The sequence below is a fragment of the Scardinius erythrophthalmus genome, assembly GCF_964197995.2.
Source record: "Scardinius erythrophthalmus genome assembly, chromosome: 5".
NCBI classification, from domain to species: domain Eukaryota; kingdom Metazoa; phylum Chordata; class Actinopteri; order Cypriniformes; family Leuciscidae; genus Scardinius; species Scardinius erythrophthalmus.
In genome coordinates, this window is record NC_138225.1 from 25626981 (window position 1) to 25832537 (window position 205557).

Here is a 205557-nt window from a genome sequence, read left to right on the forward strand (position 1 = left end):
TTGACGCACCAATCAGAGCGTCGCGTTGAGCTGTTGAGCAGTCTATCGCGTGCTGTGCGCGTGGAGGATGCGCGCATGTTTGGGATGCTGGCACACTTCAGGACAGAAACAGATACACCACGAAAACTAATGGCGCGATTCTCCTGAGCTCTCGAAAAGCATCCTCTACTGCCTCCGGTCATGTCCGTCCCAACCATTCCAGGTCTGCCATAGATATTAAGGTAAGTTCTGTTGAATAACTTTAATAAATCACACTCACTTGGGCTTCAAATTAGTCTACTTTATTACTAGTGTTCATGCATGTACATTGGTTTACTAATTGCCACCACTACATCTGTCAGTACCGAATACGCTCTTGATAGCTTCTTTGCGTTTGGCATCATAAACCGAGGAATGAAATGAACTCTTTATATGTTTGCTAGTGTTTAGCTGTCTTTTAAACTGTTACCTCACAGAGTCGCATCTGATAGCAGTCGCATGTGCCTCAGTCTGTGGCTGTTTTACACAAGTTATTAATGAGCCGCTCAACCTTGTGTCTGCTAGGTTTCTTTTGTATTATTTAAGAGTCGATGAAAGCTAAAAAACGAGAGTCGTTTTCACCCTACACAGGAAAAAGAGCAAAAGGGCAGTTGTTACCTTGAAAGAGTTATTTCTTTTGGCACTGACTCTTAAAATTACTATTGTTGGTGTAAAAGAATGTAGTTTGATTCATTCGTGTTAAATCATAATAAATCCAGTTTATTTAGATGTTACCATATAGGTTACGTGACAACCTGCTGTGGGTATACATGCAGCCCCCCTATTGGTACCTCAAACCCAGAGATGGCCTGAGATACCCCCAGTCGGCTCACTGCTTGCCTTTTAATCAATTAAAAATTCACAGATAGAAAACAGAGATAGATTGAAGTATCTTTTTCAATCCATTCACTTGGCAGTATATTTAAAGAAAGCTATATGTGATCTAACAGTGAACTTAATGTAACTGAAAATGCAATGTAAAATAAGCAGTTGTTCACTTGAAGTTCTTGAATTGATCTTACTTTTAAAGATAACTTTCTTTGCCTTAACTTAATGTATTCAGGTTGATTCAGTCTTTTTTGATTCACAGTATTTTACTGTGAATCATTTAATTTACCTTTTGAAACACATTTTTGCTGTGTTAATTAAACAATTTTTTTGATGATGCGAGTTTGAGTAGTGTGAATTTGTTTTTTTTTTGTTTTTTTTTAGGATATTTTGCAGACCAACCCCCTCAATCCCCTTGAATAGCTCAATAGTTTTTTTTTTTTTTTTTTTTTTTTTTTCCTCAGTTAGAGGATCTTGTGTCTCACTGATAAAGTGGTCTGTTAAAAATTCCTACAGCAGAGTAATACTTAAAGTCTTGGATTACATGAAAAGTCACGTTTGTCTGGTGGAAGTCTGTGCGCGGTCAAAGTGGAACTGATTAAACGGTAACCCGTCTAGCTCAGAAAAGGTGTTGTCTTTCGAAATGGAAAAAAGAAACAGAATATTTAGTTACAATGTGCGGTCAGTCAGTAACTTGGATAAACGTGACTGCAAGTAGACCGGACACATGAATGAGTTGTGGTGAGGATGATGATGATGAAGGTTGAGTAGAAGTGATTCTGCCCTAAAGACTCTCTTTACAGAGAAAGTGTGGGTTCAGGTCAATTCAAGAGTTCAGTTATCTTAATCACTTATACTTTCACTTACTTACTCTAGTTAATTTTAACAGTCCCAGAATCTGCAGTCCCAAATGTCTTCCATTTTCTTGTTTTGTTTCTGAGAAAATCCTTCAGAGGACTCACATGGAAATACAAGCAAAGCAGACACTATTCAATAGCAGCATATCTCACATGGTCACACATGTACACACACACATGTACACACACACACACACACACACACACACACACACACACACACACACACACACACACACACACACACACACACACACACACACACACACACACACACACACACACACACACAAAAACAGGTTAAACTCCCTGGGATGGAGGGGCAATTCTAAACAGTAAAGTATCCATGAAGTTGTGTAAGAGACAGAAACATGAGACTCGGCATGTGTCCAGTATGACTGACCATCTTTTCAGCAGCACATTCATACTGTAGACATATACCATAAACAAACTGAGCCAAAGATGTGCATTGATATATCTTAAGCAGCAAATCAGATGATATCTGAAGGATCATGTGACACTGAATGAGGACTGGAGTAATGATGCTGAAAATTCAGCTTTGACATATCACATGAATAAACTACATTTTGAAATATTTTACAATAGAAAAAAAGTTATTTTAAATTGTAATAATATTTTTCAATATTAGTGTATTTACTGCATTTTTTATCAAATACATGTATGTGTGGTGTGCATAAGAGACTTTCAAAAATGTACTATCAACCCCAAACTCTTGAACGGTAGTGTGTATGTGAGAATGGTGATGAAAACTTAATATCTCCATCCATTCTTTCCTTCCAAAAAAGTAAACCAACAACACTTTATTAATATTTATTTATAAACACTTTAATTTAAACTAACGCATTTTGGTGCACAGACCTTCAGCAGAGTTAGAAGAAATAAAGAAATCCTTTAAATTCAATTTAAAGCAACTTTAACTTAACTTTAATAAACCTTTAATAAACAGAAAAAACCTAAAGTCCTCCTTCCTCTTCCCGATATTGTCAGTTTTCTTTTCTAGCAGATATTTTACCTCCTTGGTCAATGGAAAGGATTTATTTTCACCCACTGTTAAGTTTTCTGATGAAAACGTGTGTGCCAAAACACCCCAGTTTTGAGATAAATAAATACATTTACAGAAAGTGTTGCTGGTTTACCCTCTCTACATGTGTTTTGCTACTTCCATGCACCTTGTTTGGTAGTGAAGTTGCACAGTTTTCACAAAACCATTCTTTCTCTTTCTCTCTCTTTCCCTGTTTTACCCATCACAACTAAGTGACACACACACACACACACACACACACACACACACACACACACACACCCTATTTCTCTCTGTTCAGGGCTGTAAAGTAGGATTTGGAGCACACAGTAAAGTAGCACAGCCAGCCAGGTGTTTTTTCTGCTCTTTGGACAGGTAATGCATTGCCTGCAGAATGTGATACTAGGAGTGAGGTAAGACTGAAATGGTGCTCTGGAGAGTTCATCTGCACTGGAGGAATATGGACAGAAGGGATGAGTGAAGGGTTATGAATAAATAAGTACTTAGATGGTGGTTCGGTTTGCATAAAACACTCAAATACATAATAAATATACATGAAAAATATGATGTTCTGTGATAGAATGTGTATTTGCACTGTGATTCACTATGTTTGATATTGTGGAAGAAGTGTGTTTGTGAGAGTAAGTGATTTATGCTTTTCTCTTTACTGTAGATTTGTGCTCCTCCTGCCAGAATGTCAGCACCCTTACTATTAATAAAACCAACAAAAATTCACTTGCTAAAGCACTTGCAAATAATTATGCTACTCATGGTTTAATAAAGTTCTTAGATATAGATTTTTAAGTCTCTTATGCTTAACAAGGCTGCATTTATATTGTGAAATATTATTACAATTTCAAATAACTTCTGTTTTAATATACTATTTTAATAAACCATTTATTCAGTGTCATATGATCCTTCAGAAATCATTCTAATATGAAAATTTATGCCGATTTGGTGTTCAAGAAGCATTTTTATGGAAGTAAAATAATGCCAAATGTTTTTGAAACAAAAAAGCCTTTTGAATTGCACTACTTGAAAAAAATATGCATTGCATTTAGAAAAAATAATTTCTTTAAAAGAAAATATCTCCCATTGCTTTGAACTTTGAACATTGTAACTTTGCTTGTTGTAATGTTGTTTATGCTCAAACAGCAACATTACACACTAACTAAAGTTAGAAAAGTGAAATCATAATCAACCACCCCTTTAACATAAATTTTTTTTTGCTGTAAATGAGTTTTTACGAATGAATGGCTTGCTCTAACTGTTGCTTGGTCTTCGTCAACAACACACGCTTTTGCACCACCTGCTGGAGAGGTCGACTATCAGCAGATGGAGAGTATGCTCGGTAATCTACTGCTTTTCCTCGTTGTCAACGTTGGACTTACTGTCGAATTTGAACCATTGAATTTGTGGAAGCGAATTTGCAAAGCGAAAAATAAAATGGACTGAAAATTGCTTGTTGAATATTATAGGTTGTATTTTTAAACAGTTTTAATATTTTCTGAAGTGAAATATGAAAGGTTGAAAGAATATGGATTATTGAATTTTTAATAATGAGAATGTGTTTGAAATGTTTTGAATTGAAATATTCACAGCTAAAATATTCAACCATGTTGAACTTCAGCCCATAAAAATGCAATCCCTAAAAATACAATGCATTCAAATGCAAACATGTTTAATGCAATGCATTTTTTTTCAAGTAGTGCAGTTCAAAAGGCTTTTTTTGCTTCAAAAACATTTGGCATTATTTTACTTCCACACATTTTCTAAAAATATTTTTATCGATGTCGAAAATAGTTGTGCTGCTTAATTATTTTTTTTTTTTGTAAAACCAAAAAACTGTCACTTTTTTAATGCATACTTGTTGAATGAAAGTATTAATTTTCATACTTCAAACATTTGAACAGTATTGTGTCTGTACTCTACATGTCATCATTCTGTATTTCTGATGTATGTGACATGCAGGTTGTTGTTTACTAAATTACATTTTTTGATGTGCTTCTACCACAGCTTCTTACACAGACTCACTCTTGACTTCCAGTTGCTCTGTTTCAGTGTGGGATGATAATGAAACTGCAGGTTCTGAGCTGAAGCTCTGCAGCTGCTGCTGCTGAAGTCTTGCCATTGCTTTGGCTCTCACACAGAGCTCTACCTGAATCTACCTCCCGAGGTTACCTGAGTCGACCCACCTCAAAATACTACCCCATGAGGCACTAGTAAGTTATTTGAGATTGTTTTGACTTGAGCTGCCTCAACTGCATTTACATATTCTGTATTTCTGTGAAGAATTTGGGAGGAAATCAAAGGCGTCGGTCATCTAAGTAAACTCAACAACATACCTGTACTGGTGCACATGAATCTCAGCCTAAAACCGTCCGCAACATTCACTAAAAAGTGTCATCCCACCACAAATATTTAGTAACCCAGACTCGTAGAAGTTTATGTTCATGTGTGTCAGACAGACAAAATGTGATTTAGACAGCATTTGTCTGAGAATGAACGTGTACCTGGTGTGTGTGCTGTGCTAAATATTGCATAACGGCAGTGTCGCGATGAGTGGCGGGTGAAGTTGAGACTGCGGATCCTTCTAGAGTAACGCTGGCCAGGATGAGGGGCCACCGTAACACACACCACAAGACCTGAGCTCTCAGCCTTCCTGCTGCAGTCTGATGAGTGTGTATGTATGTGTGTACACATGCAGTCTGGTTTATTTGTCTCTCTGTGCATGTGTGAGCACGTATGCCTCTCTCACATGCACATTTCTGTCGATCTGCTTCACTTTTGTCTTATTTTGGGTCTGTGAGGTGATCTGTTTGTCTCTGTATTGTACATTCCACTTATAGGGGAGCATGTAATATGTAACATGTAAAACTGTAACAGGTTAATCATGTGATTCCAGGTCAAATGATCACACAAGTCTCCGTTCCGAACACTTGATCTAAACCTGTCATTAGTTAACCACCTGATCTTAGATCGATCTGCAATAGGTTAATTATTTAATGCATGGATGGAGACCATGAAAGCAAGAGTAGAGTTTCTCAATCCAAACGCCCATGTTAGTGTGTCAGTCACTTACACCGTCTTTGTGCATGTGTCCTGGTGAGTGTGTACTCGTGACTGTGTCTGCTTGTGTTTGAAATACCAGGACAGACCCAAGAGCAGCCATTTTTTATAAAATAGTGTTGTTAAAAAATCTTTGTTATTTTAATATCAAGAAAATTAACTTAATCTCCATGTAACAAGCTGATGTCATATTTAACATACATTAGATATAACATACATACTTAAAAAAAAAATCTTCATATAAAAAAACGGTAGTGTCTTTACTATATACTAACATTTAAATAAACCATTTGATACAATGCATTTATTAAATACATACATGGTTTTGCATTTTACTTGTATTTAAAAACTGTGCATGTAATTACAGCTGTAATTAATTTCTATAATTACTTACATCTATAATAGGCTTTATGCCGAACGTCACATGAACAAACAGGAAAACTGGTCTCATTGCATCTGTTTGTCCAAGAAAGTGTTAACAACAGTGAGTAAAACGGCTCTATATTTAAGAAAGCACATACAAAAGACCTGAACCGGAAGCGATGCGACCTGTTTTACAGAATATGGAAGTTTGTTGTGCATACACTGTTGACCCTTCTATTAACCCACCCTTAAACCTAACCATACCACAAACCTGTCCCTGACCTTACCCGAATCCCAACTCATTAGTTTCAAAAGTGTTCTGCAATACAACATGAACATAATAAGTACATTGTACCAAGCAATATTTTTTATGTAAAAATTATGTAATTAATATAAAGCGTGACCATGTTGGTTGTAGAGTGTTTAATAACAGTTACAGATGACCGTAATATGCTGATAATTAGGTGTGTGTGTTTGTTCTGGTGAGTAGAGAGAGAGCAGAAGAGAGAGAGGGGGAAAGTACTGAGATTATTGTGTATACTGAAAGGAGATCTGTCTGTGTGTGTGTGTGTGTGTGTGTGTGTGTGTGTGTGTGTGTGTGTGTGTGTGTGTGTGTGTGTGTGTGTGTGTGTGTGTGTGTGTGTGTGTGTGTGTGTGTGTGTGTGTGTGTGTGTGTGTGTGTGTGTGTGTGTGTGTATGTGTGTGTCACATTGGCAAGTGCTCCTTGAAGACAGCTGGAACACTGTGTGCTAGGACTAACTTTTACAAGGCTGACTTAAATGGTGTTTTGTTTGTGGGTCACACATGGACAGCTTCAAGTGAAGTTTATTGGCTATGGTTAATTGTCATTGTGAGTAATTGTTGAGAATTTTATGACCGAATAAAGGTTCAGTAATAACTATAACATTAGATATAATTAGAATAGTGACCGACTTCTAAAATACCTTTGAATAATACCTAAGAAAATCTCAGATATAACAGAAATAAAAAGTATCATTGCATAAAATTACTTTTCATTTTTATTAGTTGTGTGTTTGGATTTGTTTTGTTTGTGTAAGTGTTCATAAATGAGAGCATTGCTGTTATTTTACTATACTAGATACTATGGCGAGCTATATTGTGCATTCTGTGAGTGTTTGTGTATGTGACAACTCCAGGTCAATTGTTCCACGTTGTCCATCCACTATTATGTAGTCAAGTCTGTGTGTGTGAGTGTGTGTAATCAGTATTGGATGGCAAATACTGAGAGAGAGAGAGAGAGAGAGAGAGAGAGAGAAGGTGTTAAAGCACACTCATGAGAGAGAGAGAGAGAGAGAGAGAGAGAGAGAGAGAGAGAGAGAAGGTGTTAAAGCACACTCGCTCTCATAAACGCCTCTCATTCCACAGGGCAACAGCTTAGTAGTTGTCAGTGTGCTGGAACAAACATTGTGGCTGAGAATTTAAAATGAATTCATGGAATTTATATTAAAAATCAGATGGATGCTGTAAAGTACCTTCAAGTTTTGGGTCAAATAAGAGTAGTGTTAACGTCACAATATATATTTTTTTAATTATCAGTTTTAATTAGTTAATAAAATAAATGTGTATTTTGGCAAATCAGCTGAAAATGAGGCATTTCCTAAATATTTTGATGTTTTTCTTCTTTCTCTTTTTACCTAACCATCCTCTACATTTTTCTTTGTCACTCTCACGTTTCCAAGAACGGATCCTCTGCCTTTCTCCCTCTATCTCCCTCTGTCACTTTCTTTCTCTGGTGGTGGTAATCTTAACCACTAAGAGGTGCTAACTCCTATTAAGCTGTCAGAGCTCGGTGTGTAAGCCAATCCGGCCAATCACTTATCAGCGGCACTGACAGACTGAAACAGTGTCATCGTGGTAATCGGAGACATTTCAGTTTCAGGCACACGCACACACCTGCACAGAAACACACACACACACACACACATAACTGTATGAGAGTAACACATACTCACTTATTCAAATACACACAAACAAACACACACTGTTACCCAACATCTACAATAACATACAAGACACTTTCATACACATGTACATATGAGTAGTTGTAGGGCCATGTGTGATGGGCAGGTTATTTTTGGACAGTGGTGTAGAGTAACACAGCAAAGCTGATGTCCAGGTAACCATAGCGCAGATTAGAAAGTGAAATATGAACACACGGTTCAATCCAGCACGTCACTCTCAATCTCTACCACACAGGTGACGGTCAGAGAAACAATCAGAGGAAAATAAGAAGGAGAAGGAGAGAAATTAAGATTACAAATCTATAAATGGATGTGTTATGTCAGAGCTTTTGGTGCATGGCAGCACTCTATTGAAATTTGTTGTAGGCCTATTCTATCTTAAAATTAAAGTAAAATCTCTTGCACTAAAATATAACCAACAATGATGATGCTGTTGGAATATTTGCATACTAAATAGTAATTGGTCTCATCTTTTTACATCTTTTGAACAACTGCTTTTCAAAATTGTGGGGGTCTGTAAAATGTTTTAAAAATGTGAAAGAAGTCTCTTATGCTCACCAAGGCTCCATTTATTTAAATTCACATTCAATTAAATTCACATTTATTTGTATAGCGCTTTTCATAATACATATGTTTCTACATTACAGTTTAGAGTAATCTGTTATCAGAGGTGACTGTCTCAAAGTATTGCGCATATGTCAAAAATGTACAGTTCTTAGCTAATATCATGTATTTATTTAGGCAGAAACAATTACAGTATCTTATTAAAGCAATTATTACAAGTTGGGATTTCTAAATGAAATGCTGCAGGACCAAAAACATGAAGGAGCTGTTACAATGAGTAAGAACCTCAGTATCAATCATATTGGGTAACCATATACACCATCGATAGTTCAATGTTCTGTAAAATGCTGATCAATTTCTTCTCTTTTTCTGTATTTGTCAATTCCCTCCAGGAAGGGAGCTTAATAGTTCTCTAAATTGGAATTGTCTTACTTCCATAAAGCAGGGCTGATAAATAAAAGAAAGAAAATTATCCTCTTCTTTATGATTTGTTGTCCTCTTTTCTCTGTGCCAGTGTAGAATTTGGGTGGCTCGCCATCAAATGTGAAGTTTCAGATCACAGGAGTAACACAATCCATAGAACCAAAAAATAGATAAACACAAAGAAGAAAAATTGGCCTGATCGCAGACCAGGCATTCATTTTGTGGATCCTAAAATAATTTCACATCAAAGATCAAAATTACCAAATTAAACCAATTACACATACAAATACCATTTTACAAAAAATTATATATTATAGTAGTCATTTACCTCTATATTAATAGTTAATTTCTTACACAGGCACAATGGCGTCGGTGAACTGCAATGAAAAAGGAATAACCCCTCGGTTCTTTATGACCACATGTATAACCCTCTTTTAAATTATCCGAAATACAACATGAAAAAGGGAATAAACACTGTTTACTGCAACTAAATAACCATTATTGACGCTGCCGCAGACTTTTACTATGCAGTTTTATAAACAAAATTTTTACCATTGATTATATAACGCTGAGAAAATGTGACTCAACAATAGTCAATTGGCTTTTTCAGATCCTGGAAGGTACAAAATAAATGAACTTGAACACGTTTAACTACTATTTCTGTACACTTTTCAGAGAATTTCCTCTTTCCTCCGTCATGCTCGGCTCTCTCTCCAGTTGTTATACATGCACGCCGACACTCGCAGGATGATGAAGAGCTCTCGTTGGTCAAATCAATATTCAATAATAACTGAAATCAACTTCTTTCTATTTGAATATTTTTTAATAACTTTTACAATGTTATTTAATAACTTTAGCATTTCTTTTCACCTTTTGGTTACATTAAAGGGGGGGTGAAATGCTCATTTTCACTCAATCTCCTGTTAATCTTGAGTACCTATAGAGTAGTATTGCATCCTTCATATCTCCAAAAAGTCTTTAGTTTTATTATATTTATAAAAGAAAGATAGGCTGTACCGAGTCTTTCCGGAAAAAAAATGAGCGGTCGCTATTCCGGGAGAAGTGCCCTTAGGACCCATATAAGGAAATTCCGCCCCAACTGACGTCACACAGACCCATACTCGAAAAAAACTTTCCGAAACTTGTGACAAACCGGAAGGACAATTTTTGGCACAGAAATACTCCTTCAAACGTACAATTTAATTTTTGAAACTTTGTCCATGTTTAGCATGGGAATCCAACTCTTTAACAGTGTAAAAAACTCAGTATGCATGAAATAGCATTTCACCCCCCCCCCCCTTTAACTTGGATAATCTCCTTTTTAAATAAACAAAATGGTTACGGTACGATGTCATTTTGTAATCGAATTCTAAAGTGATCTATAGTGTCGAGTGCACCACTAAGATCAAGCAAAACTAGTATTGAGATACAGCCTTGGTCAGAAGTTAGAAGCAAGTTTCTGTGCTATCACGGGGCCTACATTTTTCATAGATATCTTTTTCTTTCTTTTTTCTTTTCTTTTCCTTTTTGCAGGAAGGAGCACAATTGAGCGGACACAACTTTTTTCTAGTATTTTAGACATAATTGGAAGATTTGAAATGGGTCTGTAATTTGCCAATTCATTTGGATCTAGTTGTTGTTTCTTAATAAGAGGATTAGTAGTTGCCAGCTTGAACGGTCTTGGGAGAGATAAAGACGAGTGAATATTGAGAAGAGGTAACAATTCTTCTGCCACAGGTAACAATCTTTCAGTAATTTAGTGGTGTATTGGATCTAATAAACATGTTGTTGGTTTAGATGCAGTGATAAGTTTATTTAGCTCTTCCTGTCCTATAGTTGTAAAGCACTGCAATTGTTCTTGAGGGACGATAATTGAGGCTAAATCATAAAATGCTGTCAAAGGTTGTACATTTACTATTGCATTTCTGATGGTTTCTCAGTGAAGAAATTCATAAAGTCCTTACTACTGAACTTTGAATTTTCAGTTCAGGTGACGCATATTTATTTGTTAAACTAGCTACTGTACTAAATAAAAACCTTGTTTTGGTTATTTTGTGGAGATGCTGCTCGGCCCTGGCAGCTTTTAGAGCCTTTTTATAGCGGGACACGCTGTCTTTCCATGCGATTCTAAAGACCTCTAAATGAGTTTGTTTCCATTTGTGCTCTAGGTTACGAGTTTCTCTCGAAAGCACGAGTACTGTTGTACCATGGTGTAGTACTTTAAGTGTATTTTTATTATTACATATATTATATTATTACAGTTTATATATTTATCTGTATTATAAACCGTTCAAAAATGTAGGGTTGGTAAGATTTTTTAAAGAATTTTCTGCTCCCCAAGGCTGCATGTATTTGACATTTAAAAATGTCCTTTATTTCTGTGATGGCAGTATATTCAGCATCATTACTCCAGTCCTCAGTGTCATCTCAGTCTGATATGCTGATTTGATGCTCAAGAAACATTTCTTATTAATAATGTTAAAAACAGTTGTGCTGCTTCATATTTTTATGGATTTTTTAGGACACTTTCATAAATAGTAAGTTAAAAATGCTTACAGCAGTGATGGCCGATGTCATGTAATGGCTTAATAATTCCTGTCTTCATTTAAATATAAAGAAAACCACTTGTATGTTTTTTATGAAGAGATCAACAGATAATTCCACACCCAATATTTATATTGCAGGGGAACAGCTGTCAACGGTATCTGATTTTAAATATCTAGGTATAATAATTGGTTCCATTCTAACATTTAAAAAAACAAATTAAAAAAGTTCTAAATATAAAAACTCTTAAACCTGTGCAGCTACTTTACCATCAAGCTTCTAAGTTGCTTGATAGGAAACCAAATACCTATCACCACTGTTACTGCTTAAAAAACATAATTTAATGACCTGGGACAATCTTATCAAATTTACAGTTGTTTGTCTTGTTTATAAAATTTTACATGGCTTAGCTCCCCACTTACTGCTTTTATAAAGCAGAAAACAACTGCTGTTAGACACACCAGGTCTGTGTCAAGAGGTGATTGTGTAATACAAATGAGGAGAACTGCCTTTGGACATGCTTTTTCTGTGAGAGCAGCTCGCACATGGAACAGTTTGCCTATGTCTTTAAGAGACTGTGATTTAAAATGAACTTAAAATCATGGTTAAAAGACAATCAAGTGTGTGCCCATAGTTACTTTTCTTAGTAGTAACTCTTTACCTTACACACTTTTCATTTGCTACTTCACAACCATTGGTATTTTCTTTAGAAAGTGTAAATAGTTTATAAATCATATACTTATTCAAACTGAAAGCATGCTGTTTTCATGACTTTCTTTCATTTTTTATGGTTCCACTGCTGCCAATCCACTTGTAGTATTAAGGTCCTTGCATACTGAGTCCGAAAATTTTGCATGTTAAAAAATAAATACGACCTCACTTGTGTCAATCACGTTTACTGCCTGCGAAACTTTCATTTTCCTTTTGAGAGGTATTTTGACAATTCAGAGCCACCGAATGACGAATATGAAAAAACGCATACGAAAATTTCGGACTCAGTGTGCAAGGACCTTAAGTCTCATGGATCCCTTAGGTTGGACTGCCTGTGTCCAGTGTGGGCCAGGCATGATTAATGAACCGTTGATAAGTCCCGTGGTTTAGATTAGGACTGAAATGGCCTCACACACATTTACTGTTCTTCACAAGGATGTACTGCATCCACATATAGAGATTGGGCCTCATTCATAAAACACAAGCAGAATTTCTGTGTAAATCATTTGTAAAAAAAAAACATTCTTATTTAAATTGTTGCATTATATAATAAAATGTATCATGATTGATTGATCATGCTTTGTATGAATAATCCCCACTCTCTTTTTCTCTCCCTTTCAATCTCCCAACCTCAAGAAAACCTTTCTGTTCGCCATATGTGGTCATGGCTCCTCCTCTACTCCTCCATCTTCTCCTCCTTCTCCTCCTCTCTCCACAGGTGTGTTTGGGTGGCAGTGCTCTTGGGAACAGCAACAGTAGTGCAGATGGCCCCAAAGGATCCTGTTCTGATAAAGTCAAATGTCATCCAGGGATTCTACTCCCTGTGTGGCTGCCACAAAACCCTTCACTGGCAATGCAGTCAATGAGAGCAGTGATCTACTTTTCATGTCTTCTCTACATGTTCCTGGGTGTGTCTATCATTGCTGATCGTTTCATGTCTGCCATCGAGACCATCACTTCACAGGTGTGAAAAAAAAAAAAAGTATTTTATATATATATAACGAGAGAGAAAGATAAGAATATATATAGATATAAGATCTAAGATCTATATCTATTTTTGTATGTTTTTAAAATAAGTCTCTTATGCTGGCCAGTATGACAATATGATGGTACGGTATGACGGTGTGTGTCCACACAAATCCAGCAGAGAATTTGATATTCTTTTATTCCACGGTAGATATATTGGCAAAGACATTAGTGAGCAGAACTGCTTTCAAGAAGAGGAAAAACTAGGTGATTTAATACATGGTTGAAGTCCTTACTGTTGTAGTTTGTGTCAGTCTACTTCAAAACAGAAAGAAAAAATAGTCAAATGAGATGAAGTGCCTTTATTTATAAAGTAAACTCAATTGACTGTCCAAAAATAGGCAATACTACATGGTTATTAAAATATAAACTATTTACTACATTGTGATATACTTTTATTGTTTTAAAAATGACTAGCGTGAAATAAGATTTTGGTCGTTCAGCCCACCCATATGATGTTGTTTCTATGAACTCAATGCGTCTCTTCTCCCTAGGTGAAGGAGGTGACTGTGACAGGTGCTAATGGAGAGAAAACAGTAATGACAGTAAGAATCTGGAATGAAACTGTCTCCAACCTCACACTCATGGCTTTGGGTTCATCAGCCCCTGAGATCCTGCTGTCTGTAATAGAGGTACGCACAACTTCAAAACAAACCAGCAACTCGCATTGCTCAGTGGTTTGTCACAAGAAAAGTGAAGGCCTAGGTTTTTTTTTTTTTCAGGTTAATTATTAAACGACTGACACACACACCTCATCAGTTTAGAGTGATGACTTCAGCCGCTATTCATCCATGTAAAGACATATCATTTAACTCAGTGTGGTTTAACACAGTGACGGTCAGTTAAATATTTCAATTGTCAGACCTGGCTCATTTTTACTTCTCTAGAAATTGTTCTGGAAAATTAAGAAATCATTCTCCAGAAATGACTAATTTGTACGAGAATTCCGTCTCTCCTAAAACCTGAAGAAATGAAGCAACCTGTGGGGTAGTAGAAATCATACTAACCTACTTCGGCCAGTGACGTTCAACTGTCACTGATAGAAAAAAATATAGTCTTGAAAAAACCCTAAATTGTGCATTACTAATTGCTTTGGAAAGTAAAGTATTAGTATTGGTAGTATTGTTCTCTGCTTTGTATGTGTGTAACAGGTGTGTGGACATGGTTTTGAGTCAGGAGAACTGGGTCCTGGCACTATAGTGGGCAGTGCCGCATTTAACATGTTCGTGATAATCGGAGTGTGTGTGTGGGTTATACCTGATGGAGAGGTGAGGAAGATTAAACACCTCAGAGTCTTCTTCATTACTGCAAGCTGGAGCATCTTTGCCTACATCTGGCTCTACCTCATCCTGGCAGTCATAAGCCCTGGCGTTGTACAGGTGTGTGTGTTCATAAGCAGAACATGTTTGCATAATGTGGATGTTAATATTTATATGTGGATGTCAATTTTGTGGCTAATTTTTTCAACTTTATTTGTGTGTGTGTGTGTGTGTGTGTGTGTGTGTGTGTGTGTGTGTGTGTGTGTGTGTGTGTGTGTGGTGTGTGTGTGTGTGTGTGTGTGTGTGTGTGTGTGTGTGTGTGTGTGTGTGTGTGTGTGTGTGTGTGTGTGTGTGTGTGAGAGAGGTCTGGGAGGCTCTGGTCACTCTGTTCTTCTTCCCTGTGTGTGTCTTAATGGCATGGATCGCTGACCGGCGCCTGCTCTTTTACAAGTATTTGCACAAACGATACCGTGCTGATAAACGTCATGGGATCATTGTGGAGATGGAGGGTGAGCTAGCACCCAGAGGCATTGATGCCATCATGGCAGACAAATATCAAAACAGCACCACCAGCATCAATATGGAGAAAACCAAAGAACCCGAACAGGAGAGAGAGGAGGTGAGACAAAACAAAACAGATTCTATGGTCAAATATCTTTGTATATTGATTGCAAATGTGTATATTTGACCATTCTCTCCTGCAACCAATCTCCTACATTTTGACAATTTTATATTTCTCATAGAACTTTGCAGTTTCCTCTTCCTCACATATACTTTTGTTCAAAACGTTGGCCTGTAAGATTATTTTTTTCCGAAAGAAAGAAATACTGTCAGCAAGGACACATTAAATTGAACTCACTAAATTGGCAAATAAAAAAAATATACATAATAGTTAAAACATTTATAATGCTACAAAATATTTCCATTTCAAATAAAATATTTTATTTTATTTTTAAATATTAGCTTTTTTTCAAATATTTGCCTCTTTTTTAACTTTCTATGTATCAATGAATCCTGAAAAACAGTTTCCACAAAAATATTGAACAAGAACAACATTGAAATGCTTATTGAGCAGCAAATCAGCATATTAAAATGATTTCTGAAGGATCGTGTGACACTGAAGACTAGTAATGATGCTGAAAATTCAGCTTTGCCATCACAGAAATAAATATAGTCAATTAGAAAACAGTTCTTTTAAAATGAAATAATATTTCACAATATTGCTGTTTTTCTGTATTTTTGTATTTAAAAACATGCAGCCTCGGTGAGCATAAGAGAATCATAAAAATAATTCTCACTGATCTCAAATTTTTTAACAATAATAAAATATGTGATTATCACACATATTTTAAACTCGAATGAATATTTCATGTCCATTTATTTACTAATTTGCTAAGTAGCCATATAGTGGGATAATGCACAGTCATTCGGTCATTATCTCAAAATAAACAGGGTGATACAAGACCTGGGGCCAGTTGCATAAAAATAGCCACTGACGGTCTTAAAAACTAATTTGACCAACTAGCAGTTAACTAAAGGGTAAACAGTCTTACTTTTACAAGTCAAATTATACCAGTATACCTTTTTAGGTAACTGACTTTAAAAAGGTATGAAATTAGATGACTAACTTTTGAGACTAGTCTAAGCAGTTTATGCAACTGGCCACTGATTGCCCTACCAGAGCTTTTTACGATTTTGATCGACTAAATATCATCCATTACATATAAAGATGTTGATCATTGAAGTGAAAGATTATTGGATGTAATTGAGACTGTCTGTGGTTGTAGGTGATCCGTATGCTGAAGGAACTGAGAGAGAAGCATCCGGACAAAGACCTGGATCAGCTGATTGAGATGGCCAACTATGCCACCATGCAGAAACAGCATAAGAGCCGGGCCTTTTACCGCGTACAGGCAACACGCATGATGATTGGTGCTGGGAACGTACTGAAGAAACATGCCGCAGCCGAACAGGCAAAGAGAGTCACTGGAGATTCATCTGAGAGTGACCTGGCCACCTGTTCTCAGATAGCTTTTGAGCAGGCACAGTATCATTGCAGTGAGAACTGTGGGAACGTGAGTCTATGGGTCTGTTTACAGGGGGGAACTGGCACCAGAACCTTCCACGTCGATTACAGGACAGAGAATGGGTCAGCCAGTTCTGGGGCAGATTATGAGTATTGTGAGGGAACGATCGTATTTCAGCCCGGAGAGACACGCAAGGAAATAAAGGTGAGAAAGTGGTGGTGTCTGATCCATGAACAAAAAAAGAATAATTGATTTGTAAGTGATTCAATAAAAAAAATCAGTTGAATGATGTGAATGATTAAAATAGCAAGTGAAAACACAAAAGATTTTTTTTCATCTGTAATTTTGTGTGTCTTTGTTAAATAAAAGTAATGACATGTATAATTGTCAAATATTTTCAAATAAATGCTGTTCTTTTGAACTTTCTATTCAGAAAAGAATCCTGAAACAAATATATCACATTTTCCACAAAAATATTAAGCAGAACAACTGTTTTTTTAATAATGATAATAATAGGAAATGTTTGCTCAGCAGCATATTGTCAAATCAGAATGATTCCTGAAGGATCATGAGACACTGAAGACTGGAATATATTACTATTTTAAAATATGTTTTTACAGTATTTATTTTTTTCAAAAACATTTAAAAATTCGTACTGACCCAAAACTATTGAACAGTAGTGTATGTATTCCAGTTGAATATGAGAGTTGTTTTAAGATGCATGTGTGCTTTTTATAGGTGGGCATTATTGATGATGATGTGTTTGAAGAAGACGAACACTTCTTTGTGCGTCTCTCAAACCTGCGAGAGGGAGAGGGTGGGACCAACACCGACAGTGCCCGACTGGTTGAACCCCCCGTAACCACAGTAACCATTCTGGATGATGACCATGCGGGAGTCTTCGCCTTTGGTCAGCAGGAGCTCTGCGTGGGTGAATGTTCAGGTGTGGTGGAGGTGCCTGTGAACCGGACATCAGGTATGCGTGGGACCGTAACAATTCCGTATCACACAGAGGACGGTTCTGCTCGACAGGGTGTTGACTATGAGCACACACAAGGAGAGCTGGAGTTTGCCAATGAGCAGACTAGGTAAATGTCCACACTAAGGTTTTAAATTCAAATACCTTGTTATTTTAACTTTACCTACACCATTGAGTATTTACTTCTCACATGCACACAAAACCCTGACACATTCACACAAAGTTTGAAAGTTTGAAATTAGGTAATTGCAGTGTGGTTTAATGCATGTGTTATATTGATGGTCAGGGCCGGATCTACTATACGGGCAATCTGGGCACGTGCCCAGGGGCCCTTGCGCAGAGAGGGGCCCTCCGTGATCAGAGTTTTTTTTGTGTGCTACATAAAAACACTTGGCTTGGCCTCGATCTTGATAATTATCCAATCAGAATAAAAAAAGTGTATATTACATTATATAATCCCACTCTTATTCATGCAAATGCTTTTAAACAATTCATGTGTGACAAGACAAAAGTGTGACTGTGACACACACACACACACACACAGAGAAAGACGCGCCAGTATTGTGTGCACAGACAGCACGCCAGAATACAGTTCTCTTTCGTGCTTGAACTTACAATAACACACACAATTATGCCAAAATGTAAGTTTTTTGTCGAGTATCTTCATAACATAAGAGCAGTCTTATGATGAACGTGAAGAGTTGTGAGAGAACGAGTCGCGTGTGAGATCAGCGTCTCTGTCAGCAGCGGCTGGTCTTAAAGAGACAGCAGCCAATAAAGCTTTCTGTCATTAAAGTTAATCAAAGAACAAAAAGAACAGAGAAAATTACTCACTGCTCTTGACTAAAGAACGTTTTTTAACTTTAATAAGGATCCATCCATCCATCCATCTTCTACCGCTTATCCGGGGCCGGGTCGCGGGGGCAGCAGTCTAAGCAGGGATGCCCAGACTTCCCTCTCCCTCGACACTTCCTCCAGCTCTTCTGGGGGGACACCGAGGCGTTCCCAGGCCAGCCGGGAGACATAGTCTCTCCAGCGTGTCCTAGGTCTTCCCCGGGGTCTCCTCCCGGTGGGACATGCCCGGAACGCCTTCCCAGGAAGGCGTCCAGGAGGCATCCGGAAAAGATGCCCGAGCCACCTCAACTGACCCCTCTCGATGTGGAGGAGCAGCGGCTCTACTCTGAGCTCCTCCCGAGTGACCGAGCTTCTCACCCTATCTCTAAGGGAGCGCCCAGCCACCCTGCGGAGAAAGCTCATTTCGGCCGCTTGTATCCGGGATCTTGTCCTTTCGGTCACGACCCAAAGCTCATGACCATAGGTGAGAGTAGGAACGTAGATTGACCGGTAAATCGAGAGCTTCGCCTTGCGGCTCAGCTCCTTCTTCACCACGACAGACCGGTACAGCGACCGCATTACTGCAGAAGCTGCACCGATCCGTCTGTCAATCTCGAGTTCCATCCTTCCCTCACTCGTGAACAAGACCCCAAGATACTTGAACTCCTCCACTTGAGGCAGGAACTCTCCACCAACCTGAAGCGGGCAAGCCACCCTTTTCTGACTGAGGACCATGGCCTCGGATTTGGAGGTGCTGATTCTCATCCCGGCCGCTTCACACTCGGCTGCAAACCGTCCCAGTGCATGCTGGAGGTCCTGGTTTGATGAGGCCAACACGACCACATCATCCGCAAAGAGCAGAGATGAAATCGTGTGGTCCCCAAACCCGACTCCCTCCGGCCCCTGGCTGCGCCTAGAAATTCTGTCCATAAAAATTATGAACAGAACCGGTGACAAAGGGCAGCCCTGCCGGAGTCCAACACGCACCGTGAACAAGTCTGACTTACTGCTGGCAATACGAACCAAGCTCCTGCTCCGGTCGTACAGGGACCGGATAGCCGTTAACAAAGGGCCCCGGACCCCATACTCCCGGAGCACCCTCCACAGGCCGCCGCGAGGGACACAGTCGAATGCCTTCTCCAAATCCACAAAGCACATGTGGATTGGTTGGGCAAACTCCCATGAACCCTCCAGCACCCTGTAGAGCAGGGGTTCCCAAACTTTTTAGCCCGCGACCCCCATGATAAATGCGCTGCTGCCCCGCGACCCGTGAAGACGTTCTGCACGGCTTAGATGGGTGCGCAGCCTTTGCTCTCCAACTGCCAGCAGGACACAAATGGTCGGCGACCACCTCTTCCAGTGGCGGGAGCTTTTTCCTCAGCGCTGTCAACAGATAGAGCGTTAACTGTACGCACACACCGCCGCCGACTTGAGCTGCAAAGAAGTTCTGGCTGTCCTGTCAAGGACGCTTGTCAAAAAGTACGGGGAAGCTTGAGCCGCTCTGAATAGTGAGTGCGCGCGTGCGGCCGGGGCTCTCTCGCTCTCTCTCTCGCGCGCGCTCTCTCTCTGCTCGTCAGAGGCAGAAGAGCGCGTGCGCGCTGAAAATTTCATATTTTGGTATGAACATTCACCCGGCACCGCCAGTGTGGCGGATAGCCTTTTGAGATTTACTCGCCAAACATAAAATCTACCCGGTGTGATCGTACGTGCGAAAGGGTTAAATTAATTGCAACAAAAATATATGGGGCCTATATATTTTTTCCACTTTTTTTTTTTATAGAAATCATCTCGCGACCCCCCGGGGGGTCGCAACCCCCACTTTGGGAACCACTGCTGTAGAGGGTATAGAGCTGATCCAGTGTTCCACGACCGGGACGAAAACCACACTGTTCCTCCTGAATCCGAGGTTCTACTATCGGCCGGATTCTCCTCTCCAGTACACTGGCGTAGACTTTCCCAGGGAGGCTGAGAAGTGTGATCCCCCTATAGTTGGAGCACACCCTCCAATCCCCCTTCTTGAAAAGAAGGACCACCACCCCGGTCTGCCAGTCCAAAGGTACTGTCCCCGACCGCCACGCGATGTTGCAGAGGCGTGTCAGCCAAGACAGCCCCACAACATCCAGAGACTTGCGGTACTCAGGGCGGATCTCATCCACCCCCGGTGCCTTGCCACCGAGGAGTTTCTTGACTACCTCGGTGACTTCAGCTTGGGTGATGGACGAGTCCGCCTCCGAGCCCTCAGCCTCTGCTTCCTCAATGGAAGACGTGACGGCGGGATTGAGGAGATCCTCGAAGTATTCCTTCCACCGTCCGGTGATATCCCCAGTCGAGGTCAACAGCCGTCGGTACCCATCAGCTGCCTCAGGAGTCCCACAAGCCAGCCAGGCCCGATAGGACTCCTTCTTCAGCTTGACGGCATCCCTTACTTCCGGTGTCCACCACCAGGTTCGGGGATTGCCGCCTCGACAGGCACCGGAGACCTTACCTATCCCCGACCCGAAGGCGCAGGGAAGCGACCCTCTCGTTCACCGGGGTAAACTCCAACACATGGCGGCTGAGCTGGGGGGCTATAAGCAAACCCACACCAGCCCGCCGCCTCTCACCATGGGCAACTCCAGAGTGGTGAAGAGTCCATCCTCTCTCGAGGAGTGTGGTTCCAGAGCCCAAGCCGTGCGTAGAGGTGATCCCAACTATCTCTAGTCGGAATCTCTGAACCTCACGCACAACCTCAGGCTCCTTCCCTGCCAGAGAGGTGACATTCCATGTCCCTAGAGCTAGATTCCGCATCCAGGGATCGGGTTGTCTAGGCCCCCGCCTTCGACTGCCGCCCGATCCACTTAGCACCGGCCCCTTGCGGTCCCTCCTGCAGGTGGTGGGTCCACGGGAGGGTGGCCCCACGTCGCTCCTTCGGGCTGAGCCCGGCCGGACCCCATGGGGGGAGGCCCGACCACCAGGCGCTCGCATACGAGCCCCAACCCCGGGCCTGGCTCCAGGGTGGGGCCCCGGCTGCGCCATACCGGGCGACGTCACGGTCCTCTTTTTCTTTGGCATCATAAGGGGTTTTGAACCGCTCTTAGTCTGACCCGTCGCCTAGGACCTGTTTGCCTTGGGAGACCCTACCAGGGGCATATAGCCCCAGACAACATAGCTCCTTGGGTCATTCGGGTACTCAAACCCCTCCACCACGGTAAGGTGGCAGTTCAAGGAGGGTTTTTTTAATAAGGATATATAGTCTATATTTAATTTATTAGTTTATTATTATTATTTATTTAATTTACTGTTTGATAACTTTATTCAATATCGGTATATGTCCTAGGCCTACCTGTTAGACAGTAAGGGCACTGGTAATTATGACATTTATTTTTTACTATTGTATTTTTGAGACAAAGTTTGCAAAGATGTCAATATTTAATTTTGTAAAAAATATTATTTTAATTTGAAAACACAGTGCATTTAGTTGTTGTTGCTAGTTTGAGTCAGGAAATACACATTTCAGCATTATCACTAATCTGTGTGTGCATTTTACTTGGGAACCAAGCAAGTTGACTCATGAAACCATTTGTTTATTATATCGCAATTGCAATATTGACCTCAATAATTGCAATATGACATTTTCCCCAAATCGTGCAGCCCTACTTTTCAGAAAAAAAAATTGTATCATTGTCTTGTGAACTTGTCATTCAGCTTTTGACCAACAGTGGTGGCATGTCAAATCCCACACCTGGTGGGCCTTAGTATTTGTGTGTGTGTGTGTGTGTGTGTGTGTGTGTGTGTGTGTGTGTGTGTGTGTGTGTGTGTGTGTGTGTGTGTGTGTGTTCCTTTGGAGAGTGTGGTTGTCAGGTAGGGTAGGGGGGCCCATGAGCTTCAGTGCCCAGGGGCCCCTGGGGGTACTAATCCGGCTCTGTTGATGGTAAAGTATTTTGGTAAGTATCTCAATAAGCAGTCTGGCAGTAGCACTTAAAAATCTCTATTTATGAGCAATTGTGGACCATAACAGCCCATTAATATACTTTACTAATATATGCTATGCAGTTATAATGCATTATAAAGGTATAATAAATTAACATACACTACCGTTCAAAAGTTTAAGGTTTGTAAGATTTTTTAAATTGTTTTTTAAAAGAAGTTTCTTATGCTTACCAAGACTGCATTTATTTTGATCAAAAATTCAGTTAAACAGTAATATTGTGAAATGACAGTTTTCTATTTTACTATATTTAAGCTCATTTTTCAGCAGCTATTTCTACATTACTGATTTGGTGTGCAAGAAACATTTCTTATTGTTATTATCATCGATGTTGAAAATAGTTGTGCTTAATTTTGTGGAAACTGTGAAATGTGTTTTTCAGGATTCTTTGATGAAGTTCAAAAGAACAGCATTTGTTTGAAATAGATTTTTTTTTTTTACAATGTAAAAGTATTTACTGTCACTTTTTGATCAATTTAATGTATCTTTGCTGAATACAAATATTTAATTTATTTTAAAAATCATACTTTTGAACAGTAGTGTATGTCAATTTATTTATCATATCCATTTACTATCTATGATTTAATTACCATTTTTCAAAATGCACAATAAGCATTATTAAAGACTTAAGTTGAAATTCTGAAACACTAGTTTAGCTGTAGTTTTGTAGCTAATGCACTGGTATTAAACCTCGTATTACATCGCCATCGGCATACAAACAACCTCTATTATTTGTCACTATGCCCTCACTTCTCATTTGAGACACTAGAGGTCTCTTTCTCCCCAGTACTAACATGTATGCTGTTTAGTCTATAATGCCTGAAAGAATGTGTTCACTTCTGAGATGTTCTCTAGTGTCCTGTGTGGGCTTCCAGACTGAATCTGTTATGCTAATACTGGATTCTGAGCAGCAAATGTCTTTTTTTTTTGTAAAAAATTATTTTTAACCAACTTATCCTGGGCTAGAAGGTTTAAGGTTGACACAAGGATTCCATACAGCATATCCATTGATCTCCATATCTAGATCTCATATAGATCTTCAGTACATCTAGCGATAGTATCATTAAATATTCTTTTTATAACATTATAATATAAATAATTATATTATAAATATTATATTATAACATTATATTATGTTATATGCTTAAAGTAGAGCATTTATGATTTTTTGATGAACAATGTGGTTCAAATTCACATTCACATTTTTTTCTGGCGGTTAGAATCCACTTTTGACAGGATTTTATTACTTCATACATGTGTATGTGAAATCTGATGAGGTTGAAATCTCTGCTGTCTGTAAAGTGAAGCTTCAGCGAGTACATGGCAAAGACCAAAATCATACCGCATACACACACTGAATGAATGTACCTTTTATTGTTAAAACAAATTAGATAAATCTTAAACTCTCAATAAAGCAGTGGTTTGTGGAGAGGAGAGCATGTACACAACCGAAAGCTAGTCTCAGTTCATCTGTGTGTGGGTTAATTATTTATGCACTGTGTGTTAAAGTATTCATGTAGGCCCAACTCTGATGTGATTTAAATGCTGAGGTCTCCTTTAATATTTCAGAGGTAAAACCGAGAGGAAATGATTATTTGACCTTTGCTCTTTGTGTGCGTGTATCCACAGTAAGACACTACAGGTGCGCATCATTAACATGCAGGAATATGAGAAGCGAGAAAATTTCTACATTGTACTTGAAGAACCTAATTGGCTCAAGAGAGGCATCTCAGGTCTGTGTGTGTACCTATTCTTGTTAATCATCACATATGTTATAGTATTTTCATATTTTCTCATTGATTTCTATGAATGCTTGCTAATAGCCTCAATAGCCTCTTACTCGCCTCTCAGACACACACATTTCTATGACCAGTGTCCAGTTTCAGATCAATAACAACAGCACTACAGGGGGACAAACTAGATATGCGTCACTCATAGTAACTAGATCCAACTCACCTACGCACACACTTCAGCCTCACGCTTGTGTGTGTGTGTACGTAATATGAGCCGATGTGTGCAAATAAAAATGTTTTTACTGTATTTTTAATCAATAAATGCAGCCTTAGTGAGGATAAGAGACTACTTTGAAAAACATAAAAAAACTAGTGTAGAACGGTAGTGTAGATTGATTGATTTATTGATTGATTCAAACAATGAATCAATCAATCAATAATTTAAATGATCAATCACTCAGTCAATGATTCATTCATTCATTCTCTACTCGCATGCTGCAAGTAGATTTGCTGTTGAATCAGGGTAAGATGATTTTTTTTAAACTCTTTCTACATATATTATGCAGTGTATATGCAATTTTGTATGTCTACACATAAAGAATTGTTACACCTCACATCTTAGCATTTATCCTTTGCTCTCCTGCTCATTTTCCCCAGCCACTCCTGGTCCAGAAGTGGAGGATGCCAGGCGTATAGCAGAGAAGGGGAAGCCCATTCTGGGAAAACACAGCAGGCTAGAGGTCATTATAGAGGAGAGCATGACTTTCAAGGTATACATCATATGCATGCATGCATTAACAAACACATGAAACTCAGTGCCCAATTTAGTCTGTCACATGCAGGAAGAAACTGTATAAGCTGTGATTCCTTCCCTCTCATATAGGTCCGACAGGGAATGGCCCCTAATGGAGTTTTAGATGCGGTAGTAGACCACTTGCCTCAGTGTGAAGTGTGTGTTGGGATTGCCCTTAACTTCAACCTTTAAACACTCTCTGATTGAATTAATCCTACCTAAATGCATGAAGATTGTGATCTCATCTCAACTCTTTCTGTTTTAATCTGTATGTTTGCTAATTGAAAGCTTTAAAACTAAATCTTTATACACAACCTATATGATTTTTCAATGAAACAAAATGTTCATTTGGCTGAGCAAGTGTAAAGGAGGCCAGCTATTAAAAGCTGTGCTGGTAAACTTCACTTCGCTGGCCTGAAGAGGGATGCACTAACAAGGGCGCTGAAGACCACAGCCTCTGGCATCAGTTGCTGGCCTCCGTTACACAAGAACAGTCCTTTTGTGCAAATGAATCAGGAATACAGTCAATATTACAAACAGGAATAAAAAAAAAAAAGTGTAATGGCTTATACAGAGCAACTGATGAAGTCTGATTGATTGCTGTTTAACGGATATATTTCTCAATCACTAAGCTCTACTATGGTGTGCATATGTGTCTAGAATACAGTAGACCGCCTTTTGAAGGATACCAATCTTGCCGAAGTAATTGGCACACACTCCTGGAGGGAACAGTTCATTGAGGCTGTAACAGTCAGTGCAGGTAAAATCAAATCATTTGTGTGTTTGTATATAAATGAAATGAATTATGCTGTGTCTGTGTGCACAAAAACTCACGAGAGATTCTTTCAGGTGATGATTAAACATTTTTATTCCTACCTTTTTTCTTTTTCTCAGGAGAAGGTGATGAGGAAGGAGGGGAGCCTCAGCAGCCTTCGCGCTGTGATTATTTCATGCACGCGGTTACAGTGTTCTGGAAGATTCTGTTTGCGTTTGTTCCACCCACAGAGTACGGGAACGGATGGACCTGCTTCATTGTGTGCATTCTGGTCATTGGGATGCTAACTGCTGTCATCGGAGATTTGGCATCTCATTTCGGATGCACAGTGGGCCTCCGTGACACTGTCACTGCTGTAGTGTTCGTCGCCTTAGGAACCTCCATACCAGGTAAATATGTATGTTAGACTGTGTGAAACAAAGGCTACGTTCACACTGCCAGTTTTTGGGATTGACAACCGCTTTTACTTACAGGTTTGAGTCTCGAAATGTCCCGTTCACACAGCAACTTTCAGTAGCGTCTCAAATACTGTCTGTATGAACGTGCAACGGGAGTCAAGCCTGTATTCTCTTACCATTAACCATAGTGACACTGACATTATGGCAACTTCCATTAAACTGAAAAGTTTTATCACTTTTGAGACGACAAGTCCAATCGAGCCACAAGGTTATCCGTCAAATCTTCATCAACTGACTGCAGCTTTTATATCTGGGTGGAGAGTCACTCATAGAATACAAAACTGAGCCTTCAGATTACACACAGCTCATATCTCCGTCGCTGCAAGATACTGAAAGTAAAACCACACACCAAAACCCGCAACACACGGTAGACAAGCATTTGTGCAGTGCAGAGCGGCTCTCTCACACAGTATGACATGACGGACAACTAGTTGTCCAATCCAGTTCCGTTCATACAGCATAAGTTTTCTTAGAAGTTGTCAGTCCCGTAAATAACGAAACTGTGTGTGAACGTATCCATATTAAAGGACTCCAATACGGATGAAAATTAGCCATTGGCTAAATCCGGTACAATGCATGAAATGGAAACATTTATGTTAAAAATTGTACATGGTCCCTTTATAAAGAAAGAAGAAAAAAAAGGGACTGACAACTGTCTTTTGTTGCAAAATCATTTTACCAACCAGGTATTTCTCACTTCCCTTCTTTCCTTTTTTAGATACATTTGCAAGCAAGGTCGCTGCTCAACAGGATCAGTACGCAGATGCTTCAGTTGGAAATGTAACCGGTAGCAACGCAGTTAATGTTTTTCTTGGGATTGGCGTGGCTTGGTCCATTTCAGCCATTTACTGGGAGGTCAAAGGTCAGGTGTTTTATGTAGACCCTGGCTCGCTTGCGTTCTCTGTTACACTCTTCACCATCTTCGCCTTCATTAACATTGGTGTGCTGATGTTACGGCGACGGAAATCGGTGGGCGGAGAGCTAGGTGGGCCCAAAACGCTAAAGGTTCTGACTTCAGCGTTGTTCATCGGTTTGTGGCTTCTCTACATCACATTCTCCAGCCTAGAGGCCTACTGTCACATCACCGGCTTCTGAGGACAGAGAAGACATACAGACTCAATAAACACACATACACACTAACACTAATGGCATTCAGATTAAATGAGTTTTGTGAAAATTGTGAGAGAAATGTACGAAGTACTGTCTATTCCATGGTAATATGTACATGAAGTAGGTATAGGTTTGCACTTTCTGTATAAACACACATACCTAAAATAAGAGAGTGAGTGAGAGAGAGCAATATATGACTGCACAGCTATCAGGGGCATCTCTAACTGTTGTTCGGCTTTGGCTCCAAAGCACATTAGAGGTATTATGAACTTTTGACACCACCAGACCCTCGAAGACATGGAGGAGTTTAACACTGCAAGATGTAGCACTTTTATGTGATTTATATGCTGACTCATTACAGTAATTGATGCACCTGTGAAGAGATGCTAGGCCTCTCTCTGAGAGAGAAGCCACATATGACTCTCCATAGAAATGATCACACACACACACACACACACACACACAAAAAAAAACCCTTTAACAAGTGAAACTGAACAACTTTTGCTAGTTTCACATTAGGATGTTATACATTATGGGAGGTACCTTGCAAAGTTGGTCAAGGAAATAATGTATGTGACAATAATCAGAATTCACATTCATATATTTACAATCTCTTACGAGTCTATGTCATATGTCTCTTCATGAATTCACTCAAATGTATATTTTCAGTATTTAAATTTAAGTAAAATCCTTAATAAATTGAAACGGTTGTTTTATTGTGTTCTGTATTCTAACTGGAATATGCTGCTTTCAGAAATGAAAAGTGGAATTACTGTTATTTTTATTCATTAAACATAAACAGATTACACTAGGCCTAATTAATAATAATTTATTCCTTTGCCGAATCTTGCTTTGGTTGCTTATATAATCCATACAGACAGAGAGGCGATATATCACAACAATGAGACAAATGACATGTTAGAATTATGAATGTTAATTTAAGGCAAGACACGGCAGGCAAAAACATCGTTTTTTTTTTACTGGTCAATTATGAGATTTTTGGATATTTGTCTTCAATAACATGTCTTCTTTCAGACTTGTGTTGAAAAAAAGTCCGAAATACACATTTAGGTCTTTATTTTATTACACTTTGTCTGTTTGCGTCTGTAGATTTCTCATAAATTCAACAAAAGTTCGCGTTCTAAATCAACATGCTTCTCCGCGATCTTTGCCGTCAGCCTGTCATCAGAAGCACCGTTAGGAAGCTCTCTCTCTTGTGTAATCCTGTCAGATCCAAATATGGTCATTTCCTTTTTATCAGCAACCAATCGTGAAAGTAAAAAGGCTGAATGCGAAATCTCATTGGCTGATGAAAAATCTTTAAAGCCCGTTTTCTCAAAATGACTTTTCTCTCGTACTCCAAGTCCGAAATCTCCACTTCAGTAGCACCAATATACACCAAACTTTCCAGACTTGTACCTAGTTATATTATGAAGACATTTACAGAGGGATTTGTAAATATATTATTCCTAGCCTGATTTATATAACATTTTATTCCAAAAAACATGGCGAAAATAATTTTTTTAAGGCTATTGACAGTATTCTGATTTACAGGATAACAAAAGTAGATATCCATAAATCCCTTTGTAATTTTTTCCCCATCTAATATGTTAACACAATGAAAAAATATTTTTAACCTGGCTTTATCCAATAGAGAGCCTAAGTCCCGCCCCTCCGCTTCCGGCTCATGGGACCTTATTTCGGAAAAAATATGTATGGAAGTCAATGGCGAGAGATAACTTATCTTTTTATTCCGTCTGAACTGTGCCCTGAACTACACATATGATGTTTGTCAATTTAAAAGGTAATTATGAAAGTCAAGAAAGTCGCAGTTTGTCATAAAACAGAAGAGTAACGTTTAGTTTTATGTGAAAATCGCTCAATGAACTACATCTCTCGTCTCGCACTATGTACGTCACAAGATCCGTTGCTCGTATGTGTGTATTCTGGCTCAAAACACTCAGGCATGACGGCGTAACGTTACGATTATAATGTAAGACTATAGAAAAAATGTCAGACGTTAGCTTCAGTAAAGTTAGCTTCATTCATTGAGAGAAAAGGTATGACGTCGCATGTGCGCCTTCTGGGTTTGTAGTCTTTGTAATTACGTATTTTCACAGTCTTATACCTCAGCAGTTTTACATCAAGCTGCGACTTTCTTGACTTTAAAATGTATCTTTTAAATTGACAAACATCATATGTGTAAATCAGGGCACAATTCAAACGAGATCAAAATATTTGTTGTCCCTCGCCATTGACTACCATACAATATTTTTCCGAAATAAGGTCCCATGGTGGTCGACCGGAAGGGGTGGGACTTAGGCTCTCTATACTCAGATATCGTTTTTTAAAATATATGCAAATTAGTGCATATTTGATTAGATATTGCCTGATTTGCATCTTTAAACATTAAATTACAGAAAACTTGTAATACATTTTGTTCTCATCTTAATGTAGGTAATCAACTGGGAAAGTTTAATGGTGATATCTGCTAGTTAAAAATTTTACCCTATTCACCTGTAGTGTCTCGCCTTAAAAACCATGTCCATTTTACTGAAAACATCTTGTGGTACTGTATGCAAATGAACTATAAACTATTTTGATTGTCCCTTACACTGTTGGCCTATTAAAAACAAACATTGAGTTAGCCTATATTTTGCTTTGCTGAATTTGGCAACCCTAACGATCTAGGCAGATTTGATTATAAATAATTTATTAGTTACATCAACTATTCTGTGTTCTTAACGAATCGGTTGAGTGTAAGATTCAACGACTTATGATACAACTGAAGCAGAAATGATCGCTTGAATTAATGAATGAATCGTTTTAGTGAACATATTCAAAAGATTCAAACTACTGGAATGAATGAAAATCCCCGCCAGTAAAAACCAGTAGGAAACGCGCCTTTAGTTTGAGTTACATCAGTGAGAGCCAATCATGTTTAAGCATTAAAGACACCGCCCCTTCTTGGAAGTAAGAGAAGTCGTCAAGGCCCGAGGCCGTGCTCTCAGCCGGTGACGGGTGACGCTTCCGGGCCAAGAGCGCGAGTCAGGAGCATGAGATAAGAGAATTGGTGAGGACTCTGTTTTGAGTTACATTCTCACGTTGTTTATTGGGTTAGATGAATTCGATTTGTATCGAATTTGTACTTGTAGTCATTAGCTGTTTTCCCCTGTCGGCCAAGGTTTGGTTGAGCGCCTTTAATCAACCGGAAGAAGAAGCGTCCACGCGCCCTCACACGACGGAACCGAGGACGTCGAGTCACACAGTAAGTCCTCGTGCTGCATATGGTGTTGTTTATTTGGTATTATTTCAAAGGCCTTTCTTTTCACATGCGATTTTATATGTTGTACGAGAGATCGTGGTTTAAATGTTGCTGCCAGCTGGTGGATCTTTGTATTTCGGTAGGTGTATCGTTTAATTCAAAAATGTGCCAAACAAAGAGCGGCCTGCGTTTCTGGCGCACTTATTATTGCCGTTAATCTTGCTAATTGGCTAACAATCAAACCAGTTGCTACATTCTCAAATTTATCATGCTTGTAAGTTCTTATCCTATTGTCTGTTTTAGTTTTGGCTGTTTGAGTCTTGCTAATTCCAATATCATGTTGATAAACATGATTGAGCGGTCTCTCATGGCCGTAGTTCGTTACGTGACTGGTGTTACAGACCGATGAAAACGAAACCAAAACATAATCCTTGAGAAATTTATACGTTTACATTGTGTAGTAACAAAGCTCTAACAGCAGCACTCTCATCTTTAGCTTTAACGAATTTAGATGCATGCACGTGATACGGGAACAGCTGACCGCGAGTTGCTATGTTTTTAACAAGTGCAGGGCTGTGCTACATTCTAGACCAACGCACTTGCATGCGCCCTGGTTGATCAATGTACACTAGACACTGTAGTTTATATTAGAAGAAAGCTAGAGGTTTTAAACCTTTACAGAACTAGAGACTTGTGAGGTTTTTTTTTTTTTTTTTTTTATAATTTACAACAATCCTGGGCTGCTACTTTACCACATTATATAATGAATAATGAAAACATTCACCAAAAACTGAAAATTGTCATTTACTCATGTCATTCCAAACTTAAATGACTTTCTGTTTCTGTGACATTGACCTTCGTTGTATTTGGAGAGAGAAAAAAACATTATACATTGGTTGTGCCCTGCAGAAGAAAGTCATACAGATTTGGAACTGTACGAAAGCGATTAAATGTATTATTATTATGGGTGTTCTGTCCCTTTAACAGAATGAGTTCGATATTTGATAGTTATAAATGTGGTGTTCTATGATTTATATAGTCTCCACAGACTTTGCGTACCATCAGAGACACCCAGTGGTCTATGAACCCCTGGTTGAAAACGTTCATTTGAGTGTCAGTGAATTTGGGGAATCAATTACTTGTATTTTGCTTCAAACATTAACCAGTTTAAATTAAGTTCCTACATTTTTTTACACTCAAATACGCATCAATTAATTTCTTTACTTTGTCAATACTACAGGTGCAAGATGTCTTACTCATCCCGAAGTTCCTCTCGTGCCACCGACTGTAAGGTCTATGTAGGTGACCTTGGCAATGGTGCAGCCAAAGGTGAGCTGGAACGGGCCTTCAGTTACTACGGACCATTGCGGAGTGTATGGGTCGCCCGGAACCCTCCAGGTTTCGCCTTCGTAGAGTATGAGGATGCCAGAGATGCAGAGGATGCCGTGAAGGGGATGGATGGAAAGTGAGTCAACTTGAGTTCTACCTGCCTACATTTGCCATGATGCTACTGCAGCACATTTAACCCCCTGACCTCTTCAGGGAGCTCAGACCCGCAGGGGTGAGTGTCGGCGGTTTCACTGTTCTCTTTCCGCTCACAAAGGCCCCAACTTTTGTGGCATTTTCCTAGATGCAGATTAATTGTACCCTGTTTTTGAGTTCAGTTGTTTTTCATTGGCCTGGACTTTATCTGCATCTAGGTGAAATGTATGGCTCAGAAATAAAAAGGCTAACGGGGGGAGTCTGGGATGTCCAAACAGCTGGATCACATATGTACACAGCTTTGTTTGACATAGGGAACAAATAACCTTCTGATCTATAATATCCCAGGGTGCTTTGTGGAGCCCGTGTCAGAGTTGAGCTGTCTACTGGTATGTCAAGAAAGTCCCGTTATGGCCGTCCCAGCCGCAGGCAATTTGACCCCAACGACCGCTGTTACCAGTGTGGGGAGAGTGGTCATTATGCCTATGACTGTTATCGTTTCAGCAAGAGGCGAAGCCGACGCAGCAGGTACATAAATAAACGTGTTTTTTTTTATTGCCTTTCTACTTGAGCCTGTTGTTCATAAACTTTCATATTGTTGTTGTTGCTTTTAGATCAACATCTCGCTCTCGGTCCAGATCTCGAGGCCGCCGCTACCGCTCTCGGAGCCGTAGTAATGAAAGGTAAGACCACGCACTGTTCAAGTTGTGTTTGAATTTAATTTTCTTGTCAATATGTATCAGTCTGATTTCATGCCCTCGTTTTTTCAGAAAGTACCGTTCACCTTCATACTCAAAACGCAGAAGCAGGTGAGCTTTGGTATCTTTTCACAGTCCTGTTTCTAACAACTCTTAATTGCAATAAGTCTACTTAACACATTGATTTGCCTCAGCACTGTTGAAGAAGCAATCTTTCTATGGGACATTTTGATTTTCTGAAAGTCCCCCTGTTTATGTTATCCTTTAAAGTCCAACTGAAATCAAAATTGATCCTATTTACTTTGTTAGCGCATATTACTAGTCTTGTGGTGAAAAATTAATCCGTGCAAGTTAATACACAGAAAAAAAATGGTTTGCCGTCGTAATCTTTAATCAAAGTCTGAAAAGTTACTTCGGTCTGGAATGGCTGATGACGTAGGTTTGACGGCTTTGGGTTGGGAAGCGCTTAACCACTCCCCTCAAACCGTTAGTCTGCTATGAGCAAAAGATGGTGAGGAGGAGCGCTAGAGGAAAACCCTGCCCTCTGTTCAATATTCCTTTTCACTGGGAAATGCGTCACAACACTGGAGAAAAGTCGTTTGCAACTTCCGGTTCACGCGGACTTTAAAACACCAAAATGACATTTAAACTTTTTTTTTTCCTTGAAGAAATATTCATCATGCCTTAAAATAGCTTGAATGTAACTCTACACCCTTGCTTCATTTAGTATATGTGGTTCTATGAATATGCAAATCAGCCCCGACCCCACTCACACACACCAGCTCAGAGATCCACTCTTGACGATCACACGTTGTCTTGATTGGTTACAAGGTAGTTTGTGATGCCAGAAACACCAGCTATTGCGTTTTTGAAACTCTTTATTTCACTGCTTTTAAGGAGAAAATACTCAGCAATGGTGTTGACTTATGCTTTAAGACAAACCATGTGCAAATTCATATTAAAAACACCACACAGTCATATAAACATTAAACGCCTGATTTCTACCACAGGGGGACTTAAATTTTGTCATTGATCTCTGGGCTTTTGATTTTTCTTAAACTTCACCTCTGTTTTAGGTCAGGCTCCCCGGCCCGCTCCAGATCCAGAACCCCTGTGCGGCGCTCGCGTTCACCTGTACGCAGGTCAAAAAGCCCTGTCCGGAGGTCCAGATCCAGAACGCCTGTCCGTAGAGACAGGTACTGCATTCACAATTTACATATGCTAATTTGTTTATTCAGTTTCACGATATACGTGTTGTACATGCATCTCAGTGTAAATCTTATTTGTTTCTTTTAAAGTCGCTCCCGTTCACGATCTGGTTCCAGACAGAGGGAACGTAGTGTATCCAGATCTCGGTCTCGTTCGATCAGTCACAAGAAAGACGGGTAAATGCAGATTTACACATTACCACATTTCAGTTGTCATTCAAGGTCGAAAATCTGTAGATGCTGACTGTTTCGGTCTGGGTCTGTGTTCTTAGTCATTCCAGGTCTGCCAGCCCAAGGAGAAGTCCAACACCGGGTGCTGACTGATCTGAATACTGATGCTTCACCCCTATTCCCCACCTATGCCTCAGGGCTAAAATACATTTTATCTTCCCCATGATTTCAATTCTGGTTCTACTGTAGCTACAAAGCTTTTATTTTTTTCCTCCCCACAGTTCAGTGACAAAGCTCCTCCACCTTGTAAAAACATCACTATCATCTCAAGCAGCTCATGAATCTTTTTTTTCCCTTCCCTTTTTCAAAATCCCCTTTACTTCTAAACATTTTTTAAGAGCTCCATTGTTTTAATTTCAGTGTTGAGCCAGTGTCCTGTGATTTGTGGGTAAGGTGGTGAATGAGCTATGTTGTGATTTAGTCAGTGTATTATATGAATGGAAAAGTACGCTGTGATTTGTTTGTTGTAGAAGGGTTTTTTTTTTTTTCACAGAAAATGGCAACAATCTTTTTAATAAAGTAAAGCTTTACAAACCTAACGGTTTCAGTGCATTTTTTTTGCTGACCTGAGTTTTCTTTATTCATCTTTTATTGCTTATTAGATTACATAACGAAGACATGTTATAACATAAACACTCTCATATTCACATATGGATAATCAACAAAAGGAAAAATATACAGTACTGTGTAAAAGTTAGGCATGTTAATATCTCCACCCCCCCCCTCCTCCCAAAAAATGGTTTTAAGCCAGTTATTTATATCTTTTGTTGTAGTGTGTCAGTAGGAAATATCAGTTTACATTTCCATTAATTTCCATTAGTTTCCTTTTTGCCATTAATTGTAATAATCCAGTGCGATTACTGTATGCACAAGGAATCTGACGACTGCCAGGATGATCTGATCTCACCATCATCGAGTCCGTCTGTGATTACATGAAAAAAACTGAAAAAACTGTGAAAAGTACTGGCACTTGTGTTAAAATGCTGTAAAGTGAGAATGCTTTGAAAAATAAAATCACAAATTGAATTTATGATTTAATTTCATTAACTAATTCAAATCAATATATGGTGTAACGACCCTTTGCGTTTAAAACGGCTTTTGTCCAGGTACACTTGCGCATAGTTTTTCAGGCAGCTTTGCAGGAAGGTTTCTTCAAGTATCTTGGAGACGTTCCCGCAGTTCTTCTGGATTCAGTCTGTCTCAGTTTTTTCTGTTTTATTAACATGCCTAAGACTTTTGCACAGTACTGTATATACACCCACAAAAACTAAAATTAGGTCTCCTAGTACAAGATGCATCCAACAATACTTATTTTCTTGCATATCTTATAAAATCCCATAAAATATATCCCCATTGTTTTCTTTTTCTAAGAAAATCATAAAGGGTTTCCAAGCATCTTCAAAAGCCTTATACCTGCCTTTAATAATATACGTTATTTTCATACATTCAATGTCATCTCCCTATAATTGGTGCCTCCAACTTTTTCCAAAGTGCTATAAGCTTGTAGAATACACATTTACAAAAAAAAAAAATGTCGGTTTCACATACAAGGCTTAAAATGCCTGTTTGAGCTGTTTTCATTAAAAGCAACTGCAACTTGCACTGTTATCTTAAAATATGTAAGTGTCATTGTTCCAACTCTAGATTTACACCAGTAATGTGTTTTTTTGTTTTTTTTTCTAGCGCATGTCTATAAAAGCTACTTAAATGCTCTGATTGAACTAAGGCTTAATCTAAACCCTGTCTGTGAAACCAGGCCATATTAGTTTTTGCTGCTCTGTCAAAATTGTTTGAGAATTTTGAAATTGCTGCTGGTATTTAAAATTGTATTGTGATGACCTCATTTACAGCACAAATAATTAATAATATTATTACTGCAAAATACAATTAGAATGGACTGTTTTTTTTGTTTTGTTTTTTAATTGGGCCTTTAGTTGCTTTTGTGTACAGCTTTTAGTCATGTCCTGAATGAAATGCATCTCTCCTGGAGGTCTGATTTTGTTTTGTGTGTGTGTTTGCAGTGCTCAAACATAAAGCTGTTTAGTCGTGTTTCGGATTCACTCCATTCTTGAGTCAAAGCAGTTTATTATATCAAATTGTTAAACCATTTTACGTAGAATTGTAGTACACTCATTACTGTTATAGGGAAAAAATACAAAGATCGAAATTCTAGGCAAACTGAAACGGCTGCAACAAAACATTTAAAAGTGGACAGAAACATGGCAAATTCGCACAGACCAAATATTTTTGTAGTTAAAGTTAAATGTCCTTTAGTATGAAGCATTGGCTGCCTCGAAACCATGGGTTTTTTAATAACTACACAAATGTGTGCAGTGTGTCTGTATGAATCATATATAATCCTTCTTTTTTTTTTTTACTACAATATTTCACTCTCCAAATGCTTTTTTTTTTTTTTTTTTACTACAATATTTTAACAGCAGTATTGCTGCCAGTCTTGAGTCTGCACACAAAAGAGACGTTGAGCAGCTGACTATCTGGTGTAGTCACAACAACCTGGAGCTGAACACACTCCAAACTGTGGAGATCATAATGGACTTCAGGAGGAACACCCCAGCACTCCCCTCCCTTACTATCATAAACAGCACTGTGGCATTCAGGTTCCTGGGCACCACCATCTCTCTGGACCTGAAGTGGGACACTTTAACTCTATTGTGAAAAAAGGCCCAGCAGAGGTTGTCCTTCCTTCGCCAGCTGAAGAAGTTCAATCTGCCACAGTTCTACTCAGCTGTAATTGAGTCTGTTCTATGCACTTTTAGAACTGTCTGGTTTGGTTAAGCTAAATCAGACATTAGAAGACTACAACAGACAGCCCGGACTGCTGAAAGGATTGTTGGTTCTGCCCACCCTCAAGGACCTGTACTCTTCCAGAGTGAGGAAGAGGGGAGGTAAAAATCATCACAGACTCCACTCACCCTGGCCACAACCTATTTTAACTGTTGCCTTCCTGCTGGCGATTCAGAGCGCTGAGCATTAGAACATCTAGGCACAGAGATAGCTTCTTCCCACAGGCCATCTCCCTACTGAACAGTTAAATTCCTTCCGAGGTCAGTTTTAGTGCAATACCCCCACTGTATAGTGCAATTTCTTGTTAATTCACTTTTATTTATTATCCATAATACTGTTAACTGTAAATATGTTCATATCTGTAAATATTCCTATTTACTTTTCTTTATTCTTTAATATATTTATTCTTTAATTTTGTTATTATGTGTCTTGTTGTATTTATGTGTTCACTGGAAATTAAGCTTCATTTAGCCTACAGAGAAAAATTATTTGTGTGAGCAAGCACACTTGGCAATAAAGCTCTTTCTGACTGATTCTAATTTAGATAAACGTAATTTTGGTGCTCCAGACGCATTCGAACGCGACTACGCAGCCTTAAAAATGTTGTCTAGGTAGGCAGCTTAATAAGTGTTGAAGCGCAGCCATTCCCAAAATTCCTTTTCCTCGCGCGTTTCCCCCTCCTCCTGCGAGTTGCCGTAGCTCCGGCAGTGTGTTCCATTTTATAACATTTCATTTGTGACAACATGGCTGCTGCGGCTGGCCATTATTACGGTGACGGAGGCAGAGCAACAAAAAGACAGAAAACAGACGGCGACGGAATGGCCACGGTACTTTCATTCAATTCATGTTATTGCATTTTTTTTAAGTTTGTGGTGCTAGATATTCTTTTTTTCTTGAAACGATTTTTTCTCCATTCAATACGTGATGCTAATAAGGCTAGCTTGTAGCTAACACCAATTTGTTAGGCTGTTTAGTTATGAGAAATAATTATGCGATTGTGGAGGATATAAGCATTACATATAAGGTGAGATATAATATACATCATCTAATACAACTAATTGGTCCCTGTGGTTCGGCTAGGATTGCTTTCCTCAATGCGCATTCATTGTTCTGCTCAGTCGGATCAGCCTCTGCCATTCACACTGCTTGTTAACAGACCTCTTTTCATTGATTTAGCCGAATGGAAAATGTCGGAAAGTGCACGAGAAAATTCAAAAGCAGTAGAATTTCAGTTTTTGCGCGAAACACCAACGCTGGCTAGATCATGGTATCTGAACTCTGAATGTGATGCTGGTAATTGGATCAATTTCACTAGTTTGAATCTTTATTTACTACAGTCTTACAGCACTGATGTTTACCGAGAGGCTAACGTAGGGAAGCAAATGAATGAATATTTTATATATTTGCTTTAAGCATTCACAAGGATTCTAGTTTTCTACTATTGTTTAATTTAACCATTTGTTCTTTCCTTTGTATGTGCAGGAGGGTTACAGTGACCCGCACAAGACCTTGCCCTCGCTTGTGGTGCATATAAGGGGGCTTATTGACGGCATTGCCGAGTCTGACCTGGTGGAGGCGCTACAGGAATTTGGCACTATAAGGTAATGTTCATGGTGGATAAGAATTGTCCCTGTCCCAAATGCTATCCTCAGCCCTTGTGGTTCTCATTCTAGTCCTTACTTTGTTGACAGAGATATTACTTTACAAAAGGGTTTATTTGAGATTAATTTAGAACACCTATAACAAAAATTCCTTAAAACCAGTGGTTCTCAGTCTTTTTGACTCAAAGGCCCTCCATTGTCCAACACAATATTCAAAGGCCCCTGATATCGGAGAGCTCTTTCCTCTGGTGTAATTATGAAAGCGCTGCTTTATTCCACTAGGAAGTGTTGATATTAATACAAGATTATGATTCTGTGTGTTTTTTATTAAAAATAATTAGGGCTGTTTTCGACTAAGGATTTTCATAGTCGAATCTGATTCGTTAGATTTTGCCGTAGTCGACTGATAGTCGAACCTTTTTTTTTTTTTTTTTAGATAGCAGCTAGATTTTTTCCATTTCAAACAAAAGAGCTAAAAAAACTAAAAGAAAAACATGGTGTGTAACAAATACCTTTTATTCATTTAAAGCCAGATGAACAAAACATATCACACATATATCATAACATTTCATAAACATGAGGAGCAATATGAGAGAGAAATTTGGTGATCGTTGTTTAGGTACATTAAACCACGTAAAGCTTTTTCACGCCCATGAGAACCGTGTGGAGTCAACTCACAGCCGCTCTGGAAGCAGAACCGCTTAATATCAGATAACGTCCATAATAATTGGACTCTGGGTTCGATTTTTTTTTTGACCATTTTAAGTGGTTATGAGGAGCAATATGAGAGGGAAATTTGATGATCGTTGTTTAGGTACATTAAACCACGTAAAGCTTTTTCACGCCCATGAGAACCGTGTGGAGTCAACTCACAGCCACTCCGCTGCCCTGCTGAAAATGTGAAGCAGAAACGCTTAATATCAGATAACGTCCATAATAATTGGACTCTGGGTTCGATTTTTTGACCATGTTCAGTGGTTATGAGGAGCAATATGAGAGGGAAATTTGGTAATCATTGTTTAGGTACATCAAACCACGTAAAGCTTTTTTCACGTTAGGACTTATAAAGCCCATGAGAACCGTGTGGAGTCAACCCACAGCCGGAGCCCTGCTGAAAATGTGAAGCAGATTTTTGAATACATTTTTATTTATTTACATTAGTAAGCTACAGGACATCGTCTTTCAAAACATGACCTGCGCGAAAGCGAAAAAAAAAAAAAATTTTACCCAGCCCTTCTGAAAATGCGATGAATGCGTCTCTGTCCCCAGCACATCTCAAACCAAACTGACGCCCATGTATTCGACTATGAGTTTCATAGTCGAATCAGACCTCTCCGAATCGAATCGTCGAATCCTCGACTATTAGAAGTCAGCCCTAAAAATAATACTTATTGAGGATTTCATTTTTTTTTCTTTTTTTGCATTTCAATTTATTAAAAAATATATAATTAAATAATTCTAGAAAGTTTAAGGCCTCTCGGCTGAGAACAGCTGCTTTAAATTCAACAAATTTTAATATCTGACTAAATAAAAAAGAAACAGTACTAATGTCTTCATTGATATTAAGAGGAAACTTCTTTAACCAATAATAGTACACCAAAGAGTGTTTCTAATCCCATGATGATAGTCCATTATTCGAGATGGGGATGGGAGGTTTTTTTCTTCTATTAATTGATTTGCATTTTGCACCATTTCAGCAAAATTGTTTGAGGAATTCAAAGTCATTATTGTGTGTGCATGTGTTTGTCTTTCAGTTATGTTGTGTTGATGCCAAAGAAGCGTCAGGCACTGGTGGAGTTTGAGGATATGGGCGGCTCCTCTAACGCAGTGACATATGCTAACAATAATCAAATCTACATTGCTGGCCGGCCATCTTACATCAATTACTCTACCAGTCAAAAAATCTCTCGGCCCAGCGACTCTGATGATACAAGGAGCGTCAACAATGTACTACTCCTCACAATCATGAACCCCATCTACCCCATTACCACGGTAAGTTGTTTAGATATTGATCATCATGGTCATATATTATGATGGTGTAGCTGAGTAGACTCTACTGTCTAGCTGTCTACTACTGCATCTGAGCTTGTCTTCATTCTTTGTGCCTCTGTTTATTGTCATTTCTTGTCCATAGGACGTTCTGTACACCATCTGCAATAACTGTGGACCTGTGCAAAGGATTGTGATCTTCAGGAAAAATGGAGTTCAAGCCATGATCGAATATCCTTGAACAAAATTACTTCAACCTTCACTAATGTGTTTTAAGATTAGAGTATGGGGCTTTTCACTAGAACAAAGATCAAACCCTGTACAAGTGTAGTTTAGGCTGCATGCTCTTATTTACATTAGAAATATTGTTCTCCTTGACTCTTGGTCACATTTGACTCAGTCCAGAGTGCACAAAGAGCTAAAGCCTCTCTCAACGGAGCTGACATCTACTCGGGCTGCTGCACCCTTAAAATTGAGTATGCCAAGGTTAGTACCCCATAAAATTACATCAAACTGTTTGTGCTGTACAGTGCCTTCTACAGGCCTGGAGTCAATATGGCAAATTAAGTCATTCTGTAATGGATGCATTTATTATTATTTTTCTTCATTAAAAGGTATAGGCTAGTGACTAAGCTAGTAACTAAATCTTACACATAGTCAAAGGTAAGTTGAAAAGTCATGACTCTTTTGGACTGTTCACATTTTAATAAAGACATGGAACACTCATTTCACGGTAAAATGAGTGCCAATCATTTAAAGTTAGTTACTGTACTAAAAAATCTATATTATCTAACACATAACAATTACATAAATATAAATAACTAAGCTACAATTTGTATTAAGTTGTATGCATATATCTTATAATCGCATATCTGAATTCAGATTTCAGAATGAGTGCTTTGACATTTGCAGAAGGCTTATATGTAGCACACTCACACTTTTAATGAGCAGGGACAATTCAAATGATTGTGACTAATTACCCCTGTAAAAACTTACTCCTAATGAAATATCACTTTTTATTGTACAGCCAACCCGTCTCAACGTCTTCAAAAACGATCAGGATACATGGGATTACACCAACCCCAATCTCAGTGGCCAAGGTACTGTACAGCCGTTGCACTCTTGTCTGTGCTGCTCCTTATGTTTTTTGGGGATGGGTGTGTGGACAGGCCTCCTCAAGTGACGCCCTTGGGAAGTTTGAAGTAACTTTAATAGTGGATCTTTTCCCAACTACGTCACTTCAGTGATGCTGCTTCATTCTTGTGTTCCTTCTCTTTAGATTATAATACAAAATATTTACATGGTTGTAGTAGTAAATAGACATTCTTACATGGAAACGCATTCTTGCACATACGCAAAAAGAACATCCGCCTTTAAAAAAACGCACATTCGTTTATTTAATGGAAAGACATGCACTTGAGAGGGCATGATTGTCATACTGACTGCAGAAGCGCACATTCTTAGCTCATACTGACGTACACTGGTCTGTTGCGCATGCCACCTGTTAAAGCACAAGTGTTTCTCATATAGCAATTCCTTAGAAGCAGGCACTCCTTTCACCTGAAGTCACTGAGCATGACACTGCATCAAGCAAATATTACATGATGGAGATTTGTTTTTTGCTTTGCAATAGAAATGGGGTGTCCAGTCCTGCTCCTGGAGGGCCACTCTCCTGAAGAGTTTAGCGCCAACCCCAAATTAAACACTCCTGAACCAGCTAATCAAGGTCTTCAGGATCACTAAAAATTTCCTGGCAGGTGTGTTGGGGCAAGTTGAAGCTGAACTTTGCAGGACGTTGTCCCTCCAGGAGCAGAATTTCACTGAACGGGGCTGTAGAGCCAGGCTGTATATTATCAGGTTGATTCGTGAACGTAAAGATTCACAATGGTCCAGGCAATATTTAATGGATCATTCAGGAACCAACTTTACCCAGATTAAGTTGTTTTATAGTAAATTTTGGCATTCAGAATATTATTATTTTTTTTTATTTTTATTTTTTATTTTTTGAAGACTAAAGCTTGTTTGTCTTTGGCCAGAGTTTATGTATTTGCTCTTATGCAAAATATCTATGTATCAGGTCTCAAAGGGTAAAATTGCTGAGCATTTTTACTCCTGAGATGTGATGCGTTAAGCTCCTGTGCTTGAACTAGCTGCTGAACACATTTTACATCCAACAAAACATTTCCATGTACTTAAGTTTCTCTGCAAGGCACACTCGCAGCACTTCAGCAGGCCACATGGAACAGCCAAACGGAACTCATGGCAACTTTAAACACTTCAAAGTCTGCAGTTTCACTCGTATCGAAGTCGCACGGATACAAAACACTCAAGATATCCTTCCATTCTCTACAAAGGTGGCGGACATCTCTGAATTAACGACACATTTTAGGGACATGAGTCTAATCTCTTTGGATAACACATTACAGACTATCACCGAAGACTTTCACATATCAACACCGACCAAGCGACTGATCAAGCTGCAAACACATGAAGGGAAGTGGTACAGATACACAGAATGACAGAAGAATAGATATTTTCTTCTCGTTCCCTGCCTAATGCAGTCATGTTTCTTGGGTGTTTGGGCTACTTTTGCTCTCGCTTCTCTCCTCTTTCCTGAGAACATCATGCGAACATGCCGCACTGACATAAGTGACAACACCAGATCAGGATTGCTACAACACAAGTGCCATGGTCAGAGATTTGGGTTGGTCAGAGATCGCCATGACATCATGCCAAGCTGACATTGTCATGACAACATACTATCAGACAAATCGTTTGAGATTTATGCAGAGATCATCATGACAACACGGCAAGTTGACATTACCAGCATGACACAAGTCAACAGTGCTTCAACACAGCGGCGGTGGTCTCGTTGCGCACAGCACGACAAGTTGAGATCGTCACTACTCACCCGGCCAAGAACAGACATTTGTCTATACATAACGAACAGATGACATCGACTTTACACCGTGACACATCCAAAACCGCATGATCACAGGCCACATGCTCTGACATCAACGTGAGATTGTTGCAAACACATCCTTTCGCCATCTTGCTAACAGTAGTGAAATGCACCAGACAAGACACTATGGGTGACAATAGCGACAAAACACCGCTGTAACACACGGGAAAGGACCACAGCTGCCCACCGATCACACAGACAGATCCTCAGCTCTCCCTCCCCAAGCCCTGTCTCTTTGTGGACTGAAGTGCTTTCTCTCTCTCATTTCTTCATCCCTCTTCCTCTTCCTCTCTATGTTAAATCTGTTTTATTCATTGGGCACGGCTGACCGTGTTCTGATCCCTGTGTTACGCCCCCTGTGTGACGCAGGTGTGGATAAGTCTGATTGCTGATGTGGCGTCTCTTCTAAACTCAACACCGTCTGCTGTCTGCTATCCACCTTTGCTACTACGGTAAGCACCTATGTGCCTGGAATGCACCAAAAGCACATGCAGTGGACTGGGAGGAATATCCTAAAGAACTGAATGAAAACGAAATCATCAGGAAAAGAGCGACTGGTAAAGAATATCACACTTCCACCATGGTGCCTGCTGCATTTATTTATGTATTTATTTATTTAAATGGGCATATAGCACATTGCTCATTTAAACTATTCGTCCTAGCTGGATCAGCTAGAACTTTGTTTGTAAGATATTTTACGCCATTTCTGGCATGGAAGGGAAGACCTTGAATAACACTTTCCTGTGGCCTTTTAAGCCTAAATAAAGAATACTTTCACCCATCCTCACCCCCTGGTGGTGGATGCATGTAGCTCTAATTTATTATTATTATTTTGGGACCATTTGAGTAAGGTTGTTTTCCCACAAGTGACTGATATTTATTGTGTTGTCTTTAGAAGGTAACATTTCCTGTGGGAGTGAATGTTCCTTATAGTCCTGAAGCGTTTTTAAGTCCGAAAATATTCAATTAAAATGTTACATTTTGTAAATGCATGTTATGGATCTTGAGAACTGTGTGTGGTGACCGTGATTTCACCAAGTACAACATGAAGTTGATCCAGGAACAACATTCCAGTCAACCAATCAGATTTGAGGGACAAGTTTACAGTGTGTCAAGTTTAGGTTTACAACCAGGCTTAGGTGCTTCTACATCAGTGTTTACCTATTATTTCCCTCTGATTTTAGGGATAAATTATGGGTAGGGATAGGGTTAGGACAACATTTTCGGACAGGAATGTTCCAGGATCAACAAAATATGTTGATACAGAAACGTGTCTTGGCAAAAACACGGTGACCACTTGTTTTTGACCTTGTATGATTGAATCAATATTATTATTCAAACTTCTGGTGATGTATGCTAGACTCTCCAAGCATTTAGTCTGCTTAGGCCCCGTCCCGTAATTACAGTCGATTGAAAACTCGCATTCAGATCTGCCTCCGACCTTTCAACAACCAATGGATGAAAGACCCTGGCCTGTCCTACTTTTTTTTTTTTCTCTCTCTCTCTCTCTCTCTCGATTGTTTCATTTAGGTGTCACAATACAGAAGAAAAGATCATTTAATTTAAGCACGACATAACATAACTCTAAAAAGACCTACCACCTTATCATTTGGCAGCCATGTTCATTTGTCTAGTCAACTTGAAATCAAAATTGACTCCCATTTACTTTAATGCATTTTTTCTTAGCTTATTGTCCATGATTTATTTGTGCGCATTATTACAACTGTTCCAAATACACATTTATTTTCACATGAAATATGATTTTCAATGAGAACATTGGGATAGGTCAGATTAAAGAAAGTAAAACTGGTTGCAAACAGTGTTTAATGTTCACTTCAACTCAACTCCACCCTTTTGGAAAAGCCTTAAACCCCTTCCTAAAGTTTTTGGTATTTTATCAATTTAAGTGAAACATTAATTCATTCTGTTTATTGAAATCCCTGTCTAGGTAAATAAACATCACTGTATTGTTTTAGTAGTCTCTGCTCTCCTTTTCTGTGAAATCTTGTGTTATGACTTTGATGTAATTTGAGTGTATTTTAATTGGAGAAGACCATTTATTTTGGTCTCACAGGCACAGATAAAACGTATCTAGAACCAGGCTACTTATGTGCTTATTTTTCATTCAATTAATCAATACATATTGTTCTTTTGAGCCCCTCTTGGAACCTGTGGTTTTACATTCTGACCCAAGTGAAATTAATAAATGCATATTTGGTTTTCGAAGTATGATTCTTTAATCATGTTCATGTTGTATTTTTATTACTTATTTTAATCTGATTTGTGTGTATACCTGTCTGTGCAGATACCGATGCAGATGGCAATTGGAACAATACACAAGGTGTGTGTTTGGTTGTGTATGAAAGATTTTCTTGGATCATCTAAATAGTTGAATTTCTCTTTGAATAACCTGACGTCATTCAAAATCTCCATTATGGCTTCCTTTAGTATTGCAGTAATCGGGATTTTGTAGTTTTAACACCCTATTCTCACTGCATGTCACTCACTGAACTGCACAGCCCTTCCTTTTCTTTTGTTTGTGATCACAGCAGTTGTAATGCTGTATTGTTGTTTTGTCTCTTTCAGACCCCAACGCTAACACAAACAAGCGGCAGAGGCAGCCAGCACTGCTGGGGGATCATCCACCTGAATATGGTCAGTTTGTTACACACATTAACAAATGGCCCAAATAGAGGCACGGAATCAGTCCCTCTTGCTTTTATAGGTCCTTATTGTGTATATTTTATTCTCAGTCCCCTCTCTCTCTCTAATTTTTTTTTTTTTTTTTTTATAGCTGGTCCTCAGGGTGGCTATGGTCACTATGATGACACTTATGGACCACCTCCTCCACCCACTCACTACGAGGGTAGGCGCATGGGGCCCCCAATAGGGCGTGGCCGTGGCGGACCCCGGTATGGTGGGGCACAGTACGGACATGGACCTCCTCCACCAGACTACAATGCTCATGCTGACTCTCCTGTGGTCATGGTGTACGGTCTTGAGCCCAACAAGATCAATGCAGACAGATTGTTTAACATATTCTGTCTCTACGGTAATGTGGAAAGGGTGAGTGGGTGATTCTTTACGTAAGTGGCGTTGTGGAGCTTATGATCCTCAAATGAAGAACTTGGAGGTTCAACTGCGCCTTAGAATTATAACCAAGTAATGGCTGAAAGCATTTGTCAAGCAGACCTTAAGTTAAGAGTCTCTTAATCTCACCAAGGCTGCAGTTATTGCAAGAACTGCATTTGTTTGAAATAGCAAAGACATTTAGGCCCAATCCCAATTCTATTTTATACCCCTTCGCCTACCCCTTACCCTTGCCCCTTGAAACAGAATGGCAAGGCGTAGGGGTGAAAATATTCCACCAAGAAATGGGACACCACTACTACGTCATTATACGTCGTTGCTAGCGCCTACATCAAGTCTATAGTGAGTTACAGCTATTTTTTTGCATTTTTCTTCTGATGTTCGCAGAAATCAACAGAGATGACGATATCTTCGACGCCTAATGCTGCGTTCAGACCAAACGCGAATAGAGCGTCTGGCGCGAGGGATTTCAATGTTAAGACGCGTTTACCCGCGTCTGGAGGTCTTGCGGCGCGAATGAGGCGTTTAGTGTGGCGCGGTGGACGCGAATTCACCTCATTCGCGTCCACTTCGCTTCAAACTTTTGCTTTTTACACGCGTCATATTGTTAACGAACTTTAGCTTTTTTTTTTTTTTTTGCAACCGTTTCTTTGAAGAACATGACCGTAAATATGAACACAATATTGAATGTGACAAAGAAAATGATTATTGGCAGTCATGTTGCCTCTGTAGCCGGTGTATGCAGGTACATTTCTCATACCCCTTCGTTTGAAGTGTGGTCCCGAAAAATCTTCGTTTCAAGGGCCCCTACCCCTCCAACCAAATGAGAATTGAGACAACCCTACCCCTTCACGGGAAGGCGCAAAACGGAGGGGTTGGGGCAAGGGGTGAATTGGGATTGAGCCTTAATGGTACAAAAAAAAAACTATCATTTTTGATCAATTTAACGTGTCCTTGCTGAGTAAGATATTAATTTCTTAAATCTTGCTGATTCCAAACTTTTAAATGATAGTCTCCTCATGTGTTGAATATTTGTGTGTGTTTGTGCTCAGATAAAGTTTATGAAGAGTAAACCAGGTGCTGCGATGGTGGAGATGGGAGACTGCTATGCCGTGGATAGAGCCATTTCTCACCTTAACAACAACATGCTGTTTGGACAAAAACTCAATGTCTGGTGTGTACAGTAGAATGTCTTTTAGAGCATGCATATCCATTATACATCTATTTTATTATACATTACTTTTGTTTCTTAATTTTATTTTATTTTAAAATGAGTCCATTTACTAATTATTTAATGTAAAATGATTTGACCATAAAGTTAGCTTTTCCATTCAAAACAAGTAAAACTAAATCTGCATGATTTCTGTCTGTGTGCACTACCATTTAGTTTTTTTGTCTATTGGTCTGCAGTGTATCCAAACAGCAGGCCATAATGCCGGGTCAGTCATACCAGCTGGAAGATGGCAGTTGTAGTTTTAAGGATTTTCATGGCAACAGAAACAACCGTTTCACCACTGCTGAGCAGGCAGCCAAGAACCGCATCCAGCAGCCCAGCAACGTACTGCACTTTTTCAACAGTCAACCAGACAGTACTGTTGAAGTTTTCAGTCAGGTCAGAAATCGTATGTCATTTTAAGGTTGCAGTGTTTATTCTGAGTGATATCTGTGCATGTTTTTTTTTACGTTGCACTTTTAACAAAAACATTAACTCACTACAACTTCTGACTCTCTCGGTTGTTTTCCATTTTACTCAAATATACACCAGAGTCATTGGGACAAAGATGTTTTGTGCTTTAAAGATCCGGGGGTGTGTGGGCTCAGTTTAACAGTCTTTTCTGTATCTTCATCTACAGATTTGTGATGAGTTGGGAATAAAGAGCCCAACCAGCGTCAAACTGTTCACTGGCAAGAGTGAGTTACTAATTGGTTTAATATGTTTGTAAATCGTCAATTTATTGTGTGAATTATGTTAAGTGTATATAGGTGGTGTATGTTTGGTTCTATGTAAATACACTTGTGTTGTGTGTGCTCTTGTGTTGGTGGAACTGCAGGTGAGAGAAGTTCATCTGGTCTGTTGGAGTGGGAGTCAGTAAACGATGCTATGGAGGCTCTTGCGCTGATAAACCACTTCCAGATGAAGAACCCTAGTAAGTACTCAGCTTACATCCAGCCAGCACACTTTAACGCTACTGCAATGTGACTACTATAGTTATGGCAGCTACACGTTTTTGTACTGGTGTGAGTTATTTCGGAGCTGTTTTGCTCCAAGGCGTGCAACACAGCATTCTTCATCGCATCATAATCTAAACTCTGTTCAAGAGTCAACGCGGCACAAACTTCTTGAGCTTTCCCAACCACTTTACACTGCAACAGCAGCGGCCATTGAAGCGTGGCGGCGATGCGTTTAACACAGTGAAGTATGTATCCACTTCACTTTCATGGAAGAACGGGACTAACGTGATTTGTTTACTAATATCAAAACTTGGACTTACTTGCAAAACTTGCGTCGAGAGACAAATTCGGAACCAGGAGTGGAAGTGCTGCTTGGAGAAGACACAGGTGTACTTGTGCCGGGTGGACAAGTAGTTGGAGACCTGTTGGGAACCGTAGTTTTAAGTTCGAGCTCCAGCTCTTTCAGTTGGATTGTGCGCTGAATTTCCAGATTGACTGTTTTAAATAAATGTGCGCTCACTCAAAAAGATAATGTTCAAACAAATATAAATTTATTAACAAAAATATAGTGAAAACCAGAAACAAAGGGGATAAATTCAGGAGTGGACAAGGACAATAAACAAAATAACTAGTTTAATACCCTCTAAAGAAATCAAAAGAAAAATGCAACGCAACTTCCCTAACTCCTTAACCCAAAACATAAAATAAACATATGCAAAAGAAATGGTGTCACACTCCCTACTTCCCCTAAATTGAGCATTTACAAATAATATTTACACAATATATCTGAAGGCCAAAATAATTCAAAACAACCTAAGAGTTATAAATCGAATGAACAAAAGCAAGTTTCACACAATCACAGAGGAATTCAAGACAGAGCAAAACAAATGGCATGCATTCGGCCTACATAGTGTTTGGGGTGTTCCTTTTCAGTGGAACCAAAATTAGACCATTCTGGATCAGACCAATCAGGATCTCTGCTGGCTTGAGTGCAGGCCACACCCTCTCCTGTAACAGAAACACTCAGAAACACATACTTCTAAAAGACATAAGCTGTAACACAGTAAATCATAATGTTCCTTAAATTTTCTTTCTTTCTTTTCTCCTCAGGTGGGCCTTACCCATACACTCTTAAACTGTGTTTTTCAACCGCACAGCACGCCAACTGAAACCTATAACACCCACTAACCTTCCCGGTGATCCCAGCACCATAGCATGTCTTAATTCTTGACCTGGAGGGAAAGAAATGGGACTGTTATTTCCACAATAAGACTGGACTCAATGTTTTGTATCATTGTTCATTTTAAAGAATTTTTTTTAATTGATATTAATATACTTTTTTTTTTTTTTTGGACCGGTCTTGTATAACAGTAAATTTGTGTGAAAATGTATTAAATTAGTAAAGACATCATTGTGAACCAGTTTGTGTCTTGTGTATGTGGTTTGGCTCAAAACACTGGGATTGCTGGTGTGCTATGGAAACAGCCAGCAACTAACCTTAACACAAAATGAATACCAACTTTACTTAATCAAACAGAATGGAGATCAATACTCATTTGTGGTAAATGGTTTCATATGTCAATGAAGACTGGAGTAATTATGCTGAAAATTCAGCTTTGCCATCACAGGAATAAATTACTTTTTAAAATGTATTAAATAGAAAAGTTATTTTAAGTTGTAATATTTCACAATATTACTGTTTTATTACGTTTTTGATCAATTAAATGCAGTGTGAACAAAACTTATTACCAACCCCAGACTTTGAACAGTAACTTAGTTGTCTTAATTGCAGATTAAGTTTGCTCATTGTTAACAGTCCTTTACAGAATGCATAATGTGCTATTGTTTTTAGTATCTTTGTAGGATATGGTCAATACTGGCCAGACTTGCGGCCTCTGTATATGACAATATATTCACAGTTATTGTAAAAGTAATTAATATAGTATTAATATTAAGAAAGATTATAGCCTCGTTAATGATGGGTTTTGGCTTTCCTGCAGTTGTAGTGAAGAGACTGCTGTCTTATGTTGTGCTGCGAGTCTGCAGCTGAACGTTTCTCGCCCCATGGGACTCGTTTATTAAACGTGTGTAACGTTACCCTAAAATCCACACCAACGGTGTTTGACGTGGGAAGGTGCTTCGCGCCACTTGAGATTCTAAACAGACTAGTTTGACAGTTGGAGTCTGCAGGTCAGGCCCGGCTGTAGAATGAAATGACTGAGGGGGCATGTGAAATTGTTAAGGGGGCTTAACTTTATACCATCAATGAACAATACACACTGATAACTTGCTTAGTAAAAAAAGATAAGCCAGCGTCATTTATTATGCATATATTAACCCTTTCACGCTTAATTTTAATATTCTAACTGACTCTGAGTTTTTTCAAGGCGACTGTTATTTTAGAATTTAGAACGTTCCCCCTAAATGTTTCCATGGCAACGCGTCATATTTGTCACGTGACACACCGCGGATATATCGCTTTTATTTCCTTTTCCCTTTTTTATTCAAAATACTCACAAACTTGCTTACCATGTCATCAACTATCCGATATTCCGATTCTCAAAAATGTGTATGTGAGTGTGTTTGGTCATTTAAAAACCTCTATAAATAATCTTGATCTTGATCTATAACGTGAGATGGCTGTTTCTTTGCGCCGCAGTTCTGAGAACCCTGTGAGTCATCAATTTCTCCCGAAATACATGCAAGAAAGTGGAATAGAAGAATAGAGTAAACTACTTTATAGTTACTTCCACTGTGTTTGTCTGATATGATATGAATAACACACGTCGGAAAATTATATTTGAATAGATTGTTATTACTGCTTCCACAGACATCAGTGTGTATTTTACAAACTCCAAATGTATTGTTTTACTAATGCTTAATGTGTATTTAAATGTCTGAAACCTAAAATAAACATTGTGATTGTGAGGTTGAAAACACTGCATAGTTGTGATATTATGACAGCGCTGAGCGCGTCCGACTCTGGCTCAGCGCCAACCAACGCGCGAAAGCACAGTTTGAATCTGGCAGTTATGTCACGTAACCGCACATTCTAAATCCCATATGTGGGACCGTACTCTCAGGGGCACTGAAATAAAAAAAAAAATCCCATATATGGAACTGTACCGCTCAAAAGGTTAAACATTTCATTTGTAACCATAAATACAAAAATGAAACTGAGGGGGCAATGCCCCCTTTTGCCCCCTCGTGGCGCCGGGCCTGCTTGCAGGTATTTAGAAATCTAATCAATTCTTGTCGCTTGCCATTCTCAAGGAAAGGATTTGGACGTTGACTGTTGCCCTTATGTTAATATGACATTAATTAGGCGGCGTTTGCAAGGCGGAGATCTGAACCATTAGCTGCGTACAATTTCAAGAACATTTGTGATTTATAGATTTCGCATCTGTAAGAGAGGCGTACGCTCGTCCTTTGAATCACAAGTACGCTCAAGAAATGACCATATTATCAAATGTAGGACGGCTTCTAAGCAACATTTAATAAATGAGACCACGTCAAAGACCTCAGGATTTCTGAATGCACTGATGCAGTGTTAACTGACTGACTGAGGGCGTCCTCTACTGGGGATATGGCAAAATACACGTCTTGCCTGAAGAACTTTGAAATCTCATGAAACCAAAGCCTGGGTTTAGAAATTCTCTAAGCAGATTAAAAATGGACCAAAAATATTGACGACTTTTCAAAGATTTGTATACCCCTGTAACTAAGACAGATAAAATGTGAATGTCCCCTGATTCTAATACAACCTGCTACTGACACGCAACAGCAATGTATGAAATCATGGTTTTGCCAGGTTATGATGAAAAAAAAAAAAAAGACACCCCATGTCCCATCCGAAATTCATCAACAACTACTGACCACTAGGAAGTAAAATTGAAAAAATCTGGCTACAAAACATGGTACCAGCAGCAAGAAGTAATTTTCATTTCAGTGTTAAAGAACTGCCTGCTAGATGGCTTGGATTCATACACAAACAGAATGAAATATTTAGCTCTTCCTTAACCACTTGAAATACAAATAAATATCTTCCACATAAAAGTCAGTGTTGAGCGGCTGCAGCTCTCTGTTCATTGCTGATTGAAATGAACTGCTCTTCAGCATCTTGGTTTTTGATCGGCTGTTCTTTTGAAGAAACAGGCAGTCTTGATACTAAAGTGGACAATCGGTGAAGAACAAGATCTGCTGTTGTTTTCAGACTGTGCTGTTTGGGAGGAGAACAGGAAAAAACACAGAAGCTTAATTAACTAAAAACATCAGTAATCAATAATAATAATAAAACAGCTCAGTGACAGTCACCTGAAGTATATGCAGGCCTTTTAAGGTAAGAACTGCTAACTCTCTTAGTCCGTCTCCTGCCAGGTCAAGATAAATCAGTGACAGAAGGGGACTTTTAAAACTCCGTCTCCACAGCAGCTGTAACTTATCCTCAAAAGCTCCTGTTGTTTGGGGAAATTTGTAGCAGAGCAGGTCCTATAGATAACAAATCAAATACATCATTGTGCATACTGGTTAGCTGCTTATATTTCAAGATTTCAAATTACCACCAGTGTTATGAACTCTTTCATTGTGGCATGCATTTGTTCTCTATTATGCGTATGTATTTTGAATCCAGCACTCTACCTGTCCATACGTTCCTATAAGCAACTCGTGTTGTCCGTCAAAGTCCAGATCAACAACGAGAGCACAGAGAACCGCATCACACTGGTCGCTTTCTGCCAAACACAGCTGTCTGCTCAGTCCATACTGCTCTACATCCCTGAACACACACACACAATTATTTTACACCCAACCAGACACATGGTGCACAACAAGCAACATACTAAATAGGCTCTAACCTGTAAACAACAGCCATCTCTATCGCACTGGTTACCAACAGATTAAATGTTTCCCTTTGACTACCTGTGGGGGGAAAAGACAGATAGAGAGAGATTAATAACAATAGTCTCAAGAAGAGTGGTTCACAAACTTTTTAGCCCCCACAACCCACATTAATAGGGCTCAAGTACCCCTTCATCAACACTAAACTAAAGAATCAATGTTGTGAGTAAATAAAGACTGGACACATTTTAAATTTTAATATTTTAAATCCAACATTTGATGGATAACCAGTAGATGGTGGTAGAGGAGCACTTATTGGCTCATATTAGCCATTTTCACTCCCTAAATTAGTTTTTTCACACATTCTGCTTTTTAATTTATATTAAGACATTATAAAACCAGAAGGTTAACATAAAAGTCTAGCACTTAAAAAAAGTTGAAAAGTCACAAAGACTCATGAAAAAGAATAACTTTTCTTCAAATTGCGAATGAATTACACAGAAAGTGAGCAAGGAGCGCTCCCTTTATAAGCGGTCAGTCAAGCTCACTGATTTGGGGACACTTGTGAAAACTCTATTTTAATAATTTAATCTTACTACAGTGCACAATAAATCTCTAATTTACAATGATATGCTTTGTTTGTGACAATGGCTTAGGTTTAGGTTTGTGAGCATGTAGAACATAGACTTGCACTAAACACCTCTAATTGGCCATTACTTTCAAAAGACATGCCTGTGATTGGCTACAATACTCAACGCTGCAAAATCAAGTTGTAATTGGACACATTTGCAGTGACTAATGCGTCAGGCTGATGCTGGGGCGATTGACGTTATTCCTGGCATGCTTATTCCGCCTAGATCCATAGATGCGGAACAAACCAAGCAAAATCGAAATATTTTCACGCACCCCTTGGAACCTGCTCACATACCTCCGGTTGGGGATCACTGGTCTACTCTAGAGAACTCATCAGGCATTAATAACCTTGCATAAAGAGTAATAATTAATCAAGTCGTTCAAAATCTATTTAAAATAAATGCTTTTTTCTATTCATCCAAGAATCCTGAAAAAAATGCATCACAGTTTCCAGAGAAATATTAAGCAGCACAACTGTTTACAACATTGATAATAATAAGAAATGTTTCTTTAGCAGCAAATCAGCATATTAGAGTGATTTCTGAAGGATAATTTGACACTGAAGCTTTGCCATGACAGGAATAAAATGCATTTTTAAATATATTCAAACAGAAAACAGTTATTTTATGCATCAACTGGTGATCATATGAGCTGTATCACTCACTGTTCGCCTCTGTGTTCTGGTGCTGCTCTTTCAAAGGGAACAGCAACACAGTGGAGATGGGACTGTCATGCTGAACACGCCAGTTCTGGAGAATCTCTAATAAGGCAAATGTGCATAGAAAGCCAGAGCTTTTATTAGACTATATTACATTCTAAGAAGAGAAGAGAAGAGAAAAAACGTGCAAGTGTGTTTCTCACCGGGTCCCTTTTGGTTGACAAGAGAAAGTCCCACAGAACCATTCTGACATCCAAATGCAGTGAGACGCCGGTTTTGATCAATACTTAAGACATCTAACCATAATACACTGCAATGCACACAAAGTACATATTAATAATTACCATCAAACATCTCACATAACGGCACGTCTCATCATCCAAACCTGAACTGCAGAAAAGTAAACCACTCACTTGCTTGGCAGCTCCTGCAGTTCAGGAAAGAGTCTTTCCACTGGCTGTTCCTCAAACTGGTGCAAAGAGGCATTCTACCAATCAGACATAGAGTATGAACTTCAAATCTTTAGTATGAGAGTATGAGAGAGAGACAAAGCAAAACCTTATTCTAACTACATTTATCAGCTGGGCTGACCTCTTTGTAAAGATGTATGCGCTGATCATGCCCACTGAGGAGAAAGACAGTCTCGCTGGATCCATCTACACAATGCACCCTGGAAAACAAACATGTACTTCTGAACCCTTAAATCTCTGTTAGATTTCAAATACCACAACACACTGCGTTTCATCTATTTAAATACAAAAACCTTACTGGCTCCTTTCATTGTAACATAAACGAACAACACAATGACACTCACTCAGTATGATAGAGCTGGAAGGGAGTGAACTGGAGCTCCAGGTTCAGACAGCTTTCTGTCAATCAGATGAAACCGTCAGATTAAAATATGTAGCATATAGTATAGTTTAAGCCATATGATTGATATATATATATATATATATATATATATATATATATATATATATATAGATCTTTTTTTCTCCAAATGACAAACTCACGTGCAATAGACTCCAGGTTAAACTCTGACCCTGGTTCATAATCACAGTAAATATTAAGGAAAGGGGTCGCTTTATCTCCTGAGTCCTGAGAGTAAAGAGATCAAAATAAATGCATGAAGCAGAAAATGCAGCAAAAATGTCAGCCCTCATGGATGGAGAAAGTGAGTGAGCGGGGAAAATTTTCCATCTAGTTTGAAACTAGTTACTTGTACCAGTTAATGATGAAGCACACCTTAATGAAGGTTATTCCTACGACCAGTCCTCTTTTAGGGGCAGATTTGTTGAAGGCGTCAATGGAGACGATTTCTGCATCAACTTTATTAACAAAACAAGAAATAGTTTTGCATTAGACTGACAGCAAGCTAAAACAAAAGACTCTAAAGCAAACGAACAGGTTGTGACCTGGTATATATGTGAACTGAATCTCTCTGGCCACAGGTCTGATCTTCTTCTGCAGGTCCTGGTATCTGAAGCACACTACTTTCCCCTTCAGAGTCGCTGCCAGTAACTCCTGCTCGCCTGCCTGGCACAGTCCGTATATGTTACTCTGCGAGGGAAAACGACTAAAACTGTCTTCCACAAATGGACACAGGCCTTTTACATCCGGCAACATCTTACAGATGATCACAAAAGAAATAAAACAATTCCTCTGGATCTTACTGGACTGCCACACTAGTGACAAAAAAACATCAACATCCGGATATGGGCGGGTTGTGAGTAGATTTAGCCAATCATCTGTGTTTTTCGAACCGCTTGACAAATCACAGATTTCCAAATGAGGCTGTCGTCATCGGCTGTCGTCGACAGTGATACGCGACGAATAAAATAGAGTATTGAATAGTACAAACATATAATAGTATAAGTCGTATAGTAATATCATATATAATAATATAATAGGCAGAAGAGGAGTAGAGCAGTATCCTGGAAATGCAGAGAACAGTCCCCTGACAGGCTTTCTTCAGCCTTCCTTCCGGTTTGTGTTGTCTTGGTTCCACTGGCTAAAATGTGGAAAAAATATAAATGAGCCACGATTAGATTGACGAGCAATCAAAACACCTCTTCTTTGAAGAGATGAGTCGGTTTAGCTCTACGTCTGTCTGTGCATTTTACATATCTATGGTAAGCCACAGACCCTCTCATCTTCCAATAATAAGATAATTTAATCTCTGCCAATACACTCAATTTTATTAAGCGTAAATATTACATACCAGTTTGTTTATTGATCATGTCTTAACTTATTCTTTGTGGTTAAGATGCATTAAACTGAATCCAGTGGGAGGCTATTGCTATTATTCGATTAGTTAAATTCCCGATGAGGAAGAACTGGGGCCTCCAGCAGGGGGCGAAATTACATGCATTAATTCGTTTACTTTATTTACAATCTTTATTTAAGGCAGCCATCACAATGAATTATGCAATGGAATTAAATACTATGGCTAACAATTTTGTAAAAAAAAAAAAAAAAAAAGATAAGTAAATAAACCAACCAACAAACAAAAACAAATAAAATGAGCAGAATATGATCACAAAAGCCATCTAAATGTAAAAATCGGCAGATTTTGTAGAACTAAATACCCAGTAGGCCTATTGTTCAATTAGTACCAATTAGACCTTACTATTATTAGATCTTATATTGTTTTGTTACGCAAATGAATGAAAAGCATATATTATGATGCATTCATACACCTATCTGATAGCCTACAAGTAAACTGCAAAAGTAAAAAGCTCAAAAAATCAATTTCATTACATTTTGCACATTTAGATACAATGCTTAAACACATTCATACTTTTGTCTGTTATCAGTAAAACTTATTTGACCTGAACTGAATTGATTTGAAATAAATGGACGGAATCTCCACTAGAGGGTCAGACAAGCTGTCAATTGGTTATTGGGGCCCTTTTCAGCATACAGCCCCACTGACATTAAAACCCTTTTAATCTGACTGTGACCCAAAGTCTGTCCACATGGGACATATTGTGCTTATCAGCAAATAACTGCCTCATCACAACATCTTCCCATATAAACACATCTACACTCATTACACTCAATACACTGCATTATAAATTGCCACCAGTTGTTTTAAATACCTGTTTATGAAGTGATTACAATCACTGGTTTGTGAGGGATTATAGTCAGAAGAAGAGCCCCATGTTTTGTACATGTATTTAGCACATATTCAAAGTTTCTAATGAATCTGTTATCTGATTGTGCAGAATATTTTATATGCATGCTTAACTCACTGTTTAGAGACCGTGAGTGGATGTGTGTGTGTGTGTGTGTGTCCAGGGTGTGTGTTTCTTAGGGGATTAGAATTGTGTGAGTGATTGGTGCTGACAGCGGTCTGTGTATTACTGGCTGGCCTGCAGATTAAGCCGCTCCTTTTTAGACTGCCTAATCTGGATTAACTGATGCAGTGTGCCTGCAATGATGCGGCCCACTACCTCTCTCTCTCTCTCTCTCTCTCTCTCTCTCTCTCTCTCTCTCTCTCTCTCTCTCTCTCTCGCTCCCTCCCTCCCTCCTTCCCTCTCTCTCTTTCTTTCTTTTTAACTATCTGTCACCCCACTCGACCTTCTCCACCCCAATCTATCTTCACATTTTTCTTTCCTTTACCTCTATTTGCGTAGGAACATTTTGTTTATTTCATCTATTTTACTCTCCACTCAGATTAAATGTTTGTTGCAATGTTAATGTGTTGGCTGTGTATTTCTATGCTAATGTGTTCTGTAGTGTGTGTGTGTGTGTGTGTGTGTGTGTGTGTGTGTGTGTGTGTGTGTGTGTGTGTGTGTGTGTGTGTGTGTGTGTGTGTGTGTGTGTGTGTGTGTGTGTGTGTGTGCGCCTGCGGATTAGAGTTTAGTCCACTTCCATAATTGCTCTTGTGCCTGCATAGCTGGTTGTTGCCAGATGGACGGACTGGTCCCCCCACCCCCCTCCACAAAACTTTGCCTTCTGCAAGCGCACAAGCACAGATCCTGAACACATAAACATACAAACATCATATACTGACACAGAACAACAACAAATCATCTCTTTATAATTTTACTGGTTTTACACAAAAAACAACAACCACTGAAAAACTGCCATGTTGTATGATGTGGTAATCTGAGCAAAGTATAAAAAAAAATGTAATAAATAAAAAGTAGCCTGATTATTAGTTTGTTGCATAAACAGACAAACAAGTAAATAATCATTTATTGTTATGTAATTAGGTTAGGTAATGGTATTGTGTTTAATTCTTCATGTCAGTTCTTTACTTGCATATTTAATTCGTATTGTACATCAATATATATATTATATTATATATACAAATATACACACAATTTGATACTTGGGGGGGGGGGGTGGATGAGGTGGAATATTTTCTGTATGTGTATAGCTAAATAATCTTGATTCTAAACTAGAAATATATTTGAATTTATTTCTAAGATTTGAAGAACCACTTTCCATCTCATTTTTCTTTTTCAAATTACTTAAAAAAAATTTTTTTAGTAAAGCAAGCTGATTGGATTCAAAGTAAGTATGTTTTATCCATATATCTAAAATCTGTCATTTCCATCATTTAGAGAAAAGCTTGACATAATAATTTAGGGAATCTGAAGACTTTTTTTGCCCTTTGTCCCTTGACTGTGGAGTTTGTACTGTACTTAAAAGGGATGACGTCTAGTCACAGCCAAATAACCCTGTCTGCTCTCTCTGTTTAAAGCCAACCTATCACATTCAGTTCATCTTGAGAGCCGACTGATGCCTTTCTCTTACCTCTCTCCCTCTCACTAACATATTTACACTCAAACAAACAATCCTTTCAAATAAAACATACATGTTCTTTATATAGAAAACATTCTATTTCAAATTTCAAACAGCTCAATACAGCAAACTATAGTCAACATCCTTCCAAATGGACGTTCTCCTTTCTTCTTTTATCAGGCCCTCCATCACTGGTCAAGATAACACTTGTCCTTCATCTTGTTTTAATTCATAATTTATCCATACATTCATTTGCTCTTTTTCTTTTCACCTTTTTGGGTCCTGTGATTTTTGAAGATTTTAATCAGTTAATTGCAATCAATAAACAGATATGCAACTAAATTCTTATACAAATAATATTATGCAAGTTGCTATGCAAAACTGTTAACACAGGACTGAACAAGAAAATATCCACAGCAAACATTTAACCTATAGCTCATATACGGGGAAAAAAAAAATCGATTAACGAATGAAATTTCAGTGTATAGTCGTCTTATTTATGAGATTCAAATTACAGTTGCGTCTAAAAGCCTGTCCGAAGTTTGAGCCATTCGTTTCTATAAAGATGGCAAAAATATAATGCCAATAAACGAAAAACAAAGCATTCAGATCATTCAAATAATGGTTTACAGCTTGTACACAATTTATAAGATAGAAATAAAATAAAATAGAAATAAAAACATGCACAAGCATTCAATAGCCTAAGAATTTTATTTATTTTCAATGCTTGTGGGCAGTGTCAGAATTTTTTTCGTCATATATTATAAAGAAACGAGTTCTGCCTTCTGAATTTGTTTTTTAGGGACATTTTTACATTTGTGAAGGCGCATTTTTCGAACTTGTAGCCTGCAATGCTTGCACTGAATCAATTAATGGTTGATACGGTTCCTAAAATCGATAACTAGCCTATATCTAGAGAATATGCCTATTTTAAAAAAAAATATGTTATATAGATTTGAAAAAATGCGGCATTTTGAGGCATTTCTCGTGGCATTTTAGCTCCGATCCCTGGTCATTTTCTGTCCATGCTATATGAACCAGTAGCCTAGATGCGCGACATTTCAATAACCTGTATCTTCAGAGTTTTTATTTTTTTAATCGTTGATTACAATTTTTTAAATCTATCTCTTTACTGTCATATGCACGTGTTAAGATAGGCTAGCATACACGTCAAAGTTGGAGAGAGAGAGAGAGAGAGAGAGAGAGAGAGAGAGAGAGAGAGAGAGAGAGAGAGAGAGAGAGAGAGGGATGGCCCTTGATTAGCTTCTCGGTCTCTTATTTCTCATAGTGTCCCGCTCCTGTCCGGTCTTGCCCAGGGGACACGCGCCTTAACCAACGTCAAAACTTTTGTTGAGCTATAGCCTAATTGTAAACTTACCTTTTACTATTTCCTCACATTTAGCTACGCTCATCTTTGATATTCAGGACGATATTAATGACAAGAGTTGTGAGAGTATAAGCTTGTTCAAGGCACTGAGGACCGGGAAAACATCTAGCCTACAGGTGTTTGGAGCCGCGTGACTGAAGGAGCACCGCACGCGTCAGGCGCGAGCACAGACACGCGGCCGTCAGGGGCAGAGCGCGACCCCCGACCCGTAAAAAAAAGCGTCACAGAAGAAAAAAGAGAGTGAGAGAGAGGGGTGAGAGAGGGAGGGAGAGAGAGAGAGCAATAGAGAGTGTGTGCGAGAGACGCGGCCGTCCCAAGAATGATGTCCTACATAAAGCAGCCCCATTATGCTGTGAACGGGTTAACACTGTCCGCCTCAGGAATGGACCTGCTCCACACCGCCGTCGGCTACCCAGGTCAGTTCTTTCTCATTAATTATTTACAATATGTTTGTTTCAGACATTTTATTAATTTTGTTGGTCGTTGAAGTCAAAAGAAACGGGACAAACAAAACTAAAAGGTAGCCTCATCTTTCCTGTTTCATTTGACATGATTGTACCCCTTTCCCCCAACAATTTAGTCAGAGCGAACATCATTTCACCAGTTGATAGCCATATTAACTGAACTTGCTCACGTAGTAGGCTAACAAACGCAGTGCCCACGTTCTAACAAAAACTAACATAAAAATATGTCAGATAGCCTATATATTTAAATTTCGCCTTTACTATTTTTTTCGTTGTCAAATTATTATTGTATGTGATGGTATGTCTGTTTGTTTGCTTGTTTATTAAAAGTTTATTTTAGCCCATTATGAAAAGCTGAATTTTTTTAATGTTAATATTTCGTCTGTTGTACAAATAAAAATAATGATCATAATAGTAGCCTAGGCTACGGAGTGAAGAATACAAATAAAGGCTAAATGGGTTAGATAGCCTAATATCAATATGTAATCGCCCTAAATCACTAATTAAAAAAAATATATACTGACGTAACGATGTTTTTATGCGCGGCCTTAGTGACGGACCTCAGTCACTCACTGACTGGACTTAAAGAAATATTCTAAAATACAACCATCTATCTATCTATCTATCTATGTTGACAATGGATAGTCCAAATATTTTCTCTCACCAACATCAACCATATTAATTACTGTTACAAGCTCACATAAAACGATTAACATTGATGATGCTACCATGTAAAAATCAAACCGGTTTCTCTAGGCCTATGCTACATGTATTGGTGAACATAAAGTTGTTTCTTACTGTATGATGTTGATGTTTTTATAAATAGCCACTCCTAGGAAGCAGCGTCGGGAGCGCACTACCTTCACACGCACCCAACTGGACATTCTGGAAGCCCTGTTCACCAAAACACGCTACCCAGACATATTTATGAGAGAAGAGGTGGCTCTGAAAATCAACCTTCCCGAGTCCCGAGTTCAGGTGAGTCTTCCTCAAACCGAGACAAACATCTTTCTGACGCCTCTCCGACTGCATAACATCTTTCTAAGCACACCTGGCTCAATGTCGGATGTAGCAGAAACAGACGATGCTCTTCAAATAAAATAAAATACATTTATCCCAGCATCTAACGCTCACTTGCAACTAAATATGTACAGTGCTGTGTTTAAAGTTGAAAGTTTAAAGTCACAAGCATTGAAAGTGACCACAACTCTGACAGTGAAAGTCAGTGTGTGTGTGATGCCCATTATTAATGCACATCACATCACATCCATCACAAACACATTCTTTTTGATCTATTGAGAAATGAGCCAAACATGTATTTCATCTTCAACCCCGCTCTTATGTCTCTCAGGTGTGGTTTAAGAACCGCCGTGCTAAATGCCGCCAACAGCAACAGCAGACCAGCGGTCAGCCCAAGCCCCGTCCCCCCAAAAAGAAGTCCTCCCCACCTTCTGAGCTGACCTCTGACCCTGGCGCCAGCTCCTCGGTGGCGGCTGCCCCCGCCCAGGCGGTGCCCCCTATTGCCAGCGCCGGCACAGCACCCGTTTCTGTGTGGAGTCCCACCTCTCTATCCCCCCTTCCCGATCCACTGTGTGGCTCCGGCACGCCCTGCGTGCAGCGCCCCGCTCCCTATCCCATGAGCTACGGTCAGCCCTCGACCTATAGCCAGGGCTACAGCTCCTCTCCTTACTTCAGTGGATTGGATTGCAGCCCGTACCTCTCTCCCATGACCACTCAGCTGTCTGCGAGTGGGGGCGCCCTCTCTCCCCTCACCGTGCCCTCCATGGGCGGCTCGCTCAGCCAGTCACCCTCCCTCTCCTCCCAAGGATACAGCACCTCCTCACTGGGTTTCAGTTCCGTAGATTGCCTGGATTACAAGGACCAGCAGGCCTGGAAGCTCAACTTCAGCACCATGGACTGCCTCGACCATAAATTCCAGGTGCTGTAAAAGAGAAAGTGAGCAAGTGAAGAGGGAAGGAGAATTAGGAGACGATGCATGAAGAATAAATGAAACAGAACTATTGTGCCGGAGACATTTTGATGATGAAACAGGTCTGATTTAGCAGGATTCATGTGAGCTCAGAGGTGAAAAAGGGGGCCCATTTTGGAACAGGTGAAGACTCTGTAGTCCAGATCTGCTCTGTGATTGGCTGAGAGTGAAGGGACTCCTCAAGTCTACTGATCAGTCATCATTATTAACCATTTACCTCACACATACACACACACACACACACACATACAATCAAATAGCTTTCTCAACACATTGGGGATATTTAGCTATTCACTAATACACACACACACACACACACACACACACACCACACAAAGACATGCACATAATTGGAGGGGAACCTCTCGGTTTCTCTGCAGGTACAAGCTTCTTGTTGGACAAAGTTCTTTCTACTTTTTTCATAAGTTTGGTTGGTTTGTCTGTACTGGGAAGCATTAGGAATTCTTGTGTTGTGCATTTAGCTTGATGTTATTTATGTATTTTTAAATGATGTTAACTTATAACAAATAATGTTGTTTTCTGTTAGTTTGAGTTAATCGTTACTTGCTTTATTAAACTTCATTTAATGGCAGTATAGTCATGCTGTTGATATATATATTTTCTATTTGGGTGACCTTGTGTTGAAAAATGTTGGTGTTTACAATTGTTGTTATATTGCTTTGACCGAATACATTCAGAAGGGAACTAAAGTTTTTAAATTTTACATTTAGTTTAACTACACAATTAAATGTGTCTTTGTTAACAAGAATTGTCAAACAAGAGTTGTCTAACTTTGTTTCTTGTTGATTATGCAAGATGAAGTACTACTGTCAATTAATAAAAACATGGCTGGAAACTTAGTTAGCGCACAGCATAAATGATTTACGCGAGAGAGAAAAAAAAGGGGGGGGGGTGTCTCTTAAAAATTGGTCTGAACAGCACAGAACTTAAATAAATTGGGCTACAACTGTCCCTCATGCAGAACAAATAAAAATAAATGTATGGACTAACATTTATGGATATAAAATACAAAACAAAGTACTGAAAAATTAAAACAAATGCATTCATGCCTCTAATAAGGGATTTTCTGGTATCAGCGAGAACTATGAACTTCAGATTTATTTCTTCTGCTGAACACAAAAGAAGATACTCTTCCATACTCTGGAAGTCAATGGGGTCCATCAACTGTTTGGTTACCCGTATTCCTCAAAATATCTTCTTTTGTGTTCAGCAGAAGAAAGAAATTCATACATGTTTGGAACAACTTGAGGGTGAGTAAATGATGGTAGAAGTTTCTTTTTTTTTGTGAACTATCCCTTTAACCATGCAACTAAACTGAAAGAAGATGAATTTCCCTTGAAAGGTTCGGTGCTTTGGGTTTAAAAACACATACTTCCACCATCTTTTCCATGATTTACTGTGACACCCTGGGGTTGGATACACAGGTGGCCCACATGGAGGAGGCATCTGGGGTCCACAAGGTTGTAGCGATGCGATGGTGTTGTCTGGTAATCGTGTTGCTGTGATGGTGTGGTGTGGTGAGGGTGGCCCCGCCCATGAAGCCGGGTGTGTGGGGTTATTTTAGCCAATGACCCAGAGAGCACCTCAATCTCCTTACTGTCGACAGAACACTACCCTAAAGCAATTAAACAGGATTACTGAACCTCCCTCTCTCTCTCTCTTTCCTTCCTCCACACCTCTCCTCCTCCTGTTGATTCCAGTTCCAGCTCTCTCTGCTATGACTCCTCCGCTATGATTATTCCATCATTCTTTATCTCAGTTAGATTCAAAATGAAGAGTTACAGCGGTCTGCCTATATGTATTAATGTCTTTGCATTAGGTTTATTAAAAGAAATTAACTGGAATTTAAAAGAAATTGTACAAACATACACTCTTAAAAATAAAGGGTTCTTTGTTGGCATTGATGGTTCCATTAAGAATCTTTAAAATCCATGGAACCTTTGTACAAAAGCTTCTTTAGATTATCAGAATGTGACAAAAAAAAAAAAAAAAGGTACTTTTTAAAGAAGTGCTCACTGAAAGGTTCAGTGATTTTGGAAACCAAAAATGGTTATTCTGTGCTGGATTTGGAACACCGTTGTGGAATTTTTTACTTTTCAAGATTTTTTTTTTTTTTTTTACAAAGTTTAGGTAAGTTTCATGAAAAGGTGAAATGTTTCCCAATAGATGACAAAATTAAATAAATATGGTGACCGGGAGGGGACATGTCCCCTTCCAGTCACCGTAATTTAAAAAAAGTATGTGGACAATTTCTGGTTGTCATAATTTAGCCCAACATACCCAAATTTAATGTAATGAACTACAGCGTGAACTTCATACATACACAAAAAAGACAACCTGTTGCTTAAAAGTAAAACTGGCTATAGTAAAAGTGAAAAATAAAAAAGTGAGAAAAGGTTTAGAATCATTTATTTGTAATTAGCACTTGGTTTGGTATCAGATAGGTAGATCAAATCAATTGAATGCAACCACTTACGATAAAAAAATTGATTAATTCCAACGAATAATTTTTTTCATTGTGTGATGGTTGTTCTTGAGTCCCTTGTTTTTCCTGAGCAGTTAAACTGCCCAATGTTCTTCAGAAAAATCCTCCAGGTCCTGAAAATTCTTCAGTTTTCCAACATCTTTTGCATATTTGACCCCTTTCCAGCAGTGACTGAATGATTTTGAGATCAATCTTTTCACACTGAGAACTATTAAAAAAAGGAAGGTTCAAACATTCATTGATGCTCCAGAAGGAAATATGATGCATTAAGAGCTGGGGGTGAAAACTTTTGAACAGGAAGAAGATGTCCAAATTTTCTTATTTTGTTTAAATATGCTTATATATATATATATATATATATATATATATATATATATATATATATATATATATACAAATTATAATATATATATATATATATATATATATATATATAATTATTATTATTATTATTATTTTTTTTTTTTATTTTTTTTTTATTTAGTACTGCCCTTCTGAAGCAACAGAAGATACTTACATGTTTCCCGGAAGACAAATTAAGTACAATTTACCTTGATCTTCAAATTCAAAAAGTTTTCACCGCCCCTTCCCTTAATGCATTGTGTTTCCTTCTGACGCATCAGTGAATGTGTAAACTTTTTTTAATAGTTGTGCTTGAGTCACTCAACTATCCTCAGTTTGAAATGATGGATGCATACAACAATAGCACACAAACATTCAGTGTTCACGGCACTTTCACTTGGTAACAGGGTCAATTTAAACTTAATGTTTGAAATATTTTCTGATTATCCCATATGGTTCTTTCTATGGGGACTTACTAAGTGTGATCTGTTTAACCGGACTTCTCCTCTCCATCTGTACTCTCATTATTTCTTACACCATTTTTTCCCAGTCTGCTTTATTCCTATTTGTCTCTCATAGTATCCCTGTATGAAGTATAAGGAAAAAGATGTGGAGTTCTGTCACACTAAACATACTCACAGGCATCTTTCTCTCCTCTGTGCCATCTTTCATGCCCTCTCTCACTTGTTCCCTCTCCACCCCCCCACCCCCCCACCCCCCCACCCCGCACACACCCCCACAACCCCTCCTGAGTGCTTCATAATCCCACTCTGACCTGAATAAAACCACATGCACTGTTACCAGGATGAAGGGTGTGTGTGTGTGTGTGTGTGTGTGTGTGTGTGTGTGTGTGTGTGTGTTTGCAATTTTTTATGTATACGTCACAGTGAACATAATTTCTTCATATAAACATTTGTGTGTTTAACTTCTCTTCAAAATTAATGAATAAGTAAAAAATTGCACAAGTTCAGTTTCTTTCCCTCACCCGCTCTTTCTCTCTATAACTTTCTATCTATCTATCTATCTATCTATCTATCTATCTATCTATCTATCTATCTATCTATCTATCTATCTATCTATCTATCTATCTATCTATCTATCTATCTATCTATCTATCTATCTATCTATCTGTCTATCTGTCTATCTATCTATCTATCTATCTATCTATCTATCTATCTATCTATCTATCTATCTATCTATCTATCTGTTATCTTTCTCTGTCAGCTCTCATTTCCTCTAACCCTCCCCCTGTTTCTCCAGATATTAATCTCTCTCTCTGTGACAGATTGTCTGTAGTTCATACAAGAAGACAAAAGGAGAAGCTGCTGAGCCTTCAGTTCCAAAAAATCACACACAACACATACAAACACACTTACTCAGAACCCACAAACCAGCAATGTAGAAGACACATATGATACTTAACCAGACAAATACATAATGTATAAATACATTACGAAAAAATGTCCCCACAAGGAAAGGATTTCGGATATTGGCATCTTTGTGGGGACGTTTACCAGGACACACACACACACACACACACACACACACGCACGCACGCACGCACGCACACACACACACACACACACACACACGTTGTGTTTTCATGTTTTATGGGGACTTTCCATAGACACAATGATTTTTATTCTGTACTCTGTATATTCTTTCACCTAACCACTAACCACCACAGAAAACTTTCTGCATTTTTTTGGTAGGCTACATTTTTTTCTTAGAATAATTTATAAGCTGTTCCTCATAGGGGCCAAAAGTGTCCCAAGGACAAAGATTTCGGATATTGCCATCTTTTTGATGTACATTTTGTCCCCATAATGTACAAGGACACACACACAGGCACACACTTGCATCTCTGTAACTGTGAATACTTTAAACAATGCTAAAAGTGAAACCCCTTTAAGGGGAAACATGATAGGAATGTGTTTATGTAATTACTGGTGAAGTTAACTAAGTGCTCCAGTATAAAAACACCTGGTGAGTGAAGTGACCAGACAGAAAGAAAGACATATCAAAGTCAGTAATTTTTTTGTTCGTTTAAAGTAGACCATATATAGCTATGCTCACTTTAAATATGCTGTTGCAGCTCAGCTCATTTATATCGGTAAACAAAATGTGTACAGTAAACTAATTGAAGTTCGTTATAACCTCACTAGTGTATCATGGGAGTAGAAACACAAAAGTTCAGATGACGAATAGAAAACTGGGTGTTGGATGGAAAATAAGTTTGATTGTCTTTTCGAAAGCGTGTCCTCCTACCCTAAGAAAGAGCGCCCTCTGCTTTGACAAAATCATAGAGGAGACGTCAATACAGTTGGTCACTTCCCAGAAGCTTTGACTTCTCTGAAGATTATGAACACTGTGATGCTTTGCTCTACCAAGAGGAATTCACAATCAAGATTCACTTCCTCGTTCATCAGTAATTCATTTACAATTCCAGCTTGTTAAAGAAACAGTTGTTGATGAGGGATTGTCCTAAATATTTTTGTTTGCTGCCACCGCAGTATAACCATAGGAGCAGGAAAACAAATTGGGTGTCTCTATAAGTTTAGTATGTTTTTTTTTTAAGTAGGCTAATTATTACTTCTAAATGCTGGAATTTGTTTCTTAAAAAACGTTCGATATTTTTCAATCAGTTTTGACGTTTAAGCAACATTTAATAGTTACCATAAACATTAGCATAGGACTAGGCCAGGTTTGGGTGTGTTTATAAACGACACTGAAGAGCCCATTTGTGTGACATCTATTTATTACCACCAGAATATGAGAAATTTGGAAAATACAAAGATCAGCTTATTTAAATTTCTGAATAAGAAAAATAAAAGAAGCACAAACATGAGGTTACATTGTGTTTCACGAAGAGAAGGAAGGAGCAAAGTTCTACCCAAACAAAGTGAAAGACTCAGTACTAGAGTACTAAACGTAAAGAATATTTTTGCTACACTCTTTGACTCTAATGCCGATCTTTAATTTGACAAAACTGGAATTGAAAGAGTGAAAAACGATCAAAAAAGAGGACGAAAGACAAATAGAAGGAAGATCAGGATGTTAGTTGAACAGTGAGGTTGAATGAGAGGCTGGTTTAGAGCGCCCTCCTGTGGCTGCCTGAAGTTATAACAGGAGGAGCAGGATCGGCTTTCACTACAATATGAAAAAGGAAACTTAATTCAAACTGATTCTTGGCGGATTAATCCTTTTTTTCTAAAGAACAATTCATGTATACATTGTAAAAAAAAAAAAAAAAAAGACACCATATCAACAATAATAGTAATCATCAATATTACAAGTAACATCTTTTCAACCAATAGATGCTGGTTTGCAGTTGAATACGATTCTGCTTTGCTGATCACATGACCCACAGACACTAACAGATAGATGAAGTCTGACTCCACTATGAAAGGGCAAGTGAGGATTCAAAAAGGACATGTAAGGACTGGATGGATCAGGAAGGGGCGGGGCAAACAGGGGTGGGAATTAAAACATAGTTGGGGTTCTGAAGGAGATTGGTCAGGACAGGTTTCAGTAAGGTGGACTGAGGCAGTTTTAGTAGCACCCTGCTGTGGGAGTTTCCGCTCCCCTTAAGCAGACTGACCCCAGACACCACCCTGTTTTTCTCTCTGGACAGTGTGAGACGACTTCTTGCACGTATGTTGAATGTGTAGCCCTAAACCGGGCATAGGTGGACCTCGTTTACACTCCAAATGTGAATGTGTGAGAGTATGTGTGTGTGTGTATGTGTTTATGCACGTGCATATGCGTGTGTGTGTGTGTGTGTGTGATCAGCAGCACCTGTTACATGCACATATAGGTACCCTACGCGTAATTTAGACAGCACTAGCAGACTGAGACAAAGTTACTCCCCATCACTGATACTCTAAACTCTACCAAGAAAAGCAGGAGGAGAACAAGTGGAGAGACAGAAAGAAATAAAGAGGGCGATACAAAGAAGAGGAGAGTTTAAGCGCGCTCTCCGCGGATGCGGCGTGCCAGCTGGATGTCTTTGGGCATGATGGTGACACGCTTGGCATGGATGGCACACAGGTTAGTGTCTTCAAACAGACCGACCAGGTATGCCTCGCTGGCCTCCTGCAAGGATGCACACAAAATCAGAATGTTAATTAGGCATAAACAAATAATAATAATCTTCAAATGGGAATGTGTGCAAAAAGGTTTAACATATAATGAATAAATGACACAAAGAAAAAGCAAGACCAGATAACAGGCTATGCGCACCTGCAGTGCACCAATGGCGGCGCTCTGGAAACGCAGGTCAGTTTTGAAGTCCTGGGCAATTTCTCGAACCAGACGCTGGAACGGCAGCTTACGGATCAGCAGCTCAGTGGACTTCTGGTACCGACGGATCTCACGCAAAGCCACAGTACCGGGTCTGCAGACAGTAAAGGTGTTTAATGTAGGGTTTATTACTGTAAAACCTTTTTTTTTTTGCTGGAATATCACCTGTAGCGATGAGGTTTCTTGACTCCTCCAGTTGAGGGAGCGCTCTTGCGGGCAGCTTTGGTGGCCAGCTGCTTACGGGGAGCTTTTCCTCCGGTGGACTTACGAGCAGTTTGCTTAGTACGGGCCATTGCTAGTCAATATCACCTGAGAAAAAGGAAAATAACTACTGTTTTAGAGTACAGTTAAGTCAGTAAATCATGGGCAGATTTATGACATACAAGCCGGGAATGTAAAAAAGTTTACTTACAATAACTTAGCAGTGCTTTCTCTTAGCTGTTTAATAATAAGTATTCATTCTCATGCACAGACTAAGCTATAAAAATGAGTAAATCTCTACTAAAAATAGGTCTCTAGTTTTACACTTGTTTTGGTATTTGACTCCCTGTCTCATATGCTATTTCAGGCCACTTCCTCCAGTAGGTCACATTAAACCCAATAAATAAAAGCAACCACTCAACGTGGACTGATATAACCTTTCAACCAATCAGAGACGACCGTAGAACAACAGTAAAGCAGAAACCAGTAGCATTTGAGGAGCCCAAAAAACTAACCAATCACAGGCCGTTCTGCCAGTTGTGGGGGCAAAACAGTCAGTCTAAGCCCCGCCTTAAACCGCAAGATTATGGCTGCAATGAACGGCAACTGGAGAGAGTCCGTGCTTTGAGGCACAGGGGAGGACGTGAACTTTGAAATAAAATTCAAAATCCAATGCATGCACCGCAAAACCAACAACACAGTACGGTAGCAGGCATCCTTGGGCAACTAAATAGTCGCTTAGAAGTAATATCTGCCGCGAATTTACGCCGTTTAACCGAAGTAAACAGAGACATACGAAAGTGGGACGGATTTCAGTGTGTCCTCCGACACGAAAAGGAGAGCCTGTTTTCTCTCGCGTCTCGCCATCGGCTTTCTCGGTTTCAGACGATGCGATTTTAACGTTTTAACGCTCAAAATAAACATTATTCTACATGAAAGTTTAACAAAGCTGTTGAAAAGTATATCAGAGAGAAGACAGTGATGAATTGGGGCACTTACCTCAGGTGAACGTGTTTTAATTCGCGCAGTGAAATATGTGCTCGGCTTGTCTGGCAGTGTCAGTATTTACTATCTCACACACAATGGGAGGGGGTTGGCCAGAGCCAAAATGGCCGCGATGTCAATCATTCTCTCCCAGAATGCACCTCAATAAAACTGTAAACACAAAATTATCCATTTTTACTGTACAATTTCAATTACGATTTTTAGCTTTATTTAGCATGTAATTAGAGGGATTAATATTAAGTATTTGAAGTACTGTGTTTCAGATGAAGTTTGACTGCAATCCCTTTGTTTTTCTGCTTTTTTTTGTTTCCATGGAGGTCATCGGGTTTCGAGGACAGGCTGATGGGTTCATCCACTGCTGGTTATATAATAATAATAATAACAACAACGTTTTATATTACTATTACAAATCTTAAACATTTTCCATGACCCCTTTGATTTAAGGTATTTCAGCCAATATACTATTTTTTTTATGGATACAGAATTGTTTTGGGCCCCTAATATATGGGTCAGACATCACTTGTTGGCCAGATGATCCCAGATCAGTCATGCAATGTTTTACTTATTTCAGGCTGACATTCAAAACCACCCATCAGCCATGTAGAAACTCTATCTTAACCAAAGGCTTCATTCCTTTCTCTGACGCTCACTATCTTTAAGGCTTCAGTGACATTTCAGAAAGGATGTGCCATTTTCTATGTACCAAAAAAAACAAACACTTGTAATAGTTGCATATGCAGAAAAACACTCAGTATTCTGCTACTAAATGTAGTTTTGCATTTAGGCTATAAAGTCTGACTGGACTGTAATATAATGTGGCGTGTTGAGTAATTGTCTCAAAGGTCCTGAAAGCTTTTAGTTAAGGATCAGTGAGTCTCAGAGGCTAAAAGTGCTTTGAAGTCTTTAATGTGACACACTCTCTAATTCATGTATAAAGTGGGTAATGCATCAGAAACATAAGATTAGCAATGGCAGCTAGGTAGAAGCGAGGTGTATTTATTTATTTACTTATTTACGTACTGACTGACTTATACCCATAAGTGGTGGGTGTAGCAGCTTTCACAGCCATAATATTATATTCCTATATTCCCCAAAACCTAGTTTAGATCATAGAATTACACCTAAACATAAATAATTACATAACCTATAATCTTTATTTTATTTTTTGAAATACACAAAGAATTGCAACTATATGGTGAATCTGTTACTGTTACTATGAGTGCAGATGTCCACCATCTTATTATTGTGAGATTAATTACAGACAACATAGAATGGAAATACAGATGGTATGGTAATACTGCAAATTCAGCAATTTTATTGCAGTATTTTTCATTCCACTTCCTTGTTCCTCTAATGGCAATATACGGCTCATGCAGTGCTTTTTCCTGGAACCAACTGCAGTTCCTCCTAAAAACAACAGAGAGCACTGTCCTCCTGATAAAATCAAACAGACATTCTGATTTGGTAAGGATGGGGAAATAGTGAAGAAACTTTGATGGACCCATTCACAAACTGCAATGCTGTTGAAGAGCCAGATATCACTGTTTCATTTATAAAAATGTATCTCAACAAGCAGCCTTCTCTGTGGCAGACAAATATATTTTTCATATCAGTATCTATTGTAGCTATTTTTCCTCATTGCCTAAACATATGCTCTATAAGAATATTAGCACACATCTTGCTTGAAATATCTTTTATATGAAACCTTAAAGTAGTGACAAAGTGTAATTTTAATGAATTAAAACATAACCTATCATTGTCAGAAAAAGCTGTCACTGGAGCGGTACCCTTTCAGAAGGTTCACCTTGGTACTTTATTTAGCTCTAATAGGTGCATATTTAACGGTCCTAAAGTGTACATATTAGTACCTTTTGACAGGGTACCGCTCAAGTGACAGATATTACCTTGACATTACTGTAAAAAAGGTTTCTTATTTTGAATGTGATGTTTAGAGTTTCTGCCCAACATTTCTCATACATCATAAGAATGATATAGTATATTATATTCACAGATTTAGTTCACAAATAAGGCAAACAACAATCCAGCCTATCCCCCACCCACACTCATCGCCTGTGTGCTCTGAAAGGTCAGCCAGGTATCACAGCAAGGTGAGACTCAGTGTGAAAACAGTTACAGCCCATATGTCCTCATCTTCACACAGAACACCTTTTCCATCCCCCCAGTTCTGGATCAGGCTTATTCCAAAACCTTCAATGTGCAGTGTGCCATTTAAGAGCATTTACTTACTATTTACTATATGCTTTTGACTGAGGCGTATCACAAAACAGCTGTATTCACACAGTCACCTTCTAAACTGACAGTGTTGTTGGGCAGCATGATACTGCTGAGTAGCAAGAACACTGGAGTGCTGAAAAGGTTTAACAATGACCAGATTTATGAGCGTGATCAGAAGCTATAGCAGTGTGTATGGCAGCTGCTCTATCAGTGCTTGCAGAGCACTGTGGTAAAAAGTTGAACAACCATCCCTGCTACAGCCCATCCATTTTCACAATCCCAGCAGCTTTAACTAGATCATAGTTAATAGTTTAATAGTTAAAACTAGTTATAACTTCCATTCAAGACAAAAATTTAATTGCATTTAAAACCGGGATTTGCTCTAAATTACATTATCTCGATTAACGGCAATACAGAAACAGAATGACATGATTGCTGAGCTGCCAGTCTGTTGTGTATTTAAGCACGGGTTTAAATCCTTTCCCCTTGAAAGTATGACACAATTAGACTGTATTTGGGGAGGTGGTATGGGAAAACGAAATGGAAGACTACTAAGACGGAAGCTGGAGATTTGAAGGCAAAAGATGGGATCTGGCTCCTTGTACCCTTGAGCCAAACACTTTGTTATTCCAGGGAGGGGACTGCGCCTGCAATTAGTGAACTGTAAGTAGTTTTGGATTAAAAGCATCTGCTAAATGGCAAAGATAAGTAAGAAAAACCCCAGCAGCATTCATGTTGGTTTCTACCGTGCAAACACTCATATTTTAAAAACACAAAGCTTTGTTCTTAGTCTCAGAGCTAAACCCGTTGTGGATTATGTCCTTAGTTTGCAGAGTCTGGTATTCTCAAATTACTATACGGTATACATTTAACAATTTTTGGGTAAATTATTCGTTTTTTTCAATGATGGCTAAGCTAAGCATTTAGTGCCTTATGGTACATCATCACATACATGCACACGCATTAAATAAGAAAGATGAATGCAAATGTGCAGGTAAGAGACCTGTATGTTCAAAATGTCTGAACGATGTGTACAAAGCTGCTGACCTTTGTGTGTGTTCAAATGTCCATGTTGGTAAGGAGTTCTAAACTAACACCTTGTATTGGATTAATCATGAGGCTTTCTATGAAACTATGTGTGTACAACAGGGTTATTAGTTATTTAAAACTAAAACCATATAAAATCATTTTTGTAACTTGAAATAAATGAAATAAATGAATAAATAATTATTAATTAAAATACTTTTATGCTGCCAAAGGCAACATTTTTATTTAGTTTAACTTGATGTACAAAAATAAATAAAACTGAAATGAAAAGTTAATAAAACTATGTAGACATTTTTTTAAATGGCGGGGGGGGGGGGGTGGGAGGTGGGACTAAAAACAAATTTCAAACAAATATGAAAAAAAAAACCTTAAAGAGTATCTCAATGATTCTAAATTGTACACTATAGTGTATAGCAATTAGTCATTGTCATGTCTCTTTTCAAAGTGAAACTGACGGGATGCAATAAATATCAATTCAATTTCAATAATGCTAATATTATGGTTATACACGCATGCAACAGAAACAATTAAAGTCATTACATTTCTAGAATTTTATTAATAGAATTAATTAATAGAATTTAGCAATACCCTGATAGAATACCTATAATCCTCATAAATGATTCAGGACATATACATGATATTCTTGCTATAATGTAATCAAATCCTAAAAATCTTATCCACATGATGTTAGTTTTCCCCTTTTAGTCTTGTGCACATGTGTCCACTTCCTTCCAACCCCATTTCTAGTGACCTGATTTGGTACCCCAGCAGAGTAAACCAGCTCTATATTTAACTTCACATAACCTCTGTAGCAGGCTATAGGTGAATCTCATTTGCAGTTACCACTAAAGTAAATGTATAGATTAGCACATGCTAACTCAGCATAAGACCCAACTGATCCTCCCTTTAGATTGTGTTTCTGTGACCCTAAAATCCCTATATGTCATTTGATTAGTACAATGGCTATAGGAGAACAACTGCAGTCTGAACATGTGCCTGTCAATCTCAGTGCCTTGAGAAATGCCTGTGTTGTAACATTTGCTCCTGGGGAAAAATAAACCCTCTTATTCCATTTCCAAGAATGTCTTACAGAAATATGATTTATATTTCAAATACATGACCTTATTAACCAGCATGCTAATATTTGTTTTGTCGAACGGTGGTCTTCATTATTCTTCATGTGATCCAAATATTGAAAGAGAAAATAATTGGCCTATTTAATCATTTTAAATAAGTGTTTAACTATATATTGGTTTGGCTCAACATTTGGAACATTCCCAGCATTTAGAGCATCCCTGAAAATTCCCAGCAAATACCACTGGAGGATGGTGAACCCAACAGTAAGACACACTCAGAAGAAATTGAGATGCAGAATTTGGTTTTAATACAAGTACAAGCAACAAAAATCCACAGCTGGAGCAAAAATCAGCAAAAAGTAATCCTCAAAAAACAAAACCAGTCCAACAGGGCTTTCCACAAAAATATCCAAAAAGATTCCAAAGCTCTTAAGAAAAAAACTCCAGAGGAGAAAGTCCACAAAAATAAAACAGAGAAGGACATAAAATGTCTCAGAGTTAGAGAACACTTACTCAGAAAACTGGCTTTAGAACAACTAAACACCAAGCGAAGAAGCTATGAGACAGAGTGACTTAAATACACACATCTGAATGAGACACATGTGAACCTAATAACACTAATTACCAATTGAGTAAACAGGGCATGAGAGCACTATGAGGCCAAAACATGACAGAACAAGTAAAACACTGAGCAACCCCTGAGGTAACCGATGAGAGACCTTCCCCTGACTGCATGTGGGACAGGCACTTACAAAGGTCTTTATATCCTCTTTGATGGTCGCCACCAAAACCGTCTCTGGAGAAATTCAAGGGTGCGAGTAGTGCCTGGATGGCAGGTCAGACGAGAGATGTGACCCCACTGGAGAACCTGGGAGCGAACAGCTTTAGGGACAAACAAGCGGTTGGCTGGCCCACCTCATGGGTCTGGTTCCCGGGCCTGGGCTTGTCTTACTGTATTTTCAAGTTCCCATCTTAAGAGGTGCACTAGCTCGGGATAATGGGTGTGACAGGATCTATCTATCTATCTATCTATCTATCTATCTATCTATCTATCTATCTATCTATCTATCTATCAATCTATCTATCTATCTATCTATCTATCTATCTATCTATCTATCTATCTATCTATCTATCTATCTATCTATCTATCTATCTATCTATCTATCTATCTATCTATCTATCTATCTATCTATCTATCTATCTATCTGTCTATCTGTCTATCTGTCTGTCTGTTTTACTAATCTAAAACTTTCCAATTGAAAACCTTCAAACATCAAGCTTTTAAAACAACTTCAAACTTTCTGGTTAGGCTTTTTCAAGAGAACTTAAAGTTTGTCATCATGTACACGTTACAACGCTGCCTGATTCAAGCAGGCTGTTAATGCATGAAAATACAAATTCAGCATTAACAATCACCATGTTTATTCTAATTTGAAGGGCTTTGATAACATCTGTCAAAATAAAAGACATCACGAATAAAAAAAGATTGAAAATAAGTGCACGTTTGTGCGGGTAGTAAATTTTTTTTCAATTTACAACAAAACTTGTTAATTATTCAACAAGAGAAATAGGCAGAGTTATTCATCATTGTGCAACACAATTCGGATACCACATGACAACTTACTTACAGTGCTTGACTTTTTCGTGAAAAAGGAGTGAAGAGTTTTTTGCCGTTTTGAACTCATTGCGACCTCTATGAAAAAAATTGGGATTGGGCGCGGGTGCGAGCATGGGTGTGTCGTGATGCACGAGTGACTGATTACCATGGAAACGTGAAAGTCACGTATGTAGATAGACTATTCTTGACTCTTTGGATTTTAAATCTCGATGTAGGCTATACACACCCGCGAAAACCTCAGCTTGTCGTGGACACACTTGCCCTATGAAAAAGCCAATGCCTCCACTCTTCGAGCGCCAGCTTAACAGCCAGTAACTCACGGTCTCCCACATGGTAATTCCTTTCTGTTGGTGTAAGATGAATGGTGTGAAAGGAATGCACATGGACGAAGCCTGTTATCCTCCCCCCTCTGGTCCAACACCCACATCCGAAGCGTCCACCTCCACAACGAAGAGTTTGTCTGGGTCTGAGAGAGTGAGAATGAGAGCTGAAGTAAAGCAGAGTTTGAGTTCATTAAAAGCCAACTCTGCTTCAGGAATCCAGCATGGGTGACGGTTCCGGATAGTGATTTTGCTGAGGCCTCAATAATCGATGCAGGGTCGAAGGCCTCCATCCTTTTTACCCACAAAGAAAAAACCAGCACCCGTGGGGGAAGTGGACCGACAAATGATCCCTGCTGTGAGGGCCTCCTCAGTGTAATTGTCCATAGCTGCACGTTTGGGAGAAGACAAGGATAAGATGCGGCCTCTGGGGGGACAGGTACCTGGGAGCAGCTCAATGGCACAGTCATAAGGGCGGTGTGGTGGTAAAGATGGCTTTCCTTTTACTGAAAACTACCTTGAGGTGGTGGTACTGAGTAGGGATTTGAGACAGGTCTAGGGCAGGGGTGCCCAATCCTGCTCCTGCCGATCGACTGTCCTGCACAGTTCATCTCCAACCCTAATCAAACACACCTGACTTTAATTTTCAAGTGATCCTGAAGACATTAATTGGTTGCTTCAGGTATGTTTGATTAGGGTTGGAGATGAACTGTGCAGTACAGTCGATCGGCAGGAGCAGGATTGGGCACCCCTGGTCTAGGGTTTCTTGAAATTCGAGAATGGGGTCAGGGGAACTCGGGATCAAACAGGTGACAGGGCAAGTGGGACCCCAACTGAGGATAGCGCTAGTGGACCAGTCAAGATGGGGTTTATGGTGAAGAAGCCAGGGGTGGCCGAGGATTACAGGGAACTCTAGAGATTGTATCAGATGGAATGACAATTCCTAAACCTAACCCTTGACAAATAGAGAGGTGAAGGGGAACGGTAAGAAGGGTTACCTTCCCGGGGACCAGAGGTCTTCCATCCAGTGCAGTAACTGTCAGAGGGGTATCGAGTGAGTCAGAGGGGATCTGCAGACTCCTAGCAAGAGATAAGTCTATAAAGTTCCTGGCTGCACCTGAATCCAACAAGGCTTTAAGTTGATGCTTATGATTTCCCCAAACAAGTGTGATGGGGAGAATCAATCCTGAATTGGAAGGTGGGGCAATGTGAGTAATTCCCATTACAGTCCTTCCTTGCCTGTACGGGACCAAGCATTTCCCTAGAGCTCTGGGTAGGAAGAACGGAAATGTCCAGGCAGTCCACAGTATAGGCAACACCGCTCCCTCATGCGTCGGTCACGTTCTGATGGGAGATCCGAGTACCACCCAGTTGCATCGTTTCAGGAAATTTTTGGGACGAGGTGTAAAAACAAACGTGCAACTCAGATTCCTCTCCCTCAGACGATTATACAGCCGGACCGCCAGGTCAATGAGGGTCTCAAGATCATGGGTAGACTCTCGTGTTGCAAGGTCATCTTTGAGTTCCTCAGAAAGACCGTTCTGGAAGCACACCATGAGAGATTCATCGTTACAACCACTCCCGGCTGAAATAGTGAGAAAATGGATGGCATATTCTGCAGCACTGCGACTACCTTGCTGGAGGGACAGCAGTCATTTAGACGCCTCTCAGCTGCTGATTGGATGATCAAAGACCCACTTGAATTCCTCTTCAAATGCAGACTTCCAAACAGCTGTTGCCCAGGAGAGGGCCTTACCAGAAAGAAGAGTGATGACATATGCAATCTTGGCCCTGCTGAAGGGAAGGACGATGGCTGTAGCTCAAATGTGAGGGAACACTGATTGAGGAATCCACAACGAGTACTGGGGTCTCCCGAGAATCGTTGTGGTGGAGGTAGGCGAGTTTCTGCATGGGGAACTGAAATTTGAGGACCCGGAAGTGGTACAGAAGTGGCAGTCGAAGCAGTAGCTTGGTAGAAGGCAGCCGTTCAAAGATCTGATGGACAGAGGTCATGACATCAGACAGTAACTGGGAATGCTTAACCATCAAGGCTTCCTGTTGGACTAGCACTGCTTCATGACGTTGGACTGAGGACTCATGCTGAGCCACGGTGAAGAGATCTTGCCTGCTGTGCGTCTCTGGGTTCATGATGGCTTGGTGTTTCTGTCAGAGCCGGGACTAGAACTCGGGTCTCTGATGTCCTACACCCTGAGAAGAGGGATAAAGCAGTGGATGTGGACAGTGTGTGTGTGTGTGTGAGACTGAGAGATGCGGTATGGTTGAAGTCTCTGTGTCTCAGCATCATCAGATTTTCTGCTGCAGATGCTACACTAGCTCATCTCCGCACTAGAGCGCTACCCTGACACACACACACACACACACACACACACACACACACACACACACACACACACACACACACACACACACACACAGACACACACAGACACACACAGACATGTCGCATGGACATCATTGCAGAATAAAAATATTAATTCCTTTAAAAAAAACTTACTGACCCTTAAGACAGGCAGACAGACAGATAGATAGACAGATAGACAAATAGATAGATAGATAGATAGATAGATAGATAGATAGATAGATAGATAGATAGATAGATAGATAGATAGATAGATAGATAGATAGATAGATAGATAGATAGATTATAATTCAATTGAACTCATGTTTGTTTGAGCAGGCATGAGTGTGAGCAGGCGTGAGTGTGAGCAGGCGTGAGTGTGAGCAGGCGTGAGTCCAGATTGAATACCCTCATGTTCACTCATGTTTATGTAATTTAATTGTATGTGTGTCTGAAAGAGAGCAAAAGAGAAATAGCTTTTCTAGGTCACAAATGACACACCTGTGCCTCTTGCCTTCAAGCCAACACATCTACAGAAACCTGACAAAACCACAATTTCCAAAAGTGTGCATTCCCTCAAACAGCAGTCCAGACAGTTTAACCATGAAGCAAAAACCATCCCTCCTCCACCTCCACAGTTAACATCTTGAGTGTTCATGTGCGCGCTTGCATTATGAGAGTATAAACAGCTGACATAGCCAAAGTCAGTGTGTCCTTACCCATAATGCCCCCTGATAATGACATCGCTGTTCTGTGATTAACTATTTCATTTAGGAGTTACTCAGGCAGTGAGTGTGCGGGAAAGGTTAATGGCTGCTTGCTTATGTGGATAGCCAACTCCTCTCCTCTCTCTGTGCAGTACAAGACTAATGTAATTATACACAATGTTACCATGACACTGACACACACATGCCTACACACAGTATAACTGCATCAGTAATCATCACACAGTAGGTAAGAGCCGTACAAAAACACAATAATTTAAATTACAGTTTAAGTAGGTGCTCTATCAAAATTGATTGGACACCAAGCCTTTAAATGTTGGTTGTAAATCGTTTCCTTTCCCTTTTTCCGTTTTCACACCCCTAGTCTCTGAGTCACATGGCGGAGGTGAAATGATGGAATGTGCAGGAGGAGGGGAGGGGGGAGGGAATCAACCCGAAATATTAATCAAATAAATGCAGCACTCAGAGTCATGTGGCCGCACTGATGGACAGTGCAAGGAATGAGGAAAGAGATGGGAGACATAAGAAAATGAACTGAATGAAATATAAGTGCATGACAGGTTGTGATGGAGCCAATCTTTTAAATATGTGGGTGCACGCTCCAGAGATTGGATAATACCTTTATTTAGAACATGCCGTTTTCCCCCTAAATAGTATAAAATAAAAAAGCTATCACTTTACATTGTAAAAAGTGATGGCCTGCAATGTTTAACTTAAACCTTCATTTACTCACCCTCATGTCGTTCCAAACCTGCATGTCTTTCTGTCTTCAGTGGAACATAAAAGAATATATTTTGAGAAATGTCTCAGCATATTTTGTTCATTAAATGGAAGTCATCAAAACTGTTTAGTTACCAACATTCTTCAAAATGAAGAGAGAAAGTCATGAGGGTGAGTAAATAATGACATAATTTTCATTTTTGGTTGAACTGTCCCTAAGGAGCTATTTTTTATGTGTTGATTCAGTGATGTCAAATAATATTGTATAATATACTATATGATGTTAAAATAATGTTAATTGAAATGCTGCATTCTGACCAGTCAATCCCAGCATTCAGCGGTCAGATGTTTCCAAATATTCTGCTTTGTCCATGGCAATGGTGTATATACAAACCGTTCTTCCGGATACCTGAAAAAGGCACTACATTCTTGTTTTTTTTCGTATCACACAGTGCTCTGTTCTGTTTCACACAAACACAACTGTTGTCATCTTGCGTCTCAGTTATTGATTGTAGTGAAAATTCCCTCAAAGGACTACTACTGTAATGTTGTCGTAGTGCTCATCTAATTGTTTTGTATATTTTTTTGTAGCTGAACCTTTAACATAACATACAGCTTTGCAACTCAAATACATTTTGCAATACATTTTCCCTTACTTTAATTACATGTTGTTGGTTAATCTAAAATGTGCTTCAAAATATTTTTTTCAGCCAACATTCTAAAGCCTGATACCCGTTCGGGCTTGGATAGATGACGGTAAGAAAAAGGATGAAGAACTGAAGAGCTGACCAAAATAATAGAATGCGAGAGATGGGGTTAGGCACCGCAGAATCACAATTCCCCATTAATAGTCTGACACTACAGTAAATACAAGCCAAAATAATCAAAAGGGTTCAGAAAGTGCAGAAGTGTCGTTATTATTAATGTGTACATGCTGTGGGACAGAATAAGAGAAGGTTAAAACCTGTTTGCCTCCTGCAGCACAGATAACCTGAACAGCAGCACAAGTGAAACAGTCAGCAGAGCAGAGGAGAACAAGAGAAAGAAGAGGGGAGGAGGGGAGAGGAGAGCAGGTCCGGGATGGAGGGAGGGTGGGTGGCATGCTTATGGCATGTGACAGAGGGAAAGAGAGAGAGAGGAGGAGGAGGAGCAGAGGGAAAGGTATCATCAGCAGCAACAGCAGTGCAGCACAAAGACGAAAGGAACGGGGAAGGTGTGGAGAGAGAGAGAGAGAGAGAGAGAGAGAGAGAGAGAGAGAGAGAGAGAGAGAGAGAGAGAGAGAGAGAGAGAGAAAGAGAGAGAGAGAGAAGAGAGGCTGAGGTTTGAGGAAGATTGAGCCGCAGACATGACCACGAGCTCATCACTCAACCGGACATAACCTTGACGATCCTCGTCTGCTGCTGCTGCTGCCGCCGCCACACACTGGAGCACAGGCGATAGTGTGTGTGTGTGTGTGTGTGTGTGAAGGTGCGCTCAGGCGTTGCTATGAGATTCAGAGAGCTGCATCTTCATCCGTGTGCTCCTGCATGTGTGTTCCTTTAGCGTTCAGCTCAACGAATGGGAAAAGAGAGTCTGCAGTGACCGTCAAGTGAGTGAGTGTGTGTGAGTGTGCATGTGGAGGAAAGGGTAGAAAAGGTCAGACAGGTGTAGAGAGTGTGTATTTGTAGCACAGGGTGAGATGCAAGAGCAGGTAGGGGGTCCTACGCCCTGAGAAGAGAGAAAAAGCAGTGAATGTGGACAGTGTGTGTGTGTGCGACTGAGAGATGCAGTATGGTTGAAGTCTCTGTGTCTCAGCATCATCAGATTTTCTGCTGCAGATGCTACACTAGCTCATCTCCGCACTAGAGCGCTACCCTGACACACACACACACACACACGGACGGTCGCACGGACGGACGCACACAGCTGCGGCTTTCAAGAGGAGCCCGAGATATCCGTTCAAAGGTCAACAGGGGGACACTGGAAGAGTTGCCGAGGGCAGAGGTCGTGACAATACCTGAAGGTCAGAGGTGGAGTGAGAGCAAAAAGCACGGCATCATGGGCGAGTGGACTATACTGGAGAGATTGCTGGAGGCTGCGGTACAGCAGCACTCTACTATGATCGGCAGGTAAGAGCTGTAGTGCAGCACACACACACACCTCACAGAAGGACTGTGTGCATGTGTGGCGGCTCGGGAGTGAGCAATTCAAATATGCTGATAACACTTTATATATTAAGGTTCAAATAGTTTAGATTAGTAAATGCATTAGGTCAACCTAGGTGAATGGTAATTTGTACAAACACATTTTGTAAACATTTTAACAAGATGTATAAATTAACATAGGTAATCTATCTATCTATCAAAATTCTTTCAATCAGCAAAGATGCATTAAATTGATCAAATCAAAAGTGACAGTAAAGACTTTTACATTGTTACAAAAAAATCTATTTCAAATAATTGCTGTTCTTTTGGACTTTATATTCATCATAGAATCCTAAAAATACAGCTTTGCATCACAAAGCAAAAATCACATTTTAAAATACATTACCATATAAAACAGTTATTATAAATTGTAACAATATTTTACAATATTATTGTTTTACTGTATGTTTGATCGCATAAATGCATCATTGGTGAGCATCATAGACTTAAATACAAAAAAAAAATGATTGGTAATTTTAGAGTGTAGCCTATGCATTCCTCTCCGTCTCTCTCTCTTTGATGCAAAGTAAATGGTCAGTAATCAATAAGCTGCATTATGGGCCTTAAAGACTCAGACCAAGAGATTTGCTATTAATTGAAATTACAGTTATGGCTCCTGAAAATGAATGGTTGATATTAAGCATATTAAAAAGGTTTAGGAAGAATATTACACTCCCATTAACACAAACATGCACCCACCTACACTAACCGTGTGTCATGAAGGCATGTTGAGATTGGTAGCCTAAAGTGTGTGCACCTTTGTGTGTGTGTGTGTGTGTGTGTGTGTGTGTGTGTGTGTGTGTGTGTCATAATTGAGTAAGCACTACTCTCTGCTGTGCTCATTAACCTTAACTGCAGGTAGCCCCACATCAAGGGCACGTCCTTCTCCCGTCTGAGAGAGGATGTGTGTGTGGGTTGTGGCACAGAGGGCATGTTAGTGGGCAGCACACACTCAAGCTTATATATTTCATTTCTACGCAGACATACTGAAAATAACATTCTGCGGTTTTGAGAAGAACGTTCATATAATCTAGTCAATTACAACACAAGGATATATAAACAGACACTTTACTTTTAGTTTTTAATTAAATAAGTATTTTAATAAGTAAAGTATTTTTCAATCTTGTGCTTTTTTAGTCAGTATTGTTTTTTTTTTTAAATGTGTTAGCGTCTCGAGAGATGACTTTAGGTGTTTTTCATTTAATGAAACTTCAGCCTGTAAAAGAACACTGATTTCACCTCAGGTGATGTAATAAACTTCCATCAGTCCAGCACTGCTTTAACCAGCAGTCAATCACTTCACATCAATCGATCACAAAACCTCTGACACAAACTGGGACGCAGACTTGCCTTCATTTAATGAATCCTTAATGTGGGGTTGTCTTGAGGTTAGCTAACTGTTTAATATATTATGTAACGCTTTATGTGAGGGAAATGCAAACACTCACACACAGACATATAGCCATTTGTTATTCTCATCATCATGATGGGAACTTTCTATTGATTTTTTTTTTTTTTTTATGTTTTCTATCCTTTAACCTTACACCTAACTCACCTTTCCGGATGGTTTAATTTTCATCACAACATTATAGAGTGGGTTTATTAAGCCATTTTTGGCACTCTAGGGTTTTTGACTAAATTTTAAAGAACCTTTATTACAAAAAGGCTCTACCTAGGGAGAAATGTCTAAAATGATTGCATAATACTTTCATGTTTAACCAGGTATTTCATTTTTTTCTAGTGATACAGTATGTCTACAAGCTGATTAGTTCATAAAATATAGTTAAAATTAAAAATGAATTATAACCACATTTATAAAATAATCTCATAATGGGAACCTCTAAAAGGTTCAATGAATCGCCTGACAGAACCCTTTAAGGTTCTATACAGAACCTTTTCATCTAAGAGTGCTCTCAAAATGAAGAGGATTTCTGTTCTTACTGTTTACATGTGGGGAACATTTGATCTACACAATGTAGGCAAAACTTGACCCACTTACACACAAATAGATTGAGGCAAATGCACACAAAATCACTTATTTTTCACATACTGGAGCTGTTTTGGAATCTGCATGGCAGTGTTGTGTTGTTGAAAACACGTGCTGCTGATGTATGTGTCTCTCAGTGTGAGGTAATCTGCGTATTCTTCTCTCTGTTCCTTTGAGGTCTGATCAAGCTCTTGAGGCCGGAATCATAGCGACAGAATGAATAAATGAATGAACAGATGAATAAATCCTCTACTATCATTCATCAGCTGCTGCAATCCCTCCCTCCCTCAGAACACACATAAAGACAAACACACCGCAGCTCAGCCAAGTTCAGTCCCAGGCTTTATGATTACACACAGACACACACACACACACACACACACTATTCTCTTTCTTGCAGGGAGAGAGTCTAAATGGAACTGATCTGATCCTAGCAAAAACACTTGTATGTGCGGTTGTATGTCTGTGCTTGTAATTGATAGATGATCTGTTGTAGTTTCAACCAGTCAATATTTTCGAATGGTCACAACAACACTGTAATCTACACCGTTCTCCATTTACTGTTTGGTCAGGACAACATTTGGGTCAGCACACACACACATACGCACACACACACACGTTGTTTTTTCATGCTTTATGGGGAAATTACACAGACATGATTGTACAAACAATCACAACGTAGTCGTAGAGAGTACCTGAACCATACCATAACAACATCCCTGTATTCTATAGTCAGCGGCTATATCTGTGCTGAAATCTACTATATTCTTTCACAGATTAAATATAGAATCATCAATCTCTCAGTCTTTCATAATCTCTTGCCACACACACACACACACACACACATGCACACGCACACACCTCCTGTGCTAATACAGATGATTAAGTGGCACCTGTGAGATGGAAGTAGAGAGAGTAGCGTGCTCATATCACTCAATCTTTATTGCAGTGCTAGAGAGAAAGGGAAATAAACAAGCCCCATATCTCCAACATTAACATTAGCTCATAAATTAATTACTTAGCAATATCATTAGTCCCATTCCTAAATTAAAAAAATTAGTATTTGTACAATTTAAAAGCTTGGGGTCTATAAGTAAAAAAAAACCACACACACACACACACACACACACACAAAAAAAAAACGTTTATTCTGCAAAGACACGTTAAATAAAAAGTGACGGTAAAGAAAACAAAGTAAACAAAAAATCTATTTCATATACATGCTGTTCTTTTAAAGTTTTACAGCAAAATTGATAATTATTATGTCAATGTGATGTTTCTTGAGCACCAAATCAGCATATTAGAATGATTTCTCTGATTTCTGAAGGATCACGTGACACTGAATACTGGAGTAATGCTGCTGAAAATTCAGCTTTGCATCACAGGAATAAATTGCATTTTACAGTAGGCTATATTAAAATGTAAAGCAGTTGATACACGGTAACACTAGGATTTTCCGTCATTAATGAATAACTAACAAATGACAAACACAATATTAAAATTCTAGTAACTATTCACTATAGCTAATTAGTAAGTACTATTTTTAACCTTTATATTATAATTAAGCATACATCATTTTTATTATCATTTATATGAACCTGTAAATTGTAGTTCAACCGAGTGCTATTACTTACTAATTCGTTATTTAGAATTTCTTGTTATTATAGAATGTCAACATTGTGTTGATCATTTGTCCCTGTGTAGTTATACATTAATGACAGAACAGTGTGCTAAAGTGTTACCCAAAAATTCATACATTCCCTGGAAATTTAATGGCGTTGCAGTTTCTAGCAGCACACTCTAACTCTTTATAGTGAAAACTATCACTGCGCAGCCCTTCTTTCTCTCTTATGGTACCACACACACTGTGAGTGTGTAGATCAGAATGCTTTGATTAAGTCTGTGAACAAATTGTTTTTCTGAAGTCATAGTCCACACGTACAGCTAACATTACCCTACATTTTCTCATCCTTTCATCTATTTAGCTGGTTTTGTCTCTCGGGAATTTATGATTTTGCGTTCTTCATTCCTTGTCTTCTTTAATTTTTTCACTCAGGATGTAGGGCATCACTAGTCATGTCTGAGGTAGAAAGTCTTTATTGACACAGAGGAGGAGAAAGTGAGAGAGTTAGTGGAAGAGATAGAGAGCATGAGGTAAATCTCTAGAGTAGTCATTTGCAAACACATATCTGTCCTGGTGTCCTCGTTTTCTATGCTTGAATAAGTGTGTGTGTGTGTGTTTTGTGGTTTATTTAGCTATCCTTTGGAGACACGTGTGTTTACATGAGGTATGTAAATATGATAAAACCTCTCTTTGAGGACATTTGAGGACACCATGATTTGGAAAATCAATTCATAAGGTTTTTTTTTTATCCCAAAATTTAAAAAAATAAAATAAAATAAAATAAAAAATAATTCAATTAATTCAATTAAAAGAGTAGGGCTAGGGTTACAGTAACAGGTAGCTTTTATATAAAAACGAAAGAATGATGCCCTCATTTTGATCATTTTAAATGCACAGCCATATGTGTTTGTCTCTATATGTGTGTGATTAATTGAAAATCCTAAACGTTTCACACCCATATTCGGCACATCAGAGCTCTATCTGTGGAGAGGCAGGGGGACTGGGACGCATGACACAGGCCCAGCTGTATACATGGCTGTTATAAATGCTTTCTTACCAGGGACAATGTTTATTTGAAGAGCGAAATGTGTGTTTTGATTTGTGGGGAAAGAGAGAAGATGCAAGATGGACAGAGAATGTGAGCTGAAAATCACTGAGTTCATGAATAATTGATAACCTGTGAGATACTGTTAGTTTTAGTACATTTTCCTTGTTCTTCCGATACATAAAAATAAATACAAAACATTTGGAGTGTTATTTCACTCAAATAAAACTCTGTTTTGTGTGTGTCTAGGCTTATTTGGGAAAGAGAATGCTTATTCTTATTATATCTGCAGGTGTGTCCTCTTGTGTGTTTGCATAAATGCACTGCAAAAAGTGATTTTCCTATTCTGTATTTTTCACCGTTCTAAATCCGATCCGGATGTAGTCTTTGACAAAAACGTGATTTTCTAATTTTTTTACCCACATTAAAGTGTTGATAAAAAAATAATGCATTAAGCTAGAATAAAACTTTTTTTTCTGTTCTTTCTTATGATATATTGCATATTGAGATATTCATACAACAAAATATTCTGGGGACTATGAAACTTTCATGAAAATGGTCAAAAATGCTGGCGGTGGCTGGCAACTTTTTTCAAAAACTGGTGGGGAAAGAGTTAATATTTCATGTTGCATCTCAAGTAAATGCTAAGAATGTTTAGATTGTAGCCTACTGGGAAACAAGACCAAAAAAAAAAAAACGTTTTGTAATTATAATGAGAAACGCACATATATGGCTTAAAAAATAATGTGTTTAAAGGTTTGTGTGACTTCAGAAACAACAAAAGAAAGAAAGAAAGCTTGACAGTTTTATGTCTGAACGTACTGTACACACACACACACACACACACGCTCCATTCACTGTAAATTACTCTTCTGCAAACTGACACGCTACACACAATACACACACACACACACACACCAGGTGCTGTAAATGAATCCTTCATGTTTTATTTCATAAATATGCTGTGTTTCTCGGTGCATGCTCTCAGTCGCCTCTCTCCATCTGTCTCTCCGTATCTGTCTATTTGTCTAGTTGCTCCTCAAGTCTGCCTCAGCCCATCTGTCTGTGTCCTCTTCCCTCCTTCCTTTTCTCATCCTATATCCAAGCTCTTTCTTTCTCTCTCTTTAGTTCACCTTGAGATGTCTCACTTTCTCAGTCCCTATGTGTTTTTCATCATCCTCTAATTCCACACTCATTTTTCCTCTCTTTCTTGGTATGCATGTTTGTGCCTGCCCTGTGCCCTTGGTATGCCTACTTGCTCTCTTTCCCAATATTCCATCAATCATTCCTCCCTCCCTCCTTACCGGTCTCTCTCTCTTACAGTGCAGAGTGCTGAGTGGTTCACTATGTGGTTGCTATAGTAACGGCAGCAGGGAGTGGGGGATGTGCTGCTAATTTAAAGACCCACCACGGCTGTTAGCCATTGATACATTTACGTTAGATTTTTTTGTATTATACTCTAATTATTATAAGTGTTATATAAAGGTAACACCATCTGCCGTTTGAACCGGGGAAAAAATGTCTTGCTGTTATACTACAGAAAATTGTCATTGAGTTTGATCAAGAGTCATAACTGTCCTACTTACCGCAGCGCAAATGTTCACCATATGTCCATTAAAACCACTGCTAACTTCACAGCACTGAGCTAACATTAGCCTTTCTGATTTAGAGCACAAATGATTTCTCATTATTCTTTTCGCATTCATTTTCTCTACAAAAAAATTCAGAAGAAGAATTCTAAGACCACCTCCAGGACCAATCACAACATTATTTGAAGAAAAGAAAAAGTATATGGCATTAAATTACTTACTTTTCATCAAATTATATCAAATATCAAATCCGGTCAATTGTGCTCTATATATTAACATTTAGCGTTGAGCCATCACAATGCTAATAATGTATAAATAGCATGCTAAAGTAACACTGAAAATTTATCAGGAAATCCTTCACCCCTCCAACTCCACATTATAATTAACTAAGTCCAGGAGGGGGAACCTGCGCTTGAGGCTAGAAAGCAAAACCTGTTTGCCTTAATCACTCTCTTTCTTGAGTGTGCCATGGAAGTCTTGTAAAATACAGTAGCCTACCATTCAAGAGTTTGGGTTCACGGGGAGTTAGTATTTTTTTTTTCAGCAGGGATGCATTGAGTTGATCAAAAAATGACAGCAAAAACAGTTATAATGTCACAAAAATTTGATTTCAAATAAATGCTGTTCTTTTGAACTTTCTAGAATCACGAAAAAACTCTATTGCATTTACACAAAAATATTAAGCTGAACAACTGTTTTTTTTTGTTTTTTTTTAAATTGATGATAACAAGAAATCTTTCTTGAGCACCACATCAACATATCAGAATGATTTCTGAAGGATCATGTGACACTCAAGACTGGAGTAATGATGCTGAAAATTCAGCTTTGACATCACATTTAAAATATCACAATTGAAAACAGTCATTTTTAGACTTCTTTCAAAAACATTAGAAAATCTTACCGACCCCAAACTTTTAAACATTAGTGTTGTATGTATATCTTGTACATCTTAATATGCCAACTGAATCACAACAATGTAAATATTCATACTTATTTATTTATCTCCACAAAAACAAGGCTAGTCCACATCGTTTCTACAAATTTACTGTAGAATGGCACAATTTTAAGTTACAAGGACAGTCTGAAAGAGTTCTACTCTGCTAGAGTTCTTACTAGATCAAGAAAATATGATCATATAACACCAATTTGATCATCACTGCATTGGTTACCTATAAAGTTCCGTATTAATTACAAGGTATTGCTACTGACTTTTTAAGATCACTAAATTCGAGGCTTTTGGTCATACATAGGATATCCAGATCCACCAAAGGAGGGAGAGCATTTTCACATTTAGCTCCAAAACTCTGGAATAGTCTTCCTGATACTGTTCGTTGCTCAGACTCGCTCTCCCAGTTTAAAACTAGATTAAAGACGCATCTCTTCAGCCAGGCATTCATATAATACTTTCAATCTTACAGTTAAATCCGACCTTATAAACGCCAGAGGAGAACTGGCCCCCGAATGAGCCTGGGTTCTCCCAAGTTTTTTTTTTTCTCCATTAGGTCACCTGACGGGGTTTTTCGGTTCCTTACCACTGTTGCCTTTGGCTTGCTCAGTTGGGGATATTTGGGGATATTTAATTTAATTAATCAATCAACAATACTATTGATCAGCATTACCAAACGTGGACGTTTTCCACTAGAAACAAACATTGATGTATTATTTTAATTTAATACTGTGAAGCTGCTTTGATACAATCTGTATTTTGAAAAGCGCTATATAAATAAACTTGACTTGACTTGAAACCTGCTCAAGGACACATACTGGTTATAATTCAAGTATCGCCCCATGCAACCTTTTTCTTACTAGCCCAGATCTTCAACCACTAAACTACACCATCCAATATGCTAAAAATAAGCTGAGGGACTTGGACTGAGGGCTATATGAGAGCCATTGCTGCAGGGTAATAGCTTAACACAGTCGATCGGGCCTCAAAGAAGTACATCATGATTATAAGTCTTATAAAATACTGAATGCAAAATACTAGTTCTCACGATGTATGTGTGTGTGTGTAAGAAAATGTATGTCCTCATGAATTGAGACCAGCCTGCAATGGAATAACGTCATGGCTGGTTCTAGAGCAAGGTTATTGTGAGTGAAGGATGGTCTCAAGTGTGTGTGTGTGTGTGTGTGTGTGTGTGTGTGTGTGTGTGTATAGGTGTGTGCAAGGATGAGAGCTAGACAGACTGAGGAACATTTGTGTGCTCAAGCTGCATCTGTTGAGAGAGTGAGAGAGAGAGCGAGAGAGAGTGTGCGTAAGACAGAAGGATGGAGATGTTTCGCTCTAAATGGCACACTGACAGGAGACCCGGCTATGCGTAAAGCTTCAAGGTGTTTCTCATCAGGACACTCACACTGTGTGTTACAGTATATGTCACATTCCTGCATGTGTGATTGTAGGACTGGTGTCTGAACTTTGATCAAGCACATTGATCACTATGATCAAATGAGTCTGTGCTTTTGTCTAGATTTGTGTGTGTGTGTTTGTATGAATCTCCATTTATTTTTCCACTGAGTACAGATTTAAACTTGCAAAAATCTGATAAGAGAGCAGAGGTGGGGATATAAATGCAAACATGCACAGTCGTCCCAACACAAACTCTGCTGGCCTTGATGCAGTATGCCCCAGTTATCATCATCATCAGGGAACATATGCCTGCACACACACCCACACGTGAATGAATGTTGAAACATGAAAGGTGTTCATGAATGGCCAACACAGATATTTTCAATATTCCAGTACATTCTTAAAGATGAAATTTCTGTGACACTAGCATTTAGCACCAAAAATATTAGGTGTGTTCTACTTCGACTGCAGCCGTCAATATGGACACTTTTTTGCTTCCTGTAGCGACGCTCGCATGTGTTTGCTTGCTTTATTGCAGACGAAGTGGATAAAATGTAGTATTTGTCAAATAACAGACATTAACAAGTTTCAAAAGAAACAGCCAATAGGCTACTATCTAAATATAGATTAAGTAGGGTTTATCTTATTATTTTGACATTCCCTACAAAATATAACATTAAAATCACATGAAAAGATCATACAAGAGTTTTTATACCATTTACCGGTGAGTCCAACATTGGCATCGGACAAAATTTCAAATCGACATGCACTGCTTGAATTCAAACACACTGCATGAATTTCACACCTAATGACTTTTTTTTCAGACAGGTTACTCATCCTCAATTGGTTGTACAAACAGATAGTCCCGCCCCCAATCTCACGCCACTGGTTAAACTAGTGTAACAATGTCGGGCTGGTATTTTTTGTGTAAACGTGTTTACGTAAAAAGGTTTTTTTTAGGGAATATAGGAATGGTTTAAAGTTTTTGTTTCATATTAAGCTGAAATAGACAAATGTTTTTTTAACTTAAAAAAAATTAAACATTTCAGCTTTAAATCAGTATATCAGGTCATTTAGAAAGGCGGCTAAATGCCTGTTTACCTCTGCTTCTTACAGCAATTACTCACTATTTTGTCATTTTGTGCACATGTGTCTGCATTTGTGAAATAGAGGGGAAAAAGCAATTTAACAATGTGTTGTTTGTCAGTCCTCCTCAAAATGAAATAAACTCTAATCCTTTTTTCTTCTCGCTTTTTCTTCCTTCCTCTCTTCAATCCTGTCTCTATCACTGCCTTCCTCTTCCTTGCCTCTTTGTGTCTCTTCCTTTCTCTCCCCCAAAGGATCCTGCTGACAGTAGTGGTGATATTCCGGATCCTGATCGTGGGTATAGTGGGAGAGAAGGTGTATGAGGACGAACAGATTATGTTTATTTGTAACACGCTGCAGCCAGGTTGCAACCAGGCCTGCTACGATAAAGCCTTCCCCATCTCCCATATCCGTTACTGGGTTTTCCAGATCATCTTGGTGTGCACGCCCAGCCTCTGTTTCATCACTTACTCAGTGCACCAGTCTGCCAAGCACAAAGATCGCAGTTACACCCTCCTGCACGGCCCTTACATCGACCACGGACATGGACACAACCGCAAGCTCCGCAACATCAACGGTATCCTGGTGCACCCGGAAAGTAAAGACGACCGTGACTGTCTGGATTTGAAAGACATCCCCAACATTCCGCAGGGGGTCACGTACTCCAAAAGTGCCAAGATGCGTCAACAGGAGGGCATCTCCCGTTTCTACGTCATACAGGTGGTGTTCCGGAACGTTCTGGAAATTGGCTTTCTTGCCGGCCAGTACTTCCTGTACGGATTCAATGTTCCCGCCATGTTTGAGTGCGATCGCTACCCCTGCGTGAAGGAGGTCGAATGCTACGTGTCACGTCCCACGGAGAAGACAGTTTTCCTGGTGTTTATGTTCGCTGTTAGCGGGATCTGCGTGGTCCTAAACTTGGCCGAGCTCAACCATCTGGGCTGGCGGAAGATTAAGGCGGCGATCCGTGGCGTCCAGGCTCGCAGAAAGTCCATTTGTGAGATCCGGAAAAAGGATGTGTCCCACCTCTCATCTGTGCCCAACCTGGGCCGCACCCAGTCTAGCGAATCAGCCTATGTCTGACAGCGAATAGGGGAGGGGCTTAGACGAGGTTGGGTGTGGCTGATGAGGCGACGGCCACGCCCTGTGCTGCATACTTGACACTGCTAATTTTATGCATAGATCGGACAGGGTGAGCGAGGGGTAGGGTGAAAATAAAAAAGCAAATGAACCAGTGAGGACTGTAGAAAATCAGATTTAGGATTCTAAACTTTATGGAGAATACTGCTTTTTCAGACTTTAATGATGAATGCTGGGGAACAGAACAAGGGCTCATACTTGGTACACAAACACATTTACACCGCAAACACACACACACACACACACATACTGATATCCCTGAGCCCCGCTGAACAACAAAAGTCTTCCAACAGAAAAAGAGAAATTTAAGAAACAAAATTTAATTGCTTGCTGTCAAAAGAGGTGGAGGGATAAAGCAAGAGGACTGCTCAGCATGTGACTCAGAAGCATTGTAAAATATGAACAGTTTTCTCCAGGGTCAACGCTGAGACATCCCTCATGTTTTGAACAGCCAGAAAGAGAAAAAAGGAGGACAAACAAAAGAGTATAAAAATTTACCTCAGCACAGACTCCTCTATGCCTCTCCCCCACTTGCTTTCTTTCATTTCTTTCTTTCTGCATAGTTTTATAGATATAGCTATTAAGTATACAAGGCAAGAAGAGAAAACGAACATTCATCTTCTGATAAGTCACCCCCACGTTTGCTGGGAGCTAAAAGAGATGCAAAAATCAACATTGACACACCACAGTCCCCAGTCCAAATTCCTTTGTTTCACCAACCCCCGAATCATTACTGTACATATCTTAGAATACTGATATCGCAACATCCATGTATTTAACACACTGAAGTGTAGCTTTTGCCATTATTTAAAAGGAATTGATTGCCAAAAAGAAAAAAGAAGAAAAAGAAAAAAAAAACAGAAAGAAAGAAAAAACAATAATTGTGTTATTTATCTGCATTTGTTCTGCAATGGACAGGAAAAATTGTGATTTTATACTATGGGCATTTCCAGACAAAGGCATGTTACGATGCATCATTAGAATGGCTAGATAGTGTTACGAGCTGTGTATAGAAACAGACTGTTTCTTTTTTGCACCCAGTATTTTTGAGGTGTATTCTGAAGCATGCGGGAGGAGATCTATAGCTCTATGGGAATGACAGAGAGAGTCTATACTGAGTACGGCTCCAGTGCAGCAATAATATATAGATATATATATAAATTATAAATAAATATATGTCATAAAAATAAATGAATAAACTATTCAAAAAAATCAATGAAATATAGTAGCATAAAGAGTTCTTCTTTACTTGTTTGTGTGCTGATATACATGAATTTCCATCCAAGTAAGCATGTTGTTGGAGGGGTTTTATCCAGACTGCAATCACTGCAGGGATGAAGGCAGTGAAAGCATAAATCACAGACTCTCTCAAACCAATACACAGCACTGCTCACCTGCATAGCCTAGATGTTCTCTTAACCACAGAGAGGAAGTGTGTGTGTGTGTGTGTGTGTGTGTGTGTGTGTGTGTGTGTGTGTGTGTGTGTGTGTGTGTGTGTGTGTGTGTGTGTGTGTGTGTGTGTGTGTGTGTTTTTTACCTTGACCCAGTTGGAAAATCATCACACACTAAATAGGCTGAGTTGAGTTTCCATCCAAATGTTTCACAGTTGTAACAGAATTTCTGAAATGTGCAACATTACATGTTTTTATCAACTACACACAATACTTGAAGGACCCTCTTCTGTCACCCATCTTTGTTGTAAGAAAGAGCAGAAACACATGGCCAAACAGTCAAAAACACATTTTTCCATCAGCTCAATGTGCATTTTGACATGAGAAAACCCACCTCAGAGTTTATGTACATATCTAGCTTTTTCATTTAGGATTTCTTAATTTTGATTGTTGGATAGAAACCTAGTGAGTGTTAGCCACGAATAGCCAAACATGATCTTGAATCATTAGCTGTAAAGAGAGTAGCTGCTAAATTAAGACATTCGAAATGAAATGAAAATGAGTGTAGGTAAGACAGTGTAATGGTTGCTAACTAATGTGGAATGAGTCAGAGCTGTTAAACAAGCTAAGTATAGCTCCTATTGTATGTGCTGCTGGCATCTCTATTCATACATGGAATACAAATGATCCTGCACTCCAACTGTGCTTTATTCAGTGCTGTCCTCAAAGTTATTTAAATCATTAATAGTGTTAAATTAATGTTTGGAAATGGGTATTCTATCATATTTATAGTTTTTCCTTTTAGGTGATCGTAGCCATTCTCAGAATTCTAATGAAATGAAATTAAAATCTGAAGGCTAATATACATAGATAATAGATATATAAATATAGATAAGTACCTATATTCCTTTCTTTTCTATCTTTTCTCATATCATTTGATCATTATTGAAGTCCACAAAAAGTTAAGGCTTTGGTCATATTATGCATTATGCACGCACGCACACACGCACACACACACATCCTCATTAGCTGCTTTATATGACCCTCAATAGACACATTTTTATACTGTACAAACTGTATTTTCTATCCTCTACACTAACCCTACCCATCACAGAAAACGTTCTGCTTTTATATTTTCAAATAAGCATATGTTTATTAATCCATTTCCCTCGTGGGGACCGCTGACTCCCCACAATGTAGGTGATCTCAGGTTTGACTATCTTTGTGGGGACATTTGGTCCTCACAACCAGGGCCGGCCCGAGGCATAAGCGAACTAAGCGGCTGCTTGGGGCCCCCTCGCCACCAGGGGGCCCCCAAGCGAGTTTTTTTTTTTTTTTTTTTTTTTTTTTTTTTTTTTACATATTAATTAAATTAAACAAGTGACATAAATTAATGAATGGATTAATAATTCAAGACAAGAATATTCTGATTTCATGATCAATATACCTGCCTACAACTGCTGCTGTGTCTGCCAGTGTTTGAGTCATATGCGCATAACCTCGCGTGCATAGAAAATTCGTGCGCAAAGTCACGGTAATGTTAAGCCATTTCACACAAATTTGATTTGATCAATGATTTATCCTTTAAATTTAATGATATTCAGAACAGAACAAGAATAAAAAAATAACTATAAACAAGCCAAAACGAAATAATTTAAAGCGAAAGTGAAAGCGGATCTCTCTCATTAGAATCAAAATGTTTCAACATTCGCGATGGATTTGGATGGTAAACTATGCTCTATTATAGGCTTCTTTGTACTTCACCCACGTTCCAATATCGAGGGAAAAAAATCATCCTAGTCTTCACAAGCGCAAAAATGTGCTTGAAATCCAATATCGAGGGAAAAAATCATTCTCTTCACATGCGCAAAAATGTGCTTGGAAACATCACAGTGGAGCGGTGCTTAGGCTACGCAGCGCTGAATGGTACGAATTGTAGGCTACTACTGACTATTTAAAAAGAGCAGTGTAATTTTTATATGTTAGGTTGACTATTTTATTATTATATTTTATTACGGCTATAACGAACAGGCTGCGATGTCAAGATTGCAGTGCTGGAATATGTTGTGTGTGTGAGTGTGTGTGTGTGTGTGTGTGTGTGTGTGTGTGTGTGAGGCGCAGGCGCGATCGAACAGTGGAAACATAAACACATACTCCGTCATGTTCATATAAGACATCATTCAAACTGCAAAGGGTTGCAAAACGTTGGAGGATATTTTGCAAATAATTTTTTTTTTAATATGTTTTTTGACAGTTTGTTTTCAGAAGTTTGAAAGAGTTAGTAAAAGAGTAAAGAAAAAGTTAAAACATTTTTATTTAAGTATCTATTTTTTATTAAGTAGGCTATTTATTTTGTATTAATACATAACCTCATTGTATTAATTTATAATGTAACATTATAGAGTGACATTGTGTCAATAATCGTCAAGCACAGGTGACTCCGCGTGGTGGGAGGGGGCCCCCAAATCAAATTCTGCTTAGGGCCCCCAAAAGGCTCGGGCCGGCACTGCTCACAACGAAGGTTAAAGAAGTACACGGGGTAAACAGCGTCTGTCCACTTTCGACCAATTCCATAAGGTAGGCCCAGTCGAAAACGCATTCGACCGGATTGCCATAGGCTACGTTCAGACTATCAGTCCAAATCACAAGAAATACAATTTTTTTTTTATCTGTTTCGAGCCATATTCATATGTGGTTTGAAATTCTATTCAAATCTCATTGAACGGATTTCGCGTGGTTTAAGTGACTTTCTCACGCCACGTAAAACGTTGCTATAGAAAAACATGCTAAAAGTCGCTGCAGAAACAAGGTTATGTTTTTGCAAAGTGCTGGACGAGCAGAAAACTACAATACAGCCTAATGGAGACATGATTCGAATCCGACAGAGACAACAGTACGGAATAAAGCTGCTCATACCAACCATAGCTTACGGTTCTGCCGCGTCCAGCACGGCGGCTACACATTGTCATGTTGTAAATAAGACAACATCTGTATTGCAAACCCCTCCATGTTGAGGTTGTTGTTGTAGTTATTTTTGCCTTATGCCTACCAACAACGTCATTGCCATAGAAACCATTGCAGATATTTGGAAAACGAAAAAGCTGTATGGACACACAAAACGGATCTGGATAATTGCGAAACACAATGTGGACGTCAATAATTTTAGATCAGATGCCAATCGGATACACAAATAATCGGATTTGGACTGACAGTGTGAACAGCCACAAAAGACTGCCTGCTTTCCGTCTACTGACCTAACGTGTTAATTATTATGGGAAGCATGCTAGACAGACGGGATTTAAACTAAGACCCAAGTTTGGTTTGAAGATGAAAAACATACCAAGCACAATGTTCTCTCACCATTCCTGTTTTCTAACATGCACTCAAAGCAGTTGACGTGGTCTTGCAGCTTTCAGAGCAGAAACAAATGTTTCCGTATGTTTTTCCTGCGACTACGGCGCATTCATATGTAAATAGCTCAAGATTATTTTTGTCCATTACATCAAAAGATCTGAAAAAAAAACACCAACATTAATTTACCCGCCCATAGCCCCTCCCCTTGAAGAAGAAAACAGGACAGAAGTGACACTTCTAAAGTCGTGATTACGAGCTCGTTGCATCCAAATTTTGACTTGAGAGGGCGTCAATGTCCAATTTTTTAACTAGGAAACTAGTATTTACGGTAGCGTCCATATGTGACGAGTTGGGAGTGAGAACGTGTAAAACGTGCGAGAACAAGGTGTAAACGGGTATGTGTCTCCCTCGTCTACTTGTGATCCGATCGACCAAAACGCATCTTAATACCAGGTGTAAACGGAGCCTTTGTTACTTTCATTTCGGCATTATTTATTGTGTTTATTAAGCTGTCTTCCTCCTTTGGTCCCCACATCCTGAATCAAACACACATTCTAACAGAACTCTTCTTTAAATCTGGTTTGTAACTGTAAAACAAATCCAGATCCCAAAAAATAAACTCTGCAATGTGTAGTCAGTGAAATCCTTTTATAGAAATAGTTGTTAAATTCATTTCAAGCTGTGTTTTCTTAGTATAAAATCTACTTTGCATCAACACTGACGACATCAGGTTAGTTTTTGGTGACTAACACCCTTACCAACACATGCATGCTGCTGTGAGCACCAAGTTGTGCTGAGTAACACTTAGAGTTTCAATAATACCAGAAACATCTATTATTTACACTACAACAGTGATACTGCAATCACATCCTCCAGTACACGCCAAATGACTCAGCATTAAAAATGAACTCCTACTGAGAGAGTGAAAGAGTAAGGCGTGTGCTGCTGTAAATGAAATGGAGCGAGTGGTATGTGCATTTGCCTGCTAAACAAGTGAGAATAAAAAATGCACAGCAAAACATGAACCTATCTGACCATTGATCCTGCTGACCTTTGACAGTAAAGCAAAATCTATTTTGGTCTTTAACTGAAAAGCAGTAAAGCAACAGTAAGCAGAAGGAGCAATGGAGACTTGAGCATCAATGTCATTTTGCTTTGGGATTTCCCGATGCTCTCTGACAAAAACTTATACACCCACTTATATATTAAAACTTATAATATACAATATATTATGAACCAGTGCAAAACACACGCGGTGATAAGTGGCAATTAATTTTAATAATAATATAGTTATGAGAGAGAGAGTTGAGTATTTAACAAATATTAATTGTTAACAACAACAACAACAACAATAATAATAATAATAATAATAATAATATAACATTGTCCATTAATGATATACAAATAACTAAACATTGTTAAACCTGGGGAAGAGGTTCACTCATGTCAATAATGTTCGGCTTTAACCGTAATGAAATTAATCTAAAAAAAATCCATTAATGAAAACATCAATGCACTGAGAACCACAGTAAAATGAGAAATCAATATTGAAATCGATAAGTATATTTATACTCATACATAAGAGTACAAACACATACACATACAATGCAGTCTTTTCCACATTTAGATGCAAAATATTAAAAAGAATTTCTCTCTAAGTGATCTGAGAAGAGAAGATTCGCCAGAGACAGAGAGAGAGAGAGAGAGAGAGAGAGAGAGAGAGAGAGAGAGAGAGAGAGAGAGAGAGAGAGAGAGAGAGAGAGAGAGAGAGATGAAGGAAGAAAGAAAAAGAAAGGGAATCAGAAAGAATCACATCAGAGGAAGAAAGCAGACCTAAGTGCTCACAGCTAATCTGCTGCGCTTCAACTCCCAGACAAAACCGCACAGTCATGCATACACACACACGAGCGCTTAACACACTGTCACTTCAGCTTCACAGGTACAGTGCTTTAAGTAATCTAGACTTCTCATGATTTCCCCTCTGACTGCCAGTGTCCTCTTGAGATGGTTTCCTGAATCTCAGTCTGAAGTATAAGCACAATCCCTTTCTACCACACATATTAGAACCTTCAGAATGCCAACACCAGAAATATTTATTCTCTGGTAAAAGAACAACAGAGTGATGAAAGTGTGTTCAGGCTGCTGTATAATAGCAAACAGCATAAAATATTTACCAAGAATGGCAGAGTCTCAGCCCAGCTGTACTTGAGCAGCAGAACCAGACGTTGCGCTCCTTACATGACTCATGTGAATGATAAAGAGAGAGCTGGAGAGAGATTGACTTAGAGAGAGATGATAGATAGAGACAGTAAAGATGCCTGACATTAAGAAAGGGATCTTGAGGCGAAGACTACCATATACATCCATCAACAACACACACATGCGCAAACACCACATATATATTCATTTCAAAACCCCATTAAATCAAAATGAAAGTCTTTATCATCTAGAAGTTATAGTATGCAATGAAAGCCTAATTTGGGATTAAATAAGTGATGAGGCCCATCGAGACTGATTCATTAGCCACTATGTAAATAACTACAAAGTGCAGTGAGTGGTAAAACTATTTGTGCTACATACCAGTGTGTTTATGATTATGATAATAAATCAAAATAATACCAGTTTGTACCATCAAGCAGCATAACATACCATATTTGTAGGGCTAAAATAACTGGAGCCTTGGACATTCAAGCCTAAAATGTGGCCCCTGCTCTTATGGGAAAATAAGGTGACTAGAGTGGCTTAGCTGTTCAGTGCTAGATTGATTTATCAATGGTGCCGAATAACCTGCACATGGACAGGCCATCAAGATGCCCTATTGGCAGGTGCAACTGCAAACAAACATAAACCGAGCAAGGTCACTGCAAGGTAACACGAGGAGTGTTTCTAACACGAGATTTGTGAGCAGTGATGTGATTGGTACGTTTTTGAAGAGTGGACTAATCATGTCCAGTGGATACTAGTCATGTTTAGCTCATTATCAGTCTTAATTAGGTCACTTCTAATCTCAGGGGACCTTAGTTATAATCACCCTGTCAGAAAGAGAGTAATGTGTTTATTTTTTATCATTTAGCTTCTATTGAGGACTAAAGGGTCCATAAAGGTTAGCATAAAATTACTGCAGTTGGTTAGTGGAGAAGATATATAGTACACTGCATATATACGTTTCATGATATTTCTAATGATTTAAATCAACTATTTGGTTAAACTTTATTTTGATATAGTCACTTTAGACATTCTAGTATCAACTTTGCGCAATTACATGTCAACTAACTCTCATTCATTTACAACTTTGTCAACTACTACTCTCATTAGAGCTTTAGTAGACTCTTCTGTTAGGGTTAGTAGAATAAGTTGAGCTGTAGTTGCTAAGTAGATATTAGGCAGACAGTCTACTAATACTCCAATTGACATGTAGTTGCTTTTTGTCAGTAGAATGTCTACAGTGGACTATAGAAATAAAGTGATACCAACTGTTTTAATGAACATTAAGATAAATTAAAGTCTCATTAAAGGGATATTCCACTTTAAAATGAAAATTCTGTCATCATATACTCACCCTCATGTTGTTTCAATCCTTTATGAATTTCTTTCTTCTGCTGAACAGAAAGGAAGATATTTAGAAGAATGTCAGTAACCAGACAGTTTCTGGTCTCATTGCCTTCCATAGTATATAATTTTTCCTACTATGGAAGTCAATGAGACCAGAAACTGTCTGGTTACTGACATTCTTCTAAATATCTTCCTTTCTGTTCAGCAGAAGAAAGAAATTCATACAGGTTTGAAATAACATGAGGGTGAGTATATGATGACAGAATTTTCATTTTAAAGTGGAGTATCCCTTTAAGGTTCCAGGGGTAGAAAATAAAAGAGGAGCCAAAATTTAACAAATGCAAATGCTGGGTATGGAATAGATCAAATTAATACATTTTACAAAGATTTGTGTGAGCTTATGTGGTTCACAAGTAGGGAATAGGGGTGTGTGTTATGTACTATGTTGTGTTATGTGTTATGTTATGTTGTGAGTTACAATTACAATTACAAACACGAGTTAACGTATTTAATAAGGTTAGAAAGAAAAGCACATATAAAAGGTAAAAATGGCCCTGAAAATCAATTTAAGGCAGTAAATATCGGTCCATAATGGAAAAGTTATTTTCTGTCACTGCTGTGAACTGACCACAGCGCAGAAAATGAAGAATATGAAAAGTTTCAGTCTTTGCTGTCCACGACCAGTCAAAATCATCCAAGGTACCAGCACAAAAACACACTAAGCAAAATATCATAATCATTATCAACAAAGAAAATGTCAAGATCTAAATCTTTGTCAATATCGCACACCCCTAGTATGGAGCAAATATCACTGGCTCAGTATCAAAACAACTGAAGTCAATAGAACATCCCCACTAACAAATAGTGTGTATACTTAAGAAAGCAAACCAAGGAAGAAACAGAGAGAGCTCAAGATGGCGACGTCTTTGTGAATAAGAGAATGGGAGCAGTCAGGTATAACAGCAGCTGGAATAGAGTTACATAATGCAGATACAGCTCACCTTATCTCATACGGATTATTATGAGCTTTGCACGTTCACTAAACATTAACCATATAAAGCAGCTAATGCAGCTTTTGTACAAAATAATATTCGACTGGAAAGCAACATACGTGATGAGTATTTGATCGTACACACACCTGGATGATAAAACAACGATTGCTGTTTTCCTGAATAGAGGGTGTTTATCAAAATGAACTTGTCGGGTCTCCTCTGCAGTGTTGTGATGGACTCTGTGGGCTGAGCTCTACATATCTTTTCTCTACTCAACATTCACAAGCTAGCACATCGTTCCAAGTCCAGAGGCTTTTTATAGTGTTAACAAACCAAGCTGTTTAAAATATTCTTTTTAAATACCATAAAACTTCACTCCAGGCAAGGGGTCCTTTAGTGCAGTCTAGATATAATTCCCTTTAGTTACAGGGCTGGGATGTTTATTTTTTATTTTATTTTTTTACAAGTTGTTCTTACACGTATGTGGGAATGTTGATGTAGCGCAGTGCAGCACTCTGCAGTGCTGGTTCAGAGTTAATACATTACTGAGCGTTTTACTGAGATTAGGAGCCTCTTATAGTCTGGGTGTAAAGCAGTGGGTGGGTGTGTGTGTGTGTGTGTGTGAGTGAGTGTGTGTCTTGAGGAATGACCAGAGAAAAGTGCAGTGGCAGCAGATCTGGTCTGCAGCTCAGCATTCACCATCAGCCCCCCATCAAAGCTCAACCCCACCCATGAGGGATTCTCCTTCAGAGCCTCGCTTCCATTTTAATAATCGGCATGGTCATCCTGAGCAAATTTGAACAGCACAGGATAATACCTGAACTGTCCCATCTCTCTCTCTACTTAACTCATCTCTCACTCACACACAAATCAGACATTCACAATCAATGAGTTCTGCATCCTGGTTTTACACAGTTTTTTTTTCCATCTACACAAACACACATTTTTGAATGGCCAGAACAGGCAGGCTAAGAATGAAAGATGTGTGAGATAAACTTTAAAACGCTTAATACTGAGCAACACCCATTCAATATACATATACACAGAGATAATATGTAGATTTTCTTTCATTGTAAGGGCTGTTGATCGAAAAAAAGCATGAATTAATTTAACTGTTTTCTGTAATTAATTGCAATTAATTGCACTTAACATTACAATTTGTAATCATAAATATATTTCCACACTGAATATCCAAATTAATGTGGAAACAAAACAGTATTTTAAATATTTGTTTTAATTGAAAATTAGTTTTTTTTTTACAATGTATGAAGGCCTGTACTAATACTGATGCATATATATATATATATATATATATATATAATTTATCTAGGGATAAAATATATTATTGCAAGTATATTACAGTATTTGAAAGCCAGGCCTATATTTTGTTTATCAGATGTTTTTATTTATAATTTATTAACTACTTTTAATATAAGTGAACAATCTGAACTTAAACCCTTTATAATATATAATCATAATATATATATATATATATATATATATATACACACACGTAACACATGAAAGATTAAAATGTATAAGTATAATATAATTTATATATTCTGTAAATAATTATCTTGTATTATAATATAATTTTATATTATATCAGTTACACTTCTCTCAGGACACAGAGATCAATATGTGCTCTCTGTAAGGCCACATAAATTAATTGCAGGGCTAATCTTATTTCCTAATTGCTCTTGACAGAGACTGCAAACATCCATCACAGTACAGACCACAGCACAAAGGACGTCACAGTAAACAGAGCAAAGCACAGCTTACGGTGCGGTATAGGAGACCACAGGCAATGAGCGATTGACAGAGCAGTAGAGCACAGCGAGGTGCAGGGGGAACAAGTTATAATAAGTCAAAGCAAAAACATGCCTATCATGCCTCTCCGTCTCTACTTTTTATCATATACTCTCTCTCGTCTTGAAGGAGATTAATGGGTATGGGAGTGGGTTTCTTATCAGAAGCATATAGAGTCTGTCCTGCTGAAAAAACTGCAATGCAGATACACAGAGCCAGAGAGAGAGAGAGAGAGAGAGAGAGAGAGAGAGAGAGAGAGAGAGAGAGAGAGAGAGAGAGAGAGAGAGAGAGAGAGAGATGGGGGCTTAAACTCTGTCAGCAATCCCTTCAAATTCCATCAAAATCCCATTCAGCCCAGCACTTTTAGGATTCTTGCATGCCCATGCACACGCCTGTTTTTCTTTCATGGGAGTTTCTACTGACTTCTATTGCTTTTATACTGAGCTAATGATATTTTATATTCCCTAATCCTGCCCTTAAACCTCACAGAAACCTTCTGCATTTTTTTTTATTAATCACTATTTACTGTGTTTATTAAGCCATTTGCATAGTGGAGACCATTGTCTATACTCTCAATGCAAGTGATTTTAGGTTTTACTATTTTTGCGGGGACATTTATCCCTCACAATGTACACAGAACCTACACACACACACACACACAGAGAGAGAGAGAGAGAGAGAGAGAGAGAGAGAGAGAGAGAGAGAGAGAGAGAGAGAGAGAGAGAGAGAGAGAGAGAGAGAGAGAGACCTTCAAAACACCTTTTATTATATCCAATGACTCTTTCTTTCATCACTCTCTCCATTTAGCTTCATAGTCACTCTGAATCATCCTTCCCTCAATCTACAGTGGCACTTATGATTAAGACATGTTAACATGGGCAAAAAAAAAGTGTCCTTGCCTTGAACCATATTACTATTTTATTTTGCAGTTTCTGGTGTGGAACCTGCACACTTTCAAACAGTCACACTGTTACACATTAAACATTATCTGCTTCTTAAAAAAAAAAAAAAAAAAATATATATATATATATATATATATATATATATATATATATATATATATATATATATATATATATATATATATATATATATATATATATATGTTTCAAAGTGATCAAGTATATATATATATATATATATAGGCTATATTTTTAAGAAGCAGATAATGTTTAAACATTAAATCAAAACATAAAATAAAACATATAAAAACATAAAATAGTACTGTGATTTAGATATTTTATTGTAGATTTTTCCTTAATAAATACAAAATAGAGCATAAAAAAACGTGAACAATGACATCATCCTGACATTGGTGAGGATTAATTCTTTTGTTTACCAGAGAGAGCGGCACAAATATGAAATTAACAGATACACTGCCACCTGGTGTCTGATATGTTTAAAATACCACTCCCTGCCCTGTGAGTTTTTTATTGCTTTCAAGTAAAAGACAAGTAGAGGAAATTGAAAAAGGTAAATCTTGATAGTGGAGGCAGTGTTGTAGTTGGTGTTGGAGTTGTAACACCATCAGTTTAACTAATTAGAAGTTAGCTACAGTGATGAAATCACGATATGACCACCATTCTTCTAAGATGACAGCAGAGGTTTTAAGACCCTGTGTAAAATATAAATATAATATAAATATAAATGATTTACAACATAAAAAGCTTATCTTATCTAAACATGTCTGAATAGACCATGAAAATTGTTAATATATAAACAAATAAATAAATAGGCCTATTAATATAAATATAAAAATATTAATATAAAATAGATATTAAAGTCATGAACAATGTGTTTAAACAAGTTTCAGTTGTTGAATAACATTTCAAAGTGTTTAAATTATTTTTTTTACTGTTTTTAAGCTATACAATAGATGTACTGTAGTTGTACCACCTGACATGGAAAGTGTACCAACTTTAACCATTCTTGAAATTAGCAGTGTTTGAGAGATATCTACAAACCTTTTCACTCTGCCACAAGGATCAGTTTAGGTCCTCTGGATGATGCATCCACCTATCCGTCATTAGCCTATCAATTCATAGTAAACAAAGGCATGTTTGCAGTTGTGCCACACTGACATTTGAGAATATATATACAAAGGTTTTTTAAGTAGCCTATCTCAACATCTTTAAAACTATAATTTGTTTATATGAAAGTTTTCAACCCTAAAATGATGCCATAGTCATTTATAGAATTATATATAGAATTTATCAAAGTATTTTAAAAGGAAATAATGCACTTGGACACAAAAATATGCACGTAATGTCACTGACCCATATATTAGGCCATATTCCCATTTTTTTTTTTAATTATAGTGCTACATATAGGCTGTTTACAATTTTTATTTAAGTGCTTAAAATGTGGGGTGGTGATATGATTTCAATAACCTTTATGTCCGTGTTACAACTCACCATGGTAGTGCAGTGGTTTGTAACAACTAACACTCTTTATACTTGGCACTACTTAACACAGTTTACTACTGTAAACTACTGTAATTTTGTAGCAGACGAAAATGGGAAGATACATGTTTGAGACAAATAGCGTATCTAATTTCCTGCTCTTCCTATTGTAGTCTGTGTAGGCCTAGGCTATGTAGTATGTTATAGGATATTATTAATCTAACACACCCAAGCCGCATATTAAATTGCAAAACAAAACAAACAATTAAAAGACGGATCAAATGGCCACGCCGTTTCTTTGCTTTGGTTTATTTACAGTTCAAGTTAATAACCACTTGAAATTCCCCCAACAAACACAACGCGGTGACACTCCCAAAGAAACTAATGTAACTGACAGCTAATTTGGTGTGCTACGCATGCGCGCCTTGAGCCCTACGCATGCGCACTTCCCCACGGTGTCTGATTACGAGAGAGGCTTTGGGAATTCCCCAGGAAAACACCTACGCAGACACACGGCCTTTTCTGGACAAATTGGGCAACAGTAAGCCGCTCACAAGGTGAGCAATCTATAGTTTTATAATGCTCCGGACATGGAGGGAATCTGAGGCTCGTGCGACAGCGCTTGCCGCTGTTGTTTGGGAATTTGTCCAGAAAGAGCTCATCTTGTTCCCCTAAAAACAATCCATCTGGATAGAAGCGAAAACGGCGCAAGCAGATACGTTAGCTGTTGGTCAAGAAAAGCAGTTTCTCTTATTACCGCTGACATCATTTAAACGGATGATTGATATTTAAATGGAGGGGACGCAAGATATTCACGGTGAATCCCGAAGACAGAATGCACGGCCTGGACAGAGCTACACTATGGAGAAACGGGGAGCCGTGGACGCTGTCCCGGATGACTGGTGTGACAGCGGGTTAGACTCCTTAAGCGGGGTCGGACTCGGTTTTGAGGGTCCCTACGGCACTTACACAGAGGCCGAGCAGATTTGGGCACCTGATCGATCTATGTCTGACATACCTGACATCCCACCTTCGGACGAGTCCGACAACAGGGGCACCATGGACTGCGTGTCGATTGGTGGCGGAGAGAGGCTCGATTCTGCCATCGGGGACTCGATTAATGAGGATGCGGTGGTGGGGTGTCTCTCCGACGGGATCGGCACCATGATCCTAAGCGAGCCCGCAGGTACAGACAGACTGGCGGTCTCGGACACTGAGGAGGGTCGGCAGCGGAGAGAAGAACTCTTCAACACGCTCAACTTTCTGTCAGAGGACGGTGACACGTAAGTCTTTGTTGTTTTCCGGTGCCTGTACATTTGTCTGTTTGGAAGGCCATTGGATTTAGACTGTATATTATCTTTTTTTGTCTCTCAGGGTACTTCATTTGGCGCTGATTCATGAGCAGTGGGGTGTTGTTCAGTGCCTGCTTGAAGAAATTGTGGTGGACAAGACCTGGACTCCTTACCTAAACATCCAAAATGACCTGGGCCAGGTAAACGCACAACGGTGTTGCCAGATCTAAAGAAACAAGTAACTTGATCTGACAGGGCAGCACCTATGGATCAAGAAGAATTGCTTTACTTCCAATGATCTGATTTATTGTTTCATAAAATATTACATATTAAATTAGGATAAATTGCATTTTGCTGTCAAAGTCACCATTAAATCATACTTAACCATTCTTATTTTTTATGGAATATAAATTATTTGTCCATACACCGTTTTTTTTTTAATCTTAGTCATTTTTTAATAGAAAACATTAACTTCCTCGCCTCGTCACAATCATTTTTGCTGTGATGCTATGAGGGCAGGACAATAATCCCTTCCTTTCAGCAACCTGGCACTCACGTCACCAGATCGCAGCAATTAGCAAATGACAACGATCCAATCAATTCTCGATGGACAAAATAAAGTTCCGCCCTACATTTTTTCCCATTTTCGTGAAGCCTCAGATATGTGTCACAATAAGAAAAGAAAATTCTCTCACATACAACTACATTTTTCTCATCCATATGCACCTATTGGAAAACCAAGCACTAGCAAGCCAAACAACATGATTGTTCTCTGGAAATAATGCAAACCACAACTGAACTTTTTTTTTTTTTTTTTAAAAGGTCCTATAGTCTCGCATAGCCAGACCTTCATCTGGACTCCATCGCTGCTTTCATTGCCCATGGGGACGTCTGACTGACATGTAAAACAACTAATCTGTTAGTTTTGCTCAGCGTTCTGTTTAGAGAAGTGAAAATATAACATTGATGTCCCTACAATAACAGACCGGCGTGTAAAACTCTTGGACATATTTGACATACTTCAATACTTTTGAAAATCCAGCGTTTAGTTGATCCTGATAAGCGTTGATTGTCACAGTTGTAAAAATGACAACTTTCTTCTTCTATGAAGGGGTTTGGTGTCAACGGCTTTGTTTCCTGACGGATCGATAAAGAACGCAACACACACTTCTCCCGGAACTCAACCAATCAGATGACGACTTTGAAACTCCTTAAGTGTTTCCAATTTTGTGTGCTTTATGCATCAGATGTTCGGCAAATGGTCCCTGGGCGTGACGTCTGAGGCTGAGACTATTTATAGCAAAGACTTTATATATAGAATGACAACGCGCAATTTGGCGGAATAAGTCCCGCTTTCTAAATAAAAGAGCTAGGCTAATCTCTGATTGGTAAAGTCAGCGTGTCACTGCAGCTGCCGTTAGAAGCTCCGATTGCTATAGAAACACTCAGTGTTCTGAAACGTAAACCCGTTGCAAATATGGTTGCTGAGTGAACAGACATTCCTTGAAAGAGACTTTGCTTATTGTGAAGCAGAAAGTACACTTCGTTTTCTTACACAAAAGCGGTACTCCTTTCGCTTCCAATCCTTTACCTATCCAAAGTGCTTTCGCTTACAAAAGTGGTACTCTTTTGTCACGCGCACTGTACGCTGACCCTTGCGCACATGTAAAAAGTGAAGTATACATTGGCCTTAAGTGTACATTATAACACTGATGTGCAACCAATGTAATTTTTCCACCCTCTTCGCTCAGACCGCTCTACATTTAGCAGTCATAGTGGACCGGAGCGAGTGTGTTCGGGCACTGTTGTGGAGTGGAGCCAGTGCGGAGATCCAAGAGAGGGGCGGCAACACACCTTTACACTTGGCTGTCCGAGAGCTTCGCACAGAGTGTGTGAGAGAGCTCACCAGCTGCCCACGTACCCCACCAGAGCACCTCAGCATCACCAATTATTCAGGTACACTACAAACTCAAGCAAACACATTTTCACTCTGATTTAATATTTAATTATTTAATTTATTTTATCAGTATACATCTCTGTCTTTTCCATCCATACTATACCTTTCTCTGTCCATCTGTCTCTTTAAGGTGTGAGTGCACTGCACCTGGCTGTACATAGGGGCAATTGTGACATCATCAAAATGCTGCTGGAGGCAGGAGCAGATGCCAATCAACGAGTAAGAAATTATAAATAAAAAAATATATTTAATAAAAGATCATATTAATGTTCTTTTCGAGTATATTTTGGTGTTCAATCATTAACTCTGGCTTTGTAGGATTTGGGGTCAGGTCGGTCTCCATTGCACTGGGCAGTGGAAGGTCAAAGGTCAGCGGTAGTGGATTTGCTATTGAGCGCCGGCGCATCGGTGAATCAGCGCTCGTATGCAGGCCACACCCCGTACTACTGTGCCCTTTACAGACCCAACAAAGAAGTGCAGGCCCTACTTAGTGCCCATGGGGCCACATACATACAGGGCGATGAGGAAGAGGAGGAGTACAGAGAGAGTGAAGAGGTTAGAGCCAAATCCACACACATTTACTAACAGAATGCTTAAAAGTATGTTTCTGTACTTACCATTTCTCTATCTGTCACAGGAGGAGTTTGATGATGTCATCATTAATGGACAGCGAGTGCTGTAGCTGTAAAAAAACATGGACACTACTCTGCCATTAGACCCTTTGAAATCCAGCTGAACAATTGTGGCATCTGAGTGTATTTGGTGGAGGCTATTATGTGTGTCTGTGTGTATATTTTGTTTTAAGGTACAGTATGATGTCAGTATGCTGCTTCTGGTTCAATGGAATACATAGCTAGATTATGTATGTTAGTCATGGAGGACCTTAGTTATTTAAGCCTGACATCACGCAAAGCCTTTTCAAAGCTATAACAATGGAGGCAGCTTTTTATTTAGTAAAACCTCTCACTGGCTCATCTTGTGTGTGGCCTAAAATGGTATTTTACCTAAAGATGAATATTCTGTTATCATTTACTCATCCTCATGATGTTTCATTCAAACCTGTATGAGTTTATCTCTTCTGGGGAAGATAGTTTGACAAATGTGGGTTTTTGTGCACACAGAAAATGACAATGGAGCCCAATGTTGTTTGGACAACATATCTATCAAATCTTTAGGTAAAATATCTTCTTTTGTGTTCCACAGAAGAAATAAAGTCATACAGGTTTGGAACGACATGAGGATGAGTAAATGGTGTAATTTTAGGGTGAACTATCGCTTTAAGAACCAAATTCCCTGGATGATATCAGACACCTTAGGTTGCGTGCCACGCAAGCAGCATGGCTGTGAGACTGCCACTAGTGGGTAGATTCATTATGTCCACAACATGACAATAGTGGCTTGCTTTCTTTATTTTTAAAACTAAATTATTAGCCATATTTAGCTGCGAAGATCTTGAAGAGAAAATGAATGGGTTTTAATAAACTGGTTTACTTACTATTACTGTTAAACCAACTATTGGCTGTGTTTTTTTGAGTGGAATGTCACTGCCCCAATTGTTTTGTGTGCTTAGAGTGGATGTTTGTTTTCTTCTTTCTTCACATATAATGGGTGTTAGGGTTGAAATAGGAGACAAGAGGTGGATATCTGAATTCAGAGATGGATAGTAGGTCAGATAAAGAGGATAAACTAAATGGATACAAATGACAGACGTTACAGAATTCTACAATACAAATGGCAACAAATTCAAAACTTTGGATTGAATGCACAGAAATAGAATTAGAGCTAAATTCTTGATCTAAGGATGTTCATACTCAAGTAAACGCTTACAGTTACACTATCATATTATTTGAATTGTGAAGCATCAACAAACATTCCAAATTATATTAAACGCATGACAGCACAATTACTTTTTTGTCTTATTAAAGCATCTTAAAATATATTTTAAATATAATATAAATACAGTATAATATAAAAAATATATGTCTGACAGACTGTTTTGTTTTCAATTGTTACAAAAGTGGAGAATGATCTATTCACTCACACGTGCTATTGGGGCATTATGGTTGTGGACATTTACAGTCACCTGTTTGTAGGCCTATCTCAGATTTTCTGTTTGTTAGGGTTAGCCTGAAAAATTTCTCAATGATTGGTGCCCTCTGTTGGTAATACAGACACTCCTTTGGAAATCAGGGCTCCTGGTCAACTGGTACTTGTCCTCTGTGAGTTGACTGTATAATGTTGAGCTGTTTTAAATTACAAGGTTAATGATTATTCATTCATTGAGAATATGCCATTCTAGATGTAAAAATAGAGAGGAGGGGGTAACATTTAGGGATTAATTAAACAAGTGTACTAGCCATGTCTTAAAAATTGAGAGGTACGGTTGATTTTAAGGGAATCTGGATTTGCATTTGAATGTTTCTAATCCATGTATAAACAAACATACTGCAGAGGGATGGATTTGTCCTCTCATCTGTACATATTTCTGTTTACTTGGTGATGGGTGAAATGACTGAAAAGCTCTTAGAAACCATTCAAATGGACAATAAACAATAATGATAATAAGACTTGTTTTATTTGTCTCGTTCACATAATCACTTAAATACACACTTTTCTCTTGATGTAGCCGCATCTGAATCCAAAGATTGCAGAATGCATATTATGTGTGAATGGCTGCAGGTTTTGAAATGACACTTCATTCAAAAGAAATCATCCTGACTGGATTAGCCGGCTTTGTTATTTTTAAACATGTCCGCTCTCATTTTTTATACACACTTGCCCTTTTTGAGAAGTAACTTAGAATTTTATTTTTTTATTAAAATGTTTTGGTAATATTTACTGCCACTCAACCAAAAACCAAAGGAAAAAACAAAAAACACATTTTACCCCCTCATATCTGTTAATGTTTAAAAAATAAATAAAAGTATGATTCTCATTACTGTAATAGACCTTTAGTCAAGGCAGTGCCATATTTTTTACAGAAATGAAAACGAGGCTGTGAGGAACAGAAGTGTTCATTATTAACTTGAAGTTAAAAGTAAAGTTTTAGAATCGCATTAAAAAAAATCATCCTTTTTTTAAAATATAAGAATTATTATTTGCCATTAGAGTAATAAGAATTGGAGGATACAATTCTCCTGAAAATAATGTCACAATGTATAGGATCCTAATAGTAGACTTTTACATTATGCAAAACAATAATCCTTTTTTCTTAAAATGTAAAATGTGAACAGAAAACATCTTCAAGAGATTCACAGTTTAACATTTTTTAAATGAGCCTTTTATTGAATTTCAATGTTCACCTTTTCAAGATTCTGTTTGATAAATCAATTAAGAGCTCAGGGTCAAAGTTAAGCTCAGAACCCTAGTGGTATGTTCGGCAGTTCTTCTCCAGCATGCACAGAGTTACAGATGATCCAACACCAAACCCAGCATACAGCGGTTCAGAGAACTTGGCCTGAAATCTGTGGATGAGCTCCACTGTCTCAGACACAGTGTAAAAGGATACAGATCCTCCAGCGTAATCCAGGTACACACCGATCCGCGTGGCACGAGCTGCTCCCGGCAGATCTTTATCCATCTTATTGTGCCAGGCGGAGTATCCAGAGTCTGAGCACAGGAGACTCCAGGATTTATCATTGTATCCCAAAAGGCTGTTCGAGTTCTTACCTTTACGGCTGATGCTCTTAAAGGCAACTCCAATGGAAAATTCACCGTTCCACTCTGCCTCCCAGTAATGCCGTAATCCACTGAGCGGCTCCTTGCACAGGATCTGGCAAAACCCATCGAACCGATCCGGGTGATCTGGGTAGAACTGGGTTGTTCGCTTACGGATCACCCGACGATTCCCGTCTGAAAGGACTAGTTCTTTATAGGCGGTGTTGAGATCAAATGTAAGTTTACAAGAATCTGTGAAATAATATTGTAGAAAAAATAGACTCCTTCAGCATTTAGAAGAAAGAAGAACATTTAGAAAATGTTATCATCTGTATAGTGACGAGATTAATTCATGTTAATTGTCTATACACTCACATCTGAGGAAATCCAGTCTTGATTTAGGCTCTGGGAAGTCAGTTCTTATCGGAGCTGAAAATATAGTATAAAGCTAAGCTGAGGCACATAAATGAGCAGAGTTGTGCTGTAACATACTTCATTCTAAATAAACAGAAATGTAGAACCTCTTACCATTCAAACGTCCTCCAGACCTCGGAATAAGGATATAGACTGAAGTGTCACTCACTGAAAAATGTATCATGCAAAAATTAATAGTAGATAAAATATAGCATTTTGTACACTACGATCAAAAGTAGAGTCGATTCTTTTTTAAATCATATTTTATTAATATTGTATATTTTATAAGGATGCATTAAATTGATCAAAAGTGAGAGTAAAGACATTTATAATGTTACAAAAGATTTATATTTCAAATAAATGCTGTTCTTTTAGACTTTCTATTCATCAAACAAATTTACAACTGTTTCTTGAGCACCAAATCAGCACATTAGAATGATTTCTGAAGGAGAATGAATTCAATTTCACACTGCACCGACAGACGCCGACCAAAGGCAACAGATACGTTTGTGGGGTTTTGTCGGATTAGTATGTTACTCCGTTTTGTGTCTGTCAGCACTAGTTTTCGCCGATTGAAATAGAAAACAGTTATTTGAAATGTTATAATATAACAATATTACTGTTTTTACAGTATTTTTTATTTTAAAAAATGCAGGCTTTGCGAGCATAGGAATTTAAAAATGATCTTACCAACCCCAAAAATTTGAACAATAGTGTGTATACTGGCTGTGTCATTGTTTGCATTTAAATCAATAATTTATTCTGGCACTACAGGGATACAGAGCTGATTATATTTTGTTTGCTTTCCATTTCTGAAGCAGAGCAATGCTTTCCATCTCTACTTAATAGTTACTATTATTTTGTGCCTTTTAAATGTACATATTACATAAATCAAAATAGATCCCATGTCTTTTCCTTAGCCTCTCAGTGGTTAAATGTTATAGTCTTCATTGTAACCTCGTTTGGAGATGTTTCCCAGCTCTTTTTTGCAGATGTCGTCCAGGTGTTCTTTCATGTCAGAGACGGTCTTGGTGATCTCACCGAAGGAAAACTCTTGGTTTATCAGCACTTTGGGCACCATGGGCTCCGGTGCAACTGATAGTGTAGGAAAATTCTGCACAAATAATGAAGACACTTAACAAAACCAGTGCTGCTAAGTAGCTTCCCTGAATGTCCATATTAAATTTCCAGTCAGGCTAGTCCACAGATTTCAACCTTCTCAATGACAGAAATCCAGAATGATAAAAAGAAAACTAGTGAAATGTGAGAGGCTGTTCTATACCTGTAGGAAGTGAATGTTGTCCTCTGTGTTAAGTATTTGACGTAGTTCTGCATCTCTCTTCTGAAGCTCCATGATCTCTTGTTCAAGTCTCTCTATGTAACCCTGAGCCTGTCAGAACATTAAAGCTATCACAGTCTGAGAGCGGGGAACAGCAAGTGTAGCAGCTCTATAAGCATTGTGTGTGAAACATATCAGTTACAGTCATGGTCAGAATTATTGGCACCCTTGGTAAATATGATCAAAGAAGGCTGTGAAAATAAATCTGCATTGTTTATCCTTTTAATCTATCATTCAGATAGATCTATCAACCTTTCGCTGAAGTAAAACAAGTGAAAGTTTCACATTATGAAATAAATGTTTTTCTCCAAATGTTTTGGCCAGAATTATTGGCACCCCTTGAAATTCTTATGAGTAAAATATCTCTGAAGTATATTCCCATTCTTATTTATAGATTTTAGCACACCATGGTGACTAGGAACATGAAATTGTCAAGCCATGACTTCTTGTTTCACATGAGTATGACTACAAAAATTCCCGTAATCATCCATCACAATTAGTAAAACCAAAATATGTAGTTCTGATGTGCAGCAAAAGATTGTTGAGCTTCACAAAATAGAAAGTGGCTGTTAGAAATAGCTAAAGCATTTCCACCATCAGGGCAATAATTAAGAAGTTCCAATCAACTAAAGACGTTATAAATCTTCCTAGAAGAAGACTGTCTATATTGTCTTAATTCACGGCGAGGAGGATAGTTCGAGTGGCCAAAGACTCTCCAAGGATCACAGCTGGAGAACTGCAGAAATTAGTCATGGAGTCAGAAAACCTCACAGAAACAATAAAATAAAATACCAAACAGCGCCTTCATCACCACATGTCCTTTAAAAATGGTTTCAAGAAAAATTCTCTGCTCTCATCCAAAAACAAACTCCAGCATATTCAGTCGTCAGACACGACTTGAACTTCAAAAGAGACTGGATTCTATGGTCAGATGAAACTAAAAATTAGCTTTTTGGCTGCAAAAAAGGTATAAAAATTACCCCATGTCCACGATTAAATATCTTTGAAATTCTGGTCCTATTTTTTGCTGGAGGTCCTGGACATTTTGTTCAGATAGATGGCATCATAGTTTCTATCAAATACCAACAGATAAACAATCAAAACCTGACCGCCTCTGCCAGAAATCTTATAATGGGCGTTGTTCAGATCTCACATCAGGACAATGATCCAAAACAAACATCAAAATCAAAACAAAAATGGGTCACTAAGCTCAAAATGAAGCTTCTGCTATGGCCATCCCAGTCCCCTGACCTGAACCCTATAGAAAATGAGTGGGGTGAACTGAAGAGAAGCACCAACATGGATCTGGGAATCTAAAGAATCTGGAGAGATTCTGTATGACGGAAAGACCTCTTGTCAGGTGTTCTCCAAACTCATCAGACATTAAGAAGGCTCAGAGATGTTATCTTGGCTAAAGGAGGTTGCAAAAAGTATTGAATAAAAGGGTGCCATATTTATTTCATTAAGACATTTTCCCCCCATTATCAAAAAGGTTCTGTTTTGTGAATTCTTTGATTAACAATGCAGATTTATTTTCACAGCCTTCTTTGTTCATATTTACCAAGGGTGGCAATAATTCTGACCATGACTGTATGTCTGACCATGACTGTATGTCCCCCCCCCCCCCCTCCAAAAATCTATGGTGAGATTTTTTTCTCACCATAGTTCCCCAATAAGCAGCTGGGGTTTAAATGGATAAAATGAATGCATCACTGATTTTAATTCATTCACATCTGAATGTAATGTGTATGCACCTGAGCCATGGAGGCCTGTAGGTTGGCCTGTATGAGTTGGCTTATCTCAGCATGCCACCGATCTACCGCCTGTAACATCTCGCTGAAGATTTTATCACTGTCAGTCTGTGCCCGCTGTGCATTTCCCTGCAGAAAAAGAGCAAAAAATGACATTAATCCACACAGCCATTTTATACACTTTTTTTAAGTGAAAAAAAAAGAAAGAATGCGTTTCACGTACAACAATGTAACTTGCTCATTAACAACTATAGTATGATGCATCGTTGGAAATACTAACCATCTAGTCACGACTGATTACCGAAACTGCAGTAACATGGTTGCACCTCTGTCGTTTGAGCCACTGGTTCAACAATAAAGTGGTGCAGGTTGGAGGTCAGAACCCGGAAGCCTAATTCGCCGCTGCTTCTTCGAGGTTTTCCTATGGGGTTTTATAATGTTTTTTTTTTCTTTCAATTTATGACTAAAATAAAGCCTGTGGTAAACATAACTTGACGATAATTTGACATTTGTTCTACAACGTACACTGCACACACTCATTCACACCCCAAGCTGTCTTATCACATTAAGACTGATAAGACTTTTTACGGCCCCAAAAGGAATTTGCAGAGAATTGTGCAAATTCTCTCACTTAATTCTGCTGAAAAAAACAACAAAAAACTTTTAATCCTATATATTCAATATATAACCACTTGAGAAATGTATCTAATTTTCCCCATCTCATGATTTTCCTTTTATGTGGTTTGGCCTATGTATTCATTCTCTCTTTTAAACTCTTTTGGATTAATGTTTCAGACTTGCATACTATGGTTTACCAAAATCATATGTGTAGCATGTTTAGTCACTATAAACTCCAATCTTTGTCCTCCATTTGTTAATTTACATTTCATTTTGTGACTGTACTAACTTTGTGATGCATTAGTATTATAAAAATCTTGTATTATAAAGATTATTTTGTTAAACACCCAATCAAATTATATGTTCAAAGGTCTGCTTGAACAAAAAAACCCTCCAGAGGATGTGACATCTTCACGCTTTAAAAATCACTGATCACAAGATCACGCCTCTTAGTCTCTTAGTCCCTTTCTAAAATCCTGATGTGAGGATGATGCTGAACTAGAAGTTTTCTAAGGACCCTCAAGCTTGTGCCAGGCTGCGGCCTTGTCTTTCCGTTCACCAAAGATCCTCTGACTCACACTGGTTCTCTCTCATCAAGACAACATCAGCAAAGAACAACTGGAGCCTCAACAAATTGCATCAGGAAAGTTTAATTCAAATGGGAGAGACATGCGAGACAAGTATCAAACTTAGTCTCATTATTTGAAACATTAAGTATCCTTACCCTTTTTAAAGAAGGGCGTGTTAGAACTGAACCGATGGTTTGCTCAAGGCTGTTGATCTGCTGAATTTCAAACAGTGCTATAACTTCTTGCTTTCCTGTATTCTGCTTCAGCTTCAGCTCTCTTTCCCTTGGTAAACTGTATGCATGTATGTATGTGTATGTTAGAGAGTAGTTTAAGTGTTTAGTCTAGTTAATAAAGTCTTGTTCATATCACACAAAAAGTTGTCCGTGTCTCAAGCTCATACTGGAGTCCCTAATCATGTAGATTTTGACTACAGGCTCTGAATATACTGTACAGTAAGAAAGACATTTCCCATACCCCGGAAATGTAAATTTCTTAGAATTAATAAACAATTAACACTGTTCACAGCACAAACAGGTTAATTGATTGTAATATTAATTTTACTACATTAAGTTAATTCTATTAACTGATCCAAATATTCATAATCAATTCTAACAAGTTATGATTAATTATTCATATTTCTTTAGAGCTAATTTGCTACATATGGTTCTGGGCAAGAACTCACTGTGCATCCATGCAGCCTAGCATGGATAAGGAGATAGGTCTGACTGCAGAACCGCAGAACCATACGTCATGGCAGTGTGAGGACGACAGCGCCAGCCTAACAGTCTGATGCCGGAACCGCATACTAAACATATCCACCTTACATATACCATACCTAAACCTACCTATCTCCACCCCCTGACCCCTAAACCCACCCCTAAACCTACCCATCTCCACCCCTTAGATGCTTTTACCCCGCCCACTTCCGGCATCAGACTGTTAGGCTGGCGCTGTCATCCTCACACTGCTATGACGTATGGTTCTGCGGTTCTGCAGTTGGTTAATATTGGGGATAAGAGCAGGGAGAGCAGCAACAACCACCCTTAGGGTAAACAGAACAGAACCAATATGAATGTATTAAGTATTGCAGATATCATTAATTCAAGATTTTAATGTACAACATAATTCGAGAATTTAGTCTGATTCAAAGGGGAATCAGAATACCAAATCCTGACTGGACGAGAGGAGGAGCTGGGGATGGAGGAGGGTAAAAAGCTGCTGAAAATACTGAAGAAGCTTATATGTGTATGTATACAGTGATAGGAATCATATTCCTATAGGTAGATGTGGATCAGCTGAGAGTCAGCTGATGCAAGCTTAAATAACGTGACCTGACAGAACAGATGCTACGCTTGATTGTAGAACAAAATGTCGAGGTAGGCTATAGTCAAGTTATATTTACCACAGGCTTCATTTTACACGTAACTAATAATAATAAAAAAAACATTATAAAACCCCATAGGAAAATCTCGAAGGAACCAGCGGCGAATTAGTCTTCTGGGTTTTGATGTCATACCTGTCACATGTCTGTCCTGTCTTGTGCTGCACATGGGTGTTTGTTGTTTTGTGCCATGTGCTCTCCTGTCTATTGTCTAGCCCCTCCCATCTTGTTATCTAATTATTGGTTAATTTGTCCCACCTGTCTTTCTCGTTTCCCTCCTTTGTTTGTTCCTCTATTTAGTCTCCTTGTGTTTGTAGTCTTGTGCTGGTTCGTTGTCCTTGTTGCGTTTCCTGGAGCTTTGTGTTTTTTTGAGTTTGTTACCCTGTCTGCATGTCATCAATAAATTCCTCTGCATTTGAATCCTCGTCTCATATTCATCCGTTACGTGACAGAACGAACCAGCCAAATATGTGGAATCAGCGGAGTGAAATTTTTTCTGGTGAGGATAAGGGATCTTCAGTTTCCTTGTTTGAATATTTCGCCAGATGCGCTCAAAGGACTATGGAGGAGGAGAGGACCATGGCAGATGATGGTCATCAGAAAGGCAAGCCTTCACCGCTGGTCCCGAAACGGAGGAGAGGAAGGAAGAACTCCTCCGTGACTGTTCCGGTGATCCCGAGTCCGGTGGTCCCAGTTCCGGTGGTCCCGAGTCCGGTGGTCCCGAGTCCGGTGGTCCCAGTTCCGGTGGTCCCGAAACGGAGGAGGAGAAGGAAGACTTCCTCCATGCCAGTTCCGGTGGTCCCAGTTCCGGTGGTCCCAGTTCCGGTGATCCCAGTTCCAGTGGTCCCAGTCTCGGAGGTCCCTGTGCAGTCTGAGATAGACAGAGCAGCTGAGACTCTGTTGGATTACTTCGAAAAACTATACAGGATCCTAGAGTTTCCCAGAACTGTCCACGTCACATCTGCCGATCCAGAGACTGTCCACGTCATGTCTGCCCAGCCAGAGCCTGTTCAGGTCACGTCTGCCCAGCCAGAGACTGTTCACGTCACGTCTGCCCAGCCAGAGACTGTTCACGTCATGCCTGCCGAGCCTGTGTCTTCAGACAAGATGGCCGCCGCCGAGCCTGTTCACGTCACGCCTGCCGAGCCTGGGTCTTCGGACAAGATGGCCGCCGCCGAGAGTGTACACGTCACATTCGCCGAGCCTGTGTCCCCTGACAAGATGGCCGCCGCCGAGCCTGTTCACCTCACGCCTGCCGAGCCTGGGTCTTCGGACAAGATGGCCGCCGCCGAGAGTGTACACGTCACGTTTGCCGAGCCTTTGTCCCCTGACAAGATGGCCGCAGTTGAGCCTGGGTCTGTTCCTGAGCCTGAGCCGGTGGTGTCTGTTCCTGGGCTGGTGGTATCTGTTCCTGAACCAGTGGTGTCTGTTCCTGAGCCTGAGGTGTCTGTTCCAGTGCCTGAGCCGGTGGTGCCAGTTCCAGTGCCCGAACCGGTGGTGCCAGTTCCTGAGCCCGAGCCGGTGGTGCCAGTTCCTGTTCCTGAGCCGGTGGTGTCTGTTCCTGGGCCGGTGGTATCTGTTCCTGAACCAGTGGTGTCTGTTCCTGAGCCTGAACCGGTGGTGTCTGTTCCTGAGGTGTCTGTTCCAGTGCCTGAGCCGGTGGTTCCAGTTCCGGTGGTGCCAGTTCCAGTGCCTGAGCCGGTGGTGCCAGTTCCAGTGCCAGTTCCGGTGATGCCAGTTCCAGTACCTGAGCCGGTGGTGCCAGTTCCAGTGCCTGAGCCGGTGGTGCCAGTTCTGGTGGTGCCAGTTCCAGTGCCAGTTCCGGTGGTGTCTGTTCCAGTTCCTGAGTCGGTGGTGTCTGTTCCAGTTCCTGAGTCGGTGGTGTCTGTTCCAGTTCCTGAGTCGGTGGTGTCTGTTCCAGTTCCTGAGTCGGTGGTGTCTGTTCCAGTTCCTGAGTCGGTGGTGTCTGTTCCAGTGCCTGAGTCGGTGGTGTCTGTTCCAGTGCCTGAGTCGGTGGTGTCTGTTCCAGTGCCTGAGTCGGTGGTGTCTGTTCCAGTGCCTGAGTCGGTGGTGTCTGTTCCAGTGCCTGAGTCGGTGGTGTCTGTTCCAGTGCCTGAGTCGGTGGTGTCTGTTCCAGTGCCTGAGTCGGTGGTGTCTGTTCCAGTGCCTGAGTCGGTGGTGTCTGTTCCAGTGCCTGAGCCGGTGGTGTCTGTTCCAGTGCCTGAGCCGGTGGTGTCTGTTCCAGTGCCTGAGTCGGTGGTGTCTGTTCCAGTGCCTGAGCCGGTGGTGTTTGTTCCGGTGGTGCCAGTTCCAGTGCCTGAGTCGGTGGTGCCAGTTCCAGTGCCTGAGTCGGTGGTGCCAGTTCCAGTGCCTGAGTCGGTGGTGCCAGTTCCAGTGCCTGAGTCGGTGGTGCCAGTTCCAGTGCCTGAGTCGGTGGTGCCAGTTCCAGTGCCTGAGTCGGTGGTGCCAGTTCCAGTGCCTGAGTCGGTGGTGCCAGTTCCAGTGCCTGAGCCGTTGGTGCCAGTTCCAGTGCCTGAGCCGTTGGTGCCAGTTCCAGTGCCTGAGCCGTTGGTGCCAGTTCCAGTGCCTGAGCCGGTGGTGTCTGTTCCAGTTCCTGAGCCGGTGGTGTCTGTTCCAGTTCCTGAGCCGGTGGTGTCTGTTCCAGTTCCTGAGCCGGTGGTGTCTGTTCCAGTTCCTGAGCCGGTGGTGTCTGTTCCAGTTCCTGAGCCGGTGGTGTCTGTTCCAGTTCCTGAGCCGGTGGTGTCTGTTCCTGTTCCTGAGCCGGTGGTGTTTGTTCCTGTTCCTGAGCCGTTGGTGTCTGTTCCTGAGCCGGTGGTGTCTGTTCCGCCCGAGGGGTCGTCTCCGCCGTGGCCACCCGAAAGGTCGTCTCCGCCGTGGCCGCCTGAGGGGTCGTCTCCGCCGTGGCCGCCTGAGGGGTCGTCTCCGCCGTGGCCGCCTGAGGGGTCGTCTCCGCCGTGGCCGCCTGAGGGGTCGTCTCCGCCGTGGCCGCCTGAGGGGTCGTCTCCGCCATGGCCGCCCGACGGGTCGTCTCAGCCCTGGCTGCCTGCACGATCTACTCCGCCCTGGCCACCCGAGGGAGAGTCTCCGCCGTGGCCGCTTGAAGGGTCGTCTCCGCCCTGGCCGCCCGAGGGAAAGTCTCCGCCCTGGCCGCCAGATGGACTGATATTTCCGCCCTGGCCTCCCGAACTGTCCATTTCCCCAGCCCCACCCTGGTCTGTCCTTCCTGTTCCACCCTGGTCTGTCCGTCCCTCCCATCCCTCCCTGGTCTGTCCATCCCGTCCCTAGTGGAGCGTCTGGTAGCCGCTCCTTAAGGAGGGGGTAATGTCACATGTCTGTCCTGTCTTGTGCTGCACATGGGTGTTTGTTGTTTTGTGCCATGTGCTCTCCTGTCTATTGTCTAGCCCCTCCCATCTTGTTATCTAATTATTGGTTAATTTGTCCCACCTGTCTTTCTCGTTTCCCTCCTTTGTTTGTCCCTCTATTTAGTCTCCTTGTGTTTGTAGTCTTGTGCTGGTTCGTTGTCCTTGTTGCGTTTCCTGGAGCTTTGTGTTTTTTTGAGTTTGTTACCCTGTCTGCATGTCATCAATAAATTCCTCTGCATTTGAATCCTCGTCTCATATTCATCCGTTACGTGACAATACCTGCACCACTAAATATGACTTTTGTTAATGACGTCACCAGAGGTGGAAAAGTAATAACTTCTGCTAATTATTTCGACATCTCCGAGATGCTGCTGTAACGAACATGGCACCTTATTTACAGTTTTTTTGTTCCATGTCATTTTTCGTTATTTGATGTTTGATTCATGGCGGGTTCCTCAATCATACGTCATAAATACCCTGGAGTTCCTTTGCGCATTTTATGCATGCGTACTCAATTAGAATGAAATATATAGAATGTAGGCTACTGAATGTTAGTTTGCTTATTGTGCCCAAGAGCACGTCGGTTTCCACATTTTAACAAGAAACTATGCTATTCTAATCACAACTCGAGAGCTGTAGTTCTAACTCAACCACGCAAGTCTGTGACGCTGTTTGCATATGTTTGTTGAAACGCCAAATCGTTGAACTTTGTTTGTAACGACGGAACTTGTCTAATGCTTTCGTATTTCACCCAGAAGCTTCTTTAGGACTCTCCGGATTGGACTAACCTTAAGAACATCCACGTTGTGTCTGAGTTCTTGAAGTTCTTTCATTCGATCCTGGATAATGTGCTGAACCTCTGTCTGAGTCACAACCAAGACTTTCTATAATCACACACAAAAAATGTATGCAGAAAATAGAGATCTGAGATTACAGTCTTCAATACAGCAGATGTTTGCTAGACAAAATATTTAACCAGGAAGATAAATAATACAATAGTGTTATAACATTACAATAGTCCTAACAATTAGCTACTTTAGGTCTACATAAAAAAAAAAAAAAAAAAAAAATCATTGAGGATGCATTAAATTGATCAAAAGTGACTTTTACATTGTTCAAGTCACATACCCAAATATTCTTACAATACACAATTTTGATGAGAGCATCATAACCTGTGAAAGTCCACAGAGAATGAGGCATAGAGTAAGGCTAGTTGTCAGTTGACTTTTTAACTTTAGAAAATTTCTCTGGATAGGTTAATTTTTCAAAGTCAAGGCAGATACCTTAAAGATTTATGAAATCTTCAAAAAGCTATTTTACATTTCCACTGTTATTGCCGGGAAACAATTCATTACATTAATTATGAAACACAAAAATACCAAACCACCGTTTTGAATATGAATTATTTTAAAAAATATATGAATGTATAAACGGGTTAAAACCAGCTGTGACAACTTTCCCAGACTTTTATGAAAAAGGACTTTGACTATTATGAAAAATATCCTTATCCTGAGATCATAGTTCAACCTTTCAGTTAAAATCTTTCTTCAATGTAAAGTTGACTAAATTATGATCCTGAAATTCACAAAATCACAAAGATTATTTAATTTAATAAAATACTTTGTTAACTATGTTTGAAACCAACTATATAACTACTGATAGAGAAAATAGGCTACATATTTGTGTAATTTGACTTTTTAAAAAGCCGCCTTTCCACTGCACGCGATTTACATAAGATTGTCGCATTTCGCCCCCTAGTGTCATTCGTACGAAACTTTCATTACGATCGTACACGGCATAGTTGAATGAATGAATGAATGAAAAATTACCACCTATAATTTTGGAGGAAAAAATTAATACAACATTAAAAACAATAATATATATATATTAATTCATCGTTTTTTAATTATTTATGAATAACCATGCATTTTTTAAAAGTATTAAGTGTTTCGGATCAAGTTTTTTTATTAAATCAAGTATTAAATTTTATCAAGTATTAAAAATTCTCAACTTGCACACACTGATTTGATTTCATGTAAGCTATGTAGAATACATATTGGAATACATCACATCTAGTCGGCCGGTCGCATACGGTCTATTCGCAGAAGTTCAGATCCAAAACTCAAATCGGATCCGAATTTTCCGCATACGCATATGATCGGATCTCCCTGCAGCTCCCGTACGACTCTCCATTGGAAATGAATGACTTCCGGTCCGACGGCTGTCGTTTGTCGTGTGCAGTGGAAAGGTGGCTTCAGATATGGCCTCTGTGACAACTTATCCTGGTTTACTCTCAACAATTATAATCTCCTCATGATGTCTCACCTGTTTCTCTGTGCGTTCATCATCTGCACTGACTATGTTGTGGCTGCGATGTTCTCTTACTGTACACAGCACACAGATGCACATCTGGTCTGAGCGGCAGAAAAGTTCTAAGCCTTTTTCATGCTGCGGGCAGATCTTCCGATCTAGGTGTCCTGTCTCGTCCACCAGTTTATGTCGTTTAAACGTGGCTGATTCATAGTGAGGCTTGATGTGCGTCTCGCAGTAATAGGCCAGACACATCAGACACGACTTCACCGCTTTGCTCCGCCGACCGGTACAGAAATCACACAGCGCGTCACGCTTGAAGTACGGAAACGGGGTTAGCTCACGTGGGGGCGGCCTAGGCTCCGGGTTGCCTACGTGGGGTACGTTACGTCTGAGTATGGGCCGAGGAGTGAAGGTCGCCTGGCACTGCGGACAACTATACACGCCGAGGTGGTCAGAATGGTCCCAGTAGATCTTAATGCACTCCAAGCAGAAGGTGTCTCCACACGGGATGGTGACGGGGTCTCGCTGGGTGTCTGTGCAGAGTGGACAGGTGTAGTCCAGGTAGTCAGATTCTGCCATTTTCTAAAGGGAAGACGTGAGAAAGACAGGTGAATTGAAAGAGCAACTGAAGCAGGAACACACCTGTATTTATAGATTAGCACCAAGGGTGGAGATGCTGAACTACAAACACAGTATGAGCTTAGAGATGAGGGTTTATGAGGCACATGTACAGGTATCCTGTTTCAGGAAGTCACTTAAAACACAATTAGAGCAAATGTTAAAGAAAGAATTAAACTGATAGCTCACCCAGAAATTAATACTGTTACCATTTACTCTCACTCATGTTGTTCCAAACCTGTACGATTTTGTTTCTTCTGCGGCATATCAAAGAAAATATTTTAAAGAAATGTTTTTGTTCAAACAATGAAAGTCAAGAGGGTCCAAAACAACACAGGATCCTATTAACTTTCATTATATGGGGAAGGAAAAAATGAATATTTGCCCGAAATACCTTCTTTTATGTTCCACAGAAGAAAGAACAAGTCAAACAAAATTGGAACGACATGAGAACAGAAGTTTCATTTTTCAGCGAACTGTCACTTTAAGTTTCTAATAGTGCAAATTCTAACAAATAAAACTCAAAACCAGCAAATGTTCTCTCTCTCTGTACATGCACTGCAGCGAAATGTGAAACTGTTTTGTCTGTCAATATGGAAAGTGGTTAGAATAAATTTGTCTAGTCAGTGCTTGTATTCTGTGAGTAAACTATGTGACATGGCAGCACAGTGTGTACTGTACACACTCAGCCTAGTGTCATGCAGGTAGAGCACAAACACACAAACATGCTGGATCTGATAGAGGAAGAATTTCAAGGTCAAACTGTCTGGTGTCATGAAGGGAAATTCAGTATAGGGTTAGATGGGTGTACATATTTCTCTGCTCTTAACCAGAAGTGGCCTTTCAGGGATTAAAGTTCTCCGTCGCTACGACGGATTTCCGTTAATTGCAGCGAGTCTATGACGGATTTCCGTCAATTGCAGGGTTCCAGTCTGTCCTTAAAGTCTTAAATTCACTTTTCATAATTTTAAGGCCGTAAATAGGCTTTCATTTCTCAAATAGTGTAATAAATATCTTAATTTTAGTTTGAATAGGTCTTAAATTAAGGAAAGACGAGGTGTATTCACCCTGCTGAGGGGGATGTGATCAAAGCCTGGAGTGGAGCAAAAGCACGTTCCTCTCTCCACTCTAAGCATTCTGTAATCACTTCGCTCATGATCCACTCCGGGTTTTCAATTACCGCTCACGGAAAGTGCATGTCAGGCTACAGCTGAGCGCTGAGGTAGAACGTACTTGGTTACTTACGTAACCTCGGTTCCCTTAGAGATAAGGGAACGAGTACTGCGTTGCAAACGCTGTGGGAAAACTCCTTTTCTCGAGAATATTGAAGCCTTTATTTTAAAACGCATTGCTGCAGCACATGCGAGAGCTAGAAGCTCGCGTAAGCGTGCTGATTGGCTTGTGCAAAGCAACTGCACGAACCAATGGCGGATCAGCAGAGGAGCGCGAACCAATCAGGGCGCTTGGCACTCTGCCTGAGTCAAGCGCGCGAAACTGCACGTGACAGGAGAGTATAAATATACAGAGAGTCCGCCATTTGACAGGTTTAAATCGACTGAAGCGAAAAGACACCTGCCATAAGAGACAATAGCACGGCAAGGCAACGCAGTACTCGTTCCCTTATCTCTAAGGGAACCGAGGTTACGTAAGTAACCAAGTACGTTCCCTTACGAGAACGTTCTCTCGTACTGCGTTGCAAACGCTGTGGGAACACTATTTAAAACGCCGTGCTTGTCAATCTTTGGCCAATCTGACTCACCGGGAGCTCCAGGAAGTACAGAATAGCCTAGGATAAAGAGACCGAATCTTCGGGCCCTTAGATATCCAAACAGATAAGAGCTGGGCCAAGGCCAGTCTTAAGAGTCCCACAACTCAGAATGACAACCAGTGTCTGAGTCAAAAACTAGTCTGGGTCCACAGAGCCAGCGTTAGATAGAGATAACTCATGCCTGCAAGGCAGGTACTTTAAGTTATAAAGTTTTACAGATGCGGACGGAACGGACCAGCCGGCTGCCGCATAAATATCCTGTATAGGAACTTCAATAACTAGTCTGGGTCCATAGAGCCAGGGCCTAGATAGAGAGGATTCGTACCTGCGGAGCAGGGACTTCTGGGTTGTAATGTCTCACAAATGTGGACGAAACGGACTAGCTGGTCATCGCACAAATGTGCCAGAAGGAACGTCAAAACTAGCCTGGGTCCGCAGAGCCAGAGCTTAGATAGAGAGAACTCGTGCCTGCAGAGCAGGAACCTCTAGGTTGTAAAATCTCACAAATGTGGACGGAACTGACCATCCGGCCGCCGCACAAATGTCCTCGATAGGAACACCACTCGACCAGGCCCACGAGGAGGCGACGCCTCTCGTGGAGTGAGCTCTAACACCTATGGGACATGTAAGGCCCAGTGAGGTGTAAGCCAGAGCAATGGCATCCACTATCCATCTAGACAGCGTGAGCTTCGTGACGGGAAGACCTTTGGTTCGGCCCCCGAAACAAACAAAAAGCTGTTCAGACTGTCTGAAAGAGGCTGAACGCTCCAAATAAATTCTCAAAGCTCTGACGGGGCAGAGTGTGAGAGCATCACTGAACTCTTCTGAAGCGGGAAGAGCTGACAGAGAAATAACCTGGGCTCTGAACGGAGTTGAGAGCACCTTAGGAATATATCCATGTCTTGGCCTAAGGATGACCTTAGAGTCATTGGGGCCGAACTCCAGACAGGAAGCGCTAGTAGAGAGCGCCTGTAAGTCACCTACTCTCTTGACTGACGCCAGTGCCAAAAGCAGGGCGGTTTTCAGGGAGAGAGGTTTTAGGTCGGCTGACTGAAGTGGTTCAAAGGGAGGTCCCTTAAGAGCCCGTAGAACCAGAGAAAGGTCCCAGGCTGGGACAGATGGTGGCCGAGGTGGGTTAAGCCTTCTGGCGCCCTTAAGGAAGCGAACTATAAGGTCGCATTTTCCTAAGGAGGCTCCGGCTTCCAATATGTGATGTGCAGCAATGGCTGCTACATACACCTTGAGAGTGGAGGGGGAACGACCCGCATCCAACATCTCTTGGAGAAAAGATAGCAGTCTTGGTATTTCACAAGTGTGTGGGTCGAGGTTTCGAGCTAAACACCAGCTGGAAAACACTGACCATTTATGGTGGTAGAGGCGTCTGGTAGACGGAGCTCTAGCCTCCTTGATAGTATTCAGGACGCCCTCTGGGAGGTCCTGGGGTACCCGTTGAGTGGCCAAACGTGTAGGGCCCACAAATCGGGACGGGGATGCCAGATGGTCCTGTTGGCCTGAGCCAGGAGGTCGCGCCTCAATGGGATTGGCCAAGGGTCTGTCACAGACAGCTGTATCAACTCCGGGAACCAAGATTGGGTTCGCCAGAGGGGAGCTATCAGGAGAACTGCGCATTTCGTGTCCCTGATCCGTTCGATGACCTGAGGGAGCATCGAGACCGGAGGAAACGCATAGAGGGGGTGGTTGGGCCAGTCGTGGGCCAACGCATCCCTGCTCTTTGAAAAGAAGATTGGGCAGTGACAATTGTCTTCTGAGGCAAAGAGATCTACTTCTGCCTTCCCGAAGACCTCCCAAAGCAGGAGAACCGTCTGAGGGTGGAGAGACCATTCCTCTGGGGGAACCCTGCCCCGAGAGAGCATGTCTGCTCCCCTGTTCAACATGCCCGGCAAGTGAGCTGCCCTGAGCGAGCGCAGATTGGTGTGAGCCCATAACAGTAGCCGGGTGGCTATGGCAAGCAGGTTGCGGGACCTGAGGCCGCCCTGGCGATTTATGTAAGATATTGGCGTTCTTCCAAGGGGCCAGGGCTTGAACACAGCGCTGATCCACCTTGATAATCAATCGGCCTGAGTGCCAGGCGTGGGGTGGCACCTGAGGTGCTAGCCATAGCTGAAGAGGACGCATGCGCAGTAGGCCTAGTTGGAGTACTGATGATGCTGAGGCCATCAGGCCAAGGATCCTCTGAAACGTTCTGAGGGGTGCATGAGAGCCCTCTGTGAACGATGCGGCGAGCCGCTGAATCGATAGAGCACGGGCCGGGGCGGGCCATGCTCTCATAAGAACGGAGTCGAATACTGTTCCCAGGAACGTGATACGTTGGCTGGGTAACAGAATACTCTTGGAAAAATTCACCCTGAGCCCCAGGCATTCCAGATGGCTGAGGAGCCAGGCTTTGTGAGTATGTGACTCCGCCTCTGACTGAGTCAGGATGAGCCAGTCGTCGAGGTAGTTTAGAATGCGCATTCCCTGCTGTCTCAGGGGGGAGAGAGCTGCATCCATGCACTTCGTGAATGTACGAGGTGCCAGTGCCAGTCCAAACGGTAGAACCGTGTACTGGTATGTCTGCCCCTCGAAGGTGAATCTCAAGAATGGCCTGTGGTGGGGTTTCACTTGAATGTGAAAGTAAGCGTCTTTCAGATCTACTGAGAAGAACCAGTCGCCTGGGCGAATTTGCGCCAGTATATGTCTGGTCGTGAGCATTCTGAACGGCCGTGACATGAGAGCCTTGTTCAGATGTCTGAGATCTAAAATGGGCCTCAGGCCGCCGTCTTTCTTCGGAACGAGAAAGTAACGGCTGTAAAAGCCTGACTCGCTTAGAGAAGGAGGGACCCTCTCGATAGCCCCTTTTGCTAGCAGACTTAACACTTCGGTGCGGAGGACATGACATAGTGTGCTCTTGACCGAGGTTTGAACCACAGCGCGAAAGCGCGGGGGTCTGCGTGCAAACTGCAGCGAGTAGCCGTGCTTTATGATGTTTATCACCCATTCTGAAACTCCTGGGATAGCCTGCCAGGCTAGAGCCCGAAGAGCCAGAGGCCTCATCATATCTGGAACGCCCAGAGACGGGGGCTCGGACTGATATGAGGTCAGGGGAGAAATTTTGCTCGTTTTGTGCTCTGTGTGGGTCGCTGTTAAAACAGCGTTTGGGTGCAGGGGTGCGTAACATGTGACGGGCCCATTTTCTGCATACACAACTGCTCCAGCCGCCTGAACTGAAGAGGGAGCTGTGAGTAGCACTCGAGCGATCTTCGGGGCTGGTCCGGCCGCGGCGGGACATAGACCCCTTTTCCTGCCGGTTAGGACGGCTTCTTGGGCTCATGATCGAGCGTGAGCTTCGGTCGAGGGCCCTGGCGCTTGGGAAACGGGAACCGTTTTGCAGGCTTCAGGCGTCGGGTGGTTTCAGCCGCTGGGAGGGGCTGGGGAACCTGGGACGCGGGCTTTTCTGGTCGCGGCGTGCTCTTGGGGTGCCGTTGGACCGAGCTAGAGCGCTTGGGCAGGAAGTGCCTCATAGCACTTGAAGCTTTTTGAGCCTCCGTGAAGCGATCAGCGAAGCCGTTAACAGATGGGCCGAAGGGGTTTTCCCCGCCTTCGAGGAAGGCGGTTTTGTCAGCGTCCCTGATCTCCGTTAAGTTGAGCCATAGATGGCGCTCTAAGACAACCAGGCTAGCCATGTTGCGGCCCAGTGCTTGAGCAGTGGTCTTAGTGGCCCGCAGCGCCAAATCTGTAGCACTCCTGAGGTCTTTGAAAGTGTCTGGGTCCGGGCCTGACTCGTCCATAGTGCGGAGGAGCTTAGCTTGAAACACCTGCAGGGTCGCCATAGCGTGGAGTGCAGAGGAGGCTTGACCGGCGGCAGCATAAGCGCGGCTGGCGAGAGCCGAAGTAGTCCTGCACGGCTTAGAGGGGTGCACGGTCTTAGCCCTCCAACTCCCTGCAGTGGGAGGGCATAGGTGTGCGGCGACCGCTTCCTCCAGTGGAGGGAGAGAAACATACCCCTTCTCTTCAGCGCCGTCGACAGTGGAGAGCGTTGAAGAGGCTGAAGAGCGCGTTCGCGCTGAAAAGGGCGCGCGCCAGCTTTTCGTGAGCTCATCATGGACCTCAGGCATAAAGGGGGCGGCACGCTGACGAGGGGCCTGTTGGCGCCCCGGCAGGTACCATTCATCGAGGCGGCTTTTGGCAGGCTCAGCTGGGGAAAGCCAGTCGAGTCCCAGTTCCTCGACAGCGCGAGACATGACACGGAAGAGTTCGGCGTCGATGCTCGCTCGAGTGTCAGTAGGATCCAGCTGAGAGGGAGGGGCGGGGTCCGCGGAGCCCGACCAATCCTCACTCTCAGATGCCGCCATAGAAACAGCGTCGTCCAGTTCTTCTGCTGATAACCCAAAAGAGACGAGACCCGCCGCTTCAGAAGAGGGGAGTTGGTCGCTCTGGGAGAACAGGACTGGAGATGAAGGCGCGGGCGAAGCACGCGGGGAGAGACCCGGCGTGCATTCGTCGAGATGAGCGCGTTCAGGAAGCCTCTGGTCGCGCCGCTTCTTCCTACGGGGCTCACGGGGCGCCGAAGATGGAAGGTGGGCGGGAACACTCAGCGAGGCGGCGGAAAATCTGGCGCGGAGTGCTCAGGACCGAGGCAGGCAACACACTGGATGTGTGTGTCAGACGCATGCAGGGAGACCCCGCATGAATCACACACGGTGAGCGGCATTTGTAACAACGCCGTGCGCTGTGAAAACAGCGATTTGCTCTTTTAGAATGCTCTTTTGAGTTTGCAAAAGGATACTCGTCGGATGCAACAGGGAAACGCTCAGCTGGCAGACGCCGAGATGCGAAGCAGTTCCGCTGGAAGGCTGTTCGACGACGAGCGGCTTCTTTCCGGAGAGGATCAGCACGAGGTGAGTCGAAAGCTGAAGGATATAAAATCTGTCAAATGGCGTATTCTCTGAATATTTATACTCTCCTGTCACATGCAGTTTCGCGCGCTTGACTCTGGCAGCGCCCTGATTGGTTCGCGCTCCTCTGCTGATCCGCCATTGGTTCGTGCAGTTGCTTTGCACAAGCCAATCAGCACGCTTACGCGAGCTTCTAGCTCTCGCATGTGCTGCAGCAATGCGTTTTAAAATAATTCAATATTCTCGAGAAAAGGAGTTTTCCCACAGCATTTGCAACGCAGTACGAGAGAACGTTCTCGTAAGGGAACTATATTTCAGTGACACACTTATAATGCAGGTAGGGCTGGGCAATATGTATCGATATAAAAAATATATCGATATATTTTTTAAATGCGATATGGAATTAGACCATATCGCATCGATATAGTTCAAATTTGCGCTGTGATCCTTGCTCCCCGCGCCCCCGCCCCTGCTCCTCTACTCTGCGTGCGTGTTTAGAGCATGTTATGTTATGAGAGGCGAATCATGACTACTTCAGAAAACCCAGCACAATAGGAACTACCAGGCAGGCAGTGACATAAGTTTACGCTGAAATAAAGTTTTTCACCTCAGAAAAACGGACTTTCTTGTCCTGTCAGCCGTTATCCTGTTCTCGTAGCGCACACTCAATTGCACACGCAAATGTGCCGGTGTATCGCCTCACTGATCAAGTGCAAAAGAAGCTACGAGCATGCAACGCCGTTATGTTGTAAATTACATGAAATAAAAGTAATGCAGGTATGATTCTCATTCTATTCACCAGGAGCAGTTTCCATGTTTCATTAACAGTTATTGTTAATATTGTGTATTCACCATGGTAACTGTCGTTTCCATATTAACCCCAAAATGCCACTATTTTTCTTTGTGTTGTTTTTTATATCTTTAAATGACTGTAGTGGCTCATACCAACATTGTATTAACAAAAACTAGTTTGGGACTGCTATTTAATAGCTTTAGCATAGGCCTAATGTTTATTTATTAGTACTAGTCTTTACTATTAGTCATATTCTTACAATTTATGTTAAGTAGAGGGGAAAAGTAACTTACTTGTGTGTTAACAAATTTTGTGTAAACGTGTTATAATTTGCCTATATTATATATATATATATATATATAATATATATAGGCAAATTATAATTATATTAGTATGCTCCCTGCCTGGTTTTCATAGATTCAAATAGCTTTTAAAATACGCCTACTGGCAATATTAAAGCGGTTTAAAACATCTCCCCTTAAAACGCTATTGGTCTCGACTATTTAAAAAGTTAAAGGAATATGACTTGGCCTAAAAAAAATTTCAGTCAGAAGAATTTTTTTCACTTTAATCCCTGGGCCTTTGCAATTTGGAGCCAAATATATAGGGGGGCTCTATGAAATGGCTCTACTGTGGATTTGTTTGGAACCAACATTTTGCATGGGCAAAAGAGAGCAAAAACAGACAATAATCTGAGTCTAAAAATGTAAGGCGCCTAATATTAACTTCTTGTTTATCATTCTTCGTACAGCATTCTTGTTCGTATGGTATTGCCTGACTAGTGTCACAAGTGCACTGGTCCTCCCTCACTGTCTACTCACTTGACCAGTGACTTACTTACCAACTGAAGTTACATCCTCTATCATCACCTGCAACCCTAAGAACTGAAGCATTATACTTGCACTGCTCATTGTTTGTTGTCTATACTCACCTGTTTGGACACTGTTTAATAAAGCTTTGTGTTGTTATTCATCCACTTCTCTCTCCTGACAGAAGACTAGACCCACACAGAATGAATCTAACAAGCTTCGCTCCATTCAAGAACCATTGTATCCAGTTCACCCTGCTGACCTGCTCCTCTCCCTTTCCCAAGATGTCCACCCGCTAGAGGTTCTCACAGTAGAGCCATAACATCCCTTACAGTACCCTAGAGAATACTACCCTGATGTCAGTCTTCTGGAGTGGATTGGACGACCATCTTCGACAAATACCAGCAGCAGCTAACATGTTTTCCTTGTAGCAATATATTGAATATGTACTGTAGCTAAGTCGATCCTTTTTCACTGTGTGTGAGGCAGTTGAAGACACCATTGCATCTCAGTCACAACCACCCCAGTCCACTCCAGTCCTCCAGGTGACAGCGGTCATTACCACTGAAACACCACCTGTCTCGGAACTCCTTTCAAGTCATGCACCATCACTCCTCACGTAAGCTCAAGAGTCCTGAGTCCCTTTCTGCCCAGGATCCAGCTTAAGGGTTATCATACCCAAGTCGATCATAGCTTACCTGTCACGGCCACGGAGGCCAATCATAGCTTACTTGTCACAGCCATGGAGGCCGATCATAGCTCCCCCGTCACGGCCAGGGAGGCCGATCATAGCTCCCCCGTCAATGGAGGAAGATCATAGCTTACTTGTCACGGCCACGGAGGCCGATCATAGCTCCCCCGTCACGGCAATGGAGAAAGATCATAGCTTACTTGTCACGGCCACGGAGGCCAATCATAGCTTATTTGTCACGATCATAGCTTATTTGTCACGGCCATGGAGGCCGATCATAGCTCCCCCTTCACGGCCATGGAGGCCGATCTCGAGTTCTGTTCTCTGTGTTTCATCAAGTCTGCCGTGGTTGCCACTCCAGACACCCAGCTGGCCCTCCAGACGCCTGTCTCTCAGCCAGCCCTCCAGATGTCAGAAGTTTAGCCGGCATTCCTCAAACTCTCATGTGTTCAAACTCTTCAGCTCCGCCCTGCATTCTGAACCGTCTGTTGGGGCTCCTCCTGCCTGCCTCCCTCTCCACCTTGGCTTCTTTCTCCTTCCACTTCCCCAAGGAACTTTAGTGTTTTGGAATGTCTGGAATCCCCTCTGGAGGGGTTTCTATCACCGGTCCTCCCTCACTGCTGCACTCTCAAAACGACAATTCCCAGCATTCCTCCTGCTCATCACCTGCACATACTCAGCAACTGTAACACCTGTGATGATTGACAGGCACTGAGAATATACTAATAATAAAAGGCCAGTAGGTTCGGCTCGGAAGGCATAAATTAAACAGCTTAGCTTTGTGAGGAAATAAATCTATATTGAAAATAAATATAGTTTAGAAGGTTTTGAAGTTTGATTCAGTATACTCAGTTCAGAAAGATTCAGTTCAAGTGACTCGGTTCAAAATATTTCAGTTCGATAGATTTACCAGGAAAATTATTCGACTCACAGTTCTAGAAAACTCTGTGTGATACAAAAAAAATAAAGAACAGTAAAAAAATAGCTCCGTCTCCACAAAGATATTCCTTTGAGTGGTCTCTCGAAGGAAAAAAATAAAGAAAACTTGGCTCCGTTTGTGTGAAACTAGCAGGTAATCAGAATTTTCCTACCCGGTTCCCGGGTTAGATTGAACTGTTTCGCCTCAGTCAGCGTTCGTCTCATGTGGGTTGACTTGCCATCTCGCATCGTCCTCTAATTGAAATAATCGGAGTTCCAGCATGGAAAAAAAAAACTTGACCAAAATCCAAAGAAATAAACACATAGATGTATTTTATCCTCTTTGACTCCTCTTTTTAGCTCTTGCTCAAAGTTATGCTGCTGCTTATATCATTAGTCTCGTGGAGAGAGAAAATGGTTTCCCGCATCCCGCTACTAGCGTGGTGGGGCGGGACTTCAACCTATACTTAATGTGATTGGATGATTACTGCAATGTCAATCATCACACTAACATGCATTTCACTTTGATTTTAGAATTTCTTACACTTTTTTATTATTATTTCTGGTTAGTTTACTATTTTAACACCCTTTAATTTATTCCTTTTTATAATACATTTAAATTATACTGGGTTATATCCTCCCCTCTTAAAGGTAAGCAAGTCTTTTCGTGTTTTGTCCTGAACTTGATCCTTCAGTTAACTCTTGGGCAGTATTAAGTCAGCTTTTGGTAAGTCAGCAAGACTCATTGAATAAACCACTGCCTCACTCAAGGACTGGAACAAGTTTTGGACTACTGAGGTAAGGGGATTACCCATCTCTGGTTAATGGAATTTTTTTTGGTGGTTTTGGGACCCTGTTTGATCGTCTTAGGTTATGATCTGCACTTGATCTTGCATATGCATTAACTTTCTGTTTCTTCTTCCAGATCCTGAGCATCCGTGGACATATCCCTTTCCTCCTCATCACCAGCTGGATCGGATGATGGTAAGTATTCTCCTTCAATTTCGTTTCATGTTGGCATAGGTTCTTGTACTTCAGGATCTGTGGGTTCATACATTTGTCTCCTCGCCTAAACTTTCATCCAGCGGAAGAATGTTAGCTAGACTGTTTACAGTCTGAGGTATTTCTGTTTTATGAGGTAGGTCTAGTTTCTGAGGTAAATAGGATCTCTGAGGTAAGTCTTTTTCTTTCCCATCAGCCACTTTTGACTTTGTGATGTCATATGCATAGGTAATCTTTGTTTTTCCAGCCGGAATTCTATTGAATATGCTAATTTTCATCCTCTGAATCCGATTGTTCCTCATTTATCAGTTCTCCCTTTCTTTGACTTCGTGTCTTAGGCTTGTAGATGTTTTCTGCATCTGGAATGCTTTCCTCCGGAGAAGCAAGGAAACCACATGGTAATAAAAGATCCTTGTGCAATACTCGCACTGGAACATCCTTATCATGTGGACGAACCTTATAAATTGGCAGATCTCCAACCCGTTCTGCCACTATATGGATAGTAGGCTCCCATTTGTCTGCGAGTTTATGTTTTCCCCTGATTCGGACATTCCTCACAAGGACTTTATCTCCCACTTCAAGAATTGACTCTTTCACTCGTTTGTCGAATCTGTCCTTATTCCTCATTGCAAACTTTGAAGCGTTTTGAGTGGCAATTCGGTAACTCTCCTCAAGTCTGGCTTTGAGACTTTTGACATATTTGGAATGCGACTCAGGTTTTTCTAGGGGTAGCCCAAAGGCTAAATCCACTGGCAGTCTGGGTCGCCTCCTAAACATGAGCTTATATAGGCGTGAATCCAGTGGTCTCATTTTTCGTGCAATTGTGGGCAGCGGTTTCACAAAGTCGTGCCAATGCGACTTATCCTGCTCCTTCAAGGTACCCAACATATTTAGAAGCATCCTATTAAAGCGCTCTGTGGGATTACCGCGAGGATGATAAGGAGTTGTCCGTACTTAGTGAATTTTTGCCATCTCGCAAAGCTCTTTGATAAGTTTAGATTCAAAGTCAGCTCCTTGATCACTTTGTATCCTCTCCGGGAAACCATAGTGGACAATGAATCCGTCCCAAAGGCACTTTGGTAGCTAGCCACAGTACTAGCTTTCTGGTTGTTGATGGGTATGGCAGCTGCCTACTTGGTGTAAAGATCTGTCATGACAAGTACATTCTGGACATTACTTCGGTCTGGTTCGATGAAAAGAATGTGTATACAGAGCAACTTGAGGGGCCGTGTAACCTGGATGTTTACCAAGGGGACAGATTTCTCTGGCAAAGCTTTCTGCTTAACACAGAAGTACACAGGCCTTAATCTTCCTCTCAACATCAGCACTCATCTTTGCCCAATAAAAAGGTTGAGTGTGCGATCTACTCCCATGTGACCCATCTGATCTTACAGGCTTTCCAGCACCATAACACGGAACTTTACAGGTAACACCAACTGGTAAGTTGTTTGATCATACCACTGCATTCGTCTGTACAGAATTCCATCTTTCAGTTCTAAGCGGTTCCACTCCCTCAGCAACAAGGATATATCTGGACATTCATACCTCACCACCCGGCATGGCATTTGACCTTCTTCCAAGTGACTGATGACTTGGTTCAGAAAAACATCTTCATTTTGTTCACGTTTCAGGTCTATACCAGTTAAACCGGGTACTGCAGACTCATCTTCAGTCAGGTCTTGAGCAAAACAAAGAGGAATAGCGTCCTGCTCCATTGCCAGCGACTCCACCAGAGCAACAGGGTTTCCATACTCTTGCTGAACTCTGTGCTTATTAAACACAGCTTGAACAACAGCACTGTCCATGACTACACTTTTATCACCACCCAGATGCTTGGCAGTGAATTGCTGTATCCGATCCGGTTCCTTTTGTGATACCATATCATTGATCGGCTCGCCATGGGGACGTCTTGATAACCCATCGGCATCTTGGTTTTGCTTTCCTGATCTATACGTCAGATCGAAAGAGAATGTGGCTAATCCTGATAGCCAACGATAACTTATGGCATCAAGCTTCACAGTGGTTAGGATGTAAGTGAGAGGATTACTGTCCGTTACGACAGTGAAGTGATTGCCATACAAGTAGTCAGAGAATTTCTTGGTCACTGCCCACTTTAAAGCAAGAAACTCCAACTTATGGGTTGGGTATCAAGACTCACTTTTAGAAAGACCTCTACTGGTGAAAGCAATGACCTTTTTCTCTCCATCTTGCAGCTGATATAACGCGGCGCCAAGACCTGTGGTGCTTGCATCTGTGTGGAGGATGTAAGGCAAGGTCGGGTCAGCAAAATCAAGCACAGGAGCACTGGTAAGTTTGGACATAATGGTGTTGAATGCTTTGTCACAAGCCGTTGTCCGTCGGCTCACAACTGAATCGTCGATAGTATCCCGAAAATCCCAGGAATGATCTTAGCTCTTTTAGATTCTTTGGTTTTGGCTAGGTCTTAAGAGCACGGATCTTTTCAGGATCCATGTGGACTCCTGTCTCCGCTATTAGGTGGCCTAGGTAGACTTAAGTTTGGAAGATGTAGCATTTTTCTGGGGACAATTTCAACCCATATTCTCTCAGCCTTGTCAAAACTCTTAGGAGTCACTCCTCATGCTCCTCAGGAGTTTGGGAAAACAATCAAATCATGAGATGAAGATTCTCCATAGACTTCCATTAATCGTTGGAATGTACTTGGTGCATTGGTAATTCCTTGAAGTATCCAGCTAAATTCCCAAAATCCTAAGACACAGGAGAAAGCAGTTTTGTACTTGTCAGACTCCTCCATTTCTATCTGGTAATAACCAGACTTCAAGTCCAGAACTGAGAACCATTGAGAACCCGTTAAGGCAGAAAAAGACTCTGCTTAGCTTTCTGTAATCCACACAGTCTTCCGTCACCATTCTTCTTTTGTATGACTATGATTGGGGACGCAAAAGGGCTCAGATTCCCGGATTACTCCTGACTCTTTTAACTCTTGCAGGTGGCGTCTGACAGCAGCTAAGTTCTGAGGATGGATAGGGCGTGCCCTTTGCTTAAAAGGGGTTTCGTCAAAAAGCTTGATGTGGTGCTTGACTTTGGATGTTCGACCGAAATCAAGGTCATGTTGTGCGAACACATCAGACATATCACTGAGCTTCTTACTGATCCTATCCCTCCACTCTTGGGGCAATGGGGAGTCCCCAAAGTCAAAAGTAATCGCTGCTTCGGAGCGGCTTGGACCAGCAGGTACAGATATCACTTTATATTCTCAAGGGATGATACTTTCAATGGCATACACTTCAGCAACCACAGCATTTGGTGGACAGTCAACTTTTGCGAACTACACCACTTGGGAAAAGAACACCCCCAGGCAGTGAGGAATTTGTTGGGGGCTCCAGACACTGAAGAAGGCACGCACCAAAACGCGTCTGTGCAAATAAAAGTATATTTATGCATAGTGCGGCCTCTCTCCTACTTTATGCATTCTAATTATCCAGGCCAGCACTCTTAAAGTTTAATAATATATGCATTGAGTGAAGCCTGCTCCTATCCTCACTTACTTGGGCTCCAGAAGAACACATTCTTTAGAGGGTAAGCAATTCACATTTACTTTTCCACAGAGAGCAATGGACTGCTGCGCTGGAATGACTACGGGCTCCTTGTTTTGTAGTCTCACCAGTCCAAGGCATCCATTGGCATTCTGTTTATGCCGTAATTCCAGAGTTTTCAGTACAGCACTATATCCATATCGTGGAGAATGGTGTTCAAGGCTATTCAAGTCAGAACATTCAGCATACAAGGAATCAAGAGTGTTGGTCCAGATCAAGACTGGAGACTGTTTCTCTGGTTTGAAGTCAGGAACGACTAATGCAAGTGTAGAAGTTTCAACCTCAGATCCCACCATGTCTTCTGGAAAAGTAATTGGATTTAACATATCAACATATCCTTTATATGGAACAGGCTGACCATTTGCACCGCTGATCTCAAGTAGATGATTCAAGGGCTTAATGGGGTGACTAATCAAGCAAGCTTGGTAAAAGGACCAAGGAACTGTGGTCACCTGTGACCCTGTGTCAAGTAAGCACTGACATTCTGTTCCTGAGATTTTGACTTACGCTGTACACTTGGATCCGACCAGACGCTGAATATGGGATTTGTGGTGTGGGCCTGAGTTTTTTCTGAAATGTGGTTGTTTAGCAACAAACTCAGGATTGGTAGGGGAGGGTGATGTCTTGTGCTTGGGTTTGATAGTCTTTCTGGGCTTTGGGAGAGTAAGTGAAGTTAACTGTTCCTTTAGCTCAGCAATTTGCTTCTTCAATTCAGCGGTCTCGGACAATGACTTTGGCTTGTGAGGGGATTTACTTAAAATGGCAGTATCTTGGCTATAAGCCTGAGCAGATCTAGGTGATGGCTGCAGTTTCTGCTTAGAAGCACCGATGTGGCTTCTCATGTGCAACTATTTCTGTGCACTCTTGTCTTCTCTGGTTCTAAGGGAACGCAGTAAGTTTTGAGAACAACTCATCACCATCTTCAATAGCACCATAAGCTGTATCAAGCATGTTAAGGTAAGCTCTAGGAGAAGCACGAGGCCCCAAAGACTGAACAATATAAGTGGGAGGAGGTAAGAGACTCTCCATAATTCTCCTTACTCTTTGTAATTCAGACACGGAAGGGTCATCAAGGAGTAATTCAACATTACAATGCCAAGTGTCCTAATCTGATTCATTACTGGGCTGGGGAATTCTCCCTGAGAAAGGGCGGAGCTTAACTACAGTGGTGGATGGAATTGCTGCACGACTTCACTTTTAACTACATGCTCCACAATGACTTTCTGCATATCAGCAGGATTGGGTTGAACATGACTCATTATTCCTGACAAGCGCTTTTCAGACTTTGGTACATCATATTGATCAAGTGTTGGCTCATTAAGAATGGAACCAGGACTATGAACATTCATCTTGGAAGCATTCTGTTCTCTGATGGAATTGAGCTCATCAAACGCAGGCTCATCTTCATCCACCTCATCTGGAATTCAGGAGCTTGAGATCTACGAGAGTTCTTCTCGAAGCAAAGCGGCGAAGAATTTTCCACTATGCTTAGCAATGGTTTTCAGGGTGGATAATTAAAAGGTTGTTGCACCAGAACTCTCCTCACAAGAGTAGACACTGCTCAGGGCTCTTATCTGGTAAGTTAAGCTTGGGTCGTCTTTATCTGTGTAGCTAAGGGGTAGCAAGGGACTTATTGATTCAATAGCTGATCCAAAGTTGTACTCTACAACGGTGTGGTCATGATACTTGGACTCCAGATCGTTAATGGGAAGGACTCTTCCGATGGAACCATGATGCTTTAGAAGATCAAGGACCTCTTCATCCTCAAGAGTGTTAATTGGTCCACTGACTAGAAGAGCATTTCAAATTTTGACACTTTCCTTCAGTACTATTTCCATGTTTTCAGTGTCAATTTACTTGCCACACTAATAAACTGATTTGAATGTCAATTTTGACGATTTTTTCTTTTTGGATGTAAAGTATAAATAAAGCTATTAATTACACCTCCTGGCTGTGCTCGCCACTTTTTATGTAACACCTGTGTCGATTGACAGGCACTGACAATATACTAATATCTATAGGCCAGTAGGTTCGGCTCGGAAGGCATAAATATTTGTTTTTTATATAAATGACTTCATTTAAAAGATGAGATCTCAAGCTTTATGCCTGTGGGTCTGTTTGCCTGTTTGACTGAATTTTCGCGGAGTTATAGATCATTTTCGAACGCGTTTCAAATGGGAGTTTACTGACAGAGAGAAGGCAGAAATCGCATCATGTTAATTTTTCTTTATTTGTCAAAAAGCAAAACACTTTATTTTTATTGTGAGTATACAGAAAAAAAATAGAAACTGAACAGGATCGATTGATGTATTACACGAAAATGAAAGATCAAAATTAACAGAGCATTTAGTGTTTATTTTCTGTGCTAAAAAAAAAAAAAACGAGCAAAACGCGCGGGCGCGTTTGTGGTCCCCAGAGGGTTAAACAGCTTAGCTTTGTGAGGAAATAAATCTGTATTGAAAATAAATTGATTCTTTGAAGAGAATAAAGTAAAAGAAAGTAAAAGAAAGAAATTATTTAACAGTATTCACAGTATCAGTTGAATAATAGATTGTAATGACAAAGAAACTCAAATCAAATTGCAATACATGAGTTATTCATGGTCTAATCTGGGTGCACCCAATAGACAGTAGACATATTCGTTACACAATATATCTCTTTTTGCAATGGTAGGACATTCAGAATTGATGGTATTATCTGCTGAAGTTTGATTGGCTGCTGACAATCATGTTTTTTTGAAGTATTCACGAGTTCACACTTACATATAATTTGACTGGGTAAGTTTAATGCGTATATGTCGTGCTGTCCGGAGGGAGGGCTCCGAGCTCGGAGTTCGGCCCAAACCCAGAGTCCTCCCCCCGTATGTAAGTGTTTAGTACTAGAAGTGTGGAGAAGGGGTGGTGGAGGGATGCTGCAAAACTGTCAATGGAATGAGGTGAGATTGCTGAGTATATATACCTCTCACCATTGATTGCTGAGTGCTCTCCACTTGTGTTAATTATCTGAACGTGCTCCTCCCGAACCTTGTTAATAAAACATCATTCCGAGTAATATTAAAGGAAAGAAGAGATGAAGATCAAGAGGATGTATACCAATTTCATGGATGATCACACTATTGCAGAGTTAGTGTTTTTCAGTTGTAGCTCTCCCTGTTGGTGGATTTTTTTAAACTTGGTGCGAGTCTCAAAATGTCCTGTTGTCTATGCATTTAAAGTTAGTTAATCTAAAAATCCTTTCAAATACATAGGTTCCAGCACTTTGTGCCTGGTTGGATCCCTAATAATATGATAAGAAATACCAGTTTGCAACATCACGCAGCATAACATAATGTTTTTGTACAGTTAAAATGACTGGAAACGGATGATAACGGAAGCCTTGCACATTAAAGCTAAAAATAATGTGTTTCCTGTGCATTCACAATGGTGTCCTTGCAGGTCAAGGGAGGGAATGGTAAATGATGCTGAGCCACCATCTGGATGAGCTGCCAGACCTGCACTTCAGAGAAAAGACACACATTATTTGCAGCTTGCACAAATTAACATCCCCTTAATACCAACTGACAGCAGTGTTTTTATGGCACAGCCTATAGCAGCCATTGTGCATCATTTTATTACCAGTCTATCCATCTTCTTGAATATGCTGCAGCTACATACCTAATGTTTTTTAGGTTTTCCAGAATCTTGAGAGAATGTTTCCAGTACCTTGTTGAATCCATGTCACAAATAATTAGGGTAATTTGGGGTCAACTGGTAACCATGATCTGTTAGTAAATTGATAAATTTAATTTCAATGAGCATTCTAATATTAATGTCTTCAATATGAAACAGGTCTTTAAGCTCCACTGCTTTGTTTATTTATACTAGTATGAACAAACACTTATTGATGTCTTCAGATAAAGTTCATTCACGGTGAGGTTAATACGTATGTGGGTAGAAATTTCTAAAACTTCTTGCAGCTTGGTTATCAATAGCTTCAACAAATAATACTGCAACTTATGAATCTATGTTTTTCATGATTCTGACCTTCGGGATACATTACTCTTCAGATTGTCTTTGCAGCCATTGGATGTAACATGCTACCAGTTCTTCTAGCATGCTGTAGATGGTGCTCCTGTAGTTCATATAAAGCAAATTATGTTATGTTTGTTTATAATTCAAGCTTTTTTTCCAGTTCTGATTTTAAACTGTTGCACTGCTGAAGAAATAGATTTATTCATATACACATAAATTAATAAACCATTTATACTAGAGAAAATGTTTGAGGAAATACTGGAGATCCTCTTTCTCGATCTCCATTTATTACAATGTATTTTAGTTATTTTGTACTTTCATCAGCTCATTATTTTTCATTTATTTCCTTAACAATAACACAGCATGAATTACAAATTAAAGGCCATAAGATTAACTTTAATGAATGCATTTTCCAACTTGCAGGTATGGTTATGAACTTTGATCTGTTTTTATTTCTTTTTCATGTGTGTTCAATATTTTATTGGTTATGTGTTTATATCAAATGCTGGAAATGTGTGGGACTGAAGAGCTACATTATATGAAATCGATTTGAATAATATGTGATGCAATACAAACTCATTATCAATGGATATTTTTGATAGTAATTTACTGTTGATTGCATTGTGAGGTCTTCAATACAAGACATTTCCTATATATAGCAATATTGTATCTGATATAACATTATTGTTATTATTTCCTTTATATTACTTTATTATTGTAAATGAGATTGTCTGTATATTGTGAACTCGCTTCAGTCCGTGGGAGGTCTGAGCTGAGCGAGGAGCAGGCTGATTATACTACTGATTAAAAACAACGATTTATAACTGCATTTTCCAACTTATGCAGATTATGCCTATGGATAAAAACCCCACTGAACAGCAGATTTGACTCCAGTCTTTATTCAACATCACACAACACAACACAATGCAGAGGGATAGCCGATTTGTAGCGAGAGACGCACACATGTACGCCCAAACCGGCTACATTGGTCTTCATCTCTCCAAAAATGTGTTTGAGGTTTGTATCACCAAGACTAAACTTTGTTTGGTCTTATGCTGATATAATTGTATATTCAGTTATGCAGTTATGTTAGATATTGTTAATGTGATCATCACGTTTACATTAACTACAATACGGCCAAATTCCAGTTATTAAATCAGAATATTCTTGTGCATGTACTGTAAACAGACATTGTTCCTCTAGTTGTGTTGTCAGAAATGATGAGTTGCTGTGAGTGGGTCTCCATCTATGTGGTTGAGTTGTCTATAAGTGGTGAGTGCTCAGAGCCATTAGACAGAGATGCACTGAAGCCATTATGGCAAATAACATTTAAAAGCATCACAGTCCAACAACGTGTGCATGTGTGTGGATTCACTATGTAACATCTGCTCCACAGAGACTGGTGTGTGTAAGGGTGTGGCAGCAGAGAGAGAGAGACAAAGACAGAAGGAGGAGAGGACAAGGAGGGACAGAAGGTTGAAAGTGAAAGTGAAGTAAAAGAGAGGACAAATATAAAGAAAAGGGCCCAACAGGCAGAGAAATTTTTAAAAGTGGGAAGACAAGAGGACATGTGGCAGAGAGAGAGAGAGAGAGAGTGAGAGAGAGAGAGAGAGAGAGAGAGAGAGAGAGAGAGAGAGAGAGAGAGAGAGAGAGAGAGAGAGAGACGAGCGAGTGAAGTCATCATTTGTGCTGGGCTGTGCTCTCTCCTCCCCTCTCTCTTTCGTCATTGTACACACACACACACTTAGCACGGACATAGAGGAAGAAGGAGAAACACACACCCACATTCAGCATCCTTTCAGTAGCAGCTTAGCATCAGTATCCAAGACTGTCCACCTCACTGTCAGGTAGGCTTGAATCTCTCCTGCTCTTTCATTCTCAATAGCACACACCCATCTGGATTCTGAAGTATTTATGTTATACCTACAAGGCCAAACAAGACCAGCAGGGATTTATGCATGAGACGCAGTTAGCTTGTTTTTATAGTATATATTTCAGATAATATAGTACATTTGAATATGTATTTCACACATAAAGAATAAAAGGAATACAGGCAGCATTACTTGTTTACCAGAACCTTTTAATTTCTCAATGCAAGAGTTTCATGCATGTTTTTGATAGATTTAATGTACTTTCACTTTATTACTACATCTATAAAAGGTAAATGCAAATGCAAATTTATGATGCTTTTACGGATTATATGATGCTTTCACGAATTAAAAATACCCAATATTAGAAAGAGAGAGAGATACAGAGAGAAAGAGGGGAAGCCAGAAAAGACAGCTGAAGCTAATTAAGTAAAGTGGACTTCATTAAATTACGGCTTTTAGTGTGAGTTATATAAATGTGTCTCTGTGTGTGTGTGTTTATATTATATTACATTGTGGGGACCAAATTTCCCCACAACGATAGTGAAACCTGAAATCATCTACATTTTGGGGACCAGCCAGCAGTCCCCACAATGTAGGGAAAGTCCCCTGCAGGGAAATGCAGTAATGAACATACTAAGTGATGTTTTTTTGTTTTGTTTTTTAAGTAAAAATGCAGAAAGTTTTTGGTTTAGGGGTAGTGAGGGGATAGAATATACAGTTTGTACAGTATAAAAACCATTACGCCTATGGAGAGTCCCCACAAAGAGAAACCAAGTATGTGTGTGTGTGTGGTTCAGGTAAACCATTATGGGGAGAAAATGTCTCCACAAAGATGGCAATATCCAAAATCCTTGACCTTGTGGGGACATTTTTTGGTCCGCATTAGTAATACTAATTAATCAAACTACGTGTTTTTTGAAAATGTAAAAATGCAGAAAGTTTTCTGTGATGGGTAGGTTTAGGGTTATGGGATATGATATGCAGTTTGTACAGTGTAAAAATTATTATGTCTATGGAATGTGCCCATTAAACATGAATACCAAACGTCTCTCTATGAGAGTATATGCGCGTGTGTGGAGTAACTGAGAATGATATTTGTGAGCATGGATCATGGAATAGTGTGGGACAGTAGCTCTGGGTGTAACCAGTACAAAAAAATTACAGCACCAGGATAGCAGCTTTCACTGTACATAACAGACATACATTATTAGGAGAGGTAATGCTATTTATTATTATATGAACATTAATTATATTAAGTCGTACAGCCTTGAGGAAAACAGTAACTATATATATATTTTTTTTAAATAAAATTTTTCACACATTTTCATTAAGATGTCAAACAAATGAATTTTTTGTTGCATCTTTCCGCTAGAATTTCTAATCCCTCACATCACAGAATGCTACCATACCAAACACTGCTATAAAAGTGAAACGATGAACAGATGTTACCATATCAAATATTTCAGCACAGCTGAAACACTGTATTGACCAAGCCATTGTTATTGTTAACTAAAACTCAAATTATTCAAATCTTGTTTGTTAATTGAAATGAAGCTAAAATAAAATTTAAATATAAATAGTAGATGAAAACCTCAATCCTAAAAAGCTTTAAAAAGCCAATTAAAGATATTAATAAATATATATAAGTATATAATAGTATAACTATAAGTAACTATAATAGTGTAAAAGTAACTATAATAGTATGCTATACAGTATATAAATAACACTAAAATAAACCAATCAAAAGCGACTGGAAAGATCCATATAATGTTGCAATAAAACATTATAAAATTATGTATGAAAAAAAAGCAAAACCTCAAAACATCTTTTTGTCTCTTTTTTTTCTTATTTAAAATTCTTTCTTTCTCTCATGCTAGATCTGGAAGCATGGCTGAAGGTTCAGGTGAGGTTTCGCTGGCAGAGGTTGAGACAGCATTTCGTAAATTTGCAGTTCATGGAGACACCAAAGCAACAGGGAATGAGATGAATGGGAAAAACTTTGTTAAGATGTGTAAGGACTGCAAGGTCATCGACGGGAAAAATGTCACCAGCACGGACGTGGACATCGTCTTCAGCAAAGTCAAGTATGATTATTTGCACTATGATCGACAGCAAATCCTTTATTTTTAATCCTGTGCAATGGACGTATGCATGACTGGGCCTAACTTTGTGCTGTTCTGTGTCTGCTTATGTGTCTTAGGGTTAAATCAGCACGTGTCATCACGTTTGAGCAGTTCACTCAAGCCATGGCCGAGTTGGCTACAAAACGTTTTAAAGGGAAGAGCCAGGAAGAGGCAGTACAGCTTCTCTACGGTCTCATGGCTGGCAAAGAACCTGCCAACATTGGTGTCACTGTGAGTTCCAGCCAATCAAATCAGTCTGTTTTCATAGATTAAAGGGATAGTTCACTTTGAAATTAAATTTTGGTATGTTTAAGCTTACCTCAAGGGCATCCAAGATGTAGGTGTCTTTGTTTCCGCAGTAGTTTCAATTTTGATATTTTTAGGTCAAACCGTTCTTGTCTGTCAGTCATATAATGCAGGTCTATGGTCACTGTCTCAAAGAGCATGCACAGAGTCCAAATTAAAACAATTCCCCATCGTCCAAATTAAACAATTCCCCATCGTAAGTACACATTGATGGCCTAAGACACGAGACGAGCGGTTTGTGTGAGAAAACTAACAGTATTTATATCGTTTTTACCTCTTGTACACTTTCCGGTGATTGCGCAGACTAAGTCAGAATGCGCGCACACGTCACACACCAGGAACTTGGTTGTGTACAAGAGGTAAAAACGATATAAATACTGTTCTTTTTCTCACACAAACCGCTCGTTTTGTGTCTTAGGCCATCAATGTGTACTTACAATGGGGAATTGTTTAATTTGGACTTCTCCCTGCATTCTCTTTCAGATAGTGACCATAGACCTGCATTATATGACTGACAGACAAGAACGGTTTGACCTAAAAATATCAAAATTGAAACTACTGCTGAAACAAAGACACCAACATCTGGGATGCCCTTGAGGTAAGCTAAAACATACCAAAATTTTATTTCAAAGTGAACTATCCCTTTAAGCAATAACCATGTACAATAACCATGGATAATCTGTTTCTCTCCGCAGAAAGTGGCAAAAGCCTCTGCTGTGGACAGACTAACAGACAGCAGTAAGTTCACTGGTTCTCATAAGGAGCGTTTTGATTCGTCTGGAAAAGGAAAAGGCCGTGTTGGGAGGGAAGACATCCCTGACACCAGTGGATACGTCTCGACATACAAAGGCCAAGGCACCTATGACAGCAAAGTAAAAGGGGACGAATGAGAGAGGAAGGATGAAAAGAGAAAAACGCTTTATGCATGACATAATGTGTATGTCTGAAGTCTTTCTGGTTTTATTTCCGCAGCTAGGTTGTGACTTGCCTGCAAAAACAAAACCCTGGCTAAAACTTTGCACGGAAACCCATGCCTTTATCACTTTCATACACCAGTCTGTCATCATCTTACTCATTTTTTTTCATGTGGTAAAAAGGACTGTCTCTGACCCACTTGCCTTTCATAAGTTAACATATCATTTCTTCTTAAGAATAAATAAAACCAAATAAAAACAGTTAAAGGGTTAATTCTGTCTGTCATCATGTACTCATGTAGTTCTAAACCTGTATGACTTTCTTCTGTGGAACATAAAATAAGATTTAAAATAGTTTAAAAGATTAAAAAAGTGTATCAGTTTTTGTTTGTCCCAACAATGGAAGCCAATGGTTCCCAAAATTCTCCAAAATATCTTCTTTTGTGATTCACAGAAGAAAGAAAGTCAGTAACTATTTTACTTTTTTTTTTTTACACGTAACATGTAGTTACTATAGTAATAACTTTAAATTATGGATAATTACATGCAACTAACCCTAAACCCAACACTAATCCTAACCCTAAGCCTATACTATGTAAATGTTGGTAATTAAGATTACTCAGTACTTTAATGTATAATGTGTAAGTCTTGATTTTTTGGTTAAACTGTCCCATTAAGTGCTTCTTTCTCTCTGCTGGTGTTAACACTGTATGTGTGCTGGATAAATGAGCTTTATAGTGTGTTTCCGCTTTGTTGCACTGAGATCTCTATCAGACTGTAAACACTAAACTGAGTCGACGCAAATAAAGTCAAATAAAGAAACGTCATGTGGGAATATTTTACTTCAATTACAACACACATTATTGTGATGTTTTGCATCATTTATGACTGTCTTGTGTTGTATTATAGACAGAGGTGTGGTGCGTTCCTTTGAATAGCTGTTCTGGGGCTTCAATCAATACAAAACAGAGATCCTTCCTGGGAAAGCGCATGTTTGATTGCTTTGAAAAGATAGCAGCTTTTATCATATTTCATGGATTTGATGCGTGTCATTGTGTTGTATTGTGTGGTGTTATCGTTTAAAACTCAGTGGGGTTTTGTATTTCAGTGTATCTGAGGCAAGTCACAGTTACATGAACTGATATCTCCCTTGTTGTAGTTTTTTTATTTTTATTTAAATTAAGCTCCTCTTTAAAAACACACACATACACCTGAATCTCCCTGCCTGAATACAGAAGGAGGAGGAGTGCTGTCAGGATATAAGACACCACACAGACTCTGATTTTCATTTGCTCCCACTGAGACTCAAAGGGCAGAAACAGAAACAGCCATCAGACATGAAAGGTGAGAAAATAAATCACTGTTTCTGTACAGAAATAATTATTCACAGAGTAAGTGCCAAACAAACTTGGCAGATCATTGCACCTGTTAAACATTCAGGGGAAAAATACCATTCAGACGTTGCTTGTGTGTCTTATAATATAATTTTGAATAATATATTATTTATTATAGTAACATTTTATATTGTTATTTATTTTTCATTTTATTTATTACAAGTCTATTGGAAACTCATAGATACTTCAGAAATGTATTTGTTATTCATTTTTTAATCAAAATAAACATCAAGAATTTTGTCAAGAATTATTTCTACAGCTTTTAAAGACTAATAAACTTATCTAATATTTAAGAGGCAGAAGCATCTTATTGTTGTTACATTAATTTGTTTATATTGTGCTAGAATCTGCAGACTTTTTTAGATTTTGTATGAAACAAATCTATGGAATTACGGAAATGATTTTTGTAAAATGTTTTCAATGCACTGCTGCACTCTTCTTGGTAGCCAAAAGAATTATTAAATTATGCTTAAGGGGAAATCTGCAGATGTGGGCCGAGTTATAAGTGAAAGATTTGTATACATTTGATCTAGTTCAAATTTCATGAGCTTGAACTAAACAGACTCATAGTTATGACAGAACGTGATTACCCTTTGTGAACAATTTGATCAGGAAAAGGCGTTGTGCTGTTCTTTGTGTTGCCGCTGGTGTTCGGCCAGCAAAAGACCTACACCTGGGACGCGCCAGGACAAACCCTTGCTCCAGATCCCATCAACCGTAAGAATCATTGCAAGTCTCCTTGAAAATCTTTACTGTGACAATATGTAAGTGAACAGCAACATAAAAGATACACATATAACTTTTGCGATCTTTATTCCTCTCTACCTAGCGTGCCTGGCTGACCAGGACTCATGTGGTTGTTGCGTGATGCAGAGGAAAAAATGGCAGTTAGAAGAATATTTAAACTCTAGTATGAATTCACTGGAGGATTCCCTGGCCAGAGCTCGAAACACACTGAGAAACATAAAAGGTACACACAAACGCTGCTATCTTTGAGCACATAGATCATCTCAAGCTCAACAGACTCTATGGACCTTTAGTTTTTTAAATAAACATTTTAAAACTTACAGAGCGGATGTTTTATATAATAGGGCAAATTAAAAGTAGCAGACTCTTTAGTTTTCTAGGACATATTTGATGCACAAACTGAACAGTCAAAATAAAAGAGAAATCTGACTAGAAATAACTGCATCTAATCTGTTGGTCTTATTCATTTTGTGTTATATTTTTACATACATGTTCCTTGTTCATCTTTAGAGAATCGAGTGGCGTTTTCTGTGGGTCTAACCGACAGGAGACGCTGTATTGGTCCGACAAGGACGGCAATAAATGTGGTCTATCAGAGCATCTTTATCAACATTGGAGAGGCCTACAACTCTTCCACTGGTGTGTTCACGGTTCCACGGTCAGGCGTGTATAACCTGGCATTTACCGTGTTCAGCGACGCAGGCTCACCAGGCGCATCGCTGTCCGTCTGTACCAGTATCAGGAGGAATGGTGTGGCCTTAGCAGCACTTAGGGAGATGTATGATCAAGACCAGGAGGACCAGGCCACAGCGGTCTTACTCGCGCAGCTCAGAGTCGGCGACCGTATTACCATCAGTCTTCACGCTGGCTGCTGGCTCTGTGATGATCAGAATCATTACAACACATTCAGTGGATTTCTGCTGTATGCTACAGAGTGAAGCTGACAAACACACATACACAGACTTTAAAAGCTATATTAGTGAGGAGCTCTCATAGATGCAATGTATTCAACTATTTGACCGTATAAACAAACCTAGACACACTCACTCACTCACACACACACTCTCTCACACACACACACACACAAACACACACACACTCACACTTCGGGTTTACTTTATTTGTGGGGAATCTCCATAGATGTAATGGTTTTGACAGTGTACAAACCGTATATTCTACAGAAAACGTTCTGCATTTTTACATTTTCAAAAAAACTTATTCTGTATGATTTATAAGCTTGTTTCCACATTGTGACACAAGTCCCCATGAGTCTGAATTCAGGTTGAAGTGCCCACCAGGATAGAAAAAGACAGGCACTCACAGACACACAGACACAGACACAGACACACGCACGCACACACACAAATGTTGTAAAAGGCACAGATGTTGAACTAGCATTAATAAACTAAAATAGAATTGTTTCTCTATCATTTACGTTCTCCTTCCCCTAGTACTTCATCTTTATATAAAAAATATTTGGTTGATTACACCAATCCTCTCTTTAACTAGATTAAACTATTTTAAACTAAACTCAACTCTTATTATATTATATGTATATCATTTTAATACTATGGTTTATGTAAAATACATAAATGTAACAAAACAGTGTTTCATCAGCGGCTACCAAAAGTAGAAATCAATAATTAAAATACTAAGATCCTAAACTTCTGATATTTCATTAATTTTATTTAGTACTAATCGGCAATTCATCTAGGTACCTATTCATAATTTAGTACTAATCGGCAATTCATCTAGGTACCTATTCATAATTCTCAATATATATTTGTATTGCAGAAGTCATAAAATTAAGTTAAATACTTAAGTAGTTAATAATATAAATAAGTAGTAACTTATAAGACTCTCTACTTCTTATAAGCCGTAGAGTCATGCTTGTTTTGAAAAGAAATTTTACAAAAAATACATTATATAATGCTACCTGTTAGGCTGTTGTTTTAGGAGTAACAAAGTGTGTTTGTTGGTTAACAATGATTGCCAGTGTTATGGAAGAATGAGTTAATCTGAGGCATGTATGAAGTGTTTTGGTAGATTTAGTGCATTTTGAATGTGAAATTAACTGTTGTGCCAACTTGAAAGTTGATTAGGAGAACTGTATGAAGAGTTTTGAAAAAGCGACCTAAGTATTGAGAAATGTGTCTTGTAAAAAACTGTAAATATATTATATATAGTTTGTCTCTATATATGCCATTATGGCTAATGTTGATCAACTTTAGAGACCAACCTTTCTTTTTCCTGAGAGGGATCAGCAGCCTAAACAACATACACAATGCCAGTTACTCTCATTTCCCATTTCCTTCTGCCAGATGATAATGCTGTATAACTTGCGCTGATGAAGTTTCAGAATTACATCACTGGGATGAACCATATTAAAACAAACAACACAATACAAACATGTATTTTCGATCTCACTAAAGAGAACAAAACATTACTGCTCCGTTGATAATAAGGCTCTTGATACACCCATAACGGATAAGATCAGCCAGTTGTTCACAGAAACACAAACACATGTGCAACCAGAACCAGCTGACCTACTCTTGTCCCTTTTTCTGTTTTATCGGTTATCATCTCCTAATAACACACACACACACACACACACACTGAGGACTTTAGTTCAGGAAGACATCTGGGAGTTTTTCGCAGTTCCTTGGGATTTTTATCAAAGCCGCTATATGCACATGCACACATACACACAATAAAGTTTGATGGCCATCAGGGTGGGACGGCCCTCTGTGCCTGACATCAACACAAATCAAAACTAAGCACCAACAATTAACAGAGCAGATAAAATTGCTTACACACCTCCACCACACAGTGAGTGAGCAGGGCTCTACGTGTTTAACGGTTGTTTTTGCCAGTAAGGAGGTTCATTGCTGTGAACTTAACAGAGGACTCGAAGAAACCTAAACTCCGCCAAAAACGACAAAGCTAGTTTGACTGGAGTAAAAGGTTACACTATAGGTCACAGAAAAGGTGAGTATGAAAAAGAAAATGTGTGTATACATGATAAATTATTCTTTGCACGCTGGAAACAGCTTTTTAGATCTGTGACAAAAGCCTTCTCACCAAAGTCACAAATTCTTTTTTGATGACAATAAAAGAAAACAATTCGTTTGCCATAAATGACAAAAACTGTAGCATGTACGGTAATGCAATTTGAATATTGAATTTTGCAAATAATTTGGAAAAATATATAATCATTTGAAAGATTTTGAGTAAAAAACAAAACAAAAAATTCGGTAAAATAAGCACATAATTTCAGTCTGTTTCAGCTCATGCTGTGGTTGTTTTGTATCAGGACCTGCTACTCTGAAGAGGTCAATCTTCAAAGCTGAACAAAGTAGCTCAATATATTAAAAGTCCAAGCTGAAATATGTCATGTTCAGTGTTAAAATACTTTCCTCAACTCCGGCTTAAAATGCAGGAAGTGATGTGTGTAATGCATTTGTATATTGCTCAGATTGTTGGAGCAGCCCGACACAGCAACAAAGGCTCAACTAATGGCATGAGTTTGGGGCGGGACCAGGGGCATTACATCAGTACTGGGGCACAGGCCCCCCTCAAAACAAGTGTCCCCATATTTTGATGCGCTTTGTTAAAACAGTTATGGATATGATGAATTGTCATTACTTGCAGTACAGAGTTGTTCAAGCGCAATAAAGAGCTGCTTCAGCTGACAATAACTATCCACCTCATAGAGTGCTCTTTTTCTGGTTTAAGTATCTTGTTACTATTTTGATGTGAGAAACTGCTGCAAACAATTCAGTGAATTAGTGAACAGTCTGAATTAATCAAATTGAATCTAAGGCCGTTTAGTGCGTTTTCATTTAAAACGCATAACTTTTGCTACAGTTACACCTGGTGTCTATTCTACTCTGGAGTTTTTTACCCTCGAAATCAATCTGTTTATGACTCACTCAGGTATCTTCACGGCTCCTTGTGCTGACGTCTTCTCCTTCAGCCTTATGGCGTACTTAAACAAGGGATCTGAAGGACAGCGCTTGGACCAGCAGGTGGCACTAGTCAGACAGGGCCGTTCTGAGACCTCTACGCGGGAGGACAACAGAGAGGATGGTGAAGACAGCGCCACACCTGTTCACTCTCAGTGCTGGAGAGCAGGATTACGTACAGCTCTTGTCTGGCAGAGAAATCTGCGGCAATATGTGGGGCCGAAACATCTTCAGTGTCCTACTGAGGGCTAAAACAGCACAACATCGCTGCAAACACACCCAAACATACACAACCCCACAGACACATTGACAGGGATGTTTTTATTATGTTCAATAGAATAAACTATGACTATAGGAGACAAACTCATTGTTATGGCCTCTGTTGCTCTTAAGACATATACACCTCTCTCTTCAGACATTCATTTATTCAGATATACTTTTACACACACTTGCATACAGTTGCAGGTGTAGGGCTGAGCAAATATGGACAGAACTCTTTACTGCCCTAGTACTTCAAAAAGCCTTTTAAAGGTATACATGTGAATTAAACGTGGCACAATGGCCTTCATCATCACAGTATGCTAATGCCTATCAAGGGTTTCATCAATATGCTGATTGAGGACTGTTGGGACACTCCAGGCACAGGATGGTTCTGTCGGGAGAGATAGAGTCATTTGCACCTCAATGACACGTCTGTATCATTTGCTTCACAGGACATATGCTTTCACTACATACTGTTTATTTACTAGTGTGTTCTAATATGTAACTGCCATGTTTGGTCTCATCTGACAGCTTGTAAACTGAAATGAATGGTGGTGAACTTAATAGAGATATTAAAGTATCCTAATGTACAATCTAGGTACTACTGGTTAAACATGCTTGAGGAGAATATGTTAATGTTCTTCTCCCTCTCTTGATCACCACCCATTTGCCTCATCTTTTGGTTTCCTTGTCGGTCGGTTTCGGTGTTGGTATTCCACTCATGTTTAACAATGCTATGCTCAGGTAATGAGAAGGAAAGGTAAGTGTTGATCTGGGAGAAAGGCTTTAACCCCGCCACTCCCGCACACCAGTTCGTAACCTCATACTACGAGAAAGGATTTACGGCCTCTTCTGCACAATTTGCATTATTCTATACAATAAGTTGTTCCATTCTACTGTCTGTATATTTAAACATGTAACTTAACTTTGCCTGCTTTAAAGGCTTTGAGAATCTTTCCTTTTATCACTGATTATGTTGAAAGCTAAAGTGATTATAACTTTCGTTATCTAAACGTTCAGGTTAAATCCTACGTTTTCCTATCAGTTCTAAGAAAAACCTTTAAAGAATAAGAGGTTAAAGAATAACAACAATTTTAATGGAGTCAGATTAATTATATTGGAGTCAGATAAATATTTGAATTATACATGTCATCCTTCAACTGCCTTTTGTTCCGATTATTGGTTCAAAGTAGCAGCGTAAGCTTCCAGCCTTACACAGGCTAATGTAAGAAATTAATTTATCATTACTGCCATTTTTGGTAAATTAAATGTCAATTTAATGCATCCATGATGAATAAAATACAATAAAAATTCAAAGAAAATAACAAAGTATTGTCCGCAAACTTTTAAACGCTAGTGTAGTAAAACCATCATTTGTGTATGAATGGGAAACCCCACCCAGAGCCACTCTGTGTTATCTCATCTCACATCAGACCAGTGAATGACACACACACCCCGGCCACTGATGAATTTCAAGAAGCTTAGCATGAGACCTCACTTCAATGTGCTGATTTCCAAGGTAACACAATGAACAGCATTTTATCAAAACCATTAGATGAATCCAACAATGTAGTCCCATAGCCTTCCTTTACTGACTCTCAAAATTAATTTTCAAATACCTACAGGTAAATATTTTATCAGTCCACAACTCCCTACACAGAAAACTCTGGACTTATTTAATATAGATAGATACTAAACTAAACTTGAGACAATATATTTGAATATTTAGAAAACTATCCAAAGTTATAAAACCGTACAGAGAATAGACAAGTCAACAGAAGATTAGGATATATTACAAAAACTAGACATAAAAGCTAAGGGAAGTGACTCAATTCTGTGTTACTATGGAAGCAGAAGTCAGATGATGATATCATTACAGTTCACTTTGTCCAGTGATGTCATGACATGTCAGGAATGGTATGCATGTCTGTCTGATGTCTCTTCCTCACTTCTGCAACATTTACTGTCTGAGGCTTGTTTCATTTTTTTTCTGTCAGTTGTCATGTTTGCACTCTGTGACTTCCTATTTCATCAAACCCTTTAATCAGCAGCCTCCATAGAAAATGCCACAATATTATTTTCTCATTCATGCCCGTGTCATTCCACTCTGGGCGGAGTGGAGGAGAAGGCATGTGAAGAAATTCCTCGCTTTGTCCCGACCGCTTCTTTTCCCTCTCCCAAATAAGGACGCACATTGCAATACAGGGAAATGAGAGAGGAAGGGAGGGGCTGAAAATGGTGGAGAGAGAGAGAGACTCCGAAAAAAGTCATGACCTTTTATGGATGTGGTTACCTCCTCTTTTGCCATTCTAGCTCTTGTCCTTCACTCCTTCTCGTTCTCATGCTCCGTCTCGCTCTTGGTGAAGTCATTTCCATGAGAGTGGCACTCCCTGAGCTTGGACCCTGAACCCTGTCATAAAGAGGAAGAGATTCTTTTTCACATTAACACACACAGTTGTGTGCAACACAGAATACGCATTTCCATCTCAAGACTACTGAGCAGGGCTTCATATAAACTGGTAAGTACTTTACTATAAACATATATACGTATTGCTATGTTAAAATTATTTTGTAAGGAATAAATATGTAATATAAACCAAGGTAGAGAAAAAGAAAGAGTGAACAAGAGAGTAAGAATGAGAGAGAGAAAGAGAGAGAATTTGTGTGTTTTAGTGGTGTGGACTGACTAGCAAAGAATAAAGAAATCTAATCTTAGCTCCTTCTTTAGAATTCTGTTGAATGCCTTTGCCTGTTTTTACATGTTCTGGGTCTTAAAAAGTATTTTATTGGCAGTAGCTGAGGACATGTTGCAAGATCTCTCCATCTTTCACATACACACACAGTTTCAAAGTGCATCTTCCAAAACTGAATAATAATCTAGCTGCATGACGCACATGTTTTTCCTCTGCAAATGAGGGTTGTCCTTTTTACTCCCCTCTCTCTCTCTCTCTCTCTCTCTCTCTCTCTCTCTCTCTCTCTTTTTTGTGAGATTCAAGTGAAAGTATCAGATCTCTGCAAAAATGCTTTTGTTCTGAACAGAAACCAACTTTAACAGCATCTGGTTTCCTGTGGTTGAAGACTAAGTGTTAGTGGTAAAAGCTCAGTTGACAGTATGATTTTTTGATTTGACAAACCATAACTAAACTTAATATCACAAATTCATTCTTAATTATTTGTCCATCCGTTTACATATCAGAAGTGTTTGCTTACATACCACACCTCATCCAACAGCTAATATTGCTGAAGAGGGAGTCTTAGAGTTGCATGATATCGAGCCTGAAGCCAAAACAGCAGATAAGGTGAAGTTATTACGCAATTTGAGATAATATGACATTTATGAGAAAGCACAGTGTTGTAACTAAGTATGATTGCATCAGAGATTCCAGGTGTGCTTGTGTGTGTAATTGTACATGGCCTAACAGATGGTGTTCTGCTTACAAATACAGGAAATGCTCACCGGATGTGAGCAAATTGGGACTAATATGCACAGTTTTTTTCATCATGACACACAGACACACACACACACACACACACACACACACACACACACACACACACACACACACACACACACACACACACACACACACTTCTCACACTTCTCACACCTCACCTCCAAACATGGGCAGGGCAAGATGTAACTTGTCATTTTGTATATTCACCATTGCAGTGATGTCTGAGTTTAGACAGGGATGCGTGTATATGATTATTCATGATGTGAATGTCAAGAATTATAACAATTTCATAGATAGCTGTGAAATCTGAGTGCAATTAACTTAAAAAAGGAGGACACAGCAGGAATATTGCAAAGAAAGAGTGTATGCTTTTCAAATGTCAAATGGTAAACTCGGACTCCTGACTGACTAGCAAACAGGGCAGTTTTCTTTAGTGAATGAGGGTTGGACTTTGACAAATCTATCTCTGAGTTTTCGCTTGTATCTCTCTTTCTATCTGTACGAGTTTGCCTATACTGTTGTGTTTGCATTTTAGTTCATGATGTGGTGCCTGAAACAGTAATGAATTCAAATGAAGGCCTGATAAATCAATACAGCCTAACAGCTGAAAGGTCATAACCACATGTTGACACAAAAGCAGGTTGCAGGCTTGCAGCATTTTTGAAACTCAATGGTCATCAGTTTTTGATTATGATCTGAGATGTCTGTCTCTTTGCTAGTTCAGAGGTTGTGTTGCTACATGCTCTGTTAAGTACATGCTCTGTTAAGTACATGCTCTGTTTGACGATACACTTCAATGAACAGTACACTCAACATTTGCATTGAACGTTTTTTCATGGGAGTGATCGGTTAGATATTCCTTACAAAGCTCAATCCTCTGCCTTCACAGATTCAGTCTTTTTGAACAGTAAAACCAAACCTGCCTGAACAGATCATACAAAATAGCGAGGCAGCTTAAAAACACAAAGAGCACATCTGTCTGTTTCTTGTGCAGGTTTAGCCCAGTGTCGTTAATGAAAACTAAGACTGTGCGTGTTTTCACAGTCAAAATGGCAAATAAAGGTCCATCCTATGGTCTGAGTCGCGAGGTACAGAGTAAGATTGACAAGAAGTACGATCCAGAGCTGGAGGAGCGGCTGGTGCAGTGGATAATCGCTCAGTGTGGGGATTCTATAGGAAACCCTCAACCTGGAAAACAAGGCTTTCAGCAGTGGCTTAAGGATGGATGTGTAAGTCATGAGAAAACATTCAAGTTATCTTTAAATCTTACATTATATAAGTCTTTGTCACCGCATAATCATCTCTTTTTCTGTTCATTCTTTGTAGGTTTTATGTGAGCTGATTAACAGTCTCAGTAAGGATTCAAAGCCTGTGAAAAAGATCCAAAGTTCTGGAATGGCTTTTAAACAGATGGAGCAAATCTCTCAGTTCCTTGTTGCTGCTGAACGCTATGGAATCACCAAGTCTGACGCGTTTCAAACCGTTGACCTGTGGGAGGGTGAGCGCCTGTTTTCACATCACGTGTTCTTAAAGGAATCAACGATTGATTTGTCTGTCTAAATTCTGTCATTAAATATCGAACTTACTAAAATACTAGTGTTATGCTAGTATTATTTATATAATATTATAGTATTTATTCATATTTTGGATCAGCATTTATTTTTATATTTAGTACTTTTTTTATATTTATATTTATATTTAGTGAGTTTTATTTTAGTACTTAAAGGTTTAGTTCACCCCAAAATGAAAATTCTGTCATCATTTACTCACCCATATGTTGTTCCAAACCTGTAGGAGTTTCTTTGTTCTGTTGAACACAAAAGACGATATTTTGAAGAATGTCGGTAACCAAACAGTTGATGGACCCCTTTGACTTCCATAGTATTTTTTTCCAACTGTTCTTCAGTATTCAGAAGTTGTTTAGCACAAGAAAGAAACTCATACAGGTTTCAGGGTGAAAATGATAAGTATGTTTAGCTAGTTTTAGTTTTAGAGAGACAGATGGCTATGTTCTCATCAGAAACTGCCAAAAATGGCATCATTTATTTATTGATCTATACATTTGTTTGGGCAGGTAAGGACCTTGCCGCTGTGCAAATGATGCTGATGTCTTTGGGGAGTCTGGCTGTTACCAAAAGTGATGGCTGTTACCGTGGTGACCCCAGTTGGTTTCACAAGTGAGTGTTGTTGTAGTTTCCTCTTTCTGTTCGCAAAATGAACTGGCTGACCGGCCACCATGGCAACCAGATAACAAAAACAAGCCACTGTACAGGCCGATTTGCAGTTGTGGCTTATCGTCATAGCAACATGATTACAAACATTTATTGGCCAGACATTTTAAACGTGTCCTGCATGGGATCAGCAAACACAGATAAGTGTATGTCTCACAGAAATATGGCATTATGAAACTTCACAAAAGAAAAGACGGCTATAAACAAACAGCAGTTATAAACAAATATAACTTCATTGGCAGCCGAGGGTAAACGTTGCTTAAAAAAAGTACAAGTTTGGGGTCGATGAAAGGTATCTTATGCTCACCAGTAACATTGTAAAACAGTAACATTGTTAAAAACTACTAACATTTTAAATAACCGTTTTCTATTTTTAGTATATATCAAAATGTAATTTATTCCTGTGAGTTTTCAGCATCATTATTCCAGTCTTCAATGTGACATGATCCTTCAGAAATCATTCCGATATGATGATTTGATGCTCAAGAAACATTTATTATGCATTATCAAGAACTAATGTATATTTACTTGAAATAGAAATCTTTTGTAAAATTCTAAATGTCTTAACTGCCACTTTTGATCAATTTAATTAATCCGTTCTCAATAAAATAATTTAAAAATAAATTTAAACTCACAGACCCCAAACTTTTGAACGGTAGACTACTGTATGTGTGTGCACTGAATTATTTGCTTTTATCTTTACATCAGGAAATCCCAGGAGAACAAGAGAGAGTTCTCTGAGGATCAGCTGAAAGAGGGTCAGAGTGTAATCGGCCTACAAATGGGCACCAACAAAGGGGCATCACAGGCAGGCATGACTGGTTACGGTCAAACTCGACAGATCTTCAACAACAAATAAAGACCTGACGACCAGTGATCTATCTTTCTTGGCTCAACAGCAGGGTGGACCAGATGTGTAGTCTTAACATTAACAATAACAATAAGTAAAACAATAACAACGAACAGAACACAGCTTAAACCAAAGTTTACAAATGCATTGTATCATTTGAACCTAAAACTGATCTAGGTCCTTGCTTCAGAGACCAACCATTCCCCACACATGAGCTGGTTTCCAATACATTCCATAAGAATCAAGTCTGCCTTAAATTCTGTTAGGGTGCAGACAGACATACATTCCATTATTCTATTACATGCATTCCAAAGAAATGCATTTTGCTGCACTCCATGGGAACAAAATGCATGTAAGGGGAATTCGGCCTTGCACAGTCAGTTGTTTGTCTTGTCTTTCTGTGGATCTGATTTGTATGCTCTTCTCTACATTCGCTCCCTGATCTAAAAAGCAACATGAATCTATGGCCTTTAATTGATATGTTTATACATTGTACATGAGTCACTAATAATTGATTTTGCTAATAAAATTCAGTTACATTTTGAAGTCTCTGTGTTCAGTTGTGTTCCAGCCTTAGCTTAGTTTCTTTGCCACCGAGAGTTGTGTAACAATGCTGGCAGTTACAGAAGCCAGATAGCAGTTTTTCTATAACCCTTTAAATTAGGGTTGGGTATCGATTGAATTTTAACAATTCCGATTCTACTCATCGATTCCTAAATTCGATTCCAATTAGGTAAAAAAAAAAAAAGATATTCACATTTATTCTAAGTCTTACTGCAATACATTTCATTGTAGCAAAATACCATGTCAACTATTTACATTCACACTAGACATAACCAACTGTGTTTACTAGGATATTTTGACATATTTTTGTGCGCATTTATCCGTTCACTACTCAGTATGAGAGGCGGCTTTCTGCGTGCACTTTTTGGATGTGTGCACAGCACAGAAAACCGTGTGGGTTTTCTTGCGCTTGAATGGTTTAAAGTCATATTAAAATGCACACAAAGGAATCAATAAGAGGAATCAAAATTTTATTTTATAAAAAGTATTTCCAATTCCCAATCCTACTTTTAATCCCAACATATTTATCACTTTATCTCTTTATCCAGTCTGTGCTTTCTGCTTTTAGTGACAACTTTTAGTGACAAATGTTTTAGTTGTGAAATAAAGAAAGCTGAATTGTGAAGAAGAAACTGTCAGGGTTATGTCTATGTCTGTTTAGTTTCATTTTCCCAGTTTGCCTGTGTTCCTTGGTCATTAATTTCTTATTAATCCAGCACCTGCTTCTGCTCTGATTAATTAACTCTCCATGTGTATTTAAGCCCTTAGTTTCCTCAGTTCTTTGTTGGTCTTGTTTATGTTATGTGTAGTTGCTGTCATTCTCCTGCATATTCTCCTTGTTTATTAAAAGACTCTGATCTCCATTCGATTGCGTTTAACTACACATGACAGAAGACCGAACCGAAAGACAAGATTTTTTTTCCCTTTTCTTTTTGCCCATATCGATTTACCTGCAGTCCAGCTACTGTGCAGAAGGACTATTCCCTGGAGGACCACACAAGGAATTTTCTCGATCTAGCGTGCCTCACACACTATCCAGTCCAAGACACGCCTCCCTTGGATGGTCCCTAAAGGGAAAATTTGGCTGCCTATGTGGAGTGGGTGCCGGCAAATTGTGGATCACCCTTTACCGTCTGCCCAGTGGAAAGTCTCAAAGTCTGTTTATTTTTATTTTTTTAGCAAATTCTGTGTTTTCTGTTTTAATTTTTCGGGATTCCATTTAAATGGTTTAATTTAATTTTAATAATCGAGTCTAATTAAGTCTAATTAATTTAATTAATAAAAACAACTAAATTGATTAATTAAAAAATTATTTCTATGAAATGTTTCGTTTTTTCAGAAAATCTGTGTTTTCTGGCAAACAAATGAAGGCATAAAACATTCATTTAATTTATCTTTTAATCATATTAAATAAACTTTTTTGTCAAACAAAGTGCTGCACAACAGAGCTTTACTGTCAAAATTAAAACATGGAAGAAAAAAGGTGATTATTTCATAAAAAATATAGTGTCAATAATAATTTATTATTATTATTATTAGTGTTAGTATTATTATTACATTGAGACGTAGCTAAATTCTACTGTGCAACAGTAATATAATTCTGTCATAATTTCTTCAAGTTAAACAAAACTTTTATTTTGACGGGTTGCCATGAAGACCTTTGTTTCTGTGTTTATGATATGATAACAGTTTTTCTCATATGAAATGCTCATGAAGTGACTTACAGAGTTGCCCAGGAGATGAAGTTCATGCATCCATGTCCTCATGAGGCGGCAGAGGCTGAAAAAGCCACGAGCATCACGCGTGCTTCAATGTGAGTGGTAAATGAAACCGCGCGTCTGCGCCATTCATTCACACAGAGACATGCAGAACATGCAGGTTTATTTTTTAAATAGTCTTTTTAAGTCTTTTTTAGTCTGTTTAATATTCACAGACACTAGTCTATATCACGATTTGATTTAAGTGTACTGACCTACTTTTTATTTATTCATCAAAAAATTTAACAAATTCCGTGACACCGTGTTATACAGTAAGTTCCGTTTTTATGACTGGATTCCACAATTCCGTCCGCGTTTTCTGCATCGCGGAAATTATAGGGCCCTACCAGCTCTAAGTTCCTGTGTCTCCAGTGATCCCACCCAGCCTCCCTCTCCCAGTTCTTCTACCAAAGACAGCCAGTCCTTCGGCCTGCCTCCGCCAGTTCCCTTCAGCCCATCGCGCCCCCTCTGTTGACGCCACTTTGCTGCGTGTTTCTGCCTTGGGTCTTTCAGTCTCCAGCCCTGCCTTGGCAAGGGAATCCCCTGGCCCTGCCTCCAGCCTCAGACACCTTCACTCCACCTCAGCCAGTCGGCTCCACCTTGGCTCCTCTCCCTCGGCTCCACCTGGGGATGTCGTCCGTATGGCTCCACCGGGCTCCCTTGTCCCTCCGACTTCGCCTTTGTCAGTTGTTGCTCTGTCTACACCAAGGACTTCTAGTCCTTCAGCTGTGCCTCCTCCCTCCACCATTTCGGCTCCGTTGGGATCCTCCTTCCCTCCGGCTCCGCCTCGGTCCTCAGTCACACCAGCTCCACCTCAGTCCTTCAGTACCCTGGCTTCACCTCAGCTTCCAGATTCATTGGCGTCGCTCTGTCTTATCTGCTCAACCTGGGTATCTACTTCTATCGGCTCTGTCTCTGTCGGTCGTCTCCCTGGTTCTGCCACCCAGGCCTCCACCATGGCTCCTCCCTCCCTCAATTCTACCATTACTGTAGATGCATTCCTAAGTCAACATATTTTGTTTATTCTGGAACAACATTCCTGTACAAAAATTTAATCCTAACCATATCCCTCCCCCTAAACCTAACCCTACCCATAAGTTATCCCTAAAATCAGTGGGAAATGATAGGTGAATAACACTGATGTAGAGGCCTAACCCTGTTCCTAACCCTGGTTGTAAGCCTAAACTTGACCTAAACTAAACAATAAACTTGATTAGAACTCTGATTGGTTGAATGTAATGTTGTTCCAGGATCAAAGACGTTGATCCAGGGACATGTTGCACTTGATAAAATCAGGTTCTGCAGAGTCGCTGGCCACCAGCTCCTCTTGTTTCTGGGACTTCTCCAGCCCCCAGTCCGCCTCAAGAGCCCCCACCCTCCCTCCACAGTTTGACTTTGAGGTGTGAGGAAGCCTCTTCCCATGGATGGGGGGAGGGGGTGGTAATGTCAGGGTTTTGCCTATGTCTGTTTAGTTTCACCACATTTTGGTGTCCTTTTCCCTATTCCTGTTTTGCCTGCGTTTCTTGGTCATTAGTTTCTGGTTAATCCCACACCCATTTCTGTTTTGGTTAATTATCTCTCACTGTGTATTTAAGCCATCAGTTCTTTGTTGGTCTTGTTTATGTTATTGTGTAGTTGCTGTTCTCATTATCCTGCGTATTCTCCTTGTTTATAAAAAGACTCTGAACTCCATTTGATTTCATGTGTGTTTTACTACACGTGACAGAAACAGGGAGTGTGAGAGAGGCAGATCTTAGATGTGAAATCTGACCTAGAATGCCACAGCAATTGCAAAATGCTATAAAACATGGGGAAAATTGTAGTAGGAGTTTGGGGGTGGAGTCTATTTTTTTCCCCCAACAATCATTATTTTTCTCAGTCAGAACAGAAGTACCATGGCAACAATCTATGTGCAAAATAATTAACTGATGGACATTGAGAGATTTTTATCTGACTAACACACACATACAGTACCAGTCAAAAGTTTAGAAACACTTAGAATAATTCTATGAAACCATAAAACAAATGGATGGCATGGGAATAATGTAGTGATAAAAAAATCTACACAAATAAAAACTATCTTTTAAACATATATTGTATCTTTATTTATTATATCTAGACTACAGCTCTGCACGCTCTGTTCATTCTCTCAATCAACAAGATTGAGGTGCATCCTGTGATACTAATTAAAAAGTATTGAAGGAATTCACATGTATGCTGGAATCTCTTAGCATCTTTTTTCCTTCACTCTCTCAACTATTTCCAAAAACAAACGTTTTAACGAAAATGTCAGTTTCTTTCAAATTAAATGTTTTGTTTAGTAAAGGATTTTATAAGTAGGCACAATAAGTATTTTTCCATGCCTTCACACCAAGGTTTTCAAGATCATTATGAACAAATGTTCTGTCAAGTGTGTTCAAACATTGGATAGGGTATATTTGCACACTCTACAGACTTTAACACACACATACTGTAAACACACTGATCATTGGCATACCTCCTAAAACAAAGACAAAAACCCACCTAATGCAAGACAGTCTCTAAAGTAAAGTCTGCATGAAATAGAATTTGCCCTATCTATTTTCTAAGTGCATGTTATTGATGTTATTCTTCCAATTCATCCATGCAAATATTTTGGCCTTGTAATTTTTAATCAAAATGTCATTCTTCTGTCGTCTGTTGAAATTACAGACTTATTTGGTCATCTTACAACTGACTGCAAGCTCTTATTTAGATTTGCCTCCATCCAATCAACAATCGATGGACTGAACAAGTCTGATAATCTTTCTCACCCGGATGTACATCACAGAATGAAAGAAAAGATATGTTGCTAATTCCATTACATTGTAACTTTAAAGGGGTGGTATAATGACTTTGATGTCCCCAGAGTGTGTATGTGAAGTTTTAGCTCAAAATACCCCACAGATATTTTTATATAGCATATTAAATTTGTCACTTTTTGAGGGAGAGCAAAAACGCACCGTTTTTGTGTCTGTCCCTTTAAATGTAAATGAGCTGCTAGTCCCAGCACAGAGGGCGGAGCTTCAAGAGCTCATGTCCTTTTTACCTCACACAGACGTGCACTGAAAATTTCAAAGACTTTTAGCCTTTTATGTTCAAACCGAAGTCAGACAATGACGGAGAGACTCAAGAAGAAGTGACAACAAGACAACATTTCTGAATGGTTAGTTGGTGAATTTATGTAGCTTATGTGTAGTTATCTTCTAGTCATTGATTAGCATATTATTCTGTCTTGATAATCTATAAATCGCGTTCCTGGGGGCGGGGTTTATGTAAATTTTAGGATTAGTGATGTCACTAACCCGGAAGGAAGCTTGTGTAGTCTCTACCAGCTGTTTGTTGTAGTCCTTAAAAAGCAATTTCTTTAAAAGAAAATATCTCCCTTTGCTTTGAACTTTGAGCGTCATAACTTTGCAGATGTTGTTTATGCTCAAACAGCAACATTACACACTAACTAAAGTTAGAAAAGTGAAATCATATTCAACCACCCCTTTAAACTGGCATCCATAAAAGAAAGTTTGATATAGAGTAGGCCTGAATGCATCCAGACATCCAGTCACATTTTGACCCTGAGTATTTTGACATGATGGGTTTATGTCTAAATGTTTTTATTTTTTGGGTGGGTGCAGAAAAAGTGATTGGAGCTAAAAATAACACTATTCTCAGAAGCACAAAGAATGTCATTGTGATCAATACAAAATAAATACAAAAGAAAAACATGTCTGCAAACTCTATAACTCTTAACATGTATTACTGACATCCCTTTGTCCTCCCCTTCCTTCCTTCTCTACATCCTGCCTTCATACTTCCTATAGTCTGTCTGTTATATGATTTAACATTCGTCTCTGGTGGCTCAGCAGATAACCAGAATTACATAACAAAAGTTCCAATGGCATTCATGTTAAAACAACAACAACTGCCAGAAAAACAAGCCAGTCTGAGAAGAAACATGAATATCGGGAAAATGTAATGGTCGTGTTTTTTGTGGGTTTGAAGCTTAATCAACCAGGGACCAGTTGCATAAACATAGCCATTATAAGACTGTGTCTTAAGAACTAGTTCGACCAACTAGCAGTTAGACAAGAGGTAATCAGTCATACTTTTCCAATTCAAATTAGACCATCTACTTTTTATGTACCTGGCTTTAAAAAGTCAGGACCAGATTTGAAGAAAAAAAAAAGTAGATGACAAACTTTTAAAACTTATCTAAGCAGTTTATGCAACCGGCCACAGAACAAAAGTATTTTTCATGCAACTAAATGACGACTTATGACCACTGTGTAAACAACAGATTAACTAAGAATCATGTGGTAAGGGTGTTAACAGACACATTCTCTGTCCTGTGCTGCCCCCTGCTGTTATACTCAAACTGACAGCAACATTTTCATACCACCAATCTAAAGCAGCCTAATGAAAAAATAAGAATGACAGGTGACAGGTCCAATGAGCTTTCAGCATGGTTTGTATAATGCTATAATGCAATTAACATAAACAACATTGCATTTGTTTGTCTATGTAACTATAAACTTTACAAACTTTGTAAGTAAAGCTTTATTTATATAGTACCTTTTAAAAACAGTGTTTACAAAGTGCTTTACAGAACAGAAATGCACTTGTGCATTCACAGAGAAAAAAAAAACAAACATGCATAGACAAATCATATAAAGAAAATAAAGAAAACAAAATACAACAATAAAATAAATCAAGGAAAGGCCCTGTGAACAAACGTGTTTTGAGATTGGCTACTTTTTAAAGGTGCACAGTGAGTCGATTTCTCGTAGGTTGTCAGGAAGAGGGTTCATTAGCTTGGAACCGCCCATTTTTAGCCGTGTTTTTGGTACAACTAACAAGTTACTATTGGATGTTTGGAGCGATCTTGCTGGAGTATATTTCTGTCATGACAACTCTCTGAGAGATTGGCATGTAAATGGATGTGGCAATGTTAACCCTTACGAAAAAAAAGTATACTTCAAGTTCATTTTATGAAGTATACTTGAGTAATGTTCAAGTATATTTTTAAGTATACTTTATGTAGTAAGTATACTAATGTCAATATGTACTAGTAGTAAACTTGTAAGTGTACTATTTTAATACCGCTTGGGACTAAATTGGCCCACTTGAAGTATATAAAAGTATATGTTTTTAAGTGTACTATAAGTGTAACAGTAGTAAACTTTAAGTGCACAACTAGTTTTCTTTTAATGTACTCTCAGTAAACTACTAGGTTAGTAGTTTTATACTACAAGTTTTCTTTAAGTGAACTTAACATCATGCTTATAGTTTACCATTTATATATTATTTTTACTCTTTTAGTGTACTCTCAGTAAACTATTAGTTTATTAGTTTTATACTACAAGTTTACTTAGAGTACACTAAAAGAGTAAAAATAATATATAAATGGTAAACTATAACCATGATGTTAAGTTCACTTAAAGAAAACTTGTAGTATAAAACTACTAAACTAGTAGTTTACTGAGAGTACATTAAAAGAAAACTTGTAGTATAAAACTACAGAACTAGCAGTTTACTGAGAGTACATTAAAAGAAAACTTATAGTATAAATCTACTAAACTAGTAGAATTCTTTGAGTGAACTTATCATCATACTTATAGTTTACCATTTATTTATATTTCCAGCATATCTGTGCCGCCGAAATCGCGGCACCGATTATAAACGTTTGAGGAGGGATTAACATGATGCCGACAACGCAGCAATGCTGAAACAGATTTATAGATTATATTACTCCAAGCTTTTTGCTATAACTATTGTGCCTTTTAAACTCACAGTTATAGCAGCCAAAGAAAATGTAATGTTTAAATATCAAAGGCTAGAGCCTAACTAAAGCCAACACCTTTCACCATCATGGTAACTACAAATGAAACAATAAATAATCAACATCTAAACCTCTGTTGATTCTCAACAAGATATTTTGTAGACGTCTGATAGAAATAAAGTCAGTCTGTTTAGTAATAAATTTAGCTGGTAATGTTCGTCTTCGGTTCAAACTTGCAATGGCACACTCTGCGCACTGTCACCTGTTTAAATAGGCCACGCCCCTCCCTTACAGAAGCTAAACATTATGTCAGCTTAACATGATTAGTGCAATGAATCTTTCAGCTAAATAGTACAAACAACTAATGTTGTTTAGTAATGATAGCAGGTTTTTACTAAACATAAAAGAATAATGATTACTCGTAAGTTTAATTAGAAACAAAATCTGGGTTTACAGTGCTTCATCGTTCTCATCGCGCCCAGAGGAATTTGAGCTACGTCGGTTGGTGACGCCCCTTTGGAAATGATTTGTCTACATACAGTAGCTTCTCCAGACCATACACTCAGTTTCAACTGAGAAGGGTCTGGTGTTAACCAGGCTACCATTTATATATTATTTTTACTCTTTTAGTGTACTCTCAGTAAACTACTAGTTTAGTAGTTTTATTCTACAAGTTTACTTTTAATGTACTCTCAGTAAACTACTAGTTAAGTAGTTTTATTCTACAAGTTTTCTTTAAGTGAACTTAACATTATACTTACAGTTTACTATTTATATACAATTTTTGCAGTTGCAGTAGGCCTACAGTACACTACTATGTTCAAATGTTATTTTTTATACTTGAAAAATACCGTTAATTCTACTTTAATTTTAAAAACATTTTATTAGCTTCATCCTTTTTTATCAACACTTAAATGTCGGTAAGTTTCATAAAGAAAGGCAACATTTTGTTAAAATGTTGAGAAAATAGTTGAGAAAAATCACATTTTTGTCAAAGACTACGCCTTGATCAGATCCAGAACGATGGTCAAAACACAGGTGGAGTAGATCGAGTCCAACACCCCCAAAGCTTCACAGTCATTTTCTCTTCATGGGTTAGGCCTACGCTTCATTTCATTTGGAAACATTAAGCAGTTTTGATTTACAAGCTGTTTAATGTTTGATGTCACATTATTTTACATTTGAGTGAGCAATCTTCTATCACATGTTTCAGCTTCTTCTTCTACTGTGTTTTGATCCAGAGATTCTGTTTTATGTTTTACATATCTGTTTTATAGCAACACTTTAATCAATATTTTCAAACAGTTTCATAAGACTGTATATGAAAAAACGATGTAAAAAAAGTATATTTAATAGGCTACTCGATCAAAAGAGTTAACACAACTACAAGCCAAGTATACTTTGAATAATTAAAATTTTAAGTATATCTCGATCAAAAGATTGAGTACAAGTATAGGCTAAATATACTTGGACTTTTCTCTCAGTATAAGTCAAGTACACTTAAGTGTATTTAAGTATATTTTTGAGAAGTATGTAAAATGTAGACTGAAAGTATGCTTTCTTCTTTTTAGTTTAAAAGAAGTATATAACACTTGAATAAACTTATTTTCCATGGTTATTTTATTTACTCTACACTGTAAAAATAAAAGGTGCCTGGAGGAACCTTTTGGGGTTCTTCACTTTGCCACACCGGCGGAACCGTCTGTAGATCCTCTAGGCACCCTTTAAAAAGGGCCGGTTCTCTGAGGAACCACACAGGTTTCCTGAGGAACTCTTATATTAGGCACTGTGTGGAACCACTTTGGGTGCCTCCAGGAACCAAATTTCATTTTTTTTTAAATATTTAATTTCATGTTGTTACTATGGTTACCTTTGACATCTATTATAATAAACAAATTGAACCAAATACAAAATAAGAATTGTTTATTACATATTTGATATTCATTTTTATACATACACTTCCATGCACATGGGGAAAAAAGCTAACTACAGATTAATATCAATGAATACACAAAAAAATAGTATAATACATAAGCAACATGAATAATCAACCATGTATACAATAGATAAACAAGAAAAGACATCTCAACAAAATGCATGGAAACACATATGTTCCACGAAATAAATCAATGTAAATAAAATTACATTTGAACAAATTAAAAATGTCCATCATACTTAACTTTAAAACATTTGTGTTTCAGTCCGATGGTAAGTCTGACATCACTGTTTCCAAGTCCAAAAGCTCTATCAGATGCCAAAAACAAACAACAGTGCTAATATACACTCATTGTGCTGTAACCTTTATCTCTATTATATACCGAAATCTCTGATGGTTAGTTATTCAACTATTTTGAATCATAAAATGTTTAAGTCTGGGATGCCGTTAGACTGGAGACTGTAATGTACAATATGGCTTTTGAAAAGCTTAAATGTGTGACTTGAATCAACAGTGTTCATAAATGGTTGTTGAGTATTCTCATGAAACAAGATAGAGGAAGTAGAAGTAGAGGCTTTGACCCAGAAACAGAGTTAAGGTGCAGTAAAATGATCTGTTGTTCTGTGAATGTTCACTGGTGAATTCCAGTCATTAAGAATCCACACGATCAGCAATTTCGTTTGTGGTCAAAAATGTCACTATGGGACCAAGTTGGTGTGAGGTACTTAACGAGTTAGAAAAGTGAAAAGGTACAGCATCGTTTTCCGTTTGTTTTTCCTCTGTTCTGGTGGATGGTCCGGACACTTCAATGATTTTCAGGTCTACAGGAGGATTTTTATTCTTGTTCAAACTTGTATTTCAGCTTACTGAGATCCCTGCAAAGTACAAAATTTACTGTTAGTAATGTTATTAAAGTGATAGTTGTGAAATTGAAATAATTTCCTCAGCCTTGTGACGGTCCAAACCTGTTTGACTTTCTGTCTGTGGAACCCAAAAGCAGATCTCAGGCATAATGCAACCCCTGTCACCGTTCAATTTCACTGCATGAAACACAAGAAGAAAACAAATGTGTAAATCATTCATGAAACCATTCTTATGCACACTTGTCTAGTTCAATTCAATGCAACAATTTATGTAAAAATGGTTAAGCTCCAAAAATGTCCCAGAAAAGATCCTAAAAATAATCAATGAGTTCACAACTCATGTGTTATGGGTTGTGTTGCAAGTCTTCTGAAGCCTAATAGCTTTTTCCTTTTTTTTTTTTTTTTTTTGTTGAAAAAGACTAAACTTGAAGTTATAATTCAGAGTTAAAATGTCTATAGCGTTTTTTGTGAATCAAACCTGTGATATTATTTTTCTGAGTAACATGAATGAGATTTGAGATCATGAGAAAAGATTTTCAGAGAGTAACTGATTAAAAAACACAAGTACACAGTCAAACAATACAATTGCACACAGAGAAAGTTCATAGTAATAAAGTACAGCATGTGGTGCAGGTAACTTACTGTAATTCAATGTTGCCACTGAAATGTTCAGATTATTTTAGAAATGTAATGGTTGTTCTGGGGAAACAAAAGAACAAAGCTGATTATTCACAACATAATATTTATTGACCAGTAAATGGCTTTAAAATGGTATTTGAGAGAATGAGGGCACCTGTAGTAAGTAAAGTTAACATTAGGCTAAACAAAAACAGAGCAAACTATAACCTGTTTTTGTTATTCATAACAAACGCCAAGAATCAGAGAATTTTCTAAATTAGTTAGGCTATATCAGCAATTTGAAGACACAGTTGTACAAAATATGTTGAATTGAATGACTAAATCAATCTAAGACAATAAGTCAATCATTTCCATTTGTTCATTAGATCAACGTAAGTTAGTTAGCATCGCGGCTAAAACCAGATACTGTGCAATAAACGAGTGGTAAACACTGTAAAAACGTAGTAATGTATAATAAATTTAGTTTATATATATGTGTGTTTAAATATATAGTGAGTAGACTGTATATTTATTTGGCGAGTTTACAAACCTTGTAATGGAGAGCCGAACAAACGGCGGAAGCTTTGATGAGAGGAGCCGTTACTTTCCTGATGACGATCAGCTGAGCTTTGTTGCGCGCGAGCAGCGCGAGCATCACTGAAGCGACGACAGCAGAGGAATAGGCTAGCAGCAGTTTCGTGACAGAATAAAACTTCTCTCCTCCTGCTTCTCCTATATAATATTATTATTATTTAGTGTTGTTGTTTAAGGTTTAAATGACTTAATAAAATAGGCCTATACTAAATATATGTAAGCTACCCAAGTGAAAAAGACTAGGTTACTGTTAAATGTATTAAAAATGCATTAAAGTATATTTGTATTGTAGGTCTACTAAAAACACACTCAAGTACATTTTTAATACATTTAATAGTACGTCTTTTTCACCTGGGTATGTATACTGAATCAAACTTAAGTAGCCTATAATAATTATAATAATAGGATGATAATAATAATAATAATAATAGAATAATAATCTAATTCTGGCCTCACTGAACCATTGGGTTCCTCCAGATGCTGGCTTTAACATAAGAGATCTTCCAGGAACCACTTAAATGTTAAAAGATCTTCCAATAACCCTTTTATCGCATTCAAGTTCCTCTATTTTCCCCCAAAGCACTTCAGGGTCTCATGGTAATGAAAAGGTGACTCCAGAACCTCTGAAGTAAATACAAAGTGCTTAAAGGATCCCATAAGTTCCAGCAAGAACCTCAAAGATTGTCAATGCTCCTCCAGTAACCCTACTATAGGAAAAAGAGCTTTGAGGCACCAAAATTACATTTTGAAGTTCCTTGAGTATCCAACAGGATACTTGAGGCACGTTTAGTTTTTACAGTGTATAAGCTATTCCACCCGAAACTTTGTTACTATATAAAGCTGAACATGTTAGTTTATAAGACGTTGTGTAATATTATGTTTTTAAAAAAGTATTTAATAAGCTACTCAATTAAAATAGTAAACACAAGTACAAGCCAAAAATACTTAGAATACTTAATTATACTTTTAAGTATATCTTGATCAACAAGTATGGGCTAAATATACTTAGACTTTTCTGTCAGTATAAGTCAAGTATACTTAAGTGCAATTTGAAGTATATTTCTGAGAAGTACATAAAGTTTATTTCTGAGAAGTATATAAAAAGTAGATTGAAAGTATACTTTCTTATTTTTAGTTTAAAAGAAGTATACTAATAGAACACTTGAATAAACTTATTTTTCGTAAGGGAATGTATTTGGTCTTGGAGGAATAGATCTACTGCGCTGCTGCTGTACAGAGACTTGCTACTGACAATACATCCACAGACATGCTGCCGTGAGCACGTAAGACATGCTGCTTCTGCTCATATAGCATAGCATATACATGAAATAACCCCTGTAGCAGATCTATACAGGTGGAGCTGGGGAAGGTAGAGGGTTTCTGAAAGCACGCTGCTGCTAACAGCAAACAATGCCACGTGTTTAATGGCAGCTGATGCCACAGCAACCAATCAGCTGCACTACGTAGATAACAATGTGATCGCTAGTAATGCCGAGTTCACACTGCACGATTTTCAAAGTAGTCGGTCACTGTTCTTTTCAGACAGCATGACTATCTCGGGTAACATTCAGTTGCTGATGTGTTCACACTGCACGATGGATCGGTGACAGGAGGTTTCACACTGCATGACTTTACAAAAGAAAGAATTGCAGAAAACTTTTGGCTGGTCCGCAAACTACGTTTCACAACCAAACACAGACGAGAAGTGATAAGGAAATAACGCAAGATCACGCGTGCATGAGACCGGAGTTCTCGAGTGAGACTGAAATTTGTATTAAAAATGATAGCCTGCAAGAAGATTTGCGATCCTAATTGTCTGTGCGCTGATTTGCAGCGAAAAGGAGAAAAAAAAAACAGATTATGCAGGAGGAAATGGTTGGGGAGAGAGAGGAGCAAGGATTGTGTGTTCTGCAAAGAGAGTTGGGGGTAAATAAATAATTTTGCAATGTGCTGCTGTTGCTGCTGGTCAAGCAAATGTTTGTGCTTTGTTTCTGTTTGATATGATTGTAAATATATCTATTAAAATACTGATATTCTGGTCTATAACTCCTCCCCGAACATCCCGCTGTCCTGTTTCTTGCTCTCTCATTGGCTGTAGGTCATTGCCGATGTAGTTTTCAGTCAGACCACATTCACACAACAGGATTTTGAATCGCCGACAGGTCCAGATATTTAGCATGCCAAATATCTCACGGGCGTCTGCGACTCTCTCAGATCTGGTCTTTGATAATTCACACTGCGTGATTGTCACTCGCGTGAACAAGCACCGATTTGCCTATGATTTCGGGCATTTGTCGGCGATCTCATAAAACCTGTCGGCGAGCGAAAATCGGGCCTAAAATCGTTCAGTGTGAACTCGGCATAACAAATTGAGTTAAGGACCTATCAGCCAGCACCATCTAGAATTTCATGACAGAACTTTGTATTTATTCAACAAATTAATAAGGTAGGCTATATTGGGGGAGTACAATGGAGACATTTAAAAACTAATAAGAGGATCTTTAATTCAATTCTGAATTAGCCTATACAGGCAGCCAGTTTCTCATTTTAGAGCAAGTTAGCATTCGCAAAGCTGCATTCTGAACTCTTTGTAAGTGTTTAATAGAGCTAGCTCTGGTAACCCAACAAAACCCTTTTCAAATTGTAACAGCAACTTCAATCAGTCACCAACAGAGGATGCTGTTGGATTCCTTGGCTGAACCTTTATGAAGAATAAACGTTTCATTATAAATAAATCAACTGAATACATGCTTACTGAGCTGGTGACATTTGTATTTGATTGTATATTATTACCCTTGATATTGTAATCACTATTATTACTGTTAATTAGTATCAAGGTGATGATACACAGGGCAACTTTTTGAGCAATGTTGCAGGGCAATCTTGCCGAGCGATTGTTGCTTGGCCACTTTCCCATTGAAAATGGGCAATACATTTCTATCTGGATACTTTAGATAGGTCGTGGGCCCTGTGTCTCATCTGGTTTCCCGTTGACGGCAACATTGCCCAGCAACATTGCTCAAAAAGTTGCCCTGTGTATCAACAGCTTTAGGCTATTTATATTCAAATGTATGGGCCATGTGCAAATTTTATGGGCAGACTACACATCTAGAACAAGGAGGCTACATCAGGTATGCATCACAGCATCAGTTATTTAAAACAATGGCTAAACAGTTAACTACCCTCTGAAAAGCATTAAATAACTATTTAAATGTTGAATATGCCTATATTATGCACAGTGATAGCTAGATAATGCACACTAGATAGCTAGATTATATCCAAAAGCATGGGAACGCCCCCCTTTGGGGTTTGCTATTCCAGTAATTCCAGTGAAAACAAATCTTGATGACATTCTAGATAATTTTGCACCATGACATTCTAGAGAATCAAGTACTACAAACATGCAACAGTTGGGAAAGACCCTATTTACCAATCCAGCATGACACACTGTCACACTAGCTCCCTATTGAAATTACTAAACTGTACTGTACAAAGAACAGGATAATTGAAAGTAGGCCTAGTGTGAAAGATTGTTAAAACGAGGTTCAACACAGCACATGCCCCCAACCCCACATATACCATAACAAGCATCCTTTCTCCCACACACACAAACTGCTGGTTTTATGTCAAGAGTCACGTCAACCATCAAATTCCCAGTCACAACAGCAACAGGTTTCCAAGATAGACTTAAAAGGGTTAGTTCACCCAAAAATGAAAATTCTGTCAATACGTAGGCTCACTATTGGCCACACTACATCAACTCACTCACAATGGCTGGGCACTTGTGATGACACATCAAGGATGTTAAGAGGCTAAAAACAGGTTTAAAACTTGCCCCATTTAAGTCAACAGGGTGCAAATTTTAAAAAGAGGATAACAGGGTGTAGGCAACACCGATTTTTGACGTTGTTCTCTGTACTGACAGTACTCCAAATTTACAGATAAATGAGCTCAATGTTAAAATTGACCGGAGTTCTCCTTTAAGGTTGAGCCACTGTAGTCACTTGGACTATATTAACAATGTCTTTACTAACTTTTCTGGGATGGCATATCAATTACCTTGGCAAGGACAAATAGTATGCGAGTTGGGACGCAGCACCAGAGAAACACATCATAACAAATGCCAGATGATCAATAGTCTGTATGAGCTGTAGCATCTCCATGAGATTATGATTAATGAAATTTAAGCATTAAGTATATATATATATATATATATATATATATATATATATATATATATACACCCATAAAAATGACATGACCCACTTCTTCCAGCGAGATTCTGAAGTGTGCAAACGATGGACAGGGACAGTTTTCCTATCCCATGAGGCCACGGGAGAGGATTTATGAATGGCAGTGAAGTGACGTAACTGCCGCTGGTAGGTCAAATGATAATGATAACATGCCGAATAATATATCTGGATTATATTCATACTATTCAAGAGAGTTTGCGATTTTGGATGAAGTCCAGAGTCAGCCATGCACACTCTTAAAGGCGCACTATGCAGCTTTCCGTTTTTGTCAAACAGTGACCCCTAGAGTCGCTGTGGAGTACTTGTATTTAATGTTACTGTCGTAAATACCACTCGCGCAGAGCCGTCTCTGCACTCACGGCCTGATCCCTTCCGCCCTCTATACCAGTAGCGATATTTTTTTTCCCAGGATGGTAGGGGAAGACTCATGAATATTCATTAGGGAAGTCATCCCTGATTGGTCTGATGACCTACACCTAACCCCACCCCTAAACCTACCCATCACTGGGGGTCTTATGACCTCCCTAACCCCGCCCCTAAACCTACCCGTCACTGGGGTTAAGACCAATCAGGGATGACTTCCCTAATGAATATTCATGAGTCTTCCCCTACCATCCTGGGGGAAAAAAATATCGCATCCTGGTACCTGTTGTAGTAGGATGGAAGCTGTAATGAGTGTAAATAAGGTGTGGCCCCTTTAAGAACTGCGCGCGCCCTGTTGAACTGTCGGCAGTCTGTATTGTATGTGCACCTCGAACACCCCGTGCATGCGGGTTATTTCAGTTTGATGCTCGTTCTTATCCTACTTTTGTTTATCAAGTAAAGCTGTGGACGGTAGAACGGGTGACAGACAGTTACACGAGTTCGATTGGGGAATAAAGTGCAAGTTGTGAGATGCCAATCGCCTCCGTGAGTCTGTCTGGCCTCTAATAACTTCATCTGTGAGCTATCCCTATTGTGTATATGTGCAGTGCCGTAAAGCAATTCGTTACATCGTGAGACCTGATATCACGCAATACTTCCTGAGGCTGAGGCCGGCGGCTCGCCGGCCCAAAGTTGCAGGTGTGGTGGCAGCGCGACGACCACCATTCAACCCGAAAAAAGTCATAACTATTCCAATGACTCCGAAGCTGTTTGGTTAAGGTAAAAAAGTTACTTAGTTCACCTTTAACAGCTATTGCCCACAACCCATTGCTGGACAAGAATTTGATTAGAACTACAAACACGAATTAAAAGTGTTAAAAAACGACAAACATGTGCTGGATATGCAAGTCCGACGGTTACGTAGAGAGGTTTAAGATGTGATTCCAGAGATGGGAGTAAGTCACACATGGTCAAGTCACAAGTAACATCAGAATTTTTATTTTACGGACATGGCCGATTCGCCCAGGATTAAGATCACAGACAACCTCCGCAATTATTACAAATGACTAGAGGTCACCAGGTAATACTTATCCCGTGCGAATAGGGAAAATTTGGAATTATATTGGTTTTATAATAAATGTCATATGTTTAACTTTGCTTATATATATATTTTTTTTTATGGAATATCACCGGCAGACATTAACTTCCCCATTAAGAGCCAATATTTGACCCCTTCAATTGATTTCCAGGGGCATTTATAACTATGTTCTAACCATTTTTTTTTATAACCATGCATTTACACTGCAATTACAATACCATAAATAATGTTATGAGATTAATGATTTAAATATGATCATCAATATAGAAATGATTAATATAGAAAAACTGAGATGCTAAAAAATAATAAATTATATATTTTTTATTATGAAATTAAACCCGCCAGTAGGTGGCGCCAAATCACAGTCTTAATGAACGAGTCATAGAAGCATTCATTCAACTGATTCGTTCAAAATGGCAGATTCATTCTGGAACTAGCTAGGTCACTGAATCACAAAAACCCTGGATTCGTTCAGATATGCATCTTTGTTTACTTAACTGTTATATAAAATCATTATCACATTTGCAATCGCGCCATAAATATATAAATTACTCATAGCCTACTATGAGTATTTTTTTCCACCACATCTTGAATTTTGGGTGCACTATAATTCTACTGGCATGCCCCCAACCCCCTGATAACGTCTGACCCTGCTTAAAGAGAAACATAAAACACGACTAAACATCATTAACAGTTTTCTATGTTGTTTTTCGTCATTGGAAAGAGCGACATATTTGGCATTAAATCACTATGATTTGAAAGAAACAATGGCAAATGTATGTGAATTTATGCACGTTATACGAAACACATGCCATCAATTATCATTTTAATCTATTGACAGCCTTAAGCTACATTTGAAAACATAATTTTGTATAAAGAGGCAGGCTGTTTTGACCACTAGTCTTTCTAGATTTAACGTTAGTCAAATTAACTATAACAAACAAGCCATAGCTTACTTTAGAGGTGGTCAATGAAGTTCGAGGTTGTGATCGGTCATGTCCGATATCCCTTGCCAGTTGTTATGCGTAGGCTACGGCAAATCTTCTTTTATGAATATGGTTCAGTATCGAGTGTTTATATCCAAAAGAAACGATGCTGAGATGTTTTTGTATTTAGCGCGCTCGCTCACCGTGCTGTATGCTTTTCTGTGCTTGAGCAGCGTCACGCAATCGCGCAGAATCTGGCGTCAATGGTTCCGTTTGCTTTCATTTTGCTCTTAATTGATGTTGCGATGATTTATCTAAACATTTATATAAAGTCATTATCGAGTCATACAGTTCAAGTCAAGTCAAGTCTCGAGTCATTGGATCTCAAGTCAAAGTCGAGTCATTAGGCTTGTTCGACTTCATGCAGCTCTGCGCAGACCGATCGGCGGCTGACTTGAAGCAGTGCATGCTGGTTAGAAATTTTGTCCGACTTGATCCAGCGCCGACGCCACGTGACTGTGACATATGCCATCAAAGTACCGCGAGACCGATTCGAGAGTAGCTGAAGAACTCAGCCAGCGCAGCTTCTCAAGAGCGGCTGCAGGAGCTCTGATGACGACACAGCTGTTCCACGATTGGCCAGGGGTGCGTTTCCCGAAAGCATCGTTGGCCAACTATGGTCGCAAGTTCATCGCAATGTCCATTGAACTCTATTGGTAACGACGGAACTTGCGACCATAGTTGGCCAACGATGCTTTCGGGAAACGCACCCCAGATCCATTGCATGACAACGATCACATGTGTTGCGTGTTTATTCAAACACCTTTAGTTCCTCTAAAGCGCACAAATCAGTTTTTTATAACAGTAAACACTCTTTTCATGTAGTTGCGATGTTATATTGTGTCATGTTTATCAAAATAAAACTGATTAAAAAACGTAGACTCCACTTCATTGATAGTAGCTTATGTTGAAGGTTGAACTTTATTCTTGTTCAAACAGACGGTGTGTGAAGAAGCAGTAGCCTACATAAAGTATTGAATGAAAATGTCTCTGAAACATTATTTGGCAAATATTGCATTTATTTCACTTCAGCTGTGGTAAAGAATGCAAACACCACGTGAGCGGTCACTACGGGAACCAGAAAGTGTCCGACTTCACATTTCCGTTTGCAGCTCCTCCCCGCCTGCACCATAGACAGTAAAAGAAATGGACACAGCGACCCCATTGGAACTCAGTTGAGACAAGTGAAGCCCGTTTTCAGCGATTTTTTAGCACTTCCTTTCCTGACGCGCAGACTCAAACCGAGCAAAGCGTTACACGGACCACGTGAGCAACCCGTCTGTCTTCTAGTAGCTGTGCTAAGAGAAATCTGAATCATTCCCTTCCGAATCTTGCAGAGACGGAGAGTGTGATTAGGAGCTGTCCATGAGCGTGGAGCAGGAGCAACTTCTGCTAGGTATTCTGATTAATTATATTGTCATTTTGCCTCCACGTCTCCCCGATTGCCCGCGAGCTTCTCCTCCCGTCCATACGGTAATCTCTCTAGTGTGCGACAGAGAGTCGCGTGATTATGACGCAATCGTTAGCATACTTTTACAAAAACTGCTTCTACGGGGCCATTACATAAGCTACAAGGTAATGGAGCATTTTATACATTGTCGTGTTTCTTTAGAAATAAAAAATGGACAAATGGAGTCTTCAAACGCCTCAGATGTAAAGTTATTCGCTGTCAAAGTGACGCCAAAATGAATGGAAGTCAATGGGATTGCTAACGCAAGTGAAGTTCCGCTCAAGATGGCGGCACCCGGCCGACTTCAACTTCCGGTCGACTTCCTTCCCGCTTGGCCTGCACGCGGCTACTCTCGCCGATCGGGTGCATCCAGCCGCAGCCGATGTCGAACACACATATTTTCTTATATAGTCAAGCAAGTCGCAAGTCCTTACATTTGCGACTCGAATTAGACCCAGTCAAGTCATGTGACTCGAGTCCATGGTGATTACGAATAAGAATATATTTTTTTCAATGTTATTCACATTATATTTCATCTGCAACAGCATTGTGAACTTCTGTAAAATACATTTGGTCATTAATATTTAAATGCATCATTATGCAAATTGAAAACAGTGAGGAGAATTCTCATGAAAGACCCACCACAACTGGCAAATCAATGTGCTACATTTCTCTCCGAACGGTAGGAAATTAAATTGAATGTGGAGGATTTTAACTGAATGTTTTACAGGGCAGGTAAAACGGCGACAGGATGCATGTAAACTAATGGAGCCTTCACGTGCTATGCTATGGTAATTATGGTAAATACCAAAAGCCGACGTGGTAAATGCACATGAACACCCCCTCTTGTGGTATTTTCCACTGGGCAGCTCGTAGAATATTTTGATGCACGAGTTGCCGAGATGAGATAACCTTTGACCTTCAAAATGGTGGAGAGCAACGCAAGAGTCGTGAATGGTAAGCAATGTACACAACTAAACGTTTTTTGCTACTGTCAGCGGATAGTTTTTGTAGCCTATACAATGTTGTGTCATTAACAATTGTAATATAATGCAAATTTATGTCATGTTTTATTTTTTTAATTATTAATTATGTTTTAATAATCAGAAAGCACCATATTTTTGTTTTTATTTTTTTTTAAGATAAAAAAGATACTCTACTGACACAGACCTTGCGGGTACTACATTACGACAACAAAAGCACTTGAACACAACACACTGGTAAATACCAGTTCACAAGTGGGAAATATCATCTTTTCCATAGCACGTGAAGGCTCCATAAGCGGCAGAGCTGTCCGTTAAAGACGCAATTATGACGAAGTAGCTGTCCCAATACACACTCAGAACAAAACATATTGTAGGGCATAGTATTGTATAAGTAGGCGAATTGGGACGCAGCATTTGGAAAACACTGTTACCGAGACCAACAGGGGTTGTGTCCACTATGAGTTCAGACTATTTTGTTGAATCATCAAAGTACAACATTGTGGTGGTGAGGTTTAACATCTTTGAGCAGAATTAGCTATTTCAGTTTTCTTGATCAGATTGCAGAGTAATGATGTTGGAAAAGATTCACTTTGATCAGCAGTTCCCATGCCTATAGGCTTCTGACTTCTCCTTGGTAGGCTACTTGGGGTCACTGATTGCTTTGAGAGGCAATACATCCAAACATAAAGTTTTGCATGTAGAATTCATGCTTATTACAATTTAGTAGTGATGTGACGTTTGGCACCAAAGCTTCGAAGCTTGTATCAAAAAAACTAAACATCACACATTGAAGCAGTGTATCGGAGTGTATCGGAGCTTGATTAGTTTTGCCATAACCACGTGATCTGTGACGTCCGAAGCTTCGTTTCCACGTTTTTTGGAACGTTGTTTTTTTTTGTGTTTTTTTTTTAACAGTCAATGGTTTCCACCAATTTTTTTAATTTTTGTACATTTTTAGCCTATTTTTACAGGCTAACGATTGCGTCATAACCATGTGACTCTCTGTCGCACAGTATAGAGAAATTACCGTATGGACAGGAGGAGAAGCTCACGGGCAATCGGGTGGACGTGGAGGCAAAATGACAAAATAATTAATCAGAATCCTTAGCAAAAGTTGCTCCTGCTCCTAGCTCATGGACACCTCCTACTCACACTCTCTGTCTCTGCAAGTTTCGGAAGGGAATGATTCAGATTTCTCTTGGCACAGCTACTAGAAGACAGACAGGTTGCTCACGTCACATCTACGTCATCAAGCTCAGTTTGAGTCTGCGCAGTACGCTCAGCCATCAGGAAGTGAGTGCTTCTAATTGACTTCACTTTTCTCCATTGAATCCAATGGGGTCGCTGTGTCCATTTCTTTTACTGTCTATGATCGGGACACTGGCGGCTTCACTTCTCACCAATGGAAGAGAGCGAAGGAAGGGGCGTCGTCCATATTGTTTTACAGTCTATGGTTTCCACACACAGTCACGTGACTGCTTCGTATTCAGATCATAAATAGCGAAAACCCCTTGAGCAGGTTTGTCGTGCCCTTCGGTAGTAGAAAATAAAAAAAGAAATAGAGTTGGCCCTCACACTGTTGAACAAGTCCTGTTCCTTAATAAAAAAAAAAAAAAAAAAAAAATATATATATACATTAAATTACCCAAAAAATAAAATGTCAGCTCCCCAGTTCACAAGCACTTCACCATTTCACAACAATTTTCTTTTCTTTTGATTATATATGCCTACATGAGCCTTGCCTATGAACTCGTAGGATTAGGACTGAGGCTAAAGTTTATGTGAATAAGGCTGCATTTGTAGATCAAAGCAGATTCATAAGAACTGTTTCTGTACAAGTGAATTAGTCACATTTATTATTATTTTTAATTCATACAGTTGTTTGTGCATACATTGTATAAGAACTACATCAACACTAACACATTAATTATGAGGATTAATTGTATTGCTTTGTGGTTTACAGAGCACAAAGTGATTTATTAACTGAAAAAAAAAAAAAAAAAAACGGTCTTCTGGGACAGAAAGGCAGCTTTTCCACCTTTTGACCTCAAGATGTCGTTAATGTGCAACGAGTTGAAAAGCTTCCAGTAATGAACCATTTTACAATACACTTGAGGGGGAAAGCCCAAATGCTTCACAAAGCTTCATTTCACCATCACTACAATTTAGTGTAAGATAGCTGTCTGTACTTCTTGAACACAACTCTCAGAGTTTCATTGTGTGACTCTTGGTAGTTGCTGGAGTAGACAATGTCATCACTGAGGTTTCGTGTCATTGCACAAAGTTGTTTGGCATATCACATTCGAAATACCTCCACCGTGCAGGAGATGGTAGGCGTATGCGTCATCTTCATGTGTGGAGATGTTGGTAATGCTGGGGTGAATTCAGGGTGATTGGGACACTTTGCCTTTGAGATGACTTAGAAAAAGTGTCCCAATCACCCTGAATTCACACATCTGCTCTGGTATCTCATTTTGAGAATCATTTTTTAGTGTTGAGCTCATGACTCACATCATCCATGATGAGTGTAATATGACATTCACACTGGATGGCTCACCTTCCACTTATACTTTCTGATAAATGGCCACCCGTGTGTGTGGCTGACATGCTTGCTGGAGGCCAAGGTTGATGTGCAGCTTTACTTGGAAATGTTTATTTCCCATATTCCAGTTAGTACTGTAGCTCTAGGTGAACCACAACATTGATATGTGATATTGTTGGATGAAAGATTTACAGTATTACAATGATCTTTATCAATTCAAGTTCATCATTCATCATGATGAATATGAACCAATGAACCATATAGTTTGAGTGTAATGCTTCACTGAGAATGTTTACTTTGACATGCTGCCTGCATTAAACAAATAAAAATAAATGAGTAGCAGATTCATCAGGACAGGAAATAAATATAATTTTGTTTTGTTTAACCCTCAGCCTATAAGGGAAAAAAACAAAACATTCTTAGATCAGAAAATAGTGGTGTAAACAAGTCCAAATAAAGATCTGTTCCACATAATTTTGCCAAAACCATAAAGAGTTTAAAGAAAAAGTCATTACCAAGTGGAAGATCGAGATGATGATTGATGTTCCATGAAGGACATTTTATAAGAACTGATTTTAAAAAGATTGGCTTATAGACATCCCACATATAGTAACATACGGTAATTTGGAATAATTAAAGGGATAGTTCAGCCAGAAATAAAAATTATATCATCTATCCTTTACTTGCCTTCAATCAGAACACAAAATAAGCTATTTTGAACAATATTTTAACCGGTTTTGTCCATACAATGAATGTCAATGGGGTCCAAAACAACAAAATTGAATGGGAAAAAAAAACGCACTATACCCATTATGATGTTCCACAGAAAATACAGGTTTGGATGTAACATGAGAGTGAGTAAATTACAGAATTGTTATTTTTTTGTGAGATCTATCTCTTTAACGACTTCTTGGTGCAAGATGTCAATATTAAATAAAGAGGTTTACAATTGAAGGATGGTAGCTGAATAACTGTGGAACATTCTCAAAACAACACGAAGCTTTCTTTGAATACAGTGACACTGTTTATCGTCTGCAGAACATCATTTGTACTACATACTGAGTAATGTCATGACCCAAACATCGTCATTCCAGTCACCATACTCAGTGATGACCACCAGGAAGGGCTGTAATGTTCTGATTAGGAGGTGAACAATAATGAAATATGTTTTGTAATTGCACATGTGTGTGCACTGCATTAGCTGTAGTGGGTATTTTACAGACTTCTTGTTGATTGTATGTATTATAAAAATTTAAACAAACAGATCATAAATTCAAAAGATTTTTATTTTAATAATGTATTTAAAAGTTTGCACTTTTTCCAAAGTTTATGAATACTCTAACTCATTTTTCATGATGTAATCAGCGGTAAAATAACCTAAAATATAATAAAGTCATACATCCAGGTAAAACAGCGAAAAAGCTCATAGAAAAATAAAGACTAGGTAAATCTGGCAAGAACATTGGCATTTGAAAAATCTATGAGTAACTTTAAGTAACATTATATGTTTGTAAACACATCAGGTAGTAACATGGTGGCTTAAGGGGGTCGCACACCGGACGCGCAGCTCAGAGCCGCGCCGCGTCGCGTCGCGCAGCGTCACGTCTTTTAAATTCGAACACATTATTCTCTATGAGAAAACACACACCGGCGGCGCCCAGCAACGGCTCAAGGACCGTGTTCAAAATCCTGCCGCGCCACAGAGCGCCATTTACATATTTTTATATTAAATTTACATTTATGTGTCTCAAATCGTAGTTAATGTATATACGGACTTCACCCTGTGCTGCAATATATATTTAATTTTATATTTATTTACAGAAATCAGAAAATTGCTGATGATTTTCAGGTGAGAACTGTCCTAGACGTGGCGCAGCACTGAGCTGCGTGTCCGGTGTGCGACCCCCTTAAGCCGCTTGTCCACCAGCGTCGAGATTTCTGACGCGACGCCAAAGCCCATTCATTTCCTATGGAACTACGTCAGGCAGCAAAAACGCCCCCGCAAAGCATGATGGGTCGCGTCGCGTCGATTTGGTCAACAGCAGCGCGTCAAAAAAGTATCTCGGTGGATACTTTATGCAAATGAGAGCGCCAAAACGCGGGGCAGCAGCCAATGGAAACTCGGCGGCGAGACTTTGTGTATGGCCGTTGCTATGGTTTCATATTTATTCCAGCCCACAAACCCCGCACCCAAGCAGCGAAAACGTCACAGGCGTCGCGTCGGAACAAAAATGTATCGGACGCTGGTGGACAAGCGGCTTTACGGTGTGTTCACACGGGGCGTCAGCGTCAACGCTTCCCATTGACTTTGAATGGGTGACGTCAAGCGTTGCCGAAAAGAATTGTGGATCCGTCGGCGGCGCTTCACTGGTGTTGCTCGCGGCAGAAGTTGAGAACTTTTCAACTTCTGCCGCGAGCAACGCCAGTGAAGCGCCGCAGACGGAAGCGTCAGCCAATCAGGATCGCTCTATGCAAATACAGTAGCCAGACGGCAGCCAATCACGTTCATCCTGTTCAAGAGCAGCAAACTGAGGATAAATTTTAAAATGGAGGAGAAACTAATTATTGCGGTGGGCAATCACCCGGTCCTTTATGACCAATCACTTTTTATGTACCGGGATTCATACTCATATGTTGAGTTCCTGTCTAATTTCATTGGCTGACGCTGCTATGACCATGGCGTCAGTGCCAAACTTCAGCCACGCCTTCCGTCAAGCGTTGACGCTGACGCCCCGTGTGAACACACCGTCAAGTAAACAAAGTGGCACATATACATTCAGGTCAGTGCTGTGGTTCATTCAGGTCCACATGTCTGCTCCAAAAGATTATTGGTCCTAATATCTATCACTTTAAATGTACTAGACGGTAAACTCTGAAAGGGCGTTGAAGTCTCACTCCTCGTCTTTATTTATCTGATTAGTGAGCTTTTAGTGCAGTGTAGAACTGCTGAATGGTAATGCAGCATAGCAGGTCATAGAGAGCATCACTTGAAAATAGGGCTGAGGATTGTGGGCATGGTCTCGTTGACCTTCAGCTTGTACAAAGTGTAAAGGGCATCATTCTTGCTGGTCTTTTTTATGCAGCTGTGGGGACAGAAATGGGTTTTAGATTCAATCAATGAAGAATAAACCTATGAAAGAATGGTATGCGCATCCATTTATGTATTCACTATTTGCTGTATACTCACATCTTCTTTAATATCCATGATGAAAGACAGAGGATGATGATGACTCCAGCAATGCCAATGACAACCAGGCCAACCAGACTGAGATTATTCCATGTTGTTCCATGAGTGTCCTCTTCTGATAGTGGTAGTAAGAAAAAACATATGATCAAAACTAACTTAGTAGTGTAAAATGCAACAGACTATTTACAACCTAAGGATCATTTCTACTGCCTTTACATGTTAGGGCCTACATTTGCTTTGTTAATCATACATATTTTCAAAAGCTTAAAAGAGCACATTAAATCGAGACACAATAACTGTCTTTAAATAATCACAAACAAACTTCAATTATGAATATTTAACTGATATGACAGATTTGACATAATTTGTCCCAGATATGCTTGATTACCTCTCAGCATAATATGCATAAAACTCCAAAATCAATTAGTCTAACCTGTACACTGTGTTTGGCTCCAGTCACTCCAGAATCCTCCATCAGCGCAGTACATGTTCACCTTTGACCTGACTTGAAAACAAGTTTTCTTACTCTCTGCTTCTCTCTGGATGTCATAAGATGTGTCCAGAACTACATTTTCCAGAACCTTCCTTTGCTGAAGGGGAAATAGAGATAACATGAGCTTTGCCAGGCTGGATTCCTGTTTTTTTTCTTCTTCTTTTGTTTGCTTTGGCACACAACCTAAACAAATCTTGGTTTAAGGCTACATGACAAGATTCAGAATAAAATGCAGTTGAATGGCAGTTGTTCATGTCGACAAGTGTTGTTTACAAATTGCTGGATGTTACAAAGCAATAAATCCACTTTGAGAGAATTATCAGCAGTGTTCCCCTTTCTTTTCCTGAAGGCATTTTAGAAGCATCACTTATCAAATATATCTGATTCTTATCAGCTCAAGATTCTTTAATATCAGTCACCGGTGTAAATGCGAGACACCTAAAATAGCCTATGTACCAACAAGCACAAAAACGTGAAAATTGTGTTTATGAATAAAACTGAGAATTTGAATCATCAAATGACTCTGAGAAGTAGTCTGGCTCTCACCAGATCAAGCTCAATCTTTTAAGATTGAACATTAGTCTGGGGAGTCTGCTCTGTATTTTCTACTGCACAAGAGGCGTGACAAACAGGCATAGTTAAAATGACTCTGTACGCAATTGGATAGTCCTTCAACCAATCATACCAACGATCCGGGTGACGTACTTTGCAGAGCGAGGCGAAAACTCCAGGCAGGAAACGTGTCAACAAACGTGTTGGTTTGTAGCATTGATCAGCGGTTTGCAGAAGCAGCAATGGCATCGAGCGATTTTTGCAGGTTGTGCAAAAAAACATTAAAGTGAGTGGTATTTACACCCACTCGAGCGATTTGTTTGCGAAGCCATTGAGCATCGTCGAGAGGTTAAAAGGAATTGGATTGGCGGTCGTGCGAGAGCCAATAGCGCGCCAGGTGGAAAAGCCAGTTTGTGATTGGTCCCTGCAGATTTATAACGGAAGCAGGATAAAAAGATGTACAGGTTTCCAGCCTGAGCTGCAAGGCGTAATCAAATCGCCAGCAGATTGGGCTGGGTTTACTCAGCCTAGCTAAGAAGAAGAAAACAAGATAGAATCAGACAATGTCTAATATGGCGAGAAGCTTCACTCTCACTACACTTCCGGCTTCTGAACTGGTTGCAGTTCCTCTCTGATTCCATATGAGGGCGCTCACAGGACGAGTGCAGAATGAATGGAGGTCAATGGCGGTATACCCCTCAAAATCCACTTTTCTCAGGATATAATTTTTTGTCTAGTAATTTGAATTTTGTATTCGAAAGGAGATGCAAAGAAATTACACATTGCTGGGTGTTAGATTTTTTAGAGTCACTTATTTGCTTTAAAAAGTCTTTCAAAATGTCAATGACATCAGAATGCTGACGTCATTAGCAGAATGCTAGCGTGTTATGGGCAACAACAACTCAACCTGTAAGAAATCAAAACTACATAAGTACCCGTTCATTCAACTTTCGACCTAAAACCCATGTTGAACTTGCAAAATCTACAATCAGATCTAGTGTTGTCACGATACCAAAATTATTGTTTCGATACCGATACCAAGTCAAGTATTGCGATTTCGATACTTTTTCGATACTTTTCCTGAAAAGGGAGAAACACTCTCAAATATCATTGCTGTGCTTTATTTTAAAACCGGGACAACATTTAATCATATAACACACTAATTAATGAACATATGAACAGCAGATATATTAAACATTTGAACAAAATATGAAATATCAAAATATAAAAAATAAATTAGAGCAATGACATTCAAGGTAAAAAAATATATACATTTAGCAGCATTATCTCATTTATCATAAGAAACAGAAGAGCTTTATCTTGATTCTGAACTTTGAATAAAAATATGAACAGCGATTATATTAAACAATGTTTAATATTGGTATGATAAGCCTTATTGGTGATATATTTGACGTGGGGAGAGAGTTGTGGAAGGCCTATACTTCATGTTAAACATAAATATATATAGCAGCAAAGACAACGTCGGCAGTGTTGACTGCAAAATAGGCTACAGAATAATTCGTTCAGTATTGAGAGGTGCAATATTTGAAAATCGATCATATGTTTTAAATTACATTTTATATTGTATTTGTCAAATCTTTCAAACATCAAAATGTCATTGATTAATATGTATTCGTGTCAAAATGACATAGAAACATCTTTTCCTATTCTATTTTACCTGGAAACGCTTCCAACACGTGTGCGTGTCGCGTGAAAAATAGATTTCTAGAATGCACGCGTTTTCCGCGCGTCTCGAGCTGCACCCAGACGCGTGTGTCACGCAGGCAGTTAACATCATGGGAGCCGAAATAAAAACGGACACGACACGCAGCCAGTGTGTGTCAGGCCTTTACAAATCTGGAACGCGGTCATTCTTAGAAGCGATAGCCTACTAATAAATTAAGGAATCGTGACGTATTTCATTTCCGGTTTTCTTTTGAAGTATCGGTGCACCGTGCAACAGAGCAAGGTAGGCAACTTACTTCCATATGTCACTCCTCCTCGCGTCATCTTTTTCTACGAGTCGTGGACCACTTGTGCTCATAGACAGTATATAAACGATTATGCTCGCACATGCAGCCATCTCTGTAGTGTTTTGTCACATGAGACTGACAGCAGCAGGTTCTTTGCTGCGTGCGTCAGGAAAAAAACACAGACGTCCATAGGGAGGCTTTTTTTTTTAAGTATCGATACTGATAAATTTAGGTATCGTGACGTTTTTAATTTCCGAGTATCGCGATACTTTTGAAGTATCGATACATCGTGCAACACTAATCAGATCTGAGATTTCTCAACGGCAATTGGGTGAAAGAGACACATTTAGCCGTCTAGCCCCATTGACTCCCATTCATTTTGCACTCATGGCGATCGCCCCCAGTGGACCTCTGGTGGTACTACAACCAAAATTCGGTATAGGGCTTAATAGGGAGTGGGCAGGCTCTCCGTAGACGGGCTCTGATAGAATGATTGGAATACCTGCTGTTCTTTGTCATTTGCCATTAGAGTGCTTCTCTCGATCTCATATTCCAAGCAGTGTTCTGGCACAAGACCACTAGGTGGGGACCAATCTAACTTCAACAGTCCATCAATCTCTGAGATGTGCACAGAGGATACCACAGCTGGTTTTACTGCAGAGAGAAAGAAAGAGAGAAGCAACTGAGGAATATGTTCTTTAATGCACTTTACTGTTGAGTCAGATCAGGTGTTCATTCTGTATAGGGGTTGCACGACTACTGATTTCTACTAGTCGATTTCTTATCAAAACAATACTCGAGTTACTCGACTACTCGTCGCCCAGCAAGCAATAGCCGTCTTTTCAACGTCTGGGTTAAATATAGACCCGATATAGTCCGGCTATGTGTAACCCACTTTTAGCCCAAATAACATTTAATCTGGATAAATGTATTTTTTTCCAAAATAACTTGTGAGATGTATGATATTCCATCATGTAAGCAAAGTCTACCGTGATTACAAGTTGTTTGGCTTACTTTATTTTAGGCTACATGTTATAGGCTGTGCGTAGCCACGATTTAGCTCGTATTCAGACCCGGCTATGCGTAACCCACTTTTAGCCCAAATAACATTTAATCTGGATAAATGTATTTTTTTTCCAAAATAACTTGTGAGATGTATGATATTCCATCATGTATGCAAAGTCTACCGTGATTACAAGTTGTTTGGTTTACTTTATTTTACATGTTATATGTGTAGGCTGTGCGTAGCCACGATTTAGCTCGTATTCAGACCCGGCTATGCGTAACCCAATTTTAGCCCAAATAACATTTAATCTGGATAAATGTATTTTTTTCCAAAATAACTTGTGAGATGTATGATATTCCATCATGTAAGCAAAGTCAGATGTGATTACAAGTTGTTTGGTTTGCTTTATTTTATATGTTCTATGTGTAGGCTGTGCGTAGCCACGATTTAGCTCGTATTCAGACCCGGCTATTGTAGCCCACTTTTAGTCAAAACTGATTAATTGTAGCCTAGTTTTTTTGCCAGGCAGTGCATGAAATGGTTGATATTCCATCATGTTCGCATTGGTAATGATATCTGCAAGGTTCAATGTGACATTTTACGACATGGTCGATCTGTTGTCACGATTTGGCTCCGAATTAGACGGGCTATATATGCGGTCTGCTTTAGCCCACCTGGCGAAATCAAAGCAATCTGGTCTACGTACGGCTTGGCTATAGCCCTGATTCAGACCAGCGATATAGTATAAGAATATTAGTCTTAAAAATGTTTTCGCTCACACAGCTTAATGTTTGCTGTCACACATAAACATAACATTCACACACAATCTACGATATGACTGTCATTTCAAATTAAATCAAATGCAATTGCATTTCTCAACCGCTAGATGGCACAATCGAAACACTACTGAGACATGACTACTGGGACTGGGACTACTGGCATTGCGCGACTAGATCACTTTAGCCAGATCTCGCGATAAACATTTCCTCCATTTTCAATTTTATTTTACACGAGGCTGCTGTCAGAGAGCAACGGGCGAGCAACACTCTGAAAACCTTCAAATTTCTACTTCGGTCTTGTAAGTATGCGTGTTATTTTTGTTATGTTCATTGTTTAAATTAGTTAGTTGTTATAATGTGTAGAAACCGCGACATTTTAACATTACCATTGCAGAGTACTATTTTTCTCTAACAAGTTAACGTTACTTGCACGTGTTATTGCAACTGTGTGCCCTTAATCTAAAATGTATCTAAATTCAAGGTGGTAAGCATGAAACTATGAAACTTATCATTACTATTTTTTATTACTATTAAAGATACCAATATATTTTTGTTTTTAGATTGGAGTAAGAAATAATAGTTTTTGATTTAATGCAAATTTTCAAAGTATACTTTACATAAACTTAACAGCAACATAGTGCAACATGAAAAGAAATTATAAAAAAATATTTTTTCCTTTCCAATTAATAAAAGGTAGTGGCAAACAGTAAAGTCTTTAAACTTTATTTAAAAGAATTAAAATATGCAGCATACATTCAGTTTTCAGTGAATTTGTTTCAGATATATGGTGCATAAAAACCGCAATGCTGCTTCTCCATGTTTTGTTTTGACTTTTCTTTTTTAATTTTGACTTATAAATTTGATATAAAAGTAGCTGGCTACTGTCCCAGATGACCTGAGAGGTCTGCTCTGGATGGTTCATAATGCATCAGAAGATTAGAAATTTACTTTGGCCTTAAAATGTTAATTAATTTAATAACCAGCTGTAGTATTTTGATATGAGTTCTTTGACAGACAGATAGCCAGTGTAAAAACCTCAGAACTGGAATGATGTAATCCACTTTATTCGATTTCAAGACACTGTTTATCGCAAATTATCCAGCAATCAGTCAACAAAGTACAGCAATTGAATATACAGAACACTTGTCAATGACTACCATTAAATGTCTTGTTACCAACATTCTTCGAAATATATATTTTTTTGTGTGTGTTCAACAGAAGAAAGCCATACATGTTTGAAACCAAGTGAAAGTGAGTAAATGCTTACATGATTTTTTTTTAGTGAACTACCCCTAAAAGTATCTTTTTATGTTCATTAGAGTTATATGAGTAAGTGATAAAGAATGATTTATAGGGATAGTTCACTTTGAAATTAAATTTTGGTATGTTTTAGCTTACCTTAAGGGCATCCAAGATGTAGGTGTCTTTGTTTCTGCAGTAGTTTCAATTTTGATATTTTTAGGTCAAACTGTTCTTGTCTGTCTGTCAGTCATATAATGCAGGTCTATATGGTCACTACCTGAAAGAGCACGATTGTTGTCACGATTTGTTATGATTTCTCTTACATTGAGCGCGCTTTTTGACATGCCTACATTTGTAATTAAAAAATTTTGGTCAGCAGGAAAAATTGTCTAACGAACAGTTCTGTTTAAAAATACGTACTGAAATCGAACCGAAAGCCTCGTACAGAATGGTTCAATACGTGTATCGTTACACCCCTAAAATATATGTATGTATGTATATATATATATATATATATATATATATATATATATATATATATATATATATATATATATATATATATATAAAATTAGTGCATCACCATTGTGCAGGCAAAAATGTTTAATTATTGATATTAATTTATTAATAATATTGATATAAATTATATAGTCTCAATCTATATTCCGTTAACTCTATATTGGCCAGCTCTAGTGTGCATCCTAGCAAAAGTGAATGACTGTAATTAGTTAAAAATGATTGTCAACAATGCTTTTCTTGAGCAATAATTTTTTTCTTTTTCTCATTTGGCAGACGCAGTGATGACCAACTTTCCTTCGGCGACTGAATGGGAAATAAAAAATGCAATTTCTGGTCATTTTAAACAAGCACCAGGAAGAGATGGGGGTGGTGGTTTTGGATATAAAGCTAATAATTCATTCTTAAAAAATTTAGTATCTTAAGTTGTTTTACATATTTTCCAATATTTTATTTGTTAATTTTTATGTCTGAATGTTGTCTAAGTTGTTAATATAATTGTTCTAAATAAATCCTTTATATTCAATTAGTTTGGATGGATTTTCATTTATGAGAACCTGTTATATTTGAGTGAAAAGAATCCTTATGCCTCATTTTGTTGTCTATTACATGTATATGTAGTGTAATTGATGACTAGTCTATTCTTGGGCTATGGTTAGACGTCTATTAGATTTTCACTGACAGCCCAAAATCAGCCTTGTTTTAGCCTAGACCCATATTGCCTGTCTATTAGACGTATATATGTAGTCGTTTAATAGCTGTCTAATTGATGACTAGTCTATTCTTGGGTTATGGTTAGACGTCTATTAGACGTATAAATATAGTCATCCAATAGCTGTCTGATTGTCTATTCTTGGGCTATGGTTAGACGTCTATTAGACGTATACATGTAGTCATTCAATAGCTGTCTATTCTTGGGCTATGTTTAAACGTCTATTAGATTTTCACTGACAGCCCAAAATTAGCCTCGTTTTAGCCTAGACGTCTGGGCTGTGTTTAGACGGCTATTAGACGTCTATTAGACGCAAAATTGCTTGCTGGGCGTTTATGCTACTGTATATGAAAAGACATGAAATAGCTAGATCTTATCAATAAACATTTATTAATTCATAGCCTAATGCAACAATTACATAAGTAAATTCTCAAAACATTATAATTATGACATTTCATTTTTAAATTTTCATGTAACAGTCTAAAGCCAAATAAATAGCCGTTCTTGCCTTTCATTTCAGACGTCTGCTTCTAGGGGCCGTTCACATATCGCGTCTTTTCCGCGCTCAAGGTCGTTATTTCAAATGTAGGCGCGCGGCGAGCGCGCTCATAATGAAAGCAACGGACCTGGTGCGCTAGTTTGTCCAGGCGGGTTTTTCCTTCTCATCTCCAGAAATATATCTAGTAGTAAAGCTAATGCAAGGGCTAGAAATAAATGAATCCTTTGCTGAATGATAGGACTTCTTCGTCGTCATCATGTAGAGCGCAGTTTGGTTGCATAGCAACGACAGACGCCACGGGAGCGCAAGCGCTTGTAGGAGACAGCGGCACGGCCGCGCGCGCTTTCCACACGTTTTTAGAAGCAATATGTGAACGGCCTCTTGCAGAGTTGGCCAAATTACAATATTTTTGTCATCCTTGATGAAATTCTTCCACACATCTGACGCGTGGTGTCTGTTGGTGACGTTCGCCATTTTTAATTCATTTATGTTAAATGGACGCTCGAGTAGTCGATTGTTTCCGACAGCGTCGACTAGTGGTTGAAGTAGTCGATCTATCGACTACTCGACTAGTCTATGCAAGCCGTATGTCTCCCTAGTTAGCTAAATTTGCAATATATACACTCATAGTGAGTTTTTTTCTGTCAGGTATAAAACAGTGTGTATTTACCATGGTTTTGGACCTCAATAGAGAAGTAGGCGGTTCTCAGACTTCCTGCTGAAGAGGATCCATTTACACACATATTAAACTTGGAGAACTCTAAGAGTGATTCTCGAGGGATCCTGCATCCATTCCGAACCTCAGATAATTTGATGTATTCTGGACATTCCTGTGTTTTATCCATTTCTCTGTGCCTGGAAAAACAGATACCCACATACTCGTCATTGAAACATGTTGGATATTAATGTAAAATTGATTTGTATGTTTTTTGTGTGCCACAAAAATTTCAATTATGTCATTGAAATTATGACTATATTCAGGGTAGGTTTACACAACAACAATGTACTAAAAATGGAAATGTTTTACTTTGCATTTTTCGCGTACAGGTGCAACGTTGTCGAAACAATCCCCGTTCACGCGGATCTGCGACAACGGCTAAAAACGCTGTATTTGCATGCCAGGCGTGGTTACTTTACTATGCACCTATAGAGTTCAACACCTCCTGCCCACTTTTTCAGTAGTGCTGATTGCGAAAGTATTTTTTCCATTCATTTTTCCCATAGGGATTTTAAAAAGCCTTTGTTAAAGAGTTATGAGACATGAGCCGAGCCAAGCCAATCAGCTACGAGGTGAATCATAACATTACAAACTTTGTTTTGAAGCAAAAAAGTTTTGGGTGGAGCTAAAGAGCTATTTTGGCACGTCACATTTTTCAACACTGATTTGTCTGTACAGTATCAACTACAATGTAGTTTTTCACTAGGAATTCTGCTGTAAAATATGATTATTTAAAAAATAAGCTGAAATAAAGCAGGCCGACGGCTTCAACAGAAGCAAATATACCATGGATTAACAACCTTGTAGCTCACAGTAGGTCTGTCTTTAAAAAAAAATAAAAAAATCTGTTTCCCTATGCAGAAAATGAATGTTGAAAATGCATACCTGTCTGTTTTACTAGATTGAACTAGCATGCGCATGACGTCACCTTTTTCACAAACTTGCACTTTGAAACCCGTGACACTGGGGCTGCTGTACCTTTTCAAAAGGTACACTTTTGTTCCTTTTAGGTACTAATTTGTAGGTACTAATATGTACCATTCATTAAGGTACCAATATGCACCCTTTAGGTACAAAAATTAACATTTTAAAAAGGTACAGCAGTGACAGCTTTCGTACCTTTTTTTTCTGAGAGTGTTGTGTAAAGGAATGACCAAAACGTATAAAAAGTTTCCATTTTTTAAATGAAACCGGTGTCATATAAATGGCCCCCAGAGTATGAACATTTATAAATGTTATAAATGGTATTTTGGCATCAAACTGAAGATTCTGTTGTATTGTAACCTGTTACGCAAGTTCACAGAAATAACAAAACAGTCCTGTCTTGACCTGTTGTGCAGTGTAATGTGCTCAGATCCTAAAGGTTAATCCATGACCACAACCAAATTAGTTAATATGTTGAACTTTGCCAAATTCAAATGTGAGTATAGCATGGCACTTCATTTGGTCTTCTATGGAACAGATAAAACAGAAGAAGCTTTTGTATTAGAACACCGAAGGCTATAAGTTATCTCAAATACAAGTAATTCCAAGCAAAATGACTTGTGCTTCAACCTGTCCTCATGCACCTCTCCCTGCGGCACAGTGCAACAACCCTTATTGCATCTGTGAAACTGGAATATCTTAATGGTTTAATGTAAGCAACATTCCCACAGGAGTGCTCACCAGTAATAGAGGTAGTGCTGTGAATTTGGAGGCTGGACAGGTCCTGAATCCCAGGTGCATTCCATGTACTCCTTCCCATAATAGACGCAATGAAAGTCTCTTATTTTTGATCCTGCCACACCTGGGACAAAACCACAGTTGAGAACATGTTTAGGTAAAGGAGAACAATCAAAATAGAAAGCAAGGCCACATCTCAGGTGAATTGCTGGTGGCACTGCTGTAAGGTGATGCAGCATGAATATAATATAAAAATAGATTGAGCCATTTCAAATAAGACACAAAGGCAATTTAAAATCTGAAAGACAGGTTGTTGTTTTTTTTTTTTGTTTTTTTTTTTTACCAATTCCTTGGAAAGACTCAAATCTAAATGGTGCAACAACTGCTTCACTCCTCAAAAGCATTTGGTCTTGTAAACAAGACATAAGTAGTGGATTCCAGATGGTTTAGGAATGTTTTTTTTTTTTTTCCTGTGACCTTTTCTATTCCTGTGAATAATAATTTTGCTAGCGAAAGAGTCTATATCAGGGATTGCAGAGATAAAATGAATAGTAACTCGACTGGTCATGTGATCTCAAGCTCAACGAGGCAACCCGCTACATATCAAATAAAGCTGCTTTTATATACAGGAGTCTTAATGAGAGATTTTCACAGGATTATTAACACATTTTTCAAAATACCATTTTTAGAGGTACAATTATTTTAATAAATTACTGAGTACATAATTTAAAGAAGCTACAAAGCAATATAAGGATTATGATAAGTTTTCAGTTCGATTCTCTGAGAGAACAATAAAGCTGGTCTTTGCTCTTGTTCGCTTCATTGAGGTAGAATAGTTTTTAAACCTTTACCTGTAAGTTCAGGTGTGAACACCCTCTCTATCTCCTCCCCTTGGACCTCTGTCCCATTGGTGCAGGCACACTTTAACACAGTGAGCATTTTCACCGTGACTGGTTTCTCAAGGTCAAACTGGGCAGAATAAGTCAGCTTTACGGTTCGAACACTCTGTACAGCACAAAAAGAGGGCAGTTTTGAGTCACAAATAAAATATTTAAGGATGTTGTACAAACAAGTGGTTACATTAAATAAAGAACAGATTTTTGGCATGACATGAAGGAGTTTCAGACTGAATTTTCAGGAGTTCCATGGAACACGGAACTAGTTTACGAAATGGACCTTTATGTTCACTGAAACGCAATTTATGAAATGAGACTTGGTTTTGAAACCAATTTTTTAGATTAAAGCTCTAAATGCAATTTACAAATTGAGTTTGCATTCAAAACAAAGTTTTGTAAATTGTGGGTATTTGGATAGGCCCAGTGATACAGTGGATAACAATTATAAAAGGTTCAGAAAGAAAATTAGACTTGATTGAAATGGCTGATATTATGTCACAATAATGATGAAATAGGGCAGTTTTCTCCAGCAGGACTGAGCACAGCTTTAGTAAAACAGTCACAAAACTATCAGGTCCACAGCGTTTTCACGGAAATGCGAAATATATATACAGTGTATATATATATATTTTTTTTTTTCAAAACATTTCTAAATGACAAGTGAAGCATGCATGAAGTGTGAAATACTAAAAGGAAAATTAACGAGTGTGTTCTGCTGATTCTCAAGGATTCTTACCCTCCATCGTTCCTCGTAGGTGTCATAGTATCGGAGTTGATATCGTTCTGTGCAACCTGTAAGGTTCTGAAGGCTGGCTGGTCGAGTCCAGTGAATACTGAGGTAACCCAGGAAGCCAGGGTCTGTTATCTCAATATTGGCAGGTGGATCCACTGTGGAAAATGTATACTATTTGTCTATGAACAATGTTGTTTCCCTTTTATTACACTTGGCTTGAAGACAAACCAAGCACCTGCAGCAAACTTCTACAGTAGTTGTAATTCTGAATTCAATAGGAGTCAATCGCATGAGTCAAACTGTTTTGTGTGCATGCCATGAGGTCAAACAGTTGTGAAATCCAGTGAACTCAGCCTATTCATCAGTAATCTGCGCCACAAAGTCATGCTGAAACAAACCCCTATCTGCCCAGTCATAAAGTTAGGCAATCAAGGAATGGATGTCAAAGGAAACATGAACAATATAACATATGTTGAAGACTGCATTTGAGAAATATCAAATAAGTGAACTATTTGCTTAGTACTAGTTTACCTACTAAAGCTTTGATAAATGTTATGTTCATACAAATACTGACTGTCTTGCATTTGATCTGACTCAAGAGAAGAAGCCGAAGTCTGGAATTGTGCCTATTTGTTTAATTGTTTCAATGGAATCAGCCAGGAAACTTACCCGCCACTCCACAGGCCATGACCTCTGATGTGGAGACGGGGTCCTGAGTCAGCAAAAGCAGAGTAAATGCAGAGAGCCATGCAGGAACCTTATTCACCACCAACATGTTCTTTATCTGTGTCTAGAGAGGGATAAAGCATTAAACATGTACGGCAGTTATCTCTCTTCACGCTTGTTTGAACAACTTTTCAAGATGACGGAATGTTTCTGTGAGCTGCATACTGATAAAACAGTGCGCATTGTTCTTAAAAATGGAAGAGTTTGAATCACCCACACAGTCAGCTATCTTTTCCCCCCATGCGGTTTGAAAATGAGTAAAAGTTCACACACGTTAAATGCTCAGGCATAAGGTGTGGCCCCTGTGTTTGTTACAGCCAGATGAGCTGACAGTCTGCTCAATCATATCAGCTATGGCATCTTAACCCTAAAACAGCTGTTCTGCATCACAGTGTATTAGTTCTCAGCCTTAAATTGAGTTCACACAAAAATGAAAATTCTGTCATCATTTACTCGCCCTCATGTCGTTCCAAACCTGTATGACTTTCTCTCTTCTGCAAAGCATAAAATAAGCTATTTTGAAAAATGTTGGTAACTAAACAATTTTGCTGTACATTGACTTTCAGTGTATGGACAGAAAAATACATTTTTCAAATAATCTTCTTTAATGTTGCACAAAAGAAGAAAAAAAAAAGTCATATTTGACTCATAATGATTTGATTTAGCTATAAATATATTGTATTAATAGAAGGGAAAGCAAATTATAAACCATATTAATTCAGCATATAAATGGAACATACATCAAAAATGTATTATGTTGATATCTAGTTAGAAACATCTTGATGTTATGTAAACAATATTAAAATACGCAAATATTACAATATTATATCAAATATAATCATTCCTAAAAAGAAAATGAAAAGATGTTCACAATTTTAAACAATAATGATGAGAGAACTAGAGTAAAAATACAATTGTGTCATAGTAATATGTTCTGTTACTCTGTATTCTTTTTAGGAGCTGGTTTTTTGAATTAAATATAATACATATTTCATCAATGTGTTCAAATAAAGGCTGCTATTCTGGTTTGAACTAAAATATTTAATATAAATGTAGATATCTGCACACACAAAAACAATTATATTATAGAGTGAATTCAGATAAATGTGTCCACTTTATAGTTAAACTAAATGCAGCCTATTTAAATAAAGTAGAAAAGGTGCTGAGAAGTGGAAAGTCAAAACGACGAACAAAAAGCTTCTACAGTACAGCATATTAGAAGAAACAAATATACTCACTGTCACTGTCCTGTGATAGAAACTCCTGATGGTATAAGCTCATTTAGTTGCCTTAAGATGGACTGAATGAAATCATCTCATGGTTCTTAAATGTTGTAGGAACAGCGCTCTCTAGTGTGACTCATTGTGCGTCTGCGCGTGTAGAATCACACGGTGATTTACAGACTGTCTAGTTGTAGCCTATATAGTTACAGTTTTTTTTTCTTTTCTTGAACAGCATACTGTACATGCCACAATTTTTACAGCATTGCAATTGATACCGGTAAAAATTAATTAAATACTTGTGGGTTTGTCATTTGGTAAACTGGTTGAACAGTTCGTAGGCTATTGGTGAATGAAACAAAGGGTTATTGTTGTTGCAGCTCCGTTCACACAGAGCATTTGCGTTGTTCGGGCTTTCCGCTG

The 205557-nt window shown here is 39.3% G+C and overlaps 13 protein-coding genes across 18 annotated transcripts; 9 read left to right on the top strand and 4 right to left on the bottom strand.

Moving 5' to 3' along the window:
* Window positions 1–13065: 13065 nt before the first annotated feature.
* slc8a2a (solute carrier family 8 member 2a) lies at window positions 13066–28063 on the top strand (the record flags this gene model as incomplete). Of its 4 annotated transcripts, none has more annotated exons than XM_081364952.1 (12): window positions 13066–13365; window positions 13922–14059; window positions 14579–14806; window positions 15051–15305; window positions 16474–16917; window positions 17452–17801; window positions 24123–24232; window positions 24884–24996; window positions 25110–25175; window positions 25680–25779; window positions 25914–26183; window positions 26971–28063. In XM_081364952.1, 12 exons carry the CDS (start codon window positions 13066–13068, stop codon window positions 27345–27347), a joined length of 2751 nt encoding a protein of 916 aa, XP_081221078.1. In that variant the 3' UTR covers window positions 27348–28063. The 4 variants fall into 4 exon arrangements, with proteins under 4 accessions (XP_081221078.1, XP_081221079.1, XP_081221081.1 ...); XM_081364955.1 differs by having other exon boundaries at window positions 13237–13365; window positions 25110–25148; XM_081364954.1 differs by having other exon boundaries at window positions 13238–13365; window positions 24123–24226; window positions 25110–25148.
* Window positions 28064–30255: 2192 nt separating this feature from the next.
* srsf7a (serine and arginine rich splicing factor 7a) lies at window positions 30256–34785 on the top strand. Of its 2 annotated transcripts, XM_081365462.1 has the most exons (9): window positions 30256–30435; window positions 30547–30630; window positions 31868–32092; window positions 32458–32637; window positions 32724–32792; window positions 32880–32918; window positions 33884–34003; window positions 34106–34192; window positions 34288–34785. In XM_081365462.1, the coding sequence occupies exons 3-9, from the start codon at window positions 31875–31877 to the stop codon at window positions 34337–34339; spliced, it is 765 nt and encodes a 254-aa protein (XP_081221588.1). In that variant the 5' UTR covers window positions 30256–30435; window positions 30547–30630; window positions 31868–31874; the 3' UTR covers window positions 34340–34785. The 2 variants fall into 2 exon arrangements, with proteins under 2 accessions (XP_081221588.1, XP_081221589.1); XM_081365463.1 differs by lacking the exon at window positions 30256–30435 and having other exon boundaries at window positions 30612–30766.
* Window positions 34786–37767: 2982 nt separating this feature from the next.
* On the top strand, window positions 37768–50276 carry hnrnpl (heterogeneous nuclear ribonucleoprotein L). Of its 2 annotated transcripts, none has more exons than XM_081366350.1 (14): window positions 37768–37878; window positions 38534–38652; window positions 40407–40644; window positions 40787–40872; window positions 41031–41127; window positions 41669–41741; window positions 45909–45944; window positions 46190–46258; window positions 46398–46669; window positions 47746–47867; window positions 48104–48305; window positions 48547–48604; window positions 48733–48840; window positions 49976–50276. In XM_081366350.1, the coding sequence occupies exons 1-14, from the start codon at window positions 37795–37797 to the stop codon at window positions 50032–50034; spliced, it is 1623 nt and encodes a 540-aa protein (XP_081222476.1). In that variant the 5' UTR covers window positions 37768–37794; the 3' UTR covers window positions 50035–50276. The 2 variants fall into 2 exon arrangements, with proteins under 2 accessions (XP_081222476.1, XP_081222477.1); XM_081366351.1 differs by having other exon boundaries at window positions 48745–48840.
* An 878-nt stretch (window positions 50277–51154) lies between these two features.
* On the bottom strand, window positions 51155–57176 carry kptn (kaptin (actin binding protein)). Its single transcript, XM_081366352.1, has 12 exons — window positions 56408–57176; window positions 56238–56320; window positions 56006–56090; window positions 55807–55861; window positions 55584–55662; window positions 55406–55479; window positions 55196–55302; window positions 54999–55094; window positions 53719–53782; window positions 53504–53639; window positions 53180–53353; window positions 51155–53084 (listed from the first exon to the last, which is right to left on the bottom strand). Exons 1-12 carry the CDS (start codon window positions 56616–56618, stop codon window positions 52923–52925), a joined length of 1326 nt encoding a protein of 441 aa, XP_081222478.1. The 5' UTR covers window positions 56619–57176; the 3' UTR covers window positions 51155–52922.
* Window positions 57177–61372: 4196 nt separating this feature from the next.
* crx (cone-rod homeobox) lies at window positions 61373–64447 on the top strand. Its single transcript, XM_081365407.1, has 3 exons — window positions 61373–61550; window positions 62425–62576; window positions 62950–64447. Exons 1-3 carry the CDS (start codon window positions 61454–61456, stop codon window positions 63544–63546), a joined length of 846 nt encoding a protein of 281 aa, XP_081221533.1. The 5' UTR covers window positions 61373–61453; the 3' UTR covers window positions 63547–64447.
* A 4725-nt stretch (window positions 64448–69172) lies between these two features.
* On the bottom strand, window positions 69173–72085 carry h3f3c (H3 histone, family 3C). The gene is made up of 4 exons (XM_081365701.1): window positions 71939–72085; window positions 70904–71047; window positions 70679–70832; window positions 69173–70531 (listed from the first exon to the last, which is right to left on the bottom strand). The coding sequence occupies exons 2-4, from the start codon at window positions 71029–71031 to the stop codon at window positions 70403–70405; spliced, it is 411 nt and encodes a 136-aa protein (XP_081221827.1). The 5' UTR covers window positions 71032–71047; window positions 71939–72085; the 3' UTR covers window positions 69173–70402.
* Window positions 72086–84081: 11996 nt separating this feature from the next.
* Window positions 84082–94988, top strand: gjd1a (gap junction protein delta 1a; the record flags this gene model as incomplete). The annotated part of the gene is made up of 2 exons (XM_081367316.1): window positions 84082–84152; window positions 94160–94988. 2 exons carry the CDS (start codon window positions 84082–84084, stop codon window positions 94986–94988), a joined length of 900 nt encoding a protein of 299 aa, XP_081223442.1.
* Window positions 94989–108954: 13966 nt separating this feature from the next.
* Window positions 108955–114359, top strand: nfkbib (nuclear factor of kappa light polypeptide gene enhancer in B-cells inhibitor, beta). Its single transcript, XM_081365354.1, has 6 exons — window positions 108955–109828; window positions 109920–110037; window positions 111589–111793; window positions 111925–112013; window positions 112113–112349; window positions 112432–114359. The coding sequence occupies exons 1-6, from the start codon at window positions 109338–109340 to the stop codon at window positions 112474–112476; spliced, it is 1185 nt and encodes a 394-aa protein (XP_081221480.1). The 5' UTR covers window positions 108955–109337; the 3' UTR covers window positions 112477–114359.
* Window positions 114352–157766, bottom strand: ftr84 (finTRIM family, member 84). The gene is made up of 9 exons (XM_081365353.1): window positions 157586–157766; window positions 127232–127801; window positions 125695–125790; window positions 118959–119084; window positions 117148–117255; window positions 116823–116979; window positions 115980–116033; window positions 115827–115880; window positions 114352–115703 (listed from the first exon to the last, which is right to left on the bottom strand). The coding sequence occupies exons 2-9, from the start codon at window positions 127796–127798 to the stop codon at window positions 115159–115161; spliced, it is 1707 nt and encodes a 568-aa protein (XP_081221479.1). The 5' UTR covers window positions 127799–127801; window positions 157586–157766; the 3' UTR covers window positions 114352–115158.
* On the top strand, window positions 148057–152336 carry tppp2 (tubulin polymerization-promoting protein family member 2). The gene is made up of 4 exons (XM_081365674.1): window positions 148057–148145; window positions 150047–150253; window positions 150370–150523; window positions 151294–152336. Exons 2-4 carry the CDS (start codon window positions 150057–150059, stop codon window positions 151486–151488), a joined length of 546 nt encoding a protein of 181 aa, XP_081221800.1. The 5' UTR covers window positions 148057–148145; window positions 150047–150056; the 3' UTR covers window positions 151489–152336.
* On the top strand, window positions 152752–154702 carry LOC308690705 (complement C1q-like protein 4). The gene is made up of 4 exons (XM_081365355.1): window positions 152752–152856; window positions 153519–153623; window positions 153736–153876; window positions 154164–154702. Exons 1-4 carry the CDS (start codon window positions 152850–152852, stop codon window positions 154589–154591), a joined length of 681 nt encoding a protein of 226 aa, XP_081221481.1. The 5' UTR covers window positions 152752–152849; the 3' UTR covers window positions 154592–154702.
* Window positions 157767–160185: 2419 nt separating the features above from the next.
* tagln2 (transgelin 2) lies at window positions 160186–164957 on the top strand. The gene is made up of 5 exons (XM_081365243.1): window positions 160186–160398; window positions 162379–162563; window positions 162661–162832; window positions 163409–163511; window positions 164274–164957. The coding sequence occupies exons 2-5, from the start codon at window positions 162384–162386 to the stop codon at window positions 164422–164424; spliced, it is 606 nt and encodes a 201-aa protein (XP_081221369.1). The 5' UTR covers window positions 160186–160398; window positions 162379–162383; the 3' UTR covers window positions 164425–164957.
* A 25874-nt stretch (window positions 164958–190831) lies between these two features.
* il13ra2 (interleukin 13 receptor, alpha 2) lies at window positions 190832–205283 on the bottom strand. Its single transcript, XM_081365238.1, has 10 exons — window positions 205153–205283; window positions 203858–203978; window positions 203192–203343; window positions 202411–202564; window positions 201563–201683; window positions 199850–200034; window positions 194928–195079; window positions 191841–191997; window positions 191408–191522; window positions 190832–191303 (listed from the first exon to the last, which is right to left on the bottom strand). The coding sequence occupies exons 2-10, from the start codon at window positions 203961–203963 to the stop codon at window positions 191204–191206; spliced, it is 1242 nt and encodes a 413-aa protein (XP_081221364.1). The 5' UTR covers window positions 203964–203978; window positions 205153–205283; the 3' UTR covers window positions 190832–191203.
* Between the last annotated feature and the right edge of the window lie 274 nt (window positions 205284–205557).

Coding starts and splice junctions, on each gene's coding strand:
- h3f3c (XM_081365701.1), bottom strand. CDS start 71,031: ATGGCCCGTACTAAGCAAACTGCTCGTAAGTCCACCGGAGGAAAAGCT. Junction 70,833..70,903: donor AAGAAACCTCATCGCTACAG/GTGATATTCCAG, acceptor TACTGTCTGCAG/ACCCGGTACTGTGGCTTTGC. Junction 70,532..70,678: donor CCGCCATTGGTGCACTGCAG/GTGCGCATAGCC, acceptor GCATCCTTGCAG/GAGGCCAGCGAGGCATACCT.
- nfkbib (XM_081365354.1), top strand. CDS start 109,338: ATGGAGGGGACGCAAGATATTCACGGTGAATCCCGAAGACAGAATGCA. Junction 110,038..111,588: donor TCCAAAATGACCTGGGCCAG/GTAAACGCACAA, acceptor CTCTTCGCTCAG/ACCGCTCTACATTTAGCAGT. Junction 111,794..111,924: donor CAGCATCACCAATTATTCAG/GTACACTACAAA, acceptor TGTCTCTTTAAG/GTGTGAGTGCACTGCACCTG.
- kptn (XM_081366352.1), bottom strand. CDS start 56,618: ATGTTGCCGGATGTAAAAGGCCTGTGTCCATTTGTGGAAGACAGTTTT. Junction 56,091..56,237: donor TAGGAATAACCTTCATTAAG/GTGTGCTTCATC, acceptor CTTTACTCTCAG/GACTCAGGAGATAAAGCGAC. Junction 55,480..55,583: donor GCATACATCTTTACAAAGAG/GTCAGCCCAGCT, acceptor TCTGATTGGTAG/AATGCCTCTTTGCACCAGTT.
- LOC308690705 (XM_081365355.1), top strand. Junction 153,624..153,735: donor TGCTCCAGATCCCATCAACC/GTAAGAATCATT, acceptor CTCTCTACCTAG/CGTGCCTGGCTGACCAGGAC. Junction 153,877..154,163: donor CACACTGAGAAACATAAAAG/GTACACACAAAC, acceptor GTTCATCTTTAG/AGAATCGAGTGGCGTTTTCT.
- tppp2 (XM_081365674.1), top strand. CDS start 150,057: ATGGCTGAAGGTTCAGGTGAGGTTTCGCTGGCAGAGGTTGAGACAGCA. Junction 150,254..150,369: donor ATCGTCTTCAGCAAAGTCAA/GTATGATTATTT, acceptor TATGTGTCTTAG/GGTTAAATCAGCACGTGTCA. Junction 150,524..151,293: donor CTGCCAACATTGGTGTCACT/GTGAGTTCCAGC, acceptor TTCTCTCCGCAG/AAAGTGGCAAAAGCCTCTGC.
- hnrnpl (XM_081366350.1), top strand. CDS start 37,795: ATGGCTGCTGCGGCTGGCCATTATTACGGTGACGGAGGCAGAGCAACA. Junction 40,645..40,786: donor CCATCTACCCCATTACCACG/GTAAGTTGTTTA, acceptor TCTTGTCCATAG/GACGTTCTGTACACCATCTG. Junction 46,259..46,397: donor GGATCATCCACCTGAATATG/GTCAGTTTGTTA, acceptor TTTTTTTTATAG/CTGGTCCTCAGGGTGGCTAT.
- crx (XM_081365407.1), top strand. CDS start 61,454: ATGATGTCCTACATAAAGCAGCCCCATTATGCTGTGAACGGGTTAACA. Junction 61,551..62,424: donor CACCGCCGTCGGCTACCCAG/GTCAGTTCTTTC, acceptor TTTTATAAATAG/CCACTCCTAGGAAGCAGCGT. Junction 62,577..62,949: donor TTCCCGAGTCCCGAGTTCAG/GTGAGTCTTCCT, acceptor TATGTCTCTCAG/GTGTGGTTTAAGAACCGCCG.
- il13ra2 (XM_081365238.1), bottom strand. CDS start 203,963: ATGTTGGTGGTGAATAAGGTTCCTGCATGGCTCTCTGCATTTACTCTG. Junction 195,080..199,849: donor TATTGAGGTCCAAAACCATG/GTAAATACACAC, acceptor TTCTCTCTGCAG/TAAAACCAGCTGTGGTATCC. Junction 191,998..194,927: donor CAAATGACAAAGAACAGCAG/GTATTCCAATCA, acceptor TTTCCCCTTCAG/CAAAGGAAGGTTCTGGAAAA.
- tagln2 (XM_081365243.1), top strand. CDS start 162,384: ATGGCAAATAAAGGTCCATCCTATGGTCTGAGTCGCGAGGTACAGAGT. Junction 162,564..162,660: donor AGTGGCTTAAGGATGGATGT/GTAAGTCATGAG, acceptor CATTCTTTGTAG/GTTTTATGTGAGCTGATTAA. Junction 163,512..164,273: donor GACCCCAGTTGGTTTCACAA/GTGAGTGTTGTT, acceptor TCTTTACATCAG/GAAATCCCAGGAGAACAAGA.
- srsf7a (XM_081365462.1), top strand. CDS start 31,875: ATGTCTTACTCATCCCGAAGTTCCTCTCGTGCCACCGACTGTAAGGTC. Junction 32,093..32,457: donor GTGAAGGGGATGGATGGAAA/GTGAGTCAACTT, acceptor ATAATATCCCAG/GGTGCTTTGTGGAGCCCGTG. Junction 32,919..33,883: donor TACTCAAAACGCAGAAGCAG/GTGAGCTTTGGT, acceptor CCTCTGTTTTAG/GTCAGGCTCCCCGGCCCGCT.
- ftr84 (XM_081365353.1), bottom strand. CDS start 127,798: ATGGCAGAATCTGACTACCTGGACTACACCTGTCCACTCTGCACAGAC. Junction 119,085..125,694: donor ACAACGTGGATGTTCTTAAG/GTTAGTCCAATC, acceptor CTTTTTCTGCAG/GGAAATGCACAGCGGGCACA. Junction 115,704..115,826: donor AAGACTGGATTTCCTCAGAT/GTGAGTGTATAG, acceptor ATTATTTCACAG/ATTCTTGTAAACTTACATTT.